The sequence below is a fragment of the Aquarana catesbeiana genome, linkage group LG03, assembly GCF_042186555.1.
Source record: "Aquarana catesbeiana isolate 2022-GZ linkage group LG03, ASM4218655v1, whole genome shotgun sequence".
NCBI lineage: Eukaryota > Metazoa > Chordata > Amphibia > Anura > Ranidae > Aquarana > Aquarana catesbeiana.
The window spans coordinates 140342428-140630785 of NC_133326.1; the positions used below are offsets into that span (position 1 = coordinate 140342428).

At 42.0% G+C, this 288358-nt stretch overlaps 1 protein-coding gene across 1 annotated transcript; it reads left to right on the forward strand.

Moving 5' to 3' along the window:
• The first annotated feature begins 82994 nt into the window (after window positions 1-82994).
• On the forward strand, window positions 82995-241042 carry KCP (kielin cysteine rich BMP regulator). The gene is made up of 54 exons (XM_073619328.1): window positions 82995-83843; window positions 101004-101560; window positions 101984-102056; window positions 127024-127241; window positions 142689-142872; window positions 148623-148699; window positions 154123-154219; window positions 155681-155748; window positions 156009-156179; window positions 158458-158554; window positions 158662-158744; window positions 160928-161021; window positions 161744-161823; window positions 165673-165846; window positions 166481-166574; window positions 166691-166773; window positions 167008-167101; window positions 172201-172280; window positions 177167-177252; window positions 179606-179696; window positions 179783-179882; window positions 180067-180152; window positions 184358-184451; window positions 184670-184822; window positions 185147-185253; window positions 193396-193489; window positions 193602-193775; window positions 195691-195773; window positions 196771-196864; window positions 198839-199021; window positions 201021-201191; window positions 203235-203411; window positions 206133-206218; window positions 206794-206884; window positions 207648-207730; window positions 207835-208008; window positions 216287-216466; window positions 218612-218882; window positions 220857-220939; window positions 221329-221422; window positions 224217-224390; window positions 224664-224746; window positions 224864-224984; window positions 225069-225151; window positions 225235-225334; window positions 226457-226545; window positions 229005-229107; window positions 229822-229964; window positions 231147-231319; window positions 231481-231592; window positions 232853-232954; window positions 235135-235299; window positions 235489-235786; window positions 238656-241042. The coding sequence occupies exons 1-54, from the start codon at window positions 83723-83725 to the stop codon at window positions 238871-238873; spliced, it is 7164 nt and encodes a 2387-aa protein (XP_073475429.1). The 5' UTR covers window positions 82995-83722; the 3' UTR covers window positions 238874-241042.
• Window positions 241043-288358: the final 47316 nt, after the last annotated feature.

Sequence of the window (288358 nt, forward strand, 5' to 3'; positions counted from 1 at the left end):
GGACTTGTCTTTTTTCAACCAGACTAACTATGTTACTATGTAACTATATACCACGGCACTAATGACACTCCTCACCTACCTCCACAATCTTCCTATCTCATGTGAGTATATGTGGGGATAGTTTACCACTGTCTCTTACATATTATGTAATTATTATTTTTCCTGTTTACATTATATTATACTGCCTTACCTATATTTCTCTCTCTCTCTATATATTTCTATATTACAAGTTTAGATGGACTCGCCCCTGAGGAAGTGTTTTTACCCATGAAACATGTCGGGCATACCTGGATGCGTCTTGTGTTTTATATAGATGTTCTATTTAATTTTTTAACACTCAGCTTGATGGTCACATAGAGCATGGAGGACGATACTTTATGCTACAACATGCAGTGTACTCTTATGATATGATCTATTTATAGGACAATGGTCTTCGATATATATTTTTTGTAAATTTATCAATTGTATTCAATATGTAAATTTATCAATTGTAATTCAATATGAGACTGTTTTTTACTGTCTAGATAATAAATACGCACATATATATATATATATATATATATATATATATATATATATATACATATTATTGACTAATTTTCTGGCCACACTGAACATGCCTCATTTAAAGTCCCAACCTGCTGTAGTTTTTTATATTGCAATAGGGATGGAGAAGTATGGGTTCCTGCGTTTCATTAGAAAAATCTCACCCTCTCCCCTTTCCCTTCTTTTCTTACATATCTAATTGCATCTTGGGGGATCAGGAAGGATTTTTTTTCATCCGCTGGAGCAAATTGGATGATGCTTTTCTGTTTTTTTTTTGGCTTCCTCTGGATCACCTGTGGGTATAGGATTGTGTATATAAGATTGTATGATTTTTTTTCCCTTTTATTGAGCTAGATGGACTTGTGTCTTTTTTCAACCACACTAACTATGTAACTATGTAACTATATACCACGACACTATTGGTACTCCTCACCTACCTCCACAATCTTCCTATCCCCAAGTCACAGTGCTTGCGCTTAGTGATTGGTCACTCTACTCTCTGGGAGGAAGGGGTGTTAGTCACATTCTCCTCATACTTTAAAGTATTGTATTCTACAGTCTTCACACACTTGAAGGGACCCACTCTGTGGACCCTCCACAAGTCGAGCTGCCACAGACCTACCCACCACCACTAAGGTCTAGTGCTACCCCACAATTACACTACAAAGCACCAATGGTGATGGAAATAGAAGCCTTGGTCTGGGCTTTTTCTTTTCCATCCCTGTGGGTGATCGGAGCAGTGGTCAATAAAGGAAAGGAAGGTATAATCAGATGGGCTGATCAGCAGTTATATAGACCTGATACTTCCTCCTGGATGGACAAAGAGAAGATTTACTTTAAATGTCTTTTATCTTCACATTCATGTACAGCACAAAGGTTATAATGGTCAGCTATATTCTTTAGCAATGTCAATACCTAGTATATGCATATATGTTCTATCCTTTTAAGACCATTATGAATATTTCTAGCTACATTTTCATGACTTAACACTAACTGTTCTTAGAAATAAGGGAATCTGTGTAGTCTTTGATCTTACTCTGACTTGTTTTCCATATAACAGACATTAGGGCTGTGGCAGGATACAACACCTGCATCCTCCTTTTTTCAACCAAAATACTTTTTTCCTGACACTCTTGCACATGAATCTGCTTTTTTTGTATTCCTTTCTGCACATGACTACACCTTTATATGAAAGAATACATTGTAGTTATGCAGTCTAGCTTGATTTAGTAAGGAAACAATGTATATACTGTAATTCCACCCAATGCTATTACTATAGACTTGATAATTGTAACCATACAGATCATTTGTTATGCCCTGTACACATGACCGGTTTTCCCATCTGAATAAATTCTGAAGGTTTCTCCGACGGAACTCCGACGGAATTCCGCTCAAGCTGTCTTGCATACACACGGTCACACCAAATTCCGACCGTCCAGAACGCGGTGACGTACAACACATACGACAGGACTAGAAAACGGAAGTTCAATAGCCAGTAGCCAATAGCTTCCATCTTGTATTTGCTTTAGAGCATGCATCGTTTTTGGTACGTCAGAACAGCATACAGACAAGCGGTTTTCCCGATAGGAAATGGTTCAGTCGGAAAAATTTAGAACATGTTCTCTTTCTAGGTCTGTCAGAATTTTTGATGTAAAAAGTCCGATCGGAATATATGATCGGAATATACGATGAAAAGCTTCCTTCAGACTTTTTCTGTCGGACATTCCGCTTGTGTGTGCACAGCATTACACGCTTGCAATATTTAATGTCAGAGATGAATGCCATGTAGCTGCTCCATGCCATCACCTGTAAAATATTTACCCTTTGTAAGGTATTTACTACCTATAGCAGCTATTTTTCTGATATGTTTTACATGCATGTCATGTTACTCAGGTGGCCCCAGGTACTAATGTGGCAGATAATGAAGCCAAGAGAGAAATCATGCACAAACAAAAAAATGCATTGCAGCACCAGAGTGGAAGTTCAGAGTGAGGATCTTGGCAGGTGGAAGAGGTCAGACTACGAAGGGTTGTCAATGAAGTCAAGCAAAGTCACAACAAAGGAATATATCTATGAATGAAACACTGTAGCAGGCAGTTAGACTCAAGGGTTCAGAATTCATTGATATAAATAGGGCATATTTTGTTACCATTTATTACAATTTTGTGAAATGTTGATATCCTTTTGTGCATTGGTAAAGTGCGTTTTTAACTGGGTGATAAGGCAGTGGTCACATACTAGCATATAATAATTTCCTCTTCATTTTCTATTTTAGGTAATGGCATTCAGGACCAGGCTTGCCATATGGGCAAAAAAGGTAGCTTTAATAGGATGATTGTGAGCCTATTTGATCCAGGGGGATTTCTACCCGGTGTTTAAAAACGTGTGACAGCAAACCCCTTTTTATTCTTTTCCCCAAATCAAGGCAGCCCTTCAAGCATTCTGATGTCATGTCTTCATTCTGAGAGGAACTAGCAGACTTTTGCTTGGTTCACTGAGATGCGTACTGAGCTACAATAGGGAATGAATACATTTAAAAAGAAAATATTAAAAAAAAAAAAAAAAAAACTGGATCACCAAAATATAAAATAAAACTGTGGTTTTATTGTATCATATATGGAAGAAAAACATATAAACCTGCTGGAACTGCTAGGCCCAGTATGCATGTTAAGACTTTGTTTCCTGACAGGCTCCATGGCAGCATACGTGTGGGTTGACCCCGCCTCCATAACTACCCAATAGGACCCCTCCCTATAAATTTCAGCTGTGGGCTCCCAGCCGTGTTCCTTTTTTGTCCTCCTCCGTAGGACCTTATGTTTGGTTCTTCTCCTACCTGAAGATGATGTCCTGCGATCGTATCGGCCGACCGATGTGATGTCACGTCCCTCCGATAAGCCTTGACTGTTAGCAGGGTATGGAGTGTATTGCAGAGTAAGCGCTGAAGAGCTGGAGTCATTTGGAATGAAAAGCGCGCACAGGCCTATTACCTCGCAGTATGCAGGTGGCCATTATCTGCCTGAAAGCCCGGTGTGTGTGTATGGACGTTCCTGGCCGAGTCGATCGTAGGTGGTGGTGAGCATGTAATGCCTTCATGGCAGTAGTGTGTATATTTGTTTTTTGTTTTCTCTCTTATGTGCCCTTTTTACTTTTGTTAAATGCCTATGCAGCGGCTGGTTCCCTGAGCGTTCCAGCTGCCACTCCCTCTACTTCCGGATTCCGTCTGTGTTCTGCGCATCTACGGTCCCGGAACGAAAGCGAGGCCTGGTTCGCGCATGCGCACGAGGACCGCGGGCCTGGCGCGGCCGTGGCGTCAAGTGCCGCCAATTTTAAAAGCCTGGGGAGGCTTGCAGATCTCGGGAATGATCGTGGGCATAGCGGTGACTTCCCTGAGCACCTGCAGAGCCTACCCTAGGTAAGTGCAGTACAGATGGGTCTGTACTTTGCCTATTTGCTTTCTGGTATATCTGATGTACTCTGTGTTCACCTGCAGTGATTCCCAGCATCAGCCATGGACTCTTCATGGCCTCCTGGTTGCCAGTCCTCCCGCAGCAGGTAGGATTTGAAAGTATTTTTCTTTACTTGCTTGCTGGGGGGGAAGAGAGTGGAGTGTAGGGCATTATTCTGACTTTGTGCCATTTTCTCTCTCTCTATCCCTGTCTTTCTTCTTTCCTCAGCCCTTCTAGGTCTGACCAAAGACAAAGTAGTTCCCGCAGAAGGAGCGGGTTGTCTAAATCACACCACCGGCATTCCTCCTCTGGCTCTAGACACCATGGTTCATCCTCTAAGTCTAAAGACCACAGTAGAGGCTCTTCTCACCCCCCCATCTCATAGTAGGGGACCGGAGAAATTATGTTGGGGATGCAGGGCCCCAGTTCCTGCCAGCAAGTCTCTCTGTGACCACTGTTTCTCCAGAGCAGTTAATGAGAGGGAAGGTGCAGACCAACACCTGGAAACACTAATCAAGCAAGTCGTGAAAGAATTGCTGCAGGAGAGAGACGCTGCAAAGCCTCGTGATTCTCCTCCAGATCCACTGATTCCCCTGTCAGAAGAGGGTCCGGTCCATGAGACGTGGGAGTCTTCTCAACCTAGTCACCAGTCAGCTCCCCCTTCAGATAGTGGGTCAGAAGCAGATGATCCTGGGATGGGCTTTGAATACGCCCTGGTTCCTTCTCTGGTGAAAGCTGTTAAAGACGCTTTGAATTGGGAAGACCCAGTTATTTCTCCTAAACAGAGAAAGTTTTTCAAACAACTCAGTAAGGAGCGTCATTATTTTCCTTTCCTCACTGAAGTAGGAGCTATAATATCTGAAGAATGGGGCAAGATGGATAGAAAAAGTTCTATGCAGTCTAAAATCTCAAAACTATACCCTTTCAAGGAAGAAGAGGTTAAACACCTTGAGTCAGCTCCCTTGGTAGATGCTGCTTTAATGAGACTTGTGAGGTATGTGACTCTCCCTTTCGAAGATACAGTCTCATTTAAAGATCCGCTGGAGAGACGGATTGATTCTGACCTAAAAAGGATTTATTTGACAGCAGGCACAGTGTGCAAACCTGCTCTGGCCTTAGCAGCAGTCTCTAAAGCTTTAGAGGCATGGTCAGACAATGTGAATGATTCTCTTAGAAGTATCTCTGAAGAAGCGGCTAAGAGCTCTCCTATTCAGGAAATCAGGCTAGCCTCCGCCTTTCTGGGGGAGGTCTCTATTGATATTATTCGCCTAGTGGCTCGGGTGATGTTGTCATCGGTCACCGCCCGTCGGGACTTGTGGCTGTGACCCTGGTTGGCGGATCCAGCTTCTAAGCAGGCTTGGTGCCGTATTCCATTTGAGGGTTCGTCTCTCTTCGACAACAAACTTGATAGCGCCATTACCCGGGCTACGGGGGTAAGTCGGGGTTCCTCCCTCAAGATAGGCGTTTACAGAACCAGAAACGCACCTTTTCAAGAACGCAGAACACCGACCGTGCAAGGGAAGCACGTAGTTACAGGCCTGGTCGGGAATTTTCAAGATCCTGGAAATCCAGGCAGTCCTCTTTTAAAAAGCCCACAAAAGGGGCTTCTTCTGGTAACCAGGACTCCACTAAGTCCTTTTGAAATTGGGCCCACTCAAACATGTCAGGTGGGGGCTCCTCTGCTCCACTTCCGGCATGTTTGGGATTTCTGGACTGTCAAGACGGTGTCCTCAGGCCACACCTGGGTTTTCAACAGCACTCCCAGACTAAGATTCATACCAACAAATCTTCCAAGTTCAGGGGAGAAGAGACAAGTTCTTTTAGCTTGTGTAAGCTCTTTATTAGCTCAAGGCGCAGCCATTCCTGTTCCAGATGGCGAACGAGGCGAAGGCATGTATTCCCCTCTGTTTCTGGTGCAGAAGAAGAACAGCACATGGAGGCCTGTTATAGACCTGACTCATCTAAACAGGTTTATCCGAAAGGAAAAATTCAAGATGGAGTCACTATTAACGATTCAACAGTCGGTTCATCTAGGAGACTGGTTGGTGTCAATAGACTTGAAAGACGCCTACTTTCATGTCCCAGTGGCGGCAGACTTCCAAAGGTTCCTTCACTTTGCTGTAGGCGATCAACACTTACAGTTTACCTGCCTTCCATTTGGTCTCATGACATCACCTCGGGTGTTTTCCAAGGTTCTGTTGGCTATTGTTGCTTTGCTCCGAGTCAAAGGAGTGCGTCTTCACCACTATCTAGACGACCTCTTCCTTCTAGCCCAGGACAAGGGTCAGCTTCTAGAGCACAGGAGTCTAGTTATTGCCACTCTCCAAGAGTTTGGGTGGCTCCTGAATTTGGGGAAAAGTCACCTGATTCCATCTCAGTCCCTCATATTTCTAGGTGCCCATCTCAACACACTAGAAGGCACCATCTCGCTACCCGAGGAGAAGATTGTGATGATACGGGACAAGATCCATTCAACACTCGCTTCATCTCACCTGTCCGCTCTTCAATGTCTGAAGGTGATTGGCACAATGGCAGCCACCATTCCCATGGTGAAGTGGGCACAATGGCACACTCGCCCATTCCAGAAAGGGTTTCTCCAACAGTGGGATTCTCCCAGCAAGAGTCAGTGCATCCTTCTCACTCCATCCATGAGAGAGTCTCTCCTTTGGTGGCTCCAAGGGAAGAATCTCCACAACTTCCACTCGATTCTCCCCATCACATGGGTCACAGTGACCTCAGATGCCAGCAATCAGGGCTGGGGTGCTCATTGCCTGTCAGAAGTGGCTCAGGGCAGATGGAACTCGCCATCTCAGAAGACTGTATCCAATATACTGGACCTTCGAGCAGCCTTTCAGGCGCTCAGATCCTTCCACCATCTGATAGAAAACTCCTCAGTGATGCTCCGGTTGGACAATACAACCGCAGTGGCCTATATAAGGAAACAAGGTGGGACTCGCAGCTGGTCCCTCCTTCGGGAGGTGGAGCCAATCATGAACTGGGCTCAGAAGAATCTGTCCAACATTTCGGCAGTCTACATTCTGGGGGTTCAGAATGTTCAGGCGGACTTTCTGTCCCTTGTTCAAATGGACAACAACGAGTGGTCCCTGCACAAAGAGGTGTTTCGAGTGGCTCCTGACACTGGGAGTGTCTCCAGAAGTGGATCTGTTTGCATCCCCATGCAATTACAAACTGACCAAGTATTACTCGAGGTTCCGGGATCCCCAAGCCTATGGGATAGATGCTCTCACGGATCGGTGGAGGTTCATCAAGGCATATGCCTTCCCTCCGGTACCTGTGATACTCCAGTTTCTCCGCAGGCTCAGAACAGAGGAGGTGGAAATCATAGCAGTAATACCGTTTTGGCCCAACAGGCCATGGTTTCCCCTCTTAACTCTCCTCAGTTATCGGCATTCAATCCCTCTGCCTCTCAGGGCAGATCTTCTGTCCCAAGGCACAATCCTGCATCCATGCCCTGCTCATCTACATCTCAGGGTCTGGTTTTTGAGAGGGGAAGGCTTGAAGCCTTAGGTTGTCCAGAAGAAGCCATTCCGACGCTTCTTAATGCCAGACGGAAGAGCACTAATAGAGTTTATGAACGTATCTTGTCCAAGTTCACAGAGCACATGGCCTCTAGACCTAATCCTTGTGGTTCCCCAGAAGTCCAGGATATCCTCAGCTTTCTGCAAACTGGGTTGGATTTGCCTCTAGCAGTAAGTTCCCTTTGTGTACAAATATCAGCCATCTCAGCGTTTACAGGAATTTCATGGGCTAACCACGCCCTGGTTCGCAAAGTCATCGAAGGGTGCTATCAGGCTAAGACCTCAAAGAAAACCAAGGTTTCCTAAATGGGATCTTCCCCTTGTTCTAGATTTTCTTTCCACACTTGGAACAGAACCTGAAAATCCTCTATCAGTTAAAGACCTCACACTCAAGACCGTCTTCCTGGTGGCAGTAACTTCAGCCAAAAGAGTGTCTGAAATCAGGAACTTAGGTTCCAAAGAGCCTTTCCTAACCTTTTTTCCGGATAGAGCAGTATTAATTCCCATGTTGGGCTCAAACCCTAAAGTGACATCTATTTTTCACGAAAATCAGGAAATTGTGTTGCCTACCTTTAGCACGACAGAAGGTCAAGATGTCCATCCCCTTGATGTGGGACATACTTTGAGTCAATACTTGGAAGCTACGGAATCGTTTAGACAGACAGACTTTCTTTTCATTCTTCTACGTGGAAAAAATAGAGGAAAACGGGCCTCAATCAGATCCATCTCTGCTTGGATAGTACAGACCATTCAAAGGGCTTATAAAGCGAAGGGCTTGGCTCCTCCAGAGGCAATGACTGCACACTCAACTCGGAATATTTCAACCTTGTGGGCGGCTTCTCTTCATGTCGCACCCAAAGTTATATGTAGAGCGGCTTCTTGGTCATCTATCAATACGTTTGTTTCCCACTATTGTGTTGAACCAGCTGCTTTGTCATCCATTAATTTTGGTTTGAAAGTGCTGTCAGCGGACAGTGTTAAATAAATGTATTTTCTTGCTCAGCATTGTGCCCACCCGGGTGTGTTTGGCGAGTTATTTCCCACACGTATGCTGCCATGGAGCATGTCAGGAAAACTGAAAATTTATATCAAATACTTACCGTAATTTGCCTTTCCTGATAGGCTCCATGGCAGTAGGAGTCCCTCCCAATGCTTGGAGTAGGCTAGTTACGAAACACGGCTGGGAACCCACAGCTGAAATTTATAGGGAGGGGTCCCATTGGGTAGTTATGGAGGCGGGGTCAACCCACACGTATGCTGCCATGGAGCCTATCAGGAAAGGAAAATTACTGTAAGTATTTGATATAAATTTTCCGTTTTTTTACAACATTGTAAAAAGTGGTTTTACAATGTTGATATTGTTCTCTCTCTTTTTTTTCTCAGTATTGGCAAATTTTGTGTTTGAAAGAATGAACAGATGAGAGGGGAGTCTACTCATGAGATGCTTGCCATGGGTCCACAAATGTCTTAAAAGGGTGCTGGTGGCAACAAGTATCAGCCTTAGGCCTCATGCACACTGGACGTTATAATAATGTTATAAATACGCCAGTGAGTTTTTCAAAGTTTTTTAGCAATAGCATTTTTAAGCGTTTTTTAAAATTTTTTTAATGGGTTTAAAAACATTAAAGACTGCTGGTGAGCCACGTTTTTGAGCATTTATTGTCGTTTTTTACGTTAAAAAACTCCTCTCAGAACCCACTAGTTTTGGGGGTTTTTTTACAGCCAAAAAACGCCCCAGCCAAAAACAGTTGATAACAGCCTATATGTGCATGGACACATTGGATAACATACTGGAGAGTTTATTGACTGTAGAAAAAAATGTCTGAAGCCAAAAACAGCTGTTGTAAAAACGTCCCAAAAGGTCCAGTGTGCATGAGGCCTAAGAAGTACAAGCACAGTGCAAGTGAAGGTAAATGGTATGAGTAGATCTCAGATCTCCTCAGATCTAGATCTGTTTTAATCTCCTATTTGCTATAGAATGGAAATAAGCAAGTGCTTACTGTCTGTTTTAGTTTTACAAGCAGTCTGCTCTTGGTAAATGTTCTACGTGGCAAAAGACTCAAGAGGAAATAGTCCTTAGGGCTTTTTAGACAGGAGACTGCTCTTGCAAGAACTTTATACAAAAGAAAAAAAAAAAACGTCAATGTTTACCTGTGAATTCTTAAATAGATGAGCCCCCATTCATATAATGTTGTCACTACAGAAACATCATGGAGATTTAAGTTTAAATCTAGTGGAACCTTAAAAGAACTGTCATCCAGCCAACTAGTATACAGTAGTGTTCAGAAACAAAATATGTTCTTCGGCTTTTGTCCATGCTATTAATTAGTTCCTTTGTGTAATCGGTGTTATCACTAAATTGCAATTCCAGTGCAATTTGTTCCAGTTTAATGGTTGTTCAATCTGGCAATCTAGACAATCATGATTTTATAAACTGCATATCTCTCCACAGACTGGACAAATCTGCATACATTTCAGTGGAGTCATTTCCTTGATCTGCTAATTGTCCAACATTACGAAGATGAAAACCTTTATGCTATGCTATAATACATAAAATGAGTAAATCTAAGTTCCTTATACTTAAAACTATAACTCAGAAAATTATTTTAACAACTTTAAGACGCTGGTAAACTTATATACAGTGCATTAATCAGTATACAGTGCATCCGAAAAGTATTCAAATTGCTTCACTTTTTCCGCATTTTCGTTATGTTACAGTCTTATTCCAAAATGGATTAAATTCATTATTTTCCTCAAAATTCTACAGACGCCCCATAATGACAATGTAAAGAAGTTTGTTTGAAATCTTTGCAAATTTATTACCACTTCCAGCCCAAAGACGTCATATGACATCTTTGACTTTCAGTGGTGATATCTGAATGATGTCTGCAGTAGGGATGAGCCGAACACCCCCCCGGTTCGGTTTGCACCAGAACCTGCGAACGGACCGAAAATTTGCACAAACGTTAGAACCCCATTGACTTCTATGGGACTCGAACATTCGAAATCAAAAGTGCTCATTTTAAAGGCTAATTTGCATGGTATTGTCCTAAAAAGGGTTTGGGGACCCAGGTCCTACCCCAGGGGACATGTATCAATGCAAAAAAAACTTATAAAACGGCCGTTTTTTCGGGAGCAGTGATTTTAATGATGCTTAAAGTGAAAAAAAAAAAAAAGTGAAATATTCCTTTAAATATCGTACCTGGGGTGTGTCTATAGTATGCCTGTAAAGTGGCGCGTGTTTCCTGTGTTTAGAACAGTCCCTGCACAAAATGTCATTTTTAAAGGAAAAAATCTCATTTAAAACTGCTTGCGGGTTTAATGTAATGTCGGGTCCTGGCAATATGGATGAAAATCAGTGAGACAAACGGCATGGGTACCCCCCAGTCCATTACCAGGCCCTTTGGGTCTTGTATGGATATTAAGGGGAACCCCGCACCCAAATTAAAATAAGGAAAGGTGTGGGGCCACCAGGCCCTATATACTCTGAACAGCAGTATACAGGCGGTGCAAACAAGACAGGGACTGTAGGTTTGTTGTTAAGTAGAATCTGTTTGTAATTTTTAACGGGTACATTTTTAACGTGTTTAGCTCCAGCCAAAAAATCTTTTTTAAGCTTTTTGGAAAACATAGGGAAGGGTTATCACCCCTGTGACATTTGTATTGCTGTTTTTCCTCCTCTTCAGAAGATTTCACCTCACTTTTTGTCCCAATGACAAATGTTTTTTGAAAATTTCGGGTTTTTTGTGGAACAAGGATTGGAAAGCATCAGTGGAAAGGAGAAATGTTTTTCCCATATTAACTCTTACAGGAGAGAATTTCCCTTCCTAGGGGTAGATTTCATCTCACTTCCTGTTGTCTCCTTCCGTTTGCAAGTAGGAGTCGTTTGTAAGTTAGATGTTTGAAAGTAGGGGCCTGCCCTATATACTCAGCAGAAATTTGGGCCTTAGGTGTTGTTGTGGCCACAACACTGTAAGCCCTCACAGGGCCCTGCTGTGAAATATTAGATCAAGAATTGTAATTACATGCCCCTGTTGAACAAGGGCAGAAAAATTGGGCCTTTGGTGGTGGTGGTGGTGGTGCTGGTGCCACAACACTGTAAGTCATCACTCGCTCTTGGTGGGTGCAGAAATGGGCCCTGCTGTGAAATATTAGATCAAGAATTGTAATTACATGGCCCTGTTGAACAAGGGCAGAAAAATTGGGCCTTTGGTGGTGGTGGTGGTGGTGGTGCTGGTGCCACAACACTGTAAGTCCTCACTCGCTCTTGGTGGGTGCAGAAATGGGCCCTGCAGTGAAATATTAGATCAAGAATTGTAATTACATGCCCCTGTTGAACAAGGGCAGAAAAATTGGGCCTTTGGTGGTGGTGGTGGTGGTGCCACAACACTGTAAGTCCTCACTCGCTCTTGGTGGGTGCAGAAATGGGCCCTGCTGTGAAATATTAGATCAAGAATTGTAATTACATGTCCCTGTTGAACAAGGGCAGAAAAATTGGGCCTTTGATGGTGGTGATGCTGGTGCCACAACACTGTAAGTCCTCACTCGCTCTTGGTGGGTGCAGAAATGGGCCTTGCTGTAAAATATTAGATCACAAATTGTAATTACATGCCCCTGTTGAACAGGGGCTGAAAAATTAGGCCTTAGGCACTGGTGCTGGTGCCACAACACTGCAACCCCTCACAGATACTCTAGTTGGAACGCAGAAATGAGCCCTGCTGCAAAGTATTGCATCAAAAATTGTAATAACACGCCCTTGTTAAACAGGGGCTGAAAAATTGGGCCTTAGGCACTGGTGCTGGTGCCACAACACTGCAACCTCTCACAGATACTCTAGTTGGAATGCAGAAATTAGCCCTGCTGCAAAGTATTGCATCAAAAATTGTAATTACACGCCCCTGTTAAACAGGGGCTGAAAAATTGGGCCTTAGGCACTGGTGCTAGTGCCACAACACTGCAACCCCTCACAGATACTCTAGTTTTAACGCAGAAACGAGCCCTGCTGCAAAGTATTGCATCAAAAATTGTAATTACACGCCCCTGTTAAACAGGGGCTGAAAAATTGGGCCTTAGGCACTGGTGGTGGTGCCCAGAACCAGAAATGTTCTTACAAGCTATCAGCGTGATGATTGAGGAGGAAGAGGATAATTACTCAGGGATAGTCACTCAGCATCAGCATAGGCAGTCTTTGAAGGGATCTGAGATTTCAAAAAAAATTATTCGGTTACATCAGCATCAGGTGCTTGGTAGCTGGTGGTGATCCAAGACTGATTCATTTTTATGAAGGTCAGTCGATCGACTGAGTCGGTGGACAGACGCACCCTGTGATCGGTTACAAAGCCACCAGCAGCACTGAATGTGCGTTCCGAAAGAACGCTGGATGCAGGACAGGCCAGTAGCTCAATTGCATACTGTGCAAGCTCTGGCCAGTGATCCATCCTCAAGACCCAGTAACCCAGAGGATTTTCGGTGGGAAAGGTGTCCAAGTCAGATCTTGCCCCTAGGTATTCCTGCACCATGTAAAACAGACGCTGGCGATGGTTGCTGGAACCGATCATACCTTGGGGCTGTGGACCAAAAAATTGTCTGAACGCATCGGTCAGACGGCCACCTTCTCTACCGCTCCTTCTTTGACCGAAGCCTCAGCAACACGTTGTCCAGAAACAGGAGTTTGTAACCTCCCAGTCTCTGGGAACGCGTTGCACAGACCTTTCTGCAAGGCCTCCCGAAGATGTTTCATCCTCTGCTCCCTCTGCGATGGCAAGATAAGGTCCGCAACCTTACCCTTGTAACGTGGATCAAGGAGGGTTGCCAGCCAGTATTGGTCCTTCTCCTTGATACCACGAATACGAGGATCCTTACGCAGGCTTTGCAGGATCAGGGAGGCCATGCAGCATAGGTTTGCTGAGGCATTCGGTCCGGAGTCCTCTGGGTCACTAAGGACGACATGGTCCACAGCCACCTCCTCCCAGCCACGTACAAGTCCATGTGTTTCTTGGGACTGATCCCTTAAAGACTGCTGCTGATGCTGAGTGCCAGGCTCCACCTCCATACTGACACAATCTTCCTCCTCCTCCTCCTCCTCCTCTTCCTGTGTGATCGGCGGGCACGCAGGAACACTGTCTGGATAAAGGGGGCCTTGAGAGCTAAGGAAGTCCTCCTCTTCCTGCCTCTGTTCTGCCTCAAGTGCCCTGTCCATTATTCCACGCAGCGTGTGCTCCAACAGGTGGACAAGGGGGACAGTGTCACTGATGCATGCACTGTCACTGCTCACCATCCTCGTGGCCTCCTCAAATGGTGACAGGACAGTGCATGTATCCCTGATCATGGCCCATTGGCGTGGGGAAAAAAAAACAAGCTCCCCTGACCGCACAGGCACTCATTGATGGCCCTCTGCTGCGTGTGCAGCCGCTGCAGCATGGCCAACGTTGAGTTCCACCTGGTGGGCATGTCACAGATTAGGCGGTTCTTGGGCAGGTTAAACTCCTTTTGGAGGTCCGTCAGCCGAGCACTGGCATTATATGACCGGCGGAAATGCACACAGACTTTCCTGGCCTGCCTCAGGACATCCTGTAAGTCCGGGTACCTGCCCAAGAACTGCTGCACCACCAAGTTAAGGACATGAGCCAAACAGGGCACATGGGTCATTTGTCCCTGTCGGAGGGCAGAGAGGAGGTTGGTGCCATTGTCGCAAACCACCATTCCTGCCTTAAGTTGGCGTGGCGTCAACCACCTCTGAACCTGCCCCTGCAGAGCTGACAGAACCTCTGCCCCAGTGTGGCTCCTGTCCCCCAAGCACACCAGCTCAAGCACCGCATGGCATCTTTTGGCCTGCGTACTTGCGTAGCCCCTTGAACGGCTACGGAGCACTGCTGGTTCCGAGGACAAAGCACAGGAAGAGGCCATGGAGGAAGAAGAAGAGGAGGGGGTGGAGGAGAGAGGTGTGTCACAAACATTAGCATTTTGGAGGCGTGGTGGCGGAACAACCTCCAACACTACTGCACCTTGTCCTGCATCCTTCCCAGCTGCCAGCAGAGTCACCCAATGCGCCGTGAAACTTAGGTAACGTCCCTGTCCATGCCTGCTGGACCATGAGTCAGCGGTAATATGCACCTTACCGCTGACCGCCCTGTCCAGCGAGGCATGGACATTGCCTTCCACATGCCGGTAGAGAGCCGGAATCGCCTTCCATGAGAAAAAGTGGCATTTGGGTACCTGCCACTGAGGAACCGCACATTCCACAAACTCACGGAAGGGGGCAGAGTCTACCAACTGAAAAGGCAGCAGTTGAAGTGCTAGCAATTTTGCCAAGCTAGTATTCAACCGCTGGGCATGTGGATGGCTGGGAGCAAACTTCTTTCGGCGGTGCAGCAGCTGGGGCAGGAAAATTTGCCTGGTACAATCTGACGTCGGTGTACCAAAAGCAGATTGCCCACAAGTACTTGGCTGTGACACACCTAATGCTACACCTTCATTCCTCTCAGAGCAGGTCTCAGAGAGGACTGAAGGTATAGTGGGGTTGGAGATCTCAGCTGATGAGGAGCAAGGAGAGGTCCTCTTTGTTCTTTGGTGTGGGTCTTTTAGATACGCTTGCCAACGAACTGCATGGCAGGTCAACATATGTCTGGTCAAGCATGTGGTACCCAAGCGGAAGATGTTTTGGCCATGCGAGATACGCTTGAGACATACGTTGCAAATAGCAGCGGTGCAATCTGATGCACTCGTCTCAAAAAAGGCCCACACCAAAGAACTTTTTGAATAACGCGCAGAGACTGCAGCGCCCTGCACATATGGAGCTTTGGGGTGTGATGCAGTCAAGGTGCTGCCCTTAGGCTGGCCCCTGGAGGGCATCCTGCCTCCTTGGTGATGTGCCGCCTCCTCCTCCTCCTCTCTCCTATCAGGCACCCACGTTGAGTCAGTGACCTCATCATCCCCTCCCTCCTCATCACTGGAGCAAACCTGGCAGTATGCTGCAGCAGGGGGAGCATGACTGCCAGATTGCTGTCCTTCTTGGGCACCCCCTCTGTCCGTGCTCACGTTACTGGCTTCATCGAGCTCAGTATCATCATCAGAGCCTTCCAAACGCTGGGCATCCTCCTGGAGCATGTACCCAACACTGTGGTCAAACAGTTCGAGGGACTCGTCAGGAGGACATGGTGGGGCTAGGGAAGGAGTCACTGATGACATTGAGCCAAGGGAAGAGGCCGCTGCTTTGCCAGACAAAGTACCCTGGGCATGGGTAAGAGAGGAGGATGAGGACGGCTTGGTCATCCACTCGACCAAGTCTTCCGCATGTTGCGGCTCAACACGGCCACCTGCCGAAAAAAAGGCCAAGCGTGTCCCACGGCCACGTGCTGATGAGGATGCACCGTCTCCACGACCAGCACTAGACACAGAGCCTGCTTGCCCTCTCTTATTGGCTTGTGACTGTCTGCCTCTCCTTCTTGGCCTTCCAGACATACTAATGGCCTGTAGCTGCACTAAGCTGGGATATATATATGTATGTACTGATACTGCAGCTAGCAAAATCAACTGCCTGCCTGTAGTATGAGAACACCACCAACCTTCTACAGGTAGCTTTAGCTGAACACTGTGCAGAGCTCGCAAAAAACTAACTTGTAGCTTTTTTAGCTGCCTGCGGTAGTGATAGGATCAGGAAAACACCACCAACCTTCTACAGGTAGCTTTAGCTGAACACTGTGCAGAGCTCGCAAAAAAATAACTTGTAGGTTTAGCTGGACACTGTGAGGAGGACGCACCACACTAACTTGTAGTTTTAGCTGAACACTGTGAGCAGGACGCACCGCACTAACTCGTAGGTTTAGCTGAACACTGTGAGTTGGACACACCGCACTAACTTGTAGTTTTAGCTGAACACTGTGAGGTGGACGCACCACACTAACTTGTAGTTTTAGCTGAACACTGTGAGCAGGACGCACAGCACTAACTTGTAGTTTTAGCTGAACACTGTGAGCAGGATGCACCGCACTAACTTGTAGGTTTAGCTGAACACTGTGAGGTGGACGCACCCCACTAACTTGTAGGTTTAGCTGAACACTGTGAGCAGGACGCACCCCACTAACTTGTAGTTTTAGCTGAACACTGTGAGCAGGACGCACTGCACTAACTGTAAATAGTCTAGCTGCCTGACTGTGGTACTAATAGGATCAAAAGAACACCAGCAATTTTCTTCAGGTAGCTGTAAATACTGTAACAAGACAAGCCTGCCTGTCAGTAAGAAGATAACAGGAACGGATCTAGCTGAACACTGTGAGCAGGACGCTTTGCACTAACTTGTAGCTTTAGATGAACACTGTGTAGAGGTCTCACTACACTAACTTGTAGGTTTAGCTGAACACTGTGAGCAGGACGCACTGCACTAACTAGTAGTTTTAGCTGAACACTGTGAGCAGGACGCACCGCACTAACTTGTAGGTTTAGCTGAACACTGTGAGGTGGACGCACCACACTAACTTGTAGTTTTAGCTGAACACTGTGAGCAGGATGCACTGCACTAACTTGTAACTTTAGATGAACACTGTGCAGAGGTCTCACTACACTAACTTGTAGGTTTAGCTGAACACTGTGAGCAGGACGCACCGCACTGACTTCTAGGTTTAGCTGAACACTGTGAGGTGGACGCACTGCACTAACTTGTAGTTTTAGCTGAACACTGTGAGCAGGACGCACCGCACTAACTTGTAGGTTTAGCTGAACACTGTGAGGTGGACGCACCACACTAACTTGTAGGTTTAGCTGAACACTGTGAGCAGGACGCACCCCACTAACTTGTAGGTTTAGCTGAACACTGTGAGCAGGATGCACCCTACTAACTTGTAGTTTTAGCTGAACACTGTGAGCAGGACGCACCCCACTAACTTGTAGGTTTAGCTGAACACTGTGAGCAGGATGCACCCTACTAACTTGTAGTTTTAGCTGAACACTGTGAGCAGGACTCACTGCACTAACTGTAAATAGTCTAGCTGCCTGACTGTGGTACTAATAGGATCAAAAGAACACCAGCAATTTTCTTCAGGTAGCTGTAAATACTGTAACAAGACAAGCCTGCCTGTCAGTAAGAAGATAACAGGAACGGATCTAGCTGAACACTGTGAGCAGGACGCACTGCACTAACTTGTAGCTTTAGATGAACACTGTGTAGAGGTCTCACTACACTAACTTGTAGGTTTAGCTGAACACTGTGAGCAGGACGCACAGCACTAACTTGTAGTTTTAGCTGAACACTGTGAGCAGGACGCACCGCACTAACTTCTAGGTTTAGCTGAACACTGTGAGGTGGACGCACCGCACTAACTTGTAGTTTTAGCTGAACTCTGTGAGCAGGACGCACCGCACTAACTTGTAGGTTTAGCTGAACACTGTGAGGTGGACGCACCACACTAACTTGTAGTTTTAGCTGAACACTGTGAGCAGGACGCACCGCACTAACTTGTAGGTTTAGCTGAACACTGTGAGGTGGACGCACCACACTAACTTGTAGTTTTAGCTGAACACTGTGAGCAGGACGCACCGCACTAACTTCTAGGTTTAGCTGAACACTGTGAGGTGGATGCACCACACTAACTTGTAGTTTTAGCTGAACACTGTGAGCAGGACGCACTGCACTAACTTGTAGCTTTAGATGAACACTGTGCAGAGGTCTCACTACACTAACTTGTAGGTTTAGCTGAACACTGTGAGCAGGACGCACAGCACTAACTTGTAGTTTTAGCTGAACACTGTGAGCAGGATGTACCACACTAACTTGTAGTTTTAGCTGAACACTGTGAGCAGGACGCACTGCACTAACTTGTAGTTTTAGCTGAACACTGTGAGCAGGATGCACCGCACTAACTTGTAGGTTTAGCTGAACACTGTGAGGTGGACGCACCACACTAACTTGTAGTTTTAGCTGAACACTGTGAGCAGGATGCACTGCACTAACTTGTAGCTTTAGATGAACACTGTGCAGAGGTCTCACTTCACTAACTTGTAGGTTTAGCTGAACACTGTGAGCAGGACGCACCCCACTAACTTGTAGGTTTAGCTGAACACTGTGAGCAGGACGCACCCCACTAACTTGTAGGTTTAGCTGAACACTGTGAGCAGGACGCACCCCACTAACTTGTAGTTTTAGCTGAACACTGTGAGCAGGACGCACTGCACTAACTGTAAATAGTCTAGCTGCCTGATTGTGGTACTAATAGGATCAAAAGAACACCAGCAATTTTCTTCAGGTAGCTGTAAATACTGTAACAAGACAAGCCTGCCTGTCAGTAAGAAGATAACAGGAACGGATCTAGCTGAACACTGTGAGCAGGACGCACTGCTCTAACTTGTAGCTTTAGATGAACACTGTTTAGAGGTCTCACTACACTAACTTGTAGGATTAGCTGAACACTGTGAGCAGGACGCACAGCACTAACTTGAAGTTTTAGCTGAACACTGTGAGCAGGACGCACCGCACTAACTTCTAGGTTTAGCTGAACACTGTGAGGTGGACGCACCACACTAACTTGTAGTTTTAGCTGAACTCTGTGAGCAGGACGCACCGCACTAACTTGTAGGTTTAGCTGAACACTGTGAGGTGGACGCACCACACTAACTTGTAGTTTTAGCTGAACACTGTGAGCAGGACGCAACGCACTAACTTCTAGGTTTAGCTGAACACTGTGAGGTGGACGCACCACACTAACTTGTAGTTTTAGCTGAACACTGTGAGCAGGACGCAACGCACTAACTTCTAGGTTTAGCTGAACACTGTGAGGTGGACGCACCACACTAACTTGTAGTTTTAGCTGAACACTGTGAGCAGGATGCACTGCACTAACTTGTAGCTTTAGATGAACACTGTGCAGAGGTCTCACTACACTAACTTGTAGGTTTAGCTGAACACTGTGAGCAAGACGCACAGCACTAACTTGTAGTTTTAGCTGAACACTGTGAGCAGGATGCACCGCACTAACTTGTAGGTTTAGCTGAACACTGTGAGGTGGACGCACCCCACTAACTTGTAGGTTTAGCTGAACACTGTGAGCAGGACGCACCCCACTAACTTGTAGTTTTAGCTGAACACTGTGAGCAGGACGCACTGCACTAACTGTAAATAGTCTAGCTGCCTGACTGATAGGATCAAAAGAACACCAGCAATTTTCTTCAGGTAGCTGTAAATACTGTAACAAGACAAGCCTGCCTGTCAGTAAGAAGATAACAGGAACGGATCTAGCTAAACTGAATACAGTGTATATATATATATATATGCAACACCTGGTATGCATATATATATACACAATACACTGTAAGTGCAGCTAACTGACTGACTGTTCTCCCTAATCTATCTAACTCAAATCAAATGACACTGTCTGTCTCTCTCTCTCTCTATCTATGAACGCCAGAACACACACTACACAGGGCCGCCGTGCAGGCGGTCTTATATAGTGTGGGGCGTGTACTAAATCCCCTGAGCCATAATTGGCCAAAGCCTCCTTGGCTTTGGCCAATTACGGCTCTCTGTTCAGACGGCGCTGTGATTGGCCAAGCATGCGGGTCAAAGTGCATGCTTGGCCAATCATCAGCCAGCAATGCACTGCGATGCTGCAGTGAATTATGGGCAGTGACGCGCCACATGAATTTGGCGCGAACGGCCCATATCGTTCGCAATTCGGCGAACGGGCGAACAGACGATGTTCGAGTCGAACATGGGTTCGACTCGAACACGAAGCTCATCCCTAGTCTGCAGCTACAGGCATCATTCAGATATCTTTTTTTCAGCCGTCGATTCTTTGCACCGTAAGAATTATTGCTTATTATTAGATTATGGCGGCAGTTCAGCCGCCTGATCGTTCTTACAGGCGGCAGGAGGGTACTTCCCCCCCCTGCCGCCATCTGGTGCTTCTCTGGGCTCTCTCATGCGATCGGAGACCGCCGCCGCCGGACAAAGAGCATAGAGATGACTGGTGACCAGATGGTCACCAGTCATCTCTATGACCGTTGGAGGCCCGAGATCTCAGTTAGAAAGCATCGGATTGTTCATTTTTTTTTTGATCTGATGGTTTCCAGCCTGGAGGAGAGATGTGGGGTCTTATAGACCCCACATCACTCCATGAAGTGGACCTGTCACGCACCATTCCTATTACACGGGATGTTTACATTCCTTGTAATATGAATAAAAGTGATCAAAACATTTTTTTAAGAGAAAGTGTAAAAATAAAAAAAGTGAAATACTGTAAAATAAACAATAAAAACAAATTAAAGTTTTTAAAGTGCCCCCATCCCTGTGTGCTCACACACAGAAGCGAACGCACACGCAAGACGCACTCGCATATGTAAACAAGAAAGCAACAATTCTAGCACTAGACCTCTTCTGTAATTCTAAACTGGTAACCTGTAAAAAAAATTAAAGCGTCGCCTATGGAGATTTTTAAGTACCAAAGTTTGGCTCCCTTCGACAAGTGTGCGCAATTTTAAAGCATAACATGTTGGGTATCTATTTACTTGGCGTAACATCATCTTTCACATTATACAAAAAAATTGGGCTAACTTTACTGTTTTGTTATTTTTTAATTCATGAAACTTTTTTTTCCCAAAAAAAACACATTTGAAAAATTGTTGCGCAAATACCGTGTGACATAGAAAGTTGCAACAACGCCATTTTATTCCCTAGGGTGTCTGCTAAAAAAAACATATATAATGTTTGGGGGTTCTGAGTAATTTTCTATCAAAAAAATTATGATTTTTACATGTAGGAGAAGAGTGCCAGAATAGGCCCGGTATGGAAGTGGTTAAAAATAAAAAAATCACATGTACATAAGTAATCACAGCCTTTGCCATGACACTCAAAATTGAGCTCAGGTGCATCCTGTTTCCACTGATCATCCTTGGAATTTTTCTACAACTTGATTGGAGTCCACCTGTAGTACGTTTAGTTGATTGGACATGATTTGAAAAGGCACACACCTGTCTATATAAGGTCCCGCAGTGCATCTCAGAGCACAAACCCAACCATAATGTCCAAGGAATTGTCTGTAGACCTCCAAGACAGGATTGTACTGTATGTATCGAGGTACTGAAACATTTCTTTTCCAATATTTTTATTCAAGATTTTACAAAAGATATAAGATTAACGTTTTACATTTTTTGTTTAAGGTGTAAGAACCAATAACAAGACGTTTATACAAAATAACCATAGAAAAAATTTTAAGAACAAAATGATTAAGAGATAGGGAGGTTACACGACAGATAATTCCATATGGTTATTAATTCTTTATTGTGTTTCATGTATAGCTTGAGGAGTCTCAGGAGGAGAATTCTCACTCCCAAGCTCCCCAACTTGGTGTAACCTGTAAATGATCCTCCTATAACAGCCCTAGGGCTTCGATCAACCCTATACTCTTTAGTGCTTATTATATTTAGTAAAGTAACAAGAAAGAAAAAGATAGAAAAGTGAGAAGTAGAGGGTAGAGAAAAGAGGGGGAGGGGGAGGTGCACTCCTGTCTTAGAGCGAGGGATTTTTAAATATCCCATCGTATTATGTATTCGAGATATATTTTATCCAGGGGTCCCATATTCTTTCAAACAAATGCATTTTGTCATTTAAGATAGCAGACAGACGTTCATTAACCATAATCCATGACAGTTTAGATTTTATGAGATAAAAGGGGATCGTTGGAGACTTCCATGATTTAGCTATCGCTATTCTTGCTGCAACAAATACAAAATTTATGAGTTTTCGCATGTGTTTCGATGCTCCATCTACTGGGTGTCCCAACAGTGCCTGCAAGGGTGACTTGATTAAGTTCACTTGGGTTAATGAATATATAAAGTTGTATGTACGGATCCAAAATCTACGCACTTTTGGGTAGGACCACTATGTGTGTATCATGGTGCCTTCGCTGTTGCATCCTCTAAAGCACTGCGGGGAGGCCCCCGGAACAAAAGCTGCCACTTTCACTGGAACCATATACCATCTCATCAGAACTTTGTAGTTTGCCTCTATCAAAGAGGTATTAATATATGATTTGGAGGCCTGGAGAGACATTTTGTGCCATTCTTCAACTGTTAGGCTGATACCTGTATCTTGCTCCCATTTTTCCATATAAAACAATTTCTGAGAGGATGATGATAAAATACCATATAACAATGAAATGTGGCCCGAGTGTTTGTCTATGGTTCTGCAGAAATTTTCCATTTGGGTGGATTTAGTTAAATCTGAACTACGGTTCAGTGTAGTTAAGAAGTGCGCTATCTGGGAATAGCGGTATATTTCTGTATTCGGTAGTTGGTACTTTTCCTGCAGAACCTGTTTAGACATAACCCCTCTGTGGTCGCATAAATCAGCTATCCGTATCAATCCCTTGTTGGTCCACCATTTAAATTCGTGGGGACAGAGACCCGGGGCGAACACAGGGTTATTTAGCAATGGGGCCAATGGAGTATGAGGAGATTTAAACTTATAAGTAGTTGCTAGTCTATCCCACAGATCAAATGAAAAGGACAGTGTCGGGCACATTATTGTCGGTCTGTCCTTCGGTTTCATCCACATTAGGTGGCTGATCTCCTTATTGGGAAATAACGCTGTTTCCATTATCATCCAAAGTAGGTTTGATTGTCGGGTATGGAATCGTGTTAGCTGAGCTAATTGTGCTGCATGATAATATTTTATCAGGTCTGGTACTCCCAATCCACCTTGTAATTTGGGGGTGTATAATGTTCGTCTATTCACCCTGGGTCTCTTGTTCCCCCAGATAAATTCCAGGAGTTTATTCTGGAACCTCGCTAGGTCTGCTCTATCTATTGCTATGGGAAGAGTCCTGAACAGGTATAACACCTTCGGAAGGATAGTCATTTTTACTGAGTACAGTCGACCGAACCAGGATGGGGGGTTGTTTGACCATCTTTTGAGATCCTCCAGTAGTTTTTTAAACAAGGGGGGGTAATTATATTTGTATAATGTGGCTAGTGATGGGGTAAGGAAGATACCTAGATATGGAAGAGCTGTATCTTTCCACTGGAATGTATATGAATTTCGTAAAGCACGGATTATGTGCGTTGGTAACAGTACATTAAGGGCTTGGGATTTCGAATGATTCACTTTTAGGCCTGAGATTGACGTGAAATGTGTTAGTAATATGTGCAAGGTGGGTAGTGTGGTGATCGGAGAGGAGAGGAGCAGCAGCAGGTCATCTGCAAACAACGCGCACTTATGTTCCCTGTCGCCACTCCTCACTCCCAGTATGTCTGGGTGGGCTCGTATCTTAATAGCTAATGGTTCTAATGCTAGAATGAACAACAAGGGGGATAGTGGACATCCCTGCCTGGTTCCTCTGTGTATGTCTATTGGCTGAGACCGGAAACCCTTGACAACTAGATGCGCTGTGGGAGTATGATAAATGTTTTCTAGTGTCTTCAGGAAATTCGGGCCAAACCCATAGCGTTTCAATATGAAAAATAGATAGTCCCATGATATGGAGTCAAAGGCCTTGTGTAAATCCAGGGAGACCAAAAGTGCTCCCCTCTGCCCCCCCCCATCCCATCCTGAGTTCAGGGCAGATATTATATTGATAATTCTTCTAGTTTGGTCTGAGGCCTGGCGATTGGGTACGAATCCCACCTGGTCTGGGTGAATATATTTGGATATAAATGAATTCATTCGAGTGGCCAAAACTTTTGTCATTATCTTTAAATCTAAATTAATTAGTGATATTGGGCGGTAATTTGCACAGTCTCCATGATCTTTATTTGGTTTGGGTATTATATGAATATAGGCATTATTTTCATGTGTTGGGAGTGGGTTTCCTTTTCTTATTTCATTGAAAAAAGAACATAAATGGGGGACTAATATTTCAGTGTATTTTCTGTAGTAATGTCCAGAAAAACCATCGGGACCCGGTGCTTTGGAAGGGTTTATGTGTTTAATAGCTGCGGCCACTTCCCCTGCTGTAAACTCCCCCTCCATTAGCTCTGTGTGGTCCCGTTCCAATGTGGGTAATGTAATGTCACTGAGGAATTCCTCTGCTTTGGTTGCCTGTAGAGGTGTAGGGGTATCATACAATTTAGAGTAGAAAGAAAAAAATTCTTGTAGTATTAACTGTGGATTCTGCGTAATCTGACCATTATGTAGACGCAATTTAGGTAGGGCTGGTGTGTATGGTCTAGGGGTTAGTTTCCGAGCTAGAAGTTTGTTGGGTTTATCCCCCATGGTATAGTATCTATGTCTGGACCATCTTATATTTTTTTCCGCTTTTGTGGTAAGGCTCAGATTTAGGGCTGTGCGAGCTGTATCAATCTGATCTCTAAGATCAATGGCTTGATTAGTCTTTTGTTCTTGTGTGAGGCGTTGAAGTTCTTCCGTTTGTTTTTTTATCGTGAGTTTGCGCTCTCGTTTTGCTCTAGAGGCAAGCTGAATCAACTTACCACGTATGGTGGCCTTGTGTGCCGCCCATGTTATCATAGGGGACGGGGATGAGGGAAGATTGTTTCGGAAATACTCCTTAATAGCTAGCTCTGTTTCCTTCGCAATAATGGAATCATTCAATAAGGATTCGTTTAATCGCCACGATGACGGTTCTGATTTTGACCATAGATCGACAAGAGTGATTTGTATTGAAGAATGGTCGGACCAAGCCATGGGGATGATTTTGGTTGATGAAATAAATGAAAGTAGTGGGGAGAGTGTAAATAAATGGTCTATTCGGGAGTATGTTTTGTGAACATGGGAATAAAATGTAAAGTCTCTGGACGTGGGGTGGGCATTTCTCCATATGTCAATCAAGTCATAACTATGGAGCAGGCGGGCAATCTCTCCACTTTGTTTCGGGGTGTGTTTTAGGAACGTTTTGCTTGGGTTGGATTTATCTAGGATTTGATCTAAAGAAATGTTGCTATCTCCGCCTAGGATCACGTGTCCCTCCACATGTGGCATTATTGTTGTTAGCATTGTGCGTAGGAACTGTTTTTGTCCTGTGTTAGGGGCGTAGTAGGAGAGCAGTGTAACTACCTTATCATGTATTTTCCCCTTAGCCATAATATAACGTCCTTCTTTGTCCCGAATGATGTTAGTGGGTGAAAATGGTATATGTTTTGCTATGCAGATTGCTACTCCCCGTTTTTTGTCTGGTCCGTTTGACACAAAAAACGTGGGGTATCGTGTATGTAAGTATTTAGGGGCAGATGTTTTTGAGAAATGTGTCTCTTGAAGTAGTAAGATATCTATTCTCATTTTATGGTATTGTTGGAAGGCTTTGGTTCGTTTAACCGGGGAGTTCAAACCCTGTACATTATGTGTTAATATTGTGAATTTAGTAGAGGATCTATCGGTCATAAGTGTTCGGTAAACCGTACTCACGTTTTGGAGATCTTCTCCGATGTGTATAAGGAACCCGTTTCTGTATCAGGAGTGCACCAAGAGAGAGAGAGATTAGGAGGAAAAAAAGAGAAGAAATAGAGTTAGAGACATATTGCGCTTCATTCTTTAAACTGTAACCATAACAATTCAACATTACCATTAGGTAAAAAATAACCATCGCACTATTTGGTAGTACGATCTTGGGGATTTTCATCCCCATGATATTGTAAAGTTGCCTCCACTCGGGGAGTAGAGGCAAGTTCACTAGGAGTGGCATGTGTTACTGCCCCGACCTTCCTTGTGCTGTAACTGAGAGGGACTGAAAATAGAAAAAAGGGGACAGGGGTGGGGGTAAAAATTTGGAGGGGGGAAGGAAAACTCCAAAATGAAAAGCAGTGATAAAAAATTAGGTAGAGGAGGGAGGAGGGGACCAGGAATCAAACGTAGCTCGTAGAAGAAGAAAAAAAAAAAAAAAAAAAAAAAAAAGGGGGGGGGGGAGGGGAAGGAAAGAGGGCCGGTTTTCTATCATAGTGTTCGCCTGATTAGGCATTAAGGCAGTCTGTAGTCAGCCGGTAGGAATTCTTCAGTAGATTTATATCAACGTCTGGCAGAATTTGCCTAAGTGGTGTAGGTGATGCTCTATGAAGATTTTGTTGGGCGTTCAGGTGAAAGGGTGCGATTTCCTTGTAGTAGATCTTCTCTGTTGAGACCACATGGGGGAGACCGGACGACCATCATTATTTGGGGAGTCGGGGTGATGTGAATCTCTATTGATTATTCCCAATTCTAGAAGTAACTCCTCTCCCGACTGGAAATTTGCGAATGAATGCGACTTCCCTCTGTACGTAAAGGACAGTCTGAATGGAAAAGACCAGCGGTACTTGATCTGATGATTAATCAGGTGTGTCAGCAGGGGTTTCAGTTGTCTTCTCTTCTGGATCGTCGTCTGTGATATGTCGGCAAAGATCTGTACTTTACTTCCTTGTAGCGAAATATCATCCTTGTTTCTTGCTTCCAACATTATTTTTTCTTTAACCCGATAAAAGTGAGGTTTGACTATCACATCGCGGGGCAATCCATCAGGTCTGGGAGCCGTGAGGGCTCTATGGACTCTATCTAGTTCCAGCTGGTGTGGTGCAATGTCAGGTATTAGATCCTTCATCAGAGCATGAACAACTCCTTCCATGTCAGTTATTGATTTGGGAAGACCGCGCACGCGAAAATTATATCTTCTCGACCTATTTTCCAGGTCCTCGATTTTCGCATTGGCTTGATCCAATTGGTCTTGTAGTGATGATATCATTCTGGAATTTTGGTTGACTCTTTTTACAGTACCATCCATTTTGGATTCTATGGTGTCTAGCCTCTCTCCTATGGTTTGGAAATCATCTTTTATCCCTGTAGTTATAATTGTGCAAGCTTTGGAAAGTTCCTGTTGAAGGAGGGTAGAAAATCTAGCAAGTAGGACGGCATCTCCGGAGTAAGCAGTGGGCTCTGATGTTTGAGGTTGTATTGAGCTATTTTGGCTCAGTGCTATCTCTGCTATTTCTGCCATGTGTCTGTCTGTAGATGAGGCAGGAGAGTTATTAAACTGCACCGCTCTGTCTGGGGAAACTGACAGGGGGGACATATCTAAACAGGCTTGTCTGGGGGTCTGTGGTTCTTCCTGAGACTGGGATGAGAAGGGGTCTCGTCCCAAACCATCCATGGATGTTTCTGGATGCGGATGGGTGTATTGCTGTGGCGCCATCTGTGTGATGGAAGGCCTTGGCTGTTGTAATGAAGCGCCAATCTTCCTCTGGGCCCTCTGGTGCAATGGGGGCGCTAGCTGTGGGGAATGTTGCTGGGATCGGGGGATATCCCATCCCTCCTCCTCCGTCTCTTGCACCTTACCGGGCTCTGGTGTCTGTCCCTCCGCGCGGTATTCTGCTCCATGTACTCCCTTCTGTTTTGCCGCCGCCATCTTAGGCTGAGGAGACTGCTGCTGGGCCCGAGTGGAGCGGAGCTGTTGTGGCTGTTTTTCCCCTTTTTTGGAGCTCCCCACGGTCCCCCGCCTCATGATCCGCTCCCGGGATATGTGCTGGCTGTCTGGTGGTGATCCGGGCGTCCCGTTTAGCTGTTTATAGCTTCCTTCAGGTCGGGGCTTACGGAGCTCGGTCACAGCATGTCCTGCTCCGGCGCCGCGCGCATGCGCACTGTACAGAAACATTTCTGCAGCACAGTGGCCTCCATCATACGTAAATAGAAGAAGTTTGGAACCACCAGGACTCTTCTAGAGCGGGCCGCCCGACCAAACTGAGTGATTGGGGGAGAAGGGCCTTAGACAAGGAGGTGATCAAGAACCCGATAGTCACTGACAGAGCTCCAGCATTTCTCTGTGGAGAGAAGAGAACCTTCCAGAAGAACAACCATCTCTGCAGCAATACACCAATCACGCCTGTATGGTAGAGTGGCCAGACGGAAGCCACTCCTCAGTAAAAGGCACATGACAGCCCGCCTGAAGTTTGCCAAAAGGCACCTGAAGGACTCTCAGACCATGAGAAACAAAATTCTCTGGTCTGATGAAACAAATATTGAACTTTTTGTCCTGAATGGCAAGCGTTACGTCTGGTGGAAACCAGGCACGGCTCATCACCTGGCCAATACCATCCCTACAGTGAAGCATAGTGGTGACAGAATCATGCTGTGGGGATGTTATCAGTGGCAGGAACTGGAAGACTAGTCAGGATCAAGGGAAAGATGAGTGCAGCAATGCACTGAGACATCCTTGAGCCTGAGGCTCTAATAGGCTTCAAAAAAGGGTGGACTCGGGGCACAGAGAGTGCGCCCTGATCCCACCCTGTTGTGTGACCATAGCAAATAAATTTTCGCTATTTTTTTACACCACAGTGCCTCCCCGCCAATCAGGAGGCAGGTCAGTGAAACCTGTTTCCCGATTGGCCAAAGCGCCGGGCATCCTATTGGATGCCCGGCACTTTGGCAGAAGAGACACACAGGGGAGGAAGCTGGAGGATTGAACTCCTCTGCCGCTGGTGACACAGGAGACATAGGAGCAGAGAGGACCCAACAGCCCGGTGTGTGCCAGACCTCCTCCCGCAAGGTACTGCTGGTGTGCTGCCTGCCCCGCGCCCAGCGGAATGGAGGAGGAGACGCGCGGAACCATGGAAGATGCAGGAGCCGTTGCCTGCCCATCCCACAGCTCGCTGCCATCACCCGGATGGGGTAAATGCCAGTCTGATGGCGTGCGAGCAGGGGCGGGGTCACAGTGGTGCATATTATGGGCACAGAAGCTGCATATGATGGGCACAGAAGCTGCATATGATGGGCACAGAAGCTGCATATGATGGACACAGAAGCTGCATATGATGGGCACAGAGACTGCATATGATGGGCACAGAAGCTGCATATGGTGGGCACAGAAGCTGCATATGGTGGGCACAGAGGCTGCATATGATGGGCACAGAGGCTGCATATGATGGGCACAGAGGTTGCATATGATGGGCACAATGGCTGCATATGATGGGCACAGAGGTTGCATATGATGGGCACAATGGCTGCATATGATGGGCACAGTGGCTGCATATGGTGGGCACAGTGCCTGCATTTTATGGGTACAGTGGCTGCAATTGATGGCACAGTGAGGCTGCAATTGATGTTTTTTTTCAGTGTTTTTCAGCATTTTTCAGTTTGTTTGCGCCCCCCAAAAAATTTTGAGCACCAGCCGCCACTGGTGACAGTGATCAGTGACAGTGTACAGTATAGTGATAGTGATCAGTGAAAGTGATCAGGGGCAGTGTACAGTATAGTTACAATGATCAGTGTCAGTGTACAGTATAGTGACAGTGATCAGTGACAGTGTACAGTATAGTGACAGTGATCAGTAACAGTGTACAGTATAGTGACAGTTCTGCTCTACCTTGCCAGACACCCCAAGCCACATTATTTTTTACTTCAACTTTAAGATCCATAAGGCACATCCAGATATCTGGCTGATGGATACAACCATCTCCAACCCTTGATGTTCTGGATGGTTTAATAACTTTTGATACACACTCTCAGTCTCTATTAACCGGATCTGCATTAAGGCTGCTTTCACACTGGGGCGGTAGGGGGCGTCGGCGGTAAAACAGCGCTATTTTTAGCGCTGTTTTACCGCGGTATTCGGCCGCTAGCGGTGCGGTTTTAACCCCCCGCTAGCGGCCGAAAAAGGGTTAAAACCACTCGTATAGTGCGGCTATAGCCGCGATATTGCCGCGGTATAGCCGCGCTGTCCCATTGATTTCAATGGGCAGGAGCAGTGAAGGAGCGGTGAATACCGCTCCTTCACTGCTCCAAAGATGCGGCTTGCAGGAGATTTTTTCTTCTCCTGCCAGCGCACCGCTTCAGTGTGAAAGCCCTCGGGCTTTCACACTGAACAAACAGCGGAGGCTGTTTAGGGGCAGTTTGCAGGCGCTATTTTTAGCGCAATAACGCCTGCAAACCGCCCCAGTGTGAAAGGGGTCTAAGGGGAAAGTACTATTCTACCTCTCCTCTATAGCTATGGTCTATATAGAGTTATACCACTAAGTTATTCACTAAGACCATTCCACAATATACGGACCCCTGGCTGATGTCATTCACGTTCTCTGTTGCTTGTGCGCTGTTCTGACGGATATAGCTTTCTTTTTATTTTTGAGTTATGTTCTTTGTCTTTATGGGTGGAGCATTAACATTTGGGATATAAGCTACAGTTCTGGAACCCGCAAGCCCTCCCGCCCTGAAGAAGATCTGCATTTTGTTTTTCGAAACGCGTTGCGCGTTCTGACTGTCTGACAAAGCTCTGGGCTTTTCCTTGCAGCTGGTTTCCATTTCTGCTCCCAATATTTGTGTTTGTTGCGTATATCCCCATGTTCATATTGCTATATATTATCAATGTGTAATACATTTTTTATATTTTTTTTACCATCAAACTGTTTGTGGTCTGGTTTAAAGTCCCAATCTGAGGAATTCATGTTTTGACTCTATGTGTCAGGGATGTGGTCCACAATCAGTTGAAGCAATTAGTTGCGGTAGAGGGTCTCTTTAACGTATAGTGACAGTGATCAGCGGCATTGTACAGTATAGTGACAGTGATCAGTGACAGTGTACAATATAGTGACAGTGATCAGTGGCAGTGTACAGTATAGTGACAGTGTATAGTGACAGTGATTAGTGGTAGTATACAGTATAGTCACAGTGATCAATAGCAGTGTGCAGTATAGTGACAGTGATCAGTGGAAGTGTACAGTAGAGTGACAGTGATCAGTGGCAGTGTACAGTATAGTGATGATCAGGGGCAGTGTACAGTATAGTAACAGTGATCAGTGACAGTGTACAGTAAAGTGACAGTGATCAGTGGCAGTGTACAGTATAGTGACAGTGATCATTGATCAGTGGTAGTGTACAGTATCGTGACAGTGTATAGTGACAGTGATCAGTGGTAGTATACAGTATAATGACAGTGACAAATAGCAGTGTACAGTGTAGTGACAGTGATCAGTGTACAGTATAGTGACAGTGATTAGTGTACAATATAGTGACAGTGATCAGTGTACAGTATAGTGACAGTGATCAGGGGCAGCGTACAGTATAGTGACAGTGTATAGTGACAGTGATCAGTGGTAGTCTAAAGTATAGTGACAGTGATCAATAGCAGTGTACAGTATAGTGACAGTGATTAGTGTACAGTATAGTGACAGTGATGAGTGTGTACAGTATAGTGAGAGTGATTAGTGTACAGTATAGTGAGTGTGATTAGTGTACAGTATAGTGACCGCGATCAGTGTACAGTATAGTGACAGTGATCAGTGGCAATGTACAGTATAGTGACAGTGATCAGTGGCAATGTACAGTATAGTGACAGTGATCAGTGGTAGTATACAGTATAGTAACAGTGATCAATAGCAGTGTGCAGTATGGTGACAGTGATCAGTGTCAGTGTACAGTATAGTGACAATGATCAATATCAGTGTACAGTATGGGTACAGTGATCAATAGCAGTGTACAGTATAGTGACAGTGATCAGTGGCAATGTTCAGTATAGTGACAAAGATCAGTGGAAGTGTACAGTATAGTGACAGTGATCAGTGGAAGTGTACAGTATAGTGACAGTGATCAGTGTATAGTATACTGACAGTGATAGTGATTTTTTTTTTTTTTTTTTTTTTTAAATACATTTGCAAAGATTTCAAACAAACTTCTTTCATGTTCTCATTATGGTGTATTGTTTGTAGAATTTTGGGGAAAATAATGAATCCCTTCCCCTCAGACCCTAGTTTAAAATCTCCACCAGCCATTTAAACAATTTTTCTGCCAACATAATTGCATCCTCCCCATTTAGATACAGTCTGTCCCTACAGTAGAGTTAGTATCTAACTGAAAAGTCAGCCCGGACTTGCAGGAACCCATAACCTTTTTTATACACCAGTTTCTCAACCTACTTGTTTCACTCCCTAACCACCCACTGCCTATCCGGTGTGGCTTGGCCCGTGACACAAGATTTATTTCTGAATATACTACCCTGAAGGTCCTTTTCCTTAACTTAGCACCTAAGTCTCTGAAATCTTTTTTTTCTCTATTTTTGTCATTTGTATCAATGTGTACCGTGACAGTTGGGTCTTGCCTAGCTCCACCCAACAATCTGTCAACCTGATCGGCAATGTGTCAAACACAGATCACAGTCTTTGTGACAGATTACCCTGTCTGCCTTTCTAATAATCGAGCCCCTCACCACCTATATCTGCCTCTCTTTGCCTAAAAACCTGTTTGTGTCCTTACTGGAGCAGTCATTGCCCCCCAAGGGGTCCCCATGTACTGTTAGCGTCCCAAATTATTGTCTGGACTGCATGAATGGGTTTTATAACTGACATGCAGCAATCTTTCATCTCCACCTTGCCCCAAAGAGACCGTTGACGTAAAGTGGATGTAAACCCGAAAACATTTTTTTTTAATATCATACTGTAGAGTATAAGATTTGCTATCATTTGAGCCCAGTCTTGCCACACAGAGTTAAACCATCTCTGAGCAATCCTCTTTTATTGTTCAGTGAGATAAATCTTGACAAACTGAGAAAAACTTTGTCAAATCCTCCCCCTTGCTGTGAGTGACAGGTGATTTACATCTTGTGCGTTAGTCTAAGAGACATGCAGTATTTTTAAATTCCCTCCCCCACTCCTTTCTTCAGCAGCTCTGCAAGGATTGGCTGTTCCACACCTCACCATGATTTGGCATGCTGAAGTTATGTGGTTACTTTCCTGTCTTTTCACTGGATGTTAGAGATTATAGCAGAAGTTCAGTGTAAGAAATACACAGGAGAAAATGCATATTGACAAGGAGAGTAGAGGTGGGCGGGGAGTCTACTGACATCACGACTCCACCCACGAGCTCCAGACAACAGACCTACCCACAGAATATGCAGTTTTTCGGGTCCAATAACACAGAGGGGAGACATTTGACAGGTAAAGATACATGCAGGAGGCATGTATATCCTTATAGATAACCCCTATGGCAGTAGTTTAGAATAGATGACATTGGGTTTACATCCACTTTAAGGTGTACCTACATGTGACATGTTTCATGATTAGAAAAAAAGAGGCGGCAGCGCTCATATCAGGTCCTGATAAATCCAAATCTGGAGTCCTGTAAGTATCAGTGCTCAGGCTTTCAGCATCCTTTTGGTCACTTACACCAAATGCAGATTAATATAGGAAGCTGGCAACTTATTTCATGATGCAACTATGTGTCTGTGGATGAGTGTGTTAACATTAACCACTTAAGGACCAAAGGATTTACTCACTTCTTGACCAGGCCATTTTTTTCAATACGGCACTGCATCGCTTTAACCAACAATTGCGCAGTTGTGCGACATTGTACCCAAACAAAATTTATATCCTTTTTTCCCACAAATAGAGCTTTCTTTTGGTGGTATTTGATCACCTCTGCGGTTTTTATTTTTTGCGCTATAAACAAAAAAAGAGAGACAATTTTGAAAAAAAAAACAATGTTTTTAACTTTTTGCTATAATAAATATCCAAAAATAAAATGAAAAAAAAAAATTTCTTCATTAGTTTAGGCCAATATGTATTCTTCCACATATTTTTTGGTAAAAATCGCAACAAGAGTATATTGATTAGTTTGCGTAAAAGTTATAACGCCTACAAAATAGGGAATAGATTTATGGAATTTGTATTATTATTATTTTTTTTTTTTACTAGTAATGGCAGCGGTCAGTGATTTTTAGCGGGACTGCGACATTGTGGCGGACAGATCAGACACCTAACTGACATTTTTGACACTTTTTTGGGAACCACTGTTATTGTACTAATGACACTGGCAGGGAAGAGGTTAACATCAGGGGTGATCAAGGGGTTAAATGTGTTCCCTCACTGTGTGACTGGGGAAATACACAGATCCGTCTTCCTGCTTAGCAGAAAGACAGGATCTGTGTGATCTCCCCTGTCAGAACTGAGATTTGCCTTGTTTACACAGGCAGATCCCCGTTCTGTCACTGCGGGTGGCCATCAGACATTGGGTCCGCCTGACCCGTTGACTGGCTCCCCCGCTGGCCAATGGGAGCGCGCACGCCCACAAAAGCGAGGTCCCGCGTCGATGTACACCTACGGCGATTTGCGGGATTGTGCCACCTTGCCGCAGTATAATGATGGCGGCTGGTCGGCAAGCAGTTAAAGAGGTAGTAAAGTCTAGAATAAGGCTTATTTGTAGGTACAATAAATATCACCAAAACTTGCACTGTTTAGGTGTTATTTACACTGCATGCAGCTGGTGACGTCACTGGTGCATTAATCTCCCTGGCGGTATTCCCGAGTCTGGCGATTTCAGTACCAAAAGCGGTAACCCCGAGCCACACTCGGGATCGCATCGCAGTATCCAGGCAAAGTAACTTACCTTGTCCCCTGGATCCGGCGATGTCTCCCCGCTGTGTCTGCGAGCTGTCATCTCACTCGATTCACAGTGCCAGGTGCTGAGCTCCGTTCCCTGCGAGCGTTGCAACGCTCGGGGACTGAGTTCGGCGCCAAATTCAAAAAATTTAAAAACACACAGATTATACAGATTACAGTACTGTATAAAATAATTACACATCCCCATTGTCCCTAGTGATTTGTCCAGTGCCCTGCATGCACTTTTATATTATAAATACTGTTCTTTCTGCCTGGAAACTGGAGATTGTCCATAGCAACCAAAAAGTGTCCCTTTACGTCAAAAGTGGTTTTAGACCAGCAAGAAAACAGCGATAATAAATTAGAATCACTTCCAGAATTGAGTGATAGTGATTTGTAGACATGTGCATTCGTTTTCGTCCGAATGCATTTTTGTCCGAATTTCAGGTATTTTTGTTATCGTTTTAACAAACGATAACGAAAGTGCAGAGTCCGAAAAACGAAAGATCCGATATAAACAAATGCTTTATTTTCGTTTTCGTTGCTACAACAGTTTGATATAGATAGGAGAATCGACATGATGATGACAATAACAATCTGTCCATCAAACCTGTGGTCGAATGTGCCTAACCTTAGCTCTATTAGTCCAAGATTATTCTACATAGAGAGTAAAGATTTGACGTAGAGAGAAAAGATTCGACGTAGGGGAGTAAAGATTCGACGTAGGGGAGAAAAGATTCGACGTAGGGGAGGAAAGATTCGACGTAGGGGAGGAAAGATTCGACGTAGGGGAGGAAAGATTCGACGTAGGGGAGGAAAGATTCGACGTAGGGGAGGAAAGATTCGACGTAGGGGAGGAAAGGTTCGACGTAGAGAGAAAAGATTCGACGTAGGGGAGGAAAGATTCGATGTAGGAGAGGAAAGATTTGACGTAGGGGAGGAAAGATTCGACGTAGGGGAGGAAAGATTCGACGTAGGGGAGGAAAGATAAATAAAAATAATGATGATGATGAATGTTATTGGCTGACTGTAACCAAAGAGGAGGAGCAGTAAAATAGCTAGAACTAAGTACACAGTACTTTGGCTTATGGTGTCTGTTGAAAGTTCTAAGAAGATTCGACGGAGCAGGTAAACTATACGGCGTCGCACAGTTTAGCTGCTCCGTCGAATCTTCTTTGAACATTCGACAGACACCATAAGCATTCAATGACAGATTCGACCTTAATTAGGATTTTCGGACAAATGCAATTTTTAACGAAAAACGAAATAAATAACAACGAATTTCGGGAGTAACTAAATAAATGTATTTTTTGGACGAAAACGAAATTCCGAAACGAAATATTTCAGTGTGCACAGTCTAGTGATTTGTGGGGAAATCCGTCACCAAACAATGAAAGTAATGACAGTGACAATTCTGCAACTTGGCAAATTTCAGTGTTCTTGATTAGATTATATTATTGAATAATTTTTATTATATTATTATTTGTTATAATTATTTATAGTTATTTATTATATTATAATTTATGATTTTGTGTTTCAAACTTTATCATACCCGGGATGTCTACTAGACTCTTGTCAGATTTAGGTGAGTTATTCCTAATGCCCTGTACACACGGTCGGACATTGATCGGACATTCCGACAACAGAATCCTAGGATTTTTTCCGACAGATGTTGGCTCAAACTTGTCTTGCATACACACGGTCACACAAAGTTGTCGGAAAATCCGATTGTTCTGAACGCGGTGACGTAATACACGTACGTCGGGACTATAAACGGGGCAGTAGCCAATAGCTTTCATCTCTTAATTTATTCTGAGCATGCGTGGCACTTTGTGGGTCGGATTTGTGTACACACGATCGGAAATTCCGTCAATGGATTTTGTTGTCGTAAAATTTTATAGCAAGCTCTCAAACTTTGTGTGTCGGAAATTCTGATGGAAAATGTGTGATGGAGCCCACACACGGTCGGAATTTCCGACAACAAGGTCCTATCACACATTTTCCGTCGGAAAATCAGACCGTGTGTACAGGACATAAGAATTACAGGCCTGCAATATAAAATGCCAAATTTCCATACAAAATAATTGTACCGCTTACAGCACCTAAAATCTGAAATAATCATACCGCCAGGGAGGTTAAGAGACGTAATACCTGTGCCATCCCTTCAAAGCTCCGTGACACAGCTGTGACTCCTGCGCGAACACGAAGAAGACAGGAGCACTCGATCCTGGAAGGAAGACCAGGTGAAGATGGAAGCCTTGTCAGCGGTGACAGCGCGCCACTGGAGGGCTTCGTTCTGAGGTAAGTATTTTGATGCAATGCATACTAGCACATTATTCCATTGTAGGAAAAATGAAATATGATTGTTCTAGGCCAGGGTCTAATCTCTAATGATGGATAGATCAGGAGCCATTTTCTATGGGTACCTTTAGCATCATAGATAAGATCACATTAATCTTTTGTTAGGTAGATGTAACCTAAGTTCTTGCTGTGACTTCTTATCAGCAAAGGGTATACAGTCCCAGTCACACTAGGATGCACACTTTGAGTTGTGTGCTCGAGATTCCACACAAACACAGCTGTGTGAGGAGAAGGAAGTGTGACACAGACTCACACACACTTGAGACAGTGATACAGTCATGTCTTTACAAGTCTAGAGCTGCTCTGTGATGCTCTGTGTCAACACGCTCTGTGGGTGCCTGTGTATCTAAGGAATCAATTACACTGCCCTGTGTGGAAAAGTAGAAAAGAAACTTGTTCTGTGTGAAAAACAAGTTACTTACTGAAGTGACACTACTCCTATTATATAGCATCTGATATGCCCTGTCCAGTGGTAAAAGAACCAGGGGAGACATATAGTTGCAGTTTGTAGCATTTTATACATGTGTAAGTATAACTTGAAATAATATAATTGTATTAATAAAATAAGGTCAATAACCCATACCATGTAATGGGCACGCAGCATGTGCATTGTACTACTTTGGCCTGTGAAGATGCGTTGGTTTCCATTGCAGTTTATACGTTTTGTTAACACTATTTGTGTAAGGTGAATGTCAGAGGATTCTGTGCAATGTGCCCAGGGACAAAACTATTAAAATCAGCAGGTATGGGAAAGGCTGTATAAATCTGAACTCCACAAATGATATTTCTTGCATACTTACATTGGGCCAGCTTGGCTCAAAGTACAGTAATGCTGCGTTACACACGGTCGCATTTTCCGATGGGAAATGTTCGATAGGAGCCATTTGTCGGAAAGTCCGACCGTGTGTAGGCTGCATCAGACATTTTCCGTCGGAATTTCCGCCAAACAAAATTTGAGATCTGGATCTCAAATTTTCCGACAACAAAATCTCTTGTCGGAAATTCCGATTGTGTGTACACAATTCCGACGCACAAAATTCCACACGTGCTCGGAATCAAGAAGAAGAGCCGCACTGGCTATTGAACTTAATTTTTCTCCACTCGTCGTACGTGTTGTATGTCACCGCGTTCTTGACGTTCGGAATTTCCGACAACATTCGTGTGACCATGTGTATGCAAGACAAGTTTGAGCCAACATTCGTCAGAAAAAAAACATGACTTTGGTTGTCAGAATGTTCGATGGTGTGTACGCAGCATTAGTGCATATCTGATATCTGGAAGGCCACTGGGGATGCTGTAAATCACTGTAGTATTTTGCTCTGGCTACAGTAAAGCCTCGTACACACGATCAGACTTTCCGACAGGAAATATGTGATGACAGGCTGTTGGCGGTAAATCCAAACGTGTGTATGCGCCATCGGACAATTGTTGTCGGATTTTCCGTGGACAAATGTTGACTAGCAGGTTTTAAAATTTTCCACTAACAAATGTCTGTTGTCGGATTTTCCGAGCATGTGTACACAAATCCGTCGGACAAAAGTCCAAAGTACAAATGCACATACTTGGAAGCAAGGATGATCCAGAAGCGGTCGGTCTTGTAAACTAGCGTTCATAATGGAGAATTAACATTCGTGACGTGGCAAATTATGAAATCTCGAACTGCAGCGCACATTCTCTTCTTCTTTAATGGAATAATAATGAAGCTGCTTTGCTGGTGATACTGATGGAGTTACTGCAAACTAATTTTCAAAGGCTTTTTTTTTTTCTAGTGATATCAAGAATAATATTATTATGCATTTTTTTTTAATTTGGGCAAGTTACCACAACACCATTATCCCGTAGTTTTTAAGATCAAAGATACAACTATGTTGGTGCTCCTTGTCAATTTTACATTGTATTTTTTAAAATGTAATTGCCTACTCCCAAACTGTCATTTGAAGTAAAACACATAGTCAAGTATTATTCTCCACAATTATTTTATTGTGCATTTAAAAAGAAAACAAATAAAACTAGACATGCTATCTGCCAATAGAACTTAACCAAAAAGTGCATTCTATGCATCCAAAAATATAGAAAATATACCAAATCAAATCATTATTCAACCAAAAAAAAAATAATGTCGAAGCAATAACTCCAAGGCCAATAATAAATAACATGTTATCTCCTCCGATTCTGCAATATGGCTGGTTGACGAACGGCCGTTCAGAAACGAACTTAAAAGCAGGAAATGAAAAGTGCGAAATTAAAAGCGCAAAATGAAAAGCGCAAATCACTCACCAAACTTCTACTAACACGAAATTAGCAGAAGGAACCCAAAGGGTGGCGCTAAACAGCTGAAAAATCACGTAGTACGTCACTACATCCGTGATTGTTGGCCAACAATTGTGTGGCCGTGTGTATGCAAGACAAGTTTGGGCCAATGCCCTTTGGACAAAATTCCACGGTTTTGTTGGCGAACAATCCGATCATGTGTGCGAGGCTTTAGAGTTGCAATCATCTGGGTTCTGTGTGAGCGGCTTCCCCTATGCGCACTGATCACAGGGTGTTGTTCATTCGGTACCTCCATTGATAGCACACCTTTTAATTTTTTTTGCAATGAATAAAAGGAATTCTCTAAATGGACAAGGTGGAAAGGAGGGGCAGTGACATCACGATCTCCACCTATTTCCCTGGTTCCCTTATAAATTGTTCTGAGTCAGGCGTAGGGTCAACATTCAAGAATTTATTTTATATTGCATTTGTTATTTTATTACATAATACAATTGTTCAGTTTCCATGGATAAATATGCGCAGGTATGGATTTTTCACATTAAATAGCTGTTTAAATAACACATCCCATTTTTTTTTCATGAACCAATATTTTATCTCATATTTTCTCATTTTTAAAGTGTATGTCCACTTTTGCAGTCAAATTTCAGAAACCCTCCTCACATGTCAGTTATGTGTTCCCATTCACACAGCATACCTAGAGATATATTTTTTAAAATATTTTTTACCTTTCTTGTTTCTTTAGAACAGATTTATACATAGGACTCAACAGGCAGTTTCTAATGGTTAAAAGGGATGGCAAAGTGAAGATAAGAGGTCCAAGTACAGACATTTTTTAAAAGTACATTAACATATGATGCAGAACCCAAGTCATGATATCTTTGATTCTTTGTTATGACAGATAATGTACACATTTAGTTGACAGCTGATAATGAAGATCTGCTAGCCCAGTACAGACAGAGTTAATTATGTTAAAGCTTGCTCCATAAACGTGTCCTTACAACAGAGTTCAACCCAAAAGTGGAACCTCCGCTTAATTGCTTCCTTCCAGGTCACATTTAGCACCTTTCAGGGGGGAGAGGGGAACCTGTTTTTGACAAGTCCCCTTTCCCACTTCCGGGAGACTGGGCCGCGGCCTGATCTACCGGAAGTTTGGCCCCCTCCTCCTTCCTCCGCCGCCGGGCCAATCAGAAAGTGTAGCGTGCTTCACGCATGCGCAGTAGGGTTCCCTTACCTGGAATGGCAGCAGGTGCACCCGACAGTCGATCCTGAAGATTGGCTGGGGTGCCGACATCGCTGGCTCCTTGGACAGATAAGTGTCCATATAGTAAAAGTCAGCAGCTATTTGTAGCTGCTGAGTTTACATTTTTCTTTTTTTAGGGCCCTTTCACACTGGGGCGGTTTGCAGGCGCTATTGCGCTAATAATAGCGCCTGCAAACTGACCTGAAAGTGCCGCTGCTTTGTCTCCAGTGTGAAAGCCCCGAGGGCTTTCACACTGGAGCGGTGCGCTAGCAGGACGGGAAAAAAAGTCCTGCTAGCAGCAGCTTCGGAGCGGTGAAGGAGCGGAGTGTATACCGCTCCTTCACCGCTCCTGCCCATTGAAATCAATGGGACAGCGCGGCTATACCGCTGGCAAAGCGCCTCTGAAGAGGCGCTTTGCGGTGGTTTTTAACCCTTTCTCCTCCGCTAGCAGGGGGTAAAACTGCCCTGCTAGCGGCCGAATACCGACGGTAAAGCGCTGCTTACAATAGCGGTGCTTTACCGCCGACGCCGCCCCCGCCTCAGTGTGAAAGGGCCCTTAAAGAATATGTAAACCCAACATTTCATATTCCTGATATGTGCCTTCTGTACATTGTACCATGTACTTGTATGAGAAAGTATCCTGTTCTCTTTGTATTGATTCCTTTGTGTGAAATCCCTGGTGTTCCTGCCAGTCCCTCTGCTCACCTATTAAAAACTGACCACGGAGAATAAACCGTGGTCAGTTCTCTAGGTGTGCTGGGAACTCAGCCTGCTCTCCTCCAACGATCAGACTTGTCCTGGCATCCCCCCTCTCCCACATAGCTTTTTCATTGGGAAAGCTCGGTGTACTGCTGTTTTTCTGCCTCCAGTTCTTGTGCAGCTGATAACAGAGGGAATGTCACTTATAAAAGAAAAGGGAATAAAAGGGTATTTAAAATGTTTTTTTTTATATCTATTCACAAATGTTTTGCCTTTCATTTTATTTTAAACTGAATGAGTTGTTTTACAAGGTGATCGTGTACAATTACTTTAAAGTAGAACAATAAACAATATATAAAGTGGTGCTAGAGGGATGTATCTCAAAAATAAAATTAGCAAAGCATTATGATAAAATAGGTAAGTCCATTATGGAAGTCCATGAGATGAAAAGTAATCAAACAGCTCCTGGCAGTAGCACCCTTACAGCGAAGGAAGTGACTCTGTATAGTGAAAACAGGAACAGAGGGGCGCCAGACTCAATGTAGTATTAAAATCAACGATTTAATAAGAGCAAGACAAATGGCAACTCGCAAGATGGGTGAGTAAAACAGACTCAAGTAGTTAGGTCTCGTCAGTTTCCAGGCCTCTCCGAGCCATCCGGGTGTCGTAGAAGCCTCAAGCACTGGCTGTGTCACTGAATAGAAGCAGGAAGCGGCCGATCGCCGCCGTAACCAGTGTGGAATGCAAGATGGCGCCAGGTCAGAAGTCACTACAGGGGGTGTGCTGGCATGCCTTTCTTTGAAACACGTTACCGCCCATTCACACGTCAGAACACCATCAAGCCCCCCGTAATTTATTTTATTTATTTCCAGTACATATATAGCGCCGTCAATTTACGCAGCGCTTTACATATACATTGTACATTCACATCGGTCCCTACCCTCAAGGAGCTTACAATCTAAGGTCCCTAACTCACATTCATACATACTAGGGACAATTTAGATAGGATCCACTTAACCTACCAGCATGTCTTTGGAGTGTGGGAGGAAACCGGAGTACCCGGAGGAAACCCACACAGGCACAGGGAGAACATGCAAACTCCAGGCAGGTAGTGTTGTGGTTGGGATTCAAACCAACGACCCTTCTTACTGCTAGGCGAGAGTGCTACCCACTACATCACTGTGCCGCCCATTAATGACGTCACGTCCGGCCCGGCGCTATCTTGGTAGGATTGAGGGTGGTTTCATCAGATTAGGCGACCCGTCAGATTTTGTAACGGAAGTGACGTTCTGTTGTGACCATCTTGCTACACCCCGCAGTCACCCACAGTAAGGATACAGTGAGAAGGCAGCAAGCGGACATCTTGTTACACCCACCGGAGTCTTGCATTTCACACTTATTTTTAAAGGTAAAGGGAGCTTATATAGTGAAATTCACTATTTTGAAATCTGTCTGTTTTGATGTTGAATTTTTAAAGCAGCTCTGTTCTGTCAAATTAGCAAACCTGTGAGATCAGCACACTCGCCGCTGCTTTTAAAATTCAACATCCAAATTGTCAGACGGATTTAAAAATACTGTATTTCACTATATAAGCTTAGTTTACTGTTAAAAATAAGTGTGAAATGCAAGACTCGGATGGGTGTAACAAGATGTCCGCTTGCCCCTTCTCACTGTATCCTTAGTGCCGGTTCACACTAGACGCGGCACGACTTGCACTGAGGCGACCTGCACACGACTGCCGGGGCGACTTGCAAGACGACTTCTGTATAGAAGTCTATGCAAGTCGCCCCCAAAGTAGTACAGGAACCTTTCTTCTAAGTCGGAGCGACTTGCGTCGCTCCGATTAGAACGGTTCCATTGTACAGAACGGGAGGCGACTTGTCAGGCGGCTAGGTCGCTTGACAAGTCGCCCCCGTGTGAACCGGCTCTTACTGTGGAAGAGTGCGGTGTGTAGCAAGATGGCGGCGTCGGAACGTCACTTCAAAACAGGGGCATTAGCAGATTGTCAGGGAGTGTATATTTTTTGTCTGGATCTAAACAAAGCAGAAGTTAATATAATTTGCATATATTTTACCTTCCTAAATAGGTCCACATGTTGAGGTTCTTGTGCCAAATGTAGGTTTGCGAAGAAATAGGTCATGGAAGATGACTGATAAAGAGCTAACTGGCTAGCTATTAGTTTTAAAATGTGAAATTAAGAGTTTCTGCAGAGAGGTTATTTTAAAGCAAACAGAACATCTGGAAGAAATGATATCACCAACAGCTTCCTGAATGGTTCCTACTCCATGTTGCTTTAACATTTGCTGTGTCTCCTAGATTAGAGAACTCCCAGGAGACCATCTTACTGCCTTGTATCTTTTCAGTGTGCTAATGGTAAAACTCCCACCCCATAATCTACAGATATGTAATTAAAATTATCTATGCTTTCTTAGTTCTTCAGGACTGTAGTCTTAATGGGGTCTTTAAAGCTGTGGGTGTTCTTCAATAGCACGTTGTTTCTGGGAGTTGGGATGGGGGTCAATGTGTAAAATGCAGCCATAAATATAAAAGCGTTAGCAGATAGCTGTTTATTTTAGGTTTTCATGATTCACTTTACCCAGCATAGTTCATATATACATCACTAAATCTGGATCCTCACACCTAACCACAGTTCCAGCTCATAAAGAGCCTGTTATCCCTCATGTACACTGATGCTGGTAAATGGACGTTCAGAGGCAGTTGGATGCTTTTTTCAGCTGCCCCTGAACTCATCCAATGTTATCTTATGTGTACATGTACACAGGTTCGTTTAATGTCTTTTTTAGGCAATTGCGTTTAGAGGCTTTTCTTTGAAGGCAAAAAAATGAGTTCAGACGCCGAATTTCCCGACGTTTCAGGCGACCAAACACATCTAAACGCATCTAAACGTGGTCATAACCCCGCTATCCTCTTCTTTGGCCGGCGGTCTGCTTTCTAATAAAAGTGGTCTCTGCGGCAGATTCGGCGCAAGATCACTTTTATAGGCGGTGGGAGAGGGGCCACCCCTCCCGCTGCGCTCTGGTGCCCTCCACCGCTTACCGGAGCCGTCGGCAGCGGTGGAGGTAATCGGATGTTGCTCCGTCCTTGGCATGGAGACGAGTGAGAGGAAGGTGGCCCCCACTCGTCTCCATACCATTGCAGGGTGGAAGTGACATCAAAACTTCACTTACAACCATAGCTCTTAAAAGGACTTTTTTTTTTTTTTTTAAATGACAATTTTATTTTTTTTATTGCATTTTAGTGTAAATATGAGATCTGAGGTCTTTTTGACAGAACCATTTTTATTTTGACAGAACAGTGTAAAAATAAAAAATAAAAGGTAAAATAAATAAGAAAAACATTTTTTTTTTTAAAGCGCCCCATCCCGCCGAGCTTGCGTGCAGAAGCGAACGCATACGTGAGTAGTGCCCGCATATGAAAACGGTGTTCAAACCACACATGTGAGGTATCTCCGCAATCGGTAGAGCGAGAGCAATAATTCTAGCCCTAGACCTCCTCTGTAACTCAAAACATGCAACCTGTAGAATTTTTTAAACTTCGCCTACGGAGATTTTTAAGGGTAAAAGTTTGACGCCATTCCACGAGCGGGCGCAATTTTGAAACGTGACATGGTGGGTATCAATTTACACGGCATAACATTATCTTTCACAATATAAAAAAATTTGGCTATCTGTACTGTTGTCTTATTTTTTTATTCAAAAAAGTGTATTTTCTCCAAAAAAGTGTGCTTGTAAGACCGCTGCGCAAATATGGTGTGACAGAAAGTATTGCAACGACCGCCATTTTATTCTCTAGGGTGTTAGAAAAAAAATGTATAATGTTTAGGGGTTCCAAGTAATTTTCTAGCAAAAAAAACAGTTTTTAACTGGTAAACAACAAATCTCAAAAACAGGCTCGGTCCTTAAGTGGTTAAAGGTGCCCTATTTTTTTTACATTACAAAACTTAAAAATAATAGCAAATGATGAAAAACCACAAAAAAAATATTTAAAAAACCTGTAATTGCTTGCAACGCTCCATAGACCATTTATATACCCCTAATGAGCCCATGATCCAATCCAATACACCACTAGCATTGCTGTTAGCCAAAGTAGAATTGGAATTTGACCTATATGTTGTTAGATTTGAACCAGATGACCCCACCATTGAGCGTCACCCCCGACTTGATCAAACATAGTTGCATGAAATTTAATATCTGGCTTTTTTTTCATTTCCTCACATATGCTCATTATGGGATCCATCGTAAAAGCACCGAAATTGAGGTAGATACAAGTACACTGCTGCTCTCTCAGCTGCTGCTACTCACTCTGGTCTCACAGAATGACTGAAATAGTTAAATAATACTGTTTTTTGTGCTTTGGGAGGGTCTTATGATGTTATCTTAAATAAACACTCCTAGACGCAAATGCGTCTAAACGCGTCTAAATGCGACTAAACACGGCATGCAAACGCAGCTAAACTGTCGTTTTTAAATGCCGGTTTCAAGCTGTCAAAAAAATCATTCAGAAGAGCTTGCCTCAGCGTCCCATGTACATTAGGCCTTATAGGTAAACCATGGACTTATTCAATAAACATCTTTTCTGTATCTCTCATTAGGGTTAGGGTTTTCAGACTGTTAAAAATTGTTGTGATTCAGGCTAAGGTCTCATTCACATGTGCTTTGGTCTCTGAAGAGTGATCCAGGTTTGGTTTGCTCTTCAAAGAGCATTTGACAGATAGACCCTGGGACCCTGCACTAGTGCGCAGCTAGAGCTGAGGCTGTCAAACAGCTGTAGCTCCCTCCCCTGTCACCATTTTTCTCTTGGTGTCAGGAAAACTTGTCAGACGTGACTCATGCAGATAGCAGAGGAACGAAGCAGCAGACAAAAGAGACACTTAGGCAGGCCATATAAGGGTCAAATTTTCAAAAGAATTTTCTTTAGAAAATCTTATCTAAGAATTTTTGGTCGTATTTCGCACCATTAGTGGGCTGCAGCAAAAGCCGATTTTCGTGCAGCAATCAAATTTCAGTAATCGGACATGTTGGAAATTTTTCAAAAACAAACAATTTTCTAATCAATGATGGGAGAATCATGCAAAAAAGGTAATCGAAAAAAAAAAGAAATGCGCATGTGCAAGACAAGAAAATTCCCGGAAAGAAAAGAAGATTCCCAGCCACAAAAATTATTTTCTGTAGCAACATGAGGTGAAATTGAAGGCTTGGTTGGCTGAATTTCGAAATCAATGGTGGCACCATCGGATCACAAAACGCACAAATTTTCTGATTTTCAAAAGAAAATTATTTCGAAATTCGATCGTGTATGGCCAGCCTTAGTGGTAGATTTATTAAAACTGGAGCACTCAGAATCTGGTGCAGCTGTCCATGGTAGCCAATCAGCTTCTAACTTCAGCTTGTTCAATTAAGTAGTGTTCCGGCCGAAATTATACTTTTTTAAATAAAAATACCCCTATAATATACAAGCTTAATGTATTCTAGTAAAATTAGTCTGTAAACTAAGGTCTATTTTGTTAGTTTATAGCAGTAGTTTGTTATTTTATAAACTTACAGCAGGCCGTGGCCATCTTAAAGCGGGGGTCCACCTACCTATCCCTTTTTTTTTTTTGGAGTTCATTCACAAACTTTTCTTCTCATGATTATCTACTCACATGTTCTGTGTAATAAGTCCGCCTGTGTCCGATTTCGTTGTAAAGAATAACTTATAAAATTCACTGAAGGCGGTTTCCATCTTCATTGTGGGCATTTGAAGCCCACAAGCATGTATTTCCTGGATGCGGTGAATGCTGTGCTCCCAGCATTTACCGAGATGTTGTGATGACACTGTTGCACAATGCATGCTGGGAAGCCTGAGACTAGCTCCCAGGGGACTGTGGGAGGTCTGGGAGAGGCTAGAAACACGCCTACTCCCATGGTAGGAAAACCAGGAAGTGCTAAGAAGATTAGAAAAAAAAGGTAATTACGGCGATTTAAATTTTTTTACACAGCATGTCAGCATCTATGCTAGGAAGAGAATGCATAGAGATAATGTTCAAAATTTGGGTGGAACCCCGCTTTAAGTGTGGGCATCTGAAGCCAGACTGTATTTCTTCCTGGATCTCATCCTTGTACATGCTCAGTGCAGCACAAGCAGTGTAATAGGTTTCAGGTCAGGTTTCCATAGCAACGGCAGTTTCAGAGGAAGTTGCCGCCCCTTCCCAGAAGGCATTGCAAACAGGAAATGATGCGATGGGCCGCGGCCAGGGAGGAGGAAGTGAAATATGAATACAGCAGATATACAGTAGGTGCTGAGAAAAAAAAGAAAAAAATGTCCAATTTGTTTACAGTGCACAGTTTAGTGAGGAATGCTGAAGAGTTGTAAAAGTGGGTGGAACTCCACTTTAAGCTTTGGCAATAAAACCTGGAAGCCGATTGCTGCACCAAACTCTGTGTGCTCCAGTTTTAGTAACCCCCTTAGTGCTCCGAATTGAGACAAGTAAACACTGTAGAATGATCTCCTTTGTTCATATTTCATGTCTGTATGAGGTACATACACTGTTTGGATTAAAACATTTTTTTTTAAAGCGGTACTAGACCCAAAAGCAAACATTTATTATATTGCAGCTTACCAGTTCTGAGATGTGAAGGCTGCATTCGTTTTCTTTTTCAGGCTTTCGTTCCTTTATGTTCACCTGGTGATCTGGCCAGTAAGTCTGTTGTTTTTAAAAAGAACAAACTCTCCTGCACATCTAGCAGTTATAGGGTTGAGACAAGCCTGACACGGGTTCTTACAATGATCAGCTTTTATTTATTTATGTGAAAACTTTATCCCAAAAGGGATAAAAAAAAAGTTTGCTTATAAAATGTGAGCTGGAGTTTGGATTCAATGTGTTAGTGTATCTAAATCTGCTAGTACATCTAACACTCCCCTTTCTCCAAATTAACAATGCTGCTGTCTAAAGGTGCCCTGTGCTCCTTCATCCAGAGTGGGGGGCATTCTAATACAGGAGGTGTGTTACTGGCCAGACCACCAGGTGAAAACAGAGGGGAAAAAAACATTAAAAAAGAAAACAAATGCAGCCACTACATCTAATGATTGGTATTCGGCAACGTGTTCAATTTTTGGTTTTAACACCAATTTTTAATGATGTATTAATAAATACAGAGCTGCATTCATTTTTGCATTTTCTATTTGCTTGGAATCCAACTTTAAGAACTTTAGCACATAATAAAAAAGAAATGACGACTAAGAATATTTTTTGAATGAGGCTAAACATGTTTTTTTCAACAATTTAGAGGCCAAAAGATATGCCGCACATTCCCCAAAGAGCGTATTCCACAAACCCACGCAGGAGAAGTAACTTAAAAGAAATGTTGGGTCTTGGGTGCACATAAAAGTAAGGAAGGAATGGAAGGAATGTGGGTGCGACAAAAACATTGCTTTAAATAAAATGCTTAGTTGTTGGAGATGTACAAAGATTGAAAAGCAGTATAGGATCGGAACACGGGAACACATAGATCCATCTCAGGGTGTCTCTAATATGGATTCTGCAAAACAACGGCAAGCCTTCTACAAATCCTAGAGTAAAACACATTATGCCAAAAGCAATGCAGTGAACTGCTCCTTCTACAAATCATATACAGGTTTGGGAATATACACTGCCATCCTATAACATCAGGATTATAGCCCTCAGGATCCACTCACACCAGTGTGAAGCAGGGACACGAGCAAAATCGTGCATTTCCCACAACAGTCAAAAAACGCTCTGCTCCTTTGCAGACGTGCAGCTATGCTATTCTTAATGACACGCCATGCCTCTTGTAAACATGCATGCATTTGTGCTTGCCAAAACGCATGGTATTGCAGTACCATGTGGTTTGGTGTGGTGCAACTTTGAAATTCCCACAGACACCTCTTTTGTCCATTTCTCACATATTGGGCAGCGCACTGAAATTAGGTGACTGCCCAGAATGCAACATGTGGCAAGCACTTGGTCGTAATTCATGGAGTGAACCAAGTCTTCAAGGGCAGTGGCGGCTGGTGCTCAAAATTGTGTAGTAGGTATAATTTATACATATATAGGCTATATTTCACACTGATTTTAGGATATCTATGGATACAGATACAGGCACATACACGTGTGATTTTGATTTTCCTTCTTGTTCAGCACAGATTTTATTTTCATTATTGGGGTGATAATCACCTATAGAAATAGAATTTAAAAGAAGAAAAAAAAGGGAAGACAAAAAATCCTATAAATACATATACATATATTTTCTTTTAAATACATATACATATACATTTTTTCAAATGTCTTTAGTTTATTTCATATACACATTTTTATTAGTTCACTATTTCATATATATTTATATGTACTTTTTTTAATACACTTAATATATAACTTAAAGTGGAGTTCCACCCACTTTTACAACTCTTCAGCATCCCTCACTAAACTGTGCACTGTAAACGAATTGGGTATGTTTTAATTTTTTTTCCCAGCACCTACTGTATATCTGCTGTATTCATTTTTCACTTTCTCCTCCCTGGCCGTGGCCCATCGCATCATTTCCTGTTTGCAATGCCTTCTGGGAAGGGGCGGCAACTTCCTCTGACACTGCTGTTGCTATGGAAACCTGACCTGATACCTATTACACTGCTTGTGCTGCCCTGAGCATGTGCGAGATCTGCAAGGATGAGATCCAGGAAGAAATACATTCTGGCTTCAGATGCCCACACGGCCTGCTGTAAGTTTATAAAATAATAAACTACTGATATAAACTAACAAAACAGATCTTAGTTTACAGACTAACTTTACTAGAATACATTAAGCTTGTGTATTATAGGGGTATTTTTATTTAAAAGTATCATTTCGGCCGGAACACAACTTTAATATATATTTTATCTTTTGCATTTTTTTTTATTATTTATCATTTACTTTATTCACTTTCATTCACTCTACTTCCCATAGGCACCATTTCTCCACAGTTTTTGGGTTCCCATCTCCATTTCGGTCACAGCTCTTTTGAGTTTGCTGATTGGATGCCATTAATCAATTTCCTGAACACATGATTGATGGACATAGGTATATATGTAGGATTATTTTCTGTGTTATCTAGCTATGATTAAGCACTGACTACAGTGTGAAACACGTTAGTTTTCCTGCATTTTTCTGCTGTGGCATGTATTTTTGTTGATCTACATTCAATAAAGGAGGACATTGTTTTGAGTGCAGCTATCCAGGACTTTTTCTCATTACTTCATTATAGGTCGCTGATTACCGCCATTACTAGTAAAAAAACACCATCTAAACCAAATAAGTTTATCTTGGTCCCATCAGATCACAGGACATGGTTCCAGTAATCCATGTCCTTAGTCTGCTTGTCTTCAGCAAACTGTTTGCAGACTTTCTTGTGCATCATCTTTAGAAGAGGCTTCCTTCTGGGATGACAGCCATGCAGGCCAATTTAATGCAGTGTGTGGCGTATGGTCTGAGCACTGACAGGCTGACCTCCCAATCCTTCAACCTCTGCAGCAATGCTGGCAGCACTCATATCTATTTCCCAAAGACAACCTCTGGATATGATGCTGAGCACGTGCACTGAACTTCTTTGGTCAACCATGGGGAGGCCTGTTATGAGTGGAACCTGTCCTGTTAAACGGCTCTATGGTCTTGGCCATTGTGTTGCAGCTCAGTTTCAGGGTCTTGGCAATCATCTTATAGCCTAGGCCATCTTTATGTACAGCAACAATTCTTTTGTTCTTTGCCATGGGGTGCCATGTTGAACTTCCAGTGTCACATGAAAATATATAATGAAATATATAATGAAATATTTACAAAAATGTGAGGGGTATACTCACTTTTTTGAGATACTGTATATGTGGGAGGAAGGAGAAGTAGGAGGGGTGAATGCAATATGAATATATTAAGTATTGTGTGTGCGGCACAGTGTGGGGGTTTGTACCTATGGGTTTCATGATATTTATCATGGTTATGTTGTATGATTGATGTGGATGTGGTTGTGGTGGGTCCATTGGACCAACCTATGTTTTGTTATGCAAGAATGTGTGCTTAATTAGATTGAGTGTAGGTTGTTTGGATGTTTGTTGGTTGTACATGTAGTGATGTGGGAGCCCATGTCACTACGTCCAGATCCCCTTGGACGGTGGTTGGAGGTGCTTATTGTGTGTGCATGGCAAGTGTGGATGTATGTGCTCATATGGTTGTCCCTTGGGTCTTGGCTGCCTATGTGGCACTGGAGTGAATATGCCTTGGTTATGTGTTGGTGTAGACTGTTGACAGTCAGGTGAATGGATGATGATGTGGTCTTTGCATTTGCATTTTCCTCATGCTGTCAGCGCGAGGAAAAAAAAAAATACACTATATATATAAACTTGCAAAAATGGGGTAATACAAAAGTGAATGAAGCTGCTATATACAAAGTGCTAAACACTTGACAATAAAAATACATAGATAAAGCGCTCACAAACATAGACCCATCATAAGTAAAAAAAACACAATGTAAAGTCCATAAAAAACGCTTCACATCTGGTGTGCAAACAGTGCAGAAAAAAAACATTTCAGTGAATTTCTCAGGCGTACCAAGACACCCCCACATGTGTCCCCACTCACCAGATCACAGTGACACCCAGCTTTTCAGTCTGGGAGTCAAATAAGGCTATCCAAAGGACGTCAGGCAGAATGAATGGTGGAACTTGTTGATAAATGTTTCTTCAAGATGATATCTCAGTCATAAACAGGTACCCAAAAGGAAAGAGATGGACTAATAGTGAAGTAAGCTAAGAACAGGCTTTATTGCGCATAAAAATGCATACTTACAGACGTAAGTTAAAACCAGGATTAAAATCAGGAGAAAAATACAGCAGACCCAGTTACTGGCGATCTTTCCACGGTCTCGGATATCGGTACAAGCCTTTTTTTCAAAAGCTGGGTGTCACTGTGATCTGGTGAGTGGGGACACATGTGGGGGTGTCTTGGTACGCCTGAGAAATTCACTGAAACATTTTTTTTTTCTGCACTGTTTGCACACCGGATGTGAAGCATTTTTTCAGTTTTTTATGGACTTTACCTTGTGTTTTTTTCACTTATGATGGGTCTATGTTTGTGAGCGCTTTATCTATGTATTTTTATTGTTGTCAAGTGTTTAGCACTTTGTATATAGCAGCTTCATTCACTTTTGTATGACAGCTGATCACCTGGTAAGGGGCCATGATCAGCTCCTTACTCCGATCTGCAATCAGCCTAGTCTCATTGACTTGCTGATCACAGAGCAAGCCGCGCACGCGCGATCCGCAGGGGGTGCGCGGACAGTGCATGCTCAGGAGGACGTACATGTACGCCCTCCCGGCAATTAAGGCCCGCTTGTTTTTTAATTATGGCTGCTAAAAAGTGCAGGGAGGCTGATATGGATAAAATAGCATCTACTTGATGCATGTCTGGGTGTCAGAGAGGGTCCGGTGTAGCCTGTAATACTCAGCACTCTGATACAAATCCCCTTCTATTGTAGAAATGTAGTAAGAAAGGAGTTGTAATTTTTCTATTCACATTACTGTTGTTGAGCAATCAGCAGTTTTAAAATCTAAATTTTCATCACCTTAGCAGAAAAAAATGTGAAACGGAAAGCTCTTGATTCTGCACAAAGCAGATAATTATACAGACTGCCAACGCTCACAATAGAATTCATATTGTCAGTATAAAATGATCCTGGACCTTGGCATATAACTACATGTTATGTTTGTTTTAACCGCTGAACTAGTGTGTATTAATGTGCTTTTTTCAGGGGGTTGGGTGGATATTCCCTTGAAAATAATAAAACGTAATGAGATGTGTATCTTTAAAACTGAACTGTGTATATAAATTTAAAAGTCACAAAGTCACTGAATATTACTTGCTGTTAGCCTCTTGCAGTGTACTGTACAGTCTGTACAGCACAGCTCAGAAAGGGTGAAGGAGAAGCAGCACAGTCTATCAGGTGCATGCTAATAGGAGGAGAGACCACCTTGACACAGATGAGCTAATCAGTGTTCTGCTTCTTTTATTGTTCAGTCACTGTTCTCCTCCCCCAGCTCTTATGCAGCTAAGAACAGAGGGAATGTGATCACTTTCACTATGTGAAAAGGGAAAAAAGTTATTTATAATGTTATTTTATACCTATACACAAATGTTTCGACTTTCATTTCTTTTGTAAACTGAATGGGTTGTTTTATCATTTACAATCACTTTAAAGGGGTTGTAAAGGTTCACATTTTTTCACCTTAATGCATCCTATACATTAAGGTGAAAAAACATCCGACAATGCCGCCCCCCCCAGCCCCCCGTTTTACTTACCTGACCCCTCGAAAGTCCCACGCTCGCTCCCGACATCCTCTTCGCCGCTCAGCCTGGCCATTGATTGGCTAGAGTGGATGGATTGAAAGCAGCGCAGCCATTGGCTCGCGCTACTGTCAATCACATCCAATGACGCGGCGCGCCGGGGGGGCGGGGCCGAGTGATACAGTCAGCGCCTATAGCCGCAGCCGGCTGTATCACGGGAGTACGCCCGCAAGAACTAAACACCATGCGAGAGAGCTCGCATGAAGGTGTTTAGTTCTTGCGGGGAGGAGCTGAGACAGCCACCGAGGGACCCCAGAAGACCAGGTTCGGGGCCACTCTGTGCAAAACGAGCTGCACAGTGGAGGTAAGTATAACATGTTTGTTATTTAAAAAAAAAAAAAAAACCTTTACAACTTTAAGTTCCCTGACTAAATTTGGCTATAAACAGATCGCAGTTCGGCTGAATTTCAAATCAGTGTGTGGCCATCCCTGCTTAACAGAGGTTGATCATTTGATCCTTATCATGGGTGTATTTACTGTAAAAATATATATTAAATGATTTTAATTAGTACATTATTGCACCAATTCATGTTTTTTTTCTTTTTATATCTGCCCTGAATTTAGCTGTGATTGGAGAAATCTCATGCATGTATTTTCCTATAAAGAGTCTTGATGATATACATTGATGCTAATTATTTTATTCAGTAAACAGAGTAAATAAAGATGCCCTGACCCCAGTCTGCTCCCTCCGCTTGCAGATCTCTTGTTTGAGGATTACTGCACAATAGTGTACTTTGACAAGGAGATGAGGAATGGAATCTTCTTCCGGTGTGTACACACAATCAATCAGGATCCTCTGGTGACACAATACAAAAACTTTCTTCAAAATTGATTTAAAACCAATTACGTAGAGTGTCAGATTAGAATGATGAATTAATTATATGCCTATACTAATAGATGGATTGGGGTCTTTTTTATATATATATATATATATATATATATATATATATATACATTTTTATTAATTTTCACATTATACAAAATACTTACAGATTTATTCACATCAAAATCTTCCTCGATAAAGCATAAAAAGACCCCCCCCCCCCCACATCCAGTCCCTCCCCTCCTTTAATCTTATATGTCTCTTTTCTTCTTTCCCTCATTCCCTCTACTTAGTCTATTCTTTAACTTTTATTCCTTAAATCGGTGTATCTTCTTGTGCTGTTAAATTCTGTCCAACATTTCCATATATTTGCACACCTTTCTATTTTATCTTCACCAACATGATATAACTCCATATTATGTATTAATCCTATCTCTCTAACCCATTCTCCTAACATTGGACATTCTGGATTTAACCAATATCTTGGAATTAAGCTTTTTGCCACATTTATTAAATGTGGTATCACTGTTTTTTTTTATATATTCTTTAATTGTTAATTTAGTATTGTGAAGTAAATAGGTTTGGGGGTTTTTAGGGATTTTCATTCCCGATATTTCCTGGATCGGTTGAATAATCTCCTGACAAAATTTCTGTATTTTTGGGCATTCCCACCAAACATGTATCATTGTTCCTCTTAACCCACATGCCCTCCAATATAACGTTGATCTCTCTGGTTGGAATTTATGTATTTTAATGGGTGTTAAATACCATCTTGATAAGCACTTATAGTTCATCTATCTCATGTTGGTGTCTATCACTGTTCCTTCCGCCAATTTCAATGTGGATTGTGGTCTTGGTACATTCCAGGCCCAAGTTTATTTATTTACATACTATGCATTTACATCAGCCCCTGTTCTCAAGGAGCCTACAATCTAAGCTCACCACACATGCTACATTTTAATTGTACAATCTTGTTAAGAATCTACTAGCAACTATGTAGTAAAAGGGTCTGCCTGGTTGGATACAGATTGATTGGATAAATTAGGCAGGTCCTCCTGGTCCCATGCTGGGATTTGAACCAAGGGCACCAGTATTGCAAGGCACAATGACTAAGCCACTGCACAGCCCAGTTAGCTTTATTAAGGGCATTGCTCTTAGGATAGTCGTGTTTCTTGCTAGAAATGCACATGATAATAATAATGCAGTGATTGAGTCATGTGGGGTTTCCCCAGGGGAACTTTACAAGCTCTTCCAGCTTCTGGAAGCTTTTTTTTTGTTGAATACAGAGATCTTCCAAATTGTTTAAAAACCTTGGAGCTAGCAGGTTTGGAAAGCTTAAAAAGAGCATTTCCCCATGCTTGGACTACTAACAGACATTGGTGGAGCTGAGGAGACAATCACAGTGGGTACCATCATTTTTATGTCATCATTTTAACTCTGCCATGCTCATTTCCACCCTGAACCAGTGCTGTAGTATAGGGGCTCATAGAAGAGAGGGATCCTTCAAAAATTAGTAAGAGATCAGAGACACGGGGGTTGATTTACTAAAGAGAATTAGACTGTGCACTTTGCAAGTGCAGTTACTCGAGAGCTGAAAAATTATATGGAGCTTCACTTTGCAAAGAATACCCAATCATGTGCAAGGAAAAACACAATAACAATTTTTACTTGCACATGATTGAATGATGGAGGTCAGCAGAGCTTCTGCTCATTTATTAAACTCTAAAGCAGGGGTCTCAAACTGGCAGCTCTCCAGCTGTTGCAAAACTACAAGTCCCATGAGGCATTGCAAGGCTGACATTTACATGCATTACTGCCTCAGGCAGAGGCATGATGGGACCGCAACAGCTGGAGGGCCATCAGTTTGAGACCCCTGCTCTAGAGCAACTGTACATGCAGAGGTGCAACTGCATTATTCAAAGTGCACAGTCTATTTGCCATTATATGGCAAGTCCTCGTTTTTAGTGCAAGGGGTGTCTTTTCTTTCAATACTGATTGGTCAGGAGACATTAGAACTCATACACAATGGGGGGAATTAAATAAAGCCACTGCACCACTTTTCTAGCATTAATCCCTCTTGTTAATATGTTTCTCCCAATTCATAAAGCATCTGCAACACTTTTGGTTCTGACAGTGACTCATGTGCTAAATTCAGGTAGTTATAAAATGCACCACTTATACATTGCGGCACAATAAATGCAACAGATTCAAAACAAATTACTGCTAGTTCACATCTTATGAAAGTGGAGCTAGATAAGACCAACTGTTTTTTGGCGTACAGAGATAGAGCCTAGGCAGACAGATCTTACAAAAGTGTCTCGCGTGCGTTCTAAAAGTGGAGCAGCATGCATCAAATTCAAGTATAAGTTCTAGACAGGAACATGAAGTTGGTATTGTTTGCATCACTTTTAGAATGCACATAAGATAGTTTTGCAAAATCTGTGCCAGTCTTTATGAATTCCAAGGGTTGATGCTTGCTGCTGACATCACACAAAGTAACATCGGCTAAACTAATGTAGACCGTTATTTTTCTGGTTTACCAATTGAGTGATGAGAAGAGATGAAATACCATGACTTCGATTATCTCTAGTATGGTAACAAAAGACCCTATAAAGGTAACTAACCTCACCTGTCCTGTACAAGAATGGCAAATGTTTAAGGAGGAGGATTACAGTGGTAATGTCTACAGCCTTCTGGGTGCAGCAGCCGCCCTCAGCCCCCATATTACTTACCTGAGCCCTATCTCTGTCCAGCGATGTCCACGAGTGACTCGGCCATGCGGGACTCTCCTTCTAATTGGCTGAGGCATAGCAGCAGCGCCATTGGCTCGCGCTGCTGTCAATCAAATTCAGTTAGCCAATCAGGAGAGAGAGGGGGCGGGGCCGAACTGGGGCTCCATGTCTGAACGGACACGGTGCTGTGGCTAGGCTCAGGTGCCCCCATAGCAAGTTGCTTGCTGTGGGGGCACTTGACAGGAAGAAGGGGCCAGGAGCACCGGAGAGGGACCCAAGAAGAGGAGGATCCAGGCTGCTCTGTGCAAATCCACTGCAACAGAGCAGGTAGGTATAACATGTTTGTTATTTTTATAGGAAAAAATTGCGACTTTATAATCACTTTAAATAACTTTCACACAAGTATCTTCTACTGTCTATTTCTTGCACTGGTCTTATTAATACCCTCTCTTCTCCAGCACTGATTATCTGTAGTAGGAGGAAGACAATGTACTAACAGAAAGGTAGGTGAGAAAAAAATGACAAATGCCCTATAAGATGAGTTTTGCTGTTCTCTTTGCTTCATTGACTACCTCCAGTCATTAATGGAAATCTATGATCACAGCATACACTTTCATTTTATAACATCAGCATTATAATAACAATACAAAGAATTGTGATATTTTACAATCCCGTATAAGCTTATTGCAAAATCTCCTTCCATGTTCTGAGTGCTGCCTGTCTGCTAGCCATCTCTTTCCACAACATTTTAGATTCTCTGCATACTTTGCAGCTTCTCCTCTGCTGTTTACTTTCAATTTCTAGGGACTACATATCCCATGGTAAATTGCTGCCTGGAAGTAGTGATTCCTGTACTGACCCTACCTCCTGAAACTCCTCCTCTCAACACCTCTGGAGTTCAGAAGGCACACTCTATAAAATGTGAGACACAGCAGTGTCTTGTCATAAGGCACAGTGAATACGTTTTACAGAATTCCAGGAAGTAAATGTGTGGGAATCTACATAAAGTAAGTTTATAAATTTCTAGATCGTTAAGAGTAATAGCAGTAGACTAGAAATAATTTAAATGCAGTGTGGAAATGAATATGTGACTTTAAATTTTGACCATAAATGCACTTTAATGACAATTTCCATTTCACCAAAGGTACACTGTACTGCTTGCTTAGTGGTACTAAACCCAGGACCCTGCATTCACTATATCTGGTCTCCCACAGTACACAGAACATGGAAATGCAATTAGTTTAGTAAATATAAACCGCTAAATACCTTTTCTCTTTAGCAGACTTCAGTATATAGCAGTCTTGTGATTTCTATCAGTGTCTGGTTAAAGCTTATAGGAGGAGTTTTCATTCTGCTCTGACTGTTCTATAAGGCTGCAGGACCCCTGACCTTTTGTCTGGACAGTGCTGATTGGCCCTTTGCTGATCACATGCACTCTCCCAAGAAAAAAAAAACTTTCTAACAATACACACCAAGCTGAGCATTTGCAGCTTGTCCCCTAGGCTCGGTTCTATCAGGAGATGGATCAGGGACAGTAGAAGAAGGGGAGGAACAGAGAAGCCAGGATTAAACATCATTTTTTACTCAATGCAGAGGATTAACCCCTTAGGTTCCACAGTGAGTATAATAAGCATGCTTTATTGTATATATAGACTGATTTTAATGTTGTGGGTTTAGTTACATTTTAAAGTAGTTCTAAAGCCTATGTTTTTTTACCTTATTCATTCTATGCATTAAGGTACAAAACCTTCTGTGTAACAGAATCCCCCCCTGCTCCCCCTTATACTTACCTGAGCCCATTCCCGATCCAGTGCTGTGCATGAAAGCTGAGGCTCTGTCTCTCCTCTCTGGGCAGATTGATATCAGCAGGAGCCATTGCCTCCCGCTGCTGTCAATCAAATGCTGTAGCGGGGGACGGGGCCGAGCTGCCTGGACTGTGCCAATGGACACAGACAAGGTGGCTCGAGAGCGAGCCTGCACGAGAGCCCACATAGAAAGTGGCTTTCTATTGGGGCACTCGCCGAAGAGGGGGAGGCATGTACGTAAGTTTGACATGTTTATTATATTATTTAAAAATAAAATTACTTTACTATGAACCTGTGAGGATGGAAATGTGGGGGCAGGGATTGTCCAGCCCTGACAACATCAGTTGATGAATATTTGCCATGCACTGCACTGGAAAATTGACACTGAACAAGTGATGGCATAAAAGTGCTCCATCAAGTCTACCCCTTTTTTTTGTTTTTGTTTTATTGTTTTCTTTTGTAACCTGTTTTTGTCTGAGTATTGAACTATGTTTATTCCAAATACAACAGAAAGCCAGGCGCAAACAACCAAGAAAGCCTTTATAATGGTGCCACACTGTGCCGCTGCACCCAGACTCAAGTGACCAAATGAGGAAAAGCTGAAAAAAACAAATAGTGGAGCGCTGATCCAAAGAGTGGCAAACAGTCAATAAAGGATTTATTTATTTCAGGTACTTATATAGCGCCATCAATTTACGCAGCGCTTTACATATACATTGTACATTCACATCAGTCCCTACCCTCAAGGAGCTTACAATCTAAGGTCCCTAACTCACATTCATACATACTAGGGACAATTTAGACAGGATCCAATTAACCTACCAGCATGTCTTTGGAGTGTGGGAGGAAACCGGAGTACCCAGAGGAAACCCACACAGGCACAGGGAGAACATGCAAACTCCAAGCAGGTAGTGTCATGGTTGGGATTTGAACCAGCGACCCTTCTTACTGCTAGGTGAGAGTGCTACCACTACACCACTGTGCCACCCAACATAAAATCCATGTTACCATGTGCACTTTATTGGTGAGGTAAAAATAAAATTGTGTAAGAAATTGTAACCAAGAGGTAAAAATGTCATAGGCAATGATAATCAATGAAACAATTAAAAGCGCCTAAAGAGCACATGGACTCACAGTAGCCAGTCATAGAAGCCAGAGGGGGTGAAAGGATGGCTGTCCCACCTCAAAGGCTGTCCGGGGGAAGGGACGGGCATACCGGGAGGTGCCAGATGGAATCCCTCCAGAGCATGGTTACAAGGATCAGCTCGAGGCTCCAGATCACAGAAGAGGAAGGAAGGAGCTGGTACAGTATCCAGAGGATCCAGGAGATGGTATGGTGGTTGGAGTGCCTGACGTGGCTAGGGAGGAGCTCCGATGTCAGGACACCTGGAAGTTGTGCTGTGATTTGCTCCCTTCAGTCCCCTGGTATCATCTCCAGCACCCTACCATCTCCCGGATCCTCTGGGTACTGTACCGGCTCCTTCCTTCCTTTCACTCAGCATTCTGTGATCTGGAGACTTGGACTCCTCTGGAGATTTGGTCATGATCCTTGTAACCACGCATAGCTCCCAACTGTCCCTGATTTGGAGCAATGTCCCTCTCTCCCTCATTCCTCCATATTTGTCCCTCATTTTGATCTGATCTATATAGATGTATATAACATTTTTTATTTATCAAAAAGTGTTTTCCAGCGATAAACCTTTCAACTGATTTCTAAATTGCTGCATTTGTAAATTCCAAAAGGCAATATAAAGGAATAATAGTGGTAAAAAAAACACTTGTGGGTTTAACCAATCTTGTTTTTTTGTACAATTCTCCTTTAAGGGGGTGTAGTAAGGGGTGTGTCCCATGCCTGCATACTTTTGCTGATTTGTGTCCCTCATTCCCTTCGCAAAAAGTTGGGAGGTATGACCACGCTCTGGAAGGATTCCATCTGGAACCCCTGTCTCCCCGGTGTGCCTTTCCCTTCCCCCAGAGCTTCTATGCTGGCTACTGTGAGTCCATGTGCTCTTTAGGCACTTTTAATTGTTTGATTGATTATCATTGCCTATGACATTTGTACCTCTTGGTTACAATTTCTTACACGATTTTATTTTTATCTCACCAATAAAGTGCATATGGTAACATGGATTTTATCCTTTATTCACTGTTTGACACTCTTTGGATCAGCGCTCCACTATTTGTTTTTTTATGTTTATCCCAAGCATTTTTAAATTCACGTAATGCTGACTCTCTCACTACCGCTCCTGGAAGCCTATTGCATGCATCAACTACTCGGTAGAATAGTAGAACAATACATTCTGAGAATTTAGGGTTGCCACCTGTCCGGTTTTGACCCAGATAGTATGGGTTTAGGAGGCTGTGCCCGGGTTTCCCTCTGCCTCACACCCGGACACCATTTCCAGCTGACAGGGGGTACCATGGGGCCTCCTTTTACGAGCCCCAGCACACAGGGGGACCCAGACAGCAGGGGGATCAGAACGGTGGGCGGGGGGAGTAATTACAGAGCAATTAAAAAATAAGGGAGAGAGAGGCGACAGGCAGCTGCTGGTGCGGAAGTTTTTAATAAAATAAATGCATAAAAACAAACCACTCACTCTCCATGTCAGAGCTGTATATGTCAGTCTGTGAAGTCGGCTGTCCCATTCTCCCCTCCGGTCCACGCTGCTGTTTCACTGAATCACTGGAGGAAACAGAGAGCCGTGGGAAACTCATGTGAACTGTCAGCCTCTGATGATGGAGGCGTGGTTAAGCTTCCGGAACGCTCTGATTGGTCACAGCATCCCTGGCTGACAGCTCACTGCAGTTTCCCCGCGGCTCTGTATCCTTGGCTTCCTCCAGCGAATCAGTGATAATAGCAGCGTGGATCGGAGGGGAGAATGGGACACAGGGACCTACTGGGAATAAAAACCAGCCCTGGAAAAAATTTCATATCAGCCCCATAGCAATATAATACCAGCCCAGCATCATTATGTCATTAGCTTATTCATAAAAGGGAAAACCAGGCATTTTAAACCACATTTGAAGAGTGTATTATATATAGATAAGACAGATATGAAAGCACATAGGGATTTATATATATAAGAGCAAATTCCAGCTAAAAGTGGTAAAAGTGTAGCAATGATCAAGGGGGACCCCAGGGACTCTGTGAATGTGGGGGGGCTCTGGTGACCAGAGACCACTTTCCGCAGAAAGAATACACTAAGGTAAGGGATGGCTGATTTAAAGGGGAAACCTTTATATCAGTGCCCTCTTTCATTATTGTATTCACTCCCCCCTTACATCAATCACTCCCCTCAGACTGGCTTGGCAGTGCTGATACTGACCTCCTCTCAGGTGCAAGAGATCAATGCATCAATGCAGCTTCACCAGTGCCCATCAAATGCAGCCTGACCTGAAATGCTTTAATAAGCATTTATTAAATACTTCCGCACCAGCAGCTGCCTGTCGCCTCTCTCTCCCTTATGTTTTGACTCCTCTGTGTTTGCCCCCCCTCCTATGTATTTGCCCCCCCTCCTATGTATTTGCCACCCCCTCCTCTGTATTTGCACACCCCTCCTCTGTAATTGTCCCCCCCTTCTCTGTAATTGCCCCCTCCTCTGCATTTGCACCCCCTCCTCTGTATTTGCACTCCCCTCCTCTGCAATTGTCCCCCCTCCTCTGTATTTGCACCCCCCTCCAATGTGTTTTCACTCCCCTCCTCTGTATTTGCACTCCCCTTCTCTGTATTTGCCCCCCCTCCTCTAATTGCCCCCCCTCCTCTGTAATTGCCCCCCTCCTCTATATTTGCACCCCCCTCCTCTGTAATTGCCCCCCTCCTCTCCACTGTAGATCTAGAAATGTCTTTGTCTCTCAGTGGATGCATGGGACATATCAGAAAAGAGAGGGGGTCCAGATGTGTAGTATTTTCAATAGATGTAGCTTTTACTGATAACAATAAGGGTACTCACATAAAATCATAAGAAAATGCACAGAACTCCACGAGCGGCGAGCTCATATGCCAGCGTCAATACAGGTGCCTTTCCGTCCCTACATGTGGCATCACGGTCACGTGACTTCTCTGTCTTTACTTCCTAGGTGAGATGTAAAAAGGAGGAAAACGCAAACATAGCATAAAACCATGATGGTTTATTGAATAATACAAATTCAACCAAACATGAATAGAAAGTTTCAGGATAAAAACAATCTGCAGATCACATAACAACCAGCGTGGTGAGACTAGGCATAGACTCCACCCTACTAGTTTCGTCATAACTGACGTCATCGGGGGTGTCATTAGTACAGTGAAGGTGCATATTTTTAGCACTGATCACTGTATTAGTGTCACTGGTCCCCAAAAAAGTGTCACTTAATGTCCAATTTGGCCGCAGCAATGTTGCAGTCCCGCTATAAGTCACTGATCGCCGACATTACTAGTAAAAATAAATAAATGAATAAAAATATCCCATCGTTTGTAGATGCTATAATTTTTGCGCAAACCAATTATTGTGTGCTTATTGAGATTTTTTATTTTTTTTTTTTTTACAAAAAAAAATGTAGAAGAACACATATTGGCCTAAATTGATCAAGAAATTAAATTTTTTTACATTTTTTTTTTTTCGGTATGTTTTATACCAGAAAATAAAAAATATTGTTTTTTTTTTCAAAATTGTCTGTTTTTTTGTTTATAGCCCAAACAATAAAAACTTCAGAAGTGCTCAAATACTGGCAAAAGAAAGCTTTATTTGTGGGAAAAACAGGACATCGATTTTATTTCGGTACAGCATCACACGACCGCGCAATTGTCAGGTAAAGTAACGCAGTGCTGTATGGCAAAAAAAATGGCATGGTAAACCTTCCGGAGCTAAAGCGGTTAATTTTATTGGTGCTTATGTTTTTGTTTTTTTCTTAATCATATTGGTGAAAGGAGGTCCTAGATAGCAGTGCATGAGGCACACACTTACATCTACAAAGGGTGGAGCTGCTGGATCCCAACCACAATTCTGCTCTCTACTCAGGAAATATGCACTCTCCGGCCACTTTATTAGGTACACCTGTTCAATTGCTTGGTAACACAAACTGCTAATCAGCCAATCACATGGCAGCAACTCAATGCATTTAGGCATCTAGACATGGTGAAGATGACTTGCTGAAGTTCAATCCATGCATCAGAATGTAGAAGAAATGGGATTTACTTTTGAGCTCATAGGTTTACATACCCTGGCAGAAATCATGATTTCTTGGCCATTTTTCATAGAATATGAATTATAACACAAAAACATTTCTTACACTCATGGTTAGTGTTTGGCTGAAGCCATTAATTATCAATCAACTGTGTTTACTCTTTTTAAATCATAATAACAACAGAAACTACCCAAATGACCCTGATCAAAAGTTTACATACCCTGGTGATTTTGGCCTGATAACATGCACACAAGTTGACACAAAGGGGTTTGAATGGCAATTAAAGGTAACCATCCTCACCTGTGATCTGTTTGCTTGTGATTAGTGTGTGTGTATAAAAGGTCAATGAGTTTCTGGACTCCTGACATACCCTTGCATCTTTCATCCAGTGCTGCACTGACGTTTCTGGATTCTGAGTCATGAGGAAAGCAAAAGAATTGTCAAAGGATCTGCGGGAAAAGGTAGTTGAACTATATAAAACAGGAAAGGAATATAAAAAGATATCCAAGGAATTGAGAATGCCAATCAGCAGTGTTCAAACTCTAATCAAGAAGTGGAAAATGAGGGGTTCTGTTGAATCCAAACCACGGTCAGGTAGACCAACTAAAATTTCAGCCACAACTGCCAGGAAAATTGTTGGGGATGCAAAGAAAAACCCACAAATAACTTCAGGTGAAATACAGGACTCTCTGAAAACGGATGGAAGATGAAAGATGGGCTGCATGGTCGTGTCGCCAGAAGAAAGCCATTACTACACAAATGCCACAAAGTATCCCGCTTACAATATGCCAAACAGCACAGAGACAAGCCTCAAACCTTCTGGCACAAAGTCATTTGGAGTGATAAGACCAAAATTGACCTTTTGGCCACAACCATAAACACTACATTTGAAGAGGAGTCAACAAGGCCTATGATGAAAGGTACACCATTCCTACTGTGAAACATGGAGGTGGATCACTGATGTTTTGGGGATGTGTGAACTACAAAGGCACAGGAAATTCGGTCAAAATTGATGGCAAGATGATTGCAGTATGTTATCAAGAAATACTAGAGGAACATGGGGCAGCATGGTGGTGTAGTGAGCAGCACTCTCACCTAGCAGTAAGAAGGGTCGCTGGTTCAAATCCCAACCACGACACATGTTCTCCTGGTGCCTGTGTGGGTTTCCTCCGGTTTCCTCCCACACTCCAAAGACATGCGGGTAATTTAATTGGCTTCTGTCCAAAAAATAGCCCTAGAATATGAATGTTAGGGACCTTGGATTGTGGGCTCCTTGAGGGTAGGGACCGATGTGAGTGTGCGATATATGTGTGGACTGCTGTGTAAAATTTCACACGCTCAGGTTGAACTCAATGGACTGGTGTCTTTGATCAACCTTACTAACTATGTAACATTTGCATTCATCAGCCAGGAAGCTGCGCATGGGACATACTTGGACATTCTAACATGACAATGATCCAAAACACATTGCCAAGTTGACCTGTTATTGGCTACAGCAGAATAAAGTGAAGGTTCTAGAGTGGCCATCTCAGTCTCCTGACCTCAATATCATTGAGCCACTCTGGGGAGATCTCAAACGTGCAGTTCATGCAAGATAGCCCAAGAATTTACAGGAACTGGAGGCTTTTTGCCAATAGGAATGGGCAGCGTTACCATCTGTGAAGATAAAGAGCCTCATCCACAAATACCACAAAAGACTTTAAGCTGTCATTGATGTTAAAGGGGGCAATACACGGTATTAAGAACTGGGGTATGTAAACTTTTGATCAGGGTCATTTGGGTAGTTTCTGATGTGATTATGATTAAAAAACAGTAAAGTTGATTGATAATAAATGGCTTCAGCCAAACACTAACCATGAGTGAAACAAAAGTTTTTGTGTTATCCTTCATATTCTCTAAAAAATAGCCAAGAAATCATAAATTCTGCCAGGGTATGTAAACCTATGAGCACAACTGTAAGTGACTCTGAAAGTGCCATGGTCATTGGTGCCAGACGGGCTGGTTTGAGGATTTTAAAAAACTACTGATCTTCTGGGATTTTCATGCACAACCATCTCTTCCAGCGAATGGTCCCAAAAAGAGAAAATATACAGTGAGTGACAGTTTTGTGGACGAAAATGCCTTTGTTGATGTCAGAGGTCAGAGGAGAATGGGCAGACGTTCGAGATGATAGAAAGGCAACAGTAACTCAAATAACCACTCGTTACAACCAAGGTATGCAGAATAAAATTTCCGAATGCACCACACATCGAAGCTTGAAGTGGATGGGCTACAGCAACAGAAGATCACACCGGGTGCCACTCCTGTCAGCTAAGAACAGGAAACAGAGGCTCACCAAAATTGGACACTAGAAGATTGGAAAAATGTTGCCTGGTCTGATGAGTCTCGAGTTCAGCTGCGACATTCAGATGGTAGGGTCAGAATTTGGTGTAAACTATATGAAAGCATGGATCCATCCTGTCTTGTAACAACGGTTCAGGTGGGTGGTGGTGGAGTACTGGTATGGGGGATATTTTCTTGGCACACTTTTGGCCCCTTAGTACCATCTGAGCATCATTTAAACGCCACAGCCTACCTCAGTATTGTTGCTGACCATGTCCATCCCTTTATGACTACAGTGTACCCATCTACTGATGGCTACTTCCAGCAGAATAATGCACCATGTCACAAAGCTCAAATCATCTCAAACTGTTTTTTTTTCCATTCAATCTAAATTTATTGAAAATATTTCCATACAAATTTATACAACAAAAGGTATTATCCACATACCACAGACAATCAAAGAAACTGGTTTCTTGAACATGACAATGAGCTCACTGTACTCCAATGGCTTCCACAGTCACCGGATCTCAATCCAATTGAGCACCTTTGGGATGTGGTGGAACGGGAGATTTGCAGTAGACCTGCACGGTTAATCGTTAAAGAATCGAGATCGCGATTATACCCGCCCTCACGATCTTAACACAGCATTTTCCTGATTCAGTGCTGAGAGTTTTCTGCTCACTGCTGACAGCTGTCAAAAAAACCCAAAAAACAGGCAGCCTGCCAAGTTTATCACAACATAGCTTAGGCTGAGATAAAGAGAAACAATGTATCTTCTGTTCTTTTAGATCAAAGGAATGAACTTCGGTCTGTAAACGAGGTCAGTTCAACCACTTAACCAGTTCCGGACCAGCTGCCGCAGTATAACTGCGGCAGGTTGGCCCGGCTGCACGAAACCACGTAGTTATACGTTCCGCGTCGCGGCCAGCTGGGGGGCGCGCGCCCCCCCGCTGCCCGCAACGATCAGATTCGATCAGGAACTGATCAATCCCCAGGTCCAGGCCAATGAAATCTGGCCTGGACCTGGTGATCGGTCCTGACCAATGAGATCCTTCCCCTGTCTGTGTAACTGTAAACACTGACAGGGGAAGTGATGTCATCTCTCCTTGTGTCGGTCTTTTCCGTTCCAGACGGAGAGGAGAGAGCATCTAAAAGTGAGTTGCACAACAATACACTGACACCAGATCACATAGGCACACAATTCACCCCCCGATCACCCCCCGATCACCCTCCCAGTTAACCCCTTCACCACCTGTCACTGTGTCACCCAGTACAGCAAACAGATCTTTTTTTGATCGCTGTACTAGTGTCATTAGTGACAAAAATCAGTGTTAGGGTAATTAGTCTTAGGCCCAGATAGGTCTAGGGACCCCCCCTAACCCCCAATAAAGGTTTAACCCCTTGATTACCCCCTGTCACCTGTGATCACAGTATAAGTGTCATGGGTGACGCAATTTAGCTAGTTATTTTTTATAGCGTCAGGGCACCCGCCGTATTTTACTCAATAAGGGTTTAACCCCCTGATCACCCGGCGGGTGATCAAAGTTAGGTTTTAGCGTCAGGTCAGGGTCTGCGTTGCCCCAGGCAACGTCAGATTAGTGCCAGTACCGCTAACACCCATGCACGCACCATACGCCTCCCTTAGTAGTATAGTGTCTGAACGGATCGATATCTGATCAGAACTATATTAGCGTCCCCAGCAGTTTATGACTCTCAAAAACGCAGTGTTAGCGGGATCAGCCCAGATACCTGCTAACACCTGCATTTAGCCCCTCCGCCCAGCCAGCCCAGCCCACCCAAGTGCAGTATCAATCGATCACTGTCACTTACAAAACACATAACTGCAGCGTTCGCAGAGTCAGGCCTGATCCCTGTGATCGCTAACAGTTTTTTTTGCAGCCTTTGAAGCAGTCACTGACAGTCAGGTGCTTTTTTACCTGTGAGTCTCACTACTGTACCAGTCAATTTAGAGACCAAAATATCAAATCGAAGGTACAGTAGTGAAGAGGCCTACACGTTTCTGAGCATGACAGATAGTGAAGAGGAAGTCACTCATCTGTCAGATTCAGGCTCAGAATACGAACCTGTAGACAGTAGCGGCACCCTGACAGATAGCTCTGACGACGGAGTTGTGGTCACTGCCAAGGTCAGGCGTACCAGACCCCAATCTTCTTCTGCTGTCGTTGAGGTGCAAGAACCGCAGGTCCCTCGTATGGAGCAGAGAGTCAGCTCTAGCGCCGCTATTCATTCTAGTGAACTGGCAAGGACCAGCGGCCTAGTACATCCTGGTCGTACATCCAGAACTGCAGTAACACTTGGTGACGAGGTGAGTCCCATAAGTGCAGTTCAAGCTGGCAAGCACGATTAGTGTCCCGCTGCCACCAAGAAGAAGACAAACACAGGCCCGTCCAGCCCATAGTGCCCTTCCTGCTGCATTCGCCAATCCTAATTGGGAACCCACCACTTCTGCAGCACCCGTACTTCGCCTATTCACTGGCCAACCCGGAATTCAGGTGGAAACAGTTGATTTTACATCACTTGATTTTTAATCGCTGTTTTTCACGGACGATCTCTATAGATCTATTGTGGACCAAAGGAATTTGTATGCTGGTCAATTCATCGCCGCTAATCCCCAGCTGACCCTTGCCAGAGATTGGAGACCTATTACAGTCTCTGAATTTAAGACCTTTCTGGGCCTATCCCTCCTCATGGGCATAACTAAAAAGAGTGAATTGCGGTCATATTGGTCCACTGACAACAAACTGGAAACTCAATGATCAATTGATATTAGAAGACACTGATAGAAAAATGATAGGAGATGCTCTGAACCATTATTTTAAAGAAAATACACATCCAGATACAACACTGGGTACTCTCTGGGAGGCCCATAAGGTCTTTATTCGTGGGAAACTTATAGAATTAGGCGCTAGGAAAAAGAAGGAATGGACACATAAACAGACAGAGTTACTCGGTGACATTAGCTCTCTTGAACAGCAGCACAATGCTGGACTTTCTCAGGCAGTTCTCCACACTCTGACCCAGAGGAGAGAGGAACTGAAAGCCCTCTTTCATCTGGAGCAGAAACAGCAGTTCCGCATTGTGGCCCAACGTATGCATGAATGGGGCAATAAGCCGGGTCGGCTTTTGGCTCGCTCATTGCAACAGAAAAAATCTGCAACCTTTATAGCTAAAATTAAGTCCCTGACCGATACCTTAGTACATGATACCCCTGCAATAGCCAAAGAATTTAGATTGTTCTATCAGCAGTTATACCATGTTCATCAAAACATATCAGATCAGGTCACTAGAACTAAACTTATTCAAGATTACTTGGCACAAGCCACCTTACCTAAACTTCCTCCTGACACCTTAGCAAACCTCGAAGGAGAATTCACCACTGCAGAAATGCGTGTTGCATTAAAGGTGCTTTTCGACCTGAAACCCACCATGCACATATTACAGTCATCCCAAACCTGGCAAGGACCCCTGCAACTGTGGGAGCTATCGGCACATCTCCTTATTGAATATAGACGCTAAATTGTACGCCAAAGTCATAGTTAATAGGCTCCTACCACTGATCCCACAATGGGTCTCTAGGGACCAAACGGGTTTCATCCCAGGCAGAGAAGCACGTGACAACTCGCTGCGTACCCTGTCTTTGATGGCTCATGTGCGTGGATCTTCCCAGCCCACCCTTCTATTATCGACTGACGCGGAAAACGCATTTGATAGGGTGGATTGGGAATATCTGATGGCAACATTGGCTCACCTGGGTATCGGCCCCTCCCTTCTAGCCCAAATATCCGCTCTGTATAACTTTCCCATTGCTCAACTGAGAATAAATGGCACCTTAAGCGACCCCTTCACACTATATAATGGCACCCGGCAGGGCTGCCCCCTCTCACCCATCTTATTTGCCTTATCATTAGAACCATTTTTATCAATGGTTAGAAACAATCCCAGCATACATGGGGTTATTGTGGGGAACTCGGAACATAAATATGCTGCTTACGCAGATGATATTTTGTTGTATATACAACAACCCATGATCTTCCTGCCCAACTCGATGTCAGCATTCTCAGCGTTTAGTACCATTTCCAATTTTAAAATGAATATGACGAAATCTTAAATTTTAAACATATCGACTCCCAAAGCGATGACAACTCAACTAAAAAGATCCTTCCCCTTTAGTTGGCAGGTTCCATCCATGAAGTATCTGGGAATATTTCTCACCCTCTCATCCTTGTTCCGTGCCTATTTTATGCCCTTGTTAAACAAAATCAGGTCGGACCTGCAGAAATGGTCTCAGCTCACACACTCATGGTTGGGAAAGATCAGCATAGTAAAAATGAACGTATTGCCCAGGCTGCTGTTCTTGTTCCAGATGATCCCATACAGAATCCCCATGGGCTTCTTTACATTATTAAGTACTTTGATTAATAAATATATTTGGAACAGGAGACGACCCAGACTTGCTAGGACCCTCATTACCAGGTCTAAAAGGGAAGGAAGCTTAGCCTTACCTGACTTTAAAAGATATTTCTTGGCAGTAGTATTGAACAGAATCTCAGATTGGAAATATCACAAAGAATCAAAACTTTGGGTAACCTTAGAAATGGATCTCTGTGGTGCAGACCTTTTTCCGCAAATATGGATCCCTAGAAAATACAGGTCTTTGTCCACAACCACCTCACCACTCACACGCTCACACGCTCCACCTTAATGACCTGGGACTCACTATGTAAATCACACAATTGGATATGTAACTCTTCTCTGATGTCTCTGACTGGGCACAAATATTTCCCCCCCCAGAAACATAGACCCCAGGATCCATGTCTGGAATCTTGGGGCCACGGCTCTGCTACACCAAGTTACTACCGCATTTGGCGTGGTACCTCTCTCGATGCTTATCTCCACCCCTACAGCGTTGCTCATGGATCAATGGCGTTACCCTCAATTATCAGCTTTTGTTCACTCTTTACCAAAATTCATACATTTCATCTCAGAACTGACGTTGATAGAATCTGCCTTCTCAGAAGAACGTCCAGTTGAAAAGCTTCTCTTCTATTTCTACCACGCCCTACAAACGCTAGCTGCTGCAGGACATCCTAATTTCATTAGCAACTGGAAGAAAGATCTCCATAAAGATCTTTCGGAGACGCAGCGGTCCACAATCCTTTATCTATCGCACACGTCCTCGATGTCTTCCAAAACGGCGGAGGTCAATTACAAATTGCTGACAAGGTGGCACTATACCCCGGTGGTGCTCCACAAGTTTTTTTCCACTAACATCACCACTATGTTGCCGCGGATGCGGAGAACGAGCGACACATGCTCATGTTTGGTGGTATTGTCCTCTTATCCGCCCTTACTGGCTAACCATCCTATACTGGGTTAAAGAGATCCAAGGTTTTGAAACTCCTAATGATCCATGGGTTATTCTACTGCACTGTACAAGCCAACCAGCAGGATCGTATAAAAAATCTATAACGACACATTTGCTTAATGCGGCTAAAGCCCTTATTCCATTTGAAACAATCAACCATACCCACATTACGCTAATGGCTTCTGGAGGTTGATTACATATATTACATGGAGGATCTCACACATTCCCTAAGAAATAAAGCAGATCTGTCAAAGAAAATATGGTCCTGTTGGTTTGCTTTCATATACACATCCGCCTACGTGGAAATCATGTCTCAATCAAAGTAATATATTGTTTGCTATCCTGTTATGTACAGGAATTTGACTGAGGCAGACGACCCCCCCCCCCCACACACACACACACCATCTCCTCCCTCATCTTTTCTTTTTCTAGATTTCCCACTTTTCTTATTCCTGGTCTCATTTTACTCTATGTAAGTTATATATGCTAATCAGGGCTATCTTGGATGTACTTATGGTAACTTCCGCCTAATGCGATCTTCTCGAAAAGGTTACTTTACATGACTAGACGACGGAATCCTGCGATTCCGGGACATAATTAAAAATCGCAGAATGACTACTACTGGAGCAACCTAAAGTACATATCTATATTACGCACTGATTGACAGAATGTCACGAGACCTACTTACTGTGTTGTTTACACTTACTTGTATTGTGTATTTTGTTCCTTAATAAAAACTTATTAAACAAAAAAGAAAAAAAATTGGTCCACTGACCCAAGTCACCATACGCCTGTGTTCGTTGCCTCCATGACCAGGACATGATAGGAGCAGATCTTGCGGTTCATGCACTTCAATGACAATGAACTCTGTCCTCCTCGGGGTGACCCTGGATTTGATTGGCTCTGCAAAATTCGGCCCCTCGTAAACCACTCGTGAACCAACGTTTTGCAGCCTTGTTTACTCCCGATCAAGTTGTCTGAGTTGATGAGTCCCTGATTAAGTTTTCTGGCCGCTTTTCTATCAAACAGTATCTTCCCAGCAAGCATGCCAAATACGGGGTCAAGATGTATAAGCTCTGTGACAGTGCCACAGGCTATAAATATAGTTTTATGGTTTACGAGGAAAGAGAGTCACATAGAGCCGGAGAACTGCCCAGACTACACACGGAGCTCTGGTAAGATAGTGTGGGACTTGGTGTCACCCTTATTCGGAAAGGAGTATCACTTGTACGTGGACAATTATTACACGAGCGTGCCACTTTTTAGTCACCTTTTTGATTATGGAATTGGCGCATGTGGCACCGTGCAATCTAATCGCTGGTGCTTCCCCCAAGCCTGCTTGAGGTGTAATAATTTGTTAGCATTGAAGTGGAGGGATTCATGGAATGTTTTCGTTCTGTCCTTGCTTCACGCATACATGGCAGTCCAAATTCCTACGGGTGTTGTGAAGAAACCCCTCTGTGTCCACGAATACAACCTTAACATGGGAGGGGTGGACTTCAACGACCAGTTGTTGGCGCCGTACCTAATTGCCCGTAAGGCCAGACGCCGGTACAAAAATGTGTCTGTTTATTTATTTCAATTGGCTTTGCTGAACGCTTTTGAGCTATACAAAGCTTCAGGACGGACTGCATCCTTCCTTAAATTCCAGGAAGAGATCGTCAGAGCACTTCTGTTTCCAGGCGGTGCTCTTGCCCAACTTCCCAACGCAAATGCAGTGAGCCGGCTGCATGAAAGGCATTTTCCTTTTGTCCTCCCTGGTACCCCTACCCAAAGAAATCCCCAAAGAAGATGTTGTGTCTGCAGCAAACGCGGTTTTAGGCATGACACCCGCTTTTATTGTCCCTCCTGTCCTGACCAACCTGGTCTCTGCATTGGTGAATGTTTCAAACGCTACCACACACTAGTTGAGTATTAGCGTAGGGTACAGCACCACACAGTCATAGGCACACTAACACAGGGTCTCGGGGTCTCGAAAGATGTGATGGCCATCACATTTTGAGAGACCCTAATCTGCAACGTTCAATTTGAAGTTTTTTTTACAGTTTTTATAAAAGTGAAAAAAAAAAAACACAAACAAAAACACATAAAAAATAAAAAAAGCCAAAAATAGTTGTGGTTGTATTTTTCTTACGATACATAAAGCCGTGACTCCAGCGCTGTCAGAGGTGATTTCACCACCACAGTTAAAAAAAAGAACATATATGCCAAAGCATGGGGGCAAGGGTGGAGGAGCGGCTTTCTCCTAACATTAGGGGCGGTTTACCCCCCCCCCCCCGCTTTAGCATATATTTTTTTAGGCACAGGTTGCAATGTTTTATTTTTGCTATGTTTTATTGTATTTGCTTTGCAATTATGGTAAGTCTAATGCCCTGTACACACGACCGGTTTTGCCGTCGGAATAAACTCTGAAGGTCTTTCCGACGGAGTTCCGATGGAATTCCGCTCAAGCTGTCTTACATACACACGGTCACACCAAATTCCGACCGCCCAGAACGCGGTGACGTACAACATGTACGACAGGACTAGAAAACGGAAGTTCAGTAGCCAATAGCTTCCTTCTCGTACTTGCTTCAGAGCATGCGTCGTTTTTGGTGCGTCGGAACAGCATACAGACGAGCGGTTTTTCTGATAGTAATTTGTTCCGTCGGAAAAATATAGAACATGTTTTCTATCTAAGCCAGTCTGAATTTTTGACAGAAAAAGTCCGATGGGGCATACACACGGTCGGATTATACGATGAAAAGCTCCCATCAAACTCTTTCTGTCGGAAATTCCGCTCGTGTGTATGTGGAATTACTGTTATACAGTAAAGTTACTTTGTTTTATTGTTAACTAACATTTGCTTAGCAGGTACGCCATTCAGCTGCAGCACGGGTTTATTTATCTTGACAGCAACAGCGTTTGCTCCCACGATACGTAAAGCCATGACTCCAGCGCTGTCGGAGGTAATTTCACCACCACAGTTAAAAAAAATGGTGCATGTATGCCCATCATTAGAAGTGAGTGAATAAAGGGCGGTATTCTAATGGTGGGCATACCCACCGATCAATCTCTTTTTTTCATGCAGCCCACAGACTGCATGAAAAAAATGAACGTTACAGGCTGCATGAAAAAAAGAACATTACAATGTATGCCCAACAAGAACCAGCAACCTACTGGTATGTTGCTGGACTTTGAGTGGTTATACCAGAATAATCATCTTGGTATTATTCTTTTTCAGCCAGTGGTCGGCTTTCATATAAAAGCAATCCTAGCGGCTAATTTGCCTCTAGACTGCTTTTATAAGCAGTAGGAGGGAACGCCCCCCCGTCTTCCCTGGTTTTCTCGGGCTCTTCTGTCCCAAAAGGGAACTCGAGAATGCAGCCGGTGGTTCAGCCAGCTGACCATAGAGCTGATCAGAGACCAGAATGGCTCCAAACATCTCTATGGCCTAAGAAACCGGAAGCTACAAGCATTTCATTACTTAGGTTTCGCTAGATATAAACAGCGCCATTGGGCAATTGGCAAAAGCATTTTATCACACCGATCTTGGGGTGGTCAGATGCTTTGAGGGCAGAGGAGAGATCTAGGGTCTAATAGACCCCAACTTTTTCAAAAAAGAGTACCTGTCACTACCTATTGCTATCATAGGGGATATTTACATTCCCTGAGATAACATTAAAAATGATTAAAAAAAATAAAAGGAACAGTTTAAAAATATAATACAAAAAGCAAAATAAATAATTAAAAAAAAAAAAAGCACCCCTGTCCCCCTCTGTGCTCATGCGCAAAGGTGAACGCAAGCGCCGATCTCGTGTCATATGTAAACAGCAATTGTACCATGCATGTGAGGTATCACCGTGAAGGTCAGATCGAGGGCAGTAATTTTAGCAGTAGACCTCCTCTGTAGATCTAAAATGGTAACCTGTAAAGGCTTTTAAAAATGTATATAGTTTGTCGCTGCTGCATGTTTGTGCGCAATTTTAAAGCATGTCGTGTTTGGTATCCATGTACTCGGCATAAGATCATATTTTTTATTTCATCAAACATTTGGGCAATATAGTGTGTTTTAGTGCATTAAAATTAAAAAAGCGTGTTTTTTAAAAAAAACGCTGCGCAAATACTGTGTGAAAAAAAAAAATTGCAACACCCATCATTTTAATCTGTAGGGCCTTTGCTGTAAAAAATATATAATGTTTGGGGGTTCAAAGTAATTTTCTTGCAAAACAAAAAAAAAAATTTTTCTTGTAAACAAAAAGTGTCAGAAAGGGCTTTATCTTCAAGTGGTTAGAAGAGTGGGTGATGTGCGACATAAGCTTGTGCATAAAATGTCAGGACAGTTCAAAATCCCCCAAATGACCCCTTTTTGGAAAGTATACACCCCAAGCTATTTGCTGAAAGGCATGTCGAGTCTATGGAATATTTTATATTTTGTCACAAGTTTCGGGAAAATTACCCATTTTTTTTTTTAGCCGTGTTCAGGACCCCGAAAACCAATCACCGCCTTCAGGCTTTCTAAGGACGTAAAATGGTGGTTTCACTCCTCACTCCCTATCACAGGGAAAAGAAAAACATTTTGGAAAGAAGACACTTCAAGCTTTCTACTGAGAGGCATTTTGTGTCCATGGAATATTTGATATTTTGCCACAAGTTTTGGGGAAATTACAATTTTTTTTACACACTAAATGATATATTGTTCAAAGATGGCATGGTTATATGTGGAATTACACCCCAAAGTACATTGTGCTGCTTCTCCTGTGTACAGGGATACCTCATGTGTGAGACTTTTTGAGAGCCTAGCCACATACAGGACCCCAAAATCCAAGCATCGTCATTTAAAGTAGAAAATATAATTTTTTTTCAAAATTTTCGGTCTTATTCCGTTTATATCGCAAAAAAAAAAAAAAAAAATGCAGAGGTAATCAAATATCATCAAAAGAGAGCTCTATTTGTGGGAAAAAAAGGACACAAATTTGGTTTGGGTACAATATTGCATGACCGCGCAATTACCAGTTAAAGCAGCGCAGTGCCAAATTGTAAAAAGTCCTCCGACCATTGAGCTGCCAAATCCTCCGGGGCAGAAGTGGTTAAAGACTAAATCTTTTTCTGACACTTGCTTACAAGTTAAAATCATTATTTTGTGCTAGAAAATTACTTAGAGTCCCAAACATTACTTTTTTTTTTTTTTTTTTAGCAGAGACCCTAGAGAATAAATTGGTGGTTGTTGCAATATTTTATGTCACATTGTATTTGCGCAGCGGTCTTTCAAATGCAATGTTTTTGGAAAAAATACAATTTAATGAATTAATAAACTAAACAGTAAAGTTAGCCCAATTTTTTTGTATAATGTGAAAGATGATGTTACGCTGCGAGAATCCTGAACTTTATTCTAAGCAAAAAAATTGTGATTCTCATTTTGGCCAGAATCGTGCAGCTCTTAGACCCCTTTCACACTGGGGTGGGCGTTGACGTTAAAACGCAGCTAGTTTTAGGAGCGCTTTACTGTCATTTTATCAGCGCTATTCGGCCACTAGCACATTTAAACCCTGCTAGCAGCCAAATAAAGGGTTAAATATGCCTGTGTAGCGCCACTGCCAAAGCGCCTGCAAATTGCTTCACTGTCATTTCAATGGGCAGGGGTGTACACCGCTCCCCCACCGCCCCAAATATGCTGCTTGCAGGACTTTTTTTAACGTCCTGCCAGCGCAGGGTCCCAGTGTGAAAGCACGCTGGATTTCACACTGGGACTGCAGGGGAGGTGTTTTTCAGGTGCTTTGCAGGCGCTATTTTTAGCCCCAAAAGCGTCTGAAAAAAACTCCCCAGTGTGAAGGGGGTCTAATGTGCAGCAAATCTGCAGCAACTGCGTGATGCTATCATGTCAATATGGACCAAAACCTCTGAGTAATGTTTCCAACACCTTGCTGAATCTATGCAATGAAGAATGGCAGTTCTGAAGGCAAAAGGGGGTCCAACCCGCTACTAGCAAGGTGTACCTAATAAAGTGGCCGGTGAGTGCATAGCACAGTGATGATGTCACTGCTACATGATTAGGGTAGCTAAGAGCTAACCACCCAACTGACCAAATGCTCCCTCATTATAACCAATGCCACCCCCTTACTTATATAAGAACCACACAACACATGGGTGGGGTTAAATGGCGGAAATCAACCTTTTATTAACAAACAGCTTTATTTTAAACTAACATAATAATTCTAACCTAATCCAGATAAATTGATTTTGAGATCCTTGACGGTACCATATACCCCTTAACATTTTTGTGTCTGAGGCACCAGCTAGCTGAGTTGCCACTCCAGCCACAACCTACTGACGGCCTAAACCCAGCTGACCTCAGTCACCCAGGGTTCTTAACAATACCCGGTCACTATGCAGTGAACCGTTCCCACTCAAGGATACCATACCTCAGATGGTTCCCCACTGTTTACCCAATGACCAGATTTAGACCGCCGTCAAGGACCCCAAAATGCCACAGTGACGCAGGTGTAAAGCCTTACACCTGCGTGCCCCGCCACACACGGAAAGCCCATTGCAAGCCATCCTCCACCCCTAAAACTACAGGCCAGTACCCACAGTGTTGAGGTGAACCCCGTCACCTCTCAGGAATTGCCAAGTATCGGACTCCAACTCTAAATGTCTGATGACCAGGCCCCCATTCCTGACAAAAAACTTCACCACCTCCTTATTAACCTTGCCTTGGGCCTTATTAAGCTTTTCCACTGATCTAGCCTCCCGCCATACCGTTCGGGCTACTATGTCCGACCAGAGTATGATAGTGCCCGGGAAAGCACTACAAAGACTGAGAAAATCAAATCTGATATCTCTGGTAAGCTCCCTAGAGGATCTAATGCCTAAATCATTGCCCCTTGCATGTATGATAAGGATATCTGGGGCCCTGTGCAGTCCAGCCACCGCACTCCATTTACCCTGAAATTAAGCCCCATAGCCAACCGATCCAGCCGCATCTGTAAACAGGTCCAAATCCGCATTGCTGACAGGACCTGTCATCCCCAGGGATCGACCATTGTAGGACTCCAAAAAGGAGTCCCAAATCCTAAGGTCGTCCCCTAAATCCTTAGTCAAACGACTGTAGTGCCTTGGGGCGCTAACACCTTCCGTAGCCAAGGACAGCTGACGGCAAAAAATTCACAGGAATGATCCTGCAGACAAAATTCAACTTCCCAAGCAAGGACTGTAATTCCCGTAACTGAACCTTGCGCCTGCTTGCTGCCCCGCTAACCTCCCTCCGCAGGGCCACCAGTTTGTCCATGGGCAAACGGCACTTCATGGCCACTGAATCAATCGTTATGCCTATAAAAACCAGCTCAGTCGCCAGGTCTTCCGTTTTGTCCGGGGCCAAAGGAATGCCAAAACAGTCTGCTATGTGTTGCAGCATCCCCAGCAAAACCGCACAAGCGTTGGAATCCGGCAGTCCAATGCAAAGGAAATCATCCAGATAGTGGATGATGGAATTCAGGCCGGACACATCCTGCACAACTCATTCGACAAAAGGACTAAAGGTTTCGAACAGAGCACAGGAAATGGAACCCCATTGGTAGACAACGATCGACAAAATACGAACCTTGCCACCAACAACCCAAAAGATGAATACTTTCAGGATGAACCGGAAGCAGGCGAAATACCGCCTCCATGTCCGTTTTGGCCAACAAAGGCCCGCGGCCATACTTGCATACCCAGTAAACAGCCGCATCGAACGATGTATAGGTGACCGCACCGCACAGGCCTGCGGGTCAATACCATTGTTAACCGAGCCCCCTTTAGGGTAGGAGAGATGATGCATCAAATGGTATTTGCCAGGTTCTTTCTTGGGAACCAAACCTTGGGGGGACACAACCAGGCCCAGAAATGGAGGAGAGGAAAAAGGGCCGCTCATCCTACCAAGGGAAACTTCCTTAGAAAGTTTCTCCAACACCACCTCCGGGTACTGCAATGCTGAACGTAAATTATTGGACAAGGGCGGAACAACAGCCAAAGTGCACGGGATACGAAACCCCTCCGTAAATCCCCCCCCCAAGGAGTGGAGCAGACTCCTGATCTGGGTACCCACTTAGGAAAGGAACCATCCTTTCCACCCTCTCTGGAGTCCTCCCTCTTTTCAGACGTACCACCCGCCCGACCTTTTCCTGATTTAAAACAGCGGGCGAGTGAATGGCCGCCGCCGCGCCCGGAACATTCGTGTTTAAAACGATAGGTACCTCCGAATCGGCAGGAACTGTAATTAAACTTCCAACAGACCCCTTTCTTCCTAGAGGCCGACGTACCTGAGGTACCGGTGCTGCCAGCTACTCCTGGAAAAAACTGATTCCCAACCATGGCCAGGGTCATCAGTTTCATCCAGAGGCCAATATCCTTATGATCCCAGCGAATGGCAGGCCGGGCGGCCTTCCGTTTCTGTAACTGATTATCATAACGGAGCCACGCCACCATAAACCCTATTGGCCTCACCATTGGCATCCAGGTAATAAAAAAGAGCCAAACAATTCTCCAGCGCTTTTTCACTGATTACACTAGCCAAAATCGTGAAAGCTTGCAACCAACTGGCAAATGTGCAAGGGATGAGGCGATACCTCCTCTTCTCCTCCTCCTCTTTCTTGCTTTCTTCAGGTTTTACCCAGTCCAGGTTAAACTTTTCAAGGGGGGAGTAAGGAAAAGATTTCCACATACTCCCCCTTCCAAATTTTGTCCCTTACCTCAGGCTTAAGGTGAGCGCCCAAGGGTCCCTCGGAGCACACGTAGACCTCGCACTTTGCCGAATCTGCCAATCTCACCTTTTCTGCATCTTTTTCCCCAACCTTTACTTCTCCACCCCCGTGGCCACATTGCCCTTCTCCTTCAGAACCCCTGCCCCAGACCCCATCTGCACTGGGGGGGGGGACTCCAAGCGCCGACTCCTCCAGTACCCTTAGCAGATCCCGCAAAGTCTCCGTCGCTGCCCTGCTCCCCCTTCGAGTTTATGTAACAGTTCCCTCAGGCTGGCCAATACATCGCGGGGCAAGCACCTCTGACCCCTGAACAGAAGCCCTAACTCGTACCTCCCGACCCCTGGTCCATTAACTACAGAAGGAGAAAGAAAAGGCGACATAGCAGAAGATAGCATAGCATCTATCATAGGCGAGCCCGCATAGCCGACATGCTGGCCACTCATGGTGTCCTCCGCACCGTTCCCGACCACCTGCCGTTGCTGTCGTCATCAACGCACATCCCGACAGTCCCAGGCCTCCCAGGCCCCAACTGTGACCCGGAGGTGCGTGCCGCCATCTTCCGTCCTCCCAGGGCAGACGTGTCCTCCCTCTCACGCCGTTCTTCAATCCTCGGTGAAGGGCCGCCGGCCGCACCATGGGTCAGGCCGGTGCCCACAGATCTCACTCTCCCTCGCCGGGCTGTCGTGTCGACCGGAGCCTTGCCAGTCACAACCACCGCCCATTCCGGAATACGGACAATGGAGGAGCCCCGCCAGTGAGTGCCGATCCCCCAAGGGCTCCGCCGGAGCTGAGGATTCCTCTTAGGCTCGCCACCTGCCGAAGCCAGCGTGCGCTTCGCAGGGGGCCTGAAGGGTCTGAAGGTGGGCTCCCGTTGCGGCGCTGAGCCCTAGGGGTCCTGTCAGGACTGAAGTGCTCCGGAGGCCTGGACCTCCGGAGTGCTTCAGTCCTGACAGGACCCCTAGGGCAGGGGTGATGCGGGCCCTGGTAGCGGGGGGGGGGGGGCTCTGCTGGACCCCTTGAAGTGAAGCTACTACCTGGCTCTGCACCCATGCCAAGCCATGCACGTCAGCTGCAGTCCTGAGCTGGCCCAGTAATTGGTCTAACTTGCTCATCTTTTTTGCAGGGAGAGGAATGCAGATGCCAGCGACACAGGATGTTTGTCCCCCGATTCCTACACTGCAACTGCTGAAGCCCCATCTGCCCAGCAACTAATACCATCTAAGCTCACCCCAGCTCCCTTTCTCCACAGCCAATGGGTAAGAGCCTAGATTAAAAGACAATACCTTATGTAAACCCTCCATTGACTGGATACCCTTATCACCCTGTCATGTATCCCCTCTGCTGAATGCGTGCCTGCTCAGCTACGGTCCTTTCTTTCACAAGGTAATTTTCACAAAAGCATTTGTTGCGCACAAAGTGGATTTATATCCTTTGTTACTTTTGAGGGATATACAGTATTAAAATCAAAATGTTTGTGTCCGGAGTTCTTCTTTAAGCTTTTATTCAGATGCATTCACTTTATATGCAAAGCAATCTATACAAAGAACCTGCAAGGAATGATGTTGAGTGTAACCCAGTATACGCAAACACTGCTTGTTCTCTATCTGAGTACGATATATCGGCATATGTTACTCTGAAAAAAAGGAAACAAAAAGTCAAGTAGTACAACTGTCACATTATTCTGGATTTCTCATATTACAAGGATTGTCTGTGTGCTACAATCACAGCAGGCACATATGTATTCTTTTGCTTATGTCAGTAATTGGAATGGGGCATAGGATATGCAATCACACAGTCTGTTGACATTAGCACAGTGAACCGTAGTGTGTCTAGTACCATACATTATTATTATTAACCATTCTCCTGAATATATATATATATCTATATCCTAAGCATGCAAAAAAAGTAACCCTAGTGTTAACCCTTTCATTTCCAGCACCAGTTCTTACAGTTTTTAGACATTAATGATGCACCTTCCAGAGGTAACCTCAGCTGCACAGTCAGCCTCTTCTCCTCCCTACCCCAGCCCCCACCACTACTCACTACTACTATGCAGAGATGAGAGAAGGAATTTGGTGTGAATGTCAGAGGAGGGACCCAGGAGGGGAGGTATGGGAAGATAATGAGAGGGTGGGATGCAGGGATTTGGAGGATCTGAGAAGGGTGGGATAGTGAAATAAAGAGGTGGGAAAACAGAGGGGAGGGATATGGGAAGAAACAGACAGAAAGAAAGACAGAGAGAATTGGAGGAACAAGGGAGGCAAAGAGAAAATATAGAAAGGGGAGGGATAGAGAGAGGCACAAAGGGGGGGGGGGACTTTGCCCTAACTAGTCACTCTGTTCCTGACATTTAACTGGAGGCACTGCACTGACAGCATTACCATACTGGGACTCACTGGTGCTGGCTAGAACACTAATGAGCAGGAGGAGTTTCGCAGTGACACCAACAGGACAGCTTGGTGTCACCAATCCTATGGGAAGCCAATGGTTGTATCTCATCTAAGGAGGACAGACCCCCCCCCCCCTCTCTCCTCTGCAGTTACCTCTAGGTGAAGTTGCACTGCTCTGGACCAGAGAAGGAATCTTATGAGAGTCATCATTATTCATGCCCTGCAGCAAAACTCAGCAAGCCTTCCTGAACGTCACCTGTGCGCACAGTGCTGCCAATCATCCTCCCTTGTCTATATGAGAATGTATGGCAGAGGACAGAGATGGGGGATCAGAGAACCCTTTGTATAATGCAGTGAGTACTGATGACAACTTTTATTTGGGGAATATTATTGCACATCCATTACTTTCACAGTGCAGTGACTTTAATGTTGCCAAACCCCAGTCCTGCCAGTCTTCAAGATACCTTCCAACCTTGGGAAACCCGTATAGCACTTTACAGAGTAAAACTTGTAATATTCCATGTGTGTAATTCATTCAATCATGCGGTCATATGGAAGGGATTGGTGAGCGCACCTGCCATTGCAGTCCTCTGTAGCCCACCTGGCATGTAGCCTTGGCTTTCTGTAACACCACTCAGCATGATGCTGCCATCAGGATATGCTTTGGTCTTGCCAATGATGTTGTTCAGTATGAACTGCCTAGACCAGGAACCAGGTCACCATGAATTGGAACTGCCACTACAGTACTATGATGACAATGGTGAGTAAAGTTTAAGTAAATAATCCATTGGTTTTTTACTGTAACATTAGTATAAGGCATTGATGTACATGAATAAATCCCTGAGTTTCTAGATTATGACCACATAAAATAACAGATAGTGCTGCACAGATATTTAGTTTGCTCTAATAAATAATATTTATTATACACTTTTCTTTTTGTAAAGTGAAGCATTACCTCATTTACTAAGCTCTATAGCAACTGCACTTGCACAGTTTCCTTTTAGTAACTCAACCCTAGGGAGTGCATATGCATTAAACGGAGTACGAAGTTCTTTAAAAACTGGGAATGCATGGGTCAGTTTTTTTTTTTTTTTGATCATCCCGCTGGCTGAACAGATTTCCCATGCATAAGCACTGTGGATAGAGGAGTCCTCCTTGCTGTGTTATTGTATTCTGATAACAGATTACACTGATCAGCGCAGCAGCCAATTGGCTGCACCTCTGATCAAGCAAAAGTATTCCATTAAGCCCGTTCATCAGAAGTCATTCATTAGATTAACTTCTCGCAAGCAGGTACAGCTATAGATGGATGGAAATTTGGAAATTTGGCCAGTCCCCGCTGAACTGGGCAAATTCTAATCCATCTATGGCCAGCCATTCTCATAAAGAGTTCAGAGGTTCCTTGAGTTGTACTCCCATCTAATGGTGCCTGCATAGTTCATCTCCAGTAGCGTGACACCAATGATCTTTTTAGCTGTCGATAAGGGTAGCAGTCTAACCACCAGTGTAAGGGGGGGCTATCTTTCCACTGACCAGCAATTTAAGGAGTATTTTCCTAATGAACCCTGATGGACTAACTTTAGCAGGGCTGAGACCTAAAGAGTATTTAACTGGTTCCTTCATTGGGTTAAAACGTTGAGAAAGGTTGTTCTAACATGCAACACTTTAAAGGTCAGTTAGTGGCATTTCATATCCTTGCGGTTGTTTTCCCATGTCACATTTTTATGCGCGTTTTATACACTTTTCTATGCACACTAGCAATAAACTCTATTGGAGAATGTGTTTTGATGAAAGCGTATCAAAGTCCTGCATGCTTCATCTTAGATGTGCTTTCATAAAAATGCACATTCTATGGAGTTCAATGGTAGAGCGCCTAAAAACGCATGTAAAACATGATGCACCAAAAACGCAGCACACAGATGTGACCTGGCCCTTAAAGGGACACTAAACTCTGGTTTAAAATAAAAATGTATTCAGGTATGTATTCTTAACTCAAAAACTACCTTCTATTGCTCTCAGCCTATTCCAAATCTCCATACTTTCTGCTGTGATCTGACTTCCTGTAACATGGTAACAATGTTCATTCTTCTTGGTCCCCCTGGATGGAGAAATGTAGCCACCATCTTTTGTAGTGTGCATAAAGCAGTTCACATGAATGCAACTAACATGTACTGCTTGTTCCAAACAAATGGAAGTGGGAAGTGGGAGGGAAAGGAGACATTCAGGAGCTCACAAAAGACATTACAAATAGGCAGAAAAACTTGGTAAGAAACAATTTCATGAAAAAATAGATTACAGGGCTATTGTAAAGCTATATTTAAAAAAATAAAATAAATAACAAACATATTATAGTTACCTATCCCTCTCTTCATGGGGCCCCAGCTGGTGCTCCTTGCTCCTCCCCCCTGCCGGGTGCCCCCATAGCAAGCTGCTTGCTGTAGGGGCACACATGGGTTCGCTCCCTGAACCAGCTCTGGGTGTCCATAAACACACAACGCACTGCTTTGTTCCGCCCCCCTGCTCCTTCCTCACCAGCTGTGATTGACAGCAGCGGGAGCCAATAGTTCCCACTGCTTTGTCTGAGCCTATGAGGAGGGAGTGAGCTGCCACTCTCGTGCACATTGCTGGATCGAGATGGGGCTCAAATTAGGGGTCTGGGGTTGGGGCGGGGCGAGCTGGACAAAGAAGCCTTCCGCCTTTAGAGCGAATAAGGATATTGTTTAGTGTCACATTAACCCTAAATTTTTGTAATGAATGAACGCTGAAGGTCTCAGTCACCTAAATGATTTTAATATCACTTGGGAATTGTGCGATCTCGTTGTTGGTGCCCCCCTTCCATCATGAAGACATGCTCATTCAGCTGTAGTGGGGATGATGGCGCTGGCAGTTGTGGTGACACTCTTCCTATTTAGAAACATAGAAAAGTGATGGCAGATAAAGGCAGAGTAGTCCATCGAGTCTGCCCTTTGTTTTTGTTTTTTTGTTTTGTTTTTTGGTTTTTTTTTGTTGTTTATTTTTGTTTTCGTTTATTGTCTCACTATAGATATATATTTGTTCCAAGCATGTTTGAAGCCATTTACTGTTGACTATCTCACTTCCTTTGCTGGAAGTTTATTCCAAACATCAACTACCCTTTCAGTAAAATAACACTCTCTAAGATTACTTCCTCCAGTTAGTTTGAGGTCATGTCCCTATGTTCTTGATTTTGGTTTCATATTGAAAAACCTGCCCTCCTAAACCTTATTCACCCCCTTGATGTATTTAAAGGTTTCAATCATGTCTCCCCTTTCCCTTCTTTTCTCCAGACTGTACAAATTAAGTTCCTGAAGTTGCTCTCAATATGTTTTATCCCTCAAACCTTTCACTATTTTTGCTACCTGTCTCTCGTTCTATTTCACCAACATCTTTGTGTAATTGATGTCTCCAGAACTGGACACAGTATTCCAAATGAGGTCTCACTAAAAATTTTTAAACAGAAACAGAATATTTTTTTAACAGAAAATTGAAAGAAACAAAGAGTAATGCCCCGTACACACAATCGGATTTTCCAACAACAAATGTTGGATGTGAGCTTGTTGGCGGAAAGTCCGACCATGTGTGAGCTCCATCGAACATTTGTTGTCGGACTTTCCTCCAACAAATGTTGGCTAGCAGTTTCTCAAATTTTCCGCCAACAAATTTTGTTGTTGGACTTTCCGATCGTGTGTACACACAAGTTCGTTGCACAAAAGTTCACGCATACTCAGAATCAAGCAGAAGGAGCCCAAAGGGTGGCGCACTGGCTATTGAACTTCCTTTTTATGGGCTCGTCGTACGTCTTGTACGTCGACACGTTCCCACGTTCGTAATTGTTGCCCAACATTAGTGTGACCGTGTGTATGCAAGACAAGTTGGAGCCAACAGCCAACAGGAGAGTCCTCTCTGTAATGGCCAAGCAGATAGGTGGATCAGTACAGGGATCCTGGCATTTCACAAAAGATAAGAAAATCCATCATTAGTTATGTGAAAAAAAAAAAGATCAGAAAGTATTCTATTTACTCAACCACATCTAACCTGTGTTCATTTAAACTGTAATGTAAAAGAGACTCTTTCTTACTGTAGGAAAAGCCACATTCACCTAGTTACATACTACGACTGGTGCAGTGATGTCACTGGTAGTAAAGCTGGACAGGTTCAGCTTTACTGTCTCAGAAGGAGCATGCATTCCAGTAGTAGGAGAGAGGCCACTGTCCAAGACTGAAGCTACTTTTAAGGAGAATTTAGGATTTAATAGAACAATGTGTTGCAGTCTGGCATTTAACCTTTAGAAGTTCTTTGTGTTTATGCAAAGTATGATTATCCTTATTCTCCTAATGTAGAAAGAAGCAGTAACTGATAAATATTTTCATAAAACACAGCTCCACTAACTAGCTCCTTCCATGAATATATAGTTGTATTTTTCATAAGTAAACACAAAAAGTTCTGTTGGTGTGCTAATAGTTCCAATCAGGCTAGAACAGACTTGTTAGTAAATATCAGTAGTACTAAGAGCCTCCATTTCCGTCTTCCTTTGATCAAAGACTTGTATTATTGTGAGAGATAAACGGCATGACATTGGTGTTACACAAATACGTGCAGCCCCTTTTAGCCTCAGGCTCTTCCTAATTGCTTGTCCCCGAATCCCCTTTTCGTACATTCCACATGAAACAAACACAAACAATTTGTGTGGCAAAAGAAATCTGAAAAGAATGGTGAAAAAGAGGGATAATGGATAATATGTGTCAGGAATGTATACATTGCTGGTTAAGCTCTGCCTGTGAATAAAGGAGGTATTGTCAGCAGTGAGTGCATAGGATGCCCGTGCCATTAGAAACTCTATATACAACTGCTCTTCTCTATGGCTTCATACAATGATAATGGTGAGAAGGGCTCTGTGCCAGTATGGCAGCAGTTACTGCAAACGGAACAGATGAGCGGCGTGTATATCAAATGAAAAAGGTTCCAATTTATTTAATGAAACTGCAAATAGCTTTCAATCATCTAATGGCATCTTACATTTCTCATATGTCTCATATGACGCAGTGAGATCCCTCAGCGTGAGTTTTCAAATTAGCCCACCTACTGTGGCCATTATTAGGTGGTCCTGCTCTCCCTGAAGGTGGAGGTTGGAGTAAAATCACAAAACAAAGTTCCTCGGATATCAATGTCATGTACTATCCTACATCTGTTTCACAAACTATTCCAACGTAGGTGGTTAAAGGAAACTTGTGCTGAGAAAATAATGTACATAGGCTGTTGCCCATGTACAGGGCTTTTGCATTGTCCAATGGCTTGTTACATTGCACAAGGCTGTTGCATTGCCCAACTCTCCATTTGAAAATTCTAGTTGCCTCGCTGTTATGGTAATTCAAAGGCTCCTGTAGTTTCTGAGTCACTTATCTTAAACCAGTACAGTGCAGCCGGAAAGTATGACAGAGCTTCAGTTTTTCCACATTTTATTATGTTACAGCTTTATTTAATTATTTTCTTCAAAACTCTACAAACAATATCCTATAATGACAATGTGAAAGAAGTCTGTTTCAAATCTTTGCAAATTTATTAAAAATAAAAAATGAAACAAAACCTATATACAGAAGTATTCACAGCCCATGGCACTCAAAATTGAGCTCAGGTGCATCCTGTTTCCACTGATCATACTTGAGATGTTTCTACAACTTGATTGGAGTCCACCTATGGTAAATTCCATTGATTGGACATGGTTTGGAAAGGCACACACCTGTCTATATAAAGTCCCACAGTTAACAGGGCATGTCAGAGCACAAACCAAGCCATGAAGTCCAAGAAATTGTCTGTAGACCTCTGAGACAGGATTGCATAGATGTGGAGAAGGGTACAGAAAAATGTTTGCAGCATTGAAGGTCCCAATGAGCCCAGTGGCCTCCATCATCTGTAAATGGAAGAAGTTTGGAACCACCAGGACTCTTCCTAGAGTGGGCTGCCTGGCCAAACTGAGCAATCAGGGGAGAAGGGCCGTAGTCGGGGAGGTGACCAAGAACCCCACTCTGACAAAGCTCCAGCATTTCTCTGTGAAGAGAGGTGAACCTTTCAGAAGAACAACCATCTCTGCAGCACTCCACCAATCAGGCCTGTATTTTAGAGTGGCCAGACAGAAGCCACTCCTCAGTAAAAGGCACATGACAGCCCGCCTGAAGTTTTCCAAAAGGCACCTGAAGGACTCAGACCACGAGAAACAAAATTCTCTGGTCTGATGAAATAAAGGTTAAACTCTTTGGCCTGAATTGCAAGCATCATGTCTGGAGGAAACCAGGCACTGCTCATCACCTGGCCAATACCATCCCTACAGTGAAGCATGGTGGTGGCAGCATCAAGCTGTGAGGATTGTTTTCAAAAGCAGGAACTGGGAGATTAGTCAGGATTAAGGGAAGGATGAATGTAGCAATGAACAGAGACATCCTTGATTAAAAAACCTGCTACAGAGTGCTCTGGACCTCAGACGGGGAGGAAGGTTCATCTTCCAACAGGACAATGACCCTAAGCACACAGCCAAGATAACAAAGGAGTGGCTATGGGACAGCTCTGTGAATGTCCTTGAGTGGCACAGCCAGAGCCCAGACTTGAACCCAATTGAACATCTCTGGAGAGATCTGAAAATTGTTGCACTGTATGCAGATCAGTTCTGACTCACCTCTTACTTTACTTGCTGCTTGCACATTTGAGATACAGTTATTTTCCTTTACACCTATTTAATGTTAATGTTGATAAATGCAAGGTTATGCACTTGGGAGCTAAGAACGTGCACGCATCATACATACTAAGGGGAGTACAACTGGGGGAATCAATGGTGGAGAAGGATCTGGGTGTTTTGGTAGATCATAAGCTTAATAATAGCATGCAATGCCAAGCTGCGGTTTCCAAAGCGAGCAAAGTCCTTTCTTGTATTAAGAGAGGTTTAGACTCCAGAGGGAGAGAGATCAGTCTACCCCTGTACAAATCATTATCAGTTTTGGGCACCAATTCACAAAAAGGATATTGGGGAACTGGAGAAAGCGCAGTGAAGGACAACCAAACTGATAAGAGGCATGGAGGAACTCAGCTATGAGTAAAGATAAGAGGAATTGAATTTATTCTCTCTTGAGAAGAGGAAATTAGGGGGGATATGATCAACATGTATAAATATATAAGGGGTCCATATAGTGAACTTGGTGTCGAGTCATTCACTTTAAGGTCATCACAGAGAACAATGGGGTACTCTTTACATCTCGAGGAAAAGAGACTTAAAGTGATTGTAAAGGCTCATTTGTTTTCCTATAAAAATAACAAACATGTTATACTTACCTGCTCTGTTGCAGTGGATTTGCACAGAGCAGCCCGGATCCTCCTCTTCCCGGGTCCCTCTTCTGTGATCCTGGCCCCTCCCTCCTGTTCAATGTCCCCACAGCCAGCAGCTTGCTATGAGGGCACCCAAGCTGAGTCACAGCTCCCTGTGTCCATTCAGACACGGAACCGGACCCAGCCTCGCCCCCTCACTCCCCTGATTGGCTAGCTGACTTTGATTGACAGCAGCAGGACCAGATGGCAGGTAAGTGTTGGGGGGGGGGGGGCTGCTGCACACAGAAGGCTTTTTAAAAACCTTCTGCCTTTACAACCCCTTTAATCCCCAAATACAGAATGTTTTCTTCACAGTAAGAGCTGTGAACACGTGAAATAGACTCCCTCAAGAGCTGGTTCTGGCCAGCTCAGTAGATTGCTGTAAAAAAGGCCTGGATTCTTTCTTAAATGTACATAAGATAACTGGATACTAACATTTATAAGTAAAGTTGATCTAGGGAATATTCAATTGTATCTTGAGGGATTAGGAAGGAATTTTTTCCCCCACTGGAGCAAATTGGATCATGCCGTGCTGGGGTTTTTTGCCTTTCTCTGGATCAACTGTGGATATAAGAACATGTATATAAGATTGTATGATTTTTTTTATAATTGCATTTTATTATAATGGTTTTAAAGCTTATATGTTTTAAACTTATTTTTCTAATTGGTTGTTGTTTTTTTTTTTTTTTTTTTTTTTTAACATTTTAAACATTTACGTACATGACACACAATTCCCAGAGTGCTGTAGTTGAGCTAAAGAGGCAGTGCAGTGCAGACTTCCCATTTCACAATATTATTCATTGAAACCTTAGGCTGAGCTATCCAATATGGCAATGTTTCTCAACTCTAGTCCTCAAGTACCCCCAACAGGTCATGTTTTCAGGATTTCCCTCAGGTTAAACGGCTGTGATAATTACTAAGGCAGTGAAACTGATTAAATCACCTGTGCAAAATAATGGTGAGCCTGAAAACATGACCTGTTGGGGGTAGAGTTGCCACCTCATCCCTTTAAAACCGAACACATATTGATTACACAGGTTCTGTGGCTGATTAAGGTGATAATTAAACTCACTTGGTGCCTTATCTGCACTAAATTAGTCTCAGAACCTGTGTAATTCATATGTGTTCGGGTTTAAAGGGATGAGGTGGCAACCCTAGTTGGGGGTACTTGAGAACTGAAGTTAAAAAACATTGCAATATGGGATAAATTACTGTCATGACTCCCTTGTGTATGTAAATTTCAGTTTTAAAGGTTTGTAAACCCTCGTGTTTTTTTACCCTTAATGCATCCTATGCATTAAGGTGAAAAAACGTCTGTCAGTGACCGGTCCCCCAGCCCCCCCATTTTACTCACCTGAGATGCGCTCTTCCCCTCTGCGCATTGTCTTGGCTCTTGATTGGATAGATTGATAGCAGCGCAGCCATTGGTTCCCGCTGCTGTCAATCAAATCCAATGACGCGGGTGTGCGGGGCCGAGCAAATGAAAGAAAATGTTGGACTCAGGAGCGCGCCCGCAAGGTAACGCCCCGGGGGAGCATTTCTCCTAGGAGGTTATACGATGCAGGAGGAGCTACCAGCGCTGCCGGGGGACCCCAGAAGTTGAGGATTGGGGCCACTCTGTGCAAAAGGAACTGCACAGTGGAGGTAAGTATGATATGTTTGTTATTTAAAAAAAAACAAAAAAAAAAACAAAGCTTTACAATCACTTTAAGCTATTGGACACTTTAATCAAGCTTTTTTTTTTTTTCATAACTGTTAGTAAGGAGAAACCGCAGAACACATGAAAAAAAAAAATGCAGGAAAACTGTTGACTGTCTGAAAAAAAAAATATTTATATGCATGATTTCTTATTTTACAAAGAAACTTAACTGTTACTTTTTGCTCCTTACCATAAATAATGAAAATATGTACAAGTTTACAGAAAATGTACACATGCCCGTGCATAAAAAAATAAATATATAGTATCTCACAAAAGTGAGTACACCCCTCACATTTTTGTAAATATTTTATTATATCTTTTCATGTGACAACACTGAAGAAATGACACTTTGCTACAATGTAAAGTAGTGAGTGTACAGCTTGTATAACAGTGTAAATTTGCTGTCCCCTCAAAATAACTCAACACACAGCCATTAAATTCTAAACCGCTGGCAACAAAAGTGAGTACACCCCTAAGGGAAAATGTCCAAATTGGGCCCAATTAGCCATTTTCCCTCCCCGGTGTCATGTGACTCGTTAGTGTTACAAGGTCTCAGGTGTGAACGGGGAGCAGGTGTGGTAAATTTGGTGTTATCGCTCTCACTCTGTCATACTGGTCACTGAAAGTTGAACATGGCACCTCATGGCAAATAACTCTCTGAGGATCTGAAAAAAAGAATTGTTGCTCTACATGAAGATGGCCTAGGCTATAAGATTGCCAAGACCCTGAAACTGAGCTGCAGCATGGTGGCCAAGACCATACAGCAGTTTAACAGAACAGGTTCCACTCAGAACAGGACTCGCCATGGTCGACCAAAGAAGTTGAGTTCATGTGCTCAGCGTCATATTCAGAGGTTGTCTTTGGGAAATAGACGTAAGAGTGCTGCCAGCATTGCTGCAGAGCTTGAAGGGGTGGGGGGGTCAGCCTGTCAGTGCTCAGACCATACGCCACACACTGCATCAAATTGGTTTGCATGGCTGTCGTCCCAGAAGGAAGCCTCTTCTAAAGATGATGCACAAGAAGGCCTGCAAACAGTTTGCTGAAGACAAGCAGACTAAGGACATGGATTACTGGAACCATGTCCTGTGGTCTGATGAGACCAAGATAAACTTATTTGGTTTAGATAGTGTCAAGTGTGTGTGGTGGCAACCAGGTGAGGAGTACAAAGATAAATGTGTCTTGCCTACAGTCAAGCATTGTGGTGGGAGTGCCATGGTCTGGGGCTGCATGAGTGCTGCAGGCACTGGGGAGCTACAGTTCATTGAGGGAACCATGAATGCCAACATGTACTGTGACATACTAAAGCAGAGCATGATCCCCTCCCTTCAGAAACTGGGCCATAGGGCAGTATTCCAACATAATAACAACCCCAAACACATCTCCAAGACGACCACTGCCTTGCCAAAGAAGCTGAGGGTAAAGGTGATGGACTGGCCAAGCATGTCTCCAGACCTAAACCCTATTGAGCATCTGTGGGGCATCCTCAAACGGAGGGTGGAGGAGCACAAGGTCTCTAACATCCACCAGCTCTGTGATGTTGTCATAGAGGAGTAGAAAAGGACTTCAGTGGCAACCTCTGAAGCTCTGGTGAACTCCATGCCCAAGAGGGTTAAGGCAGTTCTGGAAAATAATGGTGGCCACAAAAAATATTGATACTTTGGGCTCAATTTGGACATTTTCACTTAAGGGTGTACTCACTTTTGTTGCCAGCGGTCTAGACATTAATGGCTGTGTGTTGTTGTTTTGAGGGGACAACAAATTTACACTGTTATACAAGCTGTACACTCACTACATTGTAGCAAAGTGTAATTTCTTCAGTGTTGTCACATGAAAAGATATAATAAAATATTTACAAAAATGTGAGGGGTGTACTCACTTTTGTGAGATACTGTATATGTGTGTGTATTGTACATTAACTTTATAGATTAGACCACTTGGCAATATGTCGTACTGCTACTACTACTACTACTAATAATAATAATTTCCATTTGGAAATAATGAGGGTCCTAAGGGCACATCGAATAGCAAGAGGACCCACTAGACCAAGAAAGCAAATGTCAATTTTCAACAGAATGGAGACCGTAGTTAATTGGGTAATAAATTGTGTCACTTTAGACCAAAATACAGAGATCTGGGGACAAGACCAAAAAAATATGATCAAAATCAGCAAAGTCACCTGCGCATCTCTAGCATTGAGGAGAAGTTCCCGGGTAGATTTTGTGGAGCCTTTGTGGTGTCAAATATATTCTATGTAGTATTTTGAATTGGATCAAGTGATCCCTACTGGCAACCAACTGTGAGAAGGGGTATTCCCGCATGTCTTCCCAAACCTTGTCATTGATATCTGGAACACACGCCTACCATTTGGAGTGAAGACTCTCCATGCCAATGTGAACAGAGGGCATGAGTATCTTATATATTTCAGAAAGTGATTTGGTTAGGGAAGCATCCTGAAGCAAGGTTTCAAGATCTGAAGGAGTTAGATTCAAAGGAAGGCTTCCAAATTGGCAGTTGTAGGCATAGCGTAGTTGTAGATAGCAGAATTAGTGGTAATTGGGGAGCCCAAAGCGCTGCTTCAAGCCATCAAGAGGCATTAAGGATCCCTGGACACTAATTTGACCTAAAGGTTTGATGCCCTTAGAAGCCCAGACAATCAGATCAGGGAGTGACTGGAACTCAGATAACCTCAGATTAAACCAAAGAGGGAAACCATAAAGATTAAACCATAAAGGGACCAACTATGAGAGGTAGCATGATGCTTGGACACCACAAGGTTCCAGGCTTGAGTACAGCTTGCCTAGAAAGCATGAGGCTGATGGGGGCACGGAGGCCACAATACAAAGAGATTCCTGAGGGCCTCATAGGATCTCAGATGTGCTGCTTCAAGTGCCATGGCTGAATCGGAATCGTCTGAAACTACCCAATTGTGAGCATATATAAGGAGAGCAGCAAGGAAGTACGACACTACCTGCCTGGAGTTTGCATGTTCTCCCTGTGTCTGCGTGGGTTTCCTCCGGGTACTCCGGTTTCCTCCCACACTCCAAAGACATGCTGGTAGGTTAATTGGATCCTGTCTAAATTGTCCCTAGTATGTATGAATGTGAGTTAGGGATCTTAGATTGTAAGCTCCTTGAGGGTAGGGACTGATGTGAATGTACAATGAATATGTAAAGCGCTGCGTAAATTGACGGCGCTATATAAGTACCTGAAATAAATAAATAAATAAATAAAGTAAGTATGTAAATCAGGGCATGCCAACCCCTCTCAGTCCAAGGCCTACAGAGAGTTCTCTCACTAAATCGAGGGGGGCTAGATTTCCATAAAAATTTAGAAATAAGGGAATCATATTGTTTGAGGAATGTCTTAGAGATCCACACTGGGGAGTGCCGTAGAATATACTGGAAAAACAGGGAGAATTTTCATTTTGATTAAATTGATTTTGATGATAAGGGGAGATTATCCCAAGCTTTCAGTCTCTGCTTAGCTGTAGATAATAGGTGATACAGATTCAATTTTGTAAAATCTGAGACATTGGATGATATATTAATCCCAAGGTAGTGCATATTATCTGTCCAGGCTAATTGGAGGGTAGGGACCGCAACCCTCTGCGCTTCTGCATGGGCAGGATTAAGGATTTACTCCAATTCACTCGCAGACCAGAAAAACTCACATAGTGTGTGAGAATTTGGCTTTGCATTACCTGAAAGAGTGCAAAGCATTCTCTGCTTTAATGAGGTGGAGAGTTTGAAATCACTGCCTCAGCTTGCAATCATTCAGAAAATGCAAAGCATTCTCTGAATGGCACCTGTGCTGAGCGACTGACCTTCTGTGTTCAGAACGCAGCAGGGCAACTGCTCTGCACAGGACACGGAAGCAAGTGGTGATCACGGGAATAGCCATGTATACTTCAGGGATTTCCAGCTTCCAGGGGCATCAGCCAGGTATGGTATAGGTACATTGGTCCAAGCATATGAGTAATTGCCTGATAATTAGCTCATTCATTGTGTTTGAAAAGACACTCCCATAGTGTATTGTTTGAATATTTATTTGCATAGTGAATAATTCTGTCCCGATTGATGGTGAGCTTTACCTTTTTAATTCATGGCTGAATTGACATAGAAACTTGGAGTGCCACTCAAATCTGGAGGATGACAGATATCCCTACCAGTGTCCAGAATGTGGGAGCAGGTATCAGCGCACTAATCAGGAGCGTAGGCAAATGCAAGATGAGATGTCGCTCAAACCGACCCGGTGCTTCAAATATGACTGTAACTATGTATGGTTTCAACCAGCGCTGCTCTGAACATGCTCTCTGATGTGTTTCATCCCACCCACTGGGGATCTGTGACCATGCCCCGTTGGGCAGAGCGAAACGTGTTAGTGCTATGGCAGGAGCAGCGCTGGCTGAGGCACAAATGTCCAGAGGCTACTAGAACATTATTATCACAGGTATTTAGAGGACTGACAATTCATGCAGCACTTTTCATACTGTACATTCAAATAAGTCCATGGGCTTATGGAGCCTACAATCTAAGGTCCTTATCTCATATGCATACATACTACTGTAGGTGAAATGTATGCAGGAGTCAGTTTAATCTACCCATTTGTCTTTGGAGTTTGGAAAGGAACTGGAGTATTCAGAGGAAGCCTGTGCATGCACAAGGAGAACATGCAAACTCCATGCAGGTGTCTTGATTGTGATTGAAACCGAGGACCCTGGTGCTGCAAGGCAGAAGTGCTAATCACTAAGCACCGTGCTGCTCAAAAAAACAAAGCAAGACCCTGCTGCCTAGAAATGTGCCCAGTGGTGTCATTCTGATAAATACAGCCTAGCAGATGGTTAACAAACCCATTTTCTCATGGCTCTGAGTCCCCTGGGTAAGCACAAAATACATTATACAGTAAAGTGTTTTTATCAGTCCCTAAAATGAGAAAAAATAAACATAAACTGTGTCTTGAAAAAAACAAAACCACATGCAGTACAAAACATCTTGAAAACATTCACAATCCCTATGTTTGACTCTTTAACCACTTGGCACCGGATCCCGCCAGCCCTTTAAGGGGTTTGGCATTGTGATTGGCTGTCACGGCGGTCACATGATTGCAAAACTTCCAATCGTAAGAAGCGATTCGAAGCTTTTCGTGAGCCGCTGGTCACTGTGCCGGAAACGGGCAGGGCGCGCTGTCGGCAAAGCTTTTTTGCCGCTAATGTTTGCAAATATGCGGCCCCTCTGCGCCAAGGCCCGGCCGCCTTGAGGGCTCATATTTGTGTACAGTCGACGCCTAGGGGTTAAGAGTGATGCAAGTGCAAATTAAAAATACCCAAGGGTCCTGCCAGAAATCCAGTGAGCTCCTAAATTCCTCTAGTAAGCTGACATCACTACCTTTACCGAACTTGTGAACTACATAACACCTACCTTCTTCTCATCTCCCTAACATAAGGGGAAGGTATTCTGTAGGCCAGCATGGGTAAAATCATTGTTTACAACCCTGCTTGGGATTACAATGCTGTAACAAAAATTGAAATTGACGTGACACACTACGGCTATTAAGTCCAGATCCAACTTTATTCTGATAAAAATCAGGGAGACAGTCCAAAAAGTAGACAATGTGTTTCGGATGTCTAAGAACGCTGCCTTCATCAGGGCATGAATGACAGCAATGTGAATAGACTAGAAGTGAACTGGACCTTATTTTTTCCATTGTAATTGCAAGCAAAGACCTTGTCACACAACTGGTTTTACCCCCTCCTAATTTTCATAAAATAATGGGAAAGTATATCTGTAGATCTACACAAGTGAACTCATTATTGACAACTCTGCTTGGGATTACAGTTTTGTTAGCTCAGTACAGAAAATTAGAAACTCACTGGATTTCTATCCATAACAAAAGGTATTTTTCTGTACTTGCAGCATTTTTTAAAAAGACAAAACATCGGGCAATGTGTATGTATTGCACATAAGTACTGAATTTTTTTTTTTTTTTTTTGTATTTTGCTTAAACATACACTTTAACATAATAGGAAATCCTTAAAAATATATATCTTTAGAGGTAAGTTTGTCTGCTGATCTGTAGCTATTTTATTCTGGGTTAAGGTGTTGTAAAAGAATGTGTGTAGTCATGTGACTTTGGTACCACCAGGAGACCTAATACCTGGGAATGAGGCCAAGCCCCCTCCCAATGTGAACTTTACAGCTCTGACTCATCTTTTACAGCTGTGTACGATAGAGCCAGGGGCATACCAAGCTATGATGTGGGGAGAGGCTAGCAAAAAATGTTCTACACATTTAATGATGTATTGCTAGATACCTGCACAGCAACTCTCATTGCTGGAGAGCAGCTGCATTTCACTTTCTGCCAGAGACCTTGCGTATGAATTTATGTAAGACCTGTGGGAAAATTTCATACTGTCTGAAACAGGCACTTGGCCATAATAACATTATACTTCCTTTCATTTTAATGGGCAATCTGCTGAAAAATGAACAATCAGCTGCTTTGCCTCTTTGAGATTCTTGGACGCACACTGAATGCTTCGTTGGTATTATTCTGGATAGATTTTCTACATAACCTTTGTTTTGGATAAACTACAGCACTAGTTGCATGAATGCATAGATACGGACCTTAAAATGAAAACTCTAGTGGTTTATGATCAATTTTATTTTTAATTTAGGTTTACTGACTAATATTTTATAATATTGTGTATTATATGAATCCAGTCTTTATTTAACGAATAATAATTTGGAGTGTTTCCATGCTTCAATGTGCAGTGCATGCTGGGCTGTCTAATAAGAAAGCCCAAATAGAGACCTAAAAATGATTTTTGCCCATGGGACTGCGCCAAATGAGTTGCGCCAAATGAGTTGCGCCAAATAAAGTTGATAACAAGTTTCTTAAAAAATACAACATGTATTCCATATTAGAATTAAAAAACAGACACAGTAAAAAACACATATGTTGTGATACAGTGGACAGAATGCAAATATATTAACACAGGTTGGTCAGATGTATACAGTATTACAAATACACTCAAATAGACTGAAATCTTGATGCATTTCATGGAACAGTACCCACTTCTTCAGGAGTCAGCCAAAATCTGTGGAAAGAAAACTGTAAGAAGCCAATGCATATACAGTGTGTATATATATCTATATATCTATAGGAAAACCATATATATAGGGCCACGGAGGGTGGGGAAGATTTACTCCCTCAGTGAATATACGTACATATCAACCAGCAAGGGCAAAAACTCAAAAAGATGCAATCCAAGCAGTAAATGCAAAAAAGGATGACAAAGATGTGAGAGTACATCCACTGGTTAAGCTCTGTCGAGGAGCTGAAGGTAGGGAAGGCTGGAGGCCAAAGCAAACAGGGGGACCAAAAAAAGGAGAAGCACCCTGGTAAGTGTAAACATAAGATAATCATAGTGAAAATGAAGTGAGAATGCAAACTGTAGAACATAAGAGGGTGAAAAAGGTAGATAAAGGTGATAAGTGTGTTTGGACCAGGGGTAAAAAAAATTAATAAGACATAAATAATGATGCAGAGGGCCAAGCAAGGGGAATAAATGAGTAAAGGGGATACAAAGTTGATAAGGCTCAGGAAAGGAATAACCGGGTGAAGCTCCAGTGAGGGAACCAATTGCAATACCTTGTAATGAGTAATCCACGAAAATAGCGTGATGTGTGAACCATCCACCAGAGATCAATACAGGTCCGCTCCAAAAGAGGCCCCTATAAATAGCGCCCTGGTCCAAGACCCCCCTTTTTCACGTAATAAGAAAGCCCAACACTATCTCTGCATTTGCTGACTGGTTCTACAGAACTAAGATTTAGGCTGGGTAATTCTTAGGAAAATTTGTATGAAAATTCCCAGAACATTTGAATGTCGATCGAAGGTAGATTTTGTTAGCTTGTAACATTTGATATTGGTATGAATGGACTCCTCTGAATAACTCAACTGATTCATTCAGTTTTGTGTATAAGTGACCTGAAATCAGGCCTGTAAAGCACAGCATTAAACAAGCTACTGTATATGAAACCCTATATTGCCAGACTCACACTAGATACTTGCTGCTGCTAAAAAGTAAATATAAATTACTTTTAAGCAATATTTCCTTATTTAGCAGAAAGAAATATGTGATTTCATTTTTGTTAAAATATTAATTCTATAAAAAAACTATACCGTACAAAAACCTAAAACTTAAAAACCTTTGACATGAATATAATAATTTCTATACACATGTGCAAATGGAAGGTATTCAAAGCTCTTAGGCAGCCCATAGATAATTCAATTTTCTTTCCTTCCATCCTTAAACCTGTACACACTAATACTTTTTTGTTATTCAACCTAGCAGGTTGAACGAAAAAGACTGACAGCTCCGGTCGGAGCTGCTGTACTAACAATCCGATGTAAGTACAGCAATCTCCCCGCTAAGCTGTTGTGTTCTGACAGGGGGACGCCAGAACACTCCGGTCAGATCTGGAGCCAGTCGGCTGCTGGTTTTCCAGCATGCTCGTCCGACAGAAGCCGGCCAAATGGCCAGCTTCTGTCATACCGGCTGCCATACACACGGGCCGAATGTCGGCCAGTTTTTATTGAACCGGCCGATGTCGTCCGACATTCGACCCGTGTGTATTGGCTTTAGTGCCACACATAAAAAACTCTTTTCCAGGTATAACTTCTACATATATTTGTTTTGTAGCACTGTAGGAATTTAGGCAGCGTAAAATAGCTTTTTCATTTATTTAAATAATTTATGGTTATATGTACTGAATTTTATGAGAATGTTTTACTGTGTTAACATTTCTGTATATTTTTACTGATCATTATTTCAATATTTCATATTTTTTGTAGTTATTGATCTCCTGGAAGCTCTGAATGTTACACGCTCTATCAAGGGGGTTACAAAGTCCAAGGGTCTTGACCCTGGTTCACCAGCCTGGAAGTTCCGACCACGTGTCCCTCACCTAACACTTCCTTGGGACTATTCAGTCTACCTTTTATCCAGTACACAGGGTTCGGTTGGCCTACATTTTGTAGCCAAGCAAGCCAAGAACAACCAAGGAACATTGCTAGCCTTTTTGTCTCCGGCTGCCATGAAGAAGGATGGTCATCCTCTTTTACACCTTGTTTCTGACACGCAAGAAGACCAATTACGTTTAGAGTACCGCACCCCTCAGACCATGGAACCGGCCTCTTTGTTGCTTCCAGGTGGATCACCATTTTCTGGCTCCAAATGGGCACGACTTGCACTAAACATTGACACTCACAAGGTCACACTTTTCCTGGATTGTGAAGAACCAGTGATATTTGGAAAGGAAGGAGAAGATGAGTTATTAAGCCTTATCCTTCCCCTGGATCTTGAAATTAGCTTTGCAAGCACCCCAGGAAACAAAGAGAGCAAGTTCCTGGTAAGAGTATTGCTTTATCCCTTTATTTTTAATATGTTTTTCATCTTAGACTTTCCTGACAATTACTTACAAATTGAAGTTGTCATTTATGATAAGTATGACCAGACTGTTTTGGGCTGTGATATTGTTTGTTGTGCAAGCCATTTTGTTGCCTTTCGTTGTTCGTTTGCTGCACTTGGGTTTATATATTTTTTTAGAATGCTAAATAGAACATTGATTTGCACTGTTCAAGCTGTAGATTTGAGTTACTGTTTTGAACAAATTTACAGTATTATGTTTCCCCTGCACAAATGTCCAGAGGATTGGGTGTTTTTTTCTGATTAACTTCAGCATTCAGTATGTATTACTGAATAGTTTTTAAAAATAAATTAAAATCCAATGTGAAAGGTAACATATAGAATGTATTCTGTCATCTTCCCTCAGGGCTACTGGCAAACAGCCGAGATCTCTCCAACTGGTTTTTCCCGTAGGCCATGGCACTGTGAAAACCGCTCAGGTGAGATTAAAAACCTTGTAGACCAGTATTTCCTGACGCAACTTGCCAGTTTTGCATATAATGTCAATAAGCAATTGTGTTAAAATACGTGATGTTGATGTGCCAGAGACATTTCCTGTATGTTTCTCTGATAGACCTAAAAAAAATCCTACCTTTTTGTGTCACCTGATCCATGTCTGATGCTGTCCCCTGCCTTTGCTGCTAAACTGTCTCTTCTTCGGTTTAACCTAATTACCTCCTATGTACAGGGCTGCCGATAAGGGAGCACCACCGGTCCTCCAGTACAGGGCTCGGGCACAGCCGCTTTCTCCCCCTCTCCCTTCCGCCAGCTTCAGGATGGAGAGTGGGGGAAGGGGACATTAAATATATCATTTATCAGCCCCTTTCTTTATTGAATAAACTGTGTTTACTATGCTTCAGTTTATGAATGAACAGAAACCTCTGTCGGTGCAGCTGAGGCTACAGAGAAAGGAATTGAAGAATCTGTGTCCTCAATTCCTTTCTCTGTCATAAAAGTAAGACTTCAGGGGTCTGTTTAGACCCCTGATATTTTACCCAAACCCCTAACAACATTGTAAAAAATAAATAAAAAATGATTTTTAAAATTTAAAAAATAATTTAAAAAATTTTTTAAAAATAATTACAAATATTGTAAACAATAATTTTAAAAAATAAGGGCTTATCCACATGGGTTCACTGGCCCATATAGTGTCAAAGAGCGGTTTGTTTGTGCAGCTGGAGCTGTCTGTTACTCTATGAGAATGCAGCGGCTGTGTGAACACAGTCGCAGGTCCTAATTGGATTAGTGTGCAGGTGTGGGTGACAGACCCCAAATACGCACTATCAGTATTTAGAGGCCATACAGCTGCACCCACACTCCTGTCAAATTAGAACCTGCGGCTGTGTTTGTACAGCTGCTGTCTGCACATAGCAAAAGCCACATTTAAAAAAAAAAACATGATTCACACTGTACAGGCCACAGCACCCATGTGAATGAACCCCGAGACCTAATTTACACACACAGAACTTTATTTATTAACTCAATGCAGTCTTATCTTTTAGATTTAGGAGGACTTTGTAAGCTATGTTGTTTGTGTCCGCTAATAATGATTTCAGTGTATTTTAAATGAAAATATCTTTTTGATATTTTCGGGGGGGGGGGGGGGGGGGCTGTCAGGTAGGCTGAATGAGGCACTGTGATTTCTAACAGCAGCCTTGCCTATGTATACAAGAACAGGCAGACCAAGGAGACTAATGTGAGAAAATGTGTGTTCCATTCCATAAAAAGTTTCTGTATGAGGCAAGACTGTATTCAGCCCATTGCTGCGCTAAGCCTGAGTGGTGATGTCCCCTTCTCACAAAGCTAAATTACTGGCTATGCCCCTTATAATCCCACCTACAGCATAATTACTGCCACAATAACTATAAAGAATTCTATAAAGGCATTTTTTTGTTTCGCACATAAAGCAAAACACTATAAAGACATTGATTAAAACCGTCTTAAGTAATGTGGTTCATATTGTTAAAGCAAACATTAGAAGGGTTGGAGGTGTGATCTCAGATACTTCAACTGTCAAATGGTTGTTCATGTTGGCTGCAGCATCTTGGATACAATTTACAACCTGGGATTCCCTACATACTAAAGTCTGTAGAGTTTCTAGAAAATGGTGACAAAAAATAAATAAATATTTACTGTGTTCTGTGGTGGAAAAAACTTTAATAGACAGCTCAAGAGAGGAAGGCCAGATTTGTTCAGTCCAACAGAAAATCCACACAATGTGCTTAAATAAAAGCTCACTTTGCCCCAAATGGGAAAAGTGAGAGTTCCTTAAAGAAAAGTATTGATAGAGGTTGAATATTTTAATGGCAGGTGCATTTATACACTTACTTATAGGTTTTCTTTGAAAAGAACAACCAGAAAGCAGCTTAGATAGATAGTGCTGTACTAGGTCCTGCACACCACTCCAGACTTAAAGTGATTGGAAAGTCTTGTTTTTTGTTTTTTTTTTAAATAACAAACATGTAATACTTACCTGCTCTGTGCAGTGGTTTTGCACAGAGCAGCCTGGATCCTCCTCTTCTCGGGTCCCCTGTCGGCACTCCTGGCTCCTCCCTCCTGTTGAGTGCCCCCACGGCAAGCAGCTTGCAATGGGGGCACCCAAGCAGGTGCGCTCCCGAACCGTGGCTCTACAGAGCCGTGGTTCAGCTCCGCCCCCTCCATCTCCTGATTGGCTCGCTGGCTGTGAATGACAGCAGCGGGAGCCAACGGGCTGTCAAAAGCTAATCAGGAATGCAAGTCCCTGGAAAGGCAAGGCTCTCGTGGACATTGCTGAATCGAGAGGGGGCTCAGGTAAGTATTTGGGGCTGCTGCACACAGGATGTTTTTTACCTTCATGGATAGAATCCATGAAGGTAAAAATACTTCAGCTTTTACAACCACTTTAAGTTGGCTAAACACTAGTAGAAATATTTCGATTTAAGGACGTATATTCGATTTTTAAATCATTAGTGGGGTCAAATCTATGTTAGTTTTCAACCACAATGACAAGAAAACTCGAAGGAGCAAGATGGAAATTTTCTTTACAACTAACAGATTTCCAAAAGTGTATGTGGTTTTCGTTTTTTGTCCTTTTGAACCACATTTGTCCAGTCGTCAAATGTACAAAGAATTTTCACACCAATTTGCTAGTGAATAGCCAGCTTAGGGTGCAAGCTACATCTGACAACGAGCTTTAACATAACCCCTGCTGTCCCTCTATCTAATCTCTATCAGGCACCACACCATCCTGTTTGACATCAAGACAGCAGGAGGTACGATAAAGCTCCTTGCTGCTTTATAGCATAATTCCCACTGTAATGGCTCTGAAGACTGCACAATGAGTGAAAGTTACTTATACACCTGCCCTCTTATGAATGGATGATAGAGAACACTTCCCACTGCCCCACTGTCTGAATTGCCCCATTGAAGTGTCCGATTGGACAATGAGACAGCTTATGCTTCCTGGCTACTTCAGTGATTTCCAGCTTCCAGGAACATCGGCCAGGGATAGTATAAACATTATATTGGTCCAAGTTGGACCAATGTAACTATGTAAAAATATACTTTGCTTGGAATTCATATTTAAAGGGAAAGGAGTGGCAAGGGCCAGGAGGAGAATGAGTGCCTGTAGTTTAGTTTTAGGGCCCATTTCACACGGGGCGGGCTCCATTGGAATCTGCCTACTCAGTGGGAAATTTGTCCAATGTTCCCCGCTGAGCAGTCGGGTGGCTGGTCCATGTCCACTCCGCTTATGCAGAGAGGACACAGCTTGCTCTCCTCTATGGGCGGTCAGATGTAAACAGTCCGTTTACACCTGACTGGCATCTGATGTGATCCGCCAAACGGATGGGAAACGTATCCCCATCTGTCTATTTTTAGCGGATTGGATGTCAGCAGGTGGCAATGGACACATACCCATTGACTCCTGCCACTCCATAGAGGGCTTTGGATGGACCGATCAAGTCTGCCTAAAAAGCAGACAGGTGGACCCGATCGGAGCTAAAAACAGGAGCTATTTGCATGTCTCACTTCCAGAACAAATCTGAAAACTAAAGAGATGACGGAGGCCGTACACTGGTGACATCAGTTTCTTCAGATGTCTTCAAAGAGTTTCCTCAGGAAGGTCCTAACCTCCTAAAACGCATTGGATGTTTTGTGTTGTATTGGAGGCAATGCTATTATTAAAGGTTTGAGGTTCTCTGACTGCTTGTCTGGACTTTTAGAGGAGCTACATGAGAGCTGGAGTATTTTCTATACCAAGTATATACACCTTGGAAGAGGGTTGTTTCCCATGAGAGAGGAGGTGGCATAAAGAGGGGTGAGCTGTATGTTCCTTTTTATGCCACTGTGCTTTATTACATTTTGACCAATCTTCTGATCATTTGAATCCAGTGCTTTGTCCTCATATGTGCAAAACTATAACCTGTTTAGACAGTGTAAGAATGAAAAAGACACATTTGAATAGTAAAAATGCTTACCAAAGCTGGATATATAAAATAAGCACCCCTTTCAAAAGACTAATATGGCCTTTTAACAAGATTGCACATGTGTAAAAGTGCGTGTTTGTCAGTTTTAGGTCTATGAATAGCTCGTTCCAGTTCATGGACTGGCAGTGGTGTAATTGTGTTGATGCCAGGTGCTGTACCAGTCTATTCAATAAGAGAAATAATATTAAAATTGGCTCCATTTCAGAGCATATAGTGCATCCTTTCTGAGCATTTGCTGTATCTTGTTTAGATTACTATATTAGCTGTTGATACACATTAACACAGAGCAGATGGCAATGAGCCACAATAAATAAAATCAACCAGTAAACTATTAATCATACTTCAAAATCAAGGTCACAGGGGCCATTCTATTTATTTTAATTTTAATTTCATAAAATCCAGTCCAACCTGATTTAGAAATCCTTTCAAGGGACTTCTGTGCAGCATCTTGTCACATGACCCATTGCTGTAATCCTTTCTTTCATGTAGTATTGTCTGTGTGGGTTCAGGTTTTATATCAGGGACATTCAGAATATACAATATCTCACAAACGTGAGTACACCCCTCACATTTTTGTAAATATTTTATTATATCCTTTCATGTGACAACACTAAAGAAATTACACTTTGCTACAATGTAAAGTAGTGAGTGTACAGCTTGTATAACAGTGTAAATTTGCTTTCCCCTCAAAATAACTCATCACACAGCAATTAATGTCTAACCCGCTGGCAACAAAAGTGAGTACACCCCTAAGTGAAAATGTCCAAATTCGGCCCAAAGAGTCAATATTTTGTGTGGCCACCATTCATTTCCAGCACTGCCTCAACCATCTTGGGCATGGAGTTCACCAGAGCTTCACAGAAGTTCTCTTCCACTCCTCCATGATGACATCAGCTGGTGGATGTTAGAGACCTTGCGCTCCTCCACCTTCCATTTGAGGATGCCCCACAGATGCTCAATAGGGTTTAGGTCTGGAGACATGCTTGACCAGTCTATCACCTTTACCCTCAGCTTCTTTAGCAAGGCAGTGGTCATCTTGGAGGTGTGTTTGGGGTCGTTATCATGTTAGAATACTGCCCTGCGGCCCAGTCTCCCAAGAAAGGGGATCATGCTCTTCTTCAGTATGTCACAGTACATGTTGGCAATTATGGTTCCCTCAATGAACTGTAGCTCCCCAGTGCCAGCAGGACTCATGCAGCCCCAGACCATGACACTCCCACCACCATGCGTGACTGTAGTCTTTGTACTCCTCCTGGTTGCCGCTACACACCCTTGACACAATCTGAACCAAATAAGTTTATCTTGGTCTCATCATACCACAGGACATGGTTCCAGTAATCCATGTCCTTAGTCTGCTTGTCTTCAGCAAACTGTTTGCAGGCTTTCTTGTGCATCATCTTTAGAAGAGGCTTCCTTCTGGGACAACAGTCATGCAGACCAATTTGATGCAGTGTTCAGCATATGGTCTGAGCACTGACAGGCTGACCCCCTTTGGTTGACCATGGTGAGGCCTGTTCTGAGTGGAGCCTGTCCTGATAAACCACTGTATGGTCTTGGCCACTGTGCTGCAGCTCAGTTTCAGGGTCTTGGCAATCTTCATATAGCCCTCTGTATGTAAAGCAACAATTCTTTTTTTCAACAGTTCCTCAGAGAGTTCTTTGCCTGGAGGTGCCATGCTGAACTTCCAGTGACCAGTATGAGAGAGTGAGAGCGATAACACCAAATTTAACACACCTGCTCCTCATTCACACCTGAGACCTTGTAACACATCGGGGAGGGAAAATTACTAATTGGGCCCAATTTGGACATTTTCACTTGGGGGTGTACTTAGTTTTGTTGCCAGCGGTTTAGACATTAATGGCTGTATGTTGAGTTATTTTGAGGGGACAGCAAATTTACACTGTTATACAAGCTGTACAATCACTACTTTACATTGTAGCAAAGTGTCATTTCTCAATGTTGTCACATAAAAATATATAATAAAATATTTACAAAAATGTGAGGGGTGTACTCACTTTTGTGAGATACTGTAAGGATAGGGGTAACCGTAGAAATTTAGAGGACAGATTTAGCAGACAGTTACAGAGGATTAAGGCAAGAATAAATATCAGATAAGCAGGTGGTTACTTCAGTCTGTCTGTCAGTGGGTATAAAGCCAGCCATAAATGGATCGAAATTCATCTGGTTCAGCAGGGACTGGCCGAACTTCGATCCATATATGGGTATTGTAGTTGCAAAGAAGTCAATCTACCAATCGACTTCTGTACAACCGCCCTGTTGCAAAATTACCACTTGATCAGTGTATTCTGACAGCGAGAAAGTCCCCGCTGTCAGAATACGATCCCTTTCCCCATCCACTTTGAATGTGTGGATGGGGATATCAAGTAATTTTGTGTCCAATCAAGTTTAATTTTTTTCTTTTAGATGGAATTGTAAAAGTATAAGATTAGGATTTATCCTCTTATCTATGTTCCTAATGCAGAGGAAATCACTTTGATAAGAACACATGCAACAGTAAAATACTTGAAACACATGAAAAATGTAAAGCAGAACTCAAGCCATGATAATGTTAGGTTTTGGATGAGGTGAGAATGGACTAGAAGCTCTGTCAGTTCTATATGACTGTCTGTATTTCTGTTTGGTGATTTTTACTCATTGTTTGTAGGTAGGTGCCCAAATAATAATGTTGTTGAGTAATCAAAGGGTTAATGTTTTGTGTTATAAGGGTTAACAGTATATGCTGTAATATGTCTTTCCTCGCATGCCTCACTTCCCACATCTTTTGGGAGATGATAAATGCAGGAGGAGTTTGGGCCTTATGGTCAATCAGTCATGGGAAGTAAGCAATAAGGACCATACATGTAAAGATGTGATTGGAGTGTATCAGTGGAGTTACCTCATAGCAGAACCCTGGAATGGGTCTGAGGACTGAGTTGCTATATCTCACCTTGTGGGGAAATTGAAAGGTGTAAGCACCACAGCACAACATTTAAGAGAGGGAACTGTGAAGTGTTCTGCATTGAAATGTTGCACTGAATTAACACCTGAATTGCTGGAAATGTACAAAGAACTGTTTGTAACAAGCGCCTTTTATCAAATAAAGAAGTTACTGGTTGTGGTCTGATTCTTATGAAGAAGAGGGAGAATTTACAGTGAATGTGAATTTGGGAACAACGTTTAAACCTTCAAGTTAACCCTTTGGGTGCTGAAGGGTGAAAAGGTACAGGAAGGAGGAGCAGCCAACTTGGGAGAGGGAGCCATGGTGGCCAGTGGTGGAAGTTCTGTGGGTAGGGTGGTCTGCCATGTAATGCATCCTGCTGAGTGATTTGGCCCCTATCTTAGGGCCTGCTGCGGAATGGAACTGGTCCTAGGGTCATGGTGTGTGAGGCCTTGTGATATGTGCAGTGGCTGCACTCCTAGCCTACCGGCTGAAGCAGGAGAATCGTTGTGTGGTGAAGAGTTGGTGGACATAATCAGTGCTCAACTCTGTTGACCTCAAAAATGTCTCTGTAGTTGGTGCTGGGTCAGGTGTCACTGGCAGGTGAAAGGATGTTTTCCCGGTGAAGTAATTTGGCCTCCAGCAAAAGGGACCCTGAACCCACAAAGGAAACATTACAAATCTATCAGCATGTAGTCCCCCCATGCAAACATGTTGTGTTTCTAAATTGAGATTTCAAGAGAAATCTCTTTAAAGGATTTACCATTTCAAGAAAATTGCCTATGCAGCCAATGGGCCACAGTAGGTAAAAAGCCATTGTGCTCCACCAAAACCTGGCTGAAAAACTCAGTTCCCTGTCCTTCCTTGTTGCTTGGAAGGCTTGTCCTCAGCATCACAGGAGCGAGGATGTTCTTTCAATCAAAACCCAGCACGAGCGCGCAATGTGCCCTGTGGCTGGAGCGTCCTATCATCAAGCCGTGCCTGAGGAATATTAACTTTGGGAGTTTTTCGGTCATTCTTCTGGAAATGTGGAGGAAGGGGTAAAGAGGTGCAAAGAGCCTACAGGTATGGCAATTACATTAAAGCCTAAGTTTAGTGAAAAATGAAAAAAAAATAAAAAAATAGGACAAGGAACATTATTTACTATCAATGTCCTTTGTGTTGCAGGCTCCTGCTTTAGTTGAAATGTTCATCCTCTGATCCCCCCCGTCATCATAATTTTTCAGTGCAGTGGGGGTTATTCACTCATCAATTATGCTTTTCTGCCCGTCCCCGCCCCCCCATTCATAGAAGCTTTGATGAAAGAAGCGTGATCTATGAATGAAAGGTCCAGTTCACGTTCACTGGTGTATCTTTCACAATGTGCGTGTTAAATAGCTTAATAAAAGGATAGAATAAATAGAATATAATAGAATAAAATATAAGAAATCTACTGCTAATTCAACTCAACTCACTGTAGGTGATTAAATATGCAGGTGTTTGCATACCTAGGCATACCTAGGCCTTATTCACACAGTGCAGGGGCCATTTTTGCATTTTTCAATGCATCCACATGCAGACAGTCCATTCATGTCAATCAGGACGCAGTGGCTGCATGGACACAGCCGCTGCTCCCAACTTGACAACGGCTATGTTCGGGGTTGTGCACTCTCACGACTGTCAAATTGGGAGCAGCCGCTGTGTCCTCGCAGCCACTTTGTCCTAAAAAATGAGACTGCATGCATGGGGATGCACTGAAAACTTATGCATCCCAGTGAGGGCAAACACGACCCTCACATGAGTAAAAAAAAAAACTGTAGTACACCTATCTGAATGAGGCCTTAGGTACCATACATCTGCTCAGAAAGCCCGCAGTGAGGTAGTGCTGCTCAGTGCATAATTATTGCTTGATATAGTACAACGCTGGGTTAATTATTGCTATATCAACCGAACAATCCTTATGAAAAACAAAGAAAATTCAATAAACCCAAAATAACTCATGGAAGCAGAAAACATGTGATATAAAAATAGCCTTAAAGAAAGCATGCCCCACACACGTTCTGCAAACATTCATTAAAATGGTGTGTGACCCGTTTAGAATGATCACACTTTTATAAAGAATTACTTTCATTTATCACTGTTCCTTTCACTGACCAATTTTATCCATATTACCCCATGCTGTCTCTATACATTGGACGAAGCCTTTTTAGTTCATGCCTCATTACATTAATTAAAAAGCGTCTGAGACCCCCTCATCCTCCTAACAAGATGAGGTCCTCTGTCCTGCCTACTTCCCACATCAATCAGAATTCCTACTCTTTCCCCCATCCTCAGACCTTTCATTGCCCCCAGCTCTGTTCATTACTTCAGGATGTTTCTATTATGGGCTCTTAGACACGAAGCAGTGTGGGCTGGACTGTGTGTCTGAAAATACACCAACTTCGTATAATGGAGTACAATGTACTGATGGATATTAGACAACTAGGTCTACTTCTACCTCAGGGAGCAATACTACATAGTAACCTTATCACACTCTACTGCATTATCTGCTGGAGTTTTAGAAGAAAAGCTTGGTCTTTTCAGTTGTTTTTGGATATACATTTAAAATCAGCTTGACATAAATCACTTAGTCAATGAATAAAAAAAGTGATTAGGCCCCACCAAGAGTTAAGCAGGCCTTACACTTGTAGAAATTCATTAGAAAATTGTAATTTTCAGAACGCTTGATTATCTAAGAGTTAAAGGCGCTGATTCAACAATTGTATTCACCCACAGCGTGCAAAGAAAATCTAAGGATGGAAAATGTTTTCAAGTTTAATGGGAACAAACAAATTTCTAACTGTTGAATTCGCTCTGGGACAAAAATTTTTTTTAACCAGTCTTACCCACATGCGCTTGTCAAAGTTACTCCAAAGTAAAACATTTGTTCTTGTAAATAGTTTTTATCGCTTCGATACAAAGATTAAGATATTGACATGGCACGTGAATGAAGAGTTCACGGGGACAAATCAAGGACCAGGAATGATTATCAGGAATCAGGAATGATTATGTATGGTATAGGAGAGTATAAAAGAACAATACAAAGGTTTCTTTATTCTTTACGGTATATGCACAATTTGATTTATGAGTAGATTCTAATATACACTGAGCAAAATTATAAACACAAAATTATAAACGCAACACTTTTGTGTTTGCCCCTATTTATCATGGAATGAAAGATCTATGACTTTTTCTATGTACACAAAATGCCTGTTTCTCTCAAATATTGTTCACGAATCTTTCTAAATCTGTGTTAGTGAACACTTCTCCTTTGCCAAGATAATCCATCCACCTCACATGTGTGGCATATCAAGATGTTGATTAGACAGCATGATTATTGCACGGGTGTGCCTTAGACTGGCCACAATAAAAGGCCACTCTAAAATTTGCAGTTTTACTGTATTGGAGGGGGTCGGGGGGTCCAAAAACCAGTCAGTATCTGGTGTGACCACCATTTGCCTCACGCAGTGCAGCACATCTCCTTTGCATAGAGTTGATCAGGTTGTTGATTGTGGTCTGTGGAATGTTGGTCCATTCCTCTTCAATGGCTGTGCATAGTTGCTGGATATTAGAAGGAACTGGAACACGCTGTCGTATATGCCAATCCAGAGCATCCCAAACATGCTCAGTGGGTGACATGTCCACTGAGAATGTTGGCCATGCAAGAACTGGGATATTTTCAACTTCCAGGAATTGTGTACAGATCCTTGCAATATGGGGCCATGCATTATCATGCTGCAACATGAGGCGATGGCCGTGGATGAATGGCACAACAATGGGCCTCAGGATCTCATCACGGTATCTCTGTGCATTCCAAATGGAATCAATAAAATACACCTGTGTTCGTTGTCCATAGCATACGCCTGTCCATAACATAATCCCACTGCCACCATGGGCAACTCGATCCACAACGTTGACATCAGCAAACCGCTCACCCACATGTCTGCCATCTCCCCTGTAGTGAAGACCAGGATTCATCCGTGAAAAGAACACCTCTCCAAAATGCCAGATGCCATCAAATGTGAGCATTTGCCCACTCAGGTCAGTTATGATGACGAACTGCAGTCGGATCGAGACCCTGGTGAGGATGACGAGCATGCAGATGAGCTTCCCTGAGACGGTTTCTGACAGTTTGTGCAGAAATTCTTTGGTTATGCAAACTGATTGTTGCAGCAGCTGTCCAGGTGGTGGGTCTCAGACGATCTTGGAGGTGAAGATGCTGGATGTGGAGGTCCTGGGCTGGTGTGGTTACACATGGTCTGCGGTTGTGAGGCCGGTTGGATGTACTGCCAAATTCACTGAGCTCTGGTGGACATTCCTGCAGTCAGCATGCCAATTGCACGCTCCCTCAAAACTTGCGACATCTGTGGCATTGTGCTGTGTGATAAAACTGCACATTTTAGAGTGGCCTTTTATTGTGGCCAACCTAAGGCACACCTGTGCTATAGACATGCTGTCTAATCAGCATCTTGATATGCTACACCTGTGAGGTGGATGGATTATCTTGACAAAAGAGAACTGCTCACTAACACTGATTTAGACAGACTTGTGAACAATATTTGAGAGAAATAGGCCTTTTGTGTACATAGAAAAAGTCATAGATCTTTGAGTTCAGCTCATGATAAATAGGGGCAAACACAAAAGTGTTGCGTTTATAATTTTGCTCAATATATATATATATATATATATATATATATATATATATATATATATATATATATATATATATATATATATATATATATATACACTGTATATTATATCCATTACAACCCCATTGGCTGATGAATATATAAAGAGAGAAATTTATCAAGACTGGAGCACTGGAGCAGAATGAATTTGGAGCAGCTGTGCAAAGTAATCAATCTTCAGCTTGTTCAGTTAACGTGACACATATCTTTATTCTCCATAATAATCCATACACATCCACTCTCAAAATTTCTCCTTTTATTCCTTACTTCCAGTGCCTATTAGTTGTGGTCATGTGCAAAATCCCATAGTCCCCAGTTCCTAGTCCTTATCGGGAGTGAGCAAGAGGGGGTGGATACATTCCTACATATAGTGGGACCATGGGGAATGAACGTGGCTACCCTCTAACAGGACGTCTCAGATCACAGTAACAAGAAAATAAAAAATTGCAAGAGGCTGAGAGCAATAGAAGGGACGTTTGAGTTAAGAATTTGTTTTTGAATAACCTTTTTTAATAGCTTTAGTGTCACCTTAACCTTTGAAAATTAAAGATAGACGCTGATCAGCTGCCATGGATAGCTGCAGATTGTGGTTCCTCCAGTTGTAATAGTTTCCCCTCAATGTATATAAAATATACTTCTAAATAGGCAATACGTATACAGTACATATAGATAAGGAAACCAGTTTAATACACTTGGGAGTCCATTTAGGTATCAACATTTGTAAGGGCTTTCAAAAAATGTAATGGACTCAATAAAGGTATCAGGCTAACAATTTTTCAGAATTTCGCAAGAACATTCATACCGAATTCTAACCATTGACTTACTGCCAGTGGTGTAGCGTGGGAGGGAGCACAGGGAAACATCTTTAGGGATGTAGAATCATACCTCTAATCGCCCCAAGACCGTCCTGGGATTTCAACAAAATCCTGAGTCCCACAGCCAGCCCAGTGCAGAAACAAGTTTCTACACTTGGCTGCACAGATTCACCCGGCAAAGGCATGCTAGCACCGCACACCCAGGGCACCCATCCCGCATATCCTGCAAGGTGCCCTGAGTCACTAGCACCACGATTCCCCCACTGCAGCAGCTTGCATTTCTCCCCCTCCAGTTGCCTGTAACAACAATACACATCAAAGCTGTCATGGGAAAAGGGTGGTGGTGGTGGAGGGCAGGGAGCGAGGGGGGGAGGTCAGGTAACAAAGGAATTTTGAAGAGGAGAAGATGTGTGCCAGAAAGGGGAGGAATGATTAAATAGGGGAGGATTTGTGCTGGGGGGGGGGAATGGAGAGGGGGGATGTGTGCCAGAAGGGGGATTGGAGGGGTAGGATTTGTGCTAGACGTGGGAAGGGGGGAATTGGAGGGACATGATTTGGGCTAGAAGGGGGAATTGGAAGGGGAGTATTTGTGCTAGAAGGGGGAGAGGATTTTTGCTGGGAGGGGTGATATGTGCTAATTTGGGAGGGTAGGTTGCAGATTTTTGTGCTGGAAAGGGAAGAGGATTTGGGGGTAGGGTAAGACACAGATTTTTCCTACTATCAAAGACTCCACCACGGTGGAGAATATGCCCTCTTCTTTCATTTACTAGTCTTAGCTGACTTTTGTGATATGACTTTAACACATAGGGGTGGATTTATTAAGCGCAAATAGACTGGGCACTTTGCAAGTGCAGTTGAACGCATTTTTCCCAGAGCTTAGTAAATGTGATAAAGCTCTGCTGATTTCCATCATCCAGTCATGTGCAAGCAAAAATGCTATTTTTTATTTTCCTTGCACTTAATTGGATATTCTTAACAACGTGAAGATTTACCTCATTTACAAAGCTCTAGGGAAAAAAAGGACAACTGTACTTGCAATGTACACAGTCTATTTGCCTTTATTGAATCAACCCCTGCAATATTATTTTATCTTCTCAGTTGCTATAAATTCCTTCTTTCTGTGTTCAGTTTGTAAATATGTACATACATGTGGGCAATTATTTTTTCTCATTGCAAATTCTGATTCCTGCTTTGTGCTTCACAGTGGTACAATCTTTTCTGTTCCCCCTTACAAAGCGAATCAGCTGGTTCGCTAAATAAACAAATGCACTCCCCGAGGCTTATGTATCAAACTTGGGTCTAATCTACAAATCTCTATATTATAATAATTTAAATATGGATTAGCAAGCATGTAAACCTCTGAAAAGTTGCAACTAAAATTACTTTAGGGTAACCTGTAATAAAAACACACATTATGCCTTCAATAAAATTATACTATACTTTCCCTTTATGATCTATGTCGGCTTGAATTGTGAGATAGATGACAGCCATGCATGGAAAGATGATTGCTCTATTTTAGTGAAATATCCAGAAACTGGACTTTTTCTGGACAGTACCTGCAGCTGCTGCAAGTTGTAACTGTAGTTCAGGAATTCTTCTTCTAAAAGCAATTTTTAAAGTAGTTTTTACTTACATATCAGATCTTGCTAGACTATTATTCTGACCAATGTTACCATGTTTCATTAATTGGTTGCCATGAGCTGGGCAAGAAAGCATGGTGCAGTATGCAGTGATCCATAAAATCTAGTTGTTTATAACTCTTATTGATTTCATAGTTTCATAGTTAGTCAGGTTGAAAAAAGACACAAGTCCATCCAGTTCAACCATAAAATAAATAAATAAAATAAAAAATATCGTACTATCCAATATACCCAATTCTATACCTACAGTTGATCCAGAGGAAGGCAAAAAACCCCAGCAGAGCATGCTCCGATTTGCTACAGCAGGGGAAAAAATTCCTTCCTGATCCCCCAAGAGGATTTTCTCTGGATCAACTTTACCTATAAATGTTAGTACCCAGTTATATTATGTACATTTAGGAAAGTATCCAGGCCTTTCTTAAAGCAATCTACTGAGCTGGCCAGAATCACCTCTGGCGGGAGTCTATTCCACGTTTTCACAGCTCTTACTGTGAACAAACCTTTCCGTATTTGGAGATGAAATCTCTTTTCCTCTAGATGTAAAGAGTGCCCCCGTGTCCTTTGTGTTGACCGTAAAGAGAATAACTCAACACCAAGTTCAATATATGGACCCCTTATATATTTGAACATGTTGATCATATCCCCCCTTATTCTCCTCTTCTCAAGAGTGAATAAAATCAGTTCCTCTAATCTTTCCTCATAGCTGAGCTCCTCCATGCCTCTTATCAGTATGGTTGCCCTTCTCTGCACTTTCTCCAGTTCCCTGATATCCTTTTTGTGAGTTGGTGCCCAAAACTGAACTGCATATTTTAGATGAGGTCTTACTAATGATTTGTACAGGGGCAAAATTATATCTCTCTCTCTGTAGTCCATGCCTCTCTTAATACAAGAAAGGACTGTGCTTGCTTTGGAAACTGCAGCTTGGCATTGCATGTTATTATTGAGCTTATGGTCTGCCAAAACCCCCAGATCCTTCTCCATTACGGATTCCCCCAGTTGTACTCCCCCTAGTATGTATGATGCATGCATATTCTTAGCCCCCAAGTGCATAACTTTACATTTCTCAACATTAAACCTCATCTGCCACATAGTCGCCCAATTAGACAGTGCATTGAGGTCGGTGTCAGGTCACCTGAGACCAGGTGACAGATGCACTCTGTAGGAGTCGGAAGTGCATCGCTAAGGTAGTGGACCCTAGGACTGACTGCTGTGGATTGAACTCTGGGAGATTCAGGAAGCAGGTCTACTGGATCATTAACACAGATTCCACTGGGAGCTAGAGCATAGATTCCCCAGGACGTGGAGTCTAAGAGCCAGCAGGTGTTCACTAGAGCCTCTAGTGGTGAGTCTGGCTCCAGGTCGCGGCCCCCAGGGTCTCACAGCTCACGCTCACGGTAGACTACAGGAGAAGAGGAAGGAGGCATCAGGCTGGAACAAGGAAAGTAAGGGATAAACCAAATGTCAGGGCGACTAGCAGACAAGGATAAACATAACACGCCAAAGGTCAGGGTCACAAGCAGACAGGGAAAGTCGAGAACAGGACAAAGTCGGTAACTGGAATCAGACGTAGGAAACACCGCAAGTACACACGAAAGCTAACACACAATGGTTGATCAGCACCGCTGGCTTGCAGTGCACAGGTTAATATAGGGTTCAATGATAGGGCCTGGGGTGGGGCCATGCTTAGAGGAGAGGTTATAAAACCAGCCAGGTGTGAGAGGCCGGTCTCTTAGTCTGAACACATGAGGAGAAGGTAAGCTGACAGATAAAGATTACTGCATAACCATGACAGTAACCCCCCTCTTATGAGGCCTCCCCCACATGGGCCCAGGCTTAAAGGGAAACTCCAGATGAAACCTCCTCAACAGATGTGGCGCAAAGATCTCAGATGCAGTGATCCAAGACCTCTCCTCAGGACCAAACCCTTCCCAATGTACGAGGTACTGAAGAATACCTCTACGGTGCCGGGAATCCAAAACTTGACTAACCTCGTACTTATTATCCTCAGAGACCGAAATTGAGGTAGGGAGAGGACTTATTGAGGGCTAAAGGCTTCTTAGGAATGGGTAAGGGCATAAGAAGACCATCAGAGTCTGAGCAGGGTCCCCCAGACCCTTAAAGATGAGCTGGACATCCAGCACAGAATCATCAGACTGGGCAGAAGTCAGTGGATCCCCGAGACCAGGTTGGTTAGAAAGTGATGTGTCACAGAAGTCAAGCTGGATAGCTGAAACACAAGCAGAATGCAGAGAGCCCAGAAAGAAAGTTTGAAAACCCCACCTGTCCGAATGAGGCAGTTTATCCAAAGGATGGATTGAGCCTCTTAGACAAGTTTGAATGGACGTAGTAGTAGTAGGGTGAGGCCAGGTTACAGAAAGTCCTGAATAAGAAGAAGCAGGAAGCTCACTGGGCATAGGCTGAACTGGTGCAGAGGCCGACCACCAGAATCGCATCACAGGGCATAGCGACCGTGGAACCGGTGGACGAGTCAGCCTGGGTGTGCGTCCAAGGGGGTCCAGGGACAGTCAAAGGTAAATGGCCATGCAAACTGGAGTGAATGATCGACTCAAGTTCACAGGTGGGTTCCTCATCCAGAGTGCCACACGACCCAGAGAGTGCCTCAGCCCGACTATTGCAGGAGACATTCCAGAAATCGCTATATGCAGCGGGAAAAGCAGAAGATACTGGGATGGTGGCAACAGGAAGTTTCTCTTTTAGGGTAACCTTGAGTAGGCAGGAGGAGGAACAGGAGGAACCCCAAGTCAAGATCTGTCCAGCAGTCCAGTCAACGTGTGGAGAATGGAGCCGTAACCATGGAAGACCTAATATGATAGGAGATGAAGCCTTAGGTAAGACAAGGAAGGATATCCACTGCTGGTGGAGTGTCCCTAACGACATCTTAACAGGGATGGTCTGGAAGCGGATAGGGCCCCCTGGGAGAACAGTGCCATCAATCGCCAAGACCACCAATGGCGTTGTAAGGGGCAAAAGGGTAAGTCTGATGGAAGACGCAGTTCCCCAGTCTGTGAAATTGCCAGCGGTTCCGGAATCCAGATATGCCGAGACCGAACGAGGGGAAGCGCCAACATGAAGGAACACAGAAAGGAGAAGACAAGAAGGTGAAGGTGATATTTCAGGGTCCACTACTCCACCTTCCAGATGTATTAGCCCTGAGCATTTTTCCAGACGAAGAGAACAAGTATCACAAAAATGACCTTTGACGCCACAGTAGAGGCACAGGCCCAGAGTTCTGCGCCTAGTGCGTTCTTCGGGAGATAACTTGGTCCGGCCCAACTGCATAGGTTCCTCAGCCGGCAGGAGGTGCTCCTCGGAATGAAGAGAAGGGACATGGAGCTCAGGCTGCCTAAAGAATGGGGAGTGCTGGCATCTTTTTTCCAGGGCCCTCTCATTAAAGCGAATATCGATCTGGTTACACAAGGTGATGACACCATCCAGATCAGCAGGGAGAGATCTTCATCCTTCACTCTATCAGAGAGGCCATGTAAAAAGGTTGCAACTAGGGCCTCATTATTCCAACTCAGCTCAGCAGTCAAAGTACGAAAATGTAGAGCGTACTGTCCCACAGAAGCGGACTCTTGACGTAGACGTAAAAGGGCGCTGGCCGCTGAGGAGACACGACCCGGTTCCTCGAAGATATCCCGAAAAAGTTTCAAGAAATCAGACAGGCTAGAAACCACTAGATCATTAAGTTCCCACAGAGGGGCAGCCCAGGCTAATGCCTCGCCGGACAGGAGGGATACAATATAGGCTACCTTTGCCCGATCGGACAGGAAGTTTTGGGGCTGAAGCTCAAAATGAATTGTGCACTGGCTAAGGAACCCCCTGCAGGCCTTGGAGTCCCCAGAGAAATGGGCCGGAGCTGGCAGATGTAATGAATGTGTGGCTGTGACTGGTGCGATAGGTGCAGCAGCAGATAGCGGTTGAGGTTGTTGAACCGGGGGTCCTAATGAGGCCTGAACCTGTTCAAAACGGTATGCCAAATCCTGAAGGAATTGCCTGGGTCTGATGTGATTCCTGGGTCTCAAGACTGCGAACTAAGCCCTGCAACGGATCATCTGGGGATAGCGGCACATCAGCCAGGTCCATGGCTGATCAAACTGTCAGGTCGCCTGAGACCAGGTGACAGATGCACTCTGTAGGAGTCGGAAGTGCACCGCTAAGGTAGTGGACCCTAGGACTGACTGCTGCGGATTGAACCCTGGGAGGTTCAGGAAGCAGGTCTACTGGATCACTAACACAGATTCCACTGGGAGCTAGAGCATAGATTCCCCAGGGCGTGGAGTCTAAGAGCCAGCAGGTGTTCACCAGAGCCTCTAGTGGTGAGGATGGACTGCGCTGCAGTCTGGCTCCAGATCGCGGCCCCAGGGTCTCACAGCTCACGGTAGACTACAGAAGAAGAGGAAGGAGGCAGCAAGTGGAACAACAAGGAAAGTAAGGCAAAAGCCAAATGTCAGGGCAACTAGCAGACAAGGATAAACATAACACGCCAAAGGTCAGGGTCACAAGCAGACAGAGAAAGTCGAGAACAGGGCACAGTCAGTAACTGGAATCAGACGTAGGAAACACAGCAAGTAGGGCGGCACAGTGGTGTAGTGAGTAGCACTCTCACCTAGCAGTAAAAAGGGTCGCTGGTTCGTATCCCATTCACGACACTACCTGCCTGTAACAGACTTTCACTCTCCAGTTTTAGTAAATCAACCACAGTGTGTCTAGTTGCCTATTTGAAACACTCTACATGTAATGGTTAGGTGAGAGCAGAGGTAATAGTGTTGGGTGTGGCAGCAGATTGGGCAACGGGGGATTTAATTGCTTCATAAGTATTCCTGTTACCCTCTGTGTATTGTGTCTTATTAAATAATTTTCCTATATATTAAATATTTACCAAATTATTATTACTATCATAAAAAAATTCATTATTGCTTAAAGCAGGGTTCCACCCATTTTTTAGTTTTTTAGACTTTTAATAAACAGACACTCACCTGTCCCACAGTTCAGCAATGCAGCCGCCTGGAGCTTTGCTCCTCTCCCCCTTCTCTCCTCGGCGCCGTCATAGCAACTGTGGGCACCCGGCTGTGACAGCTTACAGCTTCACGGCCTGGCGTGCACTGCGCATGCGCGAGTCGCGCTGTGCTCTGCTATTGGCCAGCCAATCTTCTGGGACCTGTGTTGTGTCCCAGAAGATCGCTGACAGGGAGGGGCCGCCTAGGGTGAGAGGAGGAGTCGCCTAGGCGGCCAAAAAGAGGAAGGAGGAAGTGGGACAGGATGTCCCACTAAAAAGAGGGTACACACTCCCTCCGCCCCCCCCCCCCCCCCAAAAAAAAAATGACATGCGAAATGTGGCATGTCAGGGGGCGAGGAGTGCTTAAAGCGGAAGTTCCACTTTTGGGTGGAACTCTGCTTTAAGCCATGTGCCATTTGATGATCACACTGATGCTCATTTCGCTTAAAACTATAGGGCTGATTTACTAAAGTAGTTAAGAATCTTCACAAATAAATAATGTAAATATTCCCACCTTTTATTAAAGTAGAATTGCAGGCTAAACCTAACACCTATGGTGACTAACCTGTGGAAGAAAGATTTATATACTTACCTATTTTCATTCTGCTCCAGTCCAGTCACGTGATCCACCTCTCCTGTGTCAGTCAGCAGTGGCTGCAGGGGAGAGGAGGGAGTGGCAACAATCAATGGGCCATCGAAGCCTTTATGTGACATCACCACTCCAGGCTTTACCAGCCGATGTTGAGCACTTTCTCCTCTCCCCTGTAGCTGACCCAGGATCATGTGACCGGGCCAGAGCAGGCTGAAAATAGGTAAGTATATACATTTTTCATACACAGGTTAGTCAGCATTTTTTGGACTAGTTAGATTTAGCTTGGAATTCTACTTTAAATCATGTGAAAAACAAATACATGTTCACTTCATCCACTTCATTACCAGCTTACATTTCAAAATAGCGTTATTGGTGTTCTTGAGTGCTGTTTACAAATGGCACTGTGTTTACACTGTGTGCGTACAGCTCATAGGCAAAGTGCATAGAGCCAGAGTGTCTATGTTCCTTGTACTCACTGTGATGGCCAATCTCCATATTTTAACCACCTCAATACCAGTATGTTCCTTTATTTCCAAAAAACAGGACAAAAAAATGAGATGCAGAAACAAAACTAAAATAGTACCACTGAAATGGCCTAGAATATTGCTCCAACCGGTTCCTACTACTTCCAGGTGCTGGTCAGGCTGTACACAGGCTCACCAGGCTAATTCAGACTACAACAAAATTGTGTCAACCGGCACACTGTCCATGCACGCTACCAGTCATATCTATATTAAAATGGCTTCAGCTTGGTCTCCTACCCATCGAAGAACCCCTCTAATGCAGGGCTAATTCATAGAGGTCAACTTAGGTCAATGAGATCACCATGAGGTATTTACAAAAAGAGGTTGTTTTGGGGGTGTTTGTACTGTTGTTGCATTTATACTTGATTTGTTCTATAACAGAAAAAAGAGAAAATGTTTGTTATTCTAAATGTTTTGTTTTCATATAGTAAAAAATAAAAAAAAAAAAACAATGTTTTTTAAATACCACCAAGCGAAAGATCCATCTGTCTCAAAAACAAATGATATAACATTGATTTGGGTAAAGTGTTGCATGGCCAAGTAATAATCAAATTATCACAGTCCCGAAAACTAAAAAGTAAAGTAATGCATAGCCCCCAGCTGTCCCTGATTTCGAGGGACTGTCCCTGATTTGGAGCAATGTCCCTCTGCTCCTCTTTCCTCCTCATTTGTCCCTAATTTTGGTCTGATCTATATAGATGTATATAAAATGCACTTTTTATCTATCATAAAGTGTTTCCCAGTGCTAAACCTTTCATCTGATTTTTAAATTGCTGCTTTTGTAAATTCCAAAAGCCAAAATAAAGGAATAATAGTGGTAAAAAAAGCACTTGTGGGTTTAACTAATCTTGTTTTTTGTGTACAATGCTCATTTAAGGGGGCATGGCAAGGGGTGTGGTAATAAGGGGGTATTATAGGCTGGTATTTAAGCGGTTAAATGCTCAACCATGTGCAAATGAAATACAGAAACTGGAATTTGGCTTTCACAAGATTGAATAATTGAAGTCAATAGTGACAGATTTTATTGTGTGAAGATTCTCAATGATTTAATTAGCCTCTACATACAGTAAAATAAAAAATATGCCAAGAGAGGAATACAACAGCCACATTACAGGTTTATATGATTGAATCAGAATAAGGGATTTATGGCCTTTAGCATGAATCTTAATGCTCCTTTAAGAAATAAATAGGTAACCGGTCACAAAAACTGGCATATCATAATATAGTAAATCTGCATGAACCTCCGCCGGCCTATGTGTGAATTAAACATAGCCCCCCCCCCCCCCTTCCTTGGCTAATGTGCTTCACTCTGTGTCCTGCCTTCCCGCAAAAACAAAGCTGTACAGTGAGTTCAGTGTTTCCCCCTCGCTCACAGTAATCTGTATTGTCCCTCTGGAGGTATCAGCCCTGCTGGGGACTGGAGAGAGGTTATAGGGGTGTGAGGAGCTTGGGCAGACTTCATAATGAAATGGAAACCCCTACAGGGTCCAAAACACAAATCTCTCTACTTAAACAAACAAGGGCTTTGATTACTCCATGCACACAGACAGTATGTATATGAAAGCAATGTTTCCTGTGCAGACAAAAACAAATTGTGGATGGTCAGCGGATAACATGCACGTGTACAAAAGCACAATTTACTAATACTACAGCAGACAGAATCAGGAGCAGATGTGCATAGAAACCAATCAGCTTCTAGCTTTAGCTGGTTCAGTTAGTCAAACTAAACCTTCCTTTACCTTAGATTCAACGAAGCTGCCGTCTTAGTCTATGTTTGATCTGCAATTGCCATAGTGCAATACATGCAATTGGTTATGACACCAGCCGTCTGATGGCTTGACAATTCTGTTGAGAGCTATCATAAGCACACTAGTATCTATAAGGCTCCATTCACACTTGTAGGACTCCAAAGTCGTGTGACTTTGGAGTGCAACTTTAGATGGGTGCAACTTGGATGCGACTTTGGCTTTGACCAATGATAGTGGACAACTGTTTGTCACCTTGGATAGAATCCTTGAGCTCAGACATACTGAGTTCTCATTTTTGAAAAGTTAGGGTTTACGAGTGAGACTCGGAGTTGGTGTAGTTGGTTACGGCTTGGCTGTTATGTTATGTTATGTTGTGGCTGATGGTCGAGAGGGGGCTTCCCAGAGTTTTGTGTAGGTTTGTGTAGGTTTTGTTCATGTCTGTATATTTGGTGTTTTTTTTTTTCCTTTCTCCTTCTCTTTCTGTTTTTCATTTTCTGTTTCCTCTTTTTAACTTCTCTTTTCTGTCCTTATGGGACAGACATCTGATCCCACAAGCACAAAATAGGCATTTTTATTTTTACCTAATCTTTCATAATGACAAATTATATGGTTTTGGTTCTTTTCTTAGCTTTTATGAACTGTTATAGAGGAAAATTTGGAACTATGTACTAACAATTATAATATAATAGGTTTATGTGAATTAACTTTTTATGGCTGTGAGTGGAACTTGTGTAAATATAAAATGCACAATAAAAATGTGATCAATCAAAAAATGGACAACTGTTGCACAACTGTCACGTGTATAACATTCAGGTGCAATTTTCATGCAACTTTTGAAGGTTTACATTGCAGTGTATGTCACTCAAGTCGCAATGAAAGTTGGACCAAAGTAGTGCAGGAACCTTTTTAAAGTCACACATATTTGAAGAGTTGTCATTGCAAACCATGGGGAGTGACTTGTCATGTGACTTTAGTGTCCAAAGTCACATGATAAGTGTGAATGGAGCCTAACAGTTATCAGTGAAGGCATGCCTTGAAAGTAAAGTCATGTTCACATCGATGTGTTGTGGTTTCGGTGCAGCGCAATTGTATGCACGTTTTACATGTGGTTTTGGGTGCTATCCCATAGACATCAGCGCTTTCTGAAAGCGCATCAAAGATGTAGTATGCAGGACTTCAAAGCACTTTCATAAAAATGCAGGGTCTAATAGAAGTCAATGAGATTGCACCCAAAAACATGCATACAATCATGCTGCGCCCAAACTGCAGTGCAATGGTGTGAGCCCAGCCTAACTGCTTGGGCAAATTGTTAAATTGTTGGATATAGTTTCATCTTTAGAGCATGTTACATGTTCCACCTGAATTTAGGGTGGAACATGTAACATATTCCAGCTCCTGCCCCCTCTCCCCCTGTGACAGGGGCGGGGGGGTCTTCTCCCTGCACTCGCTGTTACTTTTTAAAAACAGCAGGGCAGTGCGGGGCTCTGCCCATACAGCCATGTAAGGAAAAGAGGGATTGTCCCAGCAGGAGTGAAAGAGAGAGATCACAACAACTTCTATCCCTGTCTGACTTGAATTTGACTGAGTACGTGTCCATAGACAAAAAAGAGGGTGCCCTGGGTCTGGTAAAAGACTAAAATCATATAAATGAATCCTTTGTCTGCTGGGAACTGTTGGGCTATCTTCAAGGGCCCCAGCTTTGTTGGCTAACGGTTTTTTTTTTCTTTTTCATCATTCACTGGCCAGTGTGACAAAAGAATACTGTTATAGCAAGTTAGGACCATCTTTATATACTGTCCCTAGGTAAATGCAGTTCAGTTCTGTTAATTATTGTTATACTGAATCCTGCAAGTGTTTAACCACTCTAAGCTCTGAAAGGTTTTACCCCCTTCATGACCAGGCCAATTTTTGCTATTCAGCACTATGTGCTATTCAGATGTACCGGCCTCCTTCATTTCTTGAGACCCTTAAAATGCCAGGACAGTACAAATTCCCCCCAAATAACCCCTTTTTTTGGAAAGCAGACAGTCTAAAGTATTTGGTAAAAGGTATGGCAAGTTTTTTGAAGTTGCAATGTTTTGCAAAATAAAGAAATTACATTTTGTTTTCACATTTTTTTACATACTGTCACCAGTGCAGTACAACATCATCATATGACTGGTGTGGCAGAGATCAGGGATATAGACTGGTGATAGTATGTTAAACATATTAATAATAATAATAATAATAATAATAATTTATATTCAATTTTTAAACATTTTTTCAACATTTTCTTTTTCTGTATTTTTTTTTACATTTTTTTTCACATAATTTCATCCATAGTAACACTGTACTACTTTTAGTGGGTTGATCTGGATTTTTTTTTTTTTTTTACATTTCATTGATGATCATTGTAACAGCAATGTTTTGAGCAGTCATGAATCGGTTACATTCATAACAGCTGTGAGTGCTAGTGATCTGTGATCAGCTAATCAAATGGTACAATAAATTAATTCATGGTACATGGTAAATTTATTTGTAACAGCTTTGTTGGCATTGTAATCATGTGATCACTATGCAATCACATGATTCCCGGCTGCCAAAAGAAGCTGAGTACCGGGATCCACAATCCGCTGTGTCCATCGGAACAGGCTGCATTGCACGTATGTGATCCAGCCTGCCTATGCCGGTTGCCCAGAGTAAATGTACTGTGGGCGGTCAGCAAGTGGTTAACCATATCTCTCGGAGTAACATTATTGTCTTATTGTTTGTATAAGTACATTTGTTAATCCTTTCTTCTTTTAGGCTTTGCTTGGCCTAATAAATTCTTTGAAATACCTCAAAGTGTGTTGGTAAGTGCTGGGTGAGCGATGTGTGTCATCTTCAGGTGTGCAGAGAAATCTCAAAACAATTCAGTGGCTCCTCTGGGGGTAGCACTACACATTTCTAACTTGTCTTGTGTTTCTGTTCCCTCAGATTCTCTCCCTCTTCCTTTCTCCTTACCGGAAGAACGACACATGGAGAATGACGATATACAGAGACAGCCAAGAGCTCCAGATCTCTCTGACACTCGCAACTACCAGCAGCAACAGAGTGAAGCCCCTTCTCCTCCCCTCACTCAGGAAGAACGGATTCGGAGGTTGGAGGACATTGTGCAGGGACTGACAACCATGTTGGATATGGTAAAAGTTCAGGTCAGCAGAGCCACATTTAAAGGAAAACAAATGTGTTTTTAATAAGTCCATATTCTCGGTTACTTTGCTAACTGTAAAGTATATGTAAGCCCTCACCTTGTTAAACAAAGCAATTCAGTTTAAAATAGAAATGAAAGTCAAAACATTTGTGTATAGATATAAAAAAACACAGAGGTTACAGTGTATCATTACCGCTTACTGACTGGTTGCTAGAGGTTACAGCACACATTACAGCTCACTAATTAGTTGCTAGATGTTACAGCACACGATTTCTGCTTGTTGATTGGTTGCTAGAGATTACTGTACAGTAATACTGCTCACTGATTGGTTGCTAAAGGTTACAGCACATCATCTCCTTACTGCAGGGGGGCGTGATCTACATATGAATGCCGCCTTTATTTACATACCTATGCCGCTGGATGGAGCTATTTACATATGGATGCTGGTTATTTACATGTAAACACAGGGTCTGCAGGTGAGTCATCTGTACACAACAATAGGGCAGAGCTGGGCAGCATTAGTAGCAGCACTTCACACTAAGATATCAGGACACAGCAAGGGACTAAAATTTCAAGGGACAAGGGAATTTAAACTGGGATAGTTGGCAAGTATGAGGCAGCTGCTTTGGGCCCCACAACAATGACAGGGCCCAGGGCAGCTGCCCCTTTTGCCCTGCCTTAAAGACGGCCCTGGGATGTCAGGACAAGTCTGATCATTGGAGGAGAGCAGACTGAGTTCTTAGCATTGACCAAGCTACTCACATGCCTAGTGTGGGTCAGGTTTTAAAAGGAAAGCAGAGTAAATGGCAGGGACACCAGAGATCTCACACAAGGGAAGCAATAGAAAGAGAACAGGATACTTTCTCATACAAGTAAATGGTACAGCAGGCACATATCAGGAATATGAAATCTTGGGTTTACCTATTTTTTAACATGGAGGTCATTTTTTTAGGTGTTGCTTACTGTTTTACTTGATCATAGCACCATAAAGACCGTAAAATGTATTCCCTACCTATTTACCTAAAAGAAACTTTGAGATTTTTATGAACCAAAAACCTTTTGAGTTTATAATTTGTTCTCCACTGGAACTAATTACAAATCTGTTCTCCAAGCTTGCAGATGCCAGACAATGGCTGATGAATCTCAAAATAGTTTCTGTGATTGATACATTCCAGGGAAGTTTGGAGGAATGTGCTGATATTTTTAATTTAATTGGCAATGTGAGATAACATTGTTAAATTATGTGTCACTGCTGTCGTTAAGGTAGTATTTCACGTATCGTATTAAGTGTAATGCTGTTTGTTTAAATTAGCAGAAAACCAAGTGGAATTTTTTGTAGATCAATTTTATATTCCCGTGATTGTTCTTCAGATATTTTCTAAATCCCTAAAACATCAGAGTGACCAGTCTATGCAAGCATGTTTGGCATGTATAACAGCTGGAATATGTGGCAAAAAATGCATAGGAATAAGCAGAGTGGGTCTATAAAAGACAGATGCAGAATTGCAGTACAACTAAAGGCATCTGTGTCTCACTGGGGAAATTTTCCTTCACTTTCTGTCCCATAGCCAAGACAGGAAGTGAGAGGTAAGCCCTCCAAAGTGAGTGAATCCCTGGTAGTGACCAGGCTTGTCTAAATTCCCATCGCAAAAGTTCCTGGAAACAGGGCTCATCAGTAGTGGGTGCTGTAGGGACCACCAGCTGGCTACTGGAAGCATCACAGATAAATGCACACATTCCCCAGCACACCAAAGATCCTCAAATATCATCCAAAGGCTTTTATTGCAGAAAGATCATATCATAAGAACAAGTGCAAAGTTTTGGAGCTGCGCAGGTCTCCATTGTCATCACATGCCTGAGGTCCTGCGTGGCTCTGAAACATTGCACTTGATCTTGTGATGTGATCTTTCTGCAATAAAAGCCTTTGGACAATATTTGAAGATCCTTAGTGTGCTGGCGAATATGTGCATTTACTTGGTTGTGACCAGGGTAACCAGCACTAGGGCTCCATTCGAGCATTTTCCCTCTATTCCTGTTCTGGACACAACCCAAAAATGGTATTTTCTTTCCACTCTCTGTAATAACAGTAAGTTCGATAAATAGCAAGGGTGTATCTTCCTAATAGGAACACAGACAGCAATAAAAGCCAATGTACTCATTATTATTATTATTATAATACAGGATTTATATAGTGCCAACAGTTTGCGCAGTGCTTGACAACATGAGGGAAATCTCAGCTGTTGTTGATCAAGAAGGGTACAGTGTGCTTGCAAGAATTTGAAGGATACAATAAAGTAGTTGTAATAGCTAAACATTTTTTACCTAAATATATTCCCTGCATTAAGGTTAAAAATGTCCCAGTATTTGTATCGCTCCGCCTCACCCACCTGTGTACTTACCTGTGTACTTACCCGAGTCCTATCTTGATCATGTGGTGTGCCCATCTGCAGCATCTCTCTCTCCTCTCATTGGCTCCTACTGCTGTCAATCAAATCCTGTAAGCAGATATTGGGGGTGGGGCTTGTCACGAATTCGCACGCCCACAGCTACTAACTAACCGGGACGTGCGTTCCGTGACCGGGGTATATGAGGAACTAAGGGAATAAGGGGGAACTTATACTGAGCATGTAAGACCGGCTGTGGTACTTTCACAGCCTGCACTACCTTTGGCCACCACTAGAGGGAGACTCCACTCCAATCCAGCTAGCTGACCACACACAGGCAGATACAAATCTTACATACAATCTGGTGCACTCTAAGGGTTGAGGAACAGTCTAGCAATTACTACACACTTCTAGGATTCCTCCAGCTATCCTGCACGCTTGAACCCCAGTGTTAATCACTTCTCCCACTGTCCCCACACCCACACACCAGACACACAATAAACGATAGCCTGCCACCACCCAACAGTTTGTCCGCAGACTGGTCTGCTGAGCCACCACACACACAGATCTCTGTCTGGAAGATCTGTTAGCTTACAATCTGCATGCAATCTGCCAACACACAGTGCAATTGCATACCGATTGGCACATAACTTAAACCGAGTACTTAGGCACTAAAATACAACAGCCTCTCCAGAGATATGAGTCCTAGCTTAGTACACAGAAGTCACTTATTAATTTTATCATTTAATATCCCGAAAGTGGGCAGTGCATATAAGATATACAAAGAAAAAGGATTTACCAAAAAAGATACAAAAAATGCAGAAAGACACACAATTGGCAATTTGCTATGAAAATAAAAAGGGATAAAAACAGAAATAAACTTTACCCAAGTCTATCTTGTAGAAGCATACTGGAACATGTGGGAACTCCCCAGTTTCAAACTGGCTTCGTGGAAGAACAAGGTCCATATCTCAGGCTACCCAATTTATTGAAATATGGATGCGGGCTAGACTTTAGCCCTTGGCCAATCAACCCCGGGGGGTGTTCCTGTCTCAGCCCACAGAAGGTTTTATGTTCTGAATTTACCAGAGTGAAATTGGCCCAGAACGGCGCTGATTGCTGGGTCATGGATAGGATTTCCAATACCAGCGCATCAGTCCGATCGCAACAGTACCAATCACTGCCTGCCTGCTGCAATCAGGCACCATATAACGTTTTTGTGCGATTCCCTAGGATTCTACACCTGCTAAACATACATAGTTACATGTACACGTAACCCATCAGGTGTACGGTCAAAAGGAATTATTTTCATCTCTCTGCCGTTAATATTTTAGCTTTTATGAGAGATAAAATAGGTTCCTTAGATCTCTTGATATTAATCAAAGCTTGCAGACTGGCTGGGGCCTTATGAATGCCCCCTGCAGATCCGTGTAGCCAAGATGACTAGCAGTTTTCTTTAAGCCTCAGGAAGGTGGCAATCTATGTTTACTCCAATGGGAACTTTTATTGGCATCTAGGTGTCACTTCGATCCTAAAAAAAGTGGCTCTGTCCTTTTCAAATGCTAATGAAAGAACATATGTGCATGACTGACATAGAATACTATATTTTTAATAACCCAGAATTAAACTACATCTACAATTACACTACTTCTACAGATCACACCACATCTTGTTAAGGCAAAACTATCCTACGCTTATATTTTCGTCACAGGGCTGAGCCAGGCTGTGGGTGTCTATAGACACACACAGACAAGCTCAGGAGTGAGCCCACATGTGCACTCCCATAGGAAGAGGCACATAAGTAGTTGTTGACTTAAAGGAGTTCTATGGTCACAGCATAAACTTTCATTTTATAACATCAACATTGCAATAGCAATACAAACAATAGTTGTATTTGACGGTCCAATATCAAAATTACTTGAAAAATCTCCTTTCATGGTAATAGTTTTGCCTGTCTGCTGGTCATCACTTTCTACGACTTCCTGGATCCCCTGAATGCTTTTCTCCTCTGCTGTTTACATTCCAATTTCTAAGGACTACATGCCCCATGGTACCGTGCTGCCTGCAAGCAGAGATTCCTTTACTAACTTTTCCTCTGTTAGCACCTCTGTATTTTGGAAGGCAGGCCAAGTGAATCCAGTGTCTACTCAAAGGGCATAGTTACATAATTCAAGGTAAGTAAATGTATGGAGATCTTCACAAAGTAAGTTTACAAGCTTTGAGATCATTCAGTGGCTTAGAAATAGTTGAAATACAATGTGGAACTAAATATATGATTTTACATTCTGACCATAGATACGCTTTAAAGTGGAATCTCACTTAAAAGTGAATGTTCTGCTTATTCTCCTCCTTCCCTCTCTGTGATCATTGGAAGAATTGTGGAAGTTTGGCACCCCTCCTGCCTGCAGCCTCCAGGGACACATCACATGTCCCAGGAGGCAGCGGGAGCAGTCTGAAAGTGCAGCACCTCTTGTGAAGTTGGGTGCTGGCTGGGTGCTGGCAGTTGGGTGCTGGCTGTGAAAAAGCAGGAAGTCATAGCTGGCTATACCGGTCCGGGTAACAGCAGCACTGGACTCCAGGGCTGGTAAGTGTTTTTTAAAAGTCATCAGCTACAGTATTTATAGCTGCCTTCTTTTATTGTTTCTAACAATGACTGTAGTTCCTCTTTAACTTACATCAATTTGACCAGTCAGTAGATCCACAAATTAACTTCATGGCGCTGAGCACACGCAAATATGTGGCCTCTCGGTGAGCGGGCCTTGGTGCTAAGCGGCCGCATATTTGCCAGTATAGTGCCAGTAGAGCTGTGTCGAGAGAGCATGCCCTGTGCACTCCCAGCACAGTTACCGACAGCTAACGGAAAGCCCCCCCTTTGCTGCTTGCGATCGGGAACTTTCCAATCATGTGACCGCTGTGACAGCCAATCATGGCTGTCACATGACCATAAGCCCCGCCTCCTGGCATTCTAAGCCCATTAAAGGGCAGGCCGGCTGCCAGGGCTGTTTTTTCTGTGAAAGTCTGGCTTTTAGACATGTGCACAGCCAAAAAATTCGTTCATTTTCGTTTCATTAGTTTATAATTTTTTTTGTTTTTCGGGTCATTTGTTATGATCGCGATTCGTAAATTCGTTCATTCGTAAATTCGTAAATTCGTAAAATCATACATTTGTAAATTAGAAAATTCGGAAATTTGTAAATTCGAAGTTTGAAAATCCAAAAACTCGAAAATTCAAAAATCTGAAATAGTAACTATTAAATTATAGGTATTGTAATTTCCTTTCAAATTTGACTGTCAGTGAACGTAACAAATACGAGTTTATCTGAAGTTACGAATTATCCAAAATGAATACTGCATCTAAACAAATGGAACGGAACAAATTAATAATAAATAATAATAAAACGTTGTTATTATTATTATTGTTATTTATTATTATTAATTCATTACGTTCCATTCGTTTGGATACGGCATTCCTTTTTTCCGATCATTCATAACTTTGGATAAATTTTATATGTGTTACGTTCACTAACAGCCAAATTTGAAAGGAAATTACAATACCTATAATTTAAAAGTTACTAGTAATAGTTAAGTTATTATTAGTTAACTATTATTTCAGATTTCCGAATTTTCGAATTTACAAATTTACAAATTCACTAATTTACTAATGTACGAATGTACGAATGTACATTCGTAAATTGCGAACGTACGAATGTACGAATGTCTGAATTTACGAATGTCCAATTTTATCGAATTTATGAATATTCGGAAAAAATTTGTTAAATGGGTTTTCGTTAATTCGGATATTCCCGAATTAACAAATTTGTTGAAATTCGTTAAAAAACGAATTTGGAACTAAACGAATTGCACATGCCTACTGGCTTTCCGACAGAACCCCTTTGCCCTGAACATCCTGAACATCCCTATTGGTTAATGAGGTCTCCAATCACATTAAAAGACCAATAGTAGGGCTTAGGTGGTGGGAGAGGGCAAGGAAAAGGTTGTCTTTGGAAAAGAAAGCAGAGATCTGCCATAAGTTCTACCAGCAGACTATATCTGTAAATCTATTGATCTCTTTTTCATACAAAATAATTTTTACCTATCATCTAGCATGAATTCTGCACCACATCTCCTAGTAAAATGCATATATAGATCGAGGATCAAAGTTTTTGGGATTTTTAAGGTGCACATTTACAATGTTAATAGAAAAAATTTAAATTTATTCAAAAACATTAAAAACAAACATCCACAGATAAAGATCTGATGTTACAGTACATTAACAGGTGCAAACTGATTCAATCTCTACATGTTTCACCTTGGTTAATGGCTTCTTTAAGAGAATTTTGATATCAGGCACAATATACACTAGAATTAGAAAGAGTTTTAAGAAAAAGCAACATAATAACGATCAAAATACACAACAAGTATTCAAAAATATGTACAACTTTAAGGATTTCATGGATTGGCATAGAGTAAAGCATCACATTCCAGCATGGTCATATAAGATACCTGTATATTCAAAAGCAATTTATGTTTTGAGGCTCTGTGGATGTTTGTTTTTAACGTTTTTTCTAATAAATTTACATTTTTTCTATTAACATTGTTGTAAATGTGCACCTTAAAAATACCCAAAACTTTAATCCTCGATCTATATATGCTCTTTTTCATGCAGTTTGCACCTAAATTATGAAGGCTACCATTGCTGGCTTCCTGCTAAAAAAAATGTTTGTTGCCTAGCTACTGTATGTGCGACATCAATACATTTGGTATAGAGAATGAAAAAAGAGAAAATGCATACTGTAAATGAAACGTGTCAGCATTTCTTACATCTATACTTGTCCAAGGTAATTGAATCAGCATCTTGAAGCCAATATATCATCTACATGACAGTTAGACAGCATGCATTTTCAAAAGGAATGCTTAGCATAGCCAGTCTCAATACATCTCTCATGACAATTTTTCTTTAACCCCCCTGGCGGTATTCCCGAGTCTGGCTCGGGGTGGATTTTACATACCAAAAGCGGTATCCCCGAGCCAGACTCGGGCTTGCATCGCAGGATCCAGGAAGAGGTTACTTACCTTGTCCCCTGGTTCCTGCGATGTCTCTCCGCTGTGATCGGCGAGCCGCTGTGTCTCGCTCGATTCACAGTGCCGAGCTCCGTTCCCTGCGAGCGTTGCGACGCACGGGGACGGAGTTCGGCGGCAAATTCAAAAGTGAAACACACAGTATAGATACAGCATACTGTAATCTTACAGATTACAGTACTGTATCAAATAACTACACATCCCCTTTGTCCCTTAGTGGTCTGCCCAGTGTCCTGCATGCAGTTTTATATATATAAAACTGTTCTTTCTGCCTGGAAACTGGAGATTGTCCATAGCAACCAAAACTGTCTCTTTACATCAAAAGTGGTTTTAGACCAGCTAGAAAAAAGCGATAACAAATTATAATCACTTGCAGAATTGAGCGATAGTGATTTGTGGGGAGATCCGTCATCAAACACTAAAAGTAATAAAAGCTAAAATTCTGGAACTGAGCAAATTTCAGTGTTTTTGATTTGATTACATTATTATATAATTTTTATTATTATTATATTATTATGTGTTTTAATTATTTATAGTTATTTATTATATTATAATTTTTTATTTCGTTTTTCAAACTTTATCATACCCGGGATGTCTACTAGACTCTTGTTTGGACAGATTTAAGTGAACTATTCCTAAGAATTACAGGCCTACAATATAAAACGCCAAATTTCTGTGCAAAATAATGGTACCGCTTTCAGCACCTAAAATCTGAAATAATCATACCGCCAGGGAGGTTAAGATAACCTCTGCTTATGCATGATTTCCATCATATTTTCATTTTGAATTGCCCTGGTTTGTGACAGGTCTGCTATGAATTTATATGTGACTAGTTTTAAGACTAAGCATTCCACATCTATTTGGATTGTTTGAAATATTTACTCACAAAATGTGTTTTACAAGAAGTCTTTTGGGAATCATTAGTGGAAAAAGATTTGCATCTTTTTTTTTTGAACTCAAGACAAAGACTGTTGTTTTTGTACTTAGTTACGTTGGGTCAGAGTGTCCAAAGGCCCAAACTGATAGGGGGTTCCCTAGAGACTGGATTAAGTGTTTAAGATAAATGTTCCCTCTTAAGCTTAACATTCCTGGTGCCAGACATTAGAGCTAATAATTTAAAGAAACAAGATATGATCCTTCAAAGGCCAAGTGTTCCTAACATCCAGGTAATTAATTTATCTGCGATACTAATAACCTTGAAAAGTAAGTACTCCTCTGTGAGTACTTTAGTTTCATTAGTCATATAGCCATGCTTTATTTGATACAATGCTTTATTATCTCCCTTGTCTTACCCAGAATTATGGCCCGTTAACTTTAGTGCCCTCTTGCTAGTCTGTTCCTGGACTAAGCATTTTGCCCTGTTAACCAGCCAACATTTATTACCTCTTGATTGCTAATTGAAATCCACCCACCACCCACCCCTATCAGTATAAATATAAGCTTCTTTTGGGGGAAGCATTTGCAGGGGGGCACACATTTGCAATTCGGACTCTTTCTCAAAGTGGGCGATTTCTATAAGTGGAAACACTTCTGACTCTGCACTTCAGCGAATGCACAAAGCAAATGAACACAAGAAAAAACTTTGAAAAACACCAGACAAACATCAGGTGACCTTGTTTACCCCTTCAGCTCTTTCTCCTTGTAACATGCACTCTCTCCCACCCCTTTTGACAGCTCTGTCCTCTATCCTTAAACTATCTCTCCTTCACCCCTCTTCTCCCCCCACAGCACATATATATCACCCTCACTTCTGTCCTCTCCCTATTACTGCACCCACTAACTCCTGCTAATTCTAAATCCACACACACTAAAAATCTCTAAGACCCTGGACCATGTCCCTTCATATAAATCCCACTCCCATATTACCTCCCTCACTCTCCTGCTTTTCCTAACCTCCGGAGATATATCCCCAAACCCTGGGCCTCCATCATTTAACTGTACCCCATGCACCCATCACCCTGCACCCTCTGGTAGCAGCCACAAGCAACACAATTTAGTTCGCATTTCTATCTTCCCAAGACCAGACTCCCTGTCTCTTGTGCCCTTTGGAACTCCCGCTCTGTCTGCAACAAACTCACCTCTCTCTATGACCTCTTTATTGCCAACTCATTTAACCTACTCGCCATTACCGAAACCTGGCTCCACGAATCAGACACTGCATCTTCTGCTGCCCTATCCCATGGTGTTCTCTGGACTCACTCCCCCAGATCCAGTGGAAGTAAGGGAAGAGGTGTCGGAATCCTAGCCCCACATAGCACCTTTCAGGTACTACACCCACCTCCCTCTCTGTCACTCTCCTCTTTCGAAGCACACTGCATTCGTCTTTTCACTCCAGTTTCTCTAAGGATAGCTGTGATCTACAGGCCCCCTGGACCAGTATCAACCTTTCTTGATGACTTCGCTGCCTGGCTACTCTACTTTCTTTCTTCTGAAATCCCCACAATCATTCTCGGGGACTTCAACATCCCTATTAATACTAACACTCCTGCCACTTCCAAACTTCTCAGCCTAACATCCTCCTTTGACCTGAAGCAGTGGATACATGCTCCTACTCACTCCGAAGGCAATACCCTTCACCTCGTTTTCTCTCACCTTTGCACTCCATGCAACCTCTCTAACTATCCATTCCCTCTCTCTGATCACCACCTTATTAGTTTCACTCTCTCCCTCTCCTCCACCTCCTCTCCCTCCAACCGCCTAAAAGTTACCTGCAGAAACCTACATCATCTCAACCCTTCTCTTCTCTACTCTGCTATCGACAACCTCTATGACAAAATCTCACCCCTATCCTGCACCAACCTAGCCACTTCTGTCTACAACACCTCACTTTTAGCCTCACTGGACTCAATGGCCCCCCTCACTACACACAGAATCAGGCCCCGACCCCTTCAACCTTGGCAAACAGATGATACTAGAAGTTTGAAAAAATGTAGCCGTGCTTAGAGCGCCAGTGGCATAAGACTTATGCCCCGTACACACGGTCGGACATTGATCGGGCATTCCGACAGCAAAATCCTAGGATTTTTTCTGACGGATGTTGGCTCAAACTTGTCTTGCCTACACACGGTCACACAAAGTTGTCGGAAAATCCGATCGTTCTAAACGCGGTGACGTAAAACACGTACGTCGGGACTATAAACGGGGCAGTGGCCAATAGCTTTCATCTCTTTATTTATTCTGAGCATGCGTGGCACTTTGTCCGTCGGATTTGTGTACACACGATCGGAATTTCCGACAACGGATTTTGTTGTCGGAAAATTTTATAGCCTGCTCTCAAACTTTGTGTGTCGGAAAATCCGATGGAAAATGTCCGATGGAGCCCACACACGGTCGGAATTTCCGACAACACGCTCCGATCGGACATTTTCCATCGGAAAATCCAACCGTGTGTACGGGGCATAAGTCTCAGAGAGATTTCAACCAATATAAATCTGCCCTCCAAAAATACAGTTCCAACCTCCTCACTGCCAAGCAGACCTACTTTATCACTCTCATTAGCAACTTATCATCCCGTCCCCGTCAACTCTTCTCTGCCTTCAACTCTCTACTTCGTCCTCCACCGCCTCCACCTGCCAACTCACTTACTGCACAGGAGATGGCCAATCACTTCAAACAGAAGATTGATACAATTCGTGAGGAGATCTCTACTGTTCCAATACCCTCCACGCTTCACACTTCATGCCCACAGGCACAATCATTACTTCCCTCTTTCAACCCCACCACTATAGACAAGGTTGCTAAACTACTTGCTAATGTCCACCTTACCACCTGCCCTCTGGATCCTGTTTCCTCACAAATGCTACGTTCACCCTCTGGCTCTATGCTACACTCTCTAACCCACATCTTCAATCTCTCCCTCTCTTTTGGCATCTTCCCCAACTCTCTAAAACATGCACTTGTCAGACCCATACTTAAAAAGCTCTCACTGGACCCATCCAATCTTAACAAGCTATGCCCCATCTCCTTGCTCCCCTTCTTATCCAAACCCCTCGAACGTCTGGTCTACAACCGACTAAGCTTCAACCTCGCTGATAATAGCCTTCTTGATCCCCTTCAGTCTGGATTTCGTCCTCAACACTCCACAGAAACTGCTCTCCTAAAACTAACAAACAATTTACTAATGGCCAAAACCAATCGACACTATTCTGTACTCCTACTCCTGGAGCTCTCTGCTGCCTTTGATACGGTTGACCACCCCCTCCTCAAAAAAAACTCCATGCCTTTGGTCTCCGTGACTGTACTCTTCGCTGGTTCTCTTCCTATTTATCCAACTGCACCTTTAGCGTTTCCTACAACTCTACTTCCTCTTCTCCTCTTCCTTTCTCAGTTGGGGTCCCCCAAGGTTCTGTTCTTGGACCTCTCCTATTTTCAATCTACACCTCCTCCCTGGGTCAGCTGATAGCATCCCATGGCTTCCAATACCACCTCTACGCTGACGACACCCAAATCTATTTCTCTACCCCTCAGCTCACTCCCTCTGTCTTCTCACGTATCACTAATTTACTATCAGATATATTAGTCTGGATGTCACACCACTTCCTCAAACTCAATCTATCCAAAACCGAACTTATAATTTTTCCCCCCCCATATGCGAATTCCCCTGATCTCTCGGTCAAAATCGATGGCACAACTATAAGCCCATCCCCACATGCCAAGGTTCTAGGTGTTGTCCTGGACTCTGAAGTTTCCTTCAAGCACCACGTCCATTCACTGTCCAAATCCTGCCGCCTCAACCTCCGCAACATCTCCAAAATACGCCCCTTTCTAACCAATGACACAACAAAGCTCTTAATTCACTCGCTGGTCAGCTCTTGTCTCGACTACTGCAACTCCCTTCTCATTGGCTTACCTCTACATAGTCTATCACCTCTTCAATCCATCATGAATGCTGCTGCCAGACTCATCCACCTTACCAATCGCTCTGTCTCTGCTACCCCTCTCTGTCAATCCCTCCACTGGCTTCCGGTCGGCCAAAGAATTAGATTCAAAATACCAACAACTACGTACAAAGCCATCCACAATTTAGCCCCCAGCTGCATCACTAGCCTAGTCTCTAAATACCAACCTACTCGTTCTCTTCGTTCCTCTCAAGACCTTCTGCTCTCTAGCTCCCTCATCACCTCCTCCCATGCTCGCCTCCAGTATTTTTCCAAAGCCTCTCCAATCCTATGGAATGCCTTACCCCAATCTGTCCGCTTATCTCCTACTCTATTAGCTTTTAGACGATCCCTGAAAACCCTTCTCTTCAGAGAAGCCTACCCTACCCACACCTAACAACTGTTTCTTAATTTTCTCCATCAGCTCACCCCCCACAGTTATTACCTTTTGTTTCCACTTGACCCTCCCTTCTAGATTGTAAGCTCTAATGAGCAGGTCCCTCTGATTCCTCCTACATTGATTTGTATTGTAAGTGTACTGTCTGCCCTCATGTTGTAAAGCGCTGCGTAAACTGTTGGCTCTATATAAATCCTGTTTAATAATAATAATAATAATAGCCATGATTTTAGTGGATTAAAATATTTTAACTTTGTGGCACGACAATAGTGTAGTATGTGTACCATAAAAGATCATAGCAGATTATTCCTGATAAAGTACAAATATAAAAAAAATTGCAATCAGCCTTATTGTTCTGCTCTTAAAATGTTTCTTCAATTACAGAGTAATACCAAACTTTGTATTAGGTGCTATACTTAAAATTGTTAATGTATATATAAACTCAAAAACAAACCTTTAATACATTGCAGCTTTGTAGTTTTTAGATGTGGTAGCTGCACTAGTTGTAATGGGCAAAGAACATTTTCTTGAACAACTACAGAACATACCCATCGATCTTGCCAGAAATGCAGTAATTTTAGGTAATGCTAGGTGTTATTCTGGAATCTAAACTCTCCTGTCAGCCCTACATCCAATCCCTGTCCAAATCTTGCTGTCTCAAACTCTGCAACATCTCCAAAATATGCCACTTCCTAACCAACGACACCATAAAGCTTCCAATTCACTCCCTTGTTATCTCTTACTTTGACTACTGCAACTCCCTCCTCATTGGCTTACCTTTACATAAGCTATGCTCTCCTCAATCCACTATGAATGATGCTGCCAGTCTCCCCCTTACTAACCATTCAGTGTCTGTTACCCCTGTCTGCCACTGGCTTTCGCTCACCCAACAAATAAAATTCAAAATACTAACAGCAACCTACAACGCCATCCACAACTCTGCCCCTAGCTACAGCACTAAGCTTTTCTCCAAATACCAACCAAACTGTTCTCTTCACTCCTCCCAAGACTTTTTGCTGTTATTAAGACCTCCTAGGTCTTTTGTCACCTTCTCCTATGCTCGCTTCCAGGACTTCTCCAGAGCCTCTCCCATTCTCTGGAACTCATTACCCCAATATATCCAACTATCTCCTACTCTGTCCACAGTTAGGCGATCTCTTAAAAACCATCTCTGTGGAGAAGCCTATCATGCCTCTACCCTCCTGTAGAACTACCCCTGTAGGGGCCATTGGATTAACTGGTTCTTTCCCAAAACAGTGCAGAGGCTACCCATCACACAAGCAACAGTCCATTCACTCTGGCTCCAATAAACAGTCTAGGGGTTTGTATTTTTAAGATTTATTGCTTGAAGAACTTTTAACAGGAGAGGGGTTAGGGTGTTGTGGGATACTCAGAGTAGCAAGAACACAGAGTAGTAACAGGAAGACACTATTAACTAGGCTAGGCTTCTCTGAACAGTCTTTCTGCCAAGGGTTATTAGGAATGTCCAGAAATGAGACCCTGTGCTGCTGGCATTTATCTCTAAAAGTAGCACACTGTTAGTTGGATCTTTTGTTCATGTCTATTCTCATTATGTCTCACCAGGAGAGCTGAACTCCCCCAGTTTCCGTTAGACATCTATGTCTCAGGACAACTGATCAGTTCCTAGCTTCCAGCAGACACTCGTAAAGCGGAGCTCCAGGCTCCTTCAGACAAATACTGTAGCTGCTGACTTTTAATATTAGGACACTTACCTGTCCACGAATCCAGCGGTGTCTTCACCGGAGCCAGTTTTTCAATCAGCTCTCGTGTGCTGCTGCAGCCATCTCGGCTAAGGGAAACCGGCAGTGAAGCCTCGTGACTTCACAACTGGTTCCCAACTGCACATGCGCGAAGCCTGCTGCGCTTTGTGAATGGCCCAGCGGCAGGGGAAGGAGGAGGGGCCCAACTTCCTGATGAGTTTGCCACGACAAAGTCAGCGTGAAGTGGGAGCGGGTAACTGTTAAAACCAGGTAGGTCAGTAGGGCAAAGATTGGTTTCAGTAGGGCAGTGGACAGTGTCAGTAGTTTTTATTTTTATTATTTTATTTTTTATTATTTTTCACAATTTAATTTTTTTATTATATTTTAGCAATTTTTTAAGCAGCCCCATTAGGGGGCTTTGGTGAAACATCAGGAGTCTAAACAGGGGGAATCTGCACCACACTGGGGTGATTAGGGTGTGCCCAGACACACCTGGCGCACCCTGTAAGCACGTCTATGGTTGACTGTTATAGCATATCTATATTTTACAGGACCTAGGAGAGTTTTATGAATGGAGTGTGTCAGTACATGTTTTTACGGACAAGCAAACAAATAAAAAGTATATCTTGATTCTGTGGAGTACCCATGAATATCCCCACATTTTTTCATTGCTGGAAGAAAAAAGATAAACAATTTATCCATTGCGTCTAAAGACTGGTAAATTGCAACATGTTAAATATTTTAGATAAGCTTTAATATGGATGTTCTGTAAGATCTCTCAAATGGTAAGTCTGGCTTGTAGAGTAAACAAGCAAAGTAAATTAACAGGGTGCAAAAGAATTTCTGATTTACATCAGAACTGTATCTGTAACTGTAAAATTTGTTAAAATTCTGCTTGTCAAATTGTATCTGCATCAGCAGGGATTTTACAGTATATTGTGACATGATGTGGCCTGAGAATATGAACCTAACATAAACTGATCTCTACAGAACGTCGACCTACAGGCCCGAGTGAAAACTTTGGAGAGCTGTGAATGTCGCCGACCTTCATGTTTATGGGAAGGAAAAGAGTATCAGGACAGCGAGACATGGAAGAAAGACACATGTAACATCTGTGTGTGCGTGGGAGGTTCCGTTAAGTGTTCCCTGCGTCAGGATTGGCCTCAATGTCTCTGTAAGTTGACTGTGTTTTTATTTAATGGTATGTTGTAAGATATTATAGACAGCCTGAACTTTGTATTAAAGCTTTATTGAACTAATTCATATGCAAAGTAGAAAGGATGCTGCTTTCTGATGTGGCAGTTCTGTGTATCCTGTGTACAATCAGGTTTAATGTGTATCCATAGCCCAAAAATTTTTTTTTTTTTAGAAGGGTTACATTTTTTATTAGGCTTTTAATTGCTGTCGGTGTCTTAACCACTTGCTGCCGTATAACTTACTTATATGGCGGCAATATTGCACTACTGATCCGACAATTCCGGGTCTGGGGCACACATGTGCGGTGTTGGCAACCCGCTCCAGCTCTGAATATACACAGCGGGAGCTAATCTGCGGGTACTGTGGACTCGTTGTCCGCCTACACTCGCCGATCATTCAGCACAGAGGCAGAACAGTGATCTGCCTATGTATTGTAAACAAGGGACTGTATGTACTGTCAGTAGGGAAGACATAGATCCTGTGTTCCTGTAAATGATCCTGTATGTCTCCTCCTAGTAAAAGCACCTCTCATAGTACACAAACACACTGGCTAGGCACACAGTTAACCCTTTGATCGCCCTCGATGTTTAACTCCTTCCCAGCCAGTGTCATTAGTACAGTGACAATGCATATTTTTAGCACTGATCACTGTATTAGCATCACTGGTCTGCAAAAAGTGCCAGTTAGTGTCCGACTGTTCGCCGCAATATCCACTATAAGTCACTGATTGCCATCATTATTAGTAGAAAAAATAGTTTAAAAAAAATATCCCATAGTTTGTAAAGGTTATAACTTTTGTGCAAACCAATCAATATACATTTATTGGGATATTTTTTACCAAAAATATGTAGCAGAATATGTAGCAGAATATGGCCTAAGTTTATGAAGAAATTCGATTTTTTTCAATTTTTTTATTGGATATATTTTATAGCAGAAAGTAAAAAATATTGTATTTTTCAAAATTACCAGCCTTCTTTTGTTTATGACGCAAAAATAAAAACCACAGAGGTGAACAAATACCACCAAAAGAAAGCTCTATTTGTGGGAAAAAAAGGACATACATTTTATTTGGGTACAGCGTCGCGCAACCACATAATTGTCAGGTAAAGTAACGCAGTGCCGTATCGCAAAAATTGGCCTGGTTATGGGGGGTAAATCTTTTGGAACTGAAGTGGCTACTTGAGGAGAGTTACCCTCTCTGATTGACCTGATAAACATTGACAACGGAACTGAAAGTAATGGAAAATTAAAAATCTTAGGGTTGTCATCATAGCAGGAAGTGAGCAGATATCTTCCAAGGGGTAGACTTGTTTTGGTGAAAACTGTCTAATATCCCCTCAGTCTTGAGATATTGTTCCCAAATTCCTGTTATATCTCCAGGATAGCAAGTAAAGAAGAATTCCACTTTCTAAACAAAGACAGATATAAGAAAAATGAACAGGGGTTTGAAACTTTCAATACTATATCCAAAAAATATCCAAAATAAAAAAAAAGAGCTATAGACATACTGCAAGGGAAATAAAAGAAAGAGAAGTGTTTTGGATCAAACTCATATTCACTAAGTTATACATTCACATTAAAATAACCATTTTATAACTACTGCAACTACAGTGATCAGACATTAACCACTTCAGCTCCAGAAGGTTTTACCCCCTTTATGACCAAGACGTTTTTTTGATATTTAGCACTGTGCTACTTTAGAGTAGTTGTAAACCTTGGTCATGGAATCTGAGAAAAGGCACGGGTGGCACAGTGGTGTAGTGGGTAGCACTCTCACCTAGCAGTAAGAAGGGTCGCTGGTTCGAATCCCAACCACGACATACCTGCCTGGAGTTTGCATGTTCTCCCTATGTCTGTGTGGGTTTCCTCTGGGTACTCCGGTTTCCTCCCACACTCCAAAGACATGCTGGTAGGTTAATTGGATACTGTCTAAATTGTCCCTAGTATGTATGAATGTGAGTTAGAGACCTTAGATTGTAAGCTCCTTGAGGGTAGGGACTGATGTGAATGTACAATGTATATGTAAAGCGCTGCGTAAATTGACGGCGCTATATAAGTACCTGAAATAAATAAATAAACATATATCTGCAATGTTTATTTATCTCTCTCCAAAACTCAAAGGCTGGCCATATACGGTTCGTGTCTCGGCCAGTTCAGCTTGAACCGGCTGAGATTCCAACTGTTAATGGGCAGGCTGAATGTACAAAGTTGATCGATCAATCAACTTGGGTACAACCAGCCTGCCGGATTCGCTGTCGATTATCCCAAGTGGCTGCTATAGCTGCTAGTGATAATCACTGGCTTCTCCCGGCGGGGACGGCTTCCCTAGCCCACCCCCCCCCGCAGAGAGAAGACAATAGCTTGGCAGGAGGGAATCCCTTGTCAGCAGAATGGTGCACATTTCTTTCCTGCAACCCCTGTATTCAGGGGCGTAACTACCACCATAGCGACCTATGGGGACCGCAGCTGAGTGGGGCCCAGTGAGGATAAGAGCACTGCCGGCACAGTCTCCCAGCCAGGGGAAGAGAGAGGAAAGGAAGAGGCGAGCTGTCCGTATCAGCAGAGAGCTGAATTGCCCGATGTAAGAGCTTTCATTAGAACTTCCAGTGTTCCCGGGGCTCACGTCACATAGCTCCACCTTTTGGCCCGGTGCCTTTGATAGACAGAACGCCGATCCAATGCGGGACATGTGACGTCATCAAAGGCGTCGGGCCAAGAGGTGGGGCTATGTGACGATGAGCCCCGGGAAGACAGGAAATTCAAATGAAAGCTATTACAGCGGGCATTCCCGCTCTCTGCTGATCCGGGTGGCTTGTCTCTTCCTCTGCATAGGTGGGGCTGTATGGGGCAGAGGCAGACCAGGCTGTATTGGGCACAGGTCACGCTGTATGGGGCACAGGTCACGCTGTATTGGGCACAGGTCACGCTGCATTGGGCACAGGTCACGCTGTATGTGGCACAGGTCACGCTGCATTGACACTAGGACAGCTGGGGGGGGGGGGGCTGTTTGCAGGGGGGCCCCATACAACATTTTGCTATGGGGCCCTGCTATTTCTAGTTATGCCCCTGCCTGTATTGAGCTATATTGTTCCTTTAAACAGATCACATTATGAAATGCATAGGATTTTCATCCCATTACTAGTGCTTGAGGGAGCCTGAAGCAGCAGTTTCTAGTACTTTATCCATCCCTAGCAAGATTGTTGTCCTTAAAGCAGTATTAAACCCAAACATTTATTTATTTGCAGCTTACCAATTCTTAAATATGACTGCATTAGTTTCCTTTTTAGGATTTTTTCCTTTTTATTTTCGCCTGGTGATCCTGCAAGTAAGTCTGTTGTTTTTTTAACAGAACAAGCTGTCCCGCAAATGTAGCAGTAACAGTGTTGAGACAAACCATTCCTGTGGCAGGAAATCTGACACTAACTGACACTGAGTGGGAGCAGACTAACTGACATCACCATTTACACTAATACAGTGATAATACTATACACTGTCACTGTAATAATGACATCTTGGGTAATCAAGGGGTTAAATGTGTGCCTAACAAGTGTTAATTTGTGTAAAGTGTGCTGCTGTTTGCTAAATATCTCTTTGTTTCAGGGAGAAGAAGCAGAGAGATTGTCCCCTCTGTACAGAGCCCTGTGTTGATTGTCAACACAGAGCTCTGGGCTGTGATTGCAGCCAATCAACAGGAACCAGCCATTAATCATTGGTCGGGACCTGCTGACAAACACCTGCTGTGTACAATCACAGCGGGTATTGGCGGGGGAGCGCACATGCACTCGCCCTTAACCCGGAAATAGGCAGCAATGTACAAGTATATTGCTGTGCTTCTATGGGCCGCCCCTCCACAGTGCCTTGCGGCCTGGAAGTGGTTAAAGCTGAACTCCAGGTATGATTTTTATTAGACATATGCAGAAAGGAAAAATTTGTTTCGTTTTGGATAGATTGGTTATGTTACTAATTTCGTTTCGCTGATTCATTTTGGAATTCATTTAGTTTTGTTTATTAATTTTCTAACCAATTCCACATTTTCGCAACGATTCAAATTCGGGAAGGTCGAAAAATGATTGACTGAAAAATGATTGACCAATTAAAATTCTGTGTGAAGAATAGCTGGTTGTCAAGGAGTGGGCCGAGAAGCCGGCCACCACATCCTTAACAACTGATGACTCAGTTGGGTCTGGTATGAATTTTAAGGGGAACCCCACGCCAAAATGTAAAAAAAAACAGCGTGGGGTCCCCTCCAACATCCATTCTAGTCCCTTATCCCAGCATGCAGCCCGGCAGGCCAGGAAAGGTACCAGGCCACATGTCCTTAACATGCCCCCCTCCCCCAAAGCGCCTTGCCCCCATGTTAATGGGGACAAGGGTCTCTTCCCTACAACATTGGCCAGGTGGTTGTGGGTGTGCGGGGGTGACTTATCGGAATCCGGAGGCCCCAGATCCCAGCCCCCCCATGAGAATCAGTATGGGATACATAGTATCCCATTTTACACAAATGTGTAAAAAGTAAATAAAGACACAACAACAGTTTTTAACAAGTCCTTTATTAAATAAAACAAAAAAATCCCCCAAAAAATAAATGTCCCCTGAAATAGATCCAACGCCAATCATGATGCCGGCTGCTACCACCGACCCGGAAAAAAACAGACGAAAGCTCCCACTGGCTTACAATTCTAAAATAAGAACTGGGGCATGCTGGGTCGATGACGTCACAAGGGGGTGGCCCCCGCCTCTTAATTATTTAAGAACTGTCAGACGGCGGGAGCCTTCATTGGGTGCATAGTTTTGTTATGTTTTTTTTCTTCCAGTCAGCAGTAATGGTGGCGGGCATTGTGACTGATGTTGGATCTACTTTGGGGGACATTTAATTATTTATTTTTTAAAAAGAATTTGTCAAAAACTGTTACTGTGTTTTTATTGACTTTTTTTACACTTTTTTTGGTGAATGAGTAGAGGTACTATGAGTAGGGGTATGGGATCTTGTTAAAGGGGGTTTCCAGATTCTGATAAGTCACCCCCCTACAACCACTGGGCCAGGGTTTTCACTAAACAAATGGTACTAACATGTCTCCAGTGTGTAGAACAACCTGTCCTTTGTACTGAGGTTTTCCTACAGCAAGTGCACCATTGAGATATCACTAAGATTTTCCCAAAGCAGTAGTGCAAAGTATAGCACTAGACACCAAGGGGCTGATTTGCAAAATAAAATAGGCCGTTCACTTTGCAAGGGAATCTTCCCTTAGCTTAGTGAATGCGGTAAAAATTCAGGTGCAAAGAATACCCAAACTCACGTGCAAGGAAAATAAAAGAAAAAATAGTATTTTTGCTTGCACATGATTGGATGTTTGAAATAAGCAGAGCTTCACACATTCATTAAGCTAAAGTGAACAACCTATTTGCCTTTAACAGGTCAACCTCCTAATTTAGATTGCGTAGGGCTGTAGGCTGTTTGTGGATAATGCTATTGTAGCAAAACAAGAATGGAAGCCTGTGCAGCCTAAAGGGACCTCTGCCAGGCTAAGCCACCCAGACAGACCTGCCAGTATTGTGACTATGAAAGCTGCCATGTGTATAGACCATGTCTGCAATGCCTTTCAACTTGCAAATTAATACTTACATTAAAACAAGTCTGACACATTGTGTATGTCAATCTCTTTAAACATGATATATAGCACACAATCCTATGTTGCACGTAGCAGATGATGTGTTTTCTTTTAATAGCCTGCACTTATGAAGGAAGAATATACAGTAACAAAGAGACCTTCTCTGTGGGTTCCTGCACTTCTTGTGTCTGCCAGGTAAGCATTGTAAAGCAATAAAAACTCATTTTTCATAGGTTACATTAAAAAACATAAATACATACACGTTATTTAACTTATATGGGGTTTTTATTGAAGTAAGAATGTTATAATTTTACATAACCTCAGATGACATTATTTGATATAATTAGAATTGAAAATACACCTTTTCTAATGCTGGTCATAGATGGGCATATCTCAGAGATTGGCTTTACTGCACTTCCAGTAGCACGACATAGAAACCATACTGCTACACAAGGTTTATGTACCCTATTGGAGGCACCCTAAATTCCTAATATCTGCTGGGGGCCTGATTTACTAAAGTTTGAACTTCAGTGAAGTTAATTCATGATCACTTTATAGAGGAACTTTTTAGAAAAAAAAAATAAAATAAAAGCCAGCAGCTACAAATATTGTAGCTGCTGACTTATAATAAAGAGACACTTACCACTCAAGGAGTCCAGTGCTGTCCTCATCTTGGCTGATTCTTCACCAGTCTACGAGTCCCTGGCGCCACCATCTTGGATGTGGGAAGCTGGCTGTGACTTCCTAGTTTCACAGTCAGCTCCGTATTGTGCATGCATAATACGTGTTTCTGAATGGTCCTGCAGTCTCCTAGGGTATGTGACATGTTTCAGGAGGTTGCGGGCAGGAAGAGGTGGGCCAAACTTTTGCTCTGCTCGCCTAGGCAACCAGAGGGGAAGTGGGTACCTGTCAGAAATATGTACCCAATAGGTACCCGCTCCCTGAGAAAAAAATGAGAGGAAGGGAGGATGATGAGCAGAGATTCACTTTTTAGGAGAAGTTCCGATTTAATATCCAGTCATGGGCAAGGAAAGATATGTTGGTTGAAAAAATAATGAGTTAAAGAAGGGATGAAATCCTCACTTGAGAAAATGCTGTTTCTGGATCCCTCTAGTGCTAGACACATAACTAGAAACCTAGGCCTCTGGCCACATGATCTTTGTTGAAGAGTAGGACCACACAATTTTAGCTGTATTGTTCCTTTCAACAGAGATCACATTATGAAATGCTTAGGATTTTCATCACATTACTAGTGCTAGAGGGAGCCTGAATCAGTAGTTTTTAGTACTACTTTATCCATCCCTTGTTGTCCTTAAAGCAGTATTAAACCCAAAAATGTATTTATTTGCAGCTTACCAATTCTTAGATATGACTGCATTAGTTTCCTTTATTTAGGATTTTTTCCTTTTTATTTTCACCTGGTGATCCTGCCAGTAATGCCGCGTACACACGATCGGACTTTCCGCCAACAAAACCGTGGATTTTTGTTTAAAGGTTGTTGGCTCAAACTTGTCTTGCATACACACGGTCACACAAATGTGACAAGCCGAGAAAAAGGAAGTTCACTAGCCAGTGTGGCTCCCTCTGCTTGATTCCGAGCATTTTGTGCGACGGACTTGTGTACACATGATCGGACTTTCTGACAACAAAGTTTTGTTGGCGGAAAATTTGAGAACCTGCTAGCAAACATTTGTTGGCGGAATAGTGCGACAGCAAATGTTCGATGGAGTATACACACGGTTGGACTTTCCGACAACAAGCTCACATCCAACATTTCCCATCAGAAAATCCGACCGTGTGTACGCCGCATAAGTCTGTTGTTTATTTATAACAGAACAAGCTGTCCCGCAGATGTAGCAGTTACAGGGTTGAGACAAACCATTTAACATTGACAGAGAAGCTTATAATGTCCAATTTCCATGTGAAAAAACAGTTGCTGTAACTGCTGAAAAAGTAGCTGGATTTGGCTTCTAATTGTTTAGTGTATCTAAATCTGTTAGTGCATCTAACAATCAACTTCCCCAGACTGACAATACTGCTGTCCAAAGGTGTCTCTGTTGCTCCTTCATCCAGACACTCTGGGGGAGATTTACTAAAACTGGAGCGCAGAGAATCTGGTGCAGCTGTGCCTAGTAACCAATCGGCTACTAGATGTCATTGTCAAAAGTTCATTGAACAAGCTGAATTTAGAAGCTGATTGGTTACTATGAACAGCTGCACCAAATTCTCTGGGCACCAGTTTTAGTAAATCTCCCCTTCTAACTCAAGAGGTGTGTTACCGACCAGCTCACCAGTGGAAAACAGAGGGAATGTTTGGTAAGCTGTAATATATTACATTTTTGGTTTTGGGTTAATTACCACTTTAAGACTTGGTGTTATTGCACCTCATTTCACGATTTAGTAAATCAGGCACATGGCGTTGACTGCAGCTCTTTACTGCTTTAAACAAACAATTTGCAGATGAGCTCTCTGGCATTTCTTTACAAAACAAGTGCCTTAGCAGACATTATGAGAACAGATGGCATGTATGAAGTATTTCTAATCTATCTCTTGAAATATCTGTGAGTGTTCGTTTCTATGTTTGGTTTTAACCACTAGTAACATTGTTTTTTTTATTGTGTGAAGCTAGGTAGACTGTTATATTCAGCACATTGTTCTCATCAGCACATCTGGTTCTTATTATATCTTTTTTGTATTATTTGACATTACATAAAGGCTGATATTTATTACCAAGTCCTGCAATTTTATCCCCATTTGTCTTTTTATAGACATTTAACCTTTATGCTGTGCAGCAATGCCAGATATCTGCTGAACTGTTCACAAACGTTTATGTATCAAAAGAGTATGAGTGAATCGTATAATAATAGGCCATATTTATGCCTTTGTTTCACTTTATGATGTTCTATGCAAACACAATATACATATGTAAGATATAAAAGAGCGTCACTAGTTATGTTTGGCCGTTTTATGGCCACCTTAACTGGAAAGGGAATCTTGCAAATGTCATTTTGTTAGGTGAGTTACAATTGTTTTCTTGGCTACTGAACTTTAGGATTAGTCCTTGCCATTCACAGCACGTGTGGTTGTAATATATATACAGCATTCAACCATCATCTGAAGTCTATTAAACATACTATTAGGTTGTCCATATATGGGCTTATATCTCCCCGAGAACACTAAGCATAGAGATATCTGCTCCTAACCAAATAAGTCCACCATGATTCTTATGATTCTCATCCAGTGTTGACAGTTGCTCACTTACTATAATTTGATCTTTTCTGACTGAGCCCTACCCACATAGAAGTTTTTTAACAAGCTGAAATCTCTCTGTTTTGACAACAATTGCCTTCAGCGACTAGGCACCCTCATTTCACCCCCTTTGGGGTCAGAAACAGCCAAAACCTTACAAGTGATGCTATTACAGGTGCTATGGGTTTTTTATCTGTTTTTTGACCACCCTTTGTAATAATTAGGGATGAGTCAATCAGGGAAATTGTATTTCATTGTTAGTTATTTGTAGCCCTGACTTTGTATCTCTGTACAGAGTCCACAGCTACGAAGTTCTAGTCAGGAGAAATGTTGTCTTGGGTTTCTGTGAGATATTATTTTGCCATACTCTTATTATGGGATCCAGATGAACTTGGAATAATGAGGTTGAAAAAATATATACTATTTGTGTGTGCTCTGGGAACTATCAGCATGGAATGAATTTACTAAGTAAAACATGTTAAAGTGGAATGAACCCTCCTATTCTTTACAGCAGTAGTTTTCAAACTGCGGCCTGTGGGCCAGATGTGGCCCATTGCTTTCCTCTATCCGGCCCTTTATTCCTCCCACTGACACCAACAATGAGGTACTATTCCTTCCACTGACACCAAAGATGGAGCACTATTCATCCCGCTGACACCATAGATGGGACACTATTTCTCCCACTGTCACCATAGATGGAGCACTATTACTCTCACTGGCATCATAGATGAGGCTTTATTGCTCCCACTGGCATCATAGATGGGGCACTATTCCTTCCACTGACTCCAATGATGGGGATTATTCTTTCCACTAATACCAATGATCTGGCATAATTCATTCCACTGACACCATAGATGGGGCACTATTGCTCTCACTGGCATCATAGATGGGGCTTTATTGCACCCACTGGCATCATAGATGGGGCACTATTCCTCCCACTGACTCAAATGATGGGGATTATTCTTTCCACTAATACCAATGATCTGGCACTATTCCTTCCACTATTCCTTCCACTAATGTCAATGATGGGGCACTATTCTTCCAAATAATATCAATGATGGGGCACTATTCCTCCCACTGACACATAGATGGAGCACTATTCCTCCCACTGCCATACTTTTAGTATGGGATCCAGATTAACTTGGAATAATGGTGTTGAAAAAATATATATTATTTGTGTCTGCTCCAGGAGCTAGCAACATGGAGACGTGAACGAGAAGTAAAACATCTTAAAGCGGAATGAAACCTCCTGTCCTTTACAGCAGTGATCTCCAAACTGTGGCCCATGGGCCAGATGTGGCCCTTTATTCCTGCCACTGACACCAACAATGGGAGACTATTCCTTCCACTGACACCAAAGATGGATCACTATTGCTCCTACTGACACCAATGATGGGGATTATTCTTTCCATTAATACCAATGAAGGGGCACTATTCCTCCCGCTAATATTAATGATGGGGCACTATTCGTCCCACTAATACCACTTATGGGGCACTATTCCTCCCACTGACACCATAGATGGGGCACTATTGCTCCCACTGGCATCATAGATGGGGCACTATTCCTCCCACTGACTCCAATGATGGGGATTATTCTTTCCACTAATACCAATGATCTGGCACTATTCCTTCACACTATTGTCAATGAGGGGGCACTATTCTTCTGACTAATACCAATGATGGACAGTAAACTGGCCTTTTGCTTAGAAAGTTTGGAGACCCCTGCTTTACAGCCAAGGAAGCTACCATCTTGGTCTCTGTTTGATCTGCAGTTGTCATGGTTTTGCACATGATCCATTATGACACCAGCCATTTGATAGCTTAACAGTTTGTTTGAGAACACAAGAAACTCTGAAAGCTGTAACTCATGACCAGGCCGTGAATATAACTGATTTGGGAAACTGTTGGAAGTCCAGGCTAAATCTATCAAATCTTTAATCTACTCCCTTCCCCCTTCAGACTCCTATTCTAACTACCCTGTAGAGGAAATATTTGTATACTTAACTATTCTGAGGGTACTAAGGTCTCATCACATGATCGGCTCCCAGCTCCGGCTTTAGGGGAGAGGAGGGACAGCGGACAACAGACTCATCACAATAAATTTATTGGTGACATCATTGTCCAGGTACTGCAGCTGTTGTCACTGCTCTCTCTTCTCCCCTGAAGCCAGCCACCCAGGAGATCACATGACCGGACCTGAGAATAGGTAAGTATTGAAAAATGTCTTCTGCAGGCTAGAAGGGGGTGTGAGTAAATTTAATATTAGATACTTTAATATTAATATTTGTATTTTAAATGGTAATATGGTTGTTGAGCACTCTAAATCAAACAATCTAGTTTATGTACTGATTAGTCTTGTTTTTTTTTAGAATGGTGAGGTGGACTGTGTCCAAAAGACTTGTCCTCCTGTGGCCTGTGCTAATCCGGTGATGCTGCCTACAGAGTGTTGCCCTCGCTGTCCAACGGGTGAGTCTTTGGCCTGTACGGAGGTGATCAGTACCGTTTATGAAAAAAAAATATATATATCACTGGTAATTTTTGCAAATATTGTGAACATAATATGCTGGGTCTGTTGAAAAAATATGCAGACATGTACTGTTTTTGCTGTGCAAGTAAATGTGCCCATTTCAAGTTTAAAGTGTAACTATGGCGAAAATGGAAAATTGCATACAGTGCCTTGAAAAAGTATTCATACCTCTTGACATTTTCCACATTTTGTCATGTTCCAACCAAAACGTTTCTAATTTAATAACATAGGGAATATCTAGAAGGATATACATGCCTCCTGCATGTATCCTTACCTGTCATAATTCACCCTTTTAGCTTAGTGGAGCCCCGCGATATTCCCGAATCTGTGGGCAGATCTGCTGTCCAGCGATCGGTGGGTGGAGTCGGTGATGTCAGAGGACTCCTCTGCCCACCACTACGCTCCCCTGACCAGCCAGCATTGCGAGGATGAGCCTCGCACCAGGGGAGACTAAAGTGCACGCACAGGAGTGGGAGAGCGCCGTCTGAGAAGAAGCAGAGCACGCTCATGGCCCCGTGTCACTCCTGCGCATGTGCTCATACTCCGCAGTCTACATAGGACGAAAGGAGGGGGGATGGGAATTACACATAATGCCTTTCTAAGGCTCATGCATGAGATATGTAAATCACCTGTCACTCACAGCATGGGGGAAGAACTGACTGGTATTTCTCTGCCTGTCCATTTTTATCTCACTGAAAAAAGATAATAGGATTGCTCAGAGCTGGATTAGCTATTTGTGGCAAGACTGGGCACAGATGACATGAAATCCTATACTTTACATGCTACAAGCCTTAATTAAAAAAAAAAAATTCGGGTTTACATCCACTTTAATTAAAGCCAAATTCCAGTCAAAACCTAAAGAGGGAAGACGGCTAGAACATCTGCAGGTTTAGACCCTCACCTGCTCTATAAAAAATTAGCAGGTGAGGGTCTAAACCTGCAGATGTTCTAGCCGTCTATATCCGTTGGAGTTGGGATATAGGTTAAGTAAATATGTTAAGTGTATTAAAGGCCCTCCTTGTAAAATGTGTCACATTATAGCGCCACAGGAATTATAGCACTATTAAATTCATTAGTAATGATGTGGATATAGAGTTTGTTTTAATATGTAGTTGTTGAGACTTATGAAGTGTGATTATCCATATAAAATTGGAAATGCAGAATCTTCATAATGGCCATAGAGCTGGATTCTTTAATCCCCAGATAAATGTGTGCTTCTTCACTCTCTTCAGTGTTTCTCATCAATGGAGCACAATTTTTACTTCCCGCACTGCCAAAAAATATGTTGTCAGTGATCTATCCTCTATTGCTTTACTGTATTGCTCATTTTTCTGGTTTAACTCTATGTGTGTATCTTTATGTGTTCTGATCTCATCTCCGTATGTGTGCTTGTGATGTAGGCTGCTCTGATGGTCATCTGGAAGGAGACGTATGGAAGAAAGATTCCTGTGTGAGCTGTATCTGTCAGGTATAACATAGTGCAACCTTGCTCATTTATTACAGGAGATGGGTGTTACATAGTGTTACCTAAAGCAGTATGGAGTATCTTTGGTGAAAAAATGCTGGACAGAAATAATAAATCATTCTGCAAAGTCATGGTTCTACTTTCTTGTACATAAAGCATTTAAAATTATTGGTTTGACTTTGATATGTTTTTCAGACTGTAGTTTTAATTCATGAGAATCAACAGTGCCTATTTGAAACTAAAGATAAATTTGCTTACTATAGGGGGGCTCAGTCAGGTGTATTTCTGAGGCATGTGACCAAAGCACTTGTGAACACCCTGTCATTCATCCTGGGAAGTGCTGCCCAGAATGCACCAACTGTGAATACCTGGGGCAGATCGTGAGGAACGGTGAAATGGTTCGGCCAGATCTGTGTACAGCTTGTACATGTAGGGTAAGTAAAGAAATTATTAATATAAATATATGTTAAAGCTGGACTACAAAAATTCAGCAACTTTGTAAAATGTGTTGGCCTAATATTGGCTAAGTCCAAGGACGTGCATGCCACTTCATTAATGTATCTTGTTTATTTACATCTGACAAGTTTTACTGAGCGACATTGCTTTCTCACACAGAAGCCAATCTGCCCACCCCTCTCCTACGCTGTCTGTTCACAGAAGGCTTTGTATTTTGTTCACATAATACAATGCACTCCATGATTGGGCAAGAGCTAAGGAGAGACAGGCAAAAGTGTCTGCAAATACCTAACAGCTGCAGGAGCTGAGACCTAAAGGGTCAGAGCACCGTAAATATAGCCATAGCTATACTCTCAGTGCTCAGTAAAAATCTAAGTTGTAAAAAGAGATAAATCCACGAGGTAGCATGCACCTCACAGACCTTAATCCATAGTAATCCAGCAAATTTTAGAAATTCCTAAAGTTCAGTAAGTAAAGTGAATGAGTGTGAGTAAACAAGTAAATAAGAAGCTATATATAGTAAATTCTGTGGGTAAGTTTACAAACTTCAAGGTGAATCTGATTAATAGGAGTGGGCTAGAGCTAGAAGTCCAAATGGTGAAATAAATATGTGATTTTGCATTTTGACCACACATACACTTAAACATATCTATATTGTAAGCTCGAATTAGCAGGGCTCTCTGATTCCCCCCTGTATTGAATTGTATGGTAATTGTACTTCGGCCCTAATGTTGAAAAGCGCTGCGTAAACTGTCGGCGCTATATAAATCCTGTATAATAATAATAATAATATTATCTAACATCCAAAACAAAAAAGGATTATATTACAGCTTACTAGCTCCTAGATCAGATGGCTGCATTTGTTTGCTTTTTCTCAGGCTTTTTTTGTTTATTTTTTACCTGGTAAACCTAAAAATAACCCAATTCCTGTCCTTGGGTGTCTACTCTGACTCTTCCACTATACTTTTAGAGGGAGCCATGGTTGTCACCAAGACTGGACTTCAAATATGTCTCCTTTTTTCTTTCTTATTACATTGTGGCTGATGGGATTAATAGTTTGCAGAAGATGAGAGTGTTTGTGCTTTTTGTTAAGCTCACAGAGATTGACAAGGACACTGCATTTCTAGCAAGATCAATGGGTAATTTCTGTACCTGCTGCAAAATGTTTTAGCCTGAAAAAAAGAAAATGAATGCAGCCACCACACTTAAAGACTGGTAAGCTGCAATTTCAGTTTCGTTTTTTGTACTAGTTATCCTTTATTAGAATGGGTAATAATGGAAGTTCTAGAATACCCAACCAAATAGGAGAGGTCACAGGGGTTGATTTACTTAAACTGGAGTGTGCAAAATCTGGTGCAGTTGTGCATGGAAGCCATACAGCTTCTAAGTTCAACTTGTTCAATAAAGGCTCCATGCACACTGAACATTAAAATAACATTATAAAAACGCCAGTAGCTTTTCAGTAAGTCTTTCAACATTTTTTAACGTTTTTGCAATAGCGTTTATTAGCGTTTTTTTGCTTTTTTCTGCGTTAATGTTTTTTAGAGTTTTTTCTTTTTTTAAGAATTTTTTTTTTTTTTCAATGGATCAAAAAACGTTAAAAAATGCTGGTGAGCCACGTTTTTGAGCGTTTATCAACGTTTATCAGCGTTTATGCGTGTTTAAAGTTTTTAAGCGTTTTTTGTGGTCAGAAAAACAGCTCCTGAACGTGATTTTAGGGCGTTCAGACAACAGCCCATAAACTCCACTGCTGATAAACGTCCCAAAATGCCCATGTGTGCATGGACACATAGGATAACATAGAGGGGAGTTTATGGACTGTTAAAAAAAGCCCAAACTCCCAAAAACGGACATTTATGAGCTTCAGTGTGCATGGAGCCTAAGCTTTACCAAAAAAAAAAAAAATTGGAAGCTGGTTGGTTTTTATGCAGAGCTGCACCAGATTTTGCACTCTCCACTTTTAGTAAATAAACCCCACAGAGTACTTGATAGATTATTGAGATTTAGCTGATTGATGACTTTCATGGTGATATTTTACTACATTAAATATTACCTTACCAGTCAATACACAAGTTAAGAGAATTATTGGAGAGTTACATTCAGTCATTTAACAAACAGGCCTGACTACATATAAGCATTCAGTGCTGAAAATATGAATAATAAAATTCTTCATTTGTTCATTGATATATCTAAACATTATTTTGGTGTCTAATGCTTTTATTGCATCTTGGTAAATTTCTGTGGATGTGCTCCTAGAATGGAACGGTCCAGTGTATAAAAGAGCGTTGTCCAGAGCTTACCTGTCTGAAGAGGTTCACCCCACCTGGACAGTGCTGTGCAGTCTGCCAGCAAGGTAAGAGCTTGGCCACCTAATGATAATTCTAATAGCAGCTACTGTTCTGAGCTGTGGTGTTATAAACATTATATATGAAGGTTGAGAAGTACCTCTTCTGTTTGCAGGCTGTGAATATGAGGGACTGACATACAAAAATGGGGATCACTTTCTTTCACAAAGTAATCCTTGTGTGAACTGCTCATGTTTGGTGAGTGACACTCTTGATTTTCTGCATTGTTCAAAAAGCCTTATATGAATATTTTTCATAAGTGGTATAGTGATAGATCATTTTGGACAATCAATATATTCCGATAGCAAACCATGCTTGAGAAAACCTTGTTAATTAGGATGCAGCAACAATAAATTGTTAGTACACTGAACATGTATAAATTATGTCATTGGCACACTTTGCCTGATGAAGGGAACCTGCGAGGCCATGAAATATTGTACATATTTTATGATCATTATACATTAGACTTTTAGCAAGTCCCTTTAGACCGGCCCAAAAACTAAACTTAGGGCTTCTGTTTTCTGACTCCATGGGCAACAACCTTCTAATTTATATAGCAAAGAAACCCAGTAAGATATATGAGAAACAATGTATTTGGTGATTTTGTGGAAGAGATCTGATCACAGCCCTCCTTACAGAGAGAAAAGCTCACATACAGATACAATGGGACCTTGAAAACATCTGTGGTTGCTGCCTGGATCACTTCCTTTATTGTGGGCTTCCAACTTGATCACATCTGCGGCCCTTTTTGCTGTGTCAGCGACTATGTAGTAGTATATATTGTTACTATAGCAAATTAACTCAGGAGCATAAAATGGATTGATTGGGCAGATTTAAATGTTTGAATAGTTCCTTCTGTCAACTTTATATACACCGTTTTTTTTTTTAATACCTTTAGAGCTCGGCAGGAATAAATTATTAACAAAATATATACAGCAACAGTATTGTGGTCATAAAACACATACATCTACCATTCAATGACAGTCCTTGTCAAATGATTTTTCTTAGGCTGAGATGATGTCATTAGTCCAAGACAGCCATTCTCACCCTAGGGCTCCATGGAACACTGGTTGGGAATGGCTGAGCCAGGAAGCATGTGTTGATCCTGCATAATGCCTATACAAAGATGGTGCTGTTTTCCGCAGAGAAAAACAGATGAAGGCATTGTAAGAGAGAGTGTTGAGATCTCTATAAAACACACACCTTACAAATTGATTGTGCTATCTCCTTTAGATCTACCAATGACTATGTAGTGTAATGCTAGGTACACACTATCAGCTTTTTTTTTCATTCAACCCAGTGGGCTGAACAAAGAAAAAGAACCATGGAGCTTGAGAGGAGCTCGCTGTACTAACTATTGAATGTTAACAGAGCAATCCCCCCCCCCCCCCGCCAGAACACGCCGACATTCGGCTTTGTCCAACAGAAGCCGATTGCTGATCGGCAGATGTTTTTCGGGCATACCCCTTCAACAGAAGCTGGATGTTCGGCCAGCTTTTGTCGGGGAGGCTGCTGTACACATGGGCCGCATGTCGGCCAACTTCTGTTGAACTAGCCGATACCGGCCGATTTTCGGCCTGTGTGTACTAGGCTATAAAGCCTGTCTGAATTCAAATTAATTGGATAGTTTAGAAAGGACCTCATACTACATAGTTTTGGGAAATCTAAAGTTGTTTGTACAGAGATTTTACGATCAGAGTGTAATGTGTATGGTGACCCTAACAGTCAATGAATGTATGTAAATATTACACCAAACATTACTTAGCTGCACACATAAAAAAAAATATCTTGCTCTCAGTCTGCTTTAACCTCCTTAGCGGTATTCCCGAGTGTGGCTTGGGGGGAATTTTCATTACCAAAAGTGTTAACCCTGAGCCACTCTTGGGATTGCGTCGCAGTATCCTGGGAAAGTTACTTACCTTGTCCCCAGGATCCTGCGATGTCCCCCCGCTGTGTCCGCGTGCTGTGTCTCCACTCGATCTATCAATGTGCCGTTTCGTTCCCTGCTAGCGCCGTGACGCACAGAGGGAGAGCCCAGGGGCAAATTCAAAAAGTGAAACACATACATAACACATACTGTACACTATAATCTTACAGATTACATTACTGTATCAAATCATTTCACATACCTTTTGTCCCTAATGCTTTGTCCAGTGCCCAGCCTGCAGTTTTATTTTATATATACTGTTCTTTCTGCCTGGAAACTTGAGATTGTCCATAGCAACTAAAAAATGTACCGCTCTGAGACGCAAAAATCTGACATAATCATACCGCCAGGGAGGTTAAACCAATTGTAACTACCTCCCTATTGTGACTCGACTGTCTTTGTTTTTTATGCTGTGACAGTAATACACGGTTTCATATTGTCTTTTATGTTGCAGAACAATTTAGTGCGTTGTTTCCCTGTTCAGTGTCCTGTAGTTGCCTGTAAGAAGCCAGTACCCACTCCTGGTCAGTGCTGCCCCTCATGCCCAGGTAAAAATATCCTCCTAACAGTAAGTCAAAAGCTGGTCTATGAAAAAATCCTATAAATTGATTTATTCCTGCCAAGAATTGTATTAGACTGCTCTGATAAATCATGCCTGTGAGGGGCTTTTCTGTAAACAAATCCCACAACTTAATGCTATGGCCTCATTTACAAGGGTGTACCTATCTCTACACCCGTGCTTAGGGCTGTCTTCACCCACGTGTATGCACAGGTGTTCCATGCAGGCGTGTGCGGACAGCCTATGACATGGAGCATGGACCTGCACAGATCTCCATGTGCATCCCGGAGTGTACATCCATGTGACAGACTGTCATTAATTTGAATAGGCTGCTTGCGCGTGGCTGCATGTGCCTCCCACATGGTTAAAGACAGTCCTTAGCACAGGTGTAGAGATACAATCATGTGAATGAAGCCCTAATGTTCTGCTGATAGTATCTGTTTTGAAGAAATGGGATCATAGTATGGCCTCTATAAGGTGGTTAGAACAGTACTGCTTGTCACTGTATTTTAGGATAAAAAGCAAAAAGAAATATTTTCAGTGCCAAAATTCCATCACCTCTGAAGAAGAGGGATAAGGAGGGTTCAGTAGACCATAATGTCTTACCACAGGTTGGCACACGACAGACATCAGTGAGATCTGTGGTTAGTGAAGAATTACCTCATGATTGCTGTGATATTACCTACATTTTCTTTCCTCTACTCCCTCTAGTGTGTGATCTCAATGGGCATCCCTTGTTACCTGGTAAGAATGTTACCACCTCCAATGGCTGCCAGCATTGTGTCTGTCTGGTGAGTACTGTGAATAAAAAATCATTTTAAAAAGTCTTTCCACCAGCATGCAATGTTCAAACACAAAACTAATTTCTAGACCACGGTTCAATTAAAAAAACAGCAAATGTAGTATAAACTGTTTATAGTGTTCTGTTTATAGCTGGAACATCATTTTATTGTGGGGGTTACATTTTCGATTTTCAGAGTATGGTGTTTTTAAATGTTTGTGGCTTGTTACTGTATATATGTGTGTGGGTGTGTGTTTTCTCATGCTGCTCTGTTTGCTATTTGTATATTATTGCTTTTCTATCCATCCTGAACTGTCTGGCTATACATAAACATTTTACAAATTGTGGTTTTGCATGATTTAATAAACTGTTCCTGAAAAACGGTGTGTCTTTGCATTTTGCTTTATTCCTTATGGGAGCTAGGCTGGCTCTGACTTCTTTGGCAGATAAAGGCAGATTATAACACTCAACTGCACTAATGGTACAAAGTGAAGCCAATTAAACAGGCAGGGTGAGGTTTCACTCACAGTCACAGCCTAACTTCTACAGGGGATTCACCATACTGGGAGGCAACCTTGAAATACTGATCAGTTCCATTTTCTTACTAATACTTTACTTTTATTCTTTTATTTCAAATTCTCTTGTTTTTACTTACAGTATATTGCAATGGAAAGTGTGCCAACAATACACCGGTGATTTTTTTTTTTTTATATATTGACTCGCGCTGGAAGTGAAAATATTAAACTAGTGATTGCAGCTGCTGTACACAAAGTGCTATACACTTGACAAATCGAAAAAATTATATATGATTACAGCGCTCACAATAATGTAAACATCACAACAGATCAAATAAAAAAATCTGTGAAAAAAAGTCCATATATATTGTGCAAATATGCTCCAATCAATAAAGTGCAGTTGTACTTCAAACTTCAAGGTTCATCACACACCCCTCCTGTGTCCCCACTCACCAAAATGAATGGACCCCTAACTTTTCAGTCCAGGGGTCATTCAGGCTTGAACGTTGGCCATGAATGGCAATTCATAGAAGGGTCCAATGAAGATCTCCTACAATCGTGATGGTCATAAGTAGATATTGGCACCAAAAATGAAAGGAATAATAGTGAAGTACAGTTTGGCAGGACTTTATTGCGCAAACGTGGTAAGGCACTTACAGACTAGAAAAATTGATATCGCAAGAGGTATTGCAGTGATAAAATAAAGGAAATGCCACATTCAGCGTGCGTTCACCGAAACCAGAAGTGACGTCGCTTGGACTCGAACACCGGAAATTACATCAACACGTTTCGCCCTCCCACAAGGCGTCATAAAGGACCCCTAGTTTGAGAACTTTAACTTTAGGGGTCCTTTTACACGGGCTGTCCGATCAGGTCTGCCTGTCAGTTTTTCAGGCAAACCTGATCGGACCTTGCAGCCTCCCCTATGGAGCGGCGGATGTCCGCTGACATCCGCCTCTATCCAATCCGATCCTGCCTGCAAAATGCAGACGGATAGTGGTCCTATTTTCCATCCGTCTTGCGGATTGGATAGGATCAGATGAAAATGGACAGGTGGACGGTTTCCATCCGATTTCCCCATAGAGGAGAACAGGACTGTGTCTGTGTCCGCTCTGCACAGTGGAGCAGACAGGACCTGTTATGCGCCTGCTCAGTGGGGACCAGCGGAGCGATCCCCCATCGAGCAAGAGGAATCCATTGCAGGGATGGCCCGTGTGAAAGGGGCCTAAAGCTGAACTCAAGGAATTCAGCCACTTTGTGTAATATGCTTAATTACCAGGGGTTAAGTCCAATATGGTGCATGCCATCTTGTGTACTTATCGCTTTAATTTACATTTTTACTGTGTGCTATTGTTATACTTTCGGTGCTCCAGCGTTGGACCTTCTGGTCTCAGCTCCAGCAGCTGCAGAATCACATGTGCCTGCCCATCCCCTCCTCCAGCCCAATCACAGAGCACTCTGTATTATGTGAGCCCATTCACAAAATAAAGTCTACTGTGAATAAACAGCAGAGGAAAAGCAGAAAACAGTGTCTCTACTGTCAGAGCCCTGGGAACATAGCAATAGCTGTGCTCCTGGTGCTCAGTAAAGCAGTTGTAAATAAAAGAGATAAGTCCACAAGGTGGTATGCACATCATTGGGCTTACTAATCTTTACTACTGTAGATGTAGATGCTTCTTGTTGTATGTCAAGACGGTGTCAAAACTGGAGCAGACAGAATCTCGAGCAGATGGCAACCAATGAGCTTCTGTCTTTAGCTTGTTCAGTTTTGTCCTCTCCCTTCTCCCCGTTCTTATAAGCTTGGCCAAGAACAGTGGGATCCACTGGCTCCTGCTGCTGTCAGTTAAATCCAATGATGAAGTAGGGGGAGCAGGGCAGGGGTGAGTTGCACTGTGTGTATCTACAGATGCATATAGTTCAGCTTGGGAGCAAGCCTACAGGTGCGCCCCCATAGGAAGGGGCTTCCTATAGTGGCTCACAGAGAAGAGGAGGAGTCGAGAGCACCGGCAGGTGACCCCAGAGGAGGTTGCACAGAACACTTAAGTATAACATGTTTGTTATTTAAAAAAAAAAAGACTTTACAACCTCTTTAACCACTTCAATACCCACATATAGTCATATGACGGCCGCAGATGGGATCTCCGATCTTGGGTGGCCGTCATATGACGTCCTGGGCTCCCTGGCGGTCTAGGGGGCGCGCACGCCGCCGCGTTGCTCGGGACCCGGTGCGTGTGCTGGCGGCCGCGATGTCCGCCGGGCACCCGCGATTGCCCGTTAACCGAGCAGGACCGTGGATCTGTGTGTGTAAACACACAGATCCACGTCCTGTCGGGTGAGAGGAGACCAATCTGTGTTCCCAGTACAGAGGAACACCGATCGGTCTCCTCCCCTTGTGAATCCCCTCCCCCTACAGTTAGAATCACTCCCCTAGGAAACACATTTAACCCCTCGTGTCCCCCTAGTGGTTAACCCCTTCCTTGCCTGTCACATTTATACAGTAATCAATGCAATTTTATAGCATTGGTCGCTGTATGAATGTGAATGGTCCCAAAAATGTGTCCGATGTGTCCGCCATAATGTCGCAGTCACGAAAAAAATCACAGATAGCCGCCATTAATAGTAAAAAAAAATTAAATAAATAAAAAATTTTTAAAAATGCCATAAATCTATCCCGTATTTTGTAGACGCTATAACTTTTGCGCAAACCAATCAATATACTCTTATTGCGATTTTTTTTTAACAACATATGTAGAAGAATACGTATTGGCCTAAACTGAGGAAAAAATTTGTTTTTTTGTTTAAAAATTGGGATATTTATTATAGCAAAAAGTATAAAATATTGTGTTTTTTTCAAAATTGTTGTTCTTCTTTTGTTTATAGCGCAAAAAATAAAAACCGCAGAGGTGATCAAATACCACCAAAAGAAAGCTCTATTTGTTGGCAAAAAAGGACGTCAATTTTGTTTGGGTACAGCGTCGCACGACCGCGCAATTGTCGTTTAAAGTGCGACAGCGCTGAGAACCAAAAATTGGTCTGGGAAGGAAGGGGGTGAAAATGCCCTGTATTGAACCGGTTAAATTAAATGAAAAGTTCAGCTTGGCTTTAAATTTCCTCCATATGCTCTGGTTTCTTTCCATGCTTCCAAAATGTATTTTACATTAAAATTCAACCTAATTTATGCCTATTCCATACATGTGCATCTGTGCCACTGTTTTAGTAGATTTTAAGACCATACAAGTGGGTAATTTTATGGGTTCTGTAAGGCACTATAGAATACGTTGGTGCTGCTTACATTAATAAAACAAACAAGGTTGTCTCACTTCATATTTTCTCAAAATTTTTAGGATGGTGAAGTGAAGTGTACTGATGTTGTACGTTGTCAGCAGACCTGTACCCATGGTGTCAGACGAGGCTCATGCTGCCCAGATTGTTCAGCTTGTGACTTAGAAGGTGATATAATACCTAATGGAGTCACCTTCCAGGGTAATGGGAACCCATGTGATAGCTGCATATGCCAGGTAAAATAGCTATACATCATCTGTGTCTTAGGCCCCATGCACACTGGGCATTTAGTCCTGAAGAATGGGGTTCTGACATTTAGCTGCGGGTAGAGGACACAGGTACACTGTCCAGCCCCACTGCCAGCAGCCTGCCAAACTGTATGAAAATCTAACAACTGTTGTGGCTGGTCAGGGCTGGATAGTGCACCTAGGGATACTTCCGTTTAGGGCAGTATTCACCCAGGGACTAATGAGCTTGCTTTCCAGGCAACCGTCCTTGAGTACAGCCTTTGTCTGGCTGCCGGAAGCAGGACTGGGTGGTGCACCTGTGCCCTCCACCTGTAGTTAAATGCAAGAGCCCCGGAGCTAAACACCCAGGGTGCAGGGGACCTTAGAAAAAGTTCTACATTTTTTTTTGTTTACAGTGTTTATTAACATTATCAGTATCTGAAATATTTTACTGTTCTTTAATGAAAGTGATTTATCTTTTTTTACTGCTAATGCTGTAACTAAAAGGAAAAAATAAAAACACCATGCACTGTAGCAGAGCAGAAAAGCATTCCTTCTGTTTTTATAATCGATATTAGTCTCCTGATCTGAAATATAATGAGACCCCCAGGTAATAATATTTAATCAAGGCTCTTTTCCACAGAATGGTAATATAAAATGTGTACGAGTGACCTGTCCAAAGCTAACTTGTGTTCTGCAAGAAGAGATACCGGGGGAATGTTGCAAACAGTGTCAAAGTAAGGCGATTTTACTGTGCGTTATACTTGTGTAAACTCAAAATCAAACTTTAAATATGTTGTACTGCGTAATAAGACTGTTTTTGACGCGTTTCTCAAATATCTTCAAATGCAAGGCTGCATTGATGGCACAGTCACCCACAGACACGAGGAGGAGTGGAGACCCCAGGGAGAGCCATGTCATAATTGCCGTTGTATGGTACAGTATAGTCTTCCATTTGCTATTTTTACAAGGACCTGCAAAATACTTCTTTAATTCTATTTTTATTACCCTGTTCAGTGGTTGAATTTCTCTTTATACTAAATCCAGTTACCAAATTAATTTCTTGATGCTGTCCTTCTGTACCCAAGGAGTGCAGTCACATCAGCTGTCTCCTATAGCAGTTCTAAATGTTTTTCCTGCTATGTAATTTTATATTTGTTGTGCACACAGGAGGGCAAAATTCAATGTAGGAAGCGTCATTGTGCGTCTCTTTGTAGAAACCCTGCACCTCCTCGATCAGGAACTTGCTGTCCTACATGTGATGGTAAGTTTGTAAACAAATCCTCATGTCTTTTTTCGCTGGGACTTCCAACACATTATTTATGGCAATGAGGTCACTGAGGGGTGCAAAGACCACTCAACATAATGTGATAGCTTGGTATAATTAGCCATTATGATGTGCAAAGCGCAATTAAAAACTGTATAAAAATCTCTTAAAAGAAACCTTGACTGAGGAAGTATGGCAGCTGCCATTATTGTCCGTCATACTAAAAAGACTAGTTCTCTGGCTGTCATTCTGATTCAATTTTACTAAAGGCAAAGAGACTGTGCACTTTGCAAGTGCAGTTGTACTCATTTTGACCAGAGCTTAGTGAATGAGGTGAAGCTCTGCTGATTTCCATCATCCAATCGTGTTCAAGCAAAAATGCTGTTTTTTTTTAAATTTTCCTTGCACCTGGTATTCTTTACAAAGCAAAGCTTCACCTTATTCACCAAGCTCTGTGGAAAATTTGTGCAACTGCACTTGCAAAGTGCACAGTTTATTTGCCTTTAGTAAATCAGCCCCTATGTCTACAGGACTTTCACAGGCCCTGAAAAAATCTGCATACCAGGAATTCTGACTTCATCATGACTTTTAAGCTGCATGCTTGTTACAAGTCCCCAATCCCCTGATGTCTCTCCTTTTCTTAAAAATGTATGTAAACCTTAAAATAAAAATGAATGCAACAATGCTTTACCCTGCACATTTTTATGTGAGACTGTTTCTTCAATATATCCCCCCACATTTGTACTTGTTTTGACCCAGTGACTCTGCCAGTTTAAGGCACTTTGGGTCATTTCCAGGAGAGGACTCACAACATTGATATACTGCTGCTGAAATTCAAGCAGCTTGGGAATGTTATAGCTCAAAGTTTGTTAGCCTATATGGAGCGCCAACGAGGCTGGGCATACACACCCAAAGCCACTGCTGCACTGGATATGCCCTAGGGTGGTAACATGACTACTAGAATATCGGAAAAAAATGTATTTTAAAAAAAAAGGCTTTGTTGTTTGTTAGTGTAATGCTAAACATGCTGATACCTTTGTATGCAAGTATTTTCATAGTTTTAAAATGTGTTGAACTTCATTATAAGTTGTAGATTGTTATTGTCTTTTTACGTCTATTGTCTTTTATGAAGATTCCTCTTTGTGCTATAGTCATAGCATGCATTTTTATTTTAAAACATCAGCATTGTAACAGCAATAAAAACAAATACTTAATTTAGACAATCCAATAAAATAAAAGCTTACATAAAAAAATCTCCTTTCATGTTCAGGCAGCACAACATGAAAGGAGATTTTTTTTATTTAAGCTTTTATTCTGGCAGCCATCTCTGTCCACAAATTCCTGGATTCTCTGGATGATTTGCAGCTTCTCCTCTGCTGTTTACTTTCAATTTCTAAGAACTACATATCCCATGGTACCTTGCTGCCTGCAAGCATTGATTCCTGTACTGTCATACTTACAGTGCTATGAAAAAGTATTTGCCTCTTTCTGATTTTTTTTTTTTTTTTGCATATTTGTCACACTTAAATGATTCAGATCATCAAAAAATTTTAATATTACATAAAGATAACCTGAGTAAATACATAATTAAATACATAACACTCCAAAGACATGCTGGTAGGTTAATTGGCTTCTGACCAAAAATGGCCCTAGTATATGAATGGGGACCTTGGATTGAGGGTAGGGACTGATGTGAGTGTGGGATGTACAGGGTTAGGGACAATTGTAGACACACACCCACACTCACTCAGGTTGAACTGGATGGACTGGTGTCTTTATTCAACCTTACTAACTATGTCACTATGTCACTATAATGCAGTTTTAAAATGATAATTTAATTTATTAATGAAAAAAAGCTGTCTCTACCTGCTTGGCCCTATGAGAAAGAGTAATTGCCCCCCTCACTAAATCATGATTGAACTGTGACTAATCCCCTTTATTTTGGAAAGCTAAGTTAAATTTCATTTGCCACACCCAGGTCTGACTATTGCCAGACCTGTTGAATCAAGAAATCACTTAAACAGAAGCTGTCTGACAAAGTGAAGCACGCTAAAATATCTCAAAAAGGAAAACATCATGCCATTATGTAACGAAATTCAAGAACAGATGAGAAGCAAAGTAATTGACATGTATCAGTCTTGAAAGGTTTACAAAGCCATTTGTAAGGCTTTGGGACTGCAGGGAGCCACTGTGAGAACCATTATCCACAAATGGAGAAAACTTGAAACAGTGGTGAACCTTCCCAGGAGTGGCTGGCCTACCAAAATCACTCCAAGAGCACAATGATGACTTATCCAGGAGGTCATGAAAAAACCCAGAACAACATCTAAAGAACTGCAGGCCTCACTTGCCTCAATTAAGGTCAGTGTTCATGATTCAACAATAAGAAAGAGACAGGGCAAAGAAACCCCACAAAGGCATGTCTCACATCTGCCAAAAAACATCTTGATTATCCCCAAGACTTTTGGGCAAATATTCTGCAGACTGATGAGACAAAAGTTGAACTTTTTGGAATATGTGTGCCCCATTACATCTGGTGTAAAACAAACACAGCATTTCATAAAAAGAACATCATACCAACATTCAAACATGGTGGTGGTAGTGTGATGGTCTGGGGCTGCTTTGCAACCTCTGGACCTGGACGACTCACCATAATTGATGGAACTATGTATTCTGTGCTCTACCAGAAAGTCCTGAGGGAGGATGTCCGGCCATCAGTTTGTGACCTCAAGTTTAAGTGTACTCAGGTTATGCAGCAGGACAATGATCCAAAATAAACCAGCACATCCACCCCTGAATGGCTCTAGAAAAAAAAAAATTAAGGTTTGAGAGTGGCCTAGTCAAAATCTGGATTTAAATCTTATTGAGATGCTGTGGCATGACCTTTAACATGCTCGAAAAACATCCAATGTGGCTGAATTAAAACAATTCTGCAAAGAAGAGAGGGCCAAAATTACTTCACAGCAATGTGAAAGACTCATTACCAGTTATCGCAAACGCTTGATTGCAGTTGTTGCCACCAGTGGCACAACCATTTAATAGGCTTAGGGGGCAATTACTTTTTCACATAGGGCCAGGCAGGTTTGAACAGCTTTTTTCCCTTAATAAATGAATTCATCATTTAAAAATTGTATTTTGTATTTACTCAGGTTATCTTTGTGCAATTCTAACATTTGTTTGATGATTCAAATCATTTAAGTGTGACAAATATGCAAGAAAAAAATCAAACAAATCAGGAAGGAGGCAAATAGTTTTTCACAGCTCTGTACCTGCTTTGTGCAGTGGTTTTGCACAGAGCAGCCCTGATCCTCTCACCAGCGCTCCTGGCTTTTTCCCCCTTAACCAGTGCCCCCAATAGCAAGCCGCTTGCTTTGGGAGCATTGGTGCGTGCTCGCTCCCAAGCCCCGCTCTCTTCTCATTGGCTCACTGGCTGTGATTGACATCAGTGGGAGTCAATAGCTTCCACTGCTGTTTCTTAGCCAATGAGGAGAGAGAGACCTGGGATAGCCGAGGCTCCCATGCACATTGCTGGATCGAGAGGGGGCTCAGGTAAGCATTAGGGGGGACTGTGGGGGAAGCAGAACATGGAAGTTTTTTTACCTTCATGCATAGAGTGCATGAAGGTAAAAAACCTTCAGCCTTTACAACCATTTTAAACTCCTCCTCTCAGCACCTCTGTAGTTCAGAAGGCAGGCTCTGTGAAATGTGTGACACAGCAGTGAGTACTGACAGGGCATAGTGAATATGTGTCACAGAATTCAAGGAGGTAAATGTTTGGGGATTTTCACAAAGTTTACAAATTGCAAGATCATTCAGATTAATAGAAGTAGGCTTGAAACAATTACGATACGGTTCAATATGTTCACATAATGTGTCTTCCATTATTTACCTGTACTGATATGTTGATATTTCTGTTCAATAAAATCATTTGTACAAGAAACAATTACGATACGGAAATGAATATATGATTTTACATTTTTATCATAGATACACTTTATTAAATGTGGTGAAAATACACTTTGCAAAGATAACACAATCACATGCAAGGAAAATGGAAAAACAATAGTTTGTTTACACATGGTTGGATAATGGACGTCAGCAAAGCTTTGCCTCATTCACTAAGCTAATGGAAAATTCCCTTGCAAAATGAACTGCGTATTTCCCCTTAAAGCGGAGTTCCAGGCTTTTTTTTTTAATTAAAAGTCAGCAGCTACAAAAAGTTTAGCTGCTGACTTTTAATAAACAGACACTTACCTGATCCACGGTCCAGCGATGCGACCGCACGGAGCCCCGCTTCTCTCCCCCTCCTTTCCTCTGCGCCTCCATTGATACTGTGGGCACCCAGCCATGACAGCTTGCAGCTTCACGGCCGGGCGCACACTGCGCATGCTCAAGGCTCCCAGTGGACAGGCAATATTCTGGGACCTGTCACGTGTCCCAGAAGATTGCCGAGAGGGAGAGGCCACCTAGGGGGAGAGAAGGAGTGGCCTAGGCGGTCTGTAGCCGGAACCAGGAAATGGGACAGGAAGTCCGCTTCACTTTTGGGTGGAACTCCGCTTTAATAAATCAACCCCAATGTGTATATTTAGCAATAATGTTTTCACCATCATTAGAGAGGTGTCGGTGCCCCATCAATGGCAGCATTAAATGTGCATTTGGAAAAAAATGATTTATAAAATATTTGAGCAACAAAGGAGCTGTTTCCCATAACAACTGATCAGAATCCTTTTTTTTTTTTATTTCTGTAAACTGAAAAATGAGACCAAACTACAATCAATAGCGCTAATCTTTAATTTTCAAAAACTTCAAAAAAGGCCACAGACATATTTTTTTTAGCTTCACAGACTTTCTTTAAATTTTCAGAGACTGAAAAATGAAACCTAGCTGCTAACTCTTGGCAACAGCTTTATTTTTGCTTCAGTGTATTGCTTCAGTCCTCATAAATCAGCTCAATTTTGCAATGTTGATGGTCTGTAATGTGAGTGGAAAATATTATATCTTTTAATAGGATTTACACAGGAAATCCTGTCACTCATGTCATTTTTCTTTATTGATGTTGCTTTGCTATGCCATCTTTGTTTTTGCTCTTCTCTCAGGATGTTCATTTAATGGTCGCACATATCAGAATGGACAATCAGTGAGAAGCTCTGACCAATGTACACGTTGCTTATGTGAGGTGAATTTTATACTTTATTTCTAATTAAGTTAGATATTTTTCATGTACTAGTGCTATATTTGTTTCTGTAAGAACATTTTCTAATAGGTCATTTTACGAATTGCTCCTAAAGCTGACCATATACTACAAAATCTGACTGTTCAATCTCTGTTTGATTTGCCATCAACTAAGTAGTGCAAGGGTCTGCCTGATTTGAAACAAATTAAATGGATTGTTTGGTTGGTCCTCATATTATTATTATAATTATTACATCATTTTGTAAAATCTAAAGGTGATTATACTATCACATTGCATAGTGTAAGGGCCTACTTAATACAATGTTCTGGGTATATAACTGCAGTTGTAACTTAAAGCCCCCCTTGCCCTCCCAAATGAATTATAAATTACTTTACAGACCTCATATGCAGTTACTTCTCAATGCATGTCCTGGCCAGGGTTGGTCAGCATTTGAGTCGTCTGATTCTGGTATGACTGAGCACATTTGACAAGGCAAGAATGGCCAGCAATTATAATCTAGGAGCAGATCCAGCACTTGCACATGGACTGGCATGCATACTTCCAGTAGTACAGGGTTCTGCAAAGTTCTAAATGTTACTTAGTCTAAAGCCTCATACACACGATTGGATTTTCCGCAGACAAAACCTCAGACTTTTGTACAAAGGGCGTTGGCCAGGAACTTGTCTTGCATTCAAACGGCAAGGAATTGTCGGCCAACAAATACAAACGTAGTGACGTACTACGTGGTTTTTTCAGCTCTTTAGCACCACCCTTTGGGCTCCTTCTGCTAATTTCGTGTTAGTAGAAGTTTGGTGAGTGTTGATTCGCGCTTTTCATTTCGCACTTTTCAGTTCGTTTCTGAACAGCCGTTCGTCAATCAGACATGTTGCGGAATCGGAGGAGATAATGTATTATTTATTTTATTTTATTTTTTTTTTTTTTTTTTTTAACGGTTTAACAGTTTATTAAACAAATTGCAATACATACGATACCAGGCCAATATAGATGGGCATGGGTGGGCCAATATCTGCTGGGTCCAGTGGGCAGAAGGGTAAAATGACTCCGCCGTGACCTGGAATGCAAGCTGGTTTGATTGGCAGCTCCCTCTGGTCCGGCTCTTCCGCCTGGTATCGCGGTGACATCACACGGGAGCGCCGGTGGACTCTGGCTTGGCTCCTGAGCATCCACAGCTTCACACCAGCGGCTGGTTGCATTGTCACGGCAGACTCATTATAGCCTTCTGCCCACTGAACCCCACAGACAACAGCCCACCCACACCCATCCACACCGGCCCGGCATTTTTTTTTTTTGTTAAATGTTTTTATTGGTTTTTACACAAAAGTAACAATAACAAATACAGAGAAGGGAGAGAATAGTACAAGATTAAGTAAAAGTAAAATAAAAATAAAATAAAATACAGTTCTGTATGCTGTTGCGGACGCAGCCGCTGAACTCTTGAGCAAGAAAAGTAAATCATTATATTTAAATTGTAATATTAGATCATATAGTGAGGGGGAAAATTATACGTAATAAAATACGTAAGTATTGTCAGCAGAGAGTAATATTCTTGTAATTGTCGATTTGATTTTGGGGGTATGGGGAATCTTCAATAACAGAGGGTGTATTATTTATTAATGGCCTTGGAGTTATTACTTTGACCCAAGTCCAGTCCAGGAACAGGAGTTCTTGGACCAAAAAATGGTTGCTTTATTAATCATGACCAATTATGTCATATGCCTCTGCTGCGGGAGCTCCAGAAGAATAATCCGGATGTTTTTCTGAATTATCTCCAGATGACAGACCTCTGCTTTCACCAACTCTTGGCATTGTTGACCCCCTATATTAAGAAGCAGGACACATGCATGAGGCTTTTATTTTATTTTTTGGTTGAATAATAATGATTTGTTTTGGTATATTTTTGGATGCATAGAATGCACTTTTTGGTTAAGTTCTATTGGCAGATAGCATGTCTAATTTTATTTGTTTTCTTTTTTTAATGCACAATAAAAAAATTGTGTAGAATAATACTTGGCTATGTGTTTTACTTCAAATGATAGTTTGGGGGTAGGCAGTTACATTTAAAAAAAACATGTAAAATTGACAAGGGACACCAACATAGTTGTATCTTTCACCTTAAAAACTATGGGATTAAAAAAAAAAAAAAGCATAATATTATTCTTGATATCACTAGAAAAAAAAAGCCTTTGAAAATGTGTTTGCAATAACTCCATCAGTATCACCAGCAAAACAGCTTCATTATTATCCCATTAAAGAAGAAGAGAATGTGCGCTGCATTTCGAGATTTCATAATTTGCCACGTCACGAATATTAATTCCCCATTACGAACGCTACTTTACAAGACCGACCGCTTCTGGCTCGTCCTTGCTTCTGAGCCTGCGTGTTTGTACTTTGGACTTTTGTCCGACGGACTTGTGCACACACGCTCAGAAAATCCGACAACAGACATTTGTCCATGGAAAATTGTAAAACCTGCTAGCCAACATTTGTCCACATAAAATCCGACAACAATTGTCCGATGGAGCATACAAATGGTCGGATTTTCCGCCAACAGCCTGCCATTACACAATTTCCGTCGGAAAATCTGATCGTATGTATGAGGCTTTAGTCTGGCCAGGGAGAGGATTCTTTAGTTTGCATCTGAGGAATTACACAGCTGATCAGGAGTTATTTGTTTAAGCCATTGCAGTAAAGGAAAATTCTCTTCCATGTGCACCCCACTTCAAAAGCTAGTTATAAATTGAGGTGGTTGCTATTTTTGTATAGCTTGCTTATTGGATTCGGAGTGGGGGCACATTGGACTTTTTCAGCTGCAGTTGTGTTCTTCCTTGGGTTCTAATGTGCCCCTGGGCTTTTAAGGAAGAATGAGCTCCCTCCAGGCATACATGACCTTAATTTATTCACTGCTATTTATGTGCCAACTTGGAGTCTCTTAAATATTAGAACTAGGACCACACTTTACAGAGGAGCCTTGGCATAGGCACATACAGTGCATCTAGGAGAGTATTTACAACGCTTCACTTTTTCCACATTTTATTATGTTACAGTCTTATTCCAAAATGGATTACATTCATTATTTTCCTCAAAATTCTGCAAACAATACCCCATAATGACAATGTGAAAGAAGTTTGTTTGAAATCTTTGCAAATTTATTAAAAATGAAAAAAATCACATGTACATAAGTATTCACAGCCTTTGCTCAATACTTTTTTGAAGCACCTTTGAAACCAGTTACACCCTCAGTTTTTTGAGTATGATGCTATAAGTTTGGCATACCTATTTTTGGGCAGTTTCTCGTATTCTTCATTGCAGGACCTCTCAAGCCCCACCAGGTTGGATGGAGAGCGTCAGTGCACAGCCGTTTTCAGATCTCTCCAGAAATGTTCAATCGGGTTCAAGTCTGGGCTCTGGCTGGGCCACTCAAGGACATTGAGTCCCATAGCCACTCCTTTGTTATCTTGGCTGTGTGCTTAAGGTCATTGTCTTGGAAGATGAACCTTCGCTCCAGTTTGAGGTCCAGAGTACTCTGGAGCATGCTTTCATCAAGGAGGTCTCTGTACATTGCTGCATTAATCTTTCCCTCGATCCTGACTAGTCTCCAGTTCCTTTTACTGAAAAACATCCCCACAGCATGATGCTGCCACCACCATGCTTCACTGTAGGGATTGTATTGGCCAGGAGATGAGTGGTGCCTGGTTTCACCAGACATGATGCTTACCATTCAGGCCAAAGAGTTCAATCTTTGTTTCATCAGACCAGGGAATCTTGTTTCTCATGGTCTGATGGTCTGAGAGTCTTTCAGGTGCCTTTTTGCAAACTCCAGGGGGGTGTTATGTGGCTTTAAAAGAGGAGTGGCTTCCGTCTGGCCACTCTACCATATTGGCCAGTGCTGCATAGATGGTTGTTCTTCTGGAAGGTTCTCCTCTCTCCACTGAGAAACACTGGAGCTCTGTCTGAGTGACCATTGGGTTCTTGGTCACCTCCCTGACTAAGACCCTTCTCCCCTGATTGCTCAGTTTTACCGTGCGGCCCGTACTAGAGGGAGTCCTGGTGGTTCCAAACTTCTTCCATTTATGGATCATGGAGGCCACTGTGTCTCATTAGTAAAGTATAGTAGGTGAGGTTGAAAAAAGACAAGTCTATCAAGTCCAACCTATGTGTGTGATTATATGTCAGTACCCTCAATGCTGCAGAAATTTTTCTGTACCCTTCCCCAGATCTGTGTCTTGATACAATCCTTTTTTGGAGGTATACAGACAACTCCTTGGACTTCATGGCTTGGTTTGTGCTCTGACATGCACTTTTAACTGTAGGACCTTATATAGACAGGAGTGTGCCTTTCCAAATGATGTCCAATCAACTTAATTTACCACAGGTGGACTCCAATCAAGTTGTAGAAACATCTCAAGGATGATCAGTGGAAAGAAGATGCATCGGAGCTCAATTTTGAGTATAATGGCAAAGGCTGCGAATACTTATGTACATAGGATTTTTTTTGTTTTTTTAATTTTAATAAATTCACAAAGATTCGAAACAAACTTCTTTCATGTTGTCATTATAGGATATTGTTTGTAGAATTTTGAAGAAAATAATGAAAAAAGGCTGTAACATAACAAAATGTGGAAAAAATGAAGCTCTGTGAATACTTTCCAGATGCACTGTACTTGTTTAAGATAAGTGACTCAGAAACTAGTTTGCGTAGGATCTTAAGAGGGCCCCTGGAGTGCACAGAAGCTATTATAGTAAATTAAGACACTGTACGTGTGCCTGTAATCGAGAAGGAACTTTTTCAAACTGCTGATTACTACTTTAATTACAAATCTATTTAATTTCTAAATGTAAGTGATTTTTGTCTATCTCTTGTGTAATAGAATGGAAATGTCGAGTGTAGCCCTATACCATGTATCCCAACACCATGCAGAAACCCTGTGCGGAAGCCAGGAGAATGCTGTGCAAGGTAGGCTGTCTAGTTTATTATAACTTTGTTTTCCACAACTATATTGAGTATTCTTTTCAGCAATACTCAGCCACTGTGGCCAACAAGCCTATAGTGAACCTATATTTTGCTTTGTGAAAGTTAAAGTTTGGGCAGGAGTTTTGGGTACTGCAGTGGCTTATTGGGGTTGCAAGGGCTTGCGGAGAAGGTAAGTGTTGACTCCTTGCGGAGCCTCTTATTGAATAAACCTGAGTTGTTTAAGTGTTTCAGTCATGTGCTCCATATCATAGCAGGACTGTAGGTCATATTTCCACTTCTTTTATTTACACGACAAGCAGACATTAAATTCTGGGGTACATGTGTACCTTGCAGCTCTGTATTTAAAGCTTATGACACGAGCCTCCCCTTGCATGCTAATAATGTGCAAAGATATCTTGACCTCTTTCTGTGCTGATTAACCCTTTCATGCCTAAGCCTATTTCTGACATTTGGTGTTTTCAAGTTAAAATCCATATTTTTTGCTAGAAAATTACTTAGAACCCCCAAACATTTTATATATATATATATATATATATATATATATATATATATATATATATATATATTTTGCAGAGAATCTAGAGAATAAAATGGCGGTTGTTGCAATATTTTATGCCACACGGTATTTGTGCAGCAGTGTTTTAAACGCAACTTTTAGGGAAAAGGGACACTTTCATGAATTTAAAAAAACGAAACAGTAAAATTAGCCCAATTTTTTTGTATAATGTGAAAGATGATCTTATGCCAAGTAAATAGATACCAAACATGTCACGCTTTATAATTGCACGCACTTGTGGAATGGTGACAAACTACAGTACCTAAAAATCTCCATACGCGACGCTTTAAAAATTTTTTTACGGTTACCAGGTTAGAGTTACAGAGGAGGTCTAGTGCTAGAATCATTGCTCTCGCTCTGACGATCATGGCGATATCTCACATGTGTGATTTGAACACCGTTTACATATGCGGGCGCGACTTCCGTATTCGTTTTCTTTGCTGCGCAAGATCGCGGGGACAGGGGCGCTTAAAAAAAAATCACTTTTATTGCTGTCACAAGGAATGTAAACATCCCTTGTGACAGTAATAGGTGGTGACAGGTACCCTTTATGGAGGGATCGGGGGTCTAAAAGACCTCCAATCCCTCCTTTGCACTTCAAAGTATTCAGATCGCCAAAAATGGCGATTCTGAATACTGTATATTTTTTTAAATCCGGCGCTATTGGCAGCCGAGTAAACCGGAAGTGACGTTGTGACATCCCTTCCGTGTTTACATTCAGGAGACTGGAACAAAGCCATTTACAGCTTCGTTCCAGTCTGTGGCTAGACGCCGGAAGTGCCGGATCGGGTTTCCCGGTGGGACGGGAGGCCCGGTCAGAGCCGCGAGAGGCGGTGGGAGGGGGATGTCCCCTCCCGCTCCCCTGGGATAACAATCGAGCGGCTTTAAGCCACATTGGTTGTTATCCCTGGAAAGCCGATCGCCCGCTCTAAAAAACGGTATCAGGATGATGCCTGCAGCTGCGGGCATCATCCCGGTATAACCCCCGAAAGCCGAGGCCACATATATGTTTTAGGCCTTGTTCACATTTGTGTGGTGCGGTTTTTCCTCATCACCTTTCTAGGTGCTCTACCGTTAAGCTCTATTACAATGCAGGTTTTCATTGATGCACATTAAATCCATGCATACTGCATCTTTGATCCACTTTTATAAAATGTGCGTTCTAATAGAGTTTAATGGCAGCGCACCTAAAAACACATGTAAAATGCACATAAAAAAACTTGATGTAGAAAAAAGGCACCACACAGATGTGAATTTTCCCTTAGCCCAGGCCTTTGCCCCCATTAAAACTGGTCATAGAAATTAAATAGTAGAAGATATCTTTACTGATTGATTGTGAGATGATCATAGCAGGAGCATACTCACATTAGCTGAATGTGCATATTAATGCACTTTGATGACCCTCAGCCTGTTGGCTTTATCTCAAAGGAACAAACTTGATTGGCCTCAGAGAATCCTTCCTTTATTATACTTATGTATACTTATGTTACTTATTTACTTATGATACTTATGTTACTTATGTTACTTATTACTGGTGTCTCAGGTGAATCTTTAGAGGTCTCAGGCTTTCTATAGGTTTATAACTGTTTTTTGATCTAATCATAATCAGTTGGATTGAGCAATGGTTTCTCCATGCTTATGGGTTCTTTAAAGGCCAAGATGTTATTAAAACCTCTACAGTTGTACCTAAATTATATGCCTCTTGTCTAACTGAATATTCTACTCTATTCCTCTTGTCTGTAACTGTGCCAGCTTTCTCAGTACCTCTTTTCTTGTTAGATGTGAGGGATGCGAGTTTGATTCCAAGTCATATGCTGAAGGTGATGTGTTCACTGCTGCCCATGACCCCTGTCTCAGCTGTACATGTTCAGTGAGTAGATAACATCATTAGTATGGGTCTGGTCCTTAAATAAACGAATGGTTCCAAGCACACGTTCATTGCTTTTTCTTGTCTAGGCAGGGGAAGTTTCATGTGATCACTTGGATAGACGATGTCCTCCTACAAAATGTAGTCACCCAGGCAAAGGCAAAGGACAGTGCTGCCCAAGCTGTGAAGGTAAAACATTTTCAGAAAATAAAAGGAAAATGTATCACTTTATTTGCAAGTCACCTGTTAGCAAAAAAAAAAAAAAAAAATCCAAAGAAAGCTTTGCAATGGAGAATAAATAAGGTTGAATAAGAATAACATTTCTTACTGTTTGGGTTTTCTGTATAGCTTGTTCATAATTTTCTTTATGCAGTGTGTGATTTTGAACGCACCATATATACCGATGGACAGATATTCCAGCCTTCTGGACATGGACCATGTCTTCGGTGTAGCTGTACGGTAAGGATTCAGTGCTTCTTATCATCTTGCTTAAAACCTTCATATCATTCAGTAACATAATGGGGCTTATATATAAAAAATCTGGTTGGTTAGTATAGACAACACCTCAGTTATTATTTTTTTGTTATAATATTTCCAAATGACCCCATAGTATCTGCTAGTGACTTTCTGTTCAGACTTCTGTTTACCACTACCATTATCAAAGAGAACATGCACTAAAATGATAGCTCCAATGTAGTTTTATCATCCATCTCTACACATGACAGTATACAGCTGTGGATTACACCATGAATTATACTTAAAGTTACACTAAACTCTGGTTTAAAAAAGAAAAAAATCTATTCAAGTATTTATTCATAACTCAAAAAAAATACTTTCTATTGTTCCCAGCCTTCTCCAAATCTCCACATTCCTTTTTTTGCTGCTGTGATCCAACTTCCTGTTAGAGGGTGGCTATGTTCATTCTCCATAGTCCCACTATATGTAGCCATCCTCTCTTGCTCACTTTGGGAGTCGACTATGGACTATGAAATGTATAGTGTGCATAGAGCAGTGCACATGACCAAAACTAACATTAATAGCTTGTTTCAAACAAAGGTTTGAAAGATGCGGGAACTCGTGGAGGAGGCAGAAAAGCACAGGTAGAAATGATTTCATGAAAAATAGATTACGGACTATTAAGTAGTAGATGTGTATGTTTTTTTTTTAGATAAGGATCAATTTTAGTTTCACTTTAAGCTGGCCCTACACAGATCAAAATTTGGTGGGTTTAGTTAGGACTGGGCGAATTCCTATCACTGTATGACCATCTCCACTCAACAGAAGCCAGCTGTTTCATGGACTTTTGTTTAAGGGACATGCTGAATTTTTTTTCTAGATTATTATTTTTTGACAGCAGTGGGACCTGCTGTCTGAATGCAGTATCCTAGCAAAGGGTGTTTTTTTTTTTTTTTTTTTTTGGGGGGGGGGTTATTGTTTCTTCTATCCAAAAACAACAACAACAAACAAATAACATTAAACAACTGATATATAAGTGGACCAGGAAGATTCTATTTACTACTGACATGTATTACTGAAGTTTGAAGAACAAGCCAAAGAATATATATATATATATATATATATATATATATATATATATATATATATATATATATATATATATATATATATACACAACTCTCTCATTAAATTATGTTTGTGCTGTATCATATTTTTTATATTTTTGCCAAACATGTAACAAATCATACACATAGCTTTTTTTAGATTAACACATAAGCTTTGTTTTTGAAGTTAAGAATGTGCTTTACCTTTGATGATCACATGTGCAGAAAAGCTCTGAAAGCTGTGTTTCCTGGTACCAGGATCAGACAAATCATGAAGTCATCTACCTTGGCTTAGCTTCTTAACATTTTGACCTAAATAAGAAAAAAAAAGGTAGAAAATAGCTATAGATTGATAGGACTTTGCACCTAAATAATATGCCAAAGGCTATGCTTATAGATAGTGGTCAGTTCATTGAGTTTCTTTACTCAACCAGGAGATTATGCATTAAAGGGTTTTGAATCGCCCATCATTTGATGACTAAGTCCTAGATATAAATAGGAAAAAGGCTAGGAATATCTGATAGTGATACACATGTCATACATATTCAACAGATGCAACAGTAAAACCTTGGTTTGACAGTACCTTAGTTTGAGAGCGTTTGCAAGACAAGCAACATTTTAAAATAAATATTGACTTGATATACAAGCAATGTCTTGATATACGAGTAGCGTCTCGTCACAACTGAGTATAAAAGAGAAGAGAGGCGCCTCTAAGTGTAGCAATATAATTAATAAAAGTACAACATTTAACAACTCACATGGTTGATGATTAAAACTGGCAAATCTATGTATGCAGGCATCGGGGGTAAAGCTGTCCACATAGACCATCCTCCTCACGGCCATCAATGTCGCCCCTTCCACGTTGCGCTCCATGAGCGGTTCAAGCCACACTTTCAGATCACTCTACTGCAGGGTAGTTTTCCTGGTCACGATTGCAGACAGACAGCGGTGAAAGCCGGCGGTGTGAGGATGGTCTGTGTGGACAGCTTTACCCCGGACGCCTGCAAACTTAGATGTGCCTGTTTTAATCATCGATTATGCGAGTTGCTAAATTTTGTACCTTCGTTAAATGTAACCATATTGCTACACTTAGAGGTGCCTCTCTTTTATACTCTCTAGCTCCTGCTGGATTTTGCTTCTAATCTCCTTGTGGAGGCTTCAATTTGTGGATGAACATTTTATGATTACACAACCTGCTCACATTGCTATAATCTTTTTATATGGACTATAAACTGAAGGACTTATGAATAAATGGTTGTGGAAAGAATCATTTGAGTTTCCATTATTTCTTATGGGAAATTCACTTTGATATACGAGTGCTTTGGATTACAAGCATGTTTCTGGAACAAATTATGCTCGCAATCCATGGTTTTACTGTATATTTACTATATAATAAAATACATCTAATATATACCTATAGGCTTCAATGCAACTATACATAAACAAATACAGCACCAGTGAGGGTGTAAAGCCCTGGTGCCCAACCTGTGGCCCGAGGGCTGCATGCGGCCCTTTGGAATATGACGTATGGTCCTTGGATCTCAGCAGTCTGTAGTGGGAACATTGATTAATAAAATAGCATTGATCCCTACTAGCCTCATGTAACGTGTTCCCAATTTCGTACTGTCTTCTGTAGCATATCCCCAGGCAAAAATGTAGCATATCTACATCTTCTAACCCTCATTTCCTCTATTAGGTCCACAGTTTCTGACAGTCCTCGCAAGCATTACATTACTTTACAGTATATTGAACATTATGTACAGCTCTTTGGTTATGATAGGGGCTACATTTGAGAGGCCCCCTTTAGCTGATAAGTTGACAAACACTGGTGTAAAGCAAGAATATATTACAAGTGTTTTTTTAACCAGGGTGGTGCTGTGGACATAGCATATCTTGATTTCAGCATTTGATACAATTCCACATAATGATCCAATACAAAAGTTGTAAGCTAGGACTTAACCCTTGGGTGGTTTAATGGATATGGCTAAAGGATAGATATCAGAGTGTGGTTGTAAATGGGGTTCATTTGGAACGGAGACCAGTCACTAGTGGTGTACCACAAGTCTCTGTACTGGGTCCTGTTATATTTAATCTCTATGTAAGTGATATAACTAAAGGTTTGTTGGGCAAGGTATGTCTTTTTGCTGATGATACAAAAGTGTGTAATCGGGGTGATATCCCTGGAGGTGTCTGTAATATGGAACATGATTTGGCATCACTGGAAGATTGGTAAAAGCAGTGGAAACTGCAGTTCAATGTTTCTAAATGTAAAATAATGCACCTAGGGAAAAATTATCCTTTGAGGAAGTACACATTGGGGGTACAGTGTTGGTCAGCACTACAGAGAAAAGAGACTTGGGGTATTTATTTCAGACGATTGCAAAGTGAGCAATCAGTGTGATCAGGCAGTGGGAAAAGTGAATAGAATTCTAGGATTCATCACTAGAGGAATCACCAGCAGGAGGAAGGAGGTTCTGATACCCCTATATAGATCTTTAGTGAGACCTCATTTAGAATACTTGTTCAGGTTCTGGAGACCTGATTTACAGAAAGATATTGATAGGATAGAATGAGTCCAGAGACAGGTAGCAAAAATGTTGAAAGGTCTGAGGGGTAAAACATTTTGAGAGCGACTTCAGGAACTTATTATATACAGTCTGGAGGAAAAAAGGGAAAGGGGAGACGTGCTTGAAACCTTTAAATACATCAAGGGGGTGAATAAGGTTCAGGGGGGCAGTTTTTTCAATATGAAACCAAAATCAAGAACACAGGGACATGACCTCAAACTAATTGGAGGAAAGTTTAAAACTGATCTTAGAAAGTATTATTTTACTGAAAGGGTAGTTAATGCTTGGAATAAACTTCCAGCAGAGGTAGTGAGACATTCAACAGTAAATGGCTTCAAACCTGTTTGGAACAAACATAGATTTATATTCAGACAAAAAAGTTAACAAATAAAAAACAAAACAAACAAACAAAAAAAACCAGGCAGACTCGATGGACTACCCAGACTTTTTCCGCCGTCACTTTTCTATGTTTATATACATTGTTGGGATTTTATTGAGACAGTTTACATAACTGAAATAATCCTTTGTGTTGTAGAAAGGCAATGTCCGCTGTGTCGAGGAAAGCTGCCCACCTCTGTCCTGCCCAAACCCAGTGAGAGAACCCAATAAATGTTGTCCCGTCTGTAAAGGTGAGACATATGGGAGAGGGGCTCAGATTCTTCCCAAGACTCTGTAATTACTCTTAGTAATGTCTGTTATGGCATTTTGTGCAGGCTTCATCAGTGTTGAATCAACGTCTCCCTATTCTTCTTGTTTTTACTGTGGGACTGACCTAGAAGTCTTCTTCCTTGCATCTGTTTCACTTCTCTTCTATTATACCTATTCTAATTTCAGTATCTCTTTTTAGTATGTGTGCAGGATGGTGTAGAATTCTTGGAGGGGGTAGAGTGGGGGCCGGAAGGAGATCCATGTAGCACCTGTGCTTGTCTGAATGGTGATACAGTATGTGGAGTCAGTCAGTGCCCCCCTCTGTCTTGTCTTCATCCTACCCACAATGAAGGTAAGAAGAACACTGACGCCGTAGTCTGTGCATTTTGCATTGTACATCTTTGCATGAACCTGTATGTATAAAGTGTAAGAAGCTATCAATTTTATACCGATTAACCCTTAGGGTTCTGAAACTGTAGCCCACCTAGTACCATATAGGATTGGCAGGTTTTGTGCATGGTTTGTTTATCGTAGAACCACTAAAGTAACATAGACCTTTAAGAATAACTGTACATGCTGCATCATATCAAAGGTCTCAGTTACATTTAACATAATACTTATGTTTAAATAGGCAAAATGCATTGTGTAGTAATAAATGTGCTTGCTAACATCTTAGGTGAGTGCTGCCCAGTATGTGACACCTGTACCTACAACCAGCGTATATATGGCAATGGTCAGGACTTTACTGACCCTGACAATCCCTGCCAGAGCTGCCGCTGCCAGGTGAGAACGTGCGTCAACATTACAGCTACTTCACTCTTGTAATAAATTAGCAGAATTAACTTTAGTTAGATGTGTAATGTGATTACTCTAATAGTATTTATATTTCTTAGCATCCAGAATATCTGTCTGTTATAATTTGAATATTTAGGTGCAATAGTTAAAATGGATCTGCTTTATCTGAAAACTAAATTATAAAAAAAAATTGCAAAATCACATGATTCTAAAACTGTCTTTCAGTGGTTTATAGTTTCTCAAACATTAAACAAAATATTTCCTCCCACATGTCCAGTGTGCTGAAGATGCGGCTCTGAGACAATGTCTGCATGTCCACATGTCATTCTACTATCCAAACATTTACATATCATGCACTAAAATAATTTTTCACATTAACGTTAGATAAACACCAAAAAAAAAAAATATATGATTTGTCCATTTTCTCTTCTACATTCATTCAAATATATACTTTTAATCAAGACATCTATTGATAGGTTAAAGTGATACTTGATTTACTAAAACTGGTGCAAACAGGATCTGGTACAGCTGTGCATAGTAATCAGCTTCTAAATTCAGCTTGTTCAATTAACCACTAGCCGACCAGCTGCTGCAGTTATACTTCGGCAGGTTGGCTCAGCTGGGCAAATCGCCGTAACTATACGTCGCTCCTTTAAGACGTCACAGCAGGCACACGCGCCGCCGCGTGTCCCTAGGGCCAATGCTCGTGCCCGGCAGGCGCGATGACCGCCGGGCACCCGCAATCGCTCGTGACAGAGCGAGAACCGGCATCTGTGTGTGTAAACACACAAATCCCGGTTCTCTCAGGGTAGAGGAGACCAATTGTGTGTTCCTACTAAGTAGGAACACCGATCGGTCTCCTCCTCTAGTCAGTCCCATCCCCCCTATGGTTAGAACACACCCAGGGAACACAGTTAACCCCTTGATTGTCCCCTGGTGTTAACCCCTTCCCTGCCAGTGTCATTTATACAGTAATCAATGGCAATTTTTAGCTCTGACCGCTGTATAAATGTCAGTGGTCCCAAAATAGTGTCAAAAGTGTCCGGTCTGTCCACCGCAATGTCACAGTCCTGATAAAAATTGCGGATCACCGCCATTACTAGTAAACAATAAAAAATAAAAATGACATAAATCTATCGCCTATTTTGTAGATGTTATAACTATTGCGCAAACCAATCAATATACGTTTATTGTGATTTTTTTTACCAAAAATATTTAGAAGAATACATATCGGCCTAAACTGAGAAAAAAACGTGTGTTTTTTTTGTTTTTTTGTTTTTCTTATTGGGATATTTATTATTATTTAAACTACAAAATATTGTGTTTTTTGCAAAATTGTCGCTCTTTTTTTTTTTTTTTTATAACGCAAAAAATGAAAAAACGCAGAGGTGATCAAATACCACCAAAAGAAAGCTCTATTTGTTGGGAAAAAAAAGGACATACATTTTGTTTGGGTACAACGTTGCATGACCACGCAATTGTCAGTTAAAGCGACGCAGTGCCGTATCGCAAAAAATGGCCTGGTCAGGAACGGGGCAAATCCTTCCGGGCTGAAGTGGTTAAGCTTTGACAATAAAACCTGGAAGCTGATTGGTTATTAAGCACAGCTGCACCTGATTCTGTGTGCACCAGTTTTAGTAATTCTCCCCCTTTATTTTAACTGGCACATCTATATATGACATGTTCTTTTGTGTATTTATATTTTATGGGATATAGCAGGCAAAAGTTAGAACTGTTGTCATGTTTTTATTTCAGATCAAAGAATGAATCTTCCCCGCACACATACTGTACATTAGGGTTGCCAACTCATCCCTTTAAAACTAAACACATATGAATTACACAGGTTCTGTGGCTGATTAGGATGCTAATTAAACTCACTTGGTAACTTATCTGCATGAAATAGACCTCAGAACCTGTGTAATTCATATGTGTTCGGGTTTAAAGGGATGAGGTAGCAACCCTACTGTACATGTGCTTGGTGGCGGTACCACAACAGGTTAGAGAAAAGACGAATGGGCAGTGCATACAAGTTCCAGTATATTCATTTTAATCAATGAAGCGTGCATTTAGGCTTGACATGCCTGTTTGAAAATAATGACTTTGAGGAAATTTGTATATTCTGGCCATTCACCTTTTTCCATTTTTTTTTTTTTTTTTTGCGGTCTTGGATTGTTTTGGTGAGACCTGTTCTCACTTTCTGTTCCTGTGACACCAGAAATGAGGGGAATAGGTGTCACTGGGATAGGAAGACGCTGAGAGCAATAAAAATCCAGCAAGAGGTTCTAACCCTTCCCTGCACCACTAACATTTTTGGGTTTCTTTTCTCTGTCTTTTTCTCCATTGGAGAGAGATCTCACTTCCTCTCACCACATGAATAAAAACGCTGACAGTGATTCTAACCTGTACTTTCTTTGTCTAACGCTAATGCCGCGTACACACGATCAGACTTCTCGTCGGAAAAAGATATGACGGCTTTTCCGTCAGGATTCCGCTCAAGTTTGCCTTGCATACACACGGTCACACAAAAGTTCTCTGAACTTTCGACCGTCAAGAACGCGGTGACGTACAACACTACGACGAGCCGAGAAAATGAAGTTCAATGGTTCCGAGCACGCGTCAATATTTTGCACTTTGGAATTGCCACAGACGATCGCATTTTCGGATAGGAACTTTTCCCAACCGAAAAATTAAAAACATGCTCTCAATCTTTTGCTGGCTGGAATTTGGCCAGCAAAAGTCCGATGGAGCATACACGCGGTCGCATTTTCCGACAAAAAACTCTCATCGGTCTTTTGTGGGCCGAAATTCTGATCGTGTGTACGCGGCATTAGAAAATGTTTTGGGTGGGATTGGGCTCTAAAGTTGGACTCCAGGCATACAGCTAAATATGCTGCTGAAATACATATAAGCAGAACATTTTTTTCTCAGAGGATACTGTAGGTGCAGCTAATCTTCTGAATCACCCCTTGCCTCCATCCCTTCGGGCACTGTCCCTTGGTTTTACCCCTACCCAACTCCCAGTGCCACCATTTTTAGAGAATACAAAACCTAGTATCATTTTGTGGAATTTGTATGGAATAGATTCATGAAAACAAAAGCAGTAAAAAATATTTTCTGCAGCCAGCAACAATATACCCCCCCCCCCAGCAAAAATACACCCCCCTCGCAAAAAAAAAAACCCACCAGCAACAAAAGATCTCCCAGCAGCCAGCATCAATAGACCTGACCCTTCCCTCAACAGTAGGTCTCCCCCAGCAACAAAAGACCACCAAGCAACAGGATTCTTCAAGAGCAACAATAGATCCACCTGAAACAATAGACCCCCAGGGACAATAGATCCCCAACAGCAACAAATGATCCCCCAGTAGCCGGCATCAATAGTCCCTCCAGCACACCTCATCTCCCCTTGCCATACATACATTCAGTGCTGGAGGTGCCGGAACTGCATTCCCCCGCATTCCCACTGAAAAAATGTCCTGCATATAAGGGAGGTGTTTTACCTGCAAAAAGATTTGTATTTGAGCTCTTGCACATGGCTGTACTTTAGGGCATACGGCTGAACAGCATATTCTATAATGTATAGCGGTAGGCAAAATTATGCTGCAGCTTTGGCTCTTGGGTGCTACAACAAACAGGAGTATTTTACTCTCTACAGCTGTATGAGGTAATGTGAGACTGTGTGCAAGAGCTTTTTCTGTCCATCTAATGCTGAGGTATACACAGCCCTACCTGCTAGTAGAGCCAAGCTTGACAATGGATCTGACTTTTCTCCACTGCAGTTAAGCATACCTCCCAACTTTTGGATTGGACAAAGAGGGACAATTTGTAAAGGGGAGGAATTCAGCTTGCCGAGTGAGTGTGGCCAGTGGGCGTGGCCGTATTGTGTGGCTTTTAAGTACACTGGCAAAACCAAATGCTTGCAGAGAATACAGTGAAAAACAACACACAGTAAACACATTTCTCATGGAATAATTGGAGAACCTTATTGGATACTGATTGGATTTTTCCGCTGACTACTGTGACACCTGTTCAGGAGAGTGCATAATGCATCATCTTTAGGGCTCAGGATACTGCACAGAGTGCAGGGGTCTGGAGTGTGTGGTGCATAAAGAGTAGGGGTGCATAACATACAGAGTGCAGGGGTCAGTACAGACTACCTCCTCAGTATACACCCCTAGTACAGACCACCTCCTGGGTATAGACCTTCCAATACAGATTATCTCCTCTCCTCAATAAAGGCCATCTTCTTAGTTCAGACCTCCAGTACAGCCACCTCCTCAGTATAGGCTACCAGTGCAGACCACCTCCTCAGTACAGACCACCTCCTCTCCCCAATACAGGCCACCTTCTTAGTACAGACCCCTAGTACAGACCATCTTCTTAGTACAGGCCACCAGAACAGACAACCTCCTTACTACAGACTCCCAGTGCAGACCATCTCCTCAGTACAGACCACCTCCTTGGTGTGATCCCAGTGCAGACCCCCTCCTCAGTACAGACCCCCTCCTAAATACAGACCACCTCCTTAGTATGACCCCCAGTGCAGACCCCCACCTCTGTACAGGCCCCCTCCTCAGTAAAGACCACCAGAACAGACCACCTCCACAGTACAGACCCCCAGTGCAGACAATCTCCTAAATACAGACCACCTCCTCAGTAAAGACCCCCAGTGTAGACAATCTCCTCAATACAGACCACCTCCTCAGTAAAGACCCCCAGTGCAGACCATCTCCTCAGTACAGACCACCTCCTCAGTACAGAACCCCAGTGCAGACTATCTCCTCAGTACAGACCGCCTCCTTGGTACAGACCCCCTCCTCAGTACAGACCCCCAGTGCAGACCATCTCCTCAGTACAGACCCCCTACTCAGTACAGACCACCCCCTCAGTAAGACCCCCAGTGCACACCCCTCCTAAGTACAGACCACCTGAACAGACCAATTCCTCGGAACAGACCCCTTGTATAGACCACCTCCTCAGTACAGACCCCCAGTACAGACCACCTCCTCTCCTCAGTACAGGCCACCTTCTTAGTACAGACCCCCAGTACAGAGCAACTCCTCAGTACAGACTCCCAGTACAGACCACCTCCTCTACTCAGTACAAGCCACCTTCTTAGTTCAGATCCCCAGTACAGACCAGCTCCTCAATACAGACCTTGTCCTCAGTAAAGACCACCTCCTTAGTACAGACCACCAGAACAGACCACCTCCTCAGTACAGACCACCTCCTCTCCTCAGTAAAGCCACCTTCTTAGTACAGATACCCAATACAGACCACCTCCTCAGTAAAGACACCAAGTGCAGACAATCTCCTCAGTACAGACCCCCAGTGCAGACCATCTCCTGAGTACAGACCGCCTCCTCGGTACAGACTACCTCCTCAGTAAGACCCCCAGTGCAGACCCCCTCCTCAGTACAGACCCCCAGTGCAGACCATCTACTCAGTACAGACCACCTCATCTCCTCAGTATAGGCCACCTTCTTAGTACAGACCCCCAGTACAAACCAACTCCTCAGTACAGACCCCCAGTACAGACCACCTTCTCTACTCAGTACAGGCCACCTTCTTAGTTCAGATCCCCAGTACAGACCAGCTCCTCAATACAGACCTTCTCCTCAGTAAAGACCACCTCCTTAGTACAGACCACCAGAACAGACCACCTCCTCAGTACAGACCCCCAGTACAGACCACCTCCTCTCCTCAGTAAAGCCACCTTCTTAGTACAGATACTCAATACAGACCACCTCCTCAGTACAGATAACCTCCTCAGAGCAGACCACCTTTTCAGAATGGATCCTCAATACAGACCCCCAGACCAACTCCAGCACAGGCCCCTTCTCCCTTTAACTCTGAATAGGGTGATTTGCTTCCCTAGGTCAAAAGGGAGCAGTGCCACATCCAATAATTACATATATATGAGAAAAGGAAATTCCCCTGGGTGGACTTTACCGGCACTTGCTAACAAATATTTAAGTAGTAAGTACATGTAGCAGAATATAAATAGTAAAAAGATTTTTATTTTGACATAACATAGATTAAAAACATACTATATCATACATTCGACAGAGCATATTACAGGAACAATAAATTTCAGTATTGTTACCAAACAATTAATTGTACGAGGGCTCTTTTTCACACCCAATGCGTTTCTGAATAAATAATGTTTTTGTCCTTCAGGGATGAAGCAGAAAAGAGCAATTCGTCTAAAGTGATTGAAATGTAACATAATAAGTGAATTATCATGGCATGTAAATATAAATATGTTTAGTCAATCTATGTTTAGGTAATGGGTCACTCACTTATAATATGTTTCGTTGAATTACTTTAAAATTCCAAAATTGGAATAGCATTGGGCATTGTTGCTGGTATAGTTATAATCATTGGAACGTCATGGTTATCACTGGTTGGCATTACTTGTTGATAGTCCCATTTAATGGGGCATGAAATCTCACCTACCCCCGTCCCTCCCGGATGCGTGCAGGCCAGAGCAATGTACTGAGGCAAGAGGAGAGGAGACCCCTAAAAGTAAAACAATGTAGATAGAATGAGTATTTATACGCATATATTGGACAAAAGTTCACAAATTGGGTATACATAATGTCTCATAAAATGAGTAATATTTACTACTATGTAGAGATCATGTGTCTACAAATTAATGATTTTGATTAATGATACAAATTTTTATGAGACATTATGTATACCCAATTTGTGAACTTTTGTCCAATATATGCATATAAATACTAATTCTATCTACATTGTTTTACTTTTAGGGGTCTCCTCTCCTCTTGCCTCAGTACATTGCTCTGGCCTGCACGTATCCGGGCGGGACGGGGGTAGGTGAGATTTCATGCCCCATTAAATGGGACTATCAACAAGTAATGCCAACCAGTGATAACCATGATGTTCCAATGATTATAACTATACCAGCAACAATGCCCAATGCTATTCCAATTTTGGAATTTTAAAGTAATTCAACGAGACATATTATAAGTGGAACCTAAACATAGATTGACTAAACATATTTATATTTACATGCCATGATAATTCACTTATTATGTTACATTTCAATCACTTTAGACGAATTGCTCTTTTCTGCTTCATCCCTGAAAAAGGACAAAAACATTATTTATTCCGAAACGCGTTGGATGTGAAAAAGAGGCCTCGTACAATTAATTGTTTGGTAACAATACTGAAATTTATTGTTCCTGTAATATGCTCCGTCGAATGTATGATATAGTATGTTTTTAATCTATGTTATGTCAAAATAAAAATCTTTTTACTATTTATATTCTGCTACATGTACTTACTACTTAAATATTTGTTAGCAAGTGCCGGTAAAGTCCACCCAGGGGAATTTCCTTTTCTCATATATTCTCCCTTTAACTCACTCACTAGTTGCTGGAGATCTTACAGTATGTGTAGCGGCAGTAAGATGTGACAGGAATGGAGTGGTATCCCTCCGCTTTGCAAATGAATGAGCCACAGACAGGATTTGCGCATGAAGGAGCCACTATAGCTCTTTCATATGCAAACCCAGTGAGGTCATTTATATGCAAAAAACAAGCCGCCGATCGTATTCATATGTAAATCGTGTGATGATTTGCATATCAATGCATTGTCATTGTGAGCACAATGTACAGGGGCAGAGACTTTGCTGGACTCAGCCCCTGCACACTGGACAGCGGGGCCCTGCTCAAAAGGTGGGATAGTCTGGCACAGTCCGAGACTGTTGGGAGGTATGGTTAAGCAATACATCTAGGTCTCCTCCTGACCCCAGCCTTGGACAGCCAGGACATTGATGAGTCATTCCTCTGTTCACTATATTCTAGCCTCCTGTCAAAATATTCCTTGCCAGTTCATGTCTGCTGCAGCACAACTTTTTGACTCCTAGGGCTGTTCTTGCTGTTCTTGCTTCTCCCAGTCTGAGCTCTGCTGTACAGGGGATTACAGGATGCTAAAAGCAAGTCAAAGTTAGGTACTTACAGTAGTTATATCTTCGGCTTAAAAAAGGTAAAACATGTACAGGTTAAATGTATCAATTACAAACTGATATTATTGTGTATAATTCTTAATGTGTTTGAAAGGTTATAGAATATTGAAATCTCTAACACTCTTACTTGTGCATAGGATGGTACAGTCCAGTGTACTCCCATTGTATGCCCATCTGTGTCATGCTCTAGACCAGAAAAAAAACCCGGCCACTGCTGTGCCACGTGCCCTGGTAAGACATCTATTTTACTGGTTAATATAAATATGCCATGTGGTCAATTGTATTTATTTTTAACACTCTGTATGTACTTCTTCCATGTAAACTTGTTGGTTACATTGCTCAGACTGCATATACTATGAGAATACGTTTTTGGATGGACAACAGTTCACAAACCCAGATAACAAGTGTCAGGAATGTGGATGCCAGGGTGGGCAAGTGACATGTGCAGACAGAGGGTGCCCAGGACCACAGTGTTCATATCCATTGCCAGGAACCTGCTGCAACAACAACTGTAATGGTAAGATTGGTGTATATCAGGGCTGGGAGGTCAATGATCACTGGAGACTATAGAGAGTGGTCAGAAAAGAGTATGAAATTGTGCAAACCAGTTGACCAGAAAAAAAATGTACCTACAGTCTCTGACCTTTCCAGGAGTTACAGGTGACATTTCCTGGGAGCTTAAGTTCGGTGACAATGCACTCTTGCAATGGACTAAAGTGCATTCTTGCGAGGTTTCAAGCTTCTAGCTCCTCTGGAAGGCTTGGTGACATCCCCAATGCCTCCTGGAAGTGTAGGAGGCAGAGGTTGGGGTAAATGTTTTTTTTTTTTGGGTGAATGATTTGTTTACAAACTTTGGCTTTTTATATTTGCATTGGAAGACTGTGGATAGGGCTGGGTGTCACTCTAGGGAAGGGTGTTGGTTATGGAGTGGGTTAGGAGACTCTGCAGCTGACTTGGTGGCCCTTTAGGGAATGAGGTTTCTGGAGGGGGCAGGGGAGCACTGTGGGCCCTTTTGGAGGTTAGAAACACCATGGGGGACTGGAGAGTCTGCAGCAGGCTAGGTGGCACTGTGGGAAGTTGAGGGGCACTATGTGAGCTATGACGCACTGTGGTATGTTAGGGATCTGCAGCTAGTTGAAGTGAAAGGAGATGGAAGGAAATGGCCAGGGGGTGGGCCATGGCCCGGTGGTTGAAAATCATTGCTATAGAGCAGGGTTCTCCAAATTATGGCTCTCCAGTTGTTCATTAGGGCATTAGGGCATTTACATTGTATGACGTTCATGTACACAGTTGTTTGTTTTTGTTTTTCATGTGACACTTGTTGTGCACTCTTGTCATGTGTAGATTTCACGTGTATTTTATTCTATATTATTAAAGATATTTTTTATACAATATTGAGTGGATGGTCCGTCAAAGTCCCATCTGAGGGGGTGTTTTTTCCTTTGTTCCTATGTACAAGGATGGGACCATCACACTCCATGTGGCATGATGGGAGCCTCTCTCTTTTTTCCCTGTAGGGAATGAGGTTTCTGGAGGGGGCAGGGGAGCACTGTGGGCCCTTTTGGAGGTTAGAAACACCATGGGGGACTGGAGAGTCTGCAGCAGGCTAGGTGGCACTGTGGGAAGTTGAGGGGCACTATGGGAGCTATGAGGCACTGTGGTAGGTTAGGGATCTGCAGCTAGTTGGAGTGAAAGGAGATGGAAGGAAATGGCCAGGGGGTGGGCCATGGCCCGGTGGTTGAAAATCATTGCTATAGAGCAGGGTTCTCCAAATTATGGCTCTCCAGTTGTTCAGGAACTAAAATTCCCATCATGCCTAGTCATGTTTGTGAATGCCAGAGTTTTACAATGCCTCATGGGACGTGTAGTTCCGCAACAGCTAGAGGGCCATAGTTTGGAGATCCCTGCTATAGAGCATGTAACCCTACACATGTATATTTTATACACAATCTTGTATGTCTTAGGAAATATGCCAACAAAAAGGCCTGCAAAAAGCGCACACGCCATTAGCAGTTACAAAGAAAATAAAGTTAAGAGCTTCCTGTGTTTGGGCCGTAGATGATGGAAATGGGTATGACATTCATAAATACGGTTTGATTTTTCTTACAATGCCATCTATTAAATAAAAAGGAAATCACTATGGAAAGTTTTAGGGCCTGTGTTGAAAGGCGTTGGGTTTGTGTTGATGGAATCAGTTTGAAATCAGTTTGAGACACTTTAGAATTCATTAACAGATGCTTTTGACTTGCAGTTGGTCTGCTTCTGACCTGCAATTAACCTGCACTTCCATAGGAATACAAAACCTGTTTAAAGCAAACAAAAGCCCTTCAAACAAGGTTCTTAGGGGTGTTGTAAGAGAAGGGAATTACAATGCAATTTTAAGACATGTTACTGACTGTAGATTGTTATGTGGCATTTCTTGTCTTGTACAGGTTGTAATTACGCTGGAAAGGAATATCCCAATGGTGCCGATTTTCCACATCCCACAGACATGTGCAGACAATGTCACTGCATTGTGAGTACTAACTTAAGGTGCTTTATGGCAATGGGTGGTTGGACATATAGGCACAATCTGATCACCAAAAGACCTTTCATATAAATCACCTTTCCACAAGCATGCACGTTTAAATTGCCTGAAGGAAGGACATACTGTACAGAAAAACCCCCAGAACAGGCCCAACCTAGGGGAAAATCAGTGGTTGACCAGGGAAACCCAATTAAGCTAATTCTTTTCCCTGAAAGTCTTGGCCAGAGGATATCTGGCAAGGTTAGGGAGTGGATATAAATGTGATTGTACTCCAACTGTATACAGCTGGATAAAGTTAAATCCATACAATAAATGTAGGACCCTTTTTCTGTAATGCAAGCCACTCTGTAGTGTTTCCTTAGTAATTATTTTAATATTTTAATATTAAACTGTTTAATGGGCTAATTTTTTTGCCTCCCCTGGTAACCCCCCCCCCCCCCCCCCTCTCTTCAACATGCTGTGTCTCTGGGCTTCTCTATGTAATTCAGGCAGATAATGGCTGGTGGGTAGGGCCTGGAAGGTTGCCCTACATGGCTTCCTGAAAACATCACAGCATCCTGCTTCAGTACTACTCTCAAGAGCCTTCAGCCCTGATGCAAGCAGTGAGCTCCTGGGAGATGTTACACAAATATCAAAATGCTTTAAGGGGAGATGTCAGTCTGGTGGTGTGAGTTTTTCTATACAAATTGCATTGAAATCAGAGTAAGCACTTTTAGTACAGCAGAGAAGCCTGCACAACTGTGCAAGACTGAAGGTGAAACTGAAGTTCAGATTTAGCCTCCAGAACTCTGTGACTGTTTGTTTTTCCATGTGAGCTTCTCATTTAACTGTCTTATCATCCCACTCATTTTATTTTTAGTTTAGAGATATACAATATCTTATTCAGTTTTCATTTTTTTCTCTGTATATCTGTAGATGACTCAGTGTTTCCTCTCTTTTATGAAATGATTAATCATGAATGACAAAACTGTGTGTCTGTCTACAGAATGGTAACGTGCAGTGTCTAACAAAGCGATGCCCTCCGCTTGCTTGTAGTGAGCCATACCCTGTGCCAGGAGAATGCTGCCCTCAGTGCCCAGGTAATAACATTCATGGAGGTAGGCCAGTTAATGTTAGAGTGGTTGTAAACCTTTCATATACCCAGTGAAGTGACTGGCCTCAGGTGATACATAGAGATGAGACAAATCCTCCTACATAAGCTGTACCTGTTTATCTGCAGCTCCTTCTCCTTGACAGCCTCCTAAGACATACAGTTTACTCAGCATTTCTAAGCTACAAAAGGCAGGGGGCGGAGATCTGACATTACACACAGCACAGCATAGAGAACAAAGCTGAGTGTAATTTGAGGCCTGAGTGGAGGGAATAGACACACCCACCTCTACGCAGTCACATAGGGAAACATGCACAGATGAGGCTGTCAATCATCTTCTGTGTACTGGTGGGGGGGCATTCCCTCAGGATTCTGTGGTGTAAGCATGTAGGCAGGTGCAGTCTACTTTCTCCACTGCAGGTGGTGCTCTTCTGTTGTTGGAGAGTTGCCGACCCATGGATGTTGCCAACCCATGTGACTTAAACAGCCATCTTGGATCAGTCAGAGCCTATTTAACCTCCCTAGAGGTAATCCCGAGTGTGGCTTGGGGTGAATTTTCATTACCAAAAGTGGTAACCCCCAGCCACACTTGGGGTTGCATCGCAGGATCCAGGCAAAGTTACTTACCTTGTCCCCAGGATCCTGCAATGTCTCCCTGCTGTGTGTGCGGGCTATGTCCTCCGCTTGATCTATAACTGTGCTGGACTCCTTCCCTGCGAGCGTCACGACGCACGGGGATGGAGCCCGGCGCCAAATTCAAAAAGTGTAAAAAGCATAATTCATACAGTAAACTATAATCTTACAGATTACATTACTGTATCAAATAATTTCACATCCCTTTTGACCCTAGTGCTTTGTCCAGTGCCCTGCATGCAGTTTTATATGATATATACTGTTCTTTCTGCTTGGAAACTTGAGATTGTCCATAGCAACCAAAACGTGTCCTTTTACATCAAAAGCGGTTTTAGACCAGCTAGAAAACAGCAATAGTAAATTAGAATTACTTGCAGAATTGATCGATAGTGATTAGTGGGGAAATTCATCATCAAACACTGAAAGTAACGACAGCGACAATTCTGCAACTGAGCAAATTTCAGTGTTTTTGATTTGACGACATTATTGAATACATTTTATTATTATTATATTATTATTTGTTATAATTATTTATAGTTATTTATTATATTATAATTTATGATTTTGTGTTTCAAACTTTATCATACCCAGGATGTCTACTAGACTCTTGTTTGAACAGATTTAAGTGAGTTATTCCTAAGAATTACAGGCCTACAATATAAAATGGCAAATTTCCACGCAAAACAATTGTACCGCTTTCAGCATCAAAAATCAGACATAACCATACCGCCAGGGAGGTTAAGGTCCTGGCTTCCAGATTTTGCATGCATTTTGCGAATTGGTAGAGTAGAGACAGGTAACTTACTTGTTAGGAACAGTATTAGTGGCAAGGGAGAGGTTCCTGGCAAGGAGGGACAGCATAAGGTCACATCTCCTTGGACACCTTCCCTCTTGGGCACAAGATGGCCAGGCCACATGCTAATCTCTTTACAGACACTGTTAATTCAGCTGATACCCGCTCTCTTCACATTACTGGAAACCGTGAGTGCACCTGGCTGGGCAGCCTTCCCACCGGGTTTGTTGCTGTGCTATTTCAATACAAAGTTTCCAATGCACCTGTTTGTGTGAACATGTGTCATGCCAACAGCAAAGAGAGCAGATAGGAACCACACTATGTGCTTTGGATTGAGGCAAGTACACACTATCAAGGGATATGCTTTCTTCATTTTTCATTTCAGAGGTTTACAACCACTTTAAGTGGTCCCTACAAGCAGTGCCAGCTCGGTTCTATTTATCCCATGGTACTACTGTAGAACTCAGTGTAAATGGCAAACTGATGTAGAGTTTATTTTAAAATCAGTATCTGTGTGCTTTCTTTTTGTTTTCTCAGTGCCACCAGCAGACTGTCCATATACTGGAATCACATACAGACACATGCAACGTTTCTATGATCCGTCAGACAAATGCCGAGACTGTATCTGTAACAATGGAACTGTAACCTGTCAACGGAAGCCTTGTGCTCCAACACCATGTACACATCCCCTTCAGGGAGACTGCTGCCGTTCCTGTGATGGTAACATTGCATTTTTTTATGATGGTAGCATGTACTCAGTGGCCTCTATACACTGCTTTCTGAATTGTGGAAAAGAATTAAAGGTCAGTGAACATGCAATTTAATGATATCATCTGTGGATCAGGATGAGGAACAAAGCAGAAGAAAAAAAAAAATCTGAAAGTGACATTGGCCAGTTTGTGTCAAAACTAAATTTGTACAAATATTTTAATAGACCAGGTTTAATTCCTTACTAGAGAAGCACACTCGAATGTTTGGTCATGATTTGGAGTGTGTACATGGAGTGGAATGCACTGTGGGCTTGGCATGGCAGTGTTTCACATACAGTATAGGAATCTATTTACTCCTGTATAATTCCTTTTTAGAAAGCCCCAAAGACAATTAAAGCTCTATTGCCTGAAAAAATAAAACATAATGAAAGTGACTCCAGGAGTTCAAAAATGTATATTAGTGGTCCGTGGCAGCTGGTGTGTTCTTCTTTTGGGGGGACGGCAAACAAACACCACCCCCCCGGCGGGGTGGCACTGAAACAGCACCCCCCCCAACCTTGGCGGTCTGTCACTTACCCGCTCATGTGGTGGGGCTGTGGTGTCCTCTCCTGCTCTCCTGGATATGTAGATAATGGGGCCAGATGCATGGATAGGGGAGGCGGCGCCCATGGACGGGCCGCCACTGGATTGAAGGACCATATTGTCTCATAACACTTTGCGGTAACCTTTGTGATACTGCAAATAATGATAGAATAATCTACCTTTTTGAGATTCTAGGATCACTTTCTTCCTGGGCCTGATCCACTGAACATGATGATGCTAATTCACCGCCCAATGACAAGACTGAATGCAGAGAGGTGACATAAAAGGCTGAACCTTGACGATTAATTGCTTAATCAAGAATCAAGTTTACTACATTTCACTTACCTATATCTTATGTGCAGTGTTGAATATGTGTATTAATCATCAAAACTGGCTATACTTAGTTATAATATATATATATATATATATATATATATATATATATATATATATATATATATACACCTATACATATACACAGGCCTTTTTTCCCACAGAATAGATGCAGGAGCTCCCCCCACTTCTTGTCTCCGTCCCCCTACCCACCTCTGAGCAACGTCCCTTGATTCCATCTTGGAGTAATTTTGGTAGGCCAGCCACTCCTGGGAAGGTTCACCACTCTTCCATGTTTCTCTATTTGTGAATAATGGCTCTCACCGTGGTTCTCTGGAGTCCCAACGCCTTAGAAATGGCTTTGTAACCCTTTGCAGACTGTTCTCACCTGTTCTTGAATTTCTTTAAATTGCGGCATGTGTTGCTGTTTGAGATCTTTTAGCATGCTTCAATTTGTCAGACAACTTCTATTTAAGTGATTTCTTGATTCAACAGGTCTGGCAGTAATCAGGCCTGGGTGAAATTTAACTCTGCTTTCCAAAAAATGTGGTTAATCACAATTCATTCATGATTTAGCAAGGGAAAGGGGAGGGGCAGTTATGTTTTCACATAGAGCCAGGCAGATTTGAAGAGGTTTTTTTCCCTTAATAAATTAAATCATCATTTAAAAACTGAATTTTGTATTTACTCTGGTTATCTTTGTATAATATTAAAATTTGCTTGATGATGCTACCTGAATCATTTAAGTGTGACAAATATGCAAAAAAATAAAAAATGAGGAAGGGGGAAAATAATTGTTCTTAGCACTTTATATATATATAAATTCAACTGTATATTTAGCTGTTTGTCTAGAGTTTCTCCTTAATGAAGTGATATTCAATTTAATTAGTTAAATTCTGTTTCTGGCAGTCTAGCCCATATTAGTACAAAAGGAAAAATTTAAAACACAACGTATTAAAACATCTGCTCACTGACAATACTTAAAAGTATGTTTTTATTAACCACAAATATCTTACATATCATGTCATATACCAAGATTGTCCTGGAATGGAATAGCATCATATATTGAAACATATAAACTTTTTTTTTTTTAGGATGTCTTCTGTCTGGAAAAGAACTGGCTAATGGGGAGCAGTTCACCCAGCCTTCAGATCCATGTGCAATGTGTGTTTGCTGGGAAGGTAGCGTCAATTGTCAGCCCAAAACTTGCCCTGTCCTTAATTGTCCATATCCAGCCTCTGGACAATGCTGCAAAGAATGCAAAGGTAAATCATATTACATATATTGTAAAGTTGTGCTTAATCTTTGCAGTAAATTTTGCTCTGACTCCCTCATTTCTTCAGTAAAACTCATATTTTCACACTTTTTTGTCTGTTATCTGCCCTTCTTATTACTAATGTCTCTAATATACCTTTAATTGTTGCTAACCTTAAGCTGACAATACGAATCACTATTTGATCAAATGATTTAACTTTCTATTCCATTCTTTGATGAAATCCCATAGTAGTCAAAGACAAAAAAACGCTGGTTTCCGTTGATTATAAGTAGGTGGGATAGAAATTACCAAAACAGACTGCAGAGGAAAATTCAATCGCTTTGTACAGGACTACTGTAGTTTGAAAGTGGTTGAAATTGACTGAAAATAGCCAGCTGTATACCCAGCTAATTGTTGCCCATATATGATAAATTTGAGAACATTGGGTAGTAAGGCTGGGTTCAAACTATGTGCGGTGTGGGGCACAGCAGGGGGTCTAGTGCATCCCTGTTCACCATTTCAGGTGCGAATTAGGTCCAAATTTTTGCCTGAATTCAGACCTAAAATGGAGCCAAAGACGCACAGGACCCTTCTGCTGTGTGCTCTGTGGCCACCCTGGAGATGTGTGAACCGGCTCCATTGAGAGACGGGCACACTCTTCTGTCATGCGAATTGGATTTGGATGCAGGGAAAACCGCATCCAATTCGCATAAGTGTCAACCTAGCCTAAGAGATTGACCTAGGCCTGCCTCAATTCCAAGACTCAGCAAAACATTTGTCTCCAGTTCAGATATTGCTCACATGTTCCACAAGTGCAGTTTAATAGTTTCTACCTTTGATACAAGGCAAATGATCACAGAGATTTCCAGCAGAGAAATTCCATGAGCCACGAAGTCAGTTAAAGTGATTTCTTTCAGTTTACACTTTCTGAATCCGCAACACTCAGATCTACTCAAACTGGAGGAAAACAGTTCAGTTAATATCACTACAGTGACATCCTTTGCATATGGGAATTTAAATAGATCTTCAATTCATATATGCCGTGCTCATAGGCGTGCGCACAAGGTGTGCTGGGTGTGCCTGGGCACATCCTAACCACCCTGCGTGGTGCAGCTGACCCCCGATATTTCACCAAAGCCCCCTAACGGGGCAAAAAAAATATTCAAAATAAAAAAACTACTAACACTGTCCACTGCCCTACTGACACCCATCTCTGACCTTATGACATGGTCCACTACTCTACTAACACCGTCAGTATTTATACACATGCACACAGACGCATGTGTTGGAGCTTTGGGATGCACACCACTAATGCAATGGGCTGGGCACAACTATAGCCATGCTATATTGTCTGCCCATTAAATTGGACTGCATATTGAGAATGAGATCTAAAATCTAAAGATGGTTTAATACAGCCTACTTACCTCTCAGATATTGGCAAACATCTATACTAGTTGTAGAAGCAGGCTACAAATCATCACAGATATATGGTTGCTTTGTTTTATTTCTCAAACACCATCCATTTATTTCCTGGCTTAGATAGGATTTATTATCAGTTTCAACCTAGTCTGGGTAAGGTTTTCTTGGATTACGACTCATAAAAAATTAAGAATATTGCAAGACAAAATCAATCTGATAATTGTTATCTGGCTATACAGCCAGGTGTATAATAAGGGTGGGCTTCAAAAGATCATGGGCTCTTTGGGCCACTATTTTATCACCTTATTCTACATTTTTCTTTTCTTTTTCTATTGGTTTTGCTTTGATATGGGGGAGAGTTTTCCAAATATCTTGTCCTGTAATGTTTATCTCTAGTTTATACTATTTTAAAATTTAACACGATTATGCATATCACATTTGTCCTGTAACTGTTATTTGACAGTTTAGTGTTACCATGCAAATTGTTATTAAACTGTGTGAAAAGAAAAATCATCACTACTGTTTTTTTTTTGCAAAAGTAAAAAAAATGAATAACATGATTGAAACAGTACAGTAAATACTGTGTGTAAGATTTTGTGAGAGATAAATATAATCAGAGAGCTTTTTTCCACAGACTGTCAGTACCTAAGCCAAGTCTACCTGAATGGGCAGGAATTTTCATCTCCCCAAGATTCATGTAGCCGATGTGTTTGTGCTGATGGCTTTGTCACCTGTAGTAAGAAGCCTTGTTATAAACCTGGCTGTTCTCACCCTAGCACTCCTGCCGGAAAATGCTGCCCCGTGTGTGATGGTAAGTATTAAAGAGAAAAAACATATTTTTTGATGTTTGGAAATTCTTCATTCAAACTCTGCCTACTGATACCCAACAATCCATAGTACAATGTTTTCACTACAATCAATGGTATCACACAAACCAGTCTATTAACTATTGCCCCCCCCCTCCAGATTGATGTTTCACCTCCCACCTTAATTATACTCCATATTCAATTAGCCAAGGCCTCCCTCCTTCCGCCAATTGCTAGATAAAAGACTGACCACCATTTATCCAACATGCACCGCTTAGTCTTTGCCTCTAGACCCAGAACCACCAGTTCAATTTGAAATCATACTATCAGAAAAAAATCTGGCATGTGTTTTGTTATATTGGCCAAATGTTGTGGCCACCTTCATTGTTAACCTCATTCTCATAACAAAAATAAAATAAAAAAGGACAAAAATAGTACACAGGCTCAGGTATATTTGTGCAAGACATATTTAATACCAATACAACCAATTACCGGTACCTATTTCCTTTCATTTATTCACCTTAACTAGAAAGATGACAGTAAAAAACTGATAAAACATCCTAGTCATTGTCATTTAACAGTTTTATTTTCTTGAATTTTGCTTTATGAGAACAAATCTCTGCATAATACCTATCATATTCTTTGGTAACTGTGTCTCATGATCATCACTGAATCCAAATCAGAACATTCCACTGAGCATTAGATGATGTAGGGAGATAAGTGACTATCAGTAACAAAGCTTTAGATTAATTCCTTGATTTATAATGAGCTGTTGAGGAGGGCATAGCAGGACAACAGATATGTGATTCAAATATTAAGTATGTCTTGTCGAGGAGGGCATAGCAGGACAACAGATATGTGATTCAAATATTAAGTATGTCTTGTTGAGGAGGGCATAGCAGGACAACAGATATGTGGTTCAAATAATAAATATGTCTTTGTGAGGAGGTCATAGGAGGACAACAGATATTTGATTCAAATATTAAATAAGTCTTGTTGCAGCCACTGTAATGAGAGATTTCCACAAATATGTAAACTTTCTGATATTTGGTCCCCCTGCATCACCTTACCTGAAACAAAGCCACGTTTGATGCATTCCCCCTTCAAATATGCAGGATTAAAACTAAAAGGCAAAGCACCTATAATGAATCGGATTTTGTCTGATTTTCTTGTATTACTTAAAGCAGAGGTATACAAAAGGCCAGATTACTGTCCCTCAGACTTTAGGAAGGCTGGACTGTGGGCAGTGAGAGTAGAAAATGCCCCAACATCAATGAGAGTGCACAATGTCTCGGGCTTGGTGGGCAGTGGGAATAAAAAAAATGACATAGCTCTTATCAGTACGAGGAGGATATCCTCATACTGGAGGAGGATGATGTCCTCCTGTCAGTCAGTAGGAACAGGGCACTTTTCCTCCAAATAATACTAATTATGTGGCACTATTCCTCATAGTTACATAGTTACACAGTTGGTGAGATTGAAAAAAGACACAAGTCCATCAAGTCCAACACACAGGTTGGACTTGATGGACTTGTGTCTTTTTTTCAATCTCACCAACTATGTAAAAATGAGGAATAGTGCCACATAATTAGTATTATTTGGAGGAATAGTGCCCTATCATCGATGTCAGTGGAAGGAGTAGTGCCCCATCATTTATATCAGTGGGGAGGGGGAATAGTGCCCCATTGTTGGTATCATTGGAAGGATGGGTGCCCTATTATTGGTTTCAGTGGAAGGAAAAACTCCATGTTGCTGCTGTTACTAGGAGGAATAGTTCCCCACTACTGGTGTCAGAGAAAGTAATGGTGCCTATTGTTGGTGTCAGTGCCCTGTATCAATGGGAGGAATAGTTCCTCATATCAGTACAAGGAGCAGTGTCTCAAGGGCCAGATAAAGGCAAGCAAAGGACCACATCCAGCCCACAGGCCACATTTTGGCAACCACTGGCTTAAATGATTAGAAAAACACATACACTATACAACACTATGGGGTTGATTTACTAAAGGCAAATACAAGTGCAATTGCACTTTTTTTTCTTAAAGACTACCCAATCTAGGTGCATTGAAAATAAAAAACAGCATTTTTGCTTGCACATGATTGGTTGATGGAAATCAGCAGAGCTTTACCCCATTTAATAAGCTCTGATGAAAATAGTTTAGTAAATCAACCCATACATGAGGCATTTTGTTACAAAATAGTACTTTTCCATTTTAATTTTCAGACATTGTATAGCTGTTAAAATAATCAAATATCGTATCCTATGGCAACCTGCAGCCATTCTGTACACTGCTGGTGTACAGAATGACCTCAAGACTCTAATTTATTTTCCCAGATGTCTGCACTCATATAGAAATCCTATTTCAGGCACCCCATGCAACATGTATTTCTGTGGGATAGTTGTGCCCTGTACATTGCAATATCATTCTTTTTATACTGTATACTTTTATATTTTGTTTATTTGCACAAATTGAATTTTTCTTATACAGTTGTCAAATTTACAGTATTTATAGAGAAAGCATTAATTTAGGTAGATCATCTGAAGTTGAACCTCCAGCTGGTACCGTGTTATAGACCACCATTCCAGTGTATGCAGGCTCATATCAAGTGTACCATGGGATTCTCTTTCATTAAAAAAAACTTTCAGTAATACAACACACATGTACTGTATAATGGGAAGGTATGTGTCTATTTTTTTATATCATATGTTCTCATATGACCTTTCTCAGGATGCTCTTATAATGGAGTGGATATGATTAACGGTCAAACTGTTCCTGAACTTTCCAACCCAACCTGTTCTGAGTGTACCTGCAGGGTGAGCATACGCTGTTATGTCATTATATTTATGTATGTGAAAACTTCAATAAAAGTGTCTCTGTCAGTAAGTCCATGGAGGCGAAGCAAAGGCAGTCTGTATACCTACCTTTTTAGCTGCTGTTGTCCCACTGTGTTTCAGATCTCCAGCTGCCTCAGGTATCCAACACTTCTGGGTGTGTCCGTTACCTGGTCCTCCACAGCGTTCTGTGGGTTCTCCCACTGTCTTCTATTTCCTGTTGTGATTTAGGAGCTGGCGGGAGAAACCAAAGCATGCAGCGGGGGACCAGGTATATAACACCCCTGGTATAACCTAGAAAAAAAAGAGCTCTTATTAGAAGGTATAAAGTGCAAGCACATACCTGCAGCAGCTCTTATTCACATCTGCTACTGTCTTTGAGTGTGGATGAGCACTGCTACACTTTATACCTGCAAACAGCTCTCTTTATTTTAAAAGTGATAGTCACTTTATATTGATATATTGCTGTACTAAATCAATATGTATTATAAAAACCTCCCTAGTCATCAGTTCACCACGTGTCTCAAATTAAAAAAAACATATTTATCATTTTTCAGTCTGGATCTGTCCAATGTGTCCGCAAGCTGTGTCCTCCAATGAATTGTCCACATCCTGTGACCGGCCCTTGTGATTGTCCCTTGTGCCAAGGTAATTATTGATTGACAGTGATCTGATATTATGAAGACACCTTTATTTAGGAAAGGAACCTCCAGCAAATCCCCCCCACCCCCTCATCAAATAGTGTGCATATATGGCACATGGCCCATGTAAACTATTGAAATAGCTATTCACTGAACCTATTTAGATGGTTCTTCCTTTCATTCCTGTAGATTGGGAACCACACATACACACTTTAGCACAGGAACTTGTCTTGATGTTGCGAAGAAAACACTGCCAGGAGCTGCTCAGGCCAGCCAGTGCAACGTGGGTAACATCTACCTCTGAGGTCTGTTTGGTGGTAAAAGATAAAAGAAGTCCAGTTACACTTGGTTTGTGACTAGCCAGTGTAATTTTTTTCATTGTTACTTTCCCTTGCATATTATTTAAAGGTGAGTTGCAATAGTACCACCTGTAGTCAATTATATAGTGTGATTTTTTGGAAGATTATAAGAGTACTAATTGTGGAAGGGTTAGGATGAGGCCACCACTTCGTTTTCAGATTTTGCTTCCAGCATTAATTTTGAAGTACTTACCAACATCACAAAACATCAGTTGCTGCCTTAATCCTGCATAAACAAAAGAGACAACACTGGTGTCTTTACAGTATATCCAAATTATAATATAATTATATTCCTAATATAAAAAGGTCAAGTTCAACTTTCCCTTCATTCCTCTTTGGAGTAGGATATCTTTATTTAAAGTGACAGATGGGCTCATGGGCCTGGAAAAGTGATTGTCTTCCTGTTTCTAGGTTGCCATTTTCAGGGCCGGAACTACCTAGATGGGGAGGCTTTTACTTCCCCACAAAGTGAATGTGAACAATGCCGCTGCAAGGTGAGTGAAGGAACCTATAAGTTCCAAGGCACTAAAGTAATGCCATGATATCTTCACTGATTAAATAATAGTAAACTAGTGGCATATCTTTTTCTAATTCTCAGCGAGGGCATGTTACCTGTGTCCCTCGGGCCTGTGAAAATGTGAACTGTCCTCACCCTGGAGAGGATCCATGCATGTGTCCGGTGTGTGATGGATGTAACTATAATGGCCAGGACTGTCTGAATGGAGAGAGCTTCCCTGACCCTGAGGATGATTGCAGCCGCTGCACTTGCAGGGTGAGGCAACCACTGGAAACAGTCATTGATTTGGATTTTTTTGCATGTCCTTAGCGAGGCAGCACATAGTTCTTTAAGCTAGGCGAAGATGAAAACTTTGATAGATATAACTACAGGTGCTGATAGATGTTGCTTTTGGGAAAAGTAATAAAAAGATACATATACAGTGCATTCGGAAAGTATTCACAGCACTTCACTTTTTTCACGTTTTGTGATGTTGCAGCCTTATTCCAAAATGGATTACATTAATTATTTTCCTCAAAATTCTACAAATGATACCCCATAATGTCAACATGAACGAAGTTTGTTTGAAATCTTTGCAAATTTATTAAAAATAAAAAACAAAAAAAATCACATGTACATAAGTATTCACAGCCTTTGCTCAGTACTTTGTTGACAGCACCTTTGGCACCAATTACAGCCTCAAGTCTTTTTGAGTATGATGTTACAAGCTTGGCACACCTATTTTTGGGCAGTGTCTCCCATTCTTCTTTGCAGGACCTCTCAAGCTCCATCAGGTTGGATGGGGAGCGTCAGGGAACAGTAATTTTCCGATCTCTCCAGAGATGTTCAATCAAGTTCAAGTCTGGGCTCTGGCTGGGCCACTCAAGGACATTCACAGAGTTGTTCCGTAGCCACTCCTTTGTTATCTTGGCTGTGTACTTAGGGTCGTTGTCCTTTTGGAAGATGAACCTTCGCCCCAGTCTGAGGTCCAGAGCGCTTTGGAGCAGGTTTTCATCAAGGTTCTGTACATTGCTGCATTCATCTTTCCCTCAATCTTGACTAGTCTCCCAGTTCCTGCTGCTAAAAAACATACCCACAGCATGATGCTGCCACCACCATGCTTCACTGTAGGGCTGGTATTGGCCAGGTGATGAATGGTGCCTAGTTTGTTCAAGACATGATACGTGCCATTTAGGTCAAAGAGTTCAATCTTTGTTTCATCAGACCAGAGAATTTTGTTTCTCCTGGTCTGAGAGTCTTTCAGGTGCCTTTTGGTAAACTCCAGGTGGGCTATCATGTGCCTTTTACTGAGTAGTGGCTTCCATCTGGCCACTCTACCATATAGGCCTGATTGGTGGAGTGCTGCAAAGATGGTTGTTTTTCTGGAAGGTTCTCCTCTCTCCACAGAGAAAGGCTGCAGCTCTGTCAGAGTGCCCATCTGGTTGTTGGTCACCTCCCTGACTAAGGCCCTTCCGCCCCGATCGCTCAGTTTGGCCAGGCGGCCCGCTCTAGGAAGAGTCCTGGTAGTTGCAAACTTCTTCCATTTACTGATGATGGAGGCCACTGTGCTCATTGGGACCTTCAATGCTGCAGAAACTTTTCTGTATCCTTCCCCAGATCTGTGCCTCCATACAGTCCTGTCTCAGAGGTCTACAGACAATTCCTTGGACCTCATGGCTAGGTGTGTGCCTTTCCAAATCATATGTCCAATCAACTGAATTTACCACAGGTGGACTCCAATCAAGTTGTAGAAACATTTCAAGGATGATTAGTGAAACCAGGATACACCTGGGCTCAATTTTGAGTGTCATGGCAAAGGCTATGAATACTTATATACTTTACACCAGTTTTTTATTTGTTTTTTATTTTTAATAAATTTCCAAAGATTTCAAACAAACTTCTTTCACATTGTCATTATAGGGTATTGTTTGTAGGATTTTGAGGAAAATAATGAATTTACTAGACATGTGCAACTTGTTTCGTAACAAATCGAAATTTGGGCCGAATTTTGCATCTTTCGGACATTTGGATGCATCCGAATAAAAAGATAACGAATTTCAACTAATACGAAAGTAATTATAGCGAATATAATGAATGAATTCGTCATAAATCGGTAATTCGTTAAAGATCTAATGAAACAAGGGGGGGCGTGGCCGGATGTGAAGAGGAGAAGACGTGCCGAGGCTGAGCTCCGCTCTCACATTGATCCTGTCAGCTAATCCTGGCTCAAAAATCGAATTTTTTTCTCCCTAACCCGGCACCCTGGGGTCTAAAAAGACTTACGGCACCAAGCAGACCTCTCTGCCGTCTCCGGGTAAGACCCGATCATCCTCTACGGCCTGCACCCGGTCTTCTTCAGCCGCCATCTTGCCTACGAGGCTCTCCATCAGTACAATGTCGGCCGGCACACAGACTCAGACCCTCTCAGAGCTGACTGCCGCTCAGGCGGCCTCACATGCGGAGTTATTAGCAGCTATCAAGGCAGGCAATGATTCGGTCATGGTCAAGATAGACCATTTGGTCACGGATGTAAGCCTCATAAGACATGATGTGGACAAATTTAGGTCCCGGTTTACAGAGGCGGAAGGCCGCATCTCTCAGCTGGAAGATGATACCAGAGCTGATTCCCGGGACCTCTGTGTTCTGCAATTACAAGTGAAAGCCCTGCAAGAAAAATCCATTGACACTGAAAATAGACTGAGGAGAAACAATATTCGTGTAATAGGCCTCCCTGAGCGTACGGAGGGCTCCAAGCCTGCAGAATCTGCAGAAACCTCTCTCCTCTCCCTGTTAGATATTCCTGTAATGCCTCCTACATATGTAGTGGAGAGGGCCCACAGGGTTCCCCCTACTCCTCCTATTCTTGGAGCCCCACCGCAGCCCTTTCTCCTCAGACTACTGAATTACAGAGACTGCGACAAGTTGCTTGCGGTAGCCAGAGAGAAGCAAGACCTACATTTTAATAATGCTAAAATAATGCTTTTTCCCGACTATTCTCCGGAGATACAGCAGAGACGCCGCTCGTTTACAGAAGCAAGACGTCGCCTCAGAGAAAAAGGTTTAAAAATTAGCCTACTGTATCCCAGCAAGCTTCGTGTAATCGATGGGGAACGAGCGCATTTCTTCATGGATCCTGAGGCAGCACTTTCATGGCTAGATGGTCGTGGCTAAATTCGCAGCATTCTATCCACAGGTACCTAGCAATGATTTACCTTGCTACAGGCTTGAACCTTCATATTTATTTCTGTGTCACCCCGGTTGCTGATTTGCAAACTATGTTATCCAATTATCTACGTGTGACATAGACCTGGAACATAAGGATACCACAAACAGACCCCACACATTTTTTTCACACTTTTAATTTCCCCCCCTTTCTTTTTTGCATTTTTCCTTTTTTTCTTTTTCTCACAGTTTCAGCCTCCCAACTATCCATTATGCGTGATTATTTGAGCGCTGCATAAAGAGCTGGACTACTCTGTCCCACGGGACAGAGTCATCACTGGTCCCCCCCTCACCCCCTTCACTTAGCTCCCTATTTTGGAACTACCTCCCACCCATTTTATTGGAGGATAAGCTCCTAATGGTTCTGTGTCTAGGACCCTGCATAAAGAAGGAGACGGGCTTTGGACAGTCGTATGCCGGCTGGTGTGTAGTACACTAATCAAGTGGTCACTACACCTGTAGTTAATTGTTTAGGGATAAAACTATTCCCAATCTCTCCCCCTGGTTTTTTTGTTTTTCTGGAGGAAGATGGGACATAGTAAGGTAGGCACATTGTGCCTGGGTAGTTCAAGAAATGTTTCTAGTTTCTTGTGTGTTTTCTTTTTTGCTTTCCTTTATGTTTTAGGTGTTTTAACCTGTTCAAGTGCTGTAGATACTGGATGTTATGTAACAAGGATTATGCTGTCCATGGGTTATTTCTTGGTGCACCTCCTCATTTATACGAATTGGTTATTCTTATCTATCCCAAATGGCTAACCCCTTAGCTGAGTCCTTCACAGTCCTCTCGTGGAACGTGAGAGGCCTTGGTTCCAAATTTAAATGAGCCTTACTATTCCAATATCTAAAGTCTCATGCCCCCCAGATTATTATCCTCCAGGAAACCCATCTCATGGGCAGCAAAATCCTGACGCTTAAAAAGCCATGGATACGGAGGGCAATTCATGCCACTTACTCTACGTATGCAAGGGGAGTGTCGATCCTCATCCACAAAAACTTTCCTTGTGTGATCGAGGAGGTCTGTACGGACCCACAGGGTAAATATGTCATTGTGGCATTTCAAGTATGGTCTCAGAGGTACATTGTGGTTGGTCTATATATACCCCCACCTTTTTCACATGATCTACTTTATATAGTCATGGAGAGGGTGGCATCTTTTGGCCCAGGTAAACTACTAATTATGGGAGATTTTAATGCCACCCTGTCCCCAGATTTAGATAGACCAATACCACCCAAACACCATAATAAAGATCTATCTGTCTGGGCTCAAACAATGGGTCTAGAAGAAATCTGGCGATGGAAATACCCCACTATTAGAACCTATTCATGCTTCTCCACTTCCTATAAAACTGCATCACGCATAGATTTGGCTTTCTCTAACTCTGCCATGTTGGCAGACGTACTGGAGGCAACTTATCCACCAAGCGGTCTTTCGGACGATAGCCCCCTGGCAGTTGTACTTCGCTCTCCCACACATAGAAGTGCTGCACTCTGGAGGTTGGGAGCACACTGGATTTCACACCCAGAGTTATCCGAAAAACTGCCCCCCTTACTTGCTGAGTTTTGGGACCGAAATGCTGAGTCCTCTTCTACCAGCAACGTCTGGGACACCTTCAAGGCTTATACTAGGGGGCAGTACATCTCGTCTATCGCACACATTAGGAAGCAACAGGTCCTCGAGACTCAATCACTTCAACAAGCGGTAACTGATCAGACATCTAAATATAGCTCAGACACTCCTGCTCAATTCGATTCGCTGATGACAGTGCAGAGAGAATTACACTTACATTTATCTGAGGTCACACGACTAGAGGCCCTTAGTAATAAACAGAAATTTTTTGAACAGGGTGATAAGAATGGCCACCTTCTGGCCATGTTGGCACATGTTGTCTCTGAATTGCAGACCTCGGAAGGGAGGAAGGTAACAGTCCCTTCGGAGATCCTGCAAACTTTTGGTACATTTTACAAGACCCTATATAAGTCCACTTTACACTCTGATTTTCAGCCTGAGAGCATGCGGAGTCTGTTGGATCCACTGGCACTTGGCTGGCTTTCAGACCAAGAGAGGGAAACACTGGTCCAACCATTTACGGCACTGGAGGTACTGAACGCTATACACTCCTTCCCTCCTGGGAAGGCACCTGGACCAGACGGCCTCCCCATAGATTTCTATAAGGCACACGGGGAACTTTTAGCGCCTTTACTAGCCCAACTTTACACCACATGTTTAGCTGATGGCAAGCTACCAGATTCTATGTATCACGCATACCTTACCCTAATATATAAATCTCCTAAAGACCCATCATCGTGTGCCTCTTACAGACCAATTGCATTACTAAACAATGACTTTAAAATTCTAACAAAATTATTGGCTCTTCGATTATATCCTCTCCTCCCATCCTTAATAGATCCAGATCAAACTGGTTTTATGCTCCTGTGGAGCCACTGATGTCAACCTTAGAAGACTATTTACTAATATCCACGCCCAACACCAGAACATTGGGTCGAGAGCGATAGCCTCTCTTGACATAGAAAAGGCTTTCAATACCGTAGAATGGCCCTTTTTATGGGAAACATTACGCAGGATGGGATTCCCTTTAGTGTTTATTCATTGGCTTCAAGTGATATATAAATGCCCCACCTCGTCGGTAAGATTGGGGGGAGGACTATCCGCACCATTTGCACTGTATCGGGGAACTCATCAGGGCTGCCTTCTCTCCCCAGCCCTCTTCGCTTTAGCCATTGAGCCAGTAGCAGGGGCATTGCGTACTTCCCCTTATATCAGAGGTCTATGTATTGGGCAAGTGGAAGAGAGGGTAGCCCTGTATGCAGATGACATGCTGCTGTTCCTGAACGAGGATGACTTTCACGAAGGTCACAGGACTTAAAGTGAACTGGTCCAAATCCTTGTTATTCCCAATCGATCATGCAGCTAGGTCCACGTCCCCTCCGGACTGTCCACTACAGTGGGTAGACACCTTTAAGTATTTGGGGGTTCATATATCCGCGCAAGCCTCAGATTTCATCTCTTTGAACCTAACCCCAATGCTTACAGACACTGAGATGAAACTTAACTCATGGCGTAAATTACCTTTATCTGTTTGGGGGCGAGTGAATCTTATAAAAATGAAAATAATTCCCAAATATATTTATCTCTTTCGGCACTCCCCTCAATGGGTTCCCAGATCTTTTTTTGCAAAGCTTAACCAGTTATTTACATCCTTTTTGTGGGGTTCCTCGCCACCTAGATACAAACTGACGACTTTGATGAGGCCAACAACACAGGGTGGTATGGCATTCCCAGACTGCTACTGGTATTTCCTGGCCACCCAGTTGGTAACTGTGGTCTGGTGGTTACACCCCGATAACACCAATTCCTCCACAGCCCTTGAAGCCACAGTGGTGGGTTCCTTGGAGGCCCTCCGTTTCCTGGTTTTTAGAGGTCCCCGTGCCCCGTACCCCTTAACACCCTCAATGCGCACCACTCTGAGAGCATGGCGGGCAGGTCTAGCAATAGAAAAATACAAACAGACAGAAAATTCCCCTAATTCTCCGATATGGTTAAATCCAAATCTATCACATATCTATAAAATCCCAGACCCTTATGCATGGACCAAATACAACATAAAAACTTTATCACAAATTGTATTGCAAAAGTCTTTATTACCCCTACCACAGCTCTCCTCCCTGTACAATGTACCACATCACTACCAATTTCGGTACCTCCAATTATCACACGCCTTTGTCGCACAATTTCCACGTTCCACGTGTACCATAGTTCAGTCAGGGTTGGAGAGAACAATTAGAACCAATTGTACTGAGAAACCTACTTCACAATTATATGCACATCTAGTCTCAATATCCTTGCCATCTTTAGAAAAACTTTGGACCCGCTGGCAACAAGACATTCCCACCCTAGATAATGATGACTGGGATGATGTGTGGGACTTCCCTTTCCGCTCCCTAGTCTCCATACGAGATAGACTAGTACAGTTCAAAATAGTGCATAGAGCGTATTACACTCCACATAGACTTCATATTATGAACCCTGCTTGCTCCGCTGAGTGCTGGAGGTGTGGAATCTCACCAGGCGATTTCTACACATTTTCTGAAGTTGCCCTGGAATTCAGCAATATTGGAGAGAGGTACTAGATTTGATAAATAAAGTCGCACTAACCACTCTGCCACAAGTAATGGAGGTTTGTCTTTTGGGATTGATTGAAACACTTGTTCCGACCATAGCAAAACGTACACTAGTGGGGTTGTTGCTTTTTTATGCCCACAAGAAAATTGCCATGTTATGGAAGAAACCTAATCCTCCCACTTTGATGCAATGGAAACGCTTGGTCAATGATAATCTCCCCCTGTATAAGGATACATACATGAATAGGGGATGCCCAATGAAATATGAAAAGGTCTGGAACAAATGGTTATCTGAACCAGAAACAGCCTAATTAAATTTAGATAAAACCTTTTCATGTATGAAGTGGATAGGATTTCTGTAAACCACCCTGGAGAGGGTTTTTCAACTCCTATGAGGCTGCAAGCCGGGAAAAGGATAAACACACCATTTTGTTGTATACTGATGTATTACACATATAATGCCCATGGAAATGTAATATGTTTAATAGAATTGTAACGCCGACGTGTCTTAGCACTTGTGTTTTATGTGTTTGTACTGAAAAATGCAATAAACATAATTAAAAAAAAAAAAAAAGATCTAATGAAACAAAAGGTCAACTCAAAGTAAATCTTACAGTCCAATCAGCTGATTCATTTTGTGCTAGAGGTTGGATTACTGGCAAAGTGCATTTCTGATAACTGAGTGAGAAGGGTGTTGTATGGTATTTGAGCAGAGGAGAAGAGATATTGTCATTATATGTGTTAATAGATTCAATAAACAAACGACTTTCCAAACTACGAATCATTATCACGAATCAATATACATACATACATAAATATCGAATTTCAACTAATATGAAAGAAATTATAGCGGATATAACAAATGAATGCGACATAATTCGAGATTCAGTATAACGAATATCGACACTCTACGAATAATAACGAAATATCCGAAAACTAAGTAACGTAACATAATGAATATAACAGAATTAAATTATGTATTTTATGACAACGAACCGAAACTAAACGAAATTTCCCTTTTTGCACAAGTCTAGAATTTACTCTATTTTGGAATAAGGCTGTAACATAAAATGTGGAAAAAGCATTGTGAATACTTTCCGGATGCACTGTACATATAAAAATCTGTAAAAATATACTTTTTTTGTAGCAAATTTCTGTAATGCCCTGTTAATTTTTTATTTACGTTTTACAGAACGGAGAAGTGACCTGTGTGTCGCTTCCATGTCCAGCTATATCATGTCTACACCCAGTGACACCACCAGGAGAGTGTTGCCCACGCTGTACTGGTATATGTAAGCACAATGGACGCACATACCAGAATGGTGACAGCTTCCAGTTACCCGGGGACGCGTGCACGCAATGTTCCTGTAGGGTGAGTCCAACCTTCTAAATGCCATGCCAGACTGGCCATTTAATGTATCAGTAGGTGCTCTGGTGGACAGACAGTCTATCAAACCTCATGCACAGCAGACACATTTCACATACTTAGAGCCACAGTGCAGCACCGTTGCCACCGGAAGCTGAATTAGGTAGAATTCAGTAGCAGGATCAACAGGTATTTGTGGGATTTTGCTAGGGAACTAAGAGAAAACTATAAGTGCAGATAAACTCATAATTAAGTAATTTTTTTAAACCACTTGCGTACCAGCTCAATTCTGACACTTTTCTCATATATGTAAAAATCTGTGTTTTTTTTTACTAGAAAATTGCATAGAACCCCCAAACATTATATATATATTTTAGCAGAGGCCCCAGAGATTTTTTTTTTATGTCACACGGTATTTGTGCAACAATTTTTCAAAAGCTATTTCTTTTGGGAAAAATGCACTTTTTGAAAATATAAAAGATGATGTTATGCCGAGTAAATAGGTACCCAACATGTCATGCTTTAAAATTGTGGTTCTAAACTATGGTACTTAAAAATCTCCATAGGCAATACTTTAAAAAGGTTTACAGGTTACCAGTTTAGGGTTACAGAGGAGGTCTAGTGCTAGAGTTATTGCTCTCACTATAACGTTTGCGGCAATACCGTACAAGTGTGGTGCGAACACCATTTACATTTGAGGGCGTGACCTACATATGCATTTGCCACTGTGTGCGAGCAAGGGGGGATGGGGGGCGCTTTACATTTTTTTTCTTTTTTTAATTATTTATTTAATTATTTATTTTTATACTGTCCCTTGAATCTTTTTTTAATAATTTTTATTGCTATCACAAGAAATTTAAGCATCCCTTGCCATAACAATACCGCATAACAGGTTCTCTTTATGGAGAGTAGAGAGATCTGGGGTCTATAAGACTCCTCTACAATGGAAAGCATTAGATTAAAAAAAATAGATCTAAAGCTTTTCAAAATAAAATGGCATTGTTTACATCAGACTGGAACCGGTCCTCCTAGACCATAGAGTTTAGCTGAGGCCATCTTTCCTTTACTAATCCCTGTGGTCAGCCACCACAACAACCAGATCGGTATCCAGACTCACAGATCATCCCGGTAAGCCAGAGAACCACCAGAAATGGGGGGCGCATCTAAAAGTAATCCAGCGGCTAATCAGCCGCTCGGATGACTTTTAGCAAATAGAGAATCGCCATCTGAAAAAAACAATACTGGGGTTATGGCTTATTTCTGCAACCATAACCCCGATATTCTACTTCAAATCGAGGACATCTTTTGACAATGGCCCAGTAAGGAAGTGGTTAAAGGGATACCATAGTAAACCTGTCATTAGAGAAATATGGGGGGAACTGTTCTGACCTCCTGAAAATGCAAGTTGCTTAGTTATTATGCTGAACCTCTGGCTTTAATACTTTCTCAGCCAGGATTATAAGCAAAATTTAAGTTACCCAGCGCTGCTCCGGCCATGCCCCCTGACATGTTTCGCCCCAACTACCGGGGCTTGGTCACAGAGGTCACCTCTGTTAAGGACCATGGCCAGAGCAGCGCTCGCTGAGGCTATACACAGCCATATTCACATCTAAAGCACTGGGTTGGTTTTGAGCGGCGACTTACCCCATTTGTCCAGGCTTCTGAATTAGTGTCTGATGCCTGCTCCCACTTTCTGAATACTGGTAGGGACACCTGTTATCCTACAGCTTTGAGCGTTGCTCCAAGTCTACACCTGATCACAAATTGCAGTTACCCATTTAACATTTTACCTAGCTGTCATAGTGGTTGTGCTTTGCATTGCTTTATTATAGGTCTGTTTATCCCTAACATTGTATAATGGCTATATCCTATCTATTATAATATATAATGTAGTTTAATACAAGTAGGGTGCTATGTTACATTCCTAATGCTAATACACAGTATATGTAAAGTTAGTGCTTTCTGTTACAGAACAGCATTATGTGAGTCTTCTCATAAAAGTGAAACTTTTAATAACTGTATGCAAGTGAAAAAGTGGTTGCAGGTTCTTTATGAGTAATCTTCGTAACAAGAAACTTTCTATCACAAAAAAAAAAAAATAGAATTTGTATACATTTGCTTTTGTTTAAATTTTTTTTTTTCTCCTAACAGAATGAGCTGGTGAACTGCCAGCGTGTTCCATGTTCCCAAGACTGCAGTCACCCTGTGCCTTCCCCATTATCTCCTTGTTGCCCTGTGTGTGACCGTTGTCTCTATGAAGGCAATGAATATTCTAATCGGCAGACATTCAACTCCTTATCCAACCCGTGCCTCCGATGTGTGTGCCTAGAAGGCAGTGTGACATGTACACATGTTGTGTGCCCTCAGATCTACTGTGCCAACCCAGTTAGTATGCCTGGACAGTGTTGCAAAGAGTGCCCAGGTACTGATACTGCTGCAGTAGGATAAGATATGTCATAGGCTCTGTTTGAGGGTACATAAAAGACTTTTAAGTATTAAACAAGATCGGTATTGTATTATGTCCAAATTATGAGTGTGGAGCAAGATGTAGATAGGCCGGAGCCACTTTACTTATATTCCAAAATCACTAAACCCATATAAAGAGCATAAATTAATTAATTTAAATCTACTACACTGTATTATGATATCATTTAGGACCCCTAACGGTTTTTAATTTCTGATGGATTATTATCTTGAATGTTAACAAGGCCATTTGCTGACTACGCTTGGCCTATTTTTATATTATTAATTTTATTATATTCAATCATTTGCTATTGTTGCAGCGCATTTGTTTCAACTCTTCCCCCTTTTTTTCCCCCATCCTTCTTTTTTCCTTTTCCTTCTTCTTCTTTTTTATAAAAAAAAAAAAGAGAAAAAAGCTTGCATTCCAAGAGAGTGACAATGTATGTTATATGTATGTTTTTTTTTCCTTTCCTACTTTTTGATAACTTAAGTAAATTATATTTTGTAAGTTACATGTTTAGGATAGGTGTAACTTATTAGTGCCGGTTCACACTACGGCGACTTGGGATCCGAATGGTCAGACCTCAGGTTGCCCCAAGTCGCTAAACATAAGAAATTCCATTGAAGTGAATGAGAGCCGTCTTAAAGGGGTTGTAAAGTTTCCCGTTTTTTCACCTTAATGCATCCTATGCATTAAGGTGAAAAAACATCCGATGCTTAATGGCCCCCCCAGCCCCCCCCCCCCCGTTTACTTACCTGAGCCCTCGAAAGTCATGCGTCGAGAACGCGCTGGATTTCGGCCCGGTCTTCTTGGCTCTTCATTGGATAGATTGATAGCAGCGCAGCCATTGGCTCGCGCTGCTGTCAATCAAATCCAATGACGCGGGCACGGGGCGGGGCTGAGTGCTGCATTCTTGTCTATGGACGCAAATGCTGGACTCCGGAGCAAACCCGCAAGGTAACCCCCCTGGATAACCTCCCCCCTGGGAGGAGCCGAGACAGCCACTAAGGGACCCCAGAAGATGATGATCGGGGCCACTCTGTGCAAAACGAGCTGCACAGTGGAGGTAAGTATGACATGTTCGTTTTTTTTTATTTTAAAAAATCGAACCTTTAGTACCACTTTAATGTACACTACTGAAGTTGCTCCGAATTCAGAAAAGGTTCCTGTACTACTTCAAGGCGACTTCTAGGCAACTTGTACTCATAGATTTCAATGGAAGTTGCCTCCAAGTTGGATCCCTATCTATATTGAAGCGACTTTACAGGAAAAAGAAAATAATTTACCCAGGTACTTCCCATGTTTACCCAGGCAACCCCCTCCCTCCCACAGAGCTAATTATTCTATGATTGGCCACAGCCAAAGTCGCCTGTCCTGGAGGCAACTTTAAGTCACGTTGTAAGTTGCGCAAAGTCGCACTGAAGTCACCTCCAAATCGCCTTGCAAAGTCGCGCTGTAAGTTGGGTTGCCCCTGTGTGAACCGAGCCTTAGGGTGATATTTCATGCTTTGTTTACTTTCATACATTATATTTTGTATTGTTTTCTATTTGAATCCGCAATAAATGATTAGTAAACAAAAAAAGCCTAAATTACACCTGTTATGAGAAAACTGTTGGGGCCTTATAAAAATGCTAGCTACCTGTCTGTAATTCCAATACAGAGCCACTATTTCACATGCCAAATTTGTTGACAGGTCATATCATCATATCCTAAAATAATTATACTGACCCATCTTTTAGGTTAATGTGGATTCATTGAAGAGAAGTTTTTAGATTCCTATTTAATAAATGTAATTTTTCTGGCATTGGACAGTATTCTGTATAATAAATTCATCTTATTTCCTTGTTTATCATGCCCTGATTTGCGTGTTTGATATAAGCTAAATCCACTTTTAAAAACTCACTGTATACTTTTTTCTTATCTGTTTATCAGTATGCTGGTACCAAGGGAAAGAATACAGTGAAGGTGCACGCTGGGTGCCTCCCACAGATCCATGTCTGCAATGCACATGTAAAGTAAGTATACAAATGCACAAGTGAAATTGGACTTCTGCATTTCTGTCATTTATAGACCCCTCGTATATGGCTTTAGTTCTGTTTTCAGAACAATAGAAAACCTTTACGTAAATGACAAGCATGGTGTATGTATATGTACAGTATATGTAACAGTTTCACATTTCCTAGACAATGCTGCTCACAGTGGAGGGAATTTATCAAAACTGTGCATGACAACAAATCAGCTTCTAGCTGCAGCTTGTTCAGTTAGATTGGTTGTTATGCACAGCTGCCCCAGTTCTGATAAATACCCCTCAGTATGTTGGAAAATTGTATATACTTGCAGGTGTCATTTTTCAGGTATCTTGTGCATGTGTTTCTTTGATTTGATGCTTTGTGTTTCCTTACAGTCAGGCAGTGTACAATGTGAGCCTCCCACATGTCCCACTCTGCCATGTACACAACAAGTGACAGATCCTGGAGCATGCTGCCCTCGTTGTAGAGGTGAGCCTCAATGTAAACCTGTTCCTTTCTTAATAGTATCATAGGACCAAATAGATAGAACGAAAGTCTAGAGTTTCAAGTGCATTTGGTAAATTACAGTAAAAACTAATACCCACTTTAAATAATTTGGTAGGATCTGAAAGAAAAAGAAAACCTTTTATAAGCATGATATGGCAAGTTGTTGACTATCAGTAAACTAATTCTAATACACACATAACACATCTGATAAAAGTTTGGAGACTGTTGTCCCTCTTCGCGGAGCAATCTTTGGGTTCTCATTGTTTTAGTTCATACACAACTTTGTTGTCTGACTATTCTATTGTGTAATTACAGGTCACCCACTCTGATAGAACTAGACTGCTATCAGAATAGATTGGCTATTTTCCCTGCTCTCTAATGCCGTGTACACACGGGCGGACTTTTCGACCGGACTGGTCCGACTGGACGAATCCGTCGGACAATCCGACCGTGTGTGGACTTCATCGGACCTGCAGCGGACTTTTTCGGTCAAAAATCAGACGGACTTTAGATTTGGAACATGTTTCAAATCTTTCCGACGGACTTGAGTCCGGATGAAAAATCCGCTCGTCTGTATGCTAGTCCGGCGGACAAAAAACAACGCTAGGGCAGCTATTGGCTACTGGCTGTCAACTTCCTTATTTTAGTCTGGACGTACGTCATCACGTACAAATCCGTCGGACTTTGGTGTGATCGTGTGTAGGCAAGTCCGTTCATTCGAAAGTCCGTCGGAAGTCCGTCAAAAGACCATCGAAAGTCCGTCGGAAAGACCGTCGGACCTTTGATGCCGAAAAGTCCGCCCGTGTGTACACGGCACTGAAGACACAACACTGAAGAAATGACACTTTATTACAATATAAAGTAGTGAGTGTACAGCTTGTATAACAGTGTAAATTTGCTGTCCCCTCAAAATAACTCAACACATCCATTAATGTCTAAACCGCTGGCAACAAAAGTGAGTACACCCCTAAGTGAAAATGTCTAAATTGGGCCCAAAGTGTCAATATTTTGTGTGGCCACAATCATTTTCCAGCAATGCCTTAACCCTCTTGGGCATGAAGTTCACCAGAGCTTCACAGCTTGCCACTGGAGTCCTCTTCCACTCCTCCATGATGACATCACGGAGCTGGTGGATGTTAGAGACCTTGCGCTCCCCCACCTTCTGTTTGAGGATGTCCCACAGATGCTCAATAGGGTTTAGGTCTGGAGACATGCTTGGCCAGTCCATCACCTTTACCCTCAGCTTCTTTAGCAAGGCAGTAGTCGTCTTGGAGGTGTATGGGGTCGTTATCATGTTGGAATACTGCCCTGTGGCCCAGTTTCTGAAGGGAGGGGATCATGCTCTGCTTCAGTATGTCACAGTACATGTTGGCATTCATGGTACCCTCAATGAACTGTAGCTCCCCAGTGCCAGCAGCACTCATGCAGCCCCAGACCATGACACTCCCACCACAATGCTTGACTGTAGGCAAGACACACTTGTCATTGTACTCCTCACCTGGTTGCCGCCACACACGCTTGACACCATCTGAACCAAATAAGTTTATCTTGGTCTCATCAGAGCACAGGACATGGTTCCAGTAATCCATGTCCTTAGTCTGCTTGTCTTCAGCAAACTGTTTGCGGGCTTTCTTGTGCATCATCTTTAGAAGAGGCTTCCTTCTGGGATGACAGCCATGCAGACCAATTTGATGCAGTGTGCGATGTATGGTCTGTGCACTGACAAGCTGACCCCCCCACCCCTTCAACATCTGCAGCAATGCTGGCAGCACTCATACGTCTATTTCCCAAAGACAACCTCTAGATATGACGCTGAGCACGTGCACTCAACTTCTTTGGTTGACCATGGCGAGGCCTGTTCTGAGTGGAACCTGTCCTGTTGAACTGCTGTATGGTCTTGACCACTGTACTGCAGCTCAGTTTCAGGGTCTTGGCAATCTTCTTATAGCTTAGGCCATCTTTATGTAGAGCAACAATTCTTATTTTCAGATCCTCAGAGAGTTCTTTGCCATGAGGTGCCATGTTGAACTTCAGTGACCAGTATGAGAGAGTGAGAGCGATAACACCAAATCTAATACACCTGCTCCCCATTCACACCTGAGACCTTGTAACACTAATGAGTCACATGACACCGGGGAGGGAAAATAGCTAATTGGGTCCAATTTGGACATTTTCACTTAGGGGTGTACTCACTTTTGTTGCCAGCGGTTTAGACATTAATGGCTGTGTGTTGAGTTATTTTGAGGGGACAGCAAATTTACACTGTTATACAAGCTGTACACTCACTACTTTACATTGTAGCAAAGTGTCATTTCTTCAGTGTTGTCACATGAAAAGATATAATAAAATATTTACAAAAATGTGAGGAGTGTACTCACTTTTGTGAGATACTGTACATAAGCATGGACATCTAGTCCCGAAAAACATGCATGAGCTGTAGGCCACAGTATTGTAGTTATCTTTGCAGTATCTATGCAAAACAATTGGTAGTCACCTGACATATCCAACTCAATATATCAAGTTTTCTACTGACTGTAATGACCTGCTGAAGTGTCCAGATATAATGATATTGCAAATATGTAATTGTGAGCACTTCAGCTTTATGGATACCTCACGCCACCCAACAGTGGAGCTTCTACATTGGATGTAATACTATTTAAAAGGCATCCTTTCACTTCCACTACCATGCATTTAACACTTTTTTTTTTAAATCTACCACTTTTTTCTGTGAAACCTGCACAGCTTATGTTACACCATTTTTACATTTGTTTTACAGGCTGTATTTACAATGGTCGGGAATATAAAGACCACAGCAACTGGATCTCCAGTGTGGACCGCTGCATGGCATGCATGTGTGTGGATGGTGTCACTACCTGCTCCAAGTTGCAGTGTATCACTTCTTGTAGCAGTCACATAACATTGCCTGGAGAGTGCTGTCCTCTGTGTGCAGGTATATACAATATATTATTATCACCTTCTCTGGGTTTACCTTATGTAGTATCTGAATGATATTTCCTGCCTGAACTTTTCTCCTATCTAAATCTGTATCTGTGTTTCTTGCACATGTGAGCTATATTTCTGGTTTATTATCTGTCATTATCTTTTGATTTCTGGTAGTCTACATGCTCAACCTGCCCTTTCCCTTGTATTTCCGCTCCATCTATATATCATTTATACTATTTACTTGGTTCTACTGTATAACTTTACCTGCATTTCCTTTTAGACTGTGTAGTTAATAAAAAGGTGTATGTTCCTGGGGACAGTTTCCATCCTTCTGATGATCCATGTGAGATCTGCACATGTGAGGTAAGGGATTAAACTTCTTGTATGTAAGAGTTAACTTATTAACAAATACCTCTGAATGAAAATGGTGCCCATATTTATGGGTATATTATACCAATTAAGTTCCCATTGTCTGTATAGCGTTTACCAGATGGCCGCCAGTACAGACGTTGCAGCAGAAAGCAGTGCCCCAGCCTCGTGGATTGTCCCAAAAGTCAAATTTTGCCACTTGCTTTTGGCCAGTGCTGTGCCAGCTGTGCCCGTGAGTTGTAAATTCTAATCATATCTAAGTTGTTGCAGTAAAAAAACATGAATTACCTGCATATTTAATTCACTCTGTTTTTAGAGGCTCTGAGCAACTGCACAGACTTACTGGTGGGAAGTGAGATACAGGCTATTAATGACCCCTGTTACACCTGCCAGTGCAAGGTAAAAAAAATACATTCTAGAGTCTGATTATTCTATGTTTATGTCTTTTTTCCTCATTTTTGGATTTTATGGTTTTGTTTTAGGACCTAACATGGGTGTGTGAACATAGACCCTGCCCAGTTCTCAGCTGCCCTCGTTCAGAACAGATCACACCACCTGGTTCATGTTGCCCAGTGTGCACTGGTGAGACTTATTTTAGTGAGACTAAAACAAGGAAGGATTGGATGTTCACCAAAAGGAAAAAGTCAATTCTGACTTTTTTTTAAATCTCTTGAATTTTTGACCCACATAACCTAAACCTTTTCATTGCTAAAAATTCTATTATTGAAAACTGGACTGTATTAGAATGTAATGATAATTTGGTTAGTTACTGTTAAATTTTGGGACTTTACTATGTAGAAAAGTGCAGGCATGCATAACTAGATTCTACAGCTTATATGGTGGTTGTAATAATATGGTGGCACAATGTAATAATTTGTAAATTGTCCATAGACTAATAAACATTTTCCCAACAACTGTTGTGTAAACCACAAACAAACAAAAGATTTCCCAGCACACTTACCAGCAAGCCTGCAAAACAACCAAATTGACCCTGTTTATGTTAAAAACAGAGGGTTTTCTTTACACACGTTTGCAAATATATGCGTAAGCTGCAGTGCTTACATCAAGGGACCTCTGTATATACTGTGATCCTAACTCTAAAATTTACAGAGTCTCCATAGTAGGAGCACATCTAAAAATGGATAGATTAAGGGCAGGTATGCCTGGAAGAAGACCACCCTTCCTCAAAGGCACAGGATGTACGTGATGCCCAGCAAAAGCACAATGGCAGCAAAAGCATCCAGTGCATCCCTGTAACCAATTCAATTAACTGTACTAAAAATTGGCAACCACCCCAACCCATAACTGGCCTTTGCAGCAAGGTGTACGTGGAAAGGCAACATTACAAACAAACAAAAGATTTCCCAGCACACTTACCAGCCAGCCCGCAAAACAAACACATTTACCCTATCTAACAGTTTATGTTAAAAACAGAGGGTTTTGTAAGCTTACTATTTGCAAATGTGTGCAAACAAAATCCTTTGTTTTTAACGTAAACTGTTAGACAGGGTCAATTTGGTTGTTTTGCAGGCTGGCTGGTAAGTATGCTGGGAAAATATTTTGTTTGTGATGTGCATTGCCCTTCCATGTACACCTTGCTGCAAAGGCCAGTTATAGGTTGGGGTGGTTGCCACTTTTTTTACAACTATATTCCAAAACTTTTACAAGACATTATTTTACTAACTTAGTGTCATCCCTATACAGAATGTTTGGTTGAGCTTGAAGGACGAAGGGTTTCAGATGGAGAGACTTGGGCAGACAGACAAAATCCATGTATCACCTGCACGTGTACAGTGAGTGGTGTTTATGTTGACATTTCGTGGATATAGTATATAGTGTAGATATCTTAACAAGAACCCGCATAAAGCTGTTCTAATAACAATGTATGGTATGAAGCGTGTTTTTTTTTTTTTGTTACTGTTTTGGTGTAGAAAATGTCAAACTTCCTAATCTCATCTCATCTTGAAAATAATTAGTTAGAAAGGAGCTAATGATTTATTGGTAGCTATGTTGATGTGCAGACAGCAGAATGTAAGGAAGGCAAATGGCACCAGCTAGCATCTCATAGGAAGGCAAATGTCATCTGGCCTTCTGTGTACTGTAAAGTATGATGTAGCATTGACAAAGTATCCTTTCTTACAGTGTTACCAACCTACCAGATTGAAATTTACTGACACAACACCCAAAATTTACTGGCCCAGCCAAGTTTTTACTGCCATTTCCAAAAGTTACAAAATTACAGTTTTAAGTACAAATTTCACTATTTAGGCTACAAACTAGTACAATATGTAATTAGCAATGTGATTTAAGGTAGATAATAAGGCAAAAAACATATTTCTTATTTTAATTTCAATATAGTAGGTAAGTAGCTCAGGGACAGTACTCAGGAAGGCAAGAAATTAGAATGGGCGCCACACACATGAAATTGACTCTCACAGTGATACTGACAGCAGTGTGCAGCAGTACAGATTACCGACACGACATGTCCCCTCCTGAGTCACAGTGACAGTCTCTCTCCAAGCCAGGTGGTCCCTCCAGTCCAAACAGCACTGATGATCCCCCTCCTGGCCTGCCTTGCTCCCATCCCGCAGATCCACACACAAGGCTCTGGCCGCTCTGCTTGGCTCCCTTGCACCATGACATCATAGGACATGTTCAGGCACCGCCTCTACCAGAGCTGCCTGAACACACTGTAGCAGGCACTTGTATGGTCTCGGCTGGCTCTGGGCCGAGCGTCGTTTTTTACTGGCAACCTGTGCTTTTTACTGCCGTTTACTGGCAGGAGAAAATTGCCTGTTTTTTACTGGCTGCCAGTAAAAATACAGACGGTTGGCAACACTGCTTTCTTATATGATTTTTTAAACATAGCATAAACTGTTTAAAGAAAACTTTGTTATAAGAAAGAAATATGAGGGCTGCTACTTCTGATTTCCTTCTGAAAACACTTGTCTGTTAGGCGGACCCACTGGAATGAATATTATCTGACCAGGTACAAGTTTGTAGATTTAGAAAGTCAGAAGTTCTTATGTCGATACTTGTTTTAGGTCAGTGACTCAAAGAACTGAAGCTAATATGGTCAGCAAGACAGTCAGGCAGCCAGGCTTCTCACATGGAGAGGGTAATAGCCTTCATGTTTCTCTCATGACAAATGTCCTTTAAAGGTTCAGTCTTCTGAAACTCGTCATGGGTGGATGCTGATGCATGAATTATCAACTAATGGAATATCACTCGGGGACCTCAGAAGCAAAATTTTCACGTTGATGTTCCAAGGTCTGCTCCTACCTAACATGGAGTATTACTCTTCCGGCTGCATTCTTTGTAGTACACAATAAATTAAGCATTCAGCAATGAGATCACTGGGAAATACAGTGGCAGATAGCAGTTAGGCAGAGCTTAGAAGATATCTTCAAAGATCTACCCACAAGAATTTTTGAGCAATATAAAACAATTGTTATTAATTCATCACAATGGTAACTATCATACACCGAGATATTGATTTAGGTAGATTTGCCCTTTTAAGGAACCTATGAATGGTCAAAAAGCAATATTTTGCACATGTGCTACTCTTATGCTAGGTTCTTATCTATCTGTGTCCACTCTTGTTGGTTTTTTCATCTGTCTTTTAACATGCGTTGTACACTCCACATGGATGTGAACGGCCTAATTGGATTCAATGCATTATTATGACATGTGTTTTCGTGTGTTCCAAAATGCACATAAAAAGGCAAAGGTGGTAACCAGGCCTTAGGCCTCATGCACTTTGACTTTGATTTTCTATGCCTAGAGTAAAATCCCTTGTGCTATACTGAATGCAAAACTTATACACCCATAAAATACATTATATGTACAGATAAACACTGATGCATAGAAGCATTGGCATTTACACGACTGTGGCCAGGTACAGCCATTTATTTGTATGACAGGCTGTATGCTCCAGCTATGGCTCCCCAGGCGAAGAAAGCATCGGGAGTCTTATGTTAGGCAAATAAAATGCGTGAAAATGTCCACGTGCTTGAGGCCTTACTGTTCTATTTCTTTTCATACTTGAATGGTAAGCCTTGGCTCTGCGGGAACTGTTAAATGGACAAATGTTCATACAATTTTTTTTTTGTAAGAGTTATATGATTGTAGTGAGACTATCCCTCTAGAAATGATTGATTCCTGTAGTGAACAGTCGCATTTATGGGCAAAATTCTAGAAATATCTGTCTATAATATCTACATTAGTTGTTGAAATACTTTGTTTTTCACAGCTGGGGCATGTTGACTGCCAGATACAAGAGTGTCGTCCTATACAGTGCCAGCAAGGTGAACTAAAAGTGCGGACACCTGGAACTTGCTGCCATGTTTGTCAGGGTGAGTAGGCTGTTTTAGTCAATCTTTCATGGGACATTAATAATGGACTACTGCATTTATCTCTGTTCATAATGGTAGTCATTGTCAGTAAAACAGAAAGTGAGAGGAAATCCAAAATGTTGTCACCAGAACAAGAGGTAAAGGTACATTTTCCAATGGGGAGACCTGTTCTGGAGACAGCTGTCTAAAACGGAAAGTTTCTATGCTTTGTAGAGATTTTCTCTCACTTTTTTGTTGTGTTTCCAGGACAGGGAGTAAAGGAAGAGCTCCCCAATGGGAAACCGACAGCAAATAATGAACAAACCAGATTTTAACACATCCACATTCTATCCAAAACAAAAAAAAAAAGTTTGGACTATACACTTTAAAAAAACATGACATACAGAGGCTGTCATTGATTTTCTCTGTTTGAAAATGCTAGCCGCCTGCCTGTTATATGGGGCATTTGGCAACAGTGCTCTTTGGGTCAGTGACCAGGGACAAGGATCACGTTTTCTAAATTTAATCTGAATTCACTTGCTACATGCTTGCTCTGGGCCTGGGATTCAGAAAATTCTAAAGCTAGAATAGCCAGGAAACTAGGATTGTAAGAAGGAGGTCAGCAAAAGAAACATTTACATTTCTCTTCTGGAAGGTGTTCTTTATAAGCCTTTTGGCTAGCTGTTTGAATGGTATCAGTGACAAACATTATAACATACATCTTTCTCTTTGCAGCTTCAGCTGTATCATGTCTGTATCAAGGCCAGAGGTACTTATCTAATGAGCATTGGCAGGTGAACGAGTGTACAACCTGTACATGTGTTTCCGGAGAGGTGCACTGCCACAGTGAGAGGTGTCCACAAGTATCCTGTACTGCTGTGAGTTACAATGAATTATAATCATATGTTTTCTATAATGTCAGATCTACTTGCTACAGAGATGTAAAGCTACTCCTCATACAATATTTATTTCCTTATGATTATTTAGCAAGCCTTTATTCAAATTAGATCTAAACCCAGTCTGTAAAAACTTGTATAATCATTACCATATAAATGTGATTTCAAATAATTTTCCATTTTTTTTAAGTATACTGCTTTCCTTAAAATATGTGCTGTTCCTGCCACAAAGGTCCTTGTTCAGGCACTTCCTTTAATAGAGTTAAAATGGTTTGTACACGTATCTGAATTGCTCTCCGTTGTTGTCACCCTATCACATGCATTCTTGGTGGAGATTCAAGGGGGGGGGGGGGTGGATTTACTAAAACTGGAGAGGGCAAAAATCTGGTGCAGCTCTGCATAGCAACCAATCAGCTTCTAGGTTTGAGCCTAGGTTCACACTGAAGGAGGGTTTGAAATTGTGCTAGTTTAGCTGAACTTGCACAATTTGAAACCCGCATTTCAGTCCGATTTCGGGAGTGATTTCAGAGACATCTGTGCGGGTTCCTGCACAGATGTATATTGAAATCGCCCCTGAAGTCACCAAAAGTAGTGCAGGAACTACTTTCGGGAATCGGTGCGGCGTCACAAAGTCGGCGTTGCACCGATTTGGACGGTGCCATTGCCAGCAATAGGTGGCGATTTGACATGCGACATTCTGACATACGTGTCAAAATGGCCCGATGTGAACGTGGGCTTACTAACAAAGCTTGAGTGAACAAGCTGAAGTTAGAAGCTGATTGGCTACCATGCACAGCTGCACCAGATTCTGAGTGCTTCAGTTTTAGTAAATCTTCCCAAAAGTGTCTGTTCTCACACTCAATACATAGTTGTCTCCACAGCTGTTGTATGCACATTGACAGGAAGAGGCAGCAATGAGATGTAACTAAATGTCATCCAATTAGGATCTAAATCTACATAAAATATACTGTATATAGATAGGTTCTTGGTTACAAAGGACATATACTGGAATCAGGACATTATACAAAAAAATATAGTATAGTACCTTTTGTGTTTTATTCCCAGGGACAGTAATAAAATATTATTTTAGCAGAAAATGTGAAGCCTGGTTGACAGCTGTGTATTTTCATCAGTATATATCAGGTGTTATTCTTCCTTTTTCAGGATGAGACCCCAGCTCTGATCCCTGGCATGTGCTGTCCACACTGCATACCTCGCCCAGCCACCTGCATTGCATTTGGAGACCCGCATTATAGGACCTTTGATGGTAAAATGTATCATTTCCAAGGCAGCTGTACCTATGTCTTCAGTGAAGACTGTGAAGGAGGAGACTTCAGGTGAGGGTCCTTCAAATCAGGAGCAGAGCAAGTGTTATAGGAAGACTGGTTTGTATGCCCAGTCTGTTTCTGCCACTACCTTATAACATTATAAGTTTTTTATAATGTATTATGTGTTTATTGCTTCAAAAGACCTTTATAATTCTTTTGATTCCTTTTAGTATTCATGTGACAAATGATGACCGTGGACAACGCGGAGTATCGTGGACAAAGGAAGTGACTGTGTTGATTGGGGATGCTGTGGTCCAGCTCCTGCAGGACTGGGTAGTTGTGGTGAGTAGGGCATCTGTATTCATGTCTCTGCCATCTTAAATGGGAAATCTAGATAAAATCACAACAAAATTGATTTAAAAGGTTTATTCCGTTTACTTTACTAAGAGCATAAATGTATTTTTTTATGCAACTAGTGTGATTACTTGAATTTTTTTTATTATTAGCCTTCTTTAATTTCATGTATAGTGTACAAAAGAGCTTAGACGAGGATCAAAAATGCCAGTGGTAAAACTTCAGGCTCTGCAGCACTGTACATTTGCTGACAGTAAACATGCTGACAGGAGGAGAAAACAGCATGATTATGTTTCACTATTGTAGTGCTTCTGGTGGGATTCATTCTTTTCTATTTGTTGTGGTGGTCACTGGTATAAAAAGTGATGGTAAATACTGAAATTTTGAGTTGTCACAGGGACAGGAAATGAGGGAAGATTTTCAAATGGGAACACCTGTTCTGGTGACAGCTGCCTAAATGGGGATTTCCTTTTGGTTTTGAGAGAATTCCTTTAAAAGGTAATGTCTCCCCTTACCTTTTCTTCTGTGACCAACTCTAAAACTAGATTTCCCTTCATTTCTATATTGGTGACAGCAGTCACCTGGACAAACATAATGGTGGCTCTCCCCAAAGAGTACCCAGAAATAATAAAAACTTGACAAAAGGTGTTACCCTTACCCGTGCCATCCAGATCTAAGAGAGACTAAAGGCCCGAACACATGGTCAGAAAATCTGAAGTTAAACTTCGTCCGATGAACGATCTGCCAATTTTCTGATCTTTGGTATGCTACTTTTGACAGCGCATTACGAATTTTCGGCAGACAAAAACTGGATGTGCAGGCTTGAAAATTTTTGTCTGATGTGCCCACAACGTCCAATTTTCTTTTCATTAGTACGGTTTTCTGGCAAAAAAAAATCTGAAGAGCAAGACTAGGCATGCTCAGAAATGAAAGAACACATACAAAACAATTAAACACATTACGTCGCTTCTGACGTTGAATTCTGTCGTCAGAAAATTTTCTGATGGTGAGTACTCTCTTCAATTTCGATTTGAGACTAGCATCAAACAAAAATTAGTTCAATAATATGACCGTGTGTACAAGGCTTAAGAGACACAACATAAAGCAGAGAGCTAGAAGAGTATAATCTATCATTTTAATTTTGTAACACACCATTGTGTTTGTATTTCTAGGTATAGATGAAAATGACATTAGTCAGCATTACCTGAATATTTTATTCTGTCAATTTACAACTATTTTCCTTTACAGGTAGATTACCAGACTGTAGAGCTGCCATACTTAAAAGAACCGTATATATACATTGAGAGGAAGACAAACACTATTCTTCTGAACAGTAACATTGGAGTTAAGGTATTTGCTTGGATTTCTGTTATTGGGAGTATTATTGTGTGCACGTTGATGGTGTATCTATTGTATTTGAGACAGACAAAATATGATTTTGTGCGCCTTTGTAATCTTTTTCTCTGAGTCCATAAGGGGCACAGCTTGATGATAATAAGCAACCTAGGGTTATACGGCTGCCTTCAGGAGAAATGGGCACTATTCACCTAGAAAACTGAAGGCCTGCCCACTTGATGCTACAACTTCTCCCACCTGACACCTGCTCACTTGTAGTAAGCTAACCAAAGAGAAAACTATAGCATATGAGAGGTGGGCGCTGTGTCCCTTAATGGATTCCAGAGATTTTACGGTGAGTACCAAAAAAAAATCCTGCTTAGTGTATTCTCCTTTGAGGGACACAGCTGGATGATAATAAGCAACTCGTATTGTATAAGCTTTCAATGAAAAAAAAACAATTAGGAAAAAAGCAAACTAGGGATGTCCAAAAGCAGTTCAAACTGAGGGGCAGGAATACAAAACAAACATGGCTGAACCAGCCTAGCAAGGAAAAAACAAAACAGATGGAAATCAAGGGCATTACAAGTACTTTCACTTTTGCAGCCACATTGGGATAACATCTACTTTATATTTATTACATGGTCCACCTCATATGCAGCATAACTTAGAAAAAGGTATTTAAAATTCTTCTCACCACCACTATAGCTCACTGAAAAAGTATATGAGGAGACTCATAGACTCACACCAGTGAAAATAAGTCTTCCACATTCAATAAAAAACCTTGTGGGATGTAGATTTATGAGTTCTATGCATGGCCAGGACCACTGAATCTGATTTACCCCTGTCTCTTAGAACTTGGGTTTCAGCAGCCAGGCCATCAAAGGCTGGGAACAAGACGCAAATTGTAAGATCAGACCCTAGGATAACAGATATGGCCTATCTGGTAGAGGTCACAAAGCATCCATTAACAGTTGAAATAGGATGGAGTACCACACTTTCTGATACCAGTCTGGAGCTATGCAAATTACTGGAATGCCCACAGCCTTGATCCTTCAAAGTAGTTAAGGTTGTAGCTTCAGTGAAGGAAAGACATAAATCAGGAAGTACTGATCCAATGTTTCCATCAGTGCATCTGCTGCATATGCTGTTGAGTCCTGCATGCTGAAGACAAATCTGTCCTATTTGTTGATGAACCAAAAAGCTAGCAGATCCACATCCAACATCCCCCAAGGCAGATATATGTCCTGGATAGCCTAAAGTAATGATGGATGAATTGCTTACATATGTAGGATGTTAACTGAAAGCTATGAATCTTCCTTAGACCAGCAACCCTGAACAGACAGAAGGTTCAGAACAATGCCCTGAGCCAAAAGACTGGAATTCATCTTTACACTCTTTCAATTTAAGGGAAACAATAAAAACTTGCCCTCCAACAATGCCAGGAACAGAATCCTCCATAACAGAGATATCTCTGTTTGAGGATGCAATAGGATCTTCTTTTCAAGAGAAAGACTGTATGTGCCCCACACCATCACAGTTCTGGAGTAAAAATGAGCAAATGGGACTGCTTCAAAAGTGGGTTCCTTCAATCTTAGCACTTGCATACTGCTCTGCAGGGAAGGCAGACATCGCTTGAAGTTGCTGAACATGATTCTTCAACTTTGTCAACTTCTTGTGAGACAAAAAGGCCTTAGCCATGAAGGGTATCCAGGGAAAGACTCATATACTCCAAGCGATATGAGAGAATCAGAGATAACTCTCAAAGTTCAGAATTTGTTCGAAGTCTTCAAGAATCCACACTGATCCAAACCAATTCAATCAAAATCCCTCAATATGCAACTTTTGAGGTGGTGCATTGAGAGCTCAAAGATGGGAGGAATTCCTACTTTGTATTTTGCAACTGCAAACAGGTTTGAACAAAATCTTTTGGTTCGGGGAATGGAAACCTATAACCCCAGGACAGCAATCCTTGAATGGTAAAAATAGTTTTGTCCAACATTGCTGAGACATGGGAAGATGTGATGCAAGGAATCAAGGTGGAGGAAGATGGTGAAATTTTACTTTTAATTTTTATTATCACCAAGCTCTGTTTCAATGGATGATAGAGAAATATTTATTTTATTTGTAATGTTCTGCCAGTCTGCCACCTTGCTTTAATTTCTCTGCTTTTCCACTGTATTCATACCCTCTAGGTACAATGGAATGGACGATCCCATCTTGAGGTCAGTGTCCCAGGAACATATCGTGATCATCTATGTGGGCTTTGTGGAAATTTCAACAATTATCCTCAAGATGATTTCCGTGATCGAAGGGGTCAGATCCTTCTGTCTGAGGCCGCCTTTGGAAACAGTTGGAAGGTGATGAAAATGCTGCAGCGTGACGAGTAGCATTCTCTAGCTATTCATTTCTAAGGCTCTTTATCTCTTTACGGTTTTGTATATTTTGAAAGCCTCTATAATATGTAGTCATACTGTTATGATGATCTGCATAGCTGTATGCTGAATTACATTTCTGCTCAGTTTTATGATTTAAATGTTTTTACACAGGTGCAAAGCAGTAACGACTCCTCCAGTGGGTGCTGGGATGGGCAAGATGTGGACCCCTGTAAACAGGCTGGATATCGTGCTAGGAAAGAAGCCAATGGTCGTTGCAAATTACTAAAGTCCAGTGTGTTTGAGCCATGTCACAGAGTAGTTCCACCAGAGATGTTCTTTGCTTCATGTGTATATGATCTGTGCGCATGCGGAGCAGGAGATGAGTGTCTGTGTGATGCTCTGGAAGCATACGCATCAGAGTGCAGGGAGGCTGGAGTTGTGTTGCAGTGGAGGTCTCCAGCACTATGTGGTATGTACAATGTTATCTGTTGAATCTTATCTTGGTAATATATTTTTGTAAAAAATGTGTAGTTTTGAACGAAAAATTATTTGTGTCTCCATAAAATAAAGCGAGAAAAATTATTTTTAATTCTGCATTGTTTTATTAAGGATTTTTACAACATATAAACATCCTAGTGGACTTAATTTAAAGTGATTATTAAGCCACTCTAACATCTTTATATTATCCGCGCTCCTAATCATGTGTCCCCCTATGTGTGTGATTTATTAAAAATTATACCTCATTTCAGAGTGCCGCTCGACGCTCTCTGCTCTCCGAGTCTGACAGCTGCAGCGGGCAGGACCGAGATTCCCCCACTGACGTCGGGAGGGGAGGAGGAGAGAGCTGGTTGGTCACGTAAGCACCGAGTGGCGCTCTGAAATGAGGTATATACTGAATTTAAAAAAAAAAATCACACACACAGGGGGACACAGGATTAGGAGACAGCGATGATAGTATAAAGATGTAGATGTTATTCCAGCAGCAGGTATAGTAAAGTATAGTTTTATTTTAAATTTAAAAATATTTTTTAAACATTTTTTACACAGAACTCCCTTTAGCACACCTAATGCAAAACTTTGACATTTGTTCTGTTAAGAAAAGGGGTAAAATATGTAGCAATAAGGGTTGGATTAAAGAGGAAGTAAAATCCCATGGTTTGTTTGTACCTATAGGTAAGCTTATATGAGGTTTACCTATAGGTACTGTAAATATCTCCTAAACTTGCAATGTTTAGGAGATATTTACTGTATACCCCGCCGATTACAGCAGCGGCGCATGCGCTCTGAAGGAACGCCCGTCATTACGGCTGCGGCCACTTACACCACCGAAGCCCGCAAACTCAGCAGTGTGCGGGCGCCGCTGGGGGGGGGCTTCGCTCTAAGGTAAGTATTTCATAATGAGCTAGTATGCAATGCATATTAGCTCTTATGCCTTTGTCTTACAGGTTTGGGTTTTTTTGGGGAGGGGGGGTTTACAACCTGAGCAAGGCAAGTTGGCATAGATATCAGAGCCAAAATGCCTAGACAAACACTGTTTCATAATTTTTCTATTGAGTTTTTAAAGTTTCATACAGTGTACTACCAGGGCTGGCCCTAACATGGGACCCAGTGGAACCATGGCTCCAGGCGGCATTTAACAGGGGGCGACAGCCAGGCCGGCGAGAAGTTGTGTAGCGTGGGGGGTGCAGGGGGTGCCGTGGCCCTGGGCGCGACATTTAGGGGGCGAAATTTCACGCCAGTATGTGCCACTACTGGCTGCCTCCTCCTAATTTTAAGTTCCTGTGTCACCCGTGCTCTGGCCGCCATGTTCAGTGTCCGGCGCCCTGTGATTGGGTGTATGGGGGTCATGTGAGGCGTAGGGCTGGCCTGCCCGCGATCGCGGTTGCGCCTGAAGTCCCGCCTCCGCATATGACCCCCATACGCTCAATCACAATGCGCCGGATACTGAATATGGCAGCCAGAACGCGGGGGAGACAAGCAAAAATGTGAGCCGCCGCGGCCGCAGTCTTCTCCTCCTCCTATCCTCCGGACCGATGCAGGCCAGGACAAGAAGGTGAGTGAGACTCCCCCGTGAGAGTCGTGTTACTGGCCCCGGGGTGATGAGAGAGAGAGAAGGAAGGAAGGAATACTGTAGGCAGGACAGTATAGTGTAATATGTGGTCAGTGTAGTGTAGTATAGTGTAGTATAGTGGACAGTGTAGTGTAGTATAGTGGACAGTGTAGTGTAGTATGGTGGTCAGTGTAGTGTAGTATAGTGGACAGTGTAGTGTAGTATGGTGGTCAGTGTAGTGTAGTATTGTGGACAGTGTAGGGTAGTATAGTGGACAGTGTAGGGTAGTATGGTGGTCAGTGTAGTGTAGTATAGTGGATAGTGTAGTGTAGTATGGTGGTCAGTGTAGTGTAGTATAGTGGACAGTGTAGTGTAGTATAGTGGATAGTGTAGTGGTCAGTGTAGGGTACAGTATAGTGGTCAGTGTGCTGGACAGTGTAGAGGATAGTATAGTGGTCAGTGTAGAGGACAGTATAGTGGTCAGTGTAGTGGACAGTATAGTGGTCAGTGTAGTGGACAGTATAGTGGTTAGTATAGTGGTCTGTGTAGTGGACAGTATAGTATAGTGGTTAGTGTAGTGGATAGTATAGTGGTCAGTGTAGTGTAGTGAACAGTATAGTGGACAGTACAGTGGTCAGTGTAGTGTAGTGAACAGTATAGTGGACAGTACAGTGGTCAGTTTAGTGTACAATGTAGTGTAGTGGACAGTACAGTGGTCAGTGTAGTGTACAATGTAGTGTAGTGGACAGTATAGTGCAGCGGCGCTTTGCCGGTGGTTCGAAAAGGCGCTGCCCATTGATTTCAATGGGCAGGGGCGCTTTAGGAGTGGTGTATTCACAGCTCCTACAGCTTTTTGGGGGCGGGGGCAGCATTTCATTCTTGGTCCCAGGCAGTACCATGTCTTGGGCCAGCACTGTGTACTACTACACTTTTTAATTTGTGCCTATTGACCAAACAGCTTTCGGGGCTGTGTTGATGGACTCTGGGCTTGTGTCCATGACATCAGTTTAACATCAGTATGATATGCTTCTGAGATCATATAGAATCCATTGCGGTTTAGTGATTACTGACTTTATTGATGCAGTTATGGAATGCAGTTTGTTTACATGGGATCCATATCATGGTCTGAAAATATCTACAACTGCAAGTGTAAGCTCCAAATGCCTTTTTGCAGAGAAAAATAGTTGATGGTCTTCAAATAGTGAAATTGCTTGTATTTTTTTAGATCTGGATGTATCATATCTGTAGTGCGATGTCTTATTTACTGTAAATGTTTTTCTTCTTACAGCTGTTGGATGTCCACATGACAGAGGTTATGTGTTCGATGAATGTGGCCCTCCCTGTCCCAAGACATGTTTCAATAAAGATGTTCCCCTTGGAGTTCTTGAGTCTCACTGTTTTAAGCCATGTGTTCCTGGCTGTCAATGTCCAGCTGGACTGGTAGAACATGAATCTCACTGCATTCCACCCGAGTCATGCCCAAAGATTATTCATGGAAACCTCTGAATTTATAAAACATGTACACTTCCAGCATGATCATGTATGTGTGAAAGAAGTGTTTTAATCTGCTTGGTGAATACACAAGCTTTCCTTTCCTGCACAGTAAAAAGTGTAATTCACATGTTTTCATCATCACAGTCATGACCTAAAATATGAAATGTGTCTCACGCTTTTCTTTTGTTTTTCAAAGTGCATTTGATGTTCAGCTTCCCCTTTCAGCAGCATAGCCACCTAATTAGCCATCAACAATTACTGAAATGTCTATAGTGGGAAAATGGAGGACATAACAGCAGTCATAAAGACTTTCAACCAAAAGAACATTAATTCTCCATTTCATTTCTGAATGAAAATTAAATTGTGTTTTGGTAAAACAGCATTGTTTGTGACTGATTACATTATCAGAACACACTATGATTCCATCTCTTATACTGTACAAAAATGTAACCAAATTGAGAACATAACTAATTTACCTTGCAGTCAAGTTTACCTAAATGGATAACTCATGAACTAAATATTAAAACACACTGCATTTATTATACACCATTTTCTTTTGCCCCCATCTATTTATCTGTTTTGACTTGTTTCATATGCTGGGACATTAGTGGCTGCTGACAGATGAAATCTGTACATTGATTCATAAGTGTAGGTGAATATGTTAATAAACATAGGTGAATGGAATTTTTTTCTGGACAGTTGTAATAATAATACAGTTATAAAGAGACTGGCACGAATTAATAACATTGTTCCATCAAATAACCTGTAAGGGAATTCTTTTTAATTATGGTTGGATATATGAGAAGGCCTGGCAAGCCTGGGCTTAGTGTAGTGAGGGTTTTCTGGCCTGCCCAAAAAATCTGGACTAAGGTACTGCCTCGTGTCTTCACAGTAGTGGGCCATGACCATTTATGCTACAGTCTGTCATAAACTGCCAAAAGTAGGGCAAACAGTTGTGTACTACTGACTGCAAAAAGTAAACCATTTTCCGTGATTACTGCAACCAACCATATGGTCTTTTTTCCATTACTATCCTAACCATAGAAAATTGTCTTGAAAACGACACAGTTGTGGTGGCCACAGAAAACATTTTCCCTGTTTTTAACTCTTCTATTTATACTTCCTAAAAATACAATACATATCAGGATACTTACTGAAACAGCTGAAGGTTTGAGAAATAAATTACATTTGCGTCAATGCACCGCTTTTTTCCTTGTGTTGATATATGTGGGCTGTGCTGAACATTTGTGGTGCTTTGATTGGATACAAATGTGGATTTAGGTACAGTTAATTTATTACCCTGTGTATCCACTCCAAAAATAAAGTGCCTCTAGATGACAATTTAAGCAGCAGCCATATTACTAGATTAGAAAACGGAATTATTTCTCAGTTTAGCTCCTGTCCACACTGGCTGGCTTAACTCAGGTTGTGACCAAGCTGTGATCTGCTCCCAGGTCAGCCATGGTCACCCACTGACCACATTTTATTTTTTAGTCTAGTTCTCCTAATTTTGATTATTACTCATCATCACTGGTGTCTTTTTGGGGCTAAGCTGTAATAAAACCAGTGTCTTCTAAAAATGCATTAGTAGAATTAACATGCAATACTCATCATATTGAACAAAAATTAAGACTACAAAGATTATGTAAATATAATAGAAATATTAGGTTTCTTTAAATGATGCAAAGTGGCAATAAAAACAGATTTCATTATTTGCCTAAATTGACTAACAATGCACTGAAATCTGTGGACTAATGCACTTGCGCATAATGCAATGAAATATTTTCAATTTTTTATTTATTTTCTGTTGCTGCACTGGATTTTCCCAGCAGACTAGTTACAGTAAATCTAGTTACCATGCTCTGTGCCTTAGATAGCACATACATTCTCACATTATTTGTGGCCTTGTCACCTCAAACTTGCACACAGACCTACTGCCTTAAACCTTTGGAGTTAGCACATGTATTTCCAATCCTCTGTGAGGTGCTGATGGACTTGGAGTTGTTGCTCATGCTCACTCACTAATAGAGATTACTTTTGTAAAAACCACTGTTTTTTTTATACTTATAGATTGTCATATTTATATATCCTTCTTTTTTTATGACTTTGTATTCAAAAGATAATGACATTTGTATTTATTGTTACATATTCAAAAATAATAAAGATGGTTTTAGTTCTGTTTAACAAGTGCTGTATTAGTTTTAATTTATTCCTAAAACTTGTGCATATTTATTCATTGCTTGCATCGATGGCATAACTACAGCTGCAGAAGCACAAATAGTGTTCTAATTACAGCCAGGCGCCACCCCCCTAACCTCCATGCGCCCGGCCCTAATCTCCATGCAGGGCACTGGATGCATTGATTTATGGGGTTTATTTTTTGGGGGCGGGGGGGGGGGGGGGTTTGAAGCACGAGGCTCTAATTGGCTTTAGAAAGGGTGGGCTCCGGGCCTGTCCTTAAGACCCGCTTCCTGATTGGCCGGGAGGAGATATATTCTGTGAGGGTAGTAATCCTTTCACCAAGCGATACACCACGTGCTGGGGTCCCCAATGAAAACTCACTCACCAGAAATAAGATCAATAAAAGCCTTGATTAATAGTAGTAAATCTGCATCAATATCCAAAGCGACCACCAGATGTCAGTATTATTCCCAGTAGTTCCAATAGGATATGTAGAAGAAACAAAAATGCTCACATAGCGTGATACTGCTAAACATCTTTATTTGAACCATCCAAACATCCCCTTAAAACCATGCGTACCAAAATTTAATAAACATTGAGCAAAGATAACAAAGTGCACTGTGCCTGATTGCGTCCTCCAGTCGTGAAAACCTGTCAGGAGCGCTCCCTGTGCGTAGCCACAGTCACAGTCACTTCCTGGTTCCTCGGTTGGTGGAGCGCATGCGTCACTTCCTGTGCGACACGTCCCTAGCGTTTCGTCACTTCCTGGACGGAAGGAAGTGCGGGACGATCGACCGAGAAACGGGGGGCTGCTCTGAGGTTTGTTTGCTGCCCCCCCAAAAGAAATTGAAGCACCAGCTGCCACTGATTACAGCCCTAGCAGCACACAGTGTGGTGTAACTACAGTCCTAGCAGCAGACACAGTGGTGTAACTATGCCCAAAGCAGCACAGAGCTTTGTGTAACAACAGCCGTAGCAGCATACACATACACGACAGCAGACACACAGTGGTGGATCTACAGCCATAGCTGTACCCCCAGTCGGGTATTTAAGTATTGCCTGGAGATGGGCTTTAAAGTGACTTTATTTATGTTTTTATACAAAGTGATCACCTTCTCTCTCCCCTTAATCTGCTTCTTTTCCAGTTCAGTTATTCTTTACTCATAGATTAGATCCTCAGTATTCCTTCTTAATTTAGTGCCATTCTATGCACCTTTCAGCATTATCCTATTTTGCAAACTGGTGGCCAAAACAACCTCCGTATTCAAGATGAGGTATTAATTATGCTTTTTATGGGGGCAAGATGTCTCTCTCTCTCTCTCTCTTACGCTTGAGTCTGTGGGGCTAATTTGCTAAAGAAAAAAATACTATTCACTTTGCCAGGGAAGTTGCACTTTAAAATGTAATTTGCCCCAGAGATTAATAAATGAGTTTACGCGTAATAGGCATAAAAATGGAAACATACCTGGAAACCCACGATTATGTATATGTGTATATAGAGCCAACCACATGTATATGAATATATGGATACTAAATCGCATCAAGGGATATATACACACATTTTTACAATGATACAAATGAGCAAACATAACATGCAAATAAGAGTTCTACAGAAATAATGGTAAAGTAAAATTGTGATGATTCGGGATGGACATGTAGGAGAGTTAAGTAGTAAGACGAAGATGAAGATGATGGTGTTAAAAGCCATATGAGCCTGACTATCTACATGACGTGGCAGTGATGCAATGTCACTGATATTAATGCACTGAGGCAGGAGAAACTACCGTAAATATCACGTTTTAACACAGCTGACCCTGTATAAACTTTCATGATAAGAAATATGAAATACAAGAGGTGAGTCTGACTTACCTGTGCACCATGGGGGGGGATAAACTCATATGCAGATGTCTGTAGTTTGTTTTTATTGGACAGGAAGACCTATTGGTATAACATCATACAGTAAATAGAAATTTGTCTAAAGCAACCAAATGAAGTGTAGTGTTGTTAAAATATCTAGACATTAATAGGGATGAGATGGAGCATTGGTACTAGTGACCTACCTAGTGATTAGTTCAGGTGTCTCAGCCAGGGATCTGTGCTTGGAAGTCCAAGTTTTTGCTGGGCTATTGTGGCATGTATGTGTGCATGTATATATACATATATGCACATGCGCGTGTGTGTGTGTTTGTATGCGTATATGTGGACTCCATACTTCCTCGACCCTTCACAGTCACATGCTTCGTTGATAGAGCCTTATGTGTGTATTACCAATGGTGCTACCAACAGTAAAAATCAATATCTGCAATTATGAATAGTACCAATAATATTATCATTATTACCATATCACACTCAGTTTACAACCATTCCTCCAGGAATCATTCATCCAAATTAACTATTTATATATGTAATTTGTTACCCCTTCATTACTATTTACAGCTAATCACCATTAATTTTTTGTGTTGAATATACTTTTTACACTTCATATTAGGTGCCTCCTCTCACCCCCCTCACAACACACAGGCCAGCAAGCATGACCTATCCCAGGCCTTCACGCATGCAGGCCCTCCCATAGTCTGGCTCTTCAAGATCTTACAGGCTAGGGGATGCTGTTCTCCTCTGGTCCTCCTCCGCCCCCGTGCCAGATCTTTCAGGATGGAAAGCGGAGGAAGGAGCCTGTAAGAAAGGGACTGAGGAATCTCTATCCTCAGTCCCTTTCCATGCCTCAAAGGGGAAATGTCAGGGGTCTGTTTAGACCCCTCATATCTCACCAAAGCCCCCTACCCCCCAACAGGGTTGAATAAATTTTTTTTTTTAAAAAAGAAATGTAATAAATATTCTAAAGTAAAATTGTAAATATAAAAAATTAAATAAAATAAACACTGACAATGACTGTCCACCCCCCCCCAAAAAAAAGAACAAAGCATTGTTAAAAAAGTATATATATATATATATATATATATATATATATATATATATATATATATATATATATATATATATATATATATATATATATATTGTAAAAAAAATGTATAAAAAATTAATTGTAAAAAAATAAGCTACTGACACAAAAAAGTATCGGTATGGGCGAGTACTTGAAAAAAAGTATCGCTACTTGTACCCGGTCTTAAAAAAGTGGTATCGGGGCAACCCTAGAAAAAAACATGCTGATGTGGCAGTGGCAATTAGGCGTTTGCCTATTTTCAGCATACTTTGCTTTTTAAAATTTAAGCAGGTGATACCATTCTAGGGATTTGAACCCATGGTCAGAGTCCATCTAGGTAGGAGTGCTACACACTAAGCCATTGATATGAGTACAACTACCCTTAGAATTTACAGTAGTACAATGATTAACGAATGAACATAGATAATGAGAATCTATACTCTCCTAAAATACAGATGCAAGATCATTGCTAAATCATCAACAATTAGTAGATATGACTTGTTTTGCTTCTTTTGCTGATATTTATATTATTATCATTGATGTAAGAGTTATATGCCTATTTTATATATAACAAATCTTTTTTTATGTCTAATTAGTATTTTATGAAAATTTTCAGTTCTATTTCTATATGTTTATTCTGTAATCATGGTACTTCTTTATATTTTAGGTATAATTGTACTCAGCACTCAGGTCATGAATTTAAATCCCACCCATGCTACCACCTCCCTTGAATTGCAATGGCAAATGCATATATGCTTTGGTGAATGCATAAGTGCTCTCAGTGAGAGATAAATTGTATCACGGTGATGGCAAATATGCTTCCGCCTACGCACATATCCATTCGCCATTGAAACTTTAGGGAGGTGGCAGGTAGCTACTTAGGTGGGATTTGAACCCATGACTTGACTGACAGTTGCTAGATCAGAGCACTAACCACTAAGCCACTGCATTGATAAGATTTATACCTAGAATATATCATACAGGCATACCCCACGTTTAAGTACACAATGGGGTTTATTTACTAAAGCTGGAAAGTGCAAAACCAGGCTCAATTCTGCATAGAAACCAATGAGCTTCCAGGTTTTATTACCAAAGCTTAATTGAACAAGCTGGGGATAGAATCTCATTGGTTTCTATGCAGAAGTGAGCCTGATTTTGCACTTTTCAGCTTTAGTAAATAAACCCCATTGTGTACTTAAAAGTGGGGTATGCCTGTATACCACGATGAAAGCATAAACATATATAACTAGAAGTCAAGATTCTACTAAAATTCTAATTAGACATTAACAATTATTTATCAAATAGTAGAGACCTAAGAGCCTTGTTTGGTTGGGGGGAATCCCACGCTGTTTTTTTTTCCGATCAAATTCGTGTTGTTACACCCACTTGTGGCAGGCAGCACAACTTCACTCCACAAAGCTACATACAGTTCTCTGGACACAATTAAGAGCTACCCCTAACTTTCTAAAAGTTACTGAAGTGGATTTGTATTTTGAAAATGTTGTTGCAAAGCAAACAAGGATTAGAAGTAGTTAGCAACTAGTTCATTTTAGGTGGCTAAAGGTGGCCATACACTATACAATCTGATTGTACAAGCTCTGTACAATCTCCTTTAGATTTACCAAAATGATATAATGGGAAGATATGCCAGCTATCCGATCACTCTGTATCCAATCAGGCAGGCCCTTGCACTACATAATTGATGGCAGAGCTAAAGGAGATTGTACAATCAGATTGTATAGTGTGTGCTGAGCTCCACAGAACCCAAGACACGCTTCTCTTGTTTTCAGTACTACAGCTCTATCCATATAGGCTGTTATCGGATCTCTCATTTCCTGCACTCTCCAAATGAACAGATCTGTGCTAGATTATTTTAAAACAAAAAAAAAGTCTGTATTTAGAGCCCATTCACACAGGGACGACTTGTCAGGCGACCTAGTCGCCTGACAAGTCGCCTCCCGTTCTGTGCTATGGAACCGTTCTAAGAGGAGCGACGCAAGTCGCTCCGACTTAGAAAAAGGTTCCTGTACGACTTCGGGGGCGACTTGGGGCGACTTTTCTATGCAAGTCGCCCGGGCAGTCGTTTGCAGGTCGCCTCGCTGAGGCAACCTGCAAGTCGTGTTGCCCTTGTGTGAATGGGGTCTTAGTGAGACCAGTGATCACTGATTAATTGTATTAGAAAACCATGAACCTAGCTGGGGGTGGTTGGGATCTGCTGGAAGGAGGGAACACAGCCACAGGTGTGTGCTAATGAGGTCAGCTGATGAATGCCTTCCTGTGTCTTAAGCCTCGTACACACGATCGGATTTTCCGAGGGAAATGTGTGATGACAGGCTGTTGGCAGAAAATCAGACCATGTGTATGCTCCATCGGACACTTGTTGTCGGATTTTCTGCGGACAAATGTTGGATGGCAGGTTTTAAAATTTTCTGCGGACAAATGTCTGTTATTGGTTTTTCCGAGTATGTGTACACAAGTCCATCGGACAAATGTCCAAAGTACAAACACGCATGCTCGGAAGCAAGGACAAGCCAGAAGCGGTCGGTCTTGTAGACTAGAGTTCGTAATGGAGAATTAACATTCGTGACGTGGCAAATTATGAAATCTCGAAATGCAGCGCACAATTCTCTTCTTCTTTAATGGGATAATAATGGATAATAATGAAGCTGCTTTGCTAGTGATACTGATGGATTTATTGCAAACAAATTTTCAAAGGCTTTTTTTTTCTAGTGATATCAAGAATAATATTATTATGCTTTTTTTTTTTTTTTTTGGCGCAAGTTATGACAACACCATTATCCCATAGTTTTTAAAGTGGAGGTCCACCCTAAAAAAAAAAAAAATTGCATAAAAAAATACCTAAAAAAATGGAAAAAAAAAAAAAAGTTTAACTTAAATGAAATGGCTGTTCCTAGGCAGTCTTCCTAATCTGCCTCTTCCTACACCGTGGTTATCTTCAGTCTTCTGTTCCCCGCGTTGTCTTTTGGGGAATGGGGCGTGGCCAAGGCCAATAATAAATAACACGTTAGCTCCTCTGATTCCGCAACACGTCTGGTTGACGAACGGCCGTTCAGACACAAACTGAAAAGCGCGAAATGAAAAGTGCGAATCAGCACTCACCAAACTTCTACTAACACAAAATTAGCTGAATGAGCCCAATGCGTGGCGCTAAAAAGCTGAAAAACCACGTAGTACGTCAGTACGTTTGTGTTTGTTGGCCGACAATTCCTTGCCATTTGTATGCAAGACAAGTTTGGGCCAACGCCCTTCGGACAAAAGTCCATGGTTTTATTGGCCAACAATCCGATCGTGTGTACGAGGCTTTACTGACTTCTGTTTAATATCTAAATACCAGCAAGAGATGAAGCATTCTAAGGAAATATGGCAAAAGCCAGCCTTGTGAGGAATGGGGAGGAAAATTAGCATTGGAGCTTTTAAAAGCTTGCTCTTTTAGTTTTGGATTTACACTTTTTTTCTCTATTTAATGACTTGCATGTGTGCAGAATAAAATTATTTTGTAGCAGAGTAGATTTAATAGAGAATGGAAGGTGTGTTAACAATACATTTCACTTATAAAATATTTTACTAATCCTCAACAAAGAAAAAAAAAAAAATCAAAACCGATTCTACATTTTATTTGGACAATAGGAACACTATTTTGTACATTCATTTACTTTGGCCAAAACATTTACTGGTATTTAATGTTGCAACATTTTTCACAGCACCTTACAATATGGTTAGAAGGGCCCTGCTCTAAAGAGCTTACAATCTAAAAGAGAAACACTTAAATTGGACACACCTTAAATTTTATAGTGTACAGCAGGGACAAAAATAAGGTGAGCACTAACCATGTCAAACATTTTATGGTATACCAACTCTCACCACCCCACCCCCATCAAAATTTTAAGTGTAGGATTAAACAAACAAGATATAAAATTTGACAAAATAAAAGGCAATGCAATAACTATACCCCTCTAAATTCACACACAGATACATTTCTGGTTAGAGTTAGCAGGCAGCTTCATTTTTATAAAAACTATTTAGGAAACTAGATCAACATTAGGAGTTGTCTAACACGTGAGATTTGTAAGTAGCAATCAAAAGAGAAGGGTCAGCTGATGCTCACAAAAAAGAAATGCATGGTCACACTGGGCAAAGACACACAAAAATCCACTTTTGAGGGGCCAAATGCAAAACAATTACAGCAAACAGGCAAAACATTCATCAAACCGTAGCCGCTGTGGGTCATTATGCACACTATAGCACCCTGCCCGCAAATAATCTGGCCTCTTTTCAGGCAAAGCAAACCACACTAGTTCAGGCCTTTATATAACATAGGTTGGATTGATAGCACACCTAAACCCACCCATTAAAGGACACGCCCACCAGTGTAATTAATTCTGTCTCTTCATGTATGTCTCAAGTACTCAGACTTGTTGATCAGGAACACACACTCTTGGCAAATGAAAGAATGCATCAGCTAGATAAGCATGTGTATCTGTGCAGTGTATAATGGTAAAGATTAAATGTCCAAGTCTCTGGCCATGATCAGTGATACCAAAAACAAAACAATTCATGTTGTAAAAAGAAGGGGCGGGGACTCCCACGCTATCACTAAAGGTGAAGGTAAAAATAAATGTATATGTACTTAAAAGTGTAACTGCTGCAAGCACCGATAGGTGACTCTGGAACCAAAAATTGTACAATATTAGTGAATGGTGCTGCACTGTTAGAAATAATACAACGTCACACACAAGATGGACATCGAACTCTCATATAAACTCTCATATAAACTGTGTGTAACTTGGGATCCCCTGATGAAGTCACGTGACCCGTAACGATACGCGTCGGGATTGGCTGACAGGCACAACCGGAAGTGACACAGGTGACGAGCTCAGCGCTCGTGGAGAAATACTTGCTCTACTGTTGTTAAATGTGAGTGTTACTTCTTACAGTGTTTTTATGGAATAAAATAATTTTAAAAACATACTACACTATTTGGGCATTCCTCTCCTTCTCCCCCCTTTCTTTACTCGGTTGGGGCGTATGTGGAAGCAAAATACAGTGGAGTTATCAGCTACTATTATTGATTGCTGGATCTATACAAGGAGGACCCCCCAGGCTATACGATCCACCAGACATCCATGAAACGGCCCACAGAGGAAACCAGACCATTGCTATATGTCCATGCTGTTACCTTACAGCCATGAGGTAAGAGGCCACCCCCTATAGAGGTGTCACTGCATGGAAAGAAGAGATACCCACCACACCTGTTTAGTTCACATGATTTATATTGGGACACAATTATTGAATCCAGAGATTACCATTATTGCACTTTATGCATCCATCAAGCACTTTGTGAATTTGTAGTTTTGCTTATTTGCACTGGATGTTTTTTTCACTATTGCACTTTAAGGAGTGTATATGCATATGGACTTTAAGGAGTGTATATGCAGTGGACTTTGGAGTTTTACTGCCATCTTGTGTTCAGTTTTAAGTACTTCACTGTTGCGCTTTAGAAGTTACATATAGTGTATATGAGAGTTGGATCTCCATCTTGTGTTTTAAGTTCAACTTGTATTATTGCATACAGACTTTGTATTATTTCTAACAGCGCAGCGCCATTCACTAATATTGTATAATTCAAGTTATAAGTTGTTGGGCATGTGAAGGGTACAAAGCAGGAAATATCAATCTTATGAGGGCTGATTCACACAAATTGTTGATAAGCACATTCGTCATCAGCATCCAACATTTAAATATGGATGCAAGATCACACCATACTTATAAATCCATATCTGACCAAAAAAAAAAACTATTATAGACTTGGTGTAAAACCCACACTCGCTTTATTTATAATGTCATTTCTTTTGTTTCCATTATGTGAAACCCATCAGAAATATAATACCTTGTGAAAAAGAAGCTATAACACCACAACAGAGGACCAGATAGTGGCATGCTTGGGACTCGAACCAACAACCCCGGTGCTGCAAGGCAGAAGAGCTAACCAGTTAACCACTGTGCTGCCACATGCTTGGATCCTCCATCTCTGTGGTGTTAAACAGCCCTAAGTTCCTGGGATGCAAAAAGTTAATCAATGCAGATGTACTCTGGAAGTCCTGAGTGCCATTGACCAAACTGTTTCTGTGATATGCCATCTGGTTCAAAGGCTGGTTATGGTTGATTAGTGTGAGCATGCTGCTATAGGACCATCTCTAATTTTGGGACTTTTTGCTTGGTAAGAGGCTGCAATTGGTGCTGGTGTGGAATTCACCAGGCTGCTCCTTGTCCTTCCCCGTGGAACACATATGGCAAGATTTATAATGGTGGTGGAACCCTCCTACAGCTAAATACAACATTTCTTTAGGCATTTACCTATAGATGGTGGAATTACATAAGGTAGGAGTTCTGTTTCTTGATTTATTCTGTGATGTTTAGTGGTTCTTGGTGTGTGAGTGTAGAATAGTGGTGTTATGACATATTGATTTATGATACAGGTACACATATTACATTTTTGTGGTAAAAACTATGATCATTTGTAAATACTAAACAACACACACAATTGTTACTCATTTTAAATTTGCATCAGCAATGGTATTGTGTGTGTGGTTTGTGAAGACAGCTGTGGGAGTTTTAGTTTAGATTTATGTGAGATGAGAGCAACAAGTGCATTAGCTACCATTTATCAAATATCAACAGCTAAGTCTCTGAGCATGCTCAGTGTATCCAGAGATATGGCTCAAATGGCAAAGTGGCTGAGCATGCTCAGTGTAACAAAATATATTTCACAAATAGCAAAGTCCCTGGGCGTACACACACACACACACACACATATATATATATATATATATATATATATATATATATATATATATATATATATATATATTGCAGAGAATGCATATTGAATTTATATAGAAACCTAAAATATGTTAACAAAATATATATATTTATATATAGATCTATATCTATATATGTATACATATATATCTATAGAGAGAGTATAATATCTGTCCCAAAAACATTAAAACTTTACACATTACTAGCATTGTAAAAAAAAAAAAAAAGAATAAGAAGCAACATAAAAACCCAGCAATGACAATTTATTTTAGGAATTAACCACTTCAGCCCCAGAAGGCTTTACCCCAATTCCTGACCAGAGCATTTTTTGCGATTCTGTAATGCGTCGATTTAGCTGACAATTGCGTGGTCATGCGATGTTGTAAGAGTTGTTTTTTTTGGTGGTATTTGATCACCTCTGCCGTTTTTATTTTTTGCGCTATAAACAAAAAAATAGTGACAATTTTGAAAAAAAGCAATATTTTTTACTTTTTGCTATAATAAATATCCCCCAAAAAATATATAAAAAAAACACATTTTTTCCACAGTTTAGGCTGATATGTTTCTTCTACATATTTTTGGTAAAAAAAATCGCAATAAGAGTATATTGATTGGTTTGCACAAAAGTTATAGCGTCTACAAAATAGGGGATAGATTTATGGCATTTTTATTATTATTTTTTTTTTACTAGTAATGGCAGCGATCTGCAATTTTTATCGGGACTGCGACGTTATGGCGGACACATCGGACACTTTTGACACTATTTTGGGACCATTGTCATTTATACAGCGATCAGAACTACAAATAGCCACTGATTACAGTATAAATAATACTGGCAGGGAAGGGGTTAAACACTAGGGGGCAATGAAGGGGTTAAGTGTATTCTAGGGAGTGATTCTAACTGTGAGGGGGGGTGGGCTCATTACAACATGACAGAGATCACTGCTCCTGATGACAGGGAGCAGTAGATTCTTGTCATGTTGCTAGGAAGAACAGGGAAATCCCTTGTTTACATAGGCATCTCCCCGTTCTGCCTCTCCTCGCCACAATCGCAGGCTGACGGCGAAACCTCGAGTTCGCGGGACCCGCGGGCAAATTCAAAGGGACATACAGGTACGCCCATTTGCCTGCCTGTGCCATTCTGCCGACGTATATGTATGTGCAGTGGTCGGCAAGTGGTCAAAGAAATCATCTCAAAATTAAAAAGTATGTTTTTGTGCAAGTAACAGTTATACAATGAGAATCAATGGTTGGCATTTATATATATATACATAGGACATAGTTTGCAAGCTCTCACAAATTCCCGGTCGGGAACGCTTGTTTGGCATACCACATTTCGGAATTTACTATCATGGGGCTAGCAAGGGGCTAAAACGAAATGAGAGTAGGATTGTGACTAATTTTCTGGGCATGCTCAGTTGTGTCAGTACAGAGTTCTAAAAACAGGGGAAATTTACCTCTTCTCAGACTTTTAAGCATATTTCTGCTTTGAGAACAATATTTCAAGAAATTTAAAAGCAGATCATCCCCAAACAATATACAACGTGTTTAGGAACCATTTAATCTATGAGATTAAGCTCTAAACATTATTTCCATGTGCAATTCCCATGCTTCTACCATGTCTACTTATTTAGTCGGTCACTGATTTATGTGACCTATAGTGAATTTGATTTTGTGACTATTTATTCCCTGAATGCTATAGTGAATACCTTTTCCGACTAGATTTAGTCGTTTTCTATGGATTTTAGTAATTTATGACCATTTGTTACCCCATTTGCTGACTAGGTGCTGTAGTAAATAAACCCCATAGTGTGTACCCCACCTAAGACTGTCCATTTTATTGTGCAGGCTGGCCCGTACTGTGCGCTGGCAGTGGAGCCGGTGCCTTGCCTTGTTACAATGCTCAGCACTGTCTATCTTTCTTTTTTTTTAACTTTATTGTTCATTCATCACAATGCACTGTGCTCCTGCCTTGATTGGCGTTAATCAGGTGCAGAAAAAGCCAGTCACTGCATTTAGTGTGAAACAAACCAAATACAGGAGGTTAGCATGAATGTGACCAAAAACTGCTTTGAGACAAATTTTAATTAACACAAAGACATGATATAGTGCTTTCCTTACAAAGAAGTATTGTGTTCTAATAAACCCACAAATGACTGCCATATTCCCCCCCCCCCCCCCCAACCCTTTTCTCTACAAATCGGCAGACTGAACTATAATGATTAGAAGCAATTTATAATGATCAATAAGGTTAAACTGTAATGCTCTGTATAGTGTGAGTATCAGGATGATGAAAGGGGATTCAGCATGTAAACAGATCCACCAATGAATAATTCAGCAGTACAATAAGGAAACTGATAGAAAGCATGTGGAGACAAAGATAGAGACAGAGTTGGACAGACACCAGGAGAAAGTAGGCTACAAACAAAGAGACGTAAGCTATAGGAAGAATTACGCCAAGGAACAAATGAAATGGAAGAAGCAGAGTGTCTGTGACAGCACATATCACAATGTCACACTAACTGCAAATGTGGAAAAACACTTCAATACGCAACCAAGATACAAAACATGCAGTTTCTTCAACAGGTAAGTACAAGTAAGTACATGGCTATTGTTATATATTAGTTTGTATTAGTGCTCAAATACCTTAAAGTCTCTAATGTCTAGTTTTATATATGGTGAATGATTCTATATGTTTACTATTGTATCTTGTACATACTGTATATATCATATACACTAGTACAATTTATAGTACAAAAACATACACACTTTAACATATGAGAGCAACGGAAAGCAAAATTAACTCCCACACTACATTATCACCACTAGAGTAACTCAAAGTTGTTGACTCCAGTCCACTAGATAACATCTAAGCTGGGTACACACGGACTAAAATGCAGCCGGTTCAGCAAAGGCTGTCCAAATATCTGTGTGTAGCCCTCCCTGTTAGACACAAGCAGATCTGCTGGAAAACAATGTTTGATCAGTGGCTTGCGGTCACTTGGTCGCAATGCTGATCAGTACATTCTGACCGCAGGGAGTCCCCGCTTTAAAGATACAGTGTCCTGGCAGGGGAGATTGCTGCATCCACATTACTTGTACACAATGGGGGAGATTTACTAAAACTGGAGCACTCAGAATCTGGTGCAGCTGTGCGTGGTAGCCAATCAGCTTCTGACTTCAGCTTCTTCAATTAAGCTTTGACAATACAACCTGCAAGCTAATATATAAAAAGCTCAAGCGCTGACGTGGTTACAAATTGCTACTACGGAGACCAAATGGTTAATATGAGATGACCAAATAATATAGCTGCAACTCAATAAGTAATGGATCAATAAATAGTAAAGTGGTCAGTTGCGCTTATATTATCCTCATATGCCCATTAAAATATTTACATATGTTATATGTTACATATATTTGACAATGAGGAGTCTGATTATATAACACTTGATGAATTGGCTACATTTCACATGAAAGGGTTTTTTTAGAAAAAGGAAGATTTTTTGCATACCTTTTTGCACATTTGCATTTATTTATTTATTTATTGGAAGTTTTAAGGAGCACGGTATATATTTAATCAGATATAATCTTATTTTATTTTATTTTATTTCATTTGTTATGAGCAGTAGATATGTTTTAAAGCACAACCTGCAAGCTGATTGGTTTCTATGTAGAGCTGCACCAGCTTTTGCCCCATGTAGTTTTAGTAAATAACCCGCCACGCTAACCCAACTTTCTACAATATATTTTTTTTAAATCCTAAGAAATAGTGTTTTTTTTTTTATTGGACTTGATAGTTGTGCCTTTTTTGTCTAACTTGTCAATCTAACATAAATGTAAATGTATTAAACAAACAAGATTCTTTTGTGCAATAAACCAAAACTGATAAAAAGACCAGGGAAAAACTTCCAGTAATTGTTTATAGAGCTAGTTGGTATCTGTGACTGTAACCTGTATTGTGCTGAGAGGAGGAGGCTGCCATTGCTGACCTATAATGATGAGCAAACTGAGCAAAATTCAGTTAGCTGGATGTTTGCTAAACAGTTAAAAATATCCCCGAACCCCATTAAAGTCTATGGAGGTGAATCCTGTAATACATGTTGTATGTTATTGGTCTTCAAGGTCAATTTGCAAGCGTTTTGTAAAAACAGGGCACAGATAGCTGAACACTGTCATAAGAGACATATATCAATGCAATTTTTTTAAATACCATTTAGCAGGCAGTGACATTTTTATTAAACCTTCAAGGGCAATATTAAAATATATAATCCAACCTAAATGTTACTTGGCTTGGGGAATGCCTTAAATCTGCTCATGAAGTGGTGTACCTGTACAATGTGCTTCTACAAAAGTAACATTTGGAAAAAACAAAACAATTGCCACTAAATGACATTTCCCGGATGGCTTTGTTTTGTTTGTAAAGAATGGCACACCAGACCCTTATCCTAAACCATACCAGGCCACATGCCCTTAACATGGGGAGAGTACCTTGCCAAGGAGCCCCCTCCAACAAGGCATCTTGTCCCCCTGTTGATGGGGAGAGTCTAATTCCCACATCCATGGGCCAGTGAATGTGGGGGTCTTCAGAAAGGGAACGGATCGGAATCTGGAAACCCCATTATGAATAAAGGGCTCCTAGTATACCGTTACTCTTTCACCAAAAAATGCAAATAAACACATAAACACTGTTGAAAACAGTTTTTTTTAATTAAGCCTCCCCCCAAAAGAAAAATGTATAAATCCCTCATCAACCTCATCACCCAGTGATGTAGATCCACTGCCAATTACAACATTCATTGATGTGGATCCATCATGCTGAATAAAAACCTGCCAACACAAACGCAACGACCCGTACACTACGTTAACACGCCGGCTGGTTATGTGGTAGTAATATTATGACTAATTGAATTAGGTTAAGTGAGTAAACAGGCCAAATCTGGCTTTTTATTTTTCCCATTTGGCAAACCTCAAACGGCTAGAATTCAGGTCAATTCAGTTCATAATTAAAGGGCAACTCCACTTTCATAGGGTAAAAAAAACAGCAAATAAAATAAAATTAATACAGCATATACAATTGCGACACAAGTCTTATTGTAATTGAATGTTATTAAATATAAATTACCTTTTCTTTCAATCTACGGCCTTTTTTTTCTGTGCAATGCAATCCAATATGGCTACCTGAAGGTGTTCTGTACACAGAATGTTTACAGAATTACCCCCAGACATGTAATTTCCCTGCTTGTGTGATTGGCTCACTGATTTTCCCAGAAGTCTGCACTAAGAGACAAGTCAAATTTCAAGCATCCCCTGCAACAAAAATTTCATTTTTGGTGAGATACTCCCAGTAGGAAATCACGCCTAAGAGGTATGCAGACCCTGCAACTTTCCTTATTAACCTCCCTGGTGGTATGATTATTTCAGATTTTTGATGCTGAAAGCGGTACAATTATTGTGCATGGAAATTTGGCGTTTTATATTGTAGGTCTGTAATTCTTAGGAATAATTCACTTAAATCTCTCCAAACAAGAGTCTAGTAGACATCCTGGGTATGATAAAGTTATTAAAAATTAAACGAAATAATAAATTATAATATAATAAATAACTATAAATAATTATAACAAATAATAATATAATAAAAATTATTCAATAATGTAGTCAAATCAAAAACACTGAAATTTGCCCAGTTGCAGAATTGTCACTGTCATTACTTTCAGTGTGTGATGACGAATTTCCCCACAATTCACTATCACTCAGTTCTGGAAGTGATTCTAATTTATTATCTCTGTTTTCTTTCTGGTCTAAAACCACTTTTGATGTAAAGGGACGGTTTTGGTTGCTTTGGACAATCTCCAGTTTCCAGGCAGAAAGAACAGTATATAACATATAAAACTGCATGCAGGGCACTGGACAAACCACTAAAGACAAAAGGGATGTGAAATAAATTGATACAGTACTGTAATCTGTAAGATTACAGTGTACTGTAATCTGTATTGTGTGTTTTACTTTTTGAAATTGGCGCCGTTCTCTGTCCCCGTGCGTCGCACCGCTCGCAGGGAATGGAGCTCGGCTCCGTCATAGATCGAGCAGAGGACGGCTCGCACACAGAGCGGGGAGACATCGCAGGATCCTGGGGACAAGGTAAGTAACTGTACCTGGATCCTGCGATGCAATCCCAAGTGTGGCTCAGGGTTACCGCATTTGGTGCTGAAAATCCACCCCGAGCCACACTCGGGGATACCGTCAGGGGGGTTAAAGCCCTGCAGGTGCAGCAGCTGATTGATAATTATGAAACCACTCCCATTAGGTTCACTTACCACATGGACACAGACAAACACACAGGGATTTCTTTAGAATAATAATAATAATAATCTGCAGCAAAGTTTGTTAAAATCTATGCAATGTACATAGATCACCCAGAGGGGAGTGTTTTTTTTTCTCAACAAAAGTGGAGTTACTCTTTAAGTCCATCCCTACTAAACTCTTTCCAAAATATCAATTACCTGACTGTAATGCTGATCCATAGATTTAAATTGTGGACCCGGCCCAGGTATGCAGATCAGCGGTTCCGACTTTATTTTACCTTTGTTAGTAGGATACTTCTTATTGGTCAATAAGTCCACGAAGAGAAGCTATATAAAAAAGATACAAGTCTTGTAAATATATTTTATATAGGAATCCTTTTTGCACACACTTATTCATTGTATGTGTCTTTAAACAAAGGATCTCATGGATTCACCAGCACAACCAGCATGCTGCCGAGTTTCTTTGACAGAGATCTGCTCCCTATACCAAAGGCTTTTTCAGACTCCTGCTGACATCAATGCTGTCCAGGCTGCTGTTGATCAGGTACAATGTTTGAAGATCACCTTAAAGTGCCTCTAAACCCCAAAACAAAAATTTGACATATTCCAGCTCATCAGCCCTTGGATGAGCTGCATGCATTAGTTTTCTTTTTTGAGACATTTTTCCTTTATCATTACATTGTAATCCTGTGAATGACACACTTCCTGTATTAGGGTGGCTACATTTTCTCCTGGGCTTCAAACATGTCTGCCTATGGATATCTCCTTTACATTAGGGTTGATTGGATTAGTAGTTTACACAGGAAAGGAAGGAAGTGGCCAGGAAACTGCCTTTCTGGCAAGGTCAACAGGTATTTTTCTAATAAAAAAAAAAATGCAGCTAATACATCTAAGGACTGGTAGGTTGCAATATGTTACATTATTATTTTGGGGTTTAGTTATTCTTTATGGTCCTTTCACACTAGAAAGTGTGCATTTTTGCATGCACATTTACAGTCGGAACACGTTTACATGCATTTGTGATGTGTTTTATCTAAGTGTTATGCCGCGTACACACGGTCGGACTTTTCGACCAGACTTGTCTGACGGACGCCGACGGACCAAATCCGGCGAACAATCCCATCATGTGTGGGCTTCACCGGACCTTCAGCGGACTTTTCCAGTTGCAAATCTGACGGACTTTAGATTTGGAACATGCTTCAAATCTTTACGTCGTAACTCCGCCGGTCCCAGAAATCCGCTCGTCTGTATGCTAGTCCGACGGACAAAAACCGACGCTAGGGCAGCTATTGGCTACTGGCTATCAACTTCCTTATTTTAGTCCGGTGTACGTCATCACGTACAAACCCGTCGGACTTTGGTGTGATCGTATGTAGGCAAGTCCGCTCGTTAAAAAGTCCGTCCAAAGTCTGTCGAAAGTCTGTCGGACTTTTGTAGCTGAAAAGTCCGACCGTGTGTACGTGGCATTAGTCTACTTGCATTGCCTTTGAGGTCACGTCCTTCTTCTTTGGGCTTTTATGTGTGCTGCATTGCGATGTGTTTACGCACATTTACATGTGTTTGCGCACATATGCAGTGCAAAAAAAAAATCAGCTTGCTATCCTTTTTTACTGCACTGCACTGTAATGGTGTAAACAATGCCCACAGGATAACTTAGAATTTGGGCTGTCTATGCAGTGGGAATATATTCAAAAATGTATCCTACTGTACCTGGTATGACTGGGCCCTTAAATATTAATTTGGTTGAGTTATAACTATACCTTTAAAAAACTGTTAGAAATGAAAACAATGAGTCTAAAATTGCAAGGAGAAGGGGAATAATATTGAATTGAAGGGATTAATATCATAGTAAATTAGGGGCGAAAATTTTCAGTTTTTAGTGGCATCATAGGGATATGCCTTGTAATATGGTCCTCTAAATAAAAACAGTGACTTATTAAGGGCAAAAAGCTTTCTGACAACACAAATGGGAAACACACATTTAGTTGTGGCAATACATGGGCACCAACAGGCAATTTTTACAATTTATGAGCATCAAACAGGAAATGGGTAATATATGCAGACAAAAAATAAATTGGCATTTGTAACAATACTTGGGTTGAGTAGTATTACCCCCTTCCCGCCGACCGAACGCATATATGCGTCCTCGGCTTTCCGGGGTTATACCGGGATGATGCCCGCAGCTGCAGGCATCATCCCGGTACCGTTGTTTTCAGCGGGCGATCGGCTACCCGAATATAACAACCGATGCGGCTAAAAGCCGCTCGGTTGTTATACCGGAGGAGCGGGAGGGGACATCCCCCCCCTCCCGCCGCCTCCCGCCGCTGTTACCGGGCCTCCCGTGCGATCGGGAGGCCCGGTGTCCGGTCCGCTGCCTTCGGCGGCTGGGGGCGGACTGGAACGAAGCTGCGAGCGGCTTCGTTCCAGCCTTCTTCTTGTAAATGCGGAAGCGACGTCATGACGTCACTTCCCGTTTACTCGGCTGCCAATGGCGCCGAATTTAAAAAAGTACACAGTATTCAGAATCGCCGTTTTCGGCGATCTGAATACTTTGAAGTGTAAAGGAGGGATGGGGGGTCTTTTAGACCCCCCATCCCTCCATAAAGAGTACCTGTCACCACATATTACTGTCACAAGGGATGTTTACATTGCTTGTGACAGCAATAAAAGTAAAAAAAAAAAAAAAAAAATTTAAACACAATTTATAAAGTACAAAAATAAATAAATTAAATAAAAAAAAAAAAAAAAATTTTTTTAAAGTGCCCCTGTCCCCGCGAGCTCGCGCAGCGAAGAAAACGCATACGGAAGTCGCGCCCGCATATGTAAACGGTGTTCAAACCACACATGTGAGGTATCGCCGCGATCGTCAGAGCGAGAGCAATAATTCTAGCCCTAGACCTCCTCTGTAGCTCAAACCTGGTAACCGTAAAATTTTTTTAAAGCGTCGCCTATGGAAATTCAAAGGTACCGTAGTTCGTCGCCATTCCACGAGTGCGTGCAATTATAAAGAGTGACATGTTTGGTATCTATTTACTCGGCGTAACATCATCTTTCACATTATACAAAAAAATTGGGGTAACTTTACTGTTTGGATTTTTTAAAATTCATGAAAGTGTCACTTTTCCAAAAATTTGCGTTTAAAACACCGCTGCACAAATACCGTGTGATAAAAAATATTGCAACAATCGTCATTTTATTCTCTAGATTCTTTGCTAAAAAAATATATATAATGTTTGGGGGTTCTAAGTAATTTTCTAGCAAAAAATATGGATTTTAACTTGTAAACACCAAATTTCAAAAATAGGCTTAGTCATGAAAGGGTTACATCAACTTTTAGGGGAAAATTGCCTCCATCAAGATCCTTCCCCTCAACAAACTATGTACACCTTTATGAATTAACCGCTTGCCGACCAGCATTATACTGTGGCAAATCAGCACAATCCCACGAGCCATCGTAGCTATACGTTGGCTCCTCTAAGCGGGAAAGCAGGCGCGCATGGGGGTGCCGATGCTTGTGGCCGACGGTTGCGATGACCACCGGCCAAGAAACTATCGCAAGAGGCAGAACAGGGATGTGTGTGTGTAAACACACACATCCCTGTTATGTTCTGTGAGGAGAGACAGATGGTGAGTTCATAAATTTTTTTTTTTTATTTCAGGTACTTGTATAGCACCGTCAATTTAGGCAGCACTTTACATATACATTCACATCAGTCCCTACTCTCAAGGAGCTTACAATCTAAGGTCCCTAACACACATACTAGGGACAATTTAGACATGATCCAATTACCTACCAGCATGTCTTTGGAGTGTGGGAGGAAACCGGAGTACTTGGAAGAAACCCACGCAGGCACAGAGAGAACATGCAAACTCCAGGCAGGTAGTGTCATGGTCGGGATTCTAACCAGCGACCCTTCTTACTGCTAGATGAGAGTTCTACCCACTACACCACCGTGCCACCCATAGTTCCTAATAGCCAGGAACCATGATCTGTCATTTCCTCTAGGTCAGTCCCCTCCCCCTACAGTTAGAAACATACACAGGGAACACAGTTAACCCCTTGATCGCCCCCTAGTGTTAACCCCTTCCCTGCCAGTGACATTTTTACATTGATCAGTGCATTGTTATAGCACTGATATGCTGTATAAATTCCAATGGTCCCAAAAATGTGTCAAAAGTGTCCGATGTGTCTACCATAATGTCGTAGTCCTGATAAAAATCGCAGATCGCCGCCATTACTAGTAAAAAAAAAAAATAATCAAAATGCTATAAATCTATCCCCTATTTTGTAGATGCTATAACTTTTGCGCAAACCAATCAATATATGCTTATTGCAATTTTTTTTACCAAAAATATATAGAAGAATACATATTGGCCTAAACCGAGAAAAAATTAGCTTTTTTTAAAAATGGGGTTATTTATTATAGCAAAAAGTTTTTTTTTAAATTGCCGCTCTTTTTTTGTTTATAGCGCAAAAAATAAAAACTGCAGAGGTGATCAAATACAACCAAATGAGAGCTCTATTTGTGGGAAAAAAAGGACGTCAATTTTGTTAGGTGTTAATGGCCTGGTCATTCAGCAGCCAAATCTTCCGGGGCTGAAGTGGTTAAACAACTGTACCCATTTTGGTCAATACAACACTGTACATAGACAAGGAAAAGCAATTGTATCATTACATTATATGGGCAAAGACAACAAGAAGGTTGGACCCTTCACCACTTTTTCTGACCTTTACTCCAAGCTTCCATTCCACTATAAGGCTAAAGCTGCCATTTCGCTCTGCCAACACATGTGCTTAATGGTTAGAGGGAAAACTGGAGGAAAGAACCCAGTCCACGACTCCTCCTGGTACTTTCCTCTTTTATAGTGGCTGTGTGCGACTCTGGTCATTGGGTGACTGGAGTAGCAACACTGATGCAATTACTACAGTCAGCCAATTGGTGATTCAGATGGAGCCTTTGGCTGAAATCTGGAAATATCCTACCTGTGATTATCACTTTAAGTAAAGATGACAATACTACATACTGTAATTCTTTATAGATTCTTGTATTTAAAGCTGAACTCCGGGCACACAAACCTATATTTATATATATTCCTCAATAGCCACAAAGAATATAAATCCACTTTGTGTCTGTGTACCAAATGTCTTAACAAACCCAGATAGTACCTTGTACAAGTAGCAGTGACATCATCACTGTGCTGTACATAGCCTGTGCAGAGAGGAGAGCTGTGCGATGGGCCCAACAAGCTCCACCCACTACAGGCTGCCAGAAGAAAACTACAGGAGGGGGCGGAGAAAAGACCAATCACTCTACACAAACTGAGGGAGCAGCAGTGACTGGTCTTTATTACAGGAAGCTTCTGTAATAACAAAGTTTCACACTGGATTACTGCACAGGTCAGAAAGAAATACACAGAGCACACCAAGAATCAAGAACAAATACAGATGGCTCTTGTATTTAGACAATACTTGCTTGTGAGTTTAGCTTTACTTTGCTCTATGCCCTAATGTACTGTACATGATTAAATATTACAGAAAAGATGTTTGAGATTTCACTAATCTCCACTATGTGAAATATCCTTCTAATGTCCATTCTTTAACAGGACAATAATGGTTAATGCTTTACTTGACTTTACGTTACCTGACTTTTCTTGACTTGCTTTGCTGTCATATTACAATGTGGTCTCTCTACAGGTTTGTGGGGTAAGGCTGCACAGTGCTTTCTGCTGTTCCTCCAGGTTGCTGGATGTACTGGTGGAAGTGGAAAGACGGCGCTGGGTCAAAGAACAGGTGAGCAATTGTATATCGTAAATGTATTCACTAACCTGAAAAAATAAGATGCAGATTATTTTATTTTAAACAATTTTATGTTATGGTTTGGTTCTTATGCCCCGTACTCATGAAAATTCAGATGAGATGACAGATCATCCAGTTTTTTTTTTTGCATGCTAGTCATATATCGAACCTGAAGAGTTTACTAAAGTTACGAAAATTCTTGTACGACAGAATAAAAAATCAGAAGTGATGTCATGTGTTGTAATGTATTTGTATTGTATTTTCGGACGACAACTGTACTGATTAAATGAAAATCGTGTGATCTGGTATCATATAAGAAACATTTTCGTGTTTGTTCGATCGGATAATATCGGAAGAACTATGAAAGCTTTGTAATAACGATCCGATTATCATACGATCGCGTAGAAAGTGGTATTTTTCGTCCGATTTTTGGATCATATATACGGGCCATTATTTGAATTAGGAGACCAATACCTGTTCTGTTTTTAGAAATATCTTGCAGATATATCTTATTTAAAATACTCTATGAAACCATTTATAAGATTGTGAGTACAGAATAGATTTGTGGAAAACCACTGTAATCATAGACCATAGCCAAGTGAAAATCAATGAGCAAATAAATACACTTTCATTTTAAACCTTCAGCATTGTGTTCGCAATACAAATCATGGCTATCTTTGACAATCTAATATAAGATTACTTGGAAAGTCTAATTTTATGTTGTGAGTGCTGCGTGTCTGCTGGCCAAGCAGGGATTCCTGTACTGACTCCGCCTCCTGAAACTCCTCCTCTCAACACCTCTGTAGATCAGAAGGCGGGGTCTGTGAAATGTGTGACACAGCAGTGTCTACTAACAGGACATATTGATTATGTGTCACAGAATTCAAGGAGGTAAATGTGTGGGGATTGTCATAAAATAAGTGTACAAATTGACATATAATGTAGAAATGTATATATGATTTTACCTTTTGACTAGAAATATTCTATAAGTGGAAGTAGCCCAGCTTCATCACCTTAAAGTGTATTTAAAGACAATCATTTATTTCTTTATTTTTTGGCTATGACTAAGGCTTACACCAAAACGCGTCAGCTATTTGCTTTTTAACCACTCCCGGACCTCCCACCGTCGTTATACGTCGATACTTTGAAGAGGAATGTCGCTGTTATGGCAGCAGCTAACTGCCATAACCCCAGTATCCTCTTCTTCAGCGGGCGGTCCGCTTCAAGATAAAAGTGGTCTCTGCAGCGGATTTGCAGCGAGATCACATCTATCGGCGGGGGGAGAGGGGGGCCCCCCTCCCGCCGAGCTCCGGTGCACTCCACCGCTTATCGGAGCCGTCGGTAGAGGCGGAGGCAATCGGATCCTTTCCCTAGCCTGACATGGAGACGAGTGAGGGGAAGAGGGCCCCCACCCGTCTCCATATCATTGCAGGGCGGAAGTGACGTCAAAATGTCACTTCCGCCCCTAGCTATTAAAGGGTGATTTTTTTTTGTATTTTTTTAAATGACACATTTTTTTATTTTTATTTTATTGCATTTTAGTGTAAATATGAGATCTGAGGTCTTTTTGATCCCAGATCTCATAGTTAAGAGGTCCTGTCATGCTTTTTTCTATTACAAGGGATGTTTACATTTACCAATCAATATACACCTATTGCGTTTTTTTTACCAAAAATATGTAGAAGAATATATATTGGTCTAAACTGATGAATAAATTAGTATTTTTATATATTTTTTGGATATGTATTATAGCAAAAAAGTAAATTTTTTTTTTTTCTTCTAAATTGTCGTTCTTTGTTTGTTTATAGCGCAAAAAATAAAAAAAATGCAGAGCTGATCAAATACTAGCAAAAGAAAGCTCTATTTGTGGGAAATAAAGGCCAATTTTATTTCGGTCGCACGACCGCGCAATTGTCAACTAAAGCGACGCAGTACTGCATAGTTGCCAACATTGTAAAAATATTTTTAGGGACACTTTTTTGGATGTAGGCAGAGTGGCATTGTGGGCGTGACATAGTTAAAATGAAAAATGCCAACAAATGGGCGTGGTTTACGTGGGAAGGTGGGCATGTCTTAACCACTTAAGGACTAACCTCGTTTTGGATTTTAGGTGTTTACATGTTTAAAACAGGTTTTTTTGCTAGAAAATAACTTAGAACCTTCAAACATTATATATTGTTTTTTTTCTAACACCCTACTGAATAAAATGGCGGTCATTGCAATACTTTTTTTCACACCGTATTTGCGCAGCGGTCTTCTAAGCGCACTTTTTTGGAAAAAATTCACTTTTTTGAATAAAAAAATAAGACAACAGTAAAGTTAGCCCAAATTTTTTTAATATTGTGAAATATAATGTTACGCCAAGTAAATTGATACCCAACATGTCACGCTTCAAAATTGCACCCACTCGTGGAATGGCGTCAAACTTTTACCCTTAAAAACCTCCATAGGCGACGTTTAAAAAATTCTGCAGGTTGCATGCTTTGCGTTACAGAGGAGGCCTAGGGCTAGATTTATTGCTCTCGCTCTACCGGTCGCGGCAATACCTCACATGTGTGGTTTGACCACCGTTTTCATATGCGGACGCTACTCACGTATGCGTTCGCTTCTGCGCGCAAGCTCGTCGGGACAGGGTGCTTTAAAAACATTTTTTTTTCTTATTTATTTTACTTTATTTTAATTATTTTTTCAATTTAAAAAAAAAAAAAATTTGGATCACTTTTATTCCTATTACTAGGAATGTAAACATCCCTTGTAATAGAAAAAAGTATGACAGGTCCTCTTAACTATGAGATCTGGGGTCAAAAACTCCTCAGATCTCAGATCTCATATTTACACTAAAAGGCAAAAAAAAAAAAAAACAAAAAAAAAAAAAAAATATGCCTTTAAGACATATGGGCACGTTATGATGTCGCTTCCGCCGTCCTATGGTATGGAGACGGGTGGGCGCCATCTTAGCCTCACTCATCTCCAGACCGAGGAACTGACAGGTCCCGATATCCTCCGCCACTACCGACGGCTTTGGTAGGCGTCGGAGGGCGCGGGAGAGCGGCGGGAGGGGGGTGGCACCTCTCCCGCCGCGATAACGGTGATTTCGCGGCGAATCGGCCGCAGAGACCACCATTATCGGAAACACGACCGGCTCCTGTAAAGATGGATACCTCGGTTGTGGCAGCAGCTGCTACCGTTACCGAGATATCCCTTTTCAAAGTGCTGACGTATATGTGCAGGAGCCGGTCGGTAAGTGGTTAAATGGGCATGGCTCAAATGGGGTGTGGTTAGAGTCTGAGATGAATGAGGGATGGAGAGGAAAAGGGGGAAAGAGGGGGACAGGGATGGAGGGACAGCAGCTCCAGATCCTACACCACAATAGAAATGTGTATTCCAGAGTTTAATAATCAGCAGATAAAGATACTCCAAACACCTGGTGTTAGCACTTCAATCATAACAGCACCATGATTGTTATGGCGTCAGGATGATTGAAGCACATTATTTCTATTATTACATTGTAATATAAAATTAAATCATTCAACTCACCATAATGCTGAATCAGTGGGAGCCCTGAGCGTGTCACCTGCCACGTTGCCTGCCACCAGATGCCATCAGGTGTCCCCAGCGGAGCCTTCCTCACATCTGTGTCCCCATCAGCAGAGTCCTCCTTACATCTGTATCCCCATCAGTCCTCCTTACATCTGGTGCCCCCGTGTGATATCCAGACTATACGGCCCCCCCATGACATCCAGACTATACAGCCCCCCCTGTGACATCCAGACTATACGGCACCCACCCCGTGACATCCAGACTATACGCCCCCCCCGTGACATCCAGACTGGCCCCCCCTGTGGCATCCAGACTATACGGCCCCCCCGTGACATCCAGACTATACGCCCCCCCGTGACATCCAGACTATACGCCCCCCGTGACATCCAGACTATACGGCCCCCCCCTGTGACATCCAGACTATACGGCCCCCCCGTGACATCCAGACTATACGCCCCCCCTGTGACATCCAGACTATACCCCCCCGTGACATCCAGACTATACAGCCCCTCCGTGACACCCAGACTATACTGCCCCCCCATGACATCCAGACTGGCCCCCCTTGTGACATCCAGACTATACGGCCCCCCCGTGACACCCAGACTACACGGCCCCCCTGTGACATTCAGACTGGCCCCCCTTGTGACATCCAGACTATACGAACCCCCATGACATCCAGATTATACAGCCCCCCGTGACATCCAGACCAGCCCCCCCTGTGACATCCAGACCAGCCCCCCCATGACATCCAGACCAGCCCCCCGTGACATCCAGACCAGCCCCCCCGTGACATCCAGACCAGCCCCCCCTGTGACATCCAGACCAGCCCCCCGTGACATCCAGACCGCCCCCCCTGTGACATCCAGTCCGCCCCCCCTGTGACATCCAGACTAGCACCCCCTGTGACATCCAGACCGGCCCCCCCTGTGACATCCAGACTGCCCCCCGTGACATCCAGACCGGCCCCCCCTGTGACATCCAGACCGCCCCCCCCTGTGACATCCAGACCGCCCCCCGTGACATCCAGACCGCCCCCCTTGTGACATCCAGACCGCCCCCCGTGACATCCAGACCGGCCCCCCTTGTGACATCCAGACCGGCCCCTCCCCTGTGACATTCAGACCGACCCCCCCGTGACATCCAGACTGGCCCCCCGTGACATCCAGGCTATACGGCCCCAAAGTTGGTCAAGTGGAGCCGCATGGTTACAGTAGAGATTGAGCTGCGGCGCCGCCCATCCCCCGCCCCTTTCCCTAACAGGTCACAGAGACTGGGAGCGGAGCCATCTAGCCAGCCTACGGTCTCCTTGAAAATGGCGGCCGGCTGAGACATTGTCTCCGCTGGCCGCGGACCTCTAGAGGCCGGTGGCAGGAACCTCGGCCGCAAAAATCGGGAAAAAACGAATTTCTCGGGACATCTCCTGGGAAACGATTAAATTGGGAAAAGGGTCTAAATCCTGGGAATGTCCTGAGAAATTCGGGACAGTTGGCAAGTATGAGTACCGTATCGCAAAAAATGTCCTGGTCATTAAGAGGGCAAATTCATTTCCACTTTGGGCATAAAAGAGGGGAGAATGCAGTAAGCGCCACCTAAGTGCAGTATTACAAGCAATTTTTTGGCAAGGTAACTAAAAACGCTCACAAGAAGAAATAAAAACATGGGCTCTTCTGTAATTTGATGGTGTAGTGGGATCCTGGTGCTCCAAGTGTCCAAGAAGGGCTCCAATGAGCTCCAGTGTGTCTGGAGAGTCCTCAGCATGTCCCATGGCCACCAGGAAGGTGTCTAGAACCAGTGTGGAACACGCAGAAATGATGTCACAGGCAGCTGGGCTACTTCAGGGATCACTGTTACAGTTCCAGGGGATGAGCAGGCAGGCTACGCGCTTGGTGCTTAGCTCCTTCTACAGGCCTTCACATACCTTCATAATTAAAAAAGAAGCAATAAAACTGTACAAAGAATACTAATCCATAGCAAGACATTACAGTTTACTGAAGTCAGATTACTGACATGGGGTTTTTAAAATTTCCTTGAGCTATTTGTGTACTTTTTACTACTAATGCTGGCCACCAAGATACTCTCTGCTACCTGAATGGATAAAATCTCTTTAAAGTAGAGAAAGGTATAAATGAAAACTATAGGCATTACAAAAGAATACCCCAACTGCATAGAAAATTTGAAAGAACAATTCCAGGCATCTGCAGGTTATACATAGTTAGATTGGTCCAGTTTGGACCAATCTAACTAAGTATATGACATACTTGGCCAATGCTACAAGACACCACTACTCCAGTGATCTCCACTTGCCTCTTGGTCCTGTGCTGTGCAGCTGGCCTGATGCATTGTGAACACAGGAGGTCGGACGCTCACCACGAGCACCATTCAGAGAATACTTTGCATTTCCTGAATTAATGCAAAGCATTCACTGGTTGGACAGGTGATGTCACCACCATGCCTCTCCACATCATCCAATCAGAGAACACTTTGCACTCATTAAGAAAATACAAAGCATTTACTGAATGACGCCTGTGCCAGGCTGCCGACATTTTGTGTTCACAATGCAGGAGAATAGTGACGTGGGACAAATGAAGGTCACTGAAGTAGCGGTGTACAATTAATTGATTTCCAGCTTCCAGCGTATGGTATATACATAGTTTCATAGCTGGACTAATGTAACTCCCTGTAATATGCTGATGGCTGGATCTCAGGATTCAGCTTTGCAAAGTAGGTTGTAAGGTGTCCATTTAAAATGACTTTGTTGCCACCTAGTGGAGCTTTGAATAGCTGCAAGTCCCTTTTCTAATCTCCAGCATGTAGCATCCCTTGCGTTATCCCTCAGAAGTATGATATATAGGCTGGGAATCTCACACATAAATAGTGTAGTTTACCCAAATATGCACAATGTGCAAAGTTTAAAAACTTTGTGAACAAAATATTTACAAAAATGAACAACCAGTAAAGGTTTTTTTGTAAAAATGGTAACCACCCAGATCAGTTTATACAGTAAGGTGCACATGAGCCATTAGAGGTTCTTAGAGCTAGGTGGGTACAAGATATAACAGATTTAGATATGGAAGATTGGAGGGGTTTGTGGGATTTCCCTTTGCAATCTTTGATATCTTTGAGAGATCACATGATCCAATACATGTCATGTCATATTGTAGAGTATAAGATTTCCTATCATTTGAGCCCAGTCTTGCCACACACAGAGTTAATCCATCTCTGAGCAATCCTCTTTTATTGTTCAGTGAGATAAATCTTGACAAACAGAGAAAAACTTTGTCAAATCCTCCCCCTTGCTGTGAGTGACAGGTGATTTACATCTCGTGCATTAGCCTAAGACACAGGCAGTATTTTTTAATTCCCTCCCCCACTCCTTTCTTCTGCTGCTCTGCCAGGATTGGCTGTTCCACATAATCTCAGCCCTGGCTGCAGACACTCCACTGGTCTGCTGGGGGGGGTTGCTGCTGGACACAGCTATATTAGCGTTTCCGTCCTTTCCTCTGCTCTCCATCCTGACAGAGCCCGCAGGAATGGAGGGGAGTCGGCTGCGGGGGATGAGGGGGGTGGAGGAGGAAGACACAGCGGGCGGATAAGGACAGGAGGGGGGCCAGAGAAGAAGGGAAAGTGGTGGTGGTGGAGGAGGAGAACAGGTCAGGCGCTGGAGAAGGAGTAGGACACAAGGAACAGTCAGGGGTGATCGGTGCAGTGGAGGGACAGCCATGAGCACCAATCTCCCTGGACAGTGACACATGAAGTGACAGGAGCCATGAGTGTGCTCCTCTTCTCCTGTGCACGCAGTGTAGAGGTGGGCAGGGAGTGTAGAGGTGGGCGGGGAGTCTGGTGATGTCATGACTCCGCCCACCAAGCGCCATACAACGGACCCGCCCACTGAATCCGGCGTTTTTGGGGGCTCCAAACAGCTAAAGGGGAGACATTTGACAGGTAAAGATACATGCAGGAGGCATGTATATACTTATAGATCACCCCTATGGCAGTACTTTAAAAAAGATGGGAGTGGGTTTACATCCACTTTAAGAAGATAAATCCTGTGTGCTCTTCAGAGTGTTGGCGATGTGGAGCAACTCAGGGGGATTTACACACATTTTCTGGACTTGCCCATATATAGTTATTTTTTGGATGGAAGTGGTGGATCTTTTGAACTCTATCACTCCTGCTCCTTTACCGGGTTTCAATGTCAGTCTGTTTACTGGGTCTGGTAGAGACTATTTTTCCTACAGTGTCTGAGCGAGTGTTTGCTAATATAGCATTATTCTACGCAAGAAAAGCTATTGCATTGCATTGGAAGAAACCTCGTTCCCCTACGCTCTCATATTGGAAACAATTGGTAAACAATAATCTTCCATTGTATAGAGATACTTACATGAATAGGAGTTGTCCTAGTAAGTATGATAAAGTGTGGGCAAAGTGGCTGGACAAACCGTATACAGCATCAAATTGTTTATAATATGCGTGTTCCCATGTGAGAAGTGTTTGGGACCACGGGGGAAAGAAGGAATTAATGTTTATTTTATTTTTCCCCTTTTTTTCTACCCCCCCTTTTTTTCCCTTTGGATTAATAATTGTTATATTGGATTCTGAAACTGTATTAGTATATTTTTGGTTCAATGTGTATGATGTCTTGTTGTGTTTTGTTTTGTTTAAGAAATTTAATAAAAAGATTTGTTAAAAAAAAAAGGTGCACATGAGCAGTGCTTTTTGAAAAATAATAAAACACAAAACATTCCCCATTACACTTACAAGATAATCAGTATCTTTATCAGGCACCTTCAGTACATATTATACTGTAATACTAAGAAGACAATGCTCTTGTATGAGCAGATGGAAGCTACTGGATGTTTCAGATGTTCATAAGGTTGCATGGTCAATATGTTAAAAACTGTCATGAACAATAACCATTAAAATACTGAAAAATTACTAGTATCAATTTTAATGATACCTATACAAATATAAGTGAGGGTCATAGATAAAATGTGCACATATCAACTCATTCTCTGCTGACATATACCAAATGGAAACATAAGCGGAAACATAAGCAAAAACAAACACTATATTACTGAAAGTAATGGGACACCTGCCTTTACAGGCACATGAACTTTAATGCCATCCCAGCCTTAGTCCGTCGGGTTCAATATTGAGTCGGCCCATCCTTTGCAGCTATAACAGCTTCAACTCTTCTGGGAAGGCTGTCCACAAGGTTTAGGAGTGTGTCTATGGGAATGTTTGACCATTCTTCCAGAAGTGTATTCATGAGGTTAGGCACTGATGTGGACGAGATGACCTGGCTCACAGTCTCCACTCTAATTCATCCCAAAGGTGTTCTATCTGGTTGAGGGCAGGACTCTGTGTAGGCCAGTTAAGTTCTTCCACCCCAACCTTGCTCATCCATGTCTTTATGGACCTTGCTTTGTGCACTGGTGTGCAGTCATGTTAGAACAGGAAGGGGCCATCCCCAAACTGTTCCCACAAAGTTGGGAGCATGAAATTGTCTTGCTATACTGACGCCTTAAGAGTTTCCTTCACTGGAACTAAGGGGCCAAGCCCAACCCCTGAAAAACAACCCCACACCATAATCCTCCCTCCATCAAATGATTTGGACCAGTGCACAAAGCAAGGTCCATAAAGACATGGATGAGCGAGTTTGGGGTGGGGGAACATGACTGGCCTGCACAGTCTTGACCTCAACCTGACAGAACACCTTTGGGATGAATTAAAGTGGAGACTGCGAGCCAGGCCTTCTCGTCCACATCAGTGCCTGACCTCACAAATACGCTTCTGGAAGAATGGTCAAAAATTCCCATAGACACACTCCTAAACCTTGTGGACACTATGTGTCCTCATTTGCGTTTATAATATGTCATCATGTATGCCATTATTTCAGATCTATTGGGATTTCCAGCTTTTGGACTTCAACAGAGATTCCTCATTGAGTTTAAGCGATGTCAAGATTCTTCTACAGAGAGCTCAAGAATCCCAAATTACTGCTAATTCCTGGGTGGACTTCCTAACACAGCGTCAAGAAACTTCAGGCAGAGTCACATGGTCCGAGTTAGAGGTAAGCAAAGTGATTGGAGTGGCATGAAAAAGCTCCATTTCCAACTGATGGATCCAGGGGTCAGTTTTGAAATTTACTGGGGAGATCTTGAAAGACAAATGGTTATTTATTCTATGAATGGTCACTTTCAACTGAAGTTTTATCTCAAGTGGAATACCTAACTGTCTAAAACATAATGGCAATACAAATTTTTTGGAATGGCTGTGTCATAGGGGAGCACATCCGCTTTTTACCCTTTTTTCTGCCCAGACCTAGGGGAGATGACCTTGTCTTAACAGCACATCGTGGGCAGGCCCCCCAGAGAACAATCTTACTCTTCCTTTTGTGTGGAGATGCCTGTGGGGCAACCTGTCCTGGCGCAAACAGTACCTGTTGATAGTCCCTCTGCACACCTGCTTTGGGCCTTACACTAGAGGACCCTGCTTTGCCCCTTGGGCGCAAGTTTTGTTTCCAGGAGATGACTTCATATAGAGGTTTAACAGTTTACTGAATCAGTAGAAGCAAAGGTATTTACACTCCTTTGGCCATCCCTTGCAGGTGGCTGCATTCAACTTAAAGCAGTATTAAAACCAAAAATGTATTATATTGCAGCTTAACAATCATTAGATGTGATGGCTATGTCAGTTTTATTGTCTTTGCCATGTTTTCATCTGGTTATCTGGCCAGTAGCACACCTCCTGTATTAGTGAGACACATCTCTGGATGAATGAGCACAGGAGGCACAACAGACAGCACCATTGTTAGTTTAGGGCAGTGATGGAGAACCTTGGCAGCCCAGATGTTTTGGCACTACATTTCCCATGATGCTCATGCACTCTTCAGTGTAGATGAGCATCATGGGAAATGTAGTTCCAAAACATCTGGGGTGCCAAGGTTCACCATCACTGGACCAGGAGGAGGGGAGTGTTAAATGTATTAGCAGATTTAGATACACTAAAAAATTTAAGCCAAACTCCAGCTCACACTTTATAAGCAGTTGCAGCAGTTTTTTTCCCCTTATGTGATAAAGGTTTTGCATGGATAAATAAAAGATAATCATTTTAACCACTTGAGGTCCGGGCCATAGCCGAATGACGGCTACAGCGCGGACCTCAATTTCCGGGAGGCCGTCATGGGACATCCTCCCCTGTCACGGAGACTCGGATGATCACAGATCCGAGTAAGGGGCCGGTCCCGGACCCTTACCATGTGATCAGCTGTCAGCCAATGACAGCTGATCACATGATGTAAACAAAACCTCGGTGATCGGTTTCGTTTTCTCCTCACGCTGACAGCGTGAGGAGGAAAAACAAGCCGATCACCGGCTTATGTCAAAGGGACATCAGTCCTGAAGAGGAAAGAGGCACATATGCCTCATCTGTGCCAAAAAGTGCCATCTGTCATTGCCACCTGCCAGTGCCCACAGTGCCCACAAGTGCCACCTGTCAATGCCCACAAGTGCCACCTATCAATGCCCACAAGTGCCACCTATCAATGCCCACAAGTGCCACCTATCAATGCCCACCAGTGGTGCCAATCAGTGCCACCTAGCAGTGCTGCCATCAATCAGTGCCCAATCAGTGCCCATCACCGCCACCCATCAGTGCCCATCACCGCCACCCATCGGTGCCCATCAGTGCCGCCTTATCAGCGTACATCAACGAAGGAGAAAAATTACCTGTTTGCAAAATTTTATAACAAAATATAAAAAAAATATAATTTTTTTTCTTTAAATTCTGTCTTTTTCATTTTTTTTAACAAAAACTAAAAACCGCAGGGGTGATGAAATACCATCAAAAGAAAGCTCTATTTGTAGGGAAAAAATGATAAAAATTTCATTTGGGTACAGTGTTGTATGACCGTGCAATTGTCATCCAAAGTGCGACAGTGCTAAAAGCTGAAAATTGGTCTGGACAGGAGGGGGGGTTTAAGTGCCCAGTAAGCAAGTGGTTAATCACCCCTGCCAGTGTTGAGTGATTTGTCTCATCCATGTAAACTGATACATTCTGCTGGAGAGCTTGTGCTTGTGAAAAACAACAAACTTGCTGACTAGATCACCAGTTAAAAACAGAAGAAAGAAAACCTAAAAATGAAAATGCAACAATAACATCTAAAAATTAGTAAGCTGCAATATAATAAAGGTTTGCTTTTGGGTTTGATACTGTTGCAAACAGTGCAGCATAGTTTTGAGAGATGTAGCATGAGAGGAGAGACGAGAGGCCCACAATTCAATGGAGGAATATCCCAGAATCAGCCATCCCAACCAGTAGTAAATGCATACAATCCTTCCGCCGCAACAGGCTAAATGAATAAAGCTTAACTGCCTACATGTTTTTCTGCTCTGGCCCACCAACCAAGAAACCAGTAATCGCTCTCCTTGTGCAAACTAACCCAGGAAGCTTCCTGGCTTCCTAATATACTCCTACCCAGGGTGCTCTTCTCCTAACGGGGCAGGACTGGCACTTAATCCAAGCAGCGCCTAATGGGGGCATCCAGTGACCAACCAGGGGAACTACAACAGGTCCCATCTATTGCTCTACCCTACAGAACTTACACTGAAGACATTTAAAGCAAATCTGTAACAAAGACAATGGACATTTCAAACTAAGGATGATGAAAAGTATTCATAAGTAGAAGTTAACTGGTGAAAATTGCATGTGAAAAAGATTGGTAGATTGAGAGGTTTAGACAGCTGAAACCTATTAATGTAATGGGTGGCCACATTGTACAGTAGGGAATTTGAGAGAATAGTGAAGCTTTAAATTTACATAAAAAGTAAACATTTCAATATGTCTTATATATATATATAGCTGCATGTATCTCGAGTACCTTTGTCATGCAGTTTTCACTCAAGGCATCCTCCGCTTATGCATTTTTTCATCCCATGCTTAGTTTGAAGTGCACAGGTTTTAGGTTTTAAATACACCTAGGCATTTTTCATTTAAAGGCAATGCTTCAATAATGTCTCTGTTTCGTAGGCATGGCTCTTTGAGAAGACTCCACCTTCCAAGAATGAACGAACAAGAGCAAATTTAGGAGCATCAAAAGGCCAGGTAATGGCCGATAAATTGTTTTTATTCTACATAATTAATTAATGAAAATTGTTTGCGCTGTGTCAGTTAGCCATTTAGTAGAAATGCAAAATTATGTAGGGATGCCATACCTTACTGCTCTCTACAGAACAGTTTTAAGCCTAATTCAGGTTACATTCTTGGTGCCCATTTGTGCAAGCTAGTTACATGGGTACTGTATTTAATCCCATACACATAGGACTAGTTTTCATAGTCAATGAATAAGAAAGACCATCATTGGCATTATGTTTATATAGCAGTGTGCTCCTAATAGAGTTACTCGGAGCTCATGTTAATTTACGGATGTAAGTAAAGACATCTTTGTAAATATTGTCAAGGGCCAGGAGTAAGAGGGTTGCATGTGGCTCAAAACACCACTAAGATAAGTCTGTGTTCTTAAAACGTTCTTCATGGAGATAATTACAAATATAAAATAAAACCAAAGTACTTGTGAAAAAAACAACAAAAAAATTCTGTGGTACCAACTTTGTGCCAAATATTCTCTTGTGACATAAAACATATGTTTGGTTCCTAAATTTTGAAACAGAACTTCAGAACACCTTTTAATGAGTCAGTGTAACAGTTACACACGTGGAAGAATTATGCCCTGTACACACGACCAGTTTTTCCGTTTGAATAAACTCTGAAGGTTTTTCCGACGGAGTTCCGACGGAATTCCGCTGAAACTGTCTTGCGTACACACGGTCACACCAAAGTCCGACCGTCCAGAACGCGGTGACGTACAACGTGTACGACGGGACTAGAAAAAGGACGTTCAATAGCCAGTAGCCAATAGCTTCCGTCTCGTACTTGCTTTAGAGCATGCGTCGTTTTTGGTCCGTCGGAACAGCATACAGACGAGCGGTTTTCCCGATAGGAATTGGTTCCGTCTGACATATTTAGAACATGTTCTCTTTCTAGGTCCATCAGAATTTTCGACTTAAAAAGTCCAATGAGGCATACACACGATGGGAATATACGATGAAAAGCTCCCATCGAACTTTTTCTGTCGGACATTTCACTCGTGTGTACGGGGCATTAGAAAGAATTCAAAACTATTTAGGACATCTGATTTGCCACTCCTTATTGTCAACACGTCATAGCCAAACAGATGTGACTTATGCTGCGTACACACGACCGGACTTTACGGCATACTTGGTCTGGCGGACCGGAGTCCTTCGGACAATTCGATCGTGTGTGGGCTCCAGCTGACTTTTTTTCCCCAAAAGTTAGACGGACCTAGAAATGAAACGTGTTTCAAATCTTTTTGACGGACTTGAGTTCGGTCGAAAAGTCCGCTCGTCTGTATGCTAGTCGGACGGACAAAAACCGACGCTAGGGCAGCTATTGGCTACTGGCTATGAACTTCCTTGTTTTAGTCCGGTTGTACGTCATCACGTACTAATCCGTCAGACTTTGGTTGATCATGTGTAGGCAAGTCCATTCATTCGGAAAGTCCGTCGTAAAGTCCGTCGAAAAGTCTGCAGGACAAAGTCTGCCATAAAGTCCGTTCATGTGTACGCGGCACTAGGAATATAAAAACTCTGCTCCCAAAAACCAGTAGTAGCTTTCCTCACTTTATGTGTCAGTCAAGTGGATGTAATGGTGGGAGCAGGTACAGACCCAGAAAGTTTTACGCTGCTTTCTAGAGAAGGTAAAGCAGGATGGGCTCAAACAGTTAAACAGCATTTTACTGAGATCTCACTTCATTTTTTTCAGTGTTCTGTTCTCTAGGGGACAAGCTACATGTAATGTTTTTTCCCATGTTTCTACCTGCTTTAAAAGTCTACATACAAGGTCATTTTGAAGTGAGAGTTCTTTAATATGGGTTAAATAACCAGCTCTGCTATTAGCTTTTACTTAAACTATAATGCCCTGTACACGCGGTCGGATTTTCCGATGGAGAAAGTGCGATCGGAATGTGTTGTCGGAAATTCCAATTGTGTGTGGGCTCCATCGGACTTTTTCCATCGGAATTTCTGACACACAAAGTTTGAGAGCAGGCTATAAAATTTTCCGACAACAAAATCCGATCCTTTAAATTTTGATCATGTGTAGACAAATCCGACGCACAAAGTGCCACGCATGCTCAGATTAAATTAAGAGATTAAAGCTATTGGCTATTTCCCCGTTTATAGACCCAACGTACGTGTTTTACGTCACCGTGTTTAGAATGATCGGATTTTCTGACAACTTTGTGCGACCGTGTGTATGCAAGACAAGTCTCCAACATCCTTTGGAAAAAATCTGATGGATTTTGTTGTCGGAATGTCCGTTCAATGTCTGACCGTGTGTACAGGGCATAAGACATAAACCACTTGTTTTCACATTAATATTATTATTACATGATTCTACAAATTTTTTGACACGTCTGTGATTGCATCAACCAAATGATCACCCCATTACTTGTTTAAGACTCAAATGTAATTGTATGTTTTCCACCAGCTTGATCAAGTGCAGTATCAGGAAGGCTTGAGAAAAGAGAAGATGAGGCTAAAGATGCAGTAAGTGAAATAAAAATGTATTCTGTTGCTAAATTCCGCATATTAGAGTGGACTGCAGTCACATTTCTATTGAATTTTTTCTGCAGATAAACAAGTGTTACTGATCACTAAACAGGAGGATCAAAAATACACTCCTCTTATGGGGTTCCATTATCTTAACAGTATTAACATTATCTTAACAGTCCTAATACTATCCTACTCTAAATAGTATCATAAAATGTACCTTGTGCATACCTCCCAATGCTTTTGGATTTTCTGGGACTACCCCAAATTTTGATATGAATCCCGCAGTCCCATCAATCTGAGCAGTGTCCTGCAACACTGCCTTGCTCACCATCGCAATTCTGCACAGCAGGTGCAGGGCAGAAGAAATGACAGCTTACATGAATTAATCAGCAGCCGGTCAGCATTTTAGTAAGTGCACCCTGTCACTGTAACATAATCAAATTCTGAAACTGCAGCCAATCAGGAAGCTCTGATACTGTCATGTGACAATGCCAGTTCTTTCCTGATTGGTTTTAGTTCCAAAACTTCTGAAGTTAAAATAAAAAGTACACCTACTACAGCTGACTGGTTGCCAATTAATAAATAATGTGATTGGGGGTGCAAACTAAACACATGACCCTGAAAGGCTGGTAAGAGTGGGTAGAATGGAGCGGAGGAAGAGGAACAGAAAGCAGGGACGGAGATGGGGGGAGGGAGTACAGTTTTACACACTTCACATAAAACATTTATTACTGGCAGCAGTGTTCCTCTGACTGTGTCTGTGTATATATACACATAAGAGAATATGCACTGTACTCTATAACTTTGGCTATCTGTGTACACATGTGGCCGTATTTTTTTGTTTATTGATCCTTTAGATCAGTGGTCTCCAAACTGCGGCCCGAGGGCCAGATGCAGCCTTTTGCTTGATTTTATCAGGCCCTTGGGCCATTATTTCTCCCACTGTCGGCAAAAGTGGGGCATAGTTCCTGCCACTGACACCAATGATGGTACACTGTTCCTAGCGCTGAGCAGCCGTCTGTAGGCAATCTTCAGCTCCCATTCCTGAACAGCCAGAAACTCTAAATCTTCCAGTGCCCAGTGCACTTCCGAGACGTTCAGTAGCTCTTGTCCATTATTTCGTCCAACCGCCACTCCAAATCACTCCCAAAGTTATGGTCGCCTGTCAGCTTCACATACAACAGTCCCTGGCTGCCGTAGCCAAAGCCTTCTGTTGTGCTGTCATCCGCTATCCAAGGGCATGCTTGGGATACATGCCACCGGAGGGCTCTGTAGCTCTCATTCAACCACATCTCTGCCCAGTCTAGCTTGCCTAATTAACCTGTCTGCTCCTTGTGCGTTTTTTCTCCCAAAAACAGCACCCGCAATCAATGCTGCGACCAGTACCTTTCCTGGATGGAGAGGAGAACTTTTCCCTGGTGGTGCTGTTTACGGGCTAGAGTTTCCTTCCAGAGTTCGCAGCGGATGGAATCATACCATCCCAGCCGGACCTGCTCTGATACTGATCCTCTGTGCTGTATCTGCATCTCTTGCAACCTCTTTCCGAATTCCTCTTCCATGGCGGCTGGTATGTGTACCTATCCTCTCCTGCTATCTGGACCTTGGATCCAGGTGGAGGTTTGGATGTCCCAGACTGCAGGAAGCATCCCACTGCTGCTACCAATGGAACAAAACGTCCCACACTCCACTTGAGTGCTTTCGTCATATACCGCTTCCTCCCAGTTTGAATATAGATATCAGATATTCCAATCGCTGAAAACAACAAACAAGACAATACTCTTGTTTGTTGCTGATCATGGACTGTTTTATTTGAGATCACACACAAATATACACAGCAGGCTGACAATACAAACTGTAACCAGAAACCTAATTAACATGAGCTAGTTTACTAACCATTTACCCAGACTTGGTGACTCAGAGATATGACCTTTAAAGGTAGACTTGCCGTCTTCTAGCTCACTGACTATACAATACACATTATCATAAATATCAACACAGAACTCCTTCACACAATAGCAGGGTAATTAGCACAAACAACAATGGGTGAAAGACTCCTAGAACCCATACTAGACTTATTTACATTATAGCAGACAACAGAGAGGTGGCTGGAGTTGATGACATCAGCATCTTCTAACAGTATGTGTCCCAACAGTATGAATAAATCACTATTTCTAATATGGCATATACAGGGCTCCCAGAGTCTGTGTGTCTTGGGGGGACATGGACCTGAATCCAAAGTAACACCTCCTCAAGGGTCCCCAGGCATACAGCTCACAAAGAGCACCGTTCCCCCAAAATCCAGGGCCCATAATCAGTAGGCAAGAGGCCAGCATTCTGTCCCCTTCAAAAGCCTCTGTCCCGGGTGAGTCCATCACAGGAGTGTTTTTTTATTTTTTTTTCAACAAAAGTGGAGCTACTTCTTTGGGCCCAATCCCTATTAAAATGTTTTATTTTGTTCTAGATAGTTGAGAGGGTTGCAGCATTTTTTTTATTGCTGTTTGGGTCCTTGATGGCAAAATTTAACCTTATCTTCTATCAAATATTTCTTCAATGGAAATACAGACAGAACATGTTTCATAGAGTGGGGGAGAGATAGTGCTTCTGAAAGAGTTTTTATTACTGTCTGTGCCTTCTTGTTCCTGTGACCACCGTTCATTTTATTTCTTGTGTGGGTGTAGCACCCTCTTAGGTTTAGGAAGGCTGCTAGGTAAAGTTGGTTTTACTTCACTTAATCAGTGAATCGGGGGTTGATTAGTTAGGGCAGCTCAGGTTTTCAAAGGCTGCTGCTCTGCTATTTTGTCTTGAATTTTGGAGTTTTCCAGAACATAGTGGGAGGGAGGGCAGAGACTGCAGTCTGAATATTTATGAGACTTCCACCAATTCCTAGGGAGGTGTGCCCAGGTGGTGGAGGAAGAGCCCATACATAATCTGAGCGTGAGTGAAAAATAGAGATTGCAGCATGCTGGCGTAAGGCAGCTTTCCAGGATCCAGCCTGGAGGGGACCCCTGCTGAGGGGCCTTGCCCTCTTGAGCAGAAGACAGTTTAAACATGTGAAGGTCCCAGGTAGGCTTAGCTGGAGGGACCCATTTACAGAGCATCCCAGGAATCCAAGGGGTCAGGAGAAAGCTCATGGGAGGAAAGGCAAGAAGGAAGCTGTGGGAGAGAGCCCAAGTTGTGCAGAGGCTGAGTGAGTCTTCATCTCCCTCATGGGGAAAGAGCATGGTAGATATCGGCAGGAGGCAACCGTTGATCCTGTGGCTGAGTGAGTACTTAAGAGTTACTGTGTGGTGCTGTAGTCTCTGGAAGAGGATAGGTCAGAGGAAGCATAGAGGTTATTTGGGACTTTCTTTTTTCTGGGAGAAGTGCAGCCAGAAGATGTGCAAGTACAGCCAAGCAGGGGAGAATTACTGTCGGGTGTTGTACAAGTGGAGCTGGAGTTGTACAGATTTCAAGTGTTGGGCAAGAGCAGCTAGAAGTTTAGCAGTTGCTCAAGTTCAAGTTCTACAGTTACAGGGTATCCCATGCTCCCTATTCCCCATCCAAGTTTATTGTTTCCCAATAAAAACACACAAAAAAAAGCCCTAGACTGATTCTCGGGCCAGCAAAAGATTGGCTGTGTGTGGGCGAAGGGAAGGAAATAGGCCCAAACTACCAACAGCTCTTTGGTGTCCTTTTATGAAGCAGTGAAATCTATTCACTGCTTCGTTCTCCGGCATTCACAGTGGAGTTCTTTCTCCTCTGTGTGCCTGTTTATGAAGCGGAGTAGATCGCTTCACCTTTGGAGGAGTGACACGATCTACAAACGCTTCAAACAGTGGAGAACGGCCCTTGATGCTGGAATCTCGTGAGACTTTACAAGATTACAGTACCAGAAATTCACTGAAACACAGAGATGTCAGTTTATTAAGCAGTGATAAATTATCACTGCTCAATACACTGACAGACGGTGTGGTTAATGTTAAAAAAATGAGTCCCCCTACATTATATATATATATATATGTATACATGCACACACATTATATATACATGTATATGTACACACATTATATATATATGTATATATATGTATACACATTAATATGACAGGGGGACATGCTTACAGTGTTGGGGGGTCTGAACGAGGCATAAGGAAGTTAAAAATCTTCTTCTGTCCCCCTCAGATCCCCCCACATTCCCTCTTCACTCCCTGATTCTCCACCTCTGAGCTGGTGAATTGGGGTGTGTGAATTCTGACACAGATCGCCAGTGAAGCGGTGAGATCACTGCTTCATAAACTGGCCGTTACTGTGTCATTCAATGAGGATTCTCCATGTGCAGAGATCATCGGCGGGAGAACATGCTCAAACACTTCTCCCCTTGATTATCTCTGTTTCATAAACTGTTTATGGACTGTGATCAGCGGTGATCCTTGGGATCACTGCTTCATAAACGGACACCTAAATGTGATGCATTACATGGGAATGACAGGTGTATGATGTGAAGGAAAATCTCCCCAGTGGGGCTACAGACTGAAATAACAAATGTTAACTCTTCCAAACCTTGTTAAAAAATGTAATTATCTGAAACTCAGCTCTCTTTTTCTTTGACAGATGGGATTCTGGAGGTCTTGTAGACTTGGTTAGAGCTACAGGGGAAACTGATAATGAAAGGAGGCACCACACCATTAATCATGATGACTTGACTGAAGCAGTAGAGCTTAAATATGCAGTATTAAGTGAGAAGCTGTTTTGCGACATGTTACAAGCTCATTATGGTACATTGATTTTGTACATTGAATAGCATTGTAACTCATCACTCGTCATCTCATGTGGTGCTAACAGGCATCAGTAGTTGCTATGATTTCAGTGAGTAAGAAAATGCTGTCTTTTTCAGGAGCACAGGTCTGGGCTTCAATGAATGGTGGCCAGAAGGAGAGGAATTTGAATGAATTTAAAATGCTGGCACAGTTTGGTCTGGAGAAAGGAAGTGAACTGGTACTATCCCAACTCCCTGGGGCAACACACAACTTCAGGTGAGCAGAATAAAAAAGACAGAGGACAGTGTACTAATAAATTATTTATAAAAGATAGTGACACATGAGCAAACCAAAGAGAATTCCCCACATGCTACTCTTATTACACAGGTGTTTGTATGGAACATATGCAGTGCCTTAAAAAAGTATTCATACCCCTTGAAATTTTCCACAATTTGTCATGTTACAACCAAAAACGTGAATGTATTTTATTGGTATTTTATGTCGTAGACCAACACAAAGTGGCACATAATTGTGAAGTGGAAGGAAAATTATAAATTGTTTTAAAAAAACATTTACAAATAAATATCTGAAAAGTGTGGCATGCATTTGTATTCAGCCCCCTTTACTTTGATACCACTAACTAAAATCTAGTGGAACCAATTGCCTTCAGAAGTCACCTAATTAGTAAATAGAGCCCACCTGTGTGTAATTTAATCTCAGTATAAATACAGCTGTTCTGTGAAGCCATCAGAGGTTTGTTAGAGAACCTTAGTGAACAAATAGCATCATGAAGGCCAAAGAACACACCAGACAGGTCTGGGAAAACGTTATGGAGAAATTTAAAGCAGGGTTAGGTTATAAAAAACTATCCCAAGCTTTGAACATCTCAACGGAGCACTGTTCAATCCATCATCCGAAAATGGAAAGAGTATGGCACAGCTGCAAACCTACCAAGACATGGGGGTCCATCTAAACTGACAGGCCGGGTAAGGAGAGCATTATTCAGAGACGCAGCCAAGAGGCCCATGGTAAGTCTGGAGGAGCTGCAGAGATCCACAGATCAGGTGGGAGAATCTGTCCACAGGACAACTATTAGTTGTGCACTCCACAAATCTGGTCTTTATGGAAGAGTGGCAAGAAGAAAGCTATTGTTGCAAGAAAGCCATAAGAAGTCCCGTTTGCAGGTTTGCGAGAAGCCATGTGGGGTACACAGCAAACATGTGGAAGAAGGTGCTCTGGTCACATGAGATCAAAATTTAACTTTTTGTAGTAAAAGCAAAACAATATGGGTGGCGGAAAACGAACACTGCACATCACCCTGAACACACCATCCCCACCGTGAAACATGGTGGTGGCAGCATCATGTTGTGGGAATGCTTTTCTTCAGCAGGGACAGGGAAGCTGGTCAGAGTTGATGGGGAGATGGATAAAGCCAAATACAGGGCAATCTTAGAAGAAAAACTGTTATGCCGCGTACACACGATCAGACATTCCGACAACAAAATCCATGTTTTTTTTCCGACAGATGTTGGCTCAAACTTGTCTTGCATACACACGGTCACACAAATCTTGTCAGAAATTCCGAACGTCAAGAACGCGGTGACGTACAACATGTATGACAAAATGCTTACGTTGATATCCCATGATGGCAGATAGCACATGTTGACACACAGTGTGCATCTTCAAAATTTGGCTTTCTAAAAAATATTTAAAATGTGTGAAAATAATAAAAACACAAACAAACTAGAAGACTTTTGGAGTGTTTTAGATTCTGCCTAAAACATCAATGATGTTTTTGAGTCTTTTTTTCCACATCATTGGTGTCTTCCTTGATCTTCTGTAAATCGCGATTGCACACCATGATCTCCCTGATGAGGACGTGTGCACTTGCACTTGTGAAATGAGATTCTTCTTCCACAACATCCACATCACCTAAAACAAAAAACACACCATGTATTATAAATATGCAGGCATACATCTATTACCCGAAGCTGTGGTCTCAGACACTCACCTGTTGTGGTCACTATTTCGCCCACTTCATAAACATCTCCTTCCTCCACATCTTCTGGTTGTGGTGTGGGGATATGCTTTTCTTTAGGAGGTGGGGGGTCCCTGGTGTCCTCAGATGTCCTGAGTCTTTTCTCTCCTATGTGAATAAAAAAAAGGTATACTTAGCACACAGATATTTGAGACGAGAAATAGTAATATGAAACATTGCTTGGAAGTGTTGTACAATTGTCTTTTTTTTGGCAGAGTTCCAAGCTGAAGACATTATGTTTTTCCCTTTATAAAGCTGGAATACTTACCTTTTTTGTACAATTTTCACGCATGGAGACACCCCTAGTATCCACTGGAGCACCTGTGTGGGACACCCTAGTGCTCCCACACTAGTGCTCCTGCGTCCAGATGTATAAACAGCTGCTGAGTGTCCTCTCCTTACACTGAATCAAGTTTCCATTTCATTCTAATACAAACCCATCTAGACAACAATGTCACGGCAGACATCCCCTATTTGAAAGCCCTAATTGGTGGCATGAGGAGCACTTATACTATACATAATAGGGAGTGCAAGAAGGTCCAGGATTCCCAGAGATCAGGAGCTGCAGCAGATGACATTTATGTACCCAGGCTGTGGTACTATGACAGACTGCATTTTCTGGCAGGCCAGACAGAACCCAGGCCAGCACTCTTCAGTCTTCCTTCAAGGCTTTCTTCCACCTCAGCTGAGGCTTCCGATGTCCAACCTGGGCCTTCCAGCCAGGAAGAAGTGGAGGAGCCCAGCTTGAGCCAGGTATAGCATTGTTCAACATATTAGTAGTCAAATAATTAATGATTTTAACTAGATGTTATTATTGATCAGTAATTTCTGATTTTACAATGTGTTTTACATATCAATAGACAGTAGTGGCCACAAATGATTGGGACAAGAATGAAAAATGCTGGGGTCAGAATGATAGTCTTTTCTATTTATCAGCATTCAATTTGCAACAGTCATGAGCTGAAAATTGTGTGTCATTGATGAACCCAAAAATAAAACTATGTCCCTTTTTCATACACAGGAAAGTCTCAGCCAGGAGGAGGCTGTGGAAAGTGGCAGCCAGGAGGTGGCGGGGGTAAGTGGCAGCCAGGAGGTGGCCGGGCCCAGTAGCCTGCCCGAATCCCAGGTCCATCCCCTACGCCTTCTAAAAAAAAGTCCCAGGAAGAGGAGTAACCTGGAGGAGGCAGCACTTGGCCTAATTCGGAAGGCTACTGCGGCCCTCAGAACCCCCCCAATAATCAAGATGACTATGCCTACATGGCAGCCTGCAAAATGCAGGAAATGGAGGAGGGCCAACGCCTCTTATGTGAGGAAGTTATCTTACAAGCCCTAAATAAGGGGTTGAGGGGCGAACTCACAAGCCAAAGCCACATTTGTGAGTTCAACCATGGTCCTCCTCCTTGACCTCCTGCCACAACTACAACACCAGAGCCACAGCCTGGAAAGCAAGCATGGAAGGAAGCGTGGAAGCAAGACAAGAAAGTGATGGCCTGGGTTCAGTCTGGTCTGACAAAAGACGCAGGCTGTTGTAAGTAGACATGTGCAATTCGTTTCGTAACAAATCGAAATTTGGCCGAATTTTGCATCTTTCAGACATTCAGATGCATCTGAATGTTCGAATAAAAAATAATGAATTTCAACTACGAAAGAAATTATAGCGAATATAACAAATTAATTCGACATGATTTGCTAAGTCGTTAAAGATCTAATGAAACAAAGGGTCAACTCAAAGTAAATCTTACAGTCCATTACAGTCCATTTTGTGCTGGAGGTTGGATTACTGGCAAAGTGAGAACTGAGTGAGAAGCGTGTTGTATTATATTTGAGCATAGGAGAAGAGATATTGTCACAATAATAGATTCAATAAACAAACAACTTTCCAAACTACAAATAATTATCACGAATATATATACATACATAAATATCGAATTTCAACTAATACGAAAGAAATTATAGCGGATATAACGAATTAATTCGACATGATTCGAGATTCAGTATTACAAATATTGACACTCTACTCTAAATAACAAATTATCCAAAAAGGAATTAACATAACATAATAAATATAACAGAACAAAATAATGTATTTTACGAATGACAACGAACTGAAACTAAACAAAATTTTCCGTTGTGCACAAGTCTAGTTGTTAGACCACAGCCTGGGGACAGATATGTCATCTGCTGCTGTTCCTGATCTCTTGTAGTCCTGGACCGGATTGTGCTCACTATTATAAGGACTCCTTAGGCCACCAATTTTGATTGTAAAATAATTGCTGTCTGCCCTGGGGTACAAAGGCTTTGCAAATTCCACCAGTTTCTCCAGCGTTGCCTTCCTCTTTATTTTGTTATGACCCATAATAAATGGCTATTTATTTTTCACAAATACTTGCCTATGTGTTTTACTTCAAAAAGGATAGTTTGTTTGTGAGTAGGCAGGTACATTTCAAAAATACAATGTCAAATTAACAAGGGACACCAACACCAACCTCCTTGAGGTTAAAAAATGCAAGATAATAATGGTGTTGTGTTACCTGGACACAAAACGAAAGAAAAAATTATCACTATAAAAATAATAAAAAATAGTAGATCCATGAGAAATAATAAAGAAATCAGGTTGTCAGAACTCTGTGTGAATATCAGCAGCAAAACAACTTCATTATTCTAGCATTATAAAGAAGAAGAGAATGCGCTGCATTAAAAGATTTTAAAATTTGCAGCGTGATGAATGTGCTATCTCCATTACAAACGCTAGTTTTACCAGAACGAGCGCTTCCGTCTCGTACTTGATTTAGAGCAAGCGTGGAACTTTGTGCATCAGAATTGTGTACACACGATCGGAATTTACGAGAACGGATTTTGTTGTCGGAAAATTTGAGATCCAGATCTCAAATTTTGTTTGTCGGAAATTCTGAGGGAAAATGTCCAATGGAGTCTACACACGGTTGGAATTTCCGACAACGAGCTCCCATCGAACATTTGTGGTCGGAAAATCCGATCGTGTGTACGCGGCATTAGAGTCTGCAAAATACTTGAGGCTGGGGTGGAGGTTCATCTTCCAGCAGGACCATGACCCTAAACATGCAGCCAGAGCTACAATGGAATGTTTCAAATCAAAGCATATTCATGTGTTAGAATGGCCCAGTCAAAGTCCAGACCTAAATCCAATTGAGAATCTGTGGAAAACTTGAAAATTGCTGTTCACAGACGCTTTCCATCTGACAGCACTTGAATTATTTTGCAAAGAAGAATGGGCAAAAATCTTACTCTCTAGAAGTTCAAAGCTGGTAGAGACATCCCCAAAAGACTTGCAGCTGTAATTGCAGTGAAAGGTGGTTCTACAAAGTATTGACTCAGGGGGGCTGAATACAAATGCACGCCACATTTTTCACATATTTATTTGTAAAAAAAATTGGAAAACCATTTATAAAATTTTCCTTCCATTTCACAATTATGTGCCACTTTGTGTTGGTCTATCACATAAAAATCC

What these genes read in the sequence shown, in the direction of transcription:
- KCP (XM_073619328.1), top strand. Translation starts at nt 83,723, where the DNA reads ATGATGCTGCCATCAGGATATGCTTTGGTCTTGCCAATGATGTTGTTC. An exon ending in GTGTGAGCTGTATCTGTCAG is followed by an intron (nt 155,749 to 156,008) that starts GTATAACATAGT and finishes TGCTTACTATAG; the next exon opens with GGGGGCTCAGTCAGGTGTAT. An exon ending in GCAGACAATGTCACTGCATT is followed by an intron (nt 195,774 to 196,770) that starts GTGAGTACTAAC and finishes GTCTGTCTACAG; the next exon opens with AATGGTAACGTGCAGTGTCT.